General features: G+C 42.4%; 4 protein-coding genes and 34 non-coding genes across 40 annotated transcripts; 27 read left to right on the forward strand and 11 right to left on the reverse strand.

Annotated features, from left to right (window-relative positions):
• Positions 1–17,616: 17,616 nt before the first annotated feature.
• On the reverse strand, positions 17,617–23,390 carry LOC133452351 (uncharacterized). The gene is made up of 3 exons (XM_061731602.1): positions 23,253–23,390; positions 21,867–22,357; positions 17,617–19,965 (listed from the first exon to the last, which is right to left on the reverse strand). Exons 2-3 carry the CDS (start codon positions 22,341–22,343, stop codon positions 19,702–19,704), a joined length of 741 nt encoding a protein of 246 aa, XP_061587586.1. The 5' UTR covers positions 22,344–22,357; positions 23,253–23,390; the 3' UTR covers positions 17,617–19,701.
• A 73,276-nt stretch (positions 23,391–96,666) lies between these two features.
• LOC133452350 (uncharacterized) lies at positions 96,667–104,342 on the forward strand. Of its 3 annotated transcripts, none has more exons than XM_061731600.1 (3): positions 96,667–96,759; positions 101,602–102,201; positions 103,149–104,342. In XM_061731600.1, exons 2-3 carry the CDS (start codon positions 101,713–101,715, stop codon positions 103,425–103,427), a joined length of 768 nt encoding a protein of 255 aa, XP_061587584.1. In that variant the 5' UTR covers positions 96,667–96,759; positions 101,602–101,712; the 3' UTR covers positions 103,428–104,342. The 3 variants fall into 3 exon arrangements, with proteins under 3 accessions (XP_061587584.1, XP_061587585.1, XP_061587583.1); XM_061731601.1 differs by having other exon boundaries at positions 96,671–96,759; positions 101,700–102,201; XM_061731599.1 differs by having other exon boundaries at positions 96,679–96,759; positions 101,562–102,201.
• A 2,360-nt stretch (positions 104,343–106,702) lies between these two features.
• trnav-cac (transfer RNA valine (anticodon CAC)) lies at positions 106,703–106,775 on the forward strand. Its single transcript has one exon. It is a non-coding gene; the product is annotated as a tRNA-Val (tRNA).
• Positions 106,776–108,850: 2,075 nt separating this feature from the next.
• trnat-agu (transfer RNA threonine (anticodon AGU)) lies at positions 108,851–108,924 on the forward strand. The gene has a single exon. It is a non-coding gene; the product is annotated as a tRNA-Thr (tRNA).
• A 271-nt stretch (positions 108,925–109,195) lies between these two features.
• Positions 109,196–109,268, reverse strand: trnar-ucg (transfer RNA arginine (anticodon UCG)). Its single transcript has one exon. It is a non-coding gene; the product is annotated as a tRNA-Arg (tRNA).
• A 3,245-nt stretch (positions 109,269–112,513) lies between these two features.
• On the forward strand, positions 112,514–149,597 carry LOC133451751 (zinc finger protein 665-like). Its single transcript, XM_061730892.1, has 2 exons — positions 112,514–112,519; positions 148,291–149,597. Exons 1-2 carry the CDS (start codon positions 112,514–112,516, stop codon positions 149,488–149,490), a joined length of 1,206 nt encoding a protein of 401 aa, XP_061586876.1. The 3' UTR covers positions 149,491–149,597.
• trnar-ucg (transfer RNA arginine (anticodon UCG)) lies at positions 114,317–114,389 on the forward strand. Its single transcript has one exon. It is a non-coding gene; the product is annotated as a tRNA-Arg (tRNA).
• On the reverse strand, positions 116,312–116,393 carry trnas-gcu (transfer RNA serine (anticodon GCU)). Its single transcript has one exon. It is a non-coding gene; the product is annotated as a tRNA-Ser (tRNA).
• Positions 122,324–122,412, forward strand: trnay-gua (transfer RNA tyrosine (anticodon GUA)). The gene is given in 2 exon segments: positions 122,324–122,360; positions 122,377–122,412. It is a non-coding gene; the product is annotated as a tRNA-Tyr (tRNA).
• trnay-gua (transfer RNA tyrosine (anticodon GUA)) lies at positions 123,385–123,473 on the forward strand. Its single transcript is given in 2 exon segments — positions 123,385–123,421; positions 123,438–123,473. It is a non-coding gene; the product is annotated as a tRNA-Tyr (tRNA).
• Positions 123,614–123,686, forward strand: trnac-gca (transfer RNA cysteine (anticodon GCA)). The gene has a single exon. It is a non-coding gene; the product is annotated as a tRNA-Cys (tRNA).
• On the forward strand, positions 124,016–124,087 carry trnah-gug (transfer RNA histidin (anticodon GUG)). Its single transcript has one exon. It is a non-coding gene; the product is annotated as a tRNA-His (tRNA).
• A 3,518-nt stretch (positions 149,598–153,115) lies between the features above and the next one.
• On the forward strand, positions 153,116–153,189 carry trnat-agu (transfer RNA threonine (anticodon AGU)). Its single transcript has one exon. It is a non-coding gene; the product is annotated as a tRNA-Thr (tRNA).
• A 1,213-nt stretch (positions 153,190–154,402) lies between these two features.
• trnak-uuu (transfer RNA lysine (anticodon UUU)) lies at positions 154,403–154,475 on the reverse strand. The gene has a single exon. It is a non-coding gene; the product is annotated as a tRNA-Lys (tRNA).
• Positions 154,476–155,491: 1,016 nt separating this feature from the next.
• trnap-cgg (transfer RNA proline (anticodon CGG)) lies at positions 155,492–155,563 on the forward strand. Its single transcript has one exon. It is a non-coding gene; the product is annotated as a tRNA-Pro (tRNA).
• Positions 155,564–156,898: 1,335 nt separating this feature from the next.
• Positions 156,899–156,971, forward strand: trnak-uuu (transfer RNA lysine (anticodon UUU)). The gene has a single exon. It is a non-coding gene; the product is annotated as a tRNA-Lys (tRNA).
• Positions 156,972–157,754: 783 nt separating this feature from the next.
• On the forward strand, positions 157,755–157,843 carry trnay-gua (transfer RNA tyrosine (anticodon GUA)). The gene is given in 2 exon segments: positions 157,755–157,791; positions 157,808–157,843. It is a non-coding gene; the product is annotated as a tRNA-Tyr (tRNA).
• Positions 157,844–163,860: 6,017 nt separating this feature from the next.
• trnas-uga (transfer RNA serine (anticodon UGA)) lies at positions 163,861–163,942 on the reverse strand. Its single transcript has one exon. It is a non-coding gene; the product is annotated as a tRNA-Ser (tRNA).
• A 1,147-nt stretch (positions 163,943–165,089) lies between these two features.
• On the reverse strand, positions 165,090–165,161 carry trnap-cgg (transfer RNA proline (anticodon CGG)). The gene has a single exon. It is a non-coding gene; the product is annotated as a tRNA-Pro (tRNA).
• Positions 165,162–166,311: 1,150 nt separating this feature from the next.
• Positions 166,312–166,387, forward strand: trnar-ccu (transfer RNA arginine (anticodon CCU)). Its single transcript has one exon. It is a non-coding gene; the product is annotated as a tRNA-Arg (tRNA).
• A 457-nt stretch (positions 166,388–166,844) lies between these two features.
• trnat-cgu (transfer RNA threonine (anticodon CGU)) lies at positions 166,845–166,917 on the reverse strand. Its single transcript has one exon. It is a non-coding gene; the product is annotated as a tRNA-Thr (tRNA).
• Positions 166,918–167,884: 967 nt separating this feature from the next.
• trnat-agu (transfer RNA threonine (anticodon AGU)) lies at positions 167,885–167,958 on the forward strand. The gene has a single exon. It is a non-coding gene; the product is annotated as a tRNA-Thr (tRNA).
• A 251-nt stretch (positions 167,959–168,209) lies between these two features.
• Positions 168,210–168,282, reverse strand: trnar-ucg (transfer RNA arginine (anticodon UCG)). The gene has a single exon. It is a non-coding gene; the product is annotated as a tRNA-Arg (tRNA).
• A 248-nt stretch (positions 168,283–168,530) lies between these two features.
• trnas-uga (transfer RNA serine (anticodon UGA)) lies at positions 168,531–168,614 on the forward strand. The gene has a single exon. It is a non-coding gene; the product is annotated as a tRNA-Ser (tRNA).
• A 675-nt stretch (positions 168,615–169,289) lies between these two features.
• trnat-agu (transfer RNA threonine (anticodon AGU)) lies at positions 169,290–169,363 on the reverse strand. Its single transcript has one exon. It is a non-coding gene; the product is annotated as a tRNA-Thr (tRNA).
• Positions 169,364–170,552: 1,189 nt separating this feature from the next.
• trnad-guc (transfer RNA aspartic acid (anticodon GUC)) lies at positions 170,553–170,624 on the forward strand. Its single transcript has one exon. It is a non-coding gene; the product is annotated as a tRNA-Asp (tRNA).
• Positions 170,625–171,343: 719 nt separating this feature from the next.
• On the forward strand, positions 171,344–171,416 carry trnav-cac (transfer RNA valine (anticodon CAC)). Its single transcript has one exon. It is a non-coding gene; the product is annotated as a tRNA-Val (tRNA).
• A 622-nt stretch (positions 171,417–172,038) lies between these two features.
• On the forward strand, positions 172,039–172,110 carry trnaq-uug (transfer RNA glutamine (anticodon UUG)). The gene has a single exon. It is a non-coding gene; the product is annotated as a tRNA-Gln (tRNA).
• Positions 172,111–172,725: 615 nt separating this feature from the next.
• On the forward strand, positions 172,726–172,797 carry trnaw-cca (transfer RNA tryptophan (anticodon CCA)). The gene has a single exon. It is a non-coding gene; the product is annotated as a tRNA-Trp (tRNA).
• Positions 172,798–174,283: 1,486 nt separating this feature from the next.
• Positions 174,284–174,356, forward strand: trnar-ucg (transfer RNA arginine (anticodon UCG)). Its single transcript has one exon. It is a non-coding gene; the product is annotated as a tRNA-Arg (tRNA).
• A 271-nt stretch (positions 174,357–174,627) lies between these two features.
• On the reverse strand, positions 174,628–174,701 carry trnat-agu (transfer RNA threonine (anticodon AGU)). Its single transcript has one exon. It is a non-coding gene; the product is annotated as a tRNA-Thr (tRNA).
• Positions 174,702–175,997: 1,296 nt separating this feature from the next.
• On the forward strand, positions 175,998–176,071 carry trnat-agu (transfer RNA threonine (anticodon AGU)). The gene has a single exon. It is a non-coding gene; the product is annotated as a tRNA-Thr (tRNA).
• Positions 176,072–176,448: 377 nt separating this feature from the next.
• Positions 176,449–176,520, forward strand: trnap-cgg (transfer RNA proline (anticodon CGG)). The gene has a single exon. It is a non-coding gene; the product is annotated as a tRNA-Pro (tRNA).
• A 2,164-nt stretch (positions 176,521–178,684) lies between these two features.
• trnat-agu (transfer RNA threonine (anticodon AGU)) lies at positions 178,685–178,758 on the forward strand. Its single transcript has one exon. It is a non-coding gene; the product is annotated as a tRNA-Thr (tRNA).
• Positions 178,759–180,917: 2,159 nt separating this feature from the next.
• trnak-uuu (transfer RNA lysine (anticodon UUU)) lies at positions 180,918–180,990 on the forward strand. The gene has a single exon. It is a non-coding gene; the product is annotated as a tRNA-Lys (tRNA).
• A 505-nt stretch (positions 180,991–181,495) lies between these two features.
• trnar-ucg (transfer RNA arginine (anticodon UCG)) lies at positions 181,496–181,568 on the forward strand. The gene has a single exon. It is a non-coding gene; the product is annotated as a tRNA-Arg (tRNA).
• A 10,711-nt stretch (positions 181,569–192,279) lies between these two features.
• Positions 192,280–220,151, forward strand: LOC133452336 (zinc finger protein 502-like). The gene is made up of 2 exons (XM_061731584.1): positions 192,280–192,477; positions 218,661–220,151. The coding sequence occupies exons 1-2, from the start codon at positions 192,394–192,396 to the stop codon at positions 219,687–219,689; spliced, it is 1,113 nt and encodes a 370-aa protein (XP_061587568.1). The 5' UTR covers positions 192,280–192,393; the 3' UTR covers positions 219,690–220,151.
• Positions 220,152–220,212: 61 nt separating this feature from the next.
• On the reverse strand, positions 220,213–220,301 carry trnay-gua (transfer RNA tyrosine (anticodon GUA)). Its single transcript is given in 2 exon segments — positions 220,213–220,248; positions 220,265–220,301. It is a non-coding gene; the product is annotated as a tRNA-Tyr (tRNA).
• Positions 220,302–221,731: the final 1,430 nt, after the last annotated feature.

Genomic DNA, 221,731 nt, shown 5'->3' on the forward strand with positions numbered 1-221,731 from the left:
CAGATCCCCCTGTCTCACACGGGAAAGTCATAAAAGTCACTGCATCGATCAATCTGCGGTTTGCAACGTCCACCAGCAAACCGTTAGCACACAGAAAATCAGCACCGATGATAGGAACAGCAACACTGGCGATGACAAAGTCACTCTCAAACCGTCGTCCGTTGAAACAAACAGTCACTGACCGGGTCCCGAAAGTGGTGATGGAGGAGCCGTTGGCGGCGCTTAACGGCGGTCCGTTACCTCCGGTCGACCGGTCCGTGGCGGTCGGCGGGAGGAGGCTCAGCTGTGAGCCTGAATCTACCAGGAAACGTCTCCCTGATGCAGAGTCTGCAATAAACAGCAGCTCACCTTGACCGCCAATCGCTGCCACTGAGCGCCGGTTTCCCGGTGGCTCAAACTGACACGGAGGGACGCAGCGTCTCGCCTTGGCGCCGAACCGTTGGTGAAAGAAACAGAGATCCGTCCCGCGTCGTCTCTGGGTCTTAACGGCAGCCACCACCGCTGGGTCCGCGTCCTCCGACGTCGATTGCTGGGCGGTTGGTGCGACGTGGTTAACGGCCAAACTCCGGGTAGCGATCAGGACCCGATCCGCTTCCTCAGCCAAGCCGCGGTAGTCGCCCGTTGCGAGGCAGCTGGAGTTCGCTAGCGCTGCGCGGACGGGCGGCGGCAGTTGGCGCAGGAAAAGATGTGGAAAAAGAAATCCACCATCGTCCTGGCCAAGCAGCAGAAGCATCTGGTCCATCAGCTCCACCGCTGACCTGTCACCCAAGACCGGCAGGGAGAGGAGTCTGTCCGCTCTCTCCGAGGCGGAGAGGCTGAACCTCCGGAGCAGCAGCTGCTTCAGCGCGGCGTACTTGTCCCGTTGCGGAGGCGCACGGAGCAGCTGCAGGGCGCGCCGAGTGGACTGTTGGCCAAGGGCGACGACGACCAGATGATACCGGGAATCATCATCAGTGATTCCCCGTAGCCGGAAAAGCGCCTCGATGTGCTCGAACCAGGAACCGGAGTCCTCCTGCCAAAATTCAGGGAGCCTCAAAACCGCAGCGGAACCTGCGGGCTGCGGAGGCTGCTGAGATGAAGACGAGATATCTTCTGTTTCTTCAAACATGCTCAAACAAGGGGTCACCAATGTGGCAGGATGAGGCTCGACTCCAGAGGTTGGTAAAACACGTCTTTATTCCGTGACAGCGGAATCCCACTGAACTAAAAGAACTGTCAGTTGACAACTGTAAACTAACACACGTTGCTAAGCAACCAAATACATGCTTGTGACCACGCCCCCTTCCATACAGTCCTGATGGGTGCGAGGTCCGTTATTGTGTCCGCCACAATATAATATTAAAAAATACAATGCACACAGTATTTGTTGTTTATCTTTATTTAATGAACAACATCACTTGTATAGCAGGCTCGGCCTCAGGTGACAGGTTTCAGGACCATCTAAAAAAAGGGGAAGAGAAAAACATGGAGCAAAATTAATGCAGAAAATCTCATTACACTTAAAACAAGAGTATTTACCAAAAAAATAACTTATTTGACAATCTTCACCTGTTTCAAGTACATTTTCATTTGAAATAAGTAGAAAAATCTGCCAGTGGGACAAGATTTATCTTCTCATTACAAGCAAAAAAATCTTGTTCCACTGGCAGATTTTTTCACACACACACACACACACACACACACACACACACACACACACACACACACACACACACACACACACACACACACACACACACACACACACACACACACACACACACACACACACACACACACGCATCTCAAAACCATCAACTGCCTTATAAAAATACCAGTAGCAATGTTAGTGTATGACAACTTCTTCATAATGAACAGTACTGTCAGCTTCACAGCTAAAGTTGCTGAACTTACCCTCAGATCCGTGTTGTTTCTCCGGGGGAGGCAGCGGATCCGCCGGGTAAGTTTAGTTAACTCCTTTCTGGCTGGGGAGAGCGATTATAAACCAACCACAACTCAGGGAATGGATTATCCTTTGTTGGTTTTTTGTCAACAAAGTGGTGTGAACAAACAAAAATGTTGCGCGGTAGTTTTTTAGATGTAAAGCCTCCAGCCCGGTCCGTGGCTTCAGAAAAAAAGTAAACAAAGCAGCGCATGGACGTGTCTCTTTGTAGCTGGTTTGTGGTTGCAGCTCTCTCTATCCAACCATTCCTTCAGGTGCTTCCTAGAGTTCTTACATCCAACTGCCGAGACATGTCGTTCCCGAACCACTTTTTTTCTTAGAAATATCCATTTTGTCCCTCTTTTTCGGAGCAATGTTGCCACTGTTTTCAATGGAAAAACCCCAAAACGGAAGTGAACTGCTTAGAGGGGAGGAGTTTAGGAAGTAGAGCGGAAACGGCCGGTAAACTTGTCTATCCACCTTATTCCTACGGCCCATGAGGCTTTGCGCGAATTGTGGGAGCTCCTTCCGGTGCTGCCAGAACCGCGTTTGTTTACATGCTGAGTGAACGCGTTAACCCTCTTTCTCCGAGCGTTGGGGATATAAAACATGTGGAAACACCACCTGTCACAGCTCAAACGGGACAATATCATCTTACCTCTGCCTCCTGCTGTTGAGGGATGGGAGGACGACCTGAAGAAGTGAAGAAATGCTTAGAAGATGAGAAGTATCTCATTCTTCCCAATGGGCAAAGTGGATACTCCTCCAGGTGGGTAAATATTGTTACTTATCAGTACTCGAGATGAGAAATAAAAACGGTCCAAATCATCCCCCCTTTCCATCCCTTATGTCATTTCATTAATGAATGTGGTTTTACTGCTATTTCAACATTTAGAGTCATCACCAGAAAAATAACTTATTTGACAATTTTCACCTGTTTCAAGTCAATTTTCACCTGAAATAAGTAGGAAAATCTGCCAGTGGGACAAGATTTATCTTCTCATTACAAGCAAAAAAATCTTGTTCCACTTGCAGATTTTTCTACTTATTTTAAGTGAAAATCTACTTGAAACAGGTGAAAATTGTTCTTTTTTCCAGTGATGAGTCTTGTTTTAAGTGTAATGAGATTTTTTTTTTACTAAAATGAGACATTTCAACTAGAAATAAGACAAACATTGTTGTTAAGATTGTGAGTTTTTGCAGTGATCCATTTTACTTATCCTGTGAAGGACAGAGTCATATTGATAAGTTCAGAAAAGTGTTTTTTATTGTTGTGTTTTGATGTATTTGATGTAAGCCCAGTGGATATTTAAAGCTTACAGAAGGCTGCATTTAACTGCTGCTATGTCATTCCTGCAGTATTTCTGCAGGTGTTTTTGGTCAGTGCTATTGTTTGTAATATATTATATTATTTGTAATCAGCACAAATGATCTGTCCCCATGTGATAAAATCCACCATCCCCCCTGATTTTTTTTTTTACAACTCGAGTACTGCTTATAATCTATGAACTAATGTGACAGGTAGGCTACTTGTGAACCTTCATTAAGACAAACTGTAAGCCATCTTTTATATTTATTCTTTCAGGTCCAGCTGGCAGTGATGTGCCTGGGGCTGCAGAGCTGCAAGCTGGTTATCTGGACACCAACTGAGCACCTGGAGTTACAAATTTCATTTGACAAAGACTTCAGATACACACATGAAACACCTCCAGAACTTTTCACACATGCTTCACACAAACATTTGTAGATGAATTTGGTACAAAGAAGATTCAGCTCTGCCCCTCTGTATAAAGCTAGGGGGAAAACAGTACAACAGACTTCATTTTTGTTTTCAGTTTTATTAAAAACAGAACCTGAAAGATCCCCTCCTGACATATTAGGACATACAATATAGGGACATGAATCAAAACATTTTAACACAAAAATATTGTTTAACAAAAGCACATTACATTTGTGTCTTAAGTGAGAGAAATTCAGTTTACTGTCGGAGGACTTAAGAAACCAGAAAATATTCACACCTGACAAACTGAAATCACAATATTTAGACTTTTATCTCCTCAAAAAAACAACAATTGCAGCTGGACCTCAGTTGTTTTCAGAAAATGTTAAATGAATGAAATATGTAAGTGCAGCTCTACAAACTACATACAGCACTTAACCTGTTGAGAGTTATGTGTTAAAGATACTGTAAGTGTAACGGTACCTCAATTGTTTTCAGAAAATGTTAAATGAATGAAATATGTAAGTATGTTTAAGTGCAATATTAAATGTCTTCTCACTTTTCACTTGAAATAAACTCATCTCTTTAATTCACTAAACCAGCACAGATCTTGAGCATTCTGTCAATTTTGGGCACAAAGTTAATTTGGTCCTGTTTGAGAAAGAATCTTGTACATCTCCAGGTTCCTTATTCAACATGAATGCGGGCATGAGCAATGCAGCGTGTGTGAGTGACCTCCTCACTGGTCAGCTGGCATCCTTTGCGTGTGAATGCTGGAATGATTAGCTTCACCCTACGCTCCTCCAGCAAGTCTCTAACTGTGAAACCATGGTCACCCATCACCTCATCTCCAGCACGTAAATAATAGAATAGGTGTGGTCCTCCATCCCTGGGTCTGACCACTGTGTTTGGGCATCACAGGAAGCTTTGGTGTTGATCACAGCTCCTCCTCCTGATCCATCTGGTCAGGCTCATCTGAGGGAGCAATACAGTACACAATTATTAACCACTAACACCCCCAGCCCCCTCATCAAATATACCTGGGGGAAGACCCACAACCCCCAACCTGCAACCACATCACCTAAGCCCTCCAGAAGTTTAGGAAAATACCGGTACATTATCACAGCCAGTACTGGAGTTGATGGGGGATGAGGGGGATGGCATCCCCCCCTGAAATAAAAACGGTCCAAATCATCCCCCCTGTAAAACTGCCATCCCCCCTTTCCATCCCTTATGTCATTTCATCAATGAATGTGGTTTTACTGCTATTTCAACATTAACATTTAACATTCTGGTTAGAGTCATCAACACAAAAATGTGACAATTTTCACCTGTTTCAGGTAAATTTTCACTTGAAATAAGTAAGAAAATCTGCCAGTGGAACAAGATTTATCTTCTTATTACAAGAAAAAAAATCTTGTTGCACTGGCAGATTTTTCTACTTATTTTAAGTGAAAATCTACTTGAAACAGGTGAAAATTGTTGTTTTTCCAGTGATGAGTCTTGTTTTAAGTGTAATGAGATTTTTTTAACTAAAATAAGACATTTTAACTAGAAATAAGACAAATATTCTTGTTAAGATTGTGAGTTTTTGCAGTGATCCATGTTACTTATCCTGTGAAGGACAGAGTCATATTGATAAGTTCAGAAAAGTGTTTTTTATTGTTGTGTTTTGATGTATTTGATGTAAGCCCAGTGGATATTTAAAGCTTACAGAAGGCTGCATTTAACTGCTGCTATGTCATTCCTGCAGTATTTCTGGTGTTTTGGTCACTGCTATTATTTGTAATATATTATTTGTAATCAGCACAAATTGTCTGTCCCCATATGATAACCCCCCCTTATTTCTTTTTTACAACTCGAGTACTGATCACAGCTAAGATTTAAAATTAAATTAACAAAAAACTTTTTTCTTATCAACATGTCTGTAGTGAAACTATTGTATTTTTATTCTAATGCTGCCCTGCAGTCCGTGCCATAAACACACTTTGTATTTTAACTGCACAGAAAATAATAATAAATAATACTAAAGGTTGTCATTACAAATACTACAATGCTGTGTCCTCCATACACCTGAAATCACACCTGATATTCTCATGACATTAACCTGAAATCACACCTGATATTTCATGACATTAACCTGAAATCATACCTGATATTTCATGACATTAACCTGAAATCATACCTGATATTCTCATGACATTAACCTGAAATCATACCTGATATTCTCATGACATTAACCTGAAATCATACCTGATATTTCATGACATTAACCTGAAATCATACCTGATATTCTCATGACATTAACCTGAAATCATACCTGATATTCTCATGACATTAACCTGAAATCATACCTGATATTCTCATGACATTAACCTGAAATCACACCTGATATTCTCATGACATTAACCTGAAATCATACCTGATATTCTCATGACATTAACCTGAAATCATACCTGATATTCTCATGACATTAACCTGAAATCATACCTGATATTTCATGACATTAACCTGAAATCATACCTGATATTCTCATGACATTAACCTGAAATCACACCTGATATTCTCATGACATTAACCTGAAATCATACCTGATATTCTCATGACATTAACCTGAAATCATACCTGATATTTCATGACATTAACCTGAAATCATACCTGATATTTCATGACATTAACCTGAAATCATACCTGATATTCTCATGACATTAACCTGAAATCATACCTGATATTCTCATGACATTAACCTGAAATCATACCTGATATTTCATGACATTAACCTGAAATCATACCTGATATTTCATGACATTAACCTGAAATCATACCTGATATTTCATGACATTAACCTGAAATCATACCTGATATTTCATGATATTAACCTGAAATCATACCTGATATTCTCATGACATTAACCTGAAATCACACCTGATATTCTCATGATATTGCTTCCCGTCTCTCCTCCGGTGGTTTGTCGGATCTCAGCCACAAAGTATGATGCAGGTTTTCCTCCACAACACGACGTACCTGAGCTCCGCAAGGGCATTTTAGTAAATGCTACGGTTGATAAACATGTTAAACATTAAATGTCAGAAAACAAAACCGTAACTTCTCTGCTAGATTGAAAGCAAATTGCTTTAAAATAAACCGCTGTTCATGCTCAGCTGCCATGGTTAGTCAATGGCGTTACGCAACTTCCGGCGTCTAACCGGAAGTAGCTCCCACAGCGGTTTCTACAGTAGAGCCTCCAGGAATAAGGTGGATACTCTCCTGCTGGCTCCTTTTATACTCTCCTGCTGGCTCCTCCTCCTTTACCTTTTATACCTTGTTTTTAACATTTTTTTAACTTTTCAAACATTCCCAATAATTTTGTCTTAACCATTTTAACCCCTTTCTAAATGTAATATATGTATGTATTTATGTATTTATTTATGTATTTATTCATTCATATATATTTATTATTTTGACTCTTCCTCAAAGCCCCTCATAGTGTACCAGGTTATTCAGCTTAAAGGAGCTTGAGGCTGTTTTTTTTATTTGCAAAATGTAATGCAAGTCGGTCCCGATTTTCCCGCGCTGGGCTGCGGATGTGACGTCACATGACGCTGCATGCGCGTTCTCCCCGTTGTCCTGTGCCGGCTTCACTGTTGGCTGCAGTACCCCCAACGGCCGTCGTGGCGATAGAGTCTCATTTCTTAAAAGCAGCCCCAAGCTCCTTTAAAACAAGCTTTTTTGTGCTGCGTTTTAGAAAGAAAAAAAAAAGATGAAAAATAAATAAAATTTGTTAGAAAAAAAAGTTATATTAAAGATTGTGTTTATTACAAGCTCTGCGTGACGTGTTTGGGTCCTGGAAAGAACCTTGTTCAGGCTGGCTGGTAAAGTTTTAGAGAGTATGAAAGTAGCTCAGAGATTCTGCTCAGTTGTTCTCAAAGTGAGTGATGTGAGGAGCTGCTGATTATACAATATAATAGAATAATATAATATATAATATATATAATATCCTGCTCCGGAGGGGAGGAGGCCTCCGGTTAGTCCGGCTGACAGAAAAAACTATACAAGTAAAAGGAAAATTCATTAAAATACAAGAGAAACATGCACAAATGAATAAGATAAATATAAAACAAATAATAACAAATAAAACTGATAAAATAAAATAAATAATAAAATAACAAATTATATTATATATTAAGATGAAATGAATAGAGTAGAAAAACAAGACAGCAAAATAAATTAAATAATTGAAATGAAGGAAAAAGAGGTAGAGGAGAGGAAAATGAAATAAAATATCTGTGAATAATGTGATTTGTTTCTTATCCTTTATCTTATCTTTTATCTCTTATCTTTTTATCCTGTAGTTTTTAATTTAAATTTTCTTGATGTTGATGTTTTATCTTTGTGTATGTGAAGCGTCTTTGAGATTTTTTAAAAGCGCTCTATAAATAAAATTGATTATTATTATTATTTATTTACCTGTTGATAAGTCATTTTTAATCTGTGCATATAAAACCAGCTCACCTAAGGTTAGTGTTAGGAAAAGGAACCTGTCCCCATAGACAGGAGGTGTCCGGTCTGTCCGGGCAGCTCCCAATGACGCTGGTTCACTCATTCATCACCATTAGGATGTTTTTAATTAGGAAGATGAAAAAAGTGATTAATAATCAATAAAACAAATGTGTGCACAAAGAAACACTGGCTCAGATGTGAAGCACGTCTGCACTGTCCGAGGAGCGAGAGCAGAATGAATATGATATATATTAATATAATATATTAATGTAAGCTCCTCCTGCTCTCCGTCACCGGATCTTAGGTTACTGAAAAATGGTTTTAAATAAATGTGCAAATGAAATCACCAATGAATAAAAAAATGAATGTAACAAAAATGCTTTTCCAAAAAGAAGGAAAGAAATCCTCTATTTGATGTTTTGAAAAAAATCTAATCATTTTTATAAAAAAATGAAAGGAATTTTAAACTAATTTAAATGAAAAAGAATTAAAGAACATTTTATGAAATAAAATAAACAAAAACGTGTTTTTAAATCAAAAACAACTAAGGAAGGTGTTCCAAATGAAAACGTTTGGACCCCAGCATGGCGTAGGAACGCCCGTCGGTGTCCGGTTTGTCCGGGTGGAAGGTGGACTGTGGCTGAGCCCGTCAGTGTCCGGTCTGTCCAGGTGGAAGGTTAAAACAAGCTTTTTTGTGCTGTGTTTTAGAAAGAAAAAAAAAGATGAAAAATAAATAAAAAATGTTTAAAAAAAAAGTTATATTAAAGATTGTGTTTATTACAAGCTCTGCGCGACGTGTTTGGGTCCTGGAAAGAACCTTGTTCAGGCTGGCTGGTAAAGTTTTAGAGAGTATGAAAGTAGCTCAGAGATTGTTCTCAAAGTGAGGAGCTGCTGATTATAGAATATAATAGAATAATATAATATATAATATATATAATATCCTGCTCCGGAGGGGAGGAGGCCTCCGGTTAGTCCGGCTGACAGAAAAAACTATACAAGTAAAAGGAAAAATAATTAAAATACAAGAGAAACATGCACAAATGAATAAGATAAATATAAAACAAATACATTTAAATAAAACAGATAAAATAAATAATAAAATAACAAATTATATTATATATTAAGATGAAATGAATAGAGTAGAAAAACCAGACAATATAATAAATGAAATAATTGAAATGAAGGAAAATCAGGTAGAGGAGAGGAAAATGAAATAAAATGTCTGAATAATGTGTGATTTGTTTCCTGTGTAAAGCAATAGTTGGGGAGAGAGAGATGCTTTCTCACCGACTACCAGCAGCAGAATGAGCCTCTCCTGCTGGCTCCGCCTTTTATACTCTCCTGCTGGCTCCGCCTTTTATACTCTCCTGCTGGCTCCTTTTATACTCTCCTGCTGGCTCCGCCTCCTTTACCTTTTATACCTAGTTTTTAACATTTTTTTAACTTTTCAAACATTCCCAATAATTTTGTCTTAACCATTTTAACCCCTTTCGAAATGTAATATATGTATGTATTTATGTATTTATTTATTCATATATATTTATTATTTTGACTCTTCCTCAAAGCCCCTCATAGTGTACCAGGTTATTCAGCTTAAAACAAGCTTTTTTGTGCTGTTTTAGAAAGAAAAGAAAAGATGAAAAATAAATAAAAAATGTTGAAAAAAGAAGTTATATTAAAGATTGTGTTTATTACAAGCTCTGCGTGACGTGTTTGGGTCCTGGAAAGAACCTTGTTCAGGCTGGCTGGTAAAGTTTTAGAGAGTATGAAAGTAGCTCAGAGATTCTGCTCAGCTGTTCTCAAAGTGAGTGATGTGAGGAGCTGCTGATTATAGAATATAATAGAATAATATAATATAATATATAATCAATCAATCAATCAATCAATCTTTATTTATAAAGCCCTTTACAACACACAGGGTGACCAAAGTGCTTTCCATTAAAATCCAAATTAAAACAAAACAATTTAAAAACAACATAATAAAACCATTAAAATTTAATTAAGAATATTTCACATCAATACTATGTATTAAAAGCCAGTCTAAGACTACGTTCACACTGCAGTCCTTAATGCTCAATTCCGATTTTTTCCCATATCCGATTTTTTCGTGTGGCTGTTCACATTATCTTTTAAAATGTGTCCTATATCCGACTCGAGTGTGAACGCATCGCGGCCTGAACTGACCCACATGCGCAGAGGCGTGTGATGATGACAATGATGGATTTGCATCCAACAGGTGCCTATGAACTGCCAATTATCCATCAAGCTCCACAATTATCATGTTAACATTAAATCAGATAGATTTGTCAAGGACGTTTCTCTTGCATCTCTATCATTGTGCGGGCATGAATTCTCAGAGTTTTGCGGGAGCGGATGTAAACACTGCGGCGCGGGCGGGAGTGGAACACACACGTTGCGGGTGCGGGCGGTAATGGTCAGAAATGCAGCGGGAGCGGGATGAAGAACACAGTCCCGCTATAGCAGGGCTCTAGCTCCGCTCCCCGGAGTGTCAGCTCTGCTCCCCGGTGTTCAGCTGGTTTATCACCTAACACACGGTCCAGCTCGTTGTAAAATGGGCATGTTATGCGACCACGACCGCTTCCTGATTTGAATCCTTAGCTTCTGTATTTAGTAATGCTTAAATTCAGCGGGTTGTCTCGTCTGATCTGAGGTCGTATAAAGAGGTGAGCGCGGGGGAGGGGAGGAGGAGAGGCGGAGGCGGCCCGGAGGGACCCCCGCCGTCTCCCGTGTCTCTCCCCGTTTTATAATAGATCCATGGTCTCTCCCCGCGGCTCGGGGCTCTGCGTGTGACGTCAAAGTCGCATTAATTCCGACCTGGCTGTTCACACTGAGGTCGCATTGCAAAACATCAGACCTGTATCCGATTTAGAACCACATATGGAAGCGACCTGAATCTGATTTGAAAAGATCAGATTCCATGTGACTTGTGCTGTTCACACTGTCATAAACAAATCAGATCTGAGTCACATATGAGCAAAAAATCGAATTTGGGTGAACGTAGCCTTATACCCTCTGTTTTTAACCGTCTTTACCGGCTGTTTTACCAGCAACTTTACACACTCATCATTTACTGTCTCAACCCCTTCAATACTGATGGAAAGAGAATGTTTATTTTATTATTATAAGCTTAAATTATTATTTAGACCTTTTAATTTAGTTTTTAATCGAAGTAGAAAACTTTTTGCACACCAGATTTGCAGAAAGGTGCGTCGGAGGAGGAAAGCTGCAGACAATTTTAGAAAGAAAACTCCCGCACACCTTCTTCTCACCGTACACGTGTTTATTAGTTTCGGTCATAGACCTTTTTCAAGGCATCAATCTTTTTAAAATCTGGTTTTTAATAAAATGTATGTAATGTTTATTTAAATTTTTTTAATTATTTCAAAATAAGGAACTTTTAACCCTGTTTTTAAACAAGACTAAAAATAAGTCCTTAAAAAACACTAAAAAAAATAATGCCATTCTTATTTTAAGATTCAAATCTTTTTAACCCTGTTTTTAAGTTAAATAAATGTAAGACTTGAATTTTAGAGGAATGGGATTAAGGTTAGGGTTAGGAAAAGGAACGTGTCCCCGTAGACAGGAAGTGTCCGGTCTGTCCGGGCAGCTCCCAATGACGCTGGTTCACTCATTCATCACCTTTAGGAGTTTTTATATGATGAAAACATTATTAGGAAAATTTAAAAAGTGATTAATAATCAATCAAACAAATGTGTGCCAACTCAAATAAACGTGTGGCTCGATACAACGTTTCAACTCTTAAAGAGTTTTCTTCACTGGCTCAGATGTGAAACACGTCTGCACTGTCCCAATAGAATATATATTAATATAATAATATATTCATGTTAGATAAATCTTCAGATGAGGTTGGGGTCATCTCTGAATTGATGTTTAACAGGTTTAAATAGATAGACCCTCCAGGAATCCGCGATTCCGTGATCGCGGAATTTTTCGCGGATTTCACGGCTGTCCGTGGATTTACAGACCTTCCATGGATTTCAATGTCTGGTGCAGAAAAATCACTTTTACTGGGGTAAATATTGCATATGTCCGCGCTGAATATGCGAATTATGCGGGGCTCGCTTGATTTCACCGCATCATCGCCGACATTTTCGCATAAAGTTTGGAAAAAGGGGGGAGTGTTGTGAGTGACATGTCGGGACGCCTGGTCGCGAAGTGCGGGACCCGCCCGGGGACCTCCGCACCCCTCGCAGAAACCACCACCCCCCAAACAGCAGCTCTCACCCGCGGGGGTGAGAGGAAAAAGAGAGTCCCCCCGCTTGCGCGGTGGGCGCGGCTGCCGGTGGACTCAGGATCCGCGCTGACCGCGCACCACTGCGCCTGCGAGGGCCGGCGGAGGCGGACACACGTTCCCATCCACTTGGGGGATAGTGGCGGCGGACGCGTGGGGTGACGGAGCTCTGTCTCGTCCCCCTCGTCGCGCCGGTGCGCCCGGCAATCACCCGAGCACCGAGCCGCGGGTGGAGAGGAGAGAGGCGGCCGGCCCCCGGGCCGGTCGCGTCTCTCCTCTCCACCCGCGCTCTCCTTTTTTTTCTCTTACGACCTCAGATCAGACGACCCGCTGAATTTAAGAGGGAAGAGCTCAGCACCGAATCCGCAACTTCCTGCATATTTCGCATATTTTGCAACTTTCCGCATATTCCGCAACTTACAGCATATTCTGCAATTTCACCGCATAAAAGCACATAAAAAACCTGCACATTTAATGCATAATCAATGATTTTAGCCCGCAAAATCAAGGATTTTAGCCCGCGGAATAAAGGATTTTAGTCCGCGGAATCAAGGATTTTAGTCCGCGGAATCAAGGATTTTTGCCCGCGTTTTTCTGGAGGGTCTAAATAGAGACTAAAAGGCCTCCAGGTTTTTGTAAATGCCACAGCTCTTTAGACCCTAATTCTTTCGCTTTCCAAAGTGACTTTTCCTTGGGAAAAACCCCGGGAAAGATCTGCATGATTAAAAAAAAAATCATATATTTGTTTAAAGCAGCACAACGTAACTTTCATCTTTTGTTGAGTTTGGCGGCTCCTTTGGACCAAAGCGGTAGTGCTTTACCAGAAAGAACACTACATTTCCCATGAGCACCAGCGGTTACTGCTGGAAAACTTGATGAGAGAAGACGGGACGGACTTTCAAAACTACTGTTCTGTTTCCAGCGGTCGTTTGCAGGATGGATAATGAAGAGGTAATGTATCTATTTTTGGATAAACAATATAATATGACGATGTTGAAAATCACTAAGTTCAACTTGGTTTTATTAAGTTGTTTCAGCGAGATAATGCGCTACAAACTCATACGCTCTGCACCTTTTTCCTGTCACGTTTTTTACAGGGACTTGGTCATAAATTAGCAGTGACGTGCGGTGAGATTCATGGATGGGGAGGCACTGACTTCATCAGTCACATTTACAAGCATATGATGTCACAGTTTCACAGTGTAGGATAGGTTTTTTTTTACTGTTTAACTCACTCCCCTGTCGTTCCAGATCCTGCCACCCTAATCAGCCAGAGATCCACTCATTCCCTTCACCTGTGCTTCCCCACCTGCTCCACACCTGGTTTCCCTCATCAGCAGTTCCCCTCATATACCCGCCCTTTTACACCTTTCTGTTGCCAGATTGTCGTGTGATCAATAAAGTTCTTATTTTTGCCATCTGAGAAAATTAAATATATTTTATTTGGTGCCTAACTGTTTCCAAGTATATTAACGTGTGTGAATGAATAAATGAGACGTAAAACGTAAATTTCTTACCAAATTTCTTACTCACATAAAAACAATCCTAACCCTAATAATTGATCAGACTCATGTGTGTGACAGCAGAATTTGGGGTACAACTTTTTTATTTACATACAAATGTTTATCATTACGAATACGAATAGTTATAACATGGACACATCTTTTTGGAAGTTATCAGAATCAGAATCGGCTTTATTGGCCAGGTTCGAACATTGTCCAACAAGGAATTTGACTCCGGTAATTTCGCTCTTTGGTATTAAAAATAAATAATATCTTACTCCATATGCAACCCGATTACTAAATATCCGACTGAGAGCTACGCGCCGACTAGTGGTGTGAAGGCTGTATTGCTACTGTAGCCTGGCGTGAGCCTGTGAGTCCGAGCTCAGGGCAAAGGAAAAAAAAAGCACAAATCGTTTTACACACAGATCGTTTTACAGATTTGCCGCGGCAGAAGTGTGTCAAAATCCACGCGTACAAAGACAGCCAATCGAGAGCTCCCGGCTGATTTTTTGCGCACATATAAATCTGAATACAGACACACACATCTTTTTACGCACACACAGATTGAGATACGCACACACAAATAATATTGGAACAATAATACCCCCATATCACGGACTCTGATTCTGCCTGGTGTTGTGCTTTTGGGTTCTCTGTCCTGTCTGAGCCGTGACGTATGAACCTCCAGAGCAACGTATTCACCATCTGAATGGCAGCAGTTAACTGGTTATGTTTAAAACCTCCTATCGTCATTCACATACAAATGCTTTACACATACAAACTGTAGCGCACAAAAAGCACATTTAATTAAAACAAAGTTATTATGGTCTTACCTTAACTTATAAATGAAGTCCATGCGCCGCTCCTTCTGAACAAAAGCAGCGCTGACTTGATTGTAGAAGTCTTCCTTATCTTCCTTCAGTTTTAAAAGCCTCTCTGTCTCGATGGAGATCAGGGAAGAAAGTCGTCCTTGGTCAGTGCTGTTGCGACTGTATGTTTTGAGTCTTTTAAGTGCTGAGAATGACCTCTCCCCCGATGCTGTAGTAGCTGGAACAGTTAGCACGAGCTGGAGCAACTTTGTGGCCTCAGGAACAGTTGGAATGAGATCGTTCTGAGAAGCTGTCCAGGAGATTTACATTCATCCCTCACCGTTTGTGAACTATACAGTCCAACGAGATCCGCCTTCACTTTCACAAAGTCAAAGAATTTGGAATACTTTGACAGGCTCTGCAGTTTCGTGTCATCAAAATGTTCTGACATGACCCTGAATTTTGCGCAGTCCACCAAACCAAGGAAAGCTAGCTCGCCAAAATGATCAAACCTAGCCTTCATTTGACAGCAGATGTTATCCAGAATGTTGCAGAACACTTGTTTTTGTTTATTTCTAATCAACTGTCTGTCTCCGCTCCCTGTCAGGCCAAGTGCGCAACATTTGTTCTCCAATCGGACATAGAAACTGTGGAACTCCTGTGTCATGCGCTGGAGAGCTGCAACAGTGTCACGGATGCATGCAAGACAACATTCAATGTCCATCACTTTGTTTTGCAGCACTCTAAATAGTGCGTCAGTTTCATTGAAAATGTCCTCGTATGCCAGAAGGAGAAAGCATGTTGATGCTTTTGACAACCAGCGATTGTATCCTGCTGCCATCATCAGCGTGTCATTATCCCAGCTGTCGGGATTTTCTACTCTTACTCTTTCTATCTCTGTGGAAAACTCCCTGCTGCGGTCAGCGTTGGGACGTCAGCGACGTCAGCGGTGACGTGCCACGCACCTGCGCACATTCATGACTAGACTTTCAGTTTAAAATCTTTTATTCTTTGTGTGTACGTGTGCGTTGATGACGATGTAAGTACATCATTTTATGTCTGTATTTATGTTGTAATCTCATCCGCCGGTGTTATTTACATGTTGTTTAGTCCGGTAACCGTGTAACTTTGGTTTTACCGCGAGCTCCCATTCATTTCTATGGAGAAATGCCCGTTTCCTAAATGTTCTGCTAAATGCTTATTTCTTAGTTTAGAAAGTGATGAATGCTCGGGTTTGAGAGTGCTTTGGTAGTATTTTCGACCTGTGGTATTATTTGTAGCTTTCCGTTAATGTTTGAGGCATTTATTTAGCTTCTAAATGTTGCATTGGTCGCGTCTCTGGTGCCATGCGCTGTTCACGTGAACAGTCGTCTTTCTAGACACGCTGGAGGCAAACGCCGCTTTTACCATTTGTGGTCTTAGAACGCCACCTTGTGGTCACCAAGTGCATTGCACTTGATTTCTCTGTATTAAGCCCATGAGTGCCTCGTTTTCAATTATATTATTCTGACAGCCCTTGCCACTTGCAGTAATTCAGTTTCCTTCACATTAATGTTGCTTAGGTGCAATTATATTATTATGTATATTGTTAATGTAACATAATGTGTATATTTGATTTCCTAATTATAATGAAACTGTATATTCTGCATATTTTATTATATTGTAGAATTTGGCTGTATAGTTTCTAATTACCCTTTCTGTGTATGTTTATTCACAGAAACCACACACATTCTGTAATGCACACAAATACCTTCAATCACTTTGATGTCTGCAATCAATAAATGTGTAACTATCACCCGAAGTCGCAGCTGTTCTCTAACCGGAGCACATAGTCAGTGAGGGGGCGACTAGCCATTAACGTACACGTCCGTCACAATCTGGAACAACGCGCGCAGATCCCTGTGGTGCATACTTCAGGTCTGCAGCAGCCTTGAGTTGGAGCTCCATCTTGTAGCTGCTGCTCGGGGTAAACGACGCTTGACAACATCATCCAGCAAGTGAGTGCGCTTTGTGGATTTGTTGAAAAATGATGCTAGTCCTTCAGCTGTTTTGAAAAACACGCGACACTCGGACATGCACTTTGCTGAATGCAATAGCACTAAGTTCAGCTTGTGTGCGTAACAGTGAGTAAACATGGCTTAGCTTGCACACCATTAAGCTCTGATGCCATTACTGCAGCCCCATCATAGGTCTGAGCTACAAGCTTTTCAACACTTCATACTTCTCTAACACTCCCAGGACATACTGAGCAGTGGCAGGAGCGTCTGTCCTCACTCACGTCATCAAAGCCCAAAAACGCCTCCTTCACCTCACAGTCTGCCTCCGTTTTAGCCACATAGCGCAATATGCATGGTCTGAGAATCTGAGCATGGTTTGTGACATCTGTCGTTTCATCAACTTCTACAGCAACAAACTGATCTCCTTTTTAATGTCATTTCTAATGACGTCACCGACTGCTTCCATTAAATCGTTCTGTATTCTGTTTGACAAGCCAGAAAATACAGTTGATGTCTCCAAATGTCTAGCTAGCCTGTCATCTTCCTCAGCAAAAGCATGTAAAAGTTCAACATAGTTGCCACGATTTACAGAGCCTGTACGCTCATCATTTCCACCAAATGCTAACTGCTGTTTGGCTGTTTGTATATGCATATATATATATATATATATATATATATATATATATATATATATATATATATATATATATATATATATATATATATATATATATATATATATATATATATAGTAAACTGGTTCTTCTGTAGAATGGAACCTTTATGAGGATTACTGCAAATATTTAGATATTGTTTTTTTTGTTCCATTTTTTCCTGTACATTTGTTTTTGTGTGTGTTTAAAATAAAGACATTTGTGCAAAACAAGACAGACTTTTATTTACACACCTTTCAGAAAATAGAAACATTCTTGAACTTTGTTGTTTGCATAGTGACAGCAGTTATCCTATAAATTATTATAACAATAAGTAATCTGTATCACAGTAGCAGTAATGAACAACTGTATGACAGGATACATTACTGGGAATAAAGTAAACAAGTGTAAGTAGAGTAGTAGAAAAATAAACTGAAAATAATGAACTGTTAATAAAAAGTGAACTATGAAACAGTGTAAGAAGTTACTGTAAATAAATACAATAACTACAGTAGCAGTAGCATGTTGGTGCTGGAGAGTGTGATTCACTGCTGGAGTTTAGGAGAAGTTTCTACAAGTTCCTCCTCCTTTCCTCTGACCAACCCCAACCCTCCGCCTAAATCCCCCCGTCATTTATAGTCAAGGGGCAACTTTAGAAAAAGCCTCCGTTAAGACTTTTGCTCACATGTCTGGGTAAAGTTTGACAACCTATTTTTTTTGTTAGAACAAATCTCTAGAAGGAATTTTAGGGGTGTTGTCATCTTGAATGTTTTAGCTGGTGACCACTAGAGGCGCTAGAATATTCAAGTTCTCCATTCAGGCATATGGTCAGTTTTGGTCAACCTGTACCATTTATATGCATAATTGTCAAGATGAAAACATTGTATATCTAAGGAAATAGATAAAACAAGAGTAAAAAAGCCTTTATGAATCATATTGTAATATTTTAGCCAATATTGGATACTAAATATCACTTTTTTATACGTTTTTGACACAGGATTTCATAGAAAATGTGTTTCACTGCAAAAAAAAGAAAAAAGATGCTTATTATGTGTGTGTTAAAAACGCCTATAAAAAAGTCATATTTTTAACCAATATTGGACAAAATATAGCAATACAATTAAAAAAAAGTTTTTCAATTGATGTTTTATCCGTTTCCCTAAATATAAAATCTTGAACATTGAAGATTTTGCATATAAACTGTACATTTGGACCATTATTGTGACCATATGCATGAATTGAGTATTTGAATGTTACAGCGCCTCCAGTGGTCACCAGCAAAACAATCCAAGATGAAACAGCCCTATTATTCCTCCTAGGGGTTCCTTCTAACAAAGAAATGAGGTTGTCAAACTTTACCCAGAAGCGTGAGCAGAGTTATCAATCTTAGGGTTTGCCCCCTGACTATTACAAGATAACGCTCGGTCACACACTGGTACACAAACATGCTTTTCATATTTGCTTTATTTCATTGCAGTCTTAGTAAACATTTGCTCATCCATTATGCTCAGACTTTTGAAAGAAAATTAAAAAAAATCAAACATTTAGTCCGAAAGATGCTCTCCAAGTAAAACCTAAAACCCAAATATGAACTTGTATCATATGGTCGTAAACATCAGAACTATCTGATAACGGCAGGAAACAACCAAAACACAGAGATTAAGTCAAGTGCAGAAAACTAAATTCATGTTATTAATTACCGTATTTTCTGGACTATAAGCCGCACCTGTATATAAGCCGCATCCGCTCTATTTAAAAAAAAAAAAGCTATGCAAGCCGCAGATATTTCTGTTGTTAGATTAGATATTTACTACATGTACAGAAGGATTCTGAACTGTAAATGATGTACATGTTTGTACCTAAATAGATCCTTTAACAGTGTCTTTTAACACGGCAGCAACTTTGCTGATTAAAACGGGACAGAACCAAGAGAAAATAACCAGTATTTATTTATCTATTTATCCCTTTGAAATCTGCTTCTACTTCTATCTGCTGAAGAAGAAGTAGTGTATTCTTTTTTGTATTTATTCTGTCTTAGTTTTTATTCTAATTCCGGTTAGCACTCCCCCTAGCGCTGGAAGAAAAATCCACAGAAAAGCTGCACCTTTGTATAAGCTGCTGGTTGAAAACCTATGAAAAAAGTAGCGGCTTATAGTCCAGTAAATACGGTAACCCTTTAAAGCCTGACATGTGACAGAACACCTCAAAAAATATGTTTTCCCATAAAAAAAGGTCCCAGAAATGAATGTTTCAAACATGAGTTCCTCCAAAGTGCCTGATAAATACATTTTCTTACTTTCTTGGAGTTACATCTTTCCGTTCTCTACCACAGTGGCAAGGCTTGAGCTGTTCCAATTCTGCGACTGAGCTCCTCCATGTCTGCCTGTGTCACTGGAAAACTAGCCAGCTGCTGAAACCTGTCCTTGTTTTCAGAAATGAACTTGATCAGGTGACTGAAGCTCTGGTGAAAAGCTGCAGCGGCGGTGAGGAACGCCGTTATATCTCCTGCGTTCGGGAGCTTCGGCTGCACTTTCCCACCAATCTTGGTCTGAAGCCTCTTTGCAATATGGAAGGCTTCCTCAACAGCCTGAATAATCAAATAAAAAAGTACATCAGGACTAAAATATGATCTTGAGTAGAGAAATCAGCATGAAAGACTTTGACTGCACGGAGAGTACGTTCCCCAACAAATCAGATTTATAGCTCCTGGGTTTTGTTTGTTTTATTTAGGATCCCCATTAGCATTAGCATTAGCATTAGCTATTCTTCCTGGGGTCCGACATTCACACAACACACAAATAAACACTAAATACATACAGACATACATTACACATGACAAAACAAAACAATAATAGACACAACTCCCTTAATCACAATCTATACAGAGGATAATTAAATCACCATCATTCTCAGACATACATACATAGAAATGAAATCAAATAAAACACCTTTATAACCAATACCTGCCTGGAATGACCTTATCTAAAATTAAAATTATTTGACCACTTTTCACCTTATTACGATAGGGTTTACACTACCTATAATTATATTTCAGCCTTCACTTTGTTCCTTCTAAATGACAAATCATCATTCATAACATTTTAAAAGATATTGTTTTAACTGAAACTTAAACCAATCTTTGCTACCTACATGTGAAATATAAACTGGTAAAGAGTTCCAGCCAACCATGGCTCTGTAAAAACAGTTCTCTGAATCAAACCTGTTCTCACCCTTGGTAATATAAACCTGCTTTCTGATGTGATTCTAGTATTGTAACCATGGTGATAAAATGATGATGGAATCTGTCATACAGTTGTTTTGGAGAGCGAGTCACCAGTATATTCCTCAGAAAACTTAACATAACATACGTAGACCTTTGTCTTACAGATAACCAGCCTAGTTTTTTGTGCATGCTGGACACATTAGATCTATAAGGACATGATAAAGCACAACGTGCAGCTTTATTTTGTGCCACTTGTAATTTCTTTATATTTTTAACTAAAGTATTAGACCAAACTACAAAACAATAATCCAGTTGCGACAAAACCAAAGCATTCAAAACCTGTCTCCTAACATCTAGAGATAAACATTTAGAGATTCTTCTCACTAGTGACACGCCTCTTCCCATTTTGCAAACTACAGAATCAATTTGTTTAGACCATGACCAATTATGATCTAAAATTACACCCAAAACCTTTGTCTCATAAACCTGTTCAACAGAAATATTATTTACATTCAATTTCAATATTAGTTCAGGTTTAAATTGATATTTAGAACAAAGCAATATTGATTTTGTTTTGCCAACATTAAGAATTAATTTATTGTAACCTATCCATTCAGCTACTACCTTTAATTCCTCCTGCAATATGTCATTCAATTCACCTATTAAAGGAGCAGTTGCATGAGTGTGATCCAGTAGCCCCGGCATATATATATATATATATATATATATATATATATATATATATATATATATATATATATATATATATATATATATATATATATATATATATATATATATATATATATATATATATATATATATATATATATAGCTCCTGAGTTGAGAGTGATCCAGTAGCCCCGGCATATATATATATCTCTCTCTCTCTCTCTATATATATATATATATATATATATATATATATATATATATATATATATATCTCTCTCTCTATATATATATATATATATATATACATATATATATGTAAAGCTCCTGGGTTGAGAGTGATCCAGTACGGCCCGGCACGCCCACACTCACCTTTGATACTGGACTCAGATATATATAAATATATATATATATGTATGTAAAGCTCCTGGGTTATATGCATATATATCATATATAAATATATATATATATATATATATATATGTAAAGCTCCTAGGTTGAGAGGGATCCAGTACGGCCCGGCACGCCCACACTCACCTTTGATACTGGACTCAGATATATATATATCTATATATATATATATATACACTCACCGTCGATACTGGAGTGAGATATTTGGCCATGATGGATTCCAGAGGAACGGGAAAGCCCTCCAGGGTGATCGTGTCATCCTGGTGATCCTTGGTCCACGTCAGCGCCTTCTGGCTCAGGTCAGTTTCACTCTTGATCACTCTGATCACAGCACTAATCACATCACGTTTCATCTTCTTTTCTTTAGAACTCTCCCCCTTGGTCAGTCTGCTCAGACCGGTACTTACTCCCCAGAACACGGCGGCAATAGCGATGTTTTCTGCCAACCATTTAGTTATTGACCATAAGACTGGTTTTAAATTGTGAAGGATTTCTTTGAAACTCTGGAAAGTTTGTGAAAGCTCAGAAACGGCCTCTTTAGCTTCAGCCACTTCCCTCTCTAGTTCTGCCTTTTCTTCTTCTGTCAAGTCTCCTGCAGCCTCGTCGGCCCCGTCAACGTAATCTTCAATTTCCTCAATCATTTCTCCCATTTCTTCCATTTCTTAGGAGGGTTCTGTTGAGAATTAAATTAGAATGAGTACAGCAGTAGACTTTATAATTAAATTAGAATGAGTACAGCAGTAGACTGTTAGAATTACATTAGAATGAGTACAGCAGTAGACTGTTAGAATTAAATTAGAATGAGTACAGCAGTAGACTTTATAATTACATTAGAATGAGTACAGCAGTAGACTTTATAATTAAATTAGAATGAGTACAGCAGTAGACTGTTAGAATTAAATTAGAATGAGTACAGCAGTAGACTGTTAGAATTAAATTAGAATGAGTACAGCAGTAGACTGTTCTAATTAAATTAGAATGAGTACAGCAGTAGACTTTATAATTACATTAGAATGAGTACAGCAGTAGACTTTATAATTAAATTAGAATGAGTACAGCAGTAGACTGTTAGAATTAAATTAGAATGAGTACAGCAGTAGACTGTTAGAATTAAATTAGAATGAGTACAGCAGTAGACTTTATAATTACATTAGAATGAGTACAGCAGTAGACTTTATAATTAAATTAGAATGAGTACAGCAGTAGACTGTTAGAGTTAAATTAGAATGAGTACAGCAGTAGACTGTTATAATTAAATTAGAATGAGTACAGCAGTAGACTGTTCTAATTAAATTAGAATGAGTACAGCAGTAGACTGTTAGAATTAAATTAGAATGAGTACAGCAGTAAACTGTTATAATTACATTAGAATGAGTACAGCAGTAGACTTTATAATTACATTAGAATGAGTACAGCAGTAGACTTTATAATTACATTAGAATGAGTACAGCAGTAGACTTTATAATTACATTAGAATGAGTACAGCAGTAGACTGTTGAATGTGACGTATCTAGATTAAAAACACCATGACATCAGGCTGAGACAACAAGTGATATACAAATACTCACAATGTGAATAGATAAAGTTGAGAGGAAGGAGCAGCAAGAGTCTACGATCAAACTGAAGACACAGAGTTGAACCTCTTCTTTTAGAGTTAAAACAGGAGGAGCAACAAGTACGGAGGGCATGAGGAGGGAGGGTTTTAGACGAGACCATTTCTTCACTCATATCAAATAGCAAAAGTAAATTAAAGCTGCAAGCAGCGATGAACGGATGAATGGATGAACGGGCCCTCGCACTCACGGCCACCGCCCCCATAAGCATATCAGACATGACACCACCCACGACTCTCTATGTCAAACCATTTAAAGTTATGGCAGAGAAAAGTTTTCTAGGGGGCGCTGTTGAGCCGTTAGGCCACGCCCATTAATGTAAACCATTAAATATCACATTTATCACCAGGCCTGGCTTGGTGATAAATTTGGTGACTTTTGGGGCACGTTTAGGGGAAAAAAGGCCCTGATTTTGTCGGAACAAGAAAAAAAAAAACAGAAAAAAAAAAGAAAAACAAAAAAATTCCTACAGATACAATACGGCCTTTGCACTGTATTTTATTTATAGAGCGCTTTTAAAAGATCTCAAAGACGCTTCACAGACACAAAGATAAAACATAGAGATCAAGAAAATAAAAAATTAAAACCACAGGATAAAAGAATATGAGATAAAAGATAAGATAAAGGATAAGAAACAGATCACACATTAAAAGCTGTTGTGAAGAGTTTTGAGATTTGAAGGTGGGTAAGTGTGAGTGGGGAGAGAGTTATAATGTTAGTGAACCCATTTTTTAGAGAATTCTTCATTTTGCACTTTAAATCTGCACCAACTTGCAGATTTCTACTGTCAAAACTCCTCCCGTGTGAAGATGTGGTTGTGCAAGAATGCAGAACCCCGACTGGTCGGCGGCCAACGCTCCACCTCTGAGAGAGCAGCTGCTGGGAGTTGTTGAGAAAGACGCTTGTTTGCGTGTTTACGCTTACTTTGTGTTTTCTCTGGCGGGTCGTTCTGGATCAGCTGCACCTCCTGATAGATTCTTGTTAAGGCCTGTAAAGATAACATTGCAATAATCCAACCTACTGAAAATGGATGCATGAATAAGTTTTTCCATGTCTTGTTTATTCAGAATCCCCTTAATTCTAGCTGTACTGTTCTCTCTACGTGTTATGCTCTTGCGTGAACGTAGATTAAACAGCCAGCCAAACTCCTTATTCAGAAGCCAGGAAGTGAGCGTCTTGCTCCTTTAATTTCTTCTTACACATAAGTCAGCATTTCTGACTGTACTGAATTCGGTGTAAAACTATAAAAGAAAGATACAAAAATGTCTTAATAAACAGCATAACAGCCATAAAATATCAGTGTCTGTGTTTTAACTGCTTATTATTAACTCGACAGGTATTAGCTCAACAGCTAAAAAGTTAGCAGGTAAGTAAACACTACTGTAACACAAGCAAAACATATTCAACTGTTCCTTTCTACACAAAATGCTTTCGAAATATAACACATCTTATTACACCTGTAAATTATGTGTAACACTTACAACCATTGCTTTCTGAGGGATAACTGCATCATTGCGGCCGTGAGACAATGTAAACATACAAGTTTTCGCCGTTTTTTCTCACTGTACTACCTACTTCCGGTTTGGGAGATTTTCAAAATAAAGGCGCCGGAAATACATGTAAATGTAGAAAACAGTTAATAAACTTCTCAACATCTTTTTTAGCGACTTTCAAACATATTGAAACACATTCAGGGCAGAACACTCCCCGTCTGGCATTTACTTATGCCACTAATTACCGTATTTTCGCGACCATTCGGCGCACCGTGTGGAAAGGCGCACCCTCATTTTTGTGTGTCATTTTTAGATTTAAAACATACATATGGCGCACCGACCCAAAAGGCGCAGTCTACAGAGCAGAGCTGCACACACGCGTGCCGCAAAACACGCCGGCCGCAAAACACACACACCCGCTGCAGAACGCACACACATGCAGAACGCACACACAAGCACACAAGCGCTTATTTAAAAAATAGAGCGGGAGCAAAACCTCTGTTTCTGCATTAAAGAGCTCCGCTAATTCAGCTGCGCCAGTCCGAATTTCCTCGGTGTCAGTCACTTTCTGCACAACAGTAAATAAACTTTTCATACCCCGTTGTGCGGATCCTCCACCGCACAGAGCCCGTCTCTCCCCAGCGGGGTGGAGCAGCGCGCGTCACAGCGGCTTTAACTGGGAATGTGACCTGTTCGGACCAGCTGGGACCGAAGCCACCCACCTGTATGGGAGCAGGGGCTCCCGGGGAAAGACCAGCGGCATTTCGGCCGGATCTGCCCCGGGGATGGTGCGCCCTGGCCCGGCAAACCCGCGGCGGGAGCCTGGCGGCTCCTGAGCGCATCCTCTGCATCTTGGTTACCGGAGATCAAACCGACAGATTTGCCTGAAAATCTTGCAGGGTGAAGTTGATCCGACCTGGGACAGACCCCTGAAATCTCTGCTCGCAAAGCGGCCGGGAACCAGGTCATCGCACCCCGCTTGGAGAACCAGGAAGTCGGCTGCAGCAGCGCCCATCACCGCGCTGCTCCAGCCGCTGCTTTAACCGGGGAACGTGGACGGTTCCGACCAGCCGGGACCGGAGGAGCCCGCCTGCACTGTTGTAGGGGCTCCCGGGGAAAGAGCACCGGAATTTCAGCCGGATCTGCCCCGGGGAACCGGCGATCGGACCCGCAAACCCACGGCAGGTGCTTCCTCGGTTCCCGACATGCAAAACACACGCGCACTGCAGAACAAGTGTGCTTATTTAAATAGAGCGGAAGCAAAACTTAGTTTGATTGTATTTTATTTCACTTTACACATCAAGCAAATCCTTAAACGTTTTCATCATCTGTTTCGCATTAATCAGCTCAGTGGAGCCTCATTCACGTCGCAACTCACGGAGGCTTCACCCGCCCCCTTCTCTTTTTACCATTCACATGGTGGCCGGCCTCACATTACCGTAATTCAGGTAATAGACACGGCGCACCGTTTCTTAAGGCGCCCGGCACATTTGAAAAAAAAAAAAAAAAAAAAAGTTGCGCCTTATGGTCGCGAAAATACGGTACTTAATTGTCCTGATTTGACCCCTGGCTTTCCTTTGCCAGGAGTAAGACCACTTCAGTGACAGGCCTTAAGAATGTCTTTACTTTGTCATGTGATGTTGTCCTGACCTCAACTTTGCGCACTTTCCCATCAGCGCTTGGACTGGTAGATGCGATTAGACCCATTGGCCATTCGTTGCGGGGGGAATCACTCTGTTTAAGCAGCACAATGTCTCTGACCTCCAGGTTGCGACATGCTGTGTGCCACTTACGCCTTGGCTGAAGGGTGTGGAGGTATTCAGTTCTCCATCGACTCCAAAACTCATTAGCAAGTGCCTGCACTTGTCTCCATTGACACTTGAAAAGATCCTTTTCCCCGAAACTGCCGTGAGGAGGAGACACACCTGGTTTTTGGGTCAAGAGCATAGCAGGGGACAGCAGCATTGGAGAGGAGGGGTCGGAGGAGACCGGGACTAAGGGCCTTGCGTTGATTATAGCACACACCTCTGCCATTAAAGTGCAGAGCACGTCATGAGTCAGGTGATGTTTGGTTCGCAGCAACATGGAATCGAGTATCCTCCGGGTCACGCCAATCATGCGCTCCCATGCCCCTCCCATGTGGGATGCGTGCGGGGGGTTGAATTCCCATGTACAACCATTCTCATGCAAGTACTTCAAAGTGCTGGTTTGCTGTGGATCGTCCGGTCTCATGCCCAGCTCAGAACTGGCTCCGATAAAGTTTGTGCCCCGATCTGATCTCAGCTGCTTCACTGGTCCTCTTAAAGCGAAAAACCTTCGGAGGGCGTTGATGCAGCTGGCTGTATCCATCGACTCTATGACTTCTACATGCACCGCTCGGGTACTCATGCATGTGAAGAGTATGGCCCAGCGCTTACTCTGAGCTGCGCCGCCTCTGGTGCGTCGAGTGAAAACCTCCCAGGGGCCGAAAACATCTAATCCTACATAGGTGAATGGAGCTGATGAGCTCAGGCGCTCTGGGGGGAGGTCGGCCATCTTTTGGACCTCAAGCCGTCCTCTCAGCTTGCGGCAGGTTACACAACGATGAAGGACTGAACTTATCAGCCTCTTGCCAGCAACAATCCACAAGCCTGCAGCCCTGATCGCACCCTCAGTGAATTGTCGCCCTTGGTGTTCAACTTTCATGTGGTAATGATTCACCAATAGTGTTGTGACATGACTTTGTTTTGGGAGAATGATTGGATTTCTCACCTCTGGACTGATTGATGCATGTCTCAGACGTCCACCGATCCGTAAGAGGCCATCATTCATGGATGGGTCAAGGTTCAGGATTGTGCTTGTTCTTGAAATTTCTCTGTCTTCTTGCAGTGCAGTGTACTCTTCTGGATACGCTCCTCTTTGAACAGAAGTGAGTATGAACTGCTTGGCTGCTGTCAACTCTTCTGGAGTACGAAGTCTGCTGCATCGATGCCATCCTTTACATGAGGCTGGTGAGTCAGATCTGAATGAACGAGCTTGATGGATCAGGAAGGAAACTGCCCTCAGCAAAGACCCCCAAGTGGAGAAGCGTTGGAAACGTCCTGAGGTGAGTTTACATTCATTGATGCAGGTAGCAAGGGTGGTCAGTTGAGGTCTCACATCTGCGTCTGTTTCAGGATCCACAAGCTTATAGGTCTTCTGTGTCTCGGGCAGAAATGGTTTGTGGAGGAACTCTGGTCCTGTAAACCACATGCTGTTGGTGAGTTGAGACGCTGGAACAGATCTGGTGGCCAGGTCAGCTGGATTCTGACCTGTAAGCACATAATACCACTGTTGAGGGGAAGTTGTCTTGCGTATCCGGTGAACACGGTTGTGTACATACACAAAGAATCGCTTTGATTCATTGTATATATAACCAAGAACAACTTTACTGTCACAATAGAACCTCACTGCATCCGGTTTGTGGTCGAGGTCGTCGAGGATCAGTTCAGCCATCTCGACGGCCAGCACAGCTCCACACAGTTCGAGGCGAGGGATCGTGGGCTCGGGTTGAGGAGCCAGCTTGGCTTTTCCGAGCACAAAGCCAACTCGACACTGTCCATCTGTCATGACAACTCTGAGGTATGCTACTGCCCCTATTGCCCAGTTCGAAGCATCAGAGAAAAGACATAACTCTGTGTGTGTGGCGCTGGAGAGGGACCGTTGTACGTATGAGCGGGGAAGGTGGAGAGCACTCAGGTCTTTTAATGATACTTTCCATGTTTCCCATTTGTTTAACTTGTCTGCAGGAAGTTCAGTGTCCCACTCTTGAATGTCAGCAGAAAGTTCTCTGAGCAGAGCTCGCCCTTTAATTGTCACTGGCGCAACCAACCCCAATGGGTCGAAGAGGCTATTGACGGTGGATAGCACTCCACGGCGGGTGAATGGTTTGTCATTGACTGCCACTTTAAATGTGAAGGTGTCAGAGTCTATGTTCCAGCACAAACCAAGACTTCTTTGCACTGGAAGCTCTTCTTTGTCGTGGCCCAGGTCTCTCAGGCCTGCAGCCAGGTCTTCAGGTTTGAAGGCTTGCATCACTGTGACACTGTTAGAGGCGATTTTATGCAGCTTCAGATTTGATTCTGCCAGAGAAGCTTGAGTGCGCTTGAGCAGATCAATGGCTTCAGTCTCAGATGGGAGGGAGATGAGCCCATCATCCACATAAAAGTGTTGCTCAACAAAGTGGCGAGAGTCAGAGCCGTACTTTTGTTCGCCCTCTTGGGCAGCTCTCCGGAGGCCGTATATCGCGACTGCCGGCGAAGGGCTGTTCCCGAACACATGTACTCGCATCCTGAACTCCATCACTTCCTTCGTTAGATCATTGTCCTTGTGCCAGAGGAATCTCAAATAGTCTCTGTGGTCTTCTCTCACCAAGAATCCATAGAACATTTGTTGAATGTCAGCAGTCAGAGCAACGAGCTCTTTTCTGAACCTGACCAGCACTCCCAGGAGTGAGTTATTCAAGTCAGGGCCTGAGAGCAGAACGTTGTTGAGAGAGATGCCATTTTCTTGTGCGCTCGAATCAAATACAACTCGTATCTGACCCGGCTTCTGGGGATGGTACACTCCAAAAATGGGTAAGTACCAGCATTCTGCACTCTCAGGAAGAAGGGGAGCTTCTTCAGCATGTCCGTTTAGAAAAAGCTTCTCCATAAAGCCAACAAACTGTTCTTTCATTTCAGGATTTTTTCTCAGTGTACGCTGCAAGGAGTAGAGACGGGAGAGGGCTTGGGCACGGTTATTTGGAAGGCGTGGCCTGGGGGACCTGAAAGGTAGGGGAGCAGTCCAGCTGTTCTTTTCATCTCTGTGTAGCTCCTTTCCCATGACCTTGAGAAACGTTTCATCCTCGAAAGACAAGGCAGGTTTGTCATCATTCTCGGTTCTAGTGAACACGCTGCATCCAAGCTGGTCTTGAGCTGTCAGACCGTTGCCAGAGGAGCTGGAGAGATGAGAAGCGCTGCTGAATCTGTGCTCCCCGCCGTAGCTAATTTTTTCTTTGACGCTGATGTGTTTCTGACAGGGCGTCAGATAGGACGGACGTCCGTTCTGCAGGACGTTGGTCTTGAAGACGGCTACAGTGGGTTTGTGAGCACTATCAATACAAACTTCCCCCACTATAACCCACCCTAAATCCAAACGCTGGGCAAAGGGTGCATCATGGGGCCCACTGATTTGCTGTCTCACCTTGTGGACACGTATGAGGTCTCTCCCCAGTAAGAGCAGGATCTGCGCCTCAGGATCAGGCTCTGGGATGTAAGGCGCCACAGGTCTCAGGTGATCGTGGGAAAGAGCGACCTCTGGTGAGGGAATTTCTGATCGATTGCTCATGATCTCATTACATTCAATGAGTGGCGGTAAGTCTAAACACACTTCACCATTTATTGCTTGTACCTGGAAACCAACTGCCTTCCTTCCAGTCATTTCAATGGTGCCGGCGCATGTTCTCATCAGGTAGGGTGAAGCGTTGCCTTGGATACCAAACAGCTGGAAAAACTCAGCTCTGGCCAGCGAACGATTGCTTTGGTCGTCAAGGATGGCGTACATTTTGACTGAGCGTTCTTTTTGTCCTTGTGGGAAAACTTGAACCAAGCATATTTTTGCACAAGATCGCGCTGGGAAGCCTTCTCCGCAGACCTCAGTGCATCGTGACGTAACCTCTGAAGGCGTGTTGTTTTGCTGCTCTATGTCAGGCTCACCTGCAGATGACACTGTTGATGAGAGGTGTAAGTCTGGGTGCATGGCTGTGCAGTGTCGATCACTCACGCTGTAATGTGTCACAGCAGCAGCACCAGCAGCAGCGGCGGCGGCGGCTACCACCACCGGGCCAGCAGCAGCAGCAGCAGCAGTAGCAACAGCGGCGGCTACCACCACCGGGCCAGCAGCAGCAGCAGCAGCAGTAGCAACAGCGGCGGCTACCACCACCGGGCCAGCACCAGCAGCAGCAGCAGCAGCAGTAGCAACAGCGGCATATACCCTGGCATCCAGAAGCTGCACTGAGACTGGTACATCGTGGGCCTCACCAGGCTACTACTGGGCTCCACCAGGCCAGCGGTAGCCTAGCTAACACCGGGCTCTACTCGGCAGCACCAGGTCAGCACGTTCTATTATGGCTAAAAATGTGTCAATGGCTCAGTTACATGAGCTACTGGAGCAACAGAAAGACTTTTTTAAAGAATCCTTGAATCAACTTGAGAGCAGCTACAAGAGCTTTGTGAATACCATCATGGATAACACCAGTAAAAGGCTGGATGGCATTCTGAAAGAGGTGGAGGGAATTAAAACTAGCCTCCAATTCACACAGAAGGATGTAGACGATCTCAAAGAGTCATGCAACAAGCTGTCCTTGGACTGCAAAACATTTGGCAGGGACATTGGGAGCCTAGGGGAATCCTTCATCTCATCAGATTCTAAAGCTGAATATCTTGAGAGTCAATCTAGGCGAAATAACCTTATCATTGACGGAATTCCAGAGGATGATGGGGAAAAATGGGCTGACACTGAACAGAAAGTGAGGGATATGTTCAGTAAAAATCTCGATCTAGACCCTAGAAAGATGGAGATTGAAAGGGCCCATCGCACAGGGAAAAGGTTGAGTGTAAATGCTGAGGCTAACGGGGGGATCAGGGGTCTGTAAAGAAAAAGGACAGGCCACGATCCATTGTTGTTAAGCTCCTGAGGTTCAAGGATAGGGAAATGGTGCTAGGAAGAGCAAATAAACTCAAAGGCAAAAATATATTCATTAATGAAGATTACACAGAAGCTGTTAGACTAAAGAGAAAGGAGCTACTACCAAAGATGAAGGAGGCAAGAAATAATGGTCTTTATGCTGTTTTGCGACATGACAAGCTCATTATTCGCCCTGGTAGACAGCAGGGGAGTGATAATGGGTCTGTATAGAGGGGTCATGTTGTCATGGTTATGGTAACCAGTTGACTTACTGTGTATCATGGTTTGGACTCTGGATAATTTTAACAGAGTAAAGAACATTGTTAATGCTATTTTCTATTATATACTTTTCTCTTGTAATTTCAAATATACTCAATATGACCATGTTTTTGGCATACACTTGTTAATGTACTTGTTAATATATGGCCGTAATGTATATAATTTAAATACTTGGCAGAGTGTTAAAGGAGGCTGTATTATTTCACATAGTTGCTATGTCTAAATTTCCAACAAAAGGCCTATTAATGGCTCATCTAAATGTATGTAGTCTTAGAAACAAAGCTCATGAGGTCCAGCGCCTGGCTAGTCAGCATAATATCCATATTTTTACTGTATCAGAAACCCATCTTGAACCCTCATTTGATAATGCAGAGGTGTCAATACAGGGCTACAATATATTCAGAAGAGACAGAAATAGATATGGTGGTGGTGTGGCAATATATATTCAAAGTCATATCCCTGCTGAACCCATGGATGATCTAACCATAGATGGCAGTGTTGAGGCAGTATGGGTTCTGGTACATCTACCACACACTAAACCATTTCTTGTAGGATGCTGTTATAGACCCCCCAATGCTGACATTAATTATCTGTCAGATGTATGCAGTATGGTGGATAAAGCCTCAGATGGAAACAGAGAAGTATACTTTTTAGGAGACATGAATATTAATTGGCATTCTGATGAGTGTAATATGAAAGTTAAGCTGTTATCTATGGCTCAAGCATGCAATATGACACAAATGGTATCTCAACCAACTCGGATTTTCACTAATAAGCATGGCAGTACTTCTTCTACATGTTTGGACCTCATATTTACAAACTTTCCAGAACGTTGTTCTAAAGCAGTTTCAATAGCGGTAGGATTTAGCGATCACAATTTGGTTGCACTGTCTAGGACTACTAAAATCCCAAAAGGAGGTAATCAAATTATCAACAAGAGATCCTACAAACACTTCAATAAGGAAGTGTTTGTCGGTGAGGTTGAACAAGTGGACTGGTCTATAGTGTGCAATGAGAACAACCCTGAAATAGCACTTAATGTATTTATGAATCTGCTCATGGAAATAGTAGATAGACATGCACCATTTAGGAAATTTACTGTAAGGATGAAAGGTGCTCCATGGCTGGATAAAGAGATCTTTGATTTAATGACATTGAGGGATAATGCAAAGAAAACAGCAAACAAACTGGGTTTGAAATCAGACAGACAAATCTACTGTCAATTAAGGAACAAAGTAACAAGGTTAAATACAAAGAAAAAGAAAGAGTATTATAAACATAGGATTAATGAAACAAAAAATGATGGGAAAAAACTATGGTCAACACTGAATGAAATAATGGGCAGAAAATCAAATACATCAATTTCATTCATACAATCTGGGGGGAAGTTCATGACAAAACCATATGATATTGCAAACCATTTTAATTATTTTTTTAAAAATAAAGTTGATAAATTAAGAGAAGGTCAACAAAGTAACGGTGGTTCACTATCACATACACTCATAAAGAAAGACATTATGAAAGACAAAAACTGTCTCTTTAGCTTTAATCAGATCGATAGGGAAACGGTTCTGAAATTAATCATGTCACAAGCAGATTCCACTTGTTCTGGTACAGACAACTTAGACAGTAGAATATTGAAACTTGTGGTACATTCTGTAGCTACTCCTATATGTCATATATTCAATCAGTGTTTAAATAGAGGGGTACATCCAACAGTATGGAAGGATGCTAAAATCATCCCACTTCCAAAAGACAAGAATAAAACATTTAATGGTCCAAACAGCCGTCCTATCAGTATTTTACCGTTGCTAAGCAAAATAATAGAAAAAATTGTATTCAAACAGGTCATGGACTACTTTTCCAATAATGATTTACTCTCACCCTTCCAGCATGCTTACAGGGAAGGTCATTCGACAAGCACTGCACTTTTACAAATGAATGACGATTGGTTATCTTCTATGGATAATAGGAAATTAGTAGGTGCTGTTATGCTGGATTTTAGTGCGGCTTTTGATGTAATTGATCACACCTTGCTTGTAGATAAGTTACAGTGTTATGGTTTCACCTCCAATGCATTATCTTGGTTTATTCATTATCTCTCAGGGAGGAAACAGAGTGTCTTCTTTAATGGAAGCTATTCAAAATGGAACCCCATTAACTGTGGAGTTCCACAAGGTAGCTGCCTAGGGCCGTTGTTATACTCTATTTTCACAAACGATTTACCATTGGGTATAAATAATGTTAATACAATTATGTATGCCGATGACACAACATTATATAGCGCGGACACATCTGAGCAAGCTGTAACTGACACCTTAAATATGGCTTTAGCAGACATTTACAAATGGATTGAGAGCAACAAGCTGGTGTTAAATATTTCTAAGACAAAGGCCATTGTGCTTGGATCTAGACACATGTTAGGTAAGAGTCCTCAGTTAAAACTGTCAATTGGCACCACACAAATAGAACAGGTGAACACTATAAAACTTCTGGGAGTAACTATAGATAGCTCTCTATCTTGGTCCAAACATATAAATAATATTGTCGTCAAAATGGGAAGAGGAATTGGTATGACTAGGAAGTGTTCTGCTTTCATCACTCCCTCGATAATGAAATCTGTTATTCATTCTTTGGTTTTGTCTCATTTAGAATACTGCCCTGTTATCTGGTCATCAGCTACACAATCTGATTTGAAAAAGTTGCAGATTGCGCAGAATAAAGCGGCTCGTCTGGCATTGGGCTGTTCATACATGACAAGTATTAGTTATATGCATGAACATCTGGCATGGCTAATGGTTGAAAAGAAATTAGCAGTGAGTCTTATAATGCTACTGCGGAACATTATTTCCACTGGCAAGCCGTATAGCTTGGCTCACCAGTTAGAAATGACTTCTGAACATGGTTACAACACCAGGGGAGCAGCTTCTGGTAACATAAGAATACAAACAACACCTAAATCAAACTGTCTGAAACATACTGGTATATATAGGTCAATAACCCTCTGGAATGCACTGCCCAAAAATATATTTTCTACAATACATAGCAAAATTACTTTCAAAAAGAATATCAAGATATACCTAGCCAATTTGCCAAGTACATAACTGTGAGTTGTAAATCTGTTCTTTTGATTTATAATGTTAATTTGTTCTTTGTATCTGTGTTCTTTGTATTTTATTTTATTTTTTATTTTTATTTTCTGTTTTTATTTTAAATTGTATTTTTAGCTGTACATTTGTACTGTATTTGTTTTATTCAGGACCCCAGGAAGACTAGAGGCTCAGTCATGTGTCTCTAATGGGGATCCTTCAATAAACATAAACATAAACTCTCACACTCGTAGCATTTCAGCTCCACTGGACAGTCTTTGGCCATGTGAGTAGCAGAGCAGCACCTAAAACATCGTCTGTGATCTCTTAGCAGTCCTTTGCGTTCTGTCAGCGGCTTCATTTTAAAGGCTCTACACTTTTCCAGAGGATGAGCTTTATTATGAAGTGGGCAGTTTTTTGCTGGATCACCACTGTTTTTCTTCTCCATCTCTGCTCTATACGTTGAGTTTGGGCCTGCTGCTGCTGACAAGTCTGTCTTATGAACGGCTATAGTTGTTCTCACACCATCATATTTTGCTATGGGCCTCTCAGTACGGAGATGAGTGCGGCTGTTATTCATCAAGACAAAGCTGGGGTCATTCCTAGCTTTTGCTTCACCGTTGACAAAGTTAACAAAGAAGGATAATGGGGGATAACTTACAGCATAATGTTCTTTATATTTTGACCCAGTAGACAGCCATTTTTCTTGCAGGTTTATTGGCAGCTTTTCAACGATGGGGTTAATGCCCCGAGGTGTGTCAAGGTAACTGAGTCCAGGTAAGTACCCATCTTCTTTGGCTGAAAGCAGCTCCATGAGCAGGTCACCAAGTTCTCTTAGTTTGGCGTTCTCTTTTGAAGTGAGACGAGGAAAATTGTCCAACCGCTTGAATAGAGCGCTCTCTATCACCTCAGGGTTGGCGTAGCACTCTCTGAGCCTCGTCCAAGACATCTGTAGTGCGGCGTCGGGGTTAGTGACATGTACTGCTCGCATTCTTTTAATGTGTTCAGATGAGTCCTTTCCCAGCCATTTTACCAGTAGATCTAACTCTTCACCAGCTGTTAGGTCTAGGCCTTGAGTGGCGTTGAGGAAGGAGGACTGCCACGCTCTGAAGCTCTCAGGCTGGTCATCAAACTTTGTAAGACCTGTAGTTACTAACTCCCTGCGTGCCAGATATTTAGCAAAGTCTATCATGTTAGCAGCTGGAGCATTAGCAGAAGTGTGCGTTGGTGTTACGGGCAAACCATCCTGATGGTGGATGGGGCTTAACACTGGGGGGTCCTGCGTAGTCAGTGGCTGTGTCTTTTTGATGTGAGGAGGGGACAGTGTGGGTGGGGCAGGTGTGTTAGGGCTGAAGCTGGTCTGAGCTTGCTGGTCCAGATATGCCTCTGTTCTCTTTTTAATTACTTTCGGTGAAACGTCACTCCTTATAACACTGCCGATGTCCTCATATTCTGATCGTGCTGCAGCTTCCAAAATCTCAGCCTCTGCGTTAGCAGCAGCAGCTGCCTTTTCAAGTTCTAGTGCTTCTAGGTCTGCCTCTATTGTAGCTTTTTCCAAATCCAATTTGGCTCTTTGCTTCTTTAACTCCAACTCTTTTTGTCCATATGCAACTCTGGCGCGTGCAGCTTCAGCTGCGGCTCTGGCCTTAGCAGCAGCGCTAGCCACTGAATGCTTGGAGGAAGATGAGCGCTTTGAGGAAGACGAGCGCTTTGAGTCAGCTACTGACGCTGCCTCTTCATCTTTCTGCGTTGTCTGGGCTTCCATAACTGCAGCAGGCAAATCCCTCTGATAATATGGTTTTTTACTGTACTGTTCTCTCTACGTGTTATGCTCTTGCGTGAACGTAGATTAAACAGCCAGCCAAACTCCTTATTCAGAAGCCAGGAAGTGAGCGTCTTGCTCCTTTAATTTCTTCTTACACATAAGTCAGCATTTCTGACTGTACTGAATTCGGTGTAAAACTATAAAAGAAAGATACAAAAATGTCTTAATAAACAGCATAACAGCCATAAAATATCAGTGTCTGTGTTTTAACTGCTTATTATTAACTCGACAGGTATTAGCTCAACAGCTAAAAAGTTAGCAGGTAAGTAAACACTACTGTAACACAAGCAGAACATATTCAACTGTTCCTTTCTACACAAAATGCTTTCGAAATATAACACATCTTATTACACCTGTAAATTATGTGTAACACTTACAACCATTGCTTTCTGAGGGATAACTGCATCATTGCGGCCGTGAGACAATGTAAACATACAAGTTTTCGCCGTTTTTTCTCACTGTACTACCTACTTCCGGTTTGGGAGATTTTCAAAATAAAGGCGCCGGAAATACATGTAAATGTAGAAAACAGTTAATAAACTTCTCAACATCTTTTTTAGCGACTTTCAAACATATTGAAACACATTCAGGGCAGAACACTAGCAATGTTTTTTAGGTGGTAATAGGCAGATTTAGTGATAAACTTTAGATGCTGTTGAAGTTCAGGTCTGAGTCAATAATTACACCAAGATTTCTGGTTGATTTGTAGCTGTCAATCACATGGAGCCAAGGTGAGGCTGATCTTTTACTTTCATTTTTAGGGCCAAGAATGAACCTCTGTCTTTTCTTATTTAGTTCAGAGTGGTTTGGGCTCAGGTATATATATATATGTTTGGGCTCAGGTATATATATATATATGTTTGGGCTCAGGTATATATATATATGTTTGGGCTCAGGTATATATATATATGTTTGGGCTCAGGTATATATATATATGTTTGGGCTATCGATGGGCATTACTTTTCTCAGTAATAGGGGTTACCGTGGCAACGCTAGATGCCAAAAAGCAAAAAAAAAGGCGAAAATTCGGACGCTTATTGCTCGGCCGAACTTTATCGTAGAGACATCGTTCAAACTTTCAAACACTCGGACTGACTGGCACTAAAGGGCCGTACAAACTCATTATGCCAATTATTACAGCGTTTGCGATATTGTCCTTTCATTTTTTTCTTTATTTCCGTTTGACTTTGGACGCTTGTTGCTAGGCAACAGGTTATCATAGAGACATCGTACAAACGTTCCCCGACTCGGCACGCTGAGGACTTCAACATATTCAAATTTCATGAAGCTGTTATTTAAGGAAATTTTATGTCAAAATCCAGGCCAAATGGCCCCATTCATTCGGATGGGGTTTTTTACCACGGTGAAAAAAAACCTATCCATTAATGTAGCCTGAACCGGAACGTGCACCCATGCATGGCATACATCGTTAGATGCGTCTCCATCGTGCCAAACGCCAAAAAGCGCGCCCCATTAATAGCTATTGGGAGCACAGGAATGAATGCAATACAACCATAAACACCTCAAACTGACATAGAACCACCCCGAACACAAACACTACAGCCCCAAACCAAAGCAGCAAGAGGGGACGAATGGGCAGTAGGGCATGCCCAGATCAAAATTTCCTGAAATGTTCTAGTTGTCTTTACATTTTTCAGCGTAGACGGTGGGCCGAGGGTCGCTATCTATCTTTCCTTTTTAAAATGATGGATCCTCAGCGATAGAGTAGCTGATTTCAGAACATTAACTTCATATATTTTTTCTGAACACATTTCCGTTTGTTGGCAGTCTCAATTCCATCACATTTTTATGAAAACTAAACTTATGTTTGTTAAACTTATCAGGCAAACGCTTTGGTGTACTATACGGCAAACCAATCAACAATGAGTTCCAGCGTCACCTGACCTGCAGTCTGCCAGAGATATTGGTCCAAATACGAAGTAAATAATCTCAGATGAAGTGACTGGAACACGCGACGGATACGGCTGTCTGTAAGGTGATACGTTTCATATTCAAATCCATAGTTTCTTTTTACAGCAATACTTAATTTGCTATATCATTGTAGTCACTATTGGACACCTGCAAAAAGCACTGTTATCACATTTATATACTGTAGCCTACTATAAGTTGTGTGATGTCTGATGTAACTAGGGTCGCCACCTTTCAGAAATAGAAATAAGGGACGCTCCGATTTCAGCAGCGCAGGCGCCAAAAAAAGGGACATCCCCAAAACTTCTAAACTGCATAGAAATGTATTTATTTTATATGAAAAAACAAAATGCTTTGATTTAAAGTTTAAAGTGCTTTAATAGCATTGAACTTGCATGACTGTACAGACAGACAACAATATAGCAGCTGATATATCCTCCTATGATATGTACATCAATCAGCCCAGATGTAGAATATAACCTACAGGTGAAGGTCGGAACATTAGAATATGGTGTAAAAGTTCATTTATTTCAATAATTCAACTACAATATGGTATAAAAGTTAATTTATTTCAATAATTCAACTAGAATATGGTGTAAAAGTTAATTTATTTCAATAATTCAACTAGAATATGGTGTAAAAGTTAATTTATTTCAATAATTCAACTAGAATATGGTGTAAAAGTTAATTTATTTCAATAATTCAACTAGAATATGGTGTAAAAGTTAACTTATTTCAATAATTCTACTAGAATATGGTGTAAAAGTTCATTTATTTCAATAATTCAACAAGAATATGGTGTAAAAGTTCATTTATTTCAATAATTCAACAAGAATATGGTGTAAAAGTTCATTTATTTCAATAATTCAACTAGAATATGGTGTAAAAGTTAACTTATTTCAATAATTCAACTTAAAAGGTGAAACTAATATATTACATAGTCTCATTACATGCAAAGCAAGATGTGTTAAACCTTTATTTGTTATTATTTTGATGATTGAATTGTTTATTGATTTCATAATATAGAGATTTTTTTCATTTGGGGTTTTCATAAACTGATTCATAATCACCAAAATTATAACAAATAAAGGCTTGAAATATCTCACTTTGAATGCAGTGGAAATAATATATTTGTTTCACCTTTAGTTGAATTTACTAAGAATGAAGTTTTGCAATATATTCACATTTTCTGACCTTCATTTGTATATTATGACATCAATAAATAAGAGCATAATATGTGTCCGTATTGGTTCTATACGGAATGCAACTTTTAATTCCCAATTACGGAACAATTACGTATTTTAAGGGACGGGTGGCAAGCCTAGATGTAACGTTAGCATGCTAACATGTTGTGACATTACCTCAACACTCCCGACTATAAGACAGATAGATATATATATAAGTATATATATATATACTTATATATATATATATATATAAGTGTATATATATATATATATATATATATATATATATATATATATATATATATATATATATATATATATATATATATATATATATATATATATATATATATGTATATATATAAAGACAGATAGTTGTGTAGTGAGAACAGTACGCCGACGGAAAGTGGTGTAGTAAGTAAATCATAAGTTACGCTCTTTGTTTGTGGCTTTGTGGAATTAAACTTTGGACATGTTTATAAACTAGTATAAACAGTTTTAATTACAGTTGTATTACAGTATTACAGTACTGTATTACAGTTGTATTACAGTTGTATTACAGTATTACAGTACTGTATTCCAGTTGTAATTACAGTTGTAATTACAGTTGTAATTAAAGCTGCAAGCAGCGATGAACGGGCCCTCGCACTCACGGCCACCGACCCCATAAGCATATCAGAAATGACACCACCCACGACTTCCTATGTCAAACCATTCAAAAGTTATAGCAGAAAAAAAGAACAACCAATCAGAAGAAGGGGCGGGGCTAATTAAGGCCAACGAAGCTCAAGGACTCCATAACGAATCTGATGACACCACCCACGACTCTCTATGTCAAACCATTCAAAAGTTATAGCAGAAAATCGGGACAACCAATCAGAAGAAGGGGCGGGGCAAATTAAGGCCAACGAAGCTCAAGGACTCCATACAGAGTCCCATGACACCACCCACAACTTCCTATGTCAAACCATTCAAAAGTTATGGCAGAGAAAAGTATTCTAGGGGGCGCTGTTGAGCCGTTAGGCCACGCCCATTAATGCAAACCATGAAATATCAAATCTATCGCCAAGTCTGTCTTGCATGTAAAATTTGGTGACTTTTGGAGAACTATCAAATATGGACCAATCAGATTTCAAAATGGCCGACTTCCTGTTGGGTTTCGGCCATGGCTCCAAGAGACTTTTCTTTAAGTTGTGCCATGATACAGGTGTGTAGCGATTTTCGTGCATGTACATCAAACCGTATTTTGGGGCTTGAGGCACAAAGTTTTCCGGGGGGCGCTGTTGAGCCATTTTGCCACGCCCATTAATGCAAACCATGACATATTAAATTTATCGCCAGGCCTGGCTTGCATGCCAGATTTGGTGCTTTTTGGGGAACTATCAAATATGGACCAATCAGATGAAGGGGGGGTGCGCTTGTTGGCGTCTAGCGTCGCCACGGTAACACTTTTGAAAGAGAAAAGTAATGCGTGTAGTCGCAGGATGGAGACGCACATCTTGATGTATAACACATCTGGGTTCACGATACGGTTCGGGCCGTATTAATTCTCGAAGGAATGGCATATATTGCTCCAAAATTACGCGATTAATTCAGAATGTTCAAAATGGCCGACTTCCTGTTCGGTTTCGGCCACAGCGCCAAGAGACTTTTCTTTAAGTTGCGACATGATACAGGTGTGTACCGATTTTCGTTCATGTACGTCAAACCGTATTATGGGGCTTGAGGCGCAAAGTTTTTTCTGTCTGAACCAATCAGATGAAGGGTGGGCACGCTTTTTGGCGTCTAGCGTCGCCACGGTAACGCTTTTGAAAGAGAAAAGTAATGCGTGGTGTCGGAGGATGGCGACGCACATTTTGATGTATAACACACTTGGGGGCACGTTACGGTTCGGGCCGTATTAACTGCCGAAGGAAGGCATAAATTTCGCCAAAATGACACGATTAATTCAAAATCGCCGACTTCCTGTTCGGTTTCTCGACATGACGCCCAGAGACTTTTCTTTAAGTTACGTCATGATACAGGCGTGTACCGATTTTCGTGCATGTACGTCAAACCGTATCGTGGGGCTTGAGGCACAAAGTTTTCAAGGGGGCGCTGTTGAGCCATTTTGCCACGCCCATTAATGCAAACCATTAAATATCAAATTTTTCGCCAGGCCTGGCTTGGGTGCAAAGTTTGGTGACTTTTTGGGCACGTTTAGGGGGGCAAAAAGGCCCTCCTTTCGTCAGAAAAATAATAATAATAATTAAAGCTGCAAGCAGCAATGAACGGGCCCTCGCACTCACGGCCACCGCCCCCCATAGGCATATCAGAAATGACACCACCCACGACATCCTATGTCAAACCATTGAAAAGTTATAGCAGAAAAAAGGGACAACCAATCAGAATAAGGGGCGGGGCTAATTCAGGCCAATGAAGGTCAAGGGCTCCATAAAGAATCTGATGACACCACCCACGACTCTCTATGTCAAACCATTCCAAAGTTATAGCACAAAATCGGGACAACCAATCAGAAGAAGGGGCGGGGCTAATTAAGGCTAACGAAGCTTAAGGACTCATTACAGAGTCCCATGGCACCACCCACGACTTCCTATGTCAAACCATTGAAAAGTTATAGCAGAAAAAAGGGACAACCAATCAGAAGAAGGGGCGGGGCTAATTCAGGCCAATGAAGGTCAAGGGCTCCATAAAGAATCTGATGACACCACCCACGACTCTCTATGTCAAACCATTCCAAAGTTATAGCAGAAAATCGGGACAACCAATCAGAAGAAGGGGCGGGGCTAATTAAGGCTAACGAAGCTTAAGGACTCATTACAGAGTCCCATGGCACCACCCACGACTTCCTATGTCAAACCATTCAAAAGTTATAGCAGAAAAAAGGGACAACCAATCAGAAGAAGGGGCGGGGCTAATTCAGGCCAATGAAGGTCAAGGGCTCCATAAAGAATCTGATGACACCACCCACGACTCTCTATGTCAAACCATTCCAAAGTTATAGCAGAAAATCGGGACAACCAATCAGAAGAAGGGGCGGGGCTAATTAAGGCCAACGAAGCTTGAGGACTCATTACAGAGTCCCATGACACCACCCACGACTCTCTATGTCAAACCATTCAAAAGTTATGGCAGAGAAAAGTATTCTAGGGGGCGCTGTTGAGCCGTTAGGCCACGCCCATTAATGCAAGCCATGAAATATCAAATTTATCACCAGGCCTGGCTTGCATGCAAAATTTGGTGACTTTTGGAGAACTATCAAATATGGACCAATCAGATGAAGGGGGGGCGCGCCTTTTGGCGTCTAGCGTCGCCACGGTAACACTTTTGAAAGAGAAAAGTAATGCGCGTAGTCGCAGGATGGAGACGCACATTTTGATGTATAACACACTTGGGGAAACGTTACGGTTCGGGCTGAATTAACTGCCGAAGGAATGGCATAAATTTCGCCAAAATGACACGATTAATTCAAAATGGCCGACATCCTGTTCGGTTTCGGGCATGACCCCAAGAGACTTTTGTTTAAGTTGCGCCATGATACAGGTGTGTACCGATTTCCGTGCATGTACGTCTAACAGTATTGTGGGGCTTGAGGCACAAAGTTTTCAAGGGGGCGCTGTTGAGCCATTTTGCCACGCCCATTAATGCAAACCATTAAATACCAAATTTTTCGCCAGGCCTGGCTTGGGTGCAAGATTTGGTGCCTTTTGGGGAACTATCAAATATGGACCAATCACATGAAGGGGGGGTGCGCTTGTTGGCGTCTAGCGTCGCCACGGTAACACTTTGGAAAGAGAAAAGTAATGCGTGTAGTCGCAGGATGTAGACGCACATTTTGATGTATAACACATCTGGGTTCACGATACGGTTCGGGCTGAATTAATTCTCGAAGGAATGGCATATATTGCTCCAAAATTACGCGATTAATGCAGAATGTTCAAAATGGCCGACTTCCTGTTTGGTTTCGGCCATGGCGCCAAGAGACTTTTCTTTTAGTTGCGACATGATACAGGTGTGTATCGATTTTCGTTCATGTACGTCAAAGCGTATTATGGGGCTTGAGGCGCAAAGTTTTTTCTGTCTGAACCAAATAGATGAAGGGTGGGCACGCTTTTTGGCGTCTAGCGTCGCCACGGTAACGCTTTCGAAAGAGAAAAGTAATGCGTGGGGTCGGAGGATGGAGTCGCACATTTTGATGAATAACACACTTGGGGGAACGTTACGGTTCGGGCTGAATTAACTGCCGAAGGAAGGCATAAATTTCGCCAAAATGACACGATTAATTCAAAATGGCCGACTTCCTGTTCGGTTTCTCGACATGACGCCAAGAGACTTTTCTTTAAGTTGCGCCATGATACAGGTGTGTACCGATTTTCGTGCATGTACGTCAAACCGTATCGTGGGGCTTGAGGCACAAAGTTTTCAAGGGGGCGCTGTTGAGCCATTTTGCCACGCCCATTAATGCAAACTATTAAATATCAAATTTTTCGCCAGGCCTGACTTGCATGCAAAATTTGGTGACTTTTTGGGCACGTTTTGGGGGGCAAAAAGGCCTTCCTTTTGTCAGGAAAATAATAATAATAATAATTAAAGCTGCAAGCAGCGATGAACGGGCCCTCGCACTCACGGCCACCGCCCCCCATAAGCATATCAGAAAAGACACCACCCACGACTTCCTATGTCAAACCATTCAAAAGTTATAGCAGAAAAAAGGGACAACCAATCAGAAGAAGGGGCGGGGCTAATTCAGGCCAATGAAGGTCAAGGACTCCATACAGAATCTGATGACACCACCCACGACTCTCTATGTCAAACCATTCAAAAGTTATGGCAGAAAATCGGGACAACCAATCAGAAAAAGGGGCGGGGCTAATTAAGGCCAACGAAGCTTAAGAACTCATTACAGAGTCCCATGATACCACCCACGACTCCCTATGTCAAACCATTAAAAAGTTATAGCAGAAAAAAGGGACAACCAATCAGAAGAAGGGGCGGGGCTAATTAAGGCCAACGAAGCTTAAGAACTCATTACAGAGTCCCATGACACCACCCACAACTTCCTATGTCAAACCATTCAAAAGTTATGGCAGATAAAAGTATTCTAGGGGGCGCTGTTGAGCCGTTAGGCCACACCCATTAATGCAAACCATGAAATATCAAATTTATCGCCAAGTCTGGCTTGCATGCAAAATTTTGTGACTTTTGGAGAACTATCAAATATGGACCAATCACATGAAGGGGGGGGCGCGCCTTTTGGCGTCTAGCGTCGCCAGGGTAACACTTTTGAAAGAGAAAAGTAATGCGTGTAGTCACAGGATGTAGACGCACATTTTGATGTATAACACACCTGGTTGCACGTTACGGTTCGGGCTGAATTAACTGCCGAAGGAATGGCCTAAATTTAGCCAAAATGACACAATTTATTCAAAATGGCCGACATCCTGTTCGGTTTCGGCCATGGCTCCAAGAGACTTTTCTTTAAGTTGTGACATGATACAGGTGTGTAGCGATTTTCGTGCATGTACATCAAACCGTATTGTGGGGCTTGAGGCACAAAGTTTTCCGGGGGGCGCTGTTGAGCCATTTTGCCACGCCCATTAATGCAAACCATGAAATATCAAATTTATCGCCAAGTCTGGCTTGCATGCAAAATTTTGTGACTTTTGGAGAACTATCAAATATGGACCAATCACATGAAGGGGGGGGCGCGCCTTTTGGCGTCTAGCGTCGCCAGGGTAACACTTTTGAAAGAGAAAAGTAATGCGCGTAGTCACAGGATGTAGACGCACATTTTGATGTATAACACACCTGGTTGCACGTTACGGTTCGGGCTGAATTAACTGCCGAAGGAATGGCATAAATTTAGCCAAAATGACACAATTTATTCAAAATGGCCGACATCCTGTTCGGTTTCGGCCATGGCTCCAAGAGACTTTTCTTTAAGTTGTGACATGATACAGGTGTGTAGCGATTTTCGTGCATGTACATCAAACCGTATTGTGGGGCTTGAGGCACAAAGTTTTCCGGGGGGCGCTGTTGAGCCATTTTGCCACGCCCATTAATGCAAACCATGAAATATCAAATTTATCGCCAGGCCTGGCTTGCATGCCAAATTTGGTGCCTTTTGGGGAACTATCAAATATGGACCAATCAGATGAAGGGGGGGTGCGCTTGTTGGCTTCTAGCGTCGCCACGGTAACACTTTTCAAAGAGAAAAGTAATGCGTGTAGTCGCAGGATGGAGACGCACATTTTGATGTATAACACATCTGGGTTCACAATACGGTTCGGGCTGAATTAACTCTCGAAGGAATGGCATATATTGCTCCAAAATTACGCAATTAATTCAGAATGTTAAAAATGGCCGACTTCCTGTTCGGTTTCGGCCATGGCGCCAAGAGACTTTTCTTTTAGTTGCGACATGATACCGGTGTGTACCGATTTTCGTTCATGTACGTCAAACCGTATTATGGGGCTTGAGGCGCAAAGTTTTTTCTGTCTGAACCAACCAGATGAAGGGTGGGCGCGCTTTTTGGCGTCTAGCGTCGCCACGGTAACGCTTTTGAAAGAGAAAAGTAATGCGTGTGGTCGCAGGAGGGAGACGCACATTTTAATGTATAATACACCTGGGTGCACGTTACGGTTCGGGCTGAATTAACTGCCGAAGGAATGGCATAAATTGCACCAAAGTGACACGATTAATTCAAAATGGCCGACTTCCTGTTCGGTTTCGGGCATGACGGCAAGAGACTTTTCTTTAAGTTGTCCCATGATACAGGTGTGTACCGATTTTCGTGCATGTATGTCAAACCGTATCGTGGGGCTTGAGGCACAAAGTTTTCAAGGGGGCGCTGTTGAGCCATTTTGTCACGCCCATTAATACAAACCATTAAATATCAAATTTTTCGCCAGGCCTGACTTGGGTGCAAGATTTGGTGACTTTTTGGGCATGTTAAGGGGGGCAAAAAGGCCATCACTTTGTCAGAAGAAAAAAAAAAAAAATAATAATAATAATTAAAGCTGCAAGCAGCGATGAACGGGCCCTCGCACTCACGGCCACCGCCCCCATAAGCATATCAGAAATGACACCACCCACGACTTCCTATGTCAAAACATTCAAAAGTTATAGCAGAAAAAAGGGACAACCAATCAGAAGAAGGGGCGGGGCTAATTAAGGCCAACAAAGCTTAAGGACTCATTACAGAATCCCATGACACCACCCACAACTTCCTATGTCAAACCATTCAAAAGTTATGGCAGAGAAAAGTATTCTAGGGGGCGCTGTTGAGCCGTTAGGCCACGCCCATTAATGCAAACCATGAAATATCAAATTTATCGCCAAGCCTGGCTTGCATGCAAAATTTGGTGACTTTTGGAGAACTATCAAATATGGACCAATCAGATTTCAAAATGGCCGACTTCCTGTTCGGTTTCGGCCATGGCTCCAAGAGACTTTTCTTTAAGTTGTGCCATGATACAGGTGTGTAGCGATTTTCGTGCATGTACGTCAAACCGTATTGTGGGGCTTGAGGCACAAAGTTTTCCAGGGGGCGCTGTTGAGCCATTTTGCCACGCCCATTAATCCAAACCATGAAATATCAAATTTATCGCCAGGCCTGCCTTGCATGCAAAATATGGTGACTTTTGGGGAACTATCAAATATGGACCAATCAGATGAAGGGGGGCCGCGCCTTTCGGCGTCTAGCGTCGCCACGGTAACACTTTTGAAAGAGAAAAGTAATGCGTGTAGTCGCAGGATAGAGACGCACATTTTGATGTATAACACATCTGGGTTCACGATACGGTTCGGGCCGTATTAATTCTCGAAGGAATGGCATATATTGCTCCAAAATTACGCGATTAATTCAGAATGTTCAAAATGGCCGACTTCCTGTTCGGTTTCGGCCATGGCGCCAAGAGACTTTTCTTTTAGTTGCGACATGATACAGGTGTGTACCGATTTTCGTTCATGTACGTCAAACCGTATTGTTGGGCTTGAGGCGCAAAGTTTTTTCTATCTGAACCAATCAGATGAAGGGTGGGCGCACTTTTTGGCGTCTAGCGTCGCCACGGTAACGCTTTTGAAAGAGAAAAGTAATGCGTGGTGTCGGAGGATGGAGACGCACATTTTTATGTATAACACACCTGGGTGCACGTTACGGTTCGGGCCGTATTAACTGCCGAAGGAAGGCATCAATTTCGCCAAAATGACGCGATTAATTGAAAATGGCCGACTTCTTGTTCGGTTTCTCGACATGACGCCCAGAGACTTTTCTTTAAGTTGTGTACTGATACAGGTGTGTACAGATTTTCGTGCATGTACGACAAACCGCATTGTGGGGCTTGAGGCACAAAGTTTTCTAGGGGGCGCTGTTGAGCCGTTAGGCCACGCCCATTAATGCAAACCATTAAATATCAATTTTTTCGCCAGACCTGGCTTGCATGCAAAATTTGGTGACTTTTTGGGCACGTTTAGGGGGGCAAAAAGGCCTTCCTTTTGTCAGAACAATAAGAAGAAGAAGAAGAAGAAGAAGAAGAAGAAGAATTCCTGCAATTACAATAGGGCCTTCGCACTGCAAGTGCTCGGGCCCTAATTAAAGCTGCAAGCAGCGATGAACGGGCCCTCGCACTCACGGCCACCGCCCCCCTTAAGCATATCAGAAATGACACCACCCACAACTTCCTATGTCAAACCATTCAAAAGTTATAGCAGAAAAAAGGGACAACCAATCAGAAGAAGGGGCGGGGCTAATTCAGGCCAATGAAGGTCAAGGACTCCATACAGAATCTGATGACACCACCCACGACTTCCTATGTCAAACAATTAAAATGTTATAGCAGAAAATCGGGACAACCAATCAGAAGAAGGGGCGGGGCTAATTAAGGCCAACGAAGCTTAAGAACTCTTTACAGAGTCCCATGATACCACCCACGACTCCCTATGTCAAACCATTAAAAAGTTATAGAAGAAAAAAGGGACAACCAATCAGAAGAAGGGGCGGGGCTAATTCTGGCCAATGAAGGTCAAGGACTCCATAAAGAATCTGATGACACCACCCAGGACTCTCTATGTCAAACCATTCCAATGCTATAGCAGAAAATCGGGACAACCAATCAGAAGAAGGGGCGGGGCTAATTAAGGCCAACGAAGCTTAAGGACTCATTACAGAGTCCCATGACACCACCCACAACTTCCTATGTAAAACCATTCAAAAGTTATGGCAGATAAAAGTATTCTAGGGGGCGCTGTTGAGCCGTTAGGCCACGCCCATTAATGCAAACCATGAAATATAAAATTTATTGCCAAGTCTGGCTTGCATGCAAAATTTTGTGACTTTTGGAGAACTATCAAATATGGACCAATCACATGAAGGGGGGGCGCACCTTTTGGCGTCTAGCGTTGCCACGGTAACACTTTTGAAAGAGAAAAGTAATGCGTGTAGTCGCAGGATGTAGACGCACATTTTGATGTATAACACACCTGGGTGCACGTTACGGTTCGGGCTGAATTAACTGCCGAAGGAATGGCATAAATTTCGCCAAAATGACACAATTTATTCAAAATGGCCGACATCCTGTTCGGTTTCGGCCATGGCTCCAAGAGACTTTTCTTTAAGTTGTGCCATGATACAGGTGTGTAGCGATTTTCGTGCATGTACGTCAAACCGTATTGTGGGGCTTGAGGCACAAAGTTTTCCGGGGGGCGCTGTTGAGCCATTTTGCCACGCCCATTAATGCAAACCATGAAATATCAAATTTATCGCCAGGCCTGGCTTGCATGCCAAATTTGGTGCCTTTTGGGGAACTATCAAATATGGACCAATCAGATGAAGGGGGGGTGCGCTTGTTGGCTTCTAGCGTCGCCACGGTAACACTTTTGAAAGACAAGAATTTTGCGTGTAGTCGCAGGATGGAGACGCATATTTTGATGTATAACACATCTGGGTTCACAATACGGTTCGGGCTGAATTAACTCTCTAAGGAATGGCATATATTGCTCCAAAATTACGCAATTAATTCAGAATGTTCAAAATGGCCGACTTCCTGTTCGGTTTCGGCCATGGCGCCAAGAGACTTTTCTTTTAGTTGCGACATGATACAGGAGTGTACCAATTTTCGTTCATGTACATCAAACCGTATTATGGGGCTTGAGGCGCAAAGTTTTTTCTGTCTGAACCAATCAGATGAAGGGTGGGCGCGCTTTTTGGCGTCTAGCGTCGCCACGGTAACGCTTTTGAAAGAGAAAAGTAATGCGTGCGGTCGCAGGAGGGAGACGCACATTTTGATGTATAATGCACCTGGGTGCACGTTACGGTTCGGGCTGAATTAACTGCCGAAGGAATGGCATAAATTTCGCCAAAATGAAACGATTAATTCAAAATGGCCGACTTCCTGTTCGGTTTCGGGCATGACGGCAAGAGACTTTTCTTTAAGTTGTCCCATGATACAGGTGTGTACCGATTTTCGTGCATGTACGTCAAACCGTATCGTGGGGCTTGAGGCACAAAGTTTTCAAGGGGGCGCTGTTGAGCCATTTTGCCACGCCCATTAATGCAAACCATGAAATATCAAATTTTTCGCCAGGCCTGACTTGGGTGCAAAATTTGGTGACTTTTTGGGCATGTTAAGGGGGCCAAAAAGGCCATCACTTTGTCAGAAGAAAAATAATAATTAAAGCTGCAAGCAGCGATGAACGGGCCCTCGCACTCACGTCCACCGCCCCCCATAAGCATATCAGAAATGACACCATCCACGACTCTCTATGTCAAACCATTCAAAAGTTATAGCAGAAAAAAGGAACAACCAATCAGAAGAAGGGGCGGGGCTAATTCAGGCCAATGAAGGTCAAGGACTTAATACCGAGTCCCATGACACCACCCACGACTCTTTATGTCAAACCATTCAAAAGTTATGGCAGAGAAAAGTATTCTAGGGGGCGCTGTTGAGCCGTTAGGCCACGCCCATTAATGCAAACCATTAAATATCAAATTTATCACCAGGCCTGGCTTGCATGCAAATTTTGGTGACTTTTGGAGAACTATGAAATATGGACCAATCAGATGAAGGGGACGAGCGCTTTTTCGCGTCTAGCGTCGCCACGGTAACACTTTTGAAAGAGAAAAGTAATGTGCGTCGTCGCAGGACAGAGACGAAAATTTTGATGTAAAAAAATTTTTTTCTGCATACAGCTGGTCTCGAACTCCCGACCTCCAGCACCATAGACAGTAATGCTCTGGTTGAGCTAAGACTCAAATATTACTTTTACTTTGACTTACTGGGTTATTAGAGACCAACATAGCGATATAATGTCAGGAACTTTTTTTCCTAATTTTTTTAATATTTGTAAGATATAAATATTAGTATAACACTACTATTTTATTATTACTTTTTATGCATCCATTCTGCCGAGGTTCTAACCGGGCTGAGCACGGGACTATTTCTGACGTCACCACATTACAGGCAGCTGATCGGTCGGGGGGCGGGGCCGTCATCACCCTACTCGCCACCGATTGGTCGGGGGGCGGGGCCGTCATCACCCTACTCGCCACTGATTGGTCGGGGGGCGGGGCCGTCATCACCCTACTCGCCACTGATTGGTCGGGGGGCGGGGCCGGCAGACGTTTGAATCAGGAAGCGGGAGTCAGCGCGAGAGCGACTGGCGGCTCGCGGTGATTTTATTATTAAAAAAAGGACAACCAATCAGAAGAAGGGGCGGGGCTAATTAAGGCCAACGAAGCTTGAGGACTCATTACAGAGTCCCATGACACCACCCACAACTTCCTATGTCAAACCATTCAAAAGTTATGGCAGATAAAAGTATTCTAGGGGGCGCTGTTGAGCCGTTAGGCCACGCCCATTAATGCAAACCATGAAATATCAAATTTATCGCCAAGTCTGGCTTGCATGCAAAATTTTGTGACTTTTGGAGAACTATCAAATATGGACCAATCACATGAAGGGGGGGGCGCACCTTTTGGCGTCTAGCGTCGCCACGGTAACACTTTTGAAAGAGAAAAGTAATGCGTGTAGTCGCAGGATGTAGACGCGCATTTTGATGTATAACACACCTGGGTGCACGTTACGGTTCGGGCTGAATTAACTGCCGAAGGAATGGCATAAATTTTGCCAAAATGACACAATTTATTCAAAATGGCCGACATCCTGTTCGGTTTCGGCCATGGCTCCAAGAGACTTTTCTTTAAGTTGTGCCATGATACAGGTGTGTAGCGATTTTCGTGCATGTACGTCAAACCGTATTGTGGGGCTTGAGGCACAAAGTTTTCCGGGGGGCGCTGTTGAGCCATTTTGCCACGCCCATTAATGCAAACCATGAAATATCAAATTTATCGCCAGGCCTGGCTTGCATGCCAAATTTGGTGCCTTTTGGGGAACTATCAAATATGGACCAATCAGATGAAGGGGGGGTGCGCTTTTTGGCTTCTAGCGTCGCCACGGTAACACTTTTGAAAGAGAAAAGTAATGCGTGTAGTCGCAGGATGGAGACGCACATTTTGATGTATAACACACCTGGGTTCACGATACGGTTCGGGCTGAATTAACTCTCGAAGGAATGGCATAAATTGCGCCAAAGTGACACGATTAATTCAAAATGGCCGACTTCCTGTTCGGTTTCGGGCATGACTCCAAGAGACTTTTCTTTAAGTTGTGCAATGGTACAGGTGTGTACTGATTTTCGTGCATGTAGGTCAAACCGTATCGTGGGGCTTGAGGCACAAAGTTTTCCGGGGGGCGCTGTTGAGCCATTTTGCCCCGCTCATTAATGCAAACCATAAAATATCACATTTTTCGCCAGGCCTGGTTTGCGTGCAAAATTTGGTGACTTTTTGGGCACGTTTAGGGGGGCAAAAAGGCCCTCCTTTCGTCAGAAAAATAATAATAATAATAATTAAAGCTGCAAGCAGCGATGAACGGGCCCTCGCACTCACGGCCACCGCCCCCCATAAGCATATCAGAAATGACACCACCCACGACTTCCTATGTCAAACCATTCAAAAGTTATAGCAGAAAAAAGGGACAACCAATCAGAAGAAGGGGCGGGGCTAATTAAGGCAACGAAGCTTAAGAACTCATTACAGAGTCCCATGACACCACCCACGACTTCCTATGTCAAACCATTCAAAAGTTATAGCAGAAAAAAGGGACAACCAATCAGAAGAAGGGGCGGGGCTTATTCAGGCCAATGAAGGTCAAGGGCTCCATAAAGAATCTGATGACACCACCCACGACTCTCTAAGTCAAACCATTCCAAAGTTATAGCAGAAAATCGGGACAACCAATCAGAATAAGGGGCGGGGCTAATTAAGGCCAACGAAGCTTAAGGACTCATTACAGAGTCCCATGCCACCACCCACGACGTCCTATGTCCAACCATTCAAAAGTTATAGCATAAAAAAGGGACAACCAATCAGAAGAAGGGGCGGGGCTAATTCAGGCCAATGAAGGTCAAGGGCTCCATAAAGAATCTGATGACATCACCCACGACTCTCTATGTCAAACCATTCCAAAGTTATAGCAGAAAATCGGGACAACCAATCAGAAGAAGGGGCGGGGCTAATTAAGGCCAACGAAGCTTGAGGACTCATTACAGAGTCCCATGACACCACCCACGACTTCCTATGTCAAACTATTCAAAAGTTATGGCAGATAAATGTATTCTAGGGGGCGCTGTTGAGCCGTTAGGCCACGCCCATTAATGCAAACCATGAAATATCGAATTTATCGCCAAGTCTGGCTTGTATGCAAAATTTGGTGACTTTTGGAGAACTATCAAATATGGACCAATCACATGAAGGGAGGGCGCGCCTTTTGGCGTCTAGCGTCGCCACGGTAACACTTTTGAAAGAGAAAAGTAATGCGTGTAGTCGCAGGATGGAGACACATATTTTGATGTATAACACATCTGTGTTCACGTTACGGTTCGGGCTGAATTAATTCTCGAAGGAATGGCATAAATTTCGCCAAAATGACACAATTTATTCAAAATGGCCGACATCCTGTTCGGTTTCGGCCATGGCTCCAAGAGACTTTTCTTTAAGTTGTGCCATGATACAGGTGTGTAGCGATTTTCATGCATGTACGTCAAACCGTATTGTGGGGCTTGAGGCACAAAGTTTTCCGGGGGGCGCTGTTGAGCCATTTTGCCACGCCCATTAATGCAAACCATGAAATATCAAATTTATCGCCAGGCATGGCTTGCATGCCAAATTTGGTGCCTTTTGGGGAACTATCAAATATGGACCAATCAGATGAAGGGGGGGTGCGCTTGTTGGCGTCTAGCGTCGCCACGGTAACACTTTCGAAAGAGAAAAGTAATGCGTGTAGTCGCAGGATGGAGACGCACATTTTGATGTATAACACATTTGGGTTCACGATACGGTTCGGGCTGAATTAACTCTCGAAGGAATGGCATATATTGCTCCAAAATTACGCAATTAATTCAGAATGTTCAAAATGGCCGACTTCCTGTTCGGTTTCGGCCATGGCGCCAAGAGACTTTTCTTTTAGTTGCGACATGATACAGGTGTGTACCGATTTTCGTTCATGTACGTCAAACCGTATTATGGGGCTTGAGGCACAAAGTTTTTTCTGTCGAACCAATCAGATGAAGGGTGGGCGCGCTTTTTGGCGTCTAGCGCCGCCACGGTAACGCTTTTGAAAGAGAAAAGTAATGCGTGTTGTCGCAGGATGGAGACGCACATTTTGATGTATAACACACTTGGGGGCACGTTACGGTTCGGGCTGAATTAACTTTCGAAGGAATGGCATAAATTTCGCCAAAATGACACAACTAATTCAAAATGGCCGACATCCTGTTCGGTTTCGGGCATGACCCCAAGAGACTTTTGTTTAAGTTGTCCCATGATACAGGTGTGTACCGATTTTCGTGCATGTACGTCAAACCGTATCGTGGGGCTTGAGGCACAAAGTTTTCAAGGGGGCGCTGTTGAGCCATTTTGCCACGCCCATTAATGCAAACCATGAAATATCAAATTTATCGCCAGGCATGGCTTGCATGCCAAATTTGGTGCCTTTTGGGGAACTATCAAATATGGACCAATCAGATGAAGGGGGGGTGCGCTTGTTGGCGTCTAGCGTCGCCACGGTAACACTTTCGAAAGAGAAAAGTAATGCGTGTAGTCGCAGGATGGAGACGCACATTTTGATGTATAACACATTTGGGTTCACGATACGGTTCGGGCTGAATTAACTCTCGAAGGAATGGCATATATTGCTCCAAAATTACGCAATTAATTCAGAATGTTCAAAATGGCCGACTTCCTGTTCGGTTTCGGCCATGGCGCCAAGAGACTTTTCTTTTAGTTGCGACATGATACAGGTGTGTACCGATTTTCGTTCATGTACGTCAAACCGTATTATGGGGCTTGAGGCACAAAGTTTTTTCTGTCGAACCAATCAGATGAAGGGTGGGCGCGCTTTTTGGCGTCTAGCGCCGCCACGGTAACGCTTTTGAAAGAGAAAAGTAATGCGTGTTGTCGCAGGATGGAGACGCACATTTTGATGTATAACACACTTGGGGGCACGTTACGGTTCGGGCTGAATTAACTTTCGAAGGAATGGCATAAATTTCGCCAAAATGACACAACTAATTCAAAATGGCCGACATCCTGTTCGGTTTCGGGCATGACCCCAAGAGACTTTTGTTTAAGTTGTCCCATGATACAGGTGTGTACCGATTTTCGTGCATGTACGTCAAACCGTATCGTGGGGCTTGAGGCACAAAGTTTTCAAGGGGGCGCTGTTGAGCCATTTTGCCACGCCCATTAATGCAAACCTCTAAATATCAAATTTTTCGCCAGGCCTGACTAGGGTGCAAAATTTGGTGACTTTTTGGGCATGTTAAGGGGGGCAAAAAGGCCTTCACTTTGTCAGGAAAATAATAATAATAATAATTAAAGCTGCAAGCAGCAATGAACGGGCCCTCGCACTCACGGCCACCGCCCCCCATAGGCATATCAGAAATGACACCACCCACGACCTCCTATGTCAAACCATTGAAAAGTTATAGCAGAAAAAAGGGACAACCAATCAGAATAAGGGGCGGGGCTAATTCAGGCCAATGAAGGTCAAGGGCTCCATAAAGAATCTGATGACACCACCCACGACTCTCTATGTCAAACCATTCCAAAGTTATAGCAGAAAATCGGGACAACCAATCAGAAGAAGGGGCGGGGCTAATTAAGGCTAACGAAGCTTAAGGACTCATTACAGAGTCCCATGGCACCACCCACGACTTCCTATGTCAAACCATTGAAAAGTTATAGCAGAAAAAAGGGACAACCAATCAGAAGAAGGGGCGGGGCTAATTCAGGCCAATGAAGGTCAAGGGCTCCATAAAGAATCTGATGACACCACCCACGACTCTCTATGTCAAACCATTCCAAAGTTATAGTAGAAAATCGGGACAACCAATCAGAAGAAGGGGCGGGGCTAATTAAGGCTAACGAAGCTTAAGGACTCATTACAGAGTCCCATGGCACCACCCACGACTTCCTATGTCAAACCATTCAAAAGTTATAGCAGAAAAAAGGGACAACCAATCAGAAGAAGGGGCGGGGCTAATTCAGGCCAATGAAGGTCAAGGGCTCCATAAAGAATCTGATGACACCACCCACGACTCTCTATGTCAAACCATTCCAAAGTTATAGCAGAAAATCGGGACAACCAATCAGAAGAAGGGGCGGGGCTAATTAAGGCCAACGAAGCTTGAGGACTCATTACAGAGTCCCATGACACCACCCACGACTCTCTATGTCAAACCATTCAAAAGTTATGGCAGAGAAAAGTATTCTAGGGGGCGCTGTTGAGCCGTTAGGCCACGCCCATTAATGCAAGCCATGAAATATCAAATTTATCACCAGGCCTGGCTTGCATGCAAAATTTGGTGACTTTTGGAGAACTATCAAATATGGACCAATCAGATGAAGGGGGGGCGCGCCTTTTGGCGTCTAGCGTCGCCACGGTAACACTTTTGAAAGAGAAAAGTAATGCGCGTAGTCGCAGGATGGAGACGCACATTTTGATGTATAACACACTTGGGGAAACGTTACGGTTCGGGCTGAATTAACTGCCGAAGGAATGGCATAAATTTCGCCAAAATGACACGATTAATTCAAAATGGCCGACATCCTGTTCGGTTTCGGGCATGACCCCAAGAGACTTTTGTTTAAGTTGCGCCATGATACAGGTGTGTACCGATTTCCGTGCATGTACGTCTAACAGTATTGTGGGGCTTGAGGCACAAAGTTTTCAAGGGGGCGCTGTTGAGCCATTTTGCCACGCCCATTAATGCAAACCATTAAATACCAAATTTTTCGCCAGGCCTGGCTTGGGTGCAAGATTTGGTGCCTTTTGGGGAACTATCAAATATGGACCAATCACATGAAGGGGGGGTGCGCTTGTTGGCGTCTAGCGTCGCCACGGTAACACTTTGGAAAGAGAAAAGTAATGCGTGTAGTCGCAGGATGTAGACGCACATTTTGATGTATAACACATCTGGGTTCACGATACGGTTCGGGCTGAATTAATTCTCGAAGGAATGGCATATATTGCTCCAAAATTACGCGATTAATGCAGAATGTTCAAAATGGCCGACTTCCTGTTTGGTTTCGGCCATGGCGCCAAGAGACTTTTCTTTTAGTTGCGACATGATACAGGTGTGTACCGATTTTCGTTCATGTACGTCAAAGCGTATTATGGGGCTTGAGGCGCAAAGTTTTTTCTGTCTGAACCAAATAGATTGAGGGTGGGCACGCTTTTTGGCGTCTAGCGTCGCCACGGTAACGCTTTCGAAAGAGAAAAGTAATGCGTGGGGTCGGAGGATGGAGTCGCACATTTTGATGAATAACACACTTGGGGGAACGTTACGGTTCGGGCTGAATTAACTGCCGAAGGAAGGCATAAATTTCGCCAAAATGACACGATTAATTCAAAATGGCCGACTTCCTGTTCGGTTTCTCGACATGACGCCAAGAGACTTTTCTTTAAGTTGCGCCATGATACAGGTGTGTACCGATTTTCGTGCATGTACGTCAAACCGTATCGTGGGGCTTGAGGCACAAAGTTTTCAAGGGGGCGCTGTTGAGCCATTTTGCCACGCCCATTAATGCAAACTATTAAATATCAAATTTTTCGCCAGGCCTGACTTGCATGCAAAATTTGGTGACTTTTTGGGCACGTTTAGGGGGGCAAAAAGGCCTTCCTTTTGTCAGGAAAATAATAATAATAATAATAAAAATTCCTACAGATACAATAGGGCCTTCGCACTGAAGGTGCTCGGGCCCTAATTAAAGCTGCAAGCAGCGATGAACGGGCCCTCGCACTCACGTCCACCGCCCCCCATAAGCATATCAGAAATGACAGCACCCACGACTTCCTATGTCAAACCATTCAAAAGTCATAGCAGAAAAAAGGGACAACCAATCAGAAGAAGGGGCGGGGCTAGTTCAGGCCAATGAAGGTCAAGGACTCCATAAAGAATCTGATGACACCACCCACGACTCTCTATGTCAAACCATTCCAAAGTTATAGCAGAAAATCGGGACAACCAATCAGAAGAAGGGGCGGGGCTAATTAAGGCCAATGAAGCTTAAGGACTCATTACAGAGTCCCATGACACCACCCACAACTCTCTATGTCAAACCATTCAAAAGTTATGGGAGAGAAAAGTATTCTAGGGGGCGCTGTTGAACCGTTAGCCACGCCCATTAATGCAAACCATGAAATATCAAATTTATTGCCAGGCCTGGCTTGCATGCAAAATTTGGTGACTTTTGGAGAACTATCAAATATGGACCAATCACATGAAGGGGGGGCGCGCCTTTTGGCGTCTAGCGTCGCCACGGTAACGTTTTTGAAAGAGAAAAGTAATGCGTGTTGTCGCAGGATGGAGACGCACATTTTGATGTATAACACACCTGGGTGCACGTTACGGTTCGGGCTGAATTAACTGCCGAAGGAATGGCATAAATTTCACCAAAATGACACAATTTATTCAAAATGGCCGACATCCTGTTCGGTTTCGGCCATGGCTCCAAGAGACTTTTCTTTAAGTTGTGCCATGATACAGGTGTGTAACGATTTTCGTGCATGTACGTCAAACCGTATTGTGGGGCTTGAGGCACAAAGTTTTCCGGGGGGCGCTGTTGAGCCATTTTGCCACGCCCATTAATGCAAACCATGACATATCAAATTTATCGCCAGGCCTGGCTTGCATGCCAAATTTGGTGCCTTTTGGGGAACTATCAAATATGGACCAATCAGATAAAGGGGACGCGCGCTTTTTCGCGTCTAGCGTCGCCACGGTAACACTTTTGAAAGAGAAAAGTAATGTGCGTCGTCGCAGGACAGAGACGCACATTTTGATGTAAAAAAAACACAAATATTGCTGACAAAAAATTTCATCATAGGTACAGACAGGCTCGAACTCTCGACTTCTGGCACCAAAGACCGCAATGCTGTGGCTGAGCTATGTCTCAGCTATCCCTTTCACTTCGACTTACTGGATTAAGACAGACCAACATAGCGATAAAATGTCTGGAACTTTTTTTTCCTAATTTTTTAAATATTTGTAAGGTATAAATATTAGTAAAACACTACTATTTTTATTACTTTTTCTGTAACCATTCTACCGAGGTTCTAACCGGGCTGAGCACGGGTCTATTTCTGATGTCACCATATTACAGGGAGCTGATTGGTCGGGGAGCGGGGCCGTCATCACCCTACTCGCCACTGATTGGTCGGGGGGCGGGGCCGTCATCACCCTACTCGCCACTGATTGGTCGGGGGGCGGGGCCGTCATCACCCTACTCGCCACTGATTGGTCGGGCGGGGCCAGCAGACGTTTGAATCAGGAAGAGGGACTCTCTATGTCAAACCATTCCAAAGTTATAGCAGAAAATCGGGACAACCAATCAGAAGAAGGGGCGGGGCTAATTAAGGCCAACGAAGCTTAAGGACTCATTACAGAGTCCCATGACACCACCCACGACTTCCTATGTCAAACCATTAAAAAGTTATAACAGAATAAAGGGACAACCAATCAGAAGAAGGGGCGGGGCTAATTCAGGCCAATGAAGGTCAAGGAGTCCATAAATAATCTGATGACACCACCCGTGACTCTCTATGTCAAACCATTCCAAAGTTATAGCAGAAAATCGGGACAACCAATCAGAAGAAGGGGCGGGGCTAATTAAGGCCAACGAAGCTTAAGGACTCATTACAGAGTCCCATGACACCACCCACGACTTCCTATGTCAAACCATTCAAAAGTTATGGCAGAGAAAAGTATTCTAGGGGGCGCTGTTGAGCCGTTAGGCCACGCTCATTAATGCAAACCATGAAATATCAAATTTATCGCCAAGTCTGTCTTGCATGCAAAATTTGGTGACTTTTGGGGAACTATCAAATATGGACCAATCAGATGAAGGGGGGTGCGCTTGTTGGCGTCTAGCGTCGCCACGGTAACACTTTCGAAAGAGAAAAGTAATGCGTGTAGTCGCAGGATGGAGACACATATTTTGATGTATAACACATCTGTGTTCACGTTACGGTTCGGGCTGAATTAATTCTCGAAGGAATGGCATAAATTTCGCCAAAATGACACAATTTATTCAAAATGGCCGACATCCTGTTCGGTTTCGGCCATGGCTCCAAGAGACTTTTCTTTAAGTTGTGCCATGATACAGGTGTGTAGCGATTTTCGTGCATGTACGTCAAACCGTATTGTGGGGCTTGAGGCACAACATTTTCCGGGGGGGCGCTGTTGAGCCATTTTGCCACGCCCATTAATGCAAACCATGAAATATCAAATGTATCGCCAGGCCTGGCTTGCATGCCAAATTTGGTGCCTTTTGGGGAACTATCAAATATGGACCAATCAGATGAAGGGGGGGTCCGCTTGTTGGCGTCTAGCGTCGCCACGGTAACACTTTCGAAAGAGAAAAGTAATGCGTGTAGTCGCAGGATGGAGACGCACATTTTGATGTATAACACATCTGGGTTCACGATACGGTTCGGGCTGAATTAACTCTCGAAGGAATGGCATATATTGCTCCAAAATTACGCAATTAATTCAGAATGTTCAAAATGGCCGACTTCCTGTTCGGTTTCGGCCATGGCGCCAAGAGACTTTTCTTTTAGTTGCGACATGATACAGGTGTGTACCGATTTTCGTTCATGTACGTCAAACCGTATTATGGGGCTTGAAGCACAAATTTTTTTCTGTCGAACCAATCAGATGAAGGGTGGGCGCGCTTTTTGGCGTCTAGCGCCGCCACGGTAACGCTTTTGAAAGAGAAAAGTAATGCGTGTTGTCGCAGGATGGAGACGCACATTTTGATGTATAACACACTTGGGGGCACGTTACGGTTCGGGCTGAATTAACTTTCGAAGGAATGGCATAAATTTCGCCAAAATGACACGACTAATTCAAAATGGCCGACATCCTGTTCGGTTTCGGGCATGACCCCAAGAGACTTTTGTTTAAGTTGTCCCATGATACAGGTGTGTACCGATTTTCGTGCATGTACGTCAAACCGTATTGTGGGGCTTGAGGCACAAAGTTTTCAAGGGGGCGCTGTTGAGCCATTTTGCCACGCCCATTAATGCAAACCTTTAAATATCAAATTTTTCGCCAGGCCTGACTAGGGTGCAAAATTTGGTGACTTTTTGGGCATGTTAAGGGGGGCAAAAAGGCCTTCACTTTGTCAGGAAAATAATAATAATAATAATAATAATTAAAGCTGCAAGCAGCGATGAACGGGCCCTCGCACTCACGTCAACCGCCCCCCATAAGCATATCAGAAATGACACTTACGACTTCCTATGTCAAACCATTCAAAAGTTATAGCAGAAAAAAGGGACGACCAGTCAGAAGAAGGGGCGGGGCTAATTAAGGCCAAAGAAGCTCAAGGACTCATTACAGAGCCCCATGACACCACCCACAACTTCCTATGTCAAACCATTCAAAAGTTATAGCATGAAATAGGGACAACCAATCAGAAAAAGGGACTGGGCTAATTGTCACCAATTTTGGTCAAGGACTCAATGTTGAGTCCCATGACACCACCCACAACTCTTTATGTCAAACCTTTCAAAAGTTATGGCAGAGAAAAGTTTTCTAGGGGGCGCTGTTGAGCCATTAGGCCACGCCCATTAATGCAAACCATGAAATATCAAATTTATCGCTAGGCCTGGCTTGCATGCAAAATTTGGTGACTTTTGGGGAACTATCAAATATGGACCAATCAGATGAAGGGGAGGCGCGCTTTTTGGCATCTTGCGTTGTCACGGTTACACTTTTGAAAGAGAAAAGTAGTGCGCGTAGTCGCAGGATGGAGACGCAAATTTTGATGTATAACACATCTGGGTACACGTTAAGGTTCGGGCCGTATTAATTGCGGAAGGAATGGCATAAATTGCGCCAAAATTACACAATTAATTAAAAATGGCCGACTTCCTGTTTGGTTTTGGCCATGGCGCAAATAGACTTTTCTTTAAGTTGCGACATGATACAGGTGTGTACCGATTTTCGTGCATGTACGTCAAACTGTATTGTGGGGCTTGAGGCGCAAAGTTTTTTCTGTCTGAACCAATCAGATGAAGGGTGGGCGCGCTTTTTGCCGTCTAGCGTCGCCACGGTAACGCTTTTGAAAGAGAAAAGTAATGCGTGGTGTCGGAAAATGGAGACGCACATTTTGATGTATAACACACCTGGGTGCACGTTACGGTTCGGGCCGTATTAACTGCCGAAGGGATGGCATAAATTAGGCCAAAATGACACGATTAATTGAAAATGGCCGACATCCTGTTCGGTTTCGGGCATGACGCCAAGAGACTTTTCTTTAAGTTGCGACATGATACAGGTGTGTACCAATTTTCGTGCATGTACGTCAAACCGTATCGTGGGGCTTGAGGCACAAAGTTTTCAAGGGGGCGCTGTTGAGCCATTAGGCCACGCCCATTAATGCAAACCATTAAATATCACATTTTTCGCCATGCCTGGCTTGTGTGCAAGATTTGGTGACTTTTTGGGCCGTTTAGGGGGGCAAAAAGGACCTCCTTTCGTCGAAAGAAAGAAAGAAAGAAAGAAAGAAAGAAAGAAAGAAAGAAAGAAAGAAAGAAAGAAAGAAAGAAAGAAAGAAAGAAAGAAAGAAAGAAAGAAAGAAAGAAAGAAAGAAAGAAAGAAAGAAAGAAAGAAAGAAAGAAAGAAAGAAAGTATATATTTACAAATATTATGGAAGACAACACAGTAAGCAGGCTATTAATTAATGACATCAATAACCATTTACCCGATTTTTGTTATCTGTGACTGTGATTGTGGGAAAGTATGACGAGGGGGGGCATTTCACGGTAGGGGGGCTGAATCCGGCACAACACCGGCAAGTAAGTTTGGCCTCGGGCCAATTTTTTTCGGAGCAACTGAATGGTAGAACATCACATCAATCAGGCGAAACATGTTTTTTTTCTACTAAACAAAACTTTTTTTCCCTTTATCTATAGGCTACTAGTATTATTATACTATTATATCTTGTACAAAAAAGTAGTTTAAGAAAGTCATTAGTTTAAATAAAGTAACTTGAATTTGCTACAGACTGTTATTGGTGTGTTATTACTGCTTTAGCGCTACTCTGTGGCTCCGTTATAACCGCTTAAGTAACTTGGTGATAATAATATTATTTTCTGCCAAGCTACTAACAAATGCAGTCCTTCTTTAAAATACACAGAACGACATTAAACCCATGAAAAACCCATGATATGAACAGTAGCACAGTAGTCAGTGCACATGGAGCAGCAGCTCTGTCTGCTGAAGCGAGTGAGAGGATATGCAAATGAGGCGGATTTTCCTAGTATTTTTACACATATAATGGACGTTTTACCATTTAAAAGACCAACAGCAAAACTCAAGGTAAGTTATCAGTTGTATTGTAATATATTGTGTTGTTACTGTAACTTTATTCTGAAAGGTAACCGGATGGGGGGCGGAACAAGACCTCCGGTTAGAGTTATTGTATGAGGTTCGGATGCTAAGTAAAGTTCTAGCTGTGGCACGAAAACCTGGTCGTCCTGTCAAGTCATTTTATAAGACTAAACATTACATGGTGTCAGAGTAAATACCTGGAAAGAGAGACAATGGCACACTTCAAACCACCGCCGGGCTTGAGCCTACAGGGGAATCTCGCGGAGAATTGGAGGACGTGGCTGCAGCGCTACGAGCTTTTTGCAGTTGCGAGCGGTGTAACAGAAAAGTCAGAAGAAGTGCAATGCGCAACTTTCCTGCATGTTGCGGGGGAAGAAGCCATTAAAGTGAGTAACACATTTGTCTTCGACGATGATGAGGAGGACAAAATAGCTGAATTGAAGCAGAAGTTCCGAGACTACTGCGAGCCCAGGAAAAACCTGCCATATATAAGGCACATGTTTTTCACTCGTGTCCAAGGCCCATCAGAGACAATAGACACCTACGTCACGGACTTAAAGAATAAAGCGAAAGACTGTGAGTTTGGATACCTGTGTGACTCACTAATACGTGACAGGATTGTCTGTGGAATACGTGATGATCAAGTAAGAGCGAGATTGCTCAGAGAAGCAGATCTCACGCTCATTAAAGCCCTCGATGTGTGCCGTGCCAGTGAACTGACGTCCACCCAAATGAAAGTGTTGCATGAAGAAGTTGATGTGCAAAAAATAAGCACAATGAGAGTAAACAAAAAATATGGCAACATGAAAGAAAGCCCCATGAACACCAGAGAAAGAAAAATCAACTGTGACAGATGTGGCTATAAACATGAGCTACGAAAATGCCCAGCATATGGACAAACATGCAATAAATGTGAAAAGAAAAATCATTTTGCAAAGATGTGTCGTGCAGGCAGCCAGAAAAAGTCACACAAGATGCATGCAGTTGAATGCAGTCGGGAGAGTGCTGACAATGATGAAGACATGTTCATTGGGACTATTGGAATAAAAAATATTGGAGCTGTTGATGAAGCACAGAGTGAAAATGACAGATGGACTGAAGAACTGATAATAAATGAAAAGAAAGTAACATTTCGGATTGACACTGGAGCTGACTGTAATGTTATTTCAGATAAAACATTGCAGGCTATAAAAAATGACAATAAGCTTCGTGCATCTCACTGCAGGTTGGTGGCATACTCAGGTCACAAAATGAAGCCACTGGGCAGAGCATCACTCACCTGCAAGTACAAGGGTCAAAAACACCAGATTGACTTTGAAATAATAGAGAAAGATGCTCCAGCGATACTTGGAAGAGAGACAAGTACAAAATTAAAAATGGTGAAAAGACTTTACAGCATGGAGAAAACAGATGACATACTGAAAGACTATGAGCATCTCTTCACAGGACTTGGATGTCTGCCAGGTGAACACACCATAAAGCTAGACCCGGATATAAAACCTGTGATACATGCACCTAGGAGGATCCCAGTTGCTCTGAGGGACAGAGTGATTGAGCAGCTTCACAAAATGGAGCAATCAGATGTCATCACGAAGCAGTCTGGGCCAACTCAGTGGGTGAACAGCATGGTGACGGTTGTCACTCCACAAAAGATCAGGATTTGTATGGATCCTAAAGATCTTAACACGGCAATAAGAAGAGAGCATTATCCACTTCTCACTGTGGAGGAAGTGGTATCACGCATGCCTAGTGCAAAATATTTCTCTGTGCTGGATGCAAACCAAGGGTTTTATCAAATAAAGCTGGATGAAGAGAGCTCCAAACTGTGTACTTTCAACACACCGATTGGTCGGTACCGGTTTAAGCGCCTTCCCTTTGGCATCTCATCAGCCAGCGAGGTGTTCCAGAGAGCTGTGGCCCAGATGGTCGAGGGGTTGGACGGTGTAGTCAACATTATTGATGATTTGCTGGTTTGGGGTGACTCCATTGAGCAACATGACAAGAGGCTGCTGAGTGTACTGCAGAGGGCAGATGAAAACGGACTGAGATTCAACAAAGGCAAGTGTAAGTTCAGAATGACAGAGGTGAAATACATTGGACATACACTCAGTGCAGATGGACTACGGCCTGATGAGGAGAAGATTCGTGCAATTATGCAAATGCCTCCACCAGAAGACAAACAAGCTTTAATGCGCTTTATGGGAATGGTACAATATCTGTCCAAATTCATTCCAAATCTGTCCGAGATCTCTGCACCAATACGGAGACTGCTGCAGGGAGAAACAGAATGGCACTGGGAGGAGTCACAGCAGCAAAGCTTTGATCTGTTAAAAAAGCTGATCACAGAAGCTCCCACCCTGAAATATTATGATGTAAACAAAGCAGTGACGCTGTCTGTGGATGCCAGCTCGGAGGGCATCGGAGCTGTGATACTGCAAGATGAACGACCTGTGGCATACGGATCAAGAGCACTCACAGACTGTCAAAAAAGGTATGCACAGATAGAAAAGGAGCTGTTAGCCATTGTATATGGATGTGAAAAATTCCACCAGTATGTATATGGCAGAGAAATACAGGTTGAAAGTGATCACAAACCATTAGAAAGCATCTTCAAGAAGCCGCTGCATCAGGCTCCCATGAGGCTGCAAAGAATGCTGCTGCGTCTTCAGAAGTACAATGTGTCGGTCACTTACAAACCAGGAAAAGAGCTTCACATAGCAGACGCATTGAGCCGTGCTTACCTTCATGAACACAAAGAGGATCTCCTGGAAGAAGAACTGCAGGTAAACTGGATTACACCACAGTTGCCTATTTCAGACGAGAAACTCAAACTGTTCAGAGATGCAACATCACAGGATCCAGTTCTGCAGGAGCTGAAAAGCATGATTATGAAGGGATGGCCAAGAGATAAGTCTGCTGTGCCAGGCAGCATACAATCATTTTGGACTTTCAGAGAGGAGATCAGTTTTTCCTCTGGACTGCTTTTCAAGGCAGAAAAGCTCATCGTACCACTGCAGCTGAGACCACAGATGCTGGACAAGATACATGAGTCACATTTGGGTGTGGTCAAATGCAAAGAAAGGGCCAGGGATGTCCTATATTGGCCAGGTATGTCCACACAAATTGAACAGGTGGTAGCGCAGTGTGATGTATGCAATGAAAATATGAACAGTAATCAAAAAGAGCCTTTGATCTCACATCCCTTACCAACTCGACCTTGGGAGAAGGTCGGCACTGATCTGTTCCACAGTAACGGTTCAGAGTTTCTTCTATGTGTGGACTACTTCTCCAAGTACCCTGAGATTGTGAGGCTGAGCAACACGACCAGTAAGGGTGTAATAACTGCCATGAAGTCTATTTTCTCTAGACATGGGATCCCTGACATTGTTATCTCTGACAATGGACCTCAATATGCAAGCGAGGAATTCAGGAGCTTTGCAGAAAGATGGGAGTTCAGTCATTTTACATCGAGCCCTGGTCATGCACAATCCAATGGTCAGGCAGAAAGGGCAGTGCAAACAGTTAAAAGACTGCTCAAAAAGTCTCAGAAGGATGCTGGTGACCCATACATAGCACTTCTGGAATACAGAAATACGCCGCTGGAGAGCGTGGGACAGTCTCCTGCCCAGATGTTGATGGGGCGTCGGTTAAAGACAAGACTGCCAGCCTCCACCTCTCTTCTCACTCCTGACAGGGCGTTCAGTGTGCACAAAGGGCTGAAAGACAGGCAAGCGAACCAAAAGAGATACTTTGATCGTCATGCTAAAAGGCTGCCTGAGCTGCACGCTGGAGAAAATGTAAGGATGCAGGCTGGGGACAAATGGAAGCCAGCTGTGGTTCTGAAAGAGTATGATCAGCCACGTTCATATGTGGTGCGCACGCCCGAAGGCAGAAGCTTCAGGCGTAACAGAAAACATCTCAGACAGACGGCTGAGACAGTGTTTCCACCTGCTGCTGAGAGTAATGTGACTGATGATATGGACTGTGACAACACTCTGCTGGCTGACAGGGTCAGTTCACAGGCTCAGGCTTCAGAACCAACTCAGAGAGAGGATGCTTGCAGCTCATCTACACTCACACATCCTTACCAGACCAGATCAGGCAGAGTGGTCAAGACTCCACTGAGATTCAGGGAATGAAAATGTGGAAATGGACACTTTGAGTGTATGACTGATTTAATGTTTATTATGCCTTAGACCTCACCAGGGGTAAGATTTTGTTTTGTTGTTTATTCCTGAGGACTGGCTTTATTTTCTTTAAGAGGCATATTTATTTCAGTGATAAGTTACTCATTTATAAAAATGTGTCTGATTTTATGTTCTATACGGTCTTTATAGTTTAGTAAAGAGAAACAGTAAAAGAGAAAAGAAAAAAGAAAAAAGAAAAAATCTTGAGAACGGGGATGTAATATATTGTGTTGTTACTGTAACTTTATTCTGAAAGGTAACCGGATGGGGGGCGGAACAAGACCTCCGGTTAGAGTTATTGTATGAGGTTCGGATGCTAAGTAAAGTTCTAGCTGTGGCACGAAAACCTGGTCGTCCTGTCAAGTCATTTTATAAGACTAAACATTACAGTATTTTTCACAGTTTAAACCACAACAAATCACTTTAAAGCAAGCAAGTACGTCTTACCATTTGAACAGCTCCAGGAGTTTTGTCGGGAGTCTGTGCCTACGTTACTCCTGAATATTTGTGTGCACCTCTAATTAAGGCCCCCCTATGCTACAGGTGACAGGGAACTATACACAATTGTGTGCGTCCGGAATCATGAAGATTCTACTTTTATTTTATTTTATCTTTTCTAAATAAAGGCTTCGAATTCTCTATGAAATTGTCGTGTTTGTGATAGTAAATAATTAAAAAAATATATATATATATATTTATCAGATTTTCAATTGTCATCTGACGGGCCAGATATTATTGGAGACAGGCAAATTTTGGCCTGCAGGCCGCCAGTTGCCGACCACTGGTTTACAGCTTAAGAAAACTCAAATATCCTATCTCAAAAAATTTGAATATTCTGTGAATCTTAAACTGTAAACCATAATCAGCAATATTAAAATAATAAAAGGCTTGCTTATGTGTGTATACCTGAAGTGTGACTACCTGCAGAACGTATTTTAGCATGAAAGCTTTCATATTTAACGTACATCAAGCATCCTGTATCATAGCTACATGTCTGCCGTTTGTAACAAAGCAAACCGCGTGAAAATCGGTTGAAAATTAAGCAAGTTATAGTTATTTTACTTATGCAGACACCTCATAGCGATACCGATCCAAGATGGCGGCCACGCCCGACGTTCTCAGGCAGTCAATGCGGCGCCTCGACCAAGATGGCGGCCGCGCTGAACATCAGCCCCTCCCCCCGCGGGAGCTGCGCGCGCAATAACCAACAAACAAGATTTATCTTCTCATTACAAGCAATAAATCTTGTTCCACTGGCAGATTTTTCTACTTATTTTAAGTGAAAACAGGTGAACAGGTGAAACAGATGAAAATGGTGTGTTTTTTTTCAGTTATGAGTCTTGTTTTAAGTGTAATGAAGTTTTTTTTACTAAAATGAGACATTTTCACTAGAAATAAGACAAATATTTTTGTTAAGATTTTGAGTTTTTGTGTAGAGGGTTCAGAAATAGCCTCTATTTATAGTTTAGCATTAAACATGCACCCCCCATTTTTTTAGATTTATTTTGAACTAATGTAACAAAATTGCACTTATGTATGTGGTATCACATGCTATTAGACGTCCAAGTCTATAGATGGCGCCCACGCGCTCCTGTGAATCACGGAGAAACAGCGAGATAGTCACAGTCCCACGCATGCGCAGTCAATAATAAACCGCTGCTGACCGTGCAAGCAAAAGTTTAACAGTGTGCTGTTCCTCGTATTTTCACAGGTAAATAAGTATGATCTAGACATTCCGAAGGATGTTAAAACCTTATGTGAACTGTCAGTGACATGTTTGGTAACGTTTTGAGAGTATTTAAAGAGAGTTTTGACCGGTAGTTTTATTGTTTTGATGAAGTTTCATCATGGCTGCGGCCAGAGAAAGTTTCTCCATTGTGTTCCCACACAGAAAACACACGTGGTGCGCGTGCACGTGCGTGCGTGCGTCGTGTGCGTCGTGTGCCTGAAAAAAACGTTTGAAACATATTTTTCATTTGTTTACAATATGGTTGAGTCATAAACACCACTGAATGTAAACTGTATGAGGTTTAGGAAATATATTTTTGATGTATATGTTAGGTTATTGTTCTTACTACAGTTCTATGTGAGGGATGAGACTACAGATTATTTATTTTTGCACTTTATTTTTTGTTTAAAGGAGAATACTGTGAATTTTTGGTATTATTTGGTTTATTTGTATTTTGTACGTTATTGTGAACTCAAAGAAAGCTATTGTTGAATTATTTTGATACTGATGTTATAAATGAGTATTTTGATTATTGAAGCAGTCAATAATAAACCGCTGCTGACCGTGCAAGCAAAAGTTTAACAGTGTGCTGTTCCTCGTATTTTCACAGTGCTTCCTGCCCTGTGAACACCTTGTGCCGACTCAGATAACCCCTAGGTCTGAGGCCGGTAACAATTGGGGGCTCGTCCGGGATAACAGCGCCACCTAGGAGGGAAAGAGTGAACTGCCACGGCGAGAACCTGTGTCTAAAGCTTCAGGGAAGGCTGCATTGCTGTGCGTCATCCAGAGAGTAGAGGCCACGGGTGCTGAAGATGGCTCCCACCCCAACCCCACGACGGCTGCTGATATTCACCATACAGAAGAGACTCCTAGCTTTGAGTTCTAGTCAACTACAGACTGTCGCCAGTGCAGTTGATGACGACAGAGATGTGGAGGACCTGGCGGCACTCAGTGAACCAGAACTGTTTGATTTGATTGTCGACTACCTGAGAAGTGAAAAGTTGAAAGGAATGGAGGACGAAGGAATGTCTCAAATCCTTCCCCTCAACGACATGATCGATGACATGCTACGTGCCCCGGATGGAGGAGACGTTGTGGGAGGAGCTGACCGTGGAGACGCTGACGTGGGAGAAGAAGCCGCAGCTGCATCTCTCCAGATGGATGACACAGCGACTCATCAACAGACCAGCCCCTCTACAGCAACCATGGACCTGCTGTCCCCATCCAGAGAGAGAGACCCTCACACACCTCAACCGACCATGGGCAGAGACAACAACGCACCAACCAGGAACCTCGTCACCACATCGCCAGCCCGATCCGTCACCAACAGTGCAGGTGGTGTCCCTCCTGGCCGTGCCAGTACGTCCTCCAGTATTGGTGAGCAGGTGGTGAGACTTACCGATGTAGCCGCTCTGTTTCCACGAAGAGAATTTAAACTTTTTGGTGGTCAGATTTCTGACACAGGGTCTGACATGTCATACAGTAGCCTTTGTAAACAGATGGATGAAGGGTTACGAGAAGGGTTTAGTGAGTCAGAGGTTATCCGCACTGTGCTAAAGATAACTAAGCCTGGTACATTCAGGGATATGCTAACTAACAAAGAAGACCTTACCATGAGTGAGTTAAAACGCTTTCTCCGTTCTCATATCAGAGACAAAAACAGCACTGAGCTTTTTCAGGAGCTTAGTACTGCTAGACAGCAAGACAAAGAGGGCCCACAGCAATTTTTGTACAGAATTATGGGTCTAAAACAGAGAGTTGTTTTTGAGTCACAACAGCCAGGTGCAGATTTTTGTTATGACAGAAAGCTTGTTCAGGGTACATTCCTTCACACACTCTACCAAGGGTTAAATGAAAAAAATAACCATGTCCGGTGTGATCTCAAACCTTTCCTCGCCGACTTACAGGTTAGTGACGACCTTCTCCTCGAACAGATCACTAAGTCCACAAGTGAGGAGGCAGATCGGTTAAAACGCCTTGGTACTGTGACTAAACACCGACCAGTGACTGTAAGTACAGCTCAGACTGACGAGACTGACCAGACTAAAAAGACTGACCAGGCCAAACAGACCAACGTTGACTCTGAATTACAGGCTAACCGTGCTGCTATTCTAGAGCTGACCGCACAAGTGACCTCACTGACCAAACACTTTGCCCAGGTTGTCAAACCCGCAGAGACTGTGACTCCCATTAGCCACTGTCCAACCTCGACTCGACCCTTAACGCGACCCCAGATATCGTCTGAGACCAGGGGCAGATGTCAAGACTGTGTGCAGAAGAACATAAAGAGCTGCCCTCACTGCTTCGCCTGTGGTCAGGAAGGACATCGAAAAGTTGGCTGTCTACAAAGGAAGGCATCGGGAAACGGGAGGAGGTCACTGGAGTGAGGCTGCCAGTGACCGTCGCCAGTAACCAGCCTCCAGTACAGGTGAACTCAGTCGAAACTATACACCCAGTCAAACCAACTACACAGGTCCAGCCAACACCCAGAAAACGTGTAGCACAACTCATTGGCAAGCGATGTATGGTCTCATGTGCAATCAATGGGGTCCCCCTCCAAATGCTGCTTGACTCAGGGGCCCAGGTGACCATGGTGGGGAGGGCGTGGGTAGAAGAAGTGTTGCCCAGTGTGAAAATACAGCCACTCTCATCCCTATTCACAGATCAACCACTCCAAATATCTGCAGCAAATGGCACGGCTGTCCCCTTTGATGGATGGGCTAATGTTGACTTACAGATACGCAGTGAGAGTCATGGACATGCTGACATACAAGTGCCCATCTTAATCAGCCAGAACTGTGTTAACTGTCCCCTTCTAGGTAGTAATGTCATTGCAGAGCTGATCAAAGAAAACAAAGAACAGGTGGATATTACAGCCATACTGAAAGAAGCCATGAGTGTCAGTGAAAGCACAGTGGAAACCCTGATTTCTGTTCTCCAGGTACTGACCCCTGACGAAACACCTTCCCAGTACACGGTGCGAGTTGGAAAGAAAGGACTAACTGTTCCTGCTGGTCAGATCTGTGAGGTGAAGTGCAGAGTAAGAGCGTGGCCCCGGGGTGGAACGATGCTATTTGAGCCCAGTCAAGGAAACAACTGCCCCGAGGGTTTAGACCCCTTTCCCACTTTAATTGATGTCCCCAATGGCTCATCAAAAATCACCAAAATCCCTATCCAGAATTTCACTAAACACGACATCTATCTGTCACAGAGAACCATTTTAGGCACATTGGAGGAAATTATTGAGGCCAAACCCCTTAACCATTCCCCCAGCAACCCAAAACCCCAAATCCGTCCCACAGTTCAAACCTGCTCCGCTCTGACTCAAGATAAATGGCACCCACCTATTGAATTGTCACACCTCGAAGAGGAGGAACAAGCAATAGCCAGAGACATGTTATACGACGAGTCAGATGTCTTTGCCAAGGATGATGCTGACATAGGTTGCATCCCAAGCCTGCAACTCAAAATTCAGCTAAATGATGAAACCCCAGTCCAAAAACGCTACAATGCCATTCCAAAACCCCTGTACAGAGAAGTAAAAGACTATGTGCAGAACCTGCTTGACCATGGCTGGATAAGGAAGTCCACGTCACCGTACTCATCCCCCGTGGTCTGTGTCAGAAAAAAAGATAAGAGTTTACGTCTATGCGTTGATTTCAGGGAGTTAAACCGCAAAACTGTCCCAGACCGTCATCCGCTCCCACGCATTCAAGACCTGCTGGATAACCTGGGGGGCTACTCCTGGTTCTCAATACTCGACCAAGGCAGCGCATACCACCAGGGCTTTGTCGACGAGAGTTCCAGATACCTGACCGCTTTTAATACCCCTTGGGGATTATATGAGTGGCTTCGACTCCCCTTTGGCCTTACCAACGCCCCAGCGGCCTTTCAAAGATGTATGGAGGGTGTCTTTGAGGGCATGAGAGACGAGTACTGCACTCCATACTTGGACGACGTCTTGTGCTTTTCAAAATCATTCCATGACCACGTAGAGGACCTGAGGCGTGTGCTCCGCCGCCTGCGGGAGCATGGTATCAAGTTACGTCCAAAGAAATGTGAGCTGTTCAGACGACAAGTGAGGTACATTGGGCGTCTAGTAACAAGTGAAGGTGTCCAAATAGACCCTAAAGACCTGGAAGCAGTGTTGCAGCTGAAAGAGAGAGAGCCAAAGAATGTCGGAGAAGTAAGAGGTCTATTAGGCTTCTTAGGCTATTACAGATCCTTCATACAGGACTTCTCCAGAATTGCACGGCCGCTGTTCAAGCTTGCAGAGGGTCCCAGTGAGCCCAACCAGAGGCCCACTAAAGGTAACAACGCTGCACCCAAAAGAAAAGTCACAAAGTCTGGCCAGCTCCCCTCTCATACACCCGTCCAGTGGACCCCCGAACACAGTGCTGTGGTTTCTCGCCTGGTAGACATGTTGACCAATCCACCCATTTTAGCCTACCCAGATTTTAATTTGCCTTTTGTATTAAATACTGACGCATCCAATGAAGGTCTGGGGGCTGTGCTCTATCAACAGCAGGGAGGAAAGCTCCGTGTCATCGCTTATGGATCCAGAACACTCACGCCCGCAGAAAAGAATTACCATCTCCATTCTGGTAAGCTCGAGTTTCTGGCACTGAAGTGGGCCATTTGCGATAAATTCAGGGATTATCTCTACTATGCACCCACCTTCACCGTGTATACAGACAATAACCCCCTGACTTATGTGTTAAGCACAGCCAAACTCAACGCTGTTGGACATCGCTGGGTGGGTGAGTTGGCAGACTTCTATTTCACCATAAAGTACAGGCCAGGCAAGGCAAATGCTGACGCTGACACACTCTCAAGGTATCCCGTTAAGCTTCAGGGTCACACAGGGGAGTACACTGAAACTCTACCCCCAGATGTTGTTTCTACCATATGGCAGGGGAACAAAGCAGTGGCCGAGAATGATGTGCCATGGATGGCAGCACTGCAACTCTCCTCTGGTGGTGACGAAGATCCCCCTGCGACAATTCCAACCATCACCCCAGATGACATCAAAGCTGCTCAAAAGGAGGATGCGTCAATCAATGAGGTGATGACATTGAAGAGGAGAGGATGGAATCCTAACGATAACGACAAAAGACAAATGACACGAGAGACAAGGAGACTCGTACATGAATGGAATAGACTCAAACTCGACAAAGGAATTCTATACAGGCAAGCAGGAAAATGGAAACAGCTCGTTCTCCCCAGTAAGCTGAAGTCGACCGTGCTCAAACACCTGCATGACGACATGGGTCATGTCGGGGCTGCCAAAGTGATCCATCTGGCAAGACAAAGGTTCTATTGGCCATTCATGCAGCGTGAAATAGACGACTATGTCATCCGCCAGTGTTCCTGTATTAAGCAGAAACGACCCACCATCCCAGAAAAAGCACCCATGGGTTCAATAACAACCAGTGCCCCATTTGAGCTTATTTCTATTGATTACCTTCACTTAGAGCCAAGTAAAGGAGGTTTTGAGTATATTTTAGTTCTGGTAGATCACTTCACGCGCTTCGCACAAGCCTACCCGACTAAAAACAAGTCAGGCAAAACCGCAGCTGAGAAAATCTTCAATGATTTTATTCCACGTTTCTCGTATCCGGAAAAGCTACACCATGATCAGGGTCGGGAGTTCGAGAACCATCTATTCCAGCGACTCCAGCAGTTGTCGGGCATTTCCCATTCTCGAACCACCCCATACCACCCGCAGGGAAACCCGGTGGAACGCCTGAATAGAACACTGTTACAGATGCTCCGCACTCTCCAAGAGGAAAGAAAAGCTGAGTGGAAAGACCATTTGCCTCACATAGTCCACGCGTACAACTGTACGAGACATGAAGCAACGGGCTATTCGCCATTCTTTCTCCTCTATGGAAGAGCCCCACGTTTGCCTATTGACTTAGTATTCGATCTTAGACCTGAGGGAGACGTGTCCAGTCGACAGGAATTCGCACAGAAATGGGCTTCTCGGATGCAAGACGCATACAGAATCGCCTCAGACAATAGCCAAAAGTCCTCAGCAAAAGGAAAAAAATACTACGACCGTGGTGTTAAAGGGATGGCTCTTCAGCCAGGAGATCGAGTGCTTGTCAGGAACCTGTCCGAGAGAGGTGGACCTGGCAAACTCCGTGCTTACTGGGAGGAGAAAGTTCACAGAGTCATTGAAAGAGTGGGAGACGGACCCGTGTACAAAGTACAGGCAGAAAAGGGAGACAGAAATATCCGTGTACTGCACCGTAACCTCCTTCTACCTGTAAATGACTTGCCATTTGAACAAGATAACCAGCCCTGTCAGACACAAAAGAAACAGACAAAACAGAGAAACAGGCAGACTAACAACAGAGAAGCAGCAGAGCAGGAGACTGATGATTCTGATGAAGAGGAAGGGTATTCCTACAGCCTCCGACCGTTACCTGTGTATACAAGGAGGATAGTCAGACATCAAACACCTCAACCTGAACCACACCGTCATCTCAGAGCTATAGCACCAGAGTTCCAACCTATGAGACAGACAACAGAACCAGGTGAGGTGCATTAGCAAGAGGAAGCTGTGGTTAGACCACAAGCACCACCAGCAGACACACTGCCTGCAGAGGAGGTCCAGGAACGACAAGTGATAACTGAGGACGAGGGTGATAAAGGCCCAGTAGTTCCAGAAGAAACGCTTGAACCTGACGCAGAGCCACGAGTTGGAGAGGAACCGATGAGGAGATCTACCCGTACTGTAAAACCCAGAGAAAGATTTACATATGAACATTTCGGTCAACCATCATACCAGCCCTGGAGACCTGGAGCAAACGCCATGTTCACATGTGTGCCTTACCCCATGACCCCTTACCCTGTCCTGCCCGAAACCTGTTACTACCCTACCCCAGCGGTATGGACTTATTAGGACAGAGGACTGACAGTAGCTTTAGGATTTGACAGACACTCACTGACTGACCCTACTGACTCACCAGACACTACACAGACTAGACAGATGACTTTTCTCCAGACTACTACTACTACCTGATTGTTTCTTTGGTTCTAAGATGTCCGGAGACATCTCTTAAAGCAGGGGAGAGTGTAGAGGGTTCAGAAATAGCCTCTATTTATAGTTTAGCATTAAACATGCACCCCCCATTTTTTTAGATTTATTTTGAACTAATGTAACAAAATTGCACTTATGTATGTGGTATCACATGCTATTAGACGTCCAAGTCTATAGATGGCGCCCACGCGCTCCTGTGAATCACGGAGAAACAGCGAGATAGTCACAGTCCCACGCATGCGCAGTCAATAATAAACCGCTGCTGACCGTGCAAGCAAAAGTTTAACAGTGTGCTGTTCCTCGTATTTTCACAGGTAAATAAGTATGATCTAGACATTCCGAAGGATGTTAAAACCTTATGTGAACTGTCAGTGACATGTTTGGTAACGTTTTGAGAGTATTTAAAGAGAGTTTTGACCGGTAGTTTTATTGTTTTGATGAAGTTTCATCATGGCTGCGGCCAGAGAAAGTTTCTCCATTGTGTTCCCACACAGAAAACACACGTGCGTGCGTGCGTCGTGTGCGTCGTGTGCCTGAAAAAAACGTTTGAAACATATTTTTCATTTGTTTACAATATGGTTGAGTCATAAACACCACTGAATGTAAACTGTATGAGGTTTAGGAAATATATTTTTGATGTATATGTTAGGTTATTGTTCTTACTACAGTTCTATGTGAGGGATGAGACTACAGATTATTTATTTTTGCACTTTATTTTTTGTTTAAAGGAGAATACTGTGAATTTTTGGTATTATTTGGTTTATTTGTATTTTGTACGTTATTGTGAACTCAAAGAAAGCTATTGTTGAATTATTTTGATACTGATGTTATAAATGAGTATTTTGATTATTGAAGCAGTCAATAATAAACCGCTGCTGACCGTGCAAGCAAAAGTTTAACAGTGTGCTGTTCCTCGTATTTTCACAGTGCTTCCTGCCCTGTGAACACCTTGTGCCGACTCAGATAACCCCTAGGTCTGAGGCCGGTAACATTTGCAGTGATCCATTTAACTTATCCTGTGAAGGACAGAGTCATATTGATAAGTTCAGAAAAGTGTTTTTTATTGTTGTGTTTTGATGTATTTGATGTAAGCCCAGTGGATATTTAAAGCTTACAGAAGGCTGCATTTAACTGCTGCTATGTCATTCCTGCAGTATTTCTGCAGGTGTTTTGGTCACTGCTATTATTTGTAATATATTATATTATTTGTAATCAGCACAAATTATCTGTCCCCATATGATAAAATCCACCATCCCCCCTGATTTTTTTTTACAACTCGAGTACTGGCTGCGGTTCTGTTTAAAGCCGGGCAGACACTGTGCCATTGCCGGCTCGTTTTGAACCAATTTTCCTCTTGTTTCAATCATTAATATGTGTGCAGACAAGGTAAAAAAAAAAAAAAAAGAAACTCAAACTCTTTCAGTTCACTGTGTTTTCTAGTAGTTCTTCTAGTTTTCTATTGTTACTTTTAAGTTTACTGTTCCCTTTGTGGTTTTACTGGTTGTAAAGCATGTAGCTTTAATTATCACCCAATTCTGTGTTTCACCTTGTTAGTCAACTTCACTCCAACTCATTACCACCAATTTTACACTTATTTTTGGAATGAATGGTCAATAGACCTCATTTACATAAAATCATAGCTCATTTTTGAGATAGATAAAGATAAGCCGAAATTCTGAATTTTTTTGACTATAGTTAAACTCAGAGGCATATAAATTGATGGATTATCACAGACGGGTATATGTGAAAATGAAATGAAATCATTTAAAATGTTTGGACCACCACCCAGCACCAGCCAGTGGTTGGTGGGTCAAATTGAATATCACAGGAGAGGAGAAATTGAATAAAATATCCATAATTCAATGCAAGTAGTGATCAGAGGTGGGTAGTAACGAGTTACATTTACTCCGTTACATTTACTTGAGTAAGTTTTGGGAAATTTTGTACTTTTAGGAGTAGTTTTGGATAACTGTACTTTTTACTTTTACTTGAGTAGATTTGTGAAGAAGAAACTGTTCCTCTTACTCCGCTACATTAGGCTACGTTGAGCTGTTACTTTTTCTTTTATCCTTTTTATCCGTGTACAATCTCATGACATCACTGAGTGATTCTTTGGGAAAAAGGTTTGTTTTTGCATGTTTTGTCACATTTACACAGACTCAAACACACACAGAGTTTCTATGAGTTCATGTTTGTTCTAGTTCTGCCTGGTTAAAAAAGAAAAGTACAAAGGCTTGAAATTTTGTGCTACTGGTGCTTAATTTATTTTTTTATTCTGTTATTTTATTATTTATTAAAGTTCTTGAATTTACTTTACGCTTATTTTAATTTAAGCTATTTTTCATTTTTTTATTAATTTTAATTTATTTTATTGATTTTAATTTGCCTGAAGGTGATTATTTTGTACTTTTGTCTGTTTGAATGGGTGTGTTAAAAAAATAAATCAGACGTTACTCAACAGTTACTCAGTACTTGAGTAGTTTTTTCACCAAGTACTTTTTTACTTTTACTCAAGTAATTATTTGGATGACTACTTTTTACTTCTACTTGAGTCATATTATTCTGAAGTAACAGTACTTTTACTTGAGTACAATTTTTGGCTACTCTACCAGCTCTGGTAGTGATCATCAATTTTATTTGAAATGAGTGTAACAGAGGCAGTTATATGGATGAAAATCATATTTTTGATATAAAAGAAAAGTGAATATGGGTCAATTTGACCAAAAGACCACAGAAGGGTTATCTATTAACATTTCAACATAATCAACTCATCCAAGAGATATTCAGAAGAGCTTCTCTTCTGCAAATGGTACAGTAGATGAGCTGCCATACAAAGGAATTTCCCTTTGGGGATTAATAAAGTAATTCTTATTCTTATTCTTAAAATCCGTCTAGCTGACGTGACCCAGGCAGACCAAACAACAGGCTTCAGCTTGAGCGGCCGTTTTCCGCTTGGTCCTAGTGCTGACCTGTCTCCATTTAATATAGCGTAACATTGTTTTTGGACGGTAAAAACTGCAGGGGACCAAAACTGCCTTTTGAAAAAGTGCAGGATACATGTCCCCCCCCCCCCATATTACGTCCGTGTATGAACGTACAGTCAGTGTGAGCAGAGACCTGTCGCATCAGAGCATCAGGTCCGTCCCAGCCGGTGTTCTGCCAATTTCTGCTCCCTGCCGAAAAAATGCTACGTTTGGGTTCTGCGCATGCGCACAGTCGATTTTCAAAGTTTGCATCATTTCTTGCACGATGTAAAATGGATAATGGGATGTTGATTATTTGATCCTTCAAAATACACGACCCATGACATGAATGCATTACACTTTGTGAACATTATACGATAAAGAGAAAAAAAACAACAATTCTATGGCTTTATTTGATATTCATTCAGTCATTCGCCTTTATTTAACCAGGCAGGTCATTAAGAAAATTCTTATTTACAATGACGGCCTGGCAAGAGACAAGGAGGGTGAAAAGGAAGTGGTTTAGGGAGTAAAACACAGTAAAGTTGTGGCTCTACAAAGGTGGAAAACCTTTAGGTAGCATTTTTTGGCAAAGCTGCAGAAATGGGCAGAAATTGGCTCTCGGCTCTGCGCGTGGCCGCGCGCGGCCGCGCGCTCCTGATCGGGATCGCGGATGGAAGCTCAATAATAATATAATAATATAATAAAATAAAATAATTGCAACACGCATTAAAAAACCACAATACAACTTACGTGACGTGACGGCGTGACTCCACATGTTGCTGCAAGTTGCAACAACCCCCCTCCCCCGCCCCGCCCCGCCCCGCCCCCGGCAGCTTCCAGGAGCTGCGGCTGCGCGTTCCCGCGGTCTGCGCGCACGCGGCCCGCAGACAGCTTCATGCTTCTAATCCAACTCAAAACATTCATTATAAATCGCCTCTTGCACATACAATGCTCAAATCATATAATTTTCAACAATATTTTTACGAAGTTAGAAGTTAATTCGACATTGCATGACAAAGTAAAGATTTATTTCAAAATGAGTTCATATTTTGAATAAAGTCGGTGACAAACTGTCCCAAATATAGAATGGATATCAGAATGGAAGCCTGATTAAATGTATTGATTTTGGGTCAATTTGGACCAAGTATTTGAAAGTTAAAACAACTTTTATGTTCATGGCGAGACACCGAAATTTGACAACCTCTAACAGCGACGCCCTTTGAGAAAAACTTACAGTTTTCTCTGTCAGCCATCGTCAATGTCTTACCTATTTATCTGACCAACTTTGAGATCCATCCGCTCATCTCCCTTTGAGCACAGATGCATACTAGAAGACATGACAATTCCTGGTGCCAACAGGTGGCGCTACAACCGATCCTGAATATTCCACCACAGATGGGTTCAGGCTCAGCCTACAATCATGCACATACGTTTTCAACCACATCAAATCATGTATTGCTGAATTACAGCCAATTGGTGTTTCATGGCGAGCCTTAAAAATGACCCCAAACTTCGCCGGATCACTACGGTCAAGCCCTCTACTAAAAACGTAAAAGCTTCGCAATTTAGCGTCGGCCATGTGTCTAGATTGTACAAACCAAGTTGTGAGCCAATCTGATAAAATCTCTAGGAGGAGTTCGTTAAAGTACGAGGCCTAGAAATGATCAGAATTCATAAAAAATGACATTTTCTGTTCAAAATGCCGGACTTCCTGTGTAACTTAGAGCATGTGTCCAAGAGACTTTTTTGTAGGGCTTTGTCTGATATAATAGACACATAAAGGTCATTGCTGTAAGTCAAACCATATTGTGGGGCTCGTCAAAAACATAAAATAGGTGGCGCTATAGAGCCTAATCCTTTTTGACCCATGCCTGTCGCCCATAAAATACGTAATTTTACGCGACTCTGGAAGCGTGTGCAAAATTTGGTGAGTTTTTGGGCATTTTAAGGCCTCCAAAAAGGCAATTTATTTATGGCGAGAATAATAATAATAATAATAATAATAATAATAATAAACATCACAGATACAATAGGGTCCTCGCACTTTCAGTGCTCGGGCCCTAATAATAAACATCACAGATACAATAGGGTCCTCGCACTTTCAGTGCTCGGGCCCTAATAATAAAAATTCCTGCAAATACAATAGGGCCTTCGCTCTGAAGGTGCTCGGGCCCTAATAATAAAAATTCCTGCAAATACAATAGGGCCTTCGCTCTGAAGGTGCTCGGGCCCTAATAAAAATTCCTGCAAATACAATAGGGCCTTCGCACTGCAAGTGCTCGGGCCCTAATAAAAATTCCTGCAAATACAATAGGGCCTTCGCACTGAAGGTGCTCGGGCCCTAATAATAAAAATTCCTGCAAATACAATAGGGCCTTCGCTCTGAAGGTGCTCGGGCCCTAATAATAATAATAATAAAAATTCCTGCAAATACAATAGGGCCTTCGCACTGAAGGTGCTCGGGCCCTAATAATAAAAATTCCTACAGATACAATAGGGCCTTCGCACTGAAGGTGCTCGGGCCCTAATAAAAAAAATACAAATAATTCCTACAGATACAATAGGGCCTTCGCACTGAAGGTGCTCGGGCCCTAATTACAGTTGTATTACAGTACAGTATTACAGTATTGTATTACAGTTGTATTACAGTATTACAGTATTGTATTACAGTTGTAATTACAGTTGTATTACAGTATTACAGTATTGTATTACAGTTGTAATTACAGTTGTATTACAGTATTACAGTATTGTATTACAGTTGTAATTACAGTTGTATTACAGTATTACAGTATTGTATTACAGTTGTATTACAGTTGTAATTACAGTTGTAATTACAGTTGTATTACAGTATTACAGTATTGTATTACAGTTGTAATTACAGTTGTAATTACAGTACAGTATTACAGTATTACAGTATTGTATTACAGTTGTAATTACAGTTGTATTACAGTATTACAGTATTGTATTACAGTTGTAATTACAGTTGTATTACAGTATTACAGTATTGTATTACAGTTGTAATTACAGTTGTATTACAGTTGTAATTACAGTACAGTATTACAGTATTACAGTATTGTATTACAGTTGTAATTACAGTACAGTATTACAGTATTACAGTATTGTATTACAGTATTGTATTACAGTTTTAATTACAGTACAATATTACAGTATTGTATTACAGTTGTAATTACAGTTGTAATACATTATTACAGTATTGTATTACAGTATTGTATTACAGTTGTAATTACAGTTGTATTACAGTTGTAATTACAGTTGTATTACAGTATTGTATTACAGTTGTAATTACAGTTGTATTACAGTATTACAGTACTGTATTTCAGTTGTAATTACAGTTGTATTACAGTATTACAGTTGTAATTACAGTTGTATTACAGTATTGTATTACAGTCGGCTAAGTTAGTTTTATCTTCACTTGGCCTATAAGTGACGAGACAAGACAGAGATTGAAGTGCTAACATTAACATTTATACACAAGTTCACATCAACTGACGATCACTTAACATACTTTGTCAATAATTAATTAATTCATATTTAGTCAAACAAAAAATTAACAATAATGAAGATATGATGAAAGGCATCACTTTTGCTGTGTGTTTCCACCCTTGAACATTGAAGTATTTAATCAAACAGAAAATCAACAATATAAAAATAATAACTGAATCTTATTTTATTTCCATTATTTCCTTTTTTTTGTTTAGACAGTTACTTTTTTAGTTTGCCAAAGGGCAGAAAACACGCCTACACTACGGCTTAGTTTGTAATGTTCTCCCAGTCCAAACAGGCACATGTCTGAGCATGCTAGCTTGTTCTGCTGCATGTACATCTCCCTTTAACTCATCGTGTTTTTACAGGAGCAGTACCAGTTCCAGGATGCCAATAGAAATCCAGAAAATCAGACTTTTGGAGTCTTATTTTCAGAGAAGAGGAGATGTCAATTCCTTCTGTTTCACTGACACATTTCTTGAACATTTCACTTTGAGAGCTTGAATACGTTCCGTTTCTTCAGTAACCTCTTCCTCCACAACTGTTATACAAACATGATTGTACCCAGTCTGAAACTGATGTTCCCTGTGCAGTCATGTTCATCTGTTTTGTTCAGAAATACAGTGTCATTTCTGTAGCATCTGAAATGCAGAGGTGGAAAAAGTACTGAAAAATTGTAATTGAGTAAAAGTATCTTTACCCTGCTTAAATCCTACTCAAACTAAAAGTAAAAGTACTCATCTAAAAATTTACTCGAGTAAAAGTACAAAAGTACTTCATTTAAAATGTGATTTGAGTAAAAGTTACTTTCAGTTATTTAATGCAAAAAAAGGATGAGTCACGAATCAAATCCAGCACAAGTTGTTTTAATCAACTTCGAGGCGTTTTAAAGTTAAACATCCACACTTGGCCAAGGGTTTTTGTGGCTTTCTGCTCCAGAATTTCTATCTTCGTCGGGCCTTCCTCCTCCTTGATCTCCATATCAACATCCATCTTCAAACGCGTAGATCCAACAGGGCGCGCAGAAGGCAAGGCGCACTTTTTCTTCTTCTTCTTCTTTTGTGTTTCCGGCAGTTTCGACGCATCCAGGCGCACTTTCACGTTCACTTCCGGGACACGGGGGCTTCCACCCGCATTTAAGTTTTTCACCATAGATTTTGTACTCAGTAACGTGAGGGGGTTCAAATGTAGCGAAGTAAAATACTTGGGTCAAAATGTACTCGAGTAAAAGTACAAATTACATATTTCAAAAACTACTTAGAAAATTACAAATTACTCATAAAAAGTACTCAATTACAGTAACGTGAGTAAATGTAATTAGTTACTTTCCACCCCTGCTGAAATGATACGTGGCCTCTGAGGCAACAACATCTATGCCACGTATTTGTAGTAGCAGGTTTTCATCTCTGCGTTCCTCAGCTGAAGAAGCAGTTTACCAGCTGTCAATGTTTCACACTGTTGTAGGTTTTCTTTAACCCTCTTCCCGTTATGTTTTTGTGTGAAATATTTGTTACGTTTGCATATTAAGCACTGCCTTGGAAAGAGATGGGGTGCTCTCTTTAAAGGAGCTTGAGGCAGGATTTATGAAAAAACATTTCTAGTAATAATGTCAGATGAAGCGTTCCAAACCAAAAACAATGATTCCTCTAGCGTATCTCTCTGTTAACTTGAACAGGCTGTTGCTGCAAAATGTGCTGCAAGGCTGGGGCCGCTTTTCCAAACAAAATGGGTTGGGAATTAGATGTATTGAAAACTATATACTGTTCATATTCTGTGATTATACATATTTGATATGTATTTTTTATATATTTTTTATTCTGACTTTTCAGTCTTCTTACAACCTCCCCTGCATGTGTGTGCTAAGTTACTGCTGACAACAAGATAAGAGAAAATAAAGGATATCTTATCTTATCTTATGTGATGACTACTAGTACTTTAACTGCAACTAAAGGATCTAAATACTAGTACTTTAACTGCAACTAAAGGATCTAAATACTAGTACTTTAACTGCAACTAAAGGATCTAAATACTAGTACTTTAACTGCAACTAAAGGATCTAAATACTAGTACTTTAACTGCAACTAAAGGATCTAAATACTAGTACTTTAACTGCAACTAAAGGATCTAAATACTAGTACTTTAACTGCAACTAAAGGATCTAAATCAGGGATCAGAGCTGCATGCGGCTCTTTGGCGCCGCCCTGGTGGCTCCTGGAGCTTTTTATAAAATGTTTCCCCTTTTTTTTTTCTCTTCTTTCTCTCTTTTTCTCTTTTTTTCCTTTTTTTCTTTCTTTTCTTGTTTTTTTTTGCTTTTTTCTTCTTTTTTTCCTTTTTTTCCCTTTTTTCTTCCTTATTTCTCTTTCTTTGTCTTTATTTTCTCTTTTTTTCTCTTTTTTTCCTTTTTTCTCTCTTTTCTTGTTTTTTTTTCTTTTTTCTTCTTTCTTTCCTTTTTTTCCTCTTTTTCTTCCTTTTTCCTTTCCTTTTTAATCTCGACATTTCGACTTTTTTCTCGACATTTCGACTTTTTTCTCAACATTTTGACTTTTTTCTCTAAATTTTGACTATATTTCTCCACATTTTGACTTTTTTTTCGACATTTCTCCTTTCACCATTTGCCTTCATTCTAAGGTTTATACAAGACCTTTCATTTTTTGCGGCTCCAGACATATTCGTTTTTTGTGTTTTTGGTCCAATATGGCTCTAAAACATTTTGTGTTGCCGACCGCTGATCTAAATACTAGTCCACCACTGTATGATATGAATGATATTTATGATATGATATTTAAAGGAGACCTATTATGGCATTTAATGTATATTTTAAACAGGCCTTGAATGTCTTAAAAACAATCTAAAGCTTGTTTTTTCTACATAAATCATAAATCCAGCCTGTGGGCCATGTCACTAGTTTTACCGCTTCTAACCTCTTTTTCTGCGCCTCATTTTTAGGGAAGGGGGGGGTATGATAATGAGGCTCTGTGCTGATTGGCTCCCTGAATGACGTGTAGCAGGGGAGGAGCATAAACCTCGCTCCGCCAGAGCAGCCCAAGCCTGTAAATTATCACAACACTGAATTTTCACAAATGGAAACTTTATTGTTAAAAAAATAAAATATGAGTTGTATATAAATAACATTTATGCACTATTTAAGCCGGATCTACCCAGCGGATGCTGAACGCTGGCTCCGGGGCGCATCGCGCATCACCGCGGCTTTAAGGGGGAATCTGACCGGTTCCGACCGGCCGGGACCGCAGGAACCGGCCTGGACTGGTAGCAGGGACTCCCGGGGACCGACCAGCGGAATTTCAGCCGGATCTGCCCGGCGGATGCTGCGCGACGTGCGCCGCAACCCCACGGCCGGCGCACAGATCGGCTCCGGAGCGCATCCGCGGCGCATCGCCCGTTACCGGGGATCAAACCGACAGATTTGCCTGAAAATCTCGGAGGGTGAAGCTGGTCCAGCCTGGGACAGACCCCCAAGGACCCAGCTCCCAAACCACCCGGGAACCTGGATGATTTAACCCGGATCCGCTCCGCCACGGCGCCGCGTCCGACTGGCTGAAGGAAGCACCGCTCCAGCAGCGGAGAGAGCTGGTTGTGGGCGTGGTTTCAGCAGCGGAGGCCGAACCTATGGAAATGAGCGCCTATGGTGACGTCACCATAGGCGCAGATTCAGAATGGCTCAAAAAAAGATCACGTGACACTGGGGGACTCTGTCCGGCGGGGGTCAGAGAGCTTGCAGAATTTCATGGTATTTTGTCTCCCCTGTGCTGGCAGGGTGAGGGGAGACCACTTTATATATGTTAAAACAAGAAAAAACATGTTTTTCATAATAGGTCCCCTCTAAATGTAATGTGCTGTCCAAAGTCAAAACCACAATGTTGTACAAACCTTGAATCTGCTGTATTGCTCTTTCTTTCCTCTTGCGAGCTCTCTCTATAGCTGTGTTCGAATTCATCCACTCGTTCACTCACTCCCTACTCCCTACATAGTGTACACTACATAGTGTGCACTACATAGTGTACACTACATAGTGTACACTACATAGTGCACACTATGTAGGGGATGACCAGAGGAGATTTCGGACACTACAACGTACATTTTTTTAACGTGTTTGCGTCAGTAAATGCGCCGGATGTTCCTGTGACGTAGCGGACGCGACATGCAACATGTAAAGACTCCGAACCATGCTCCGAACAGCTCCGGGATCTGATACTTCTGTGTCAATAAATTGTTGAAAATGAATGGTGTAGAAGTGTGCTTTTGTGCTTTTGAATAGTAATAAATAATGTAAGCAATTAACTGATAAATCATCTAAAATACCTGCAGCATCCTGTATTTATATACCTTAAAACAAACTTAAACTCATAAGAGGAACATTTCAACCAGGAAAGACAAATATGAATTCAATAACAATTTTTAATTCATTATTTATTACTTTGAAAAAAGCTTCAATAAAAAGGTCTTAAGAACAGTGGGAATCATTCTGGAGGGAGCTGGAGATGACAGCAACTGTAAAACACAATACACATTTGTGAGGAAAATAGAAACAGAATATCACAGGTGTGTACTTATCACTTTAGGTTTGCACCAACTGGATATCACGTTTTTATTAATTAACGTTACTTACATTTATAAGTGAGTAAAGCGCTCCCGCGCTCCCCCGCCTCCTGTTCAGCTGCCATCTTTTCTTCTTCTTTTTTCTTCTTCTCCTTCTTCTCCTCAGACAAAACATGACCGCATTGCATTGTGGTATACAGGAGTAAAAACTAGGGTACATGGCTTGTACACTAACTTTTGCGGTGCATTGTGGGTATTTTATAGTGAACGAGGTAGTGGACGAAAAGTAGTGAAGAGAATTGGAACAGCACTAGAAAATGGCGTGCACACTATGTAGTGCACTATATAGGGGATAGGGGGCCATTTCCAACACGGCTTACGTTTCTTCTGTTGGCGTATTGTAACATTCTCTGTGAGAACCAACGTTAGCTGGCACACTTGGAAAGACATTTAGCTTTAAATCGTATTTTTCTATGGCTATTGCTGCGACTTGTCTTTCTTTGGTACTAAAACTGAGCCACTCCAGAGAACTTCTCACAAATGTTGCCCAACTTTCAGCTGAAAATGGTCTGATGTTTGGATTTGTGCTGCTGCTAAATGCATACAGCACTCCATATGTTCCAGTACAAAGAGAACGTTTTCATCCAGATATGCTATATATATATGCTGTATATGTGTATGTTTATGTAAATGAGATGACTTAAAAAATAAAATACATCAAATCAAAGTGGAGAAGCTTAAAAACTAGTCAGTTTCTATTTAAAAAAATAAATATATATACATATATATGTATTAAAATGACTCTTTAGTATTAGAACAATATGAGATTGCATAGAAAAATAAATCAGAACACTGGCCATTTTTTAGCACCTGCAAATGAATTTGTATAGAATCTCAGATTAGACAATCATGTTATATACTTATATTAATGATGATATATTTACATTTAATAACATTAAATAGTTGATTTTGGGTCCTAAGGCGTCTGCTATTGGTTGATATTCTCTAAACTACAATCTGATTGGTTCATCAGCTACATCAGGGGTCGGCAACCCAAAATGTTTTAGAGCCGTATTGGACCAAAAACACAAAAAACTAATATGTCTGGAGCCGCAAAAAATGAAAAGTCTTGTATCAGAATTAGAATGAAGAAACACATGCTGCATGTTTCTATATTAGTTAGAACTGGAGGGAGATTTTTTTTCATTATGCACTTCGAGAAAAAAGTCGAAATGTTGAGAAAAAAGTCGAAATTTCGAGAAAAAAAAGTCAAAATGTCGAGGAAAAAAGTCGAAATTTCGAGAAAAAAAAGTCAAAATGTCGAGAAAAAAGTCAAAATGTTGAGAAAAAAAGTTGAAATGTTGAGAAAAAAAGTTGAAATGTTGAGAAAAAAAGTCGAAATGTTGAGAAAAAAGTCGAAATTTCGAGAAAAAAGTCGAAATTTCGAGAAAAAAAAGTCAAAATGTCGAGAAAAAAGTCAAAATGTCTAGGAAATAGTAAGAATTTTGTGAAAAAAGTTGAAATGTTGAGGAAATAGTAAAAATTTCATGAAAAAAGTCGAAATGTCGAAATTAAAAAGGAAAGGAGAAGGGAAGAAAAAAAGAAGAAGAAAAAAATAAAAAAGGAAAAAAAGAAGAAAAAGAGAAAAAAAGGAAAAAAGGAGAAAAAAGAAGAAGAAAAAAAGGAAAAAAAAGGTCAAACATTTCTGAAAAAGCTCCAGGAGCCACCAGGGCGGCGCTAAAGAGCCGCATGCGGCTCTAGAGCCGCGGGTTGCCGAGCCCTGAGCTAGAGTGATCCCGCAATTTGCCTGAGCAGAGTGACAATTAAAATACAAGTTTGTGAAAATATATGATCAAATGTTCCCAGACTCTCTAGAATAGTTTAATATCACTCATAAAAAAGTGTGTATCTATGGATAGGGATGGATCAGGAGAAACGCGTTGGGCGTTGCACCGTCTACCGTCACAACAACTGGAGAAACAACACCGTCTACCGTCACAACCTGAACCTGTTTCTCATGAAACCTGATCATCTTAACAGTTATTAAGCTTTCCGTGGGAAATGGGTGTGTGGAAAACTGTTGAAACAAGGAAACAACACGGGATTAACAATCTGTTCTCAGTCCTCAGGCTGTTACACAATATTTACGTAATGAAGGATTAAGGTATCACTGAAAACATAATCAATACTTACTAATGACTGATTAAGGTTTCACTGAAGATATAATCAATACTTACGTAATGACTGAAGGATTAAGGTATCACTGAAAATATAATCAATACTTACGTAATGACTGAAGGATTAAGGTATCACTGAAAATATAATCAATACTTACGTAATGACTGAAGGATTAAGGTATCACTGAAAATATAATCAATACTTACGTAATGACTGAAGGATTAAGGTATCACTGAAAATATAATCAATACTTACGTAATGACTGAAGGATTAAGGTATCACTGAAAATATAATCAATACTTACGTAATGACTGAAGGATTAAGGTATCACTGAAAATATAATCAATACTTACGTAATGACTGATGGATTAAGGTCTCACTGAAAATATAATCAATACTTGTTAATATTAAGAAAGGCAAGTTTATTCCTATATCACAATTCAACAACAAGGTGCTTTACAGAGACATTAAAACATCACACACTAGAAATAAAAAGCACAATTTAAAGTTTAAACAAACAAAAAAAAGAAAAATGTATGTAAAATCAGTTTAAAAAAAAAAAATATATATATATTTTATGTTTTATCTATCTATCTATCTATCTATCTATCTATCTATCTATCTATCTATCTATCTATCTATCTATCTATCTATCTATCTATCTATATATATATATATATATATATATATATATATATATATATATATATATATATATATATATATATATATATATATATATACAGAGGCAGAAAAAAAGACTAACATCCCATCAATGCACTGCCATGTATCTTTAATAAATACATGAATAAGACAAATTAAAGCTGCAAGCAGCGATGAACGGGCCCTCGCACTCACGGCCACCACCCCCCATAAGCATATCAGAAATGACACCACCCACAACTTCCTATGTCAAACCATTCAAAAGTTATAGCAGAAAAAAGAGACAACCAATCAGAAGAAGGGGCGGGGCTAATTCAGGCCAATGAAGGTCAAGGACTCCATACAGAATCTGATGACACCACCCACGACTCTCTATGTCAAACCATTCCAATGTTATAGCAGAAAATCGGGACAACCAATCAGAAGAAGGGGCGGGGCGAATTAAGGCCAACGAAGCTTAAGGACTCATTACAGAGTCCCATGACACCACGCACAACTCTCTATGTCAAACCATTCAAAAGTTATGGCAGAGAAAATTATTCTAGGGGGCGCTGTTGAGCCGTTAGACCACGCCCATTAATGCAAACCATGAAATATCAAATTTATCGCCAAGTCTGGCTTGCATGCAAAATTTGGTGACTTTTGGAGAACTATCAAATATGGACCAATCACATGAAGGGGGGGTGTGCCTTTTGGCGTCTAGCGTCGCCACGGTAATACTTTTGGTTATATACACCTGGGTGCACGTTACGGTTCGGGCTGAATTAACTGCCGAAGGAATGGCATAAATTTTGCCAAAATGACACAATTTATTCAAAATGGCCGACATCCTGTTCAGTTTCGGCCATGGCTCCAAGGGACTTTTCTTTAAGTTGTGCCATGATACAGGTGTGTAGCGATTTTCGTGCATGTACGTCAAACCGTATTGTGGGGCTTGAGGCACAAAGTTTTCCGGGGGGCGCTGTTGAGCCATTTTGCCACGCCCATTAATGCAAACCATGAAATATCAAATTTATCGCCAGGCCTGGCTTGCATGCCAAATTTGGTGCCTTTCGGGTAACTATCAAATATGGACCAATCAGATGAAGGGGGGGTGCGCTTGTTGGCGTCTAGCGTCGCCACGGTAACACTTTTGAAAGAGAAAAGTAATGCGTGTAGTCGCAGGATGGAGACGCACATTTTGATGTATAACACATCTGGGTTCACGATACGGTTCGGGCTGAATTAACTCTCGAAGGAATGGCATATATTGCTCCAAAATTACACAATTAATTCAGAATGTTCAAAATGGCCGACTTCCTGTTCGGTTTCGGCCATGGCGCCAAGAGACTTTTCTTTTAGTTGCGACATGATACAGGAGTGTAATTTTCGTTCATGTACGTCAAAGCGTATTATGGGGCTTGAGGCGCAAAGTTTTTTCTGTCTGAACCAACCAGATGAAGGGTCGGCGCGGTTTTTGGCGTCTAGCGTCGCCACGGTAACGCTTTCGAAAGAGAAAAGTAATGCGTGTTGTCGCAGGAGAGAGACGCACATTTTGATGTATAACACACTTGGGTGCACGTTACGGTTCGGGCTGAATTAACTTTCGAAGGAATGGCATAAATTGCGCCAAAGTGACACGATTAATTCAAAATGGCCGACTTCCTGTTCGGTTTCGGGCATGAGGCCAAGAGACTTTTCTTTAAGTTGTCCCATGATACAGGTGTGTACCGATTTTCGTGCATGTACGTCAAACCGTATCGTGGGGCTTGAGGCACAAAGTTTTCAAGGGGGCGCTGTTGAGCCATTTTGCCACGCCCATGAATGTAAACCATTAAATATCAAATTTTTCGCCAGGCCTGACTTGCATGCAAAATTTGGTGACTTTTTGGGCACGTTTAGGGGGGCAAAAAGGCTCTCCTTTCGTCAGAAGAACGAAAAAAAAATAAAATAAAATTCCTACAGATACAATAGGGCCTTCGCACTGAAGGTGCTCGGGCCCTAATAAATGAAGTACAGTGTGCATCAAAAAACCTGTGTGTAAATTACACTAATCCTTCACAAATTCAAATGTATAAATGATGAAAATAAAATAAAATAAAGTGAATAAATGAAAAAAATACAATTAGTCTTATTCACATAATCTGAATTGAGTGCTCAGACTGTAGCAGATTTTTTTCACCCTTTCACAACATGCGTAAAATGGTAAAGTGCAATCTAGAACTTGACTTTTCTAGCATTCTTTGCAGCAAAATCATCAATTAAAGCTGCTAGCAGCGATGAACGGATGAACGGGCCCTCGCGTGTGCAATTTTCACCAATAAAGGTCAAGGACTCAAAACGAAGTCCGATGACACCACCATGACTCTTTATGTGAAACCATTAAAAAGTTATGGCAGAAAGTAGGAACTATCAAGTATGGACCAATCAGATTAAGGGGCGCGCTTTTTGGCGTCTATCGTTGCCACGGAAACGCTTTTGACTGAGGGTTGTGCATTGTTCTCCTCTCTCACTGTCTCCAGAGGGTTGTACATTGTTCTCCTCTCTCCCACCGTCTCCAGAGGGTTGTACATGGTTCTCCTCTCTCCCACTGTCTCCAGAGGGTTGTGCATTTTTCCTCTCTCCCACTGTCTCCAGAGGGTTGTGCATTGTTCTCCTCTCTCCCACTGTCTCCAGAGGGTTGTGCATTGTTCTCCTCTCTCCCACTGTCTCCAGAGGGTTGTACATTGTTCTCCTCTCTCCCACCGTCTCCAGAGGGTTGTACATGGTTCTCCTCTCTCCCACTGTCTCCAGAGGGTTGTGCATTTTTCCTCTCTCCCACTGTCTCCAGAGGGTTGTGCATTGTTCTCCTCTCTCCCACTGTCTCCAGAGGGTTGTGCATTTTTCCTCTCTCCCACTGTCTCCAGAGGATTGTGCATTGTTCTCCTCTCTCCCACTGTCTCCAGAGGGTTGTACATTGTTCTCCTCTCTCCCACTGTCTCCAGAGGGTTGTACATTGTTCTCCTCTCTCCCACTGTCTCCAGAGGGTTGTGCATTGTTCTCCTCTCTCCCACTGTCTCCAGAGGGTTGTGCATTGTTCTCCTCTCTCCCACTGTCTCCAGAGGGTCCAACTTCATGCCAACCACAGAGCCGGTGCGCCTGATCCTCTTCTCCAGCCTTTGAAGGGCTCCTTCCCCAGCACACCACAGCGTAGAGGACGCTGGCGACCACAGACTGAAACAAGATCCCCAGGAGCTTCTTGCAGATGTTGAAGGATCTTAGCCTCATCAGCAGGGGCGATTTTAGCATCAGAGCTTTGGGGGGGCTCAGCCTCCACAGAACCCCTAGGGGGGTCCGGGGTCATGCCCCCCTGGAAGAAATATTTGTAGATTTTAAGTAAAAATGGATCAATCTGGTGCACTTTGAGGTCAAAATGAAGAGACTAGATCTATGAAGACCTTTACACATCAATATCTTCTTTACTGCTCTGTGGTTTTACAGCGATGAAAAAATAATTGTGTCCCTATATGTATTCTAAATACAGGTTATGGTAGAATTTTACCAAAATCACTTCAGGGGAGACTCAAGTAAAGTAACATTTTGCTTTGTAGACAAAACAAAAGTAAAATTAAATCAAATCAAATGGAACTTCCTAACTTATTGGCTGGAATAATATTCCGACAAGATAATAATATACTGTAAGCTAAAGCAGGAGTTTGCAGTCAACTAGTTGAAATTAATATGGGGCAGTATTTGTGGGGGTCAAAATCTATTTAGGGTGTACCTACTACCACAAATAGATCAGTGTATTGGAAACACTGACTAGAAAGACACCAATAAATCTGAGAAAATGTACTTTAAGACTTAATTGTCTTGGAAACGAACATTTGAAAATCACATTGTATTATTTAGTTAGTCTACTTAAGGCCATTTCATCACACATTCATGCACATAGATGGAGGAGGGAGCGTCTGGCAGTAGCGGTTCTAGAAACGTTTCGGGTGGGCTGAGTCAGGGCCCCCTTGGTGGGCTGAACCCCCCTAAATAACAACATAGAGGGGGGAACTCACACACAGCGCATTGAGTGTAATCAGAAACTGCTAGTAATGACCAGACAGGTCCACTCTCATCCTGGTGAGGTAGAGGATATCCAACCAACCAGTGCGTTTTTGCGTTTTTTCGTACGTTTTTTCGTACGATTTTTCGTGCGTTTTTTCGTGCGGTTTTGCGTTTTTTTTCGTGCGTTTTTTCATTTGTTTTTGCGTTTTTTTGTGTTTTTTCGTGCGTTTTTCGTGCGTTTTTTTGTGCGTTTTTTCGTACGTTTTTTCGTGCGTTTTTTCGTGTGTTTTTCGTGCGTTTTTTCGTGCGTTTTTTCGTACGTTTTTTCGTGCGTTTTTTCGTACATTTTTTAGTGCGTTTTTTCGTACATTTTTTTGTGCGTTTTTTCGTACGTTTTTTCGTGCGTTTTTTTGTGCGTTTTTCGTGCGTTTTTTCGTGCGTTTTTTCGTACGTTTTTTCGTACGTTTTTTCGTGCGTTTTTTCGTACGTTTTTTCGTACGTTTTTTCGTGCGTTTTTTCGTACGTTTTTTCGTGTGTTTTTTCGTGCGTTTTTTCATATGTTTTTTCGTACGTTTTTTCGTACGATTTTTCGTTTTCGAGGATATCCAACCAACCAGGCAAGTCCACTCTCATCCTGGTGAGGTAGAGGATATCCAACCAACCAGTTCACTCTCATCCTGGTGAGGTAGAGGATATCCAACCAACCAGTGCGTTTTTGCGTTTTTTTCGTACGTTTTTTCGTACGATTTTTCGTGCGTTTTTTTGTGTGTTTTTTCGTGCGTTTTTTGTGCGTTTTTTTGTGCGTTTTTTCGTACGTTTTTTCGTGCGTTTTTTCGTGTGTTTTTCGTGCGTTTTTTCGTGCGTTTTTTCGTACGTTTTTTCGTGCGTTTTTTCGTACGTTTTTTCGTGCGTTTTTTCGTACGTTTTTCGTTTTCGCTGGTTGGATGTGCTGGTTGGATGTTGTTGGATGTGTTGGATGTGCTGGTTGGATGTGCTGGTTGGATGTGCTGGTTGGATGTTGTTGGAGGTGCTGGAAATTTTGAGAAAAAAAAGTCAAACATTTTATGAAAAAAGTTGAAATGTCGACAAAATTTTGTTTTATTTGACCATTTTCACCTGTTTCGAGTGAATTTTCACTTAAAATAAGTAGAAAAATCTGCCAGTGGAACAAGATTTATCTAATAAGCAAAACAATCTTGTTCCACTGGCAGATTTTTCTACTTATTTTCAAGTGAAAATCTACTTGAAACAGGTGAAAATCGTTGTTTTTTTCCAGTGATGAGTCTTGTTTTAAGTGTAATGAGATTTTTTTTTACTAAAAATTAGACATTTTAACTAGAAATAAGACAGATATTCTTGTACAGATTGTGGGTTTTTGTATCAGTGTATTATGTCAGATGTGTGTATTATTGCACCTTCCACCTAATACCATTGTTTTGTATTGCTCTAAGAAAGCTCTTCTGCCTGTTTGAGATAGAGATGAAAATGTCAAAATGCTGTATTAAAGGAAGGCTAAAACTTTTATTCCTTGTCCCCCCCTGGATTTATTCTCTAAAATCTTACTGTTTATTGTCCCCCCCAACTATGAAACGGGATTTTCACCCTGAGACGGAGCCGCCTGACGCTGATGTCCTGGGGGAGTTTACCCTCTCATCGGGGACTCGGCCTCACATAGAGCAGGAACAAGGCCTTTTAAAGGATTAGGGCCATTATTGTGCGTGATGCTTAGTTTTTGTTGAACAAGTTTGTTTTGTTTTGTTTTTGGGAGTGTGCACACACACACACACACACACACACACACACACACACACACACACACACACACTGCAGCAAACTTGTTACTGGCAGTTTGACACTTTTTTCATGCTGCACAATTGCGTAATGTTTGATTTAAGTGTCACATGTTGAAGCCAAATGTATTTCTGTTATTGCAACTGTTGGGTTGTCATAATTAAACAGGCACGCTCACCTGAAGGTGTGTGTGTGTGTGTGTGTGTGTGTGTGTGTGTGTGTGTGTGTGTGTGTGTGTGTGTGTGTGTGTGTGTGTGTGTGTGTGTGTGTGTGTGTGTGTGTGTGTTTTAACTCTAAAAGAAGAGGTTCAACTCTGTGTCTTCAGTTTGATCGTAGACTCTTGCTGCTCCTTCCTCTCCAACTTTATCTATCCACATTGTGAGTATTTGTATTTGTATATATATATATATATATATATATATATATATATATATATATATATATATATATATAGTATTTGTACATCACTTGTACTTTTGCCTCATTTCCTGTTTTACTTTAAAAGTTGTGAGCGGAAAGATACAGAAACTTCAATAATTTCTTATAACCAATAAAACAAAAAACCAAGATGCTAAAGACATGTTATTTAAAGAATACTCACCGTTACCATGGTAACATATTCCAGTTAGTTTCTGAAACTGGTTTAACTGAACACTGTTAGTCATTTCTACATTTGACATGAGAGTCTACAAGACACATTTATTATTTGCAGGTTTTTTAGTTGTGTTTTTTGTTTTCTTTTTAGGCTGTCATGATGTGTTTGTCTTTCATTGATTGTTTCTTTAATCTGCACAAACACAAACTTATAGAGAGGAACTTTAGACTGTAACTGTTCCTGTCTCAGTGCTCAGGCTTTAGGTGGTTAAGTGTCCAGACTTCTAGAAGTTTAGCTGGTTAAGTGTCCAGACTTCTAGAAGTTTAGCTGGTTAAGTGTCCAGACTTCTAGAAGTTTAGGTGGTTAAGTGTCCAGTTCTAGAAGTTTAGGTGGTTAAGTGTCCAGACTTCTAGAAGTTTAGGTGGTTAAGTGTCCAGTTCTAGAAGTTTAGGTGGTTAATTGTCCAGTTCTAGAAGTTTAGGTGGTTAAGTGTCCAGACTTCTAGAAGTTTAGGTGGTTAAGTGTCCACTTCTAGAAGTTTAGGTGGTTAAGTGTCCAGACTTCTAGAAGTTTAGGTGGTTAAGTGTCCAGACTTCTAGAAGTTTAGGTGGTTAAGTGTCCAGTTCTAGAAGTTTAGGTGGTTAAGTGTCCAGACTTCTAGAAGTTTAGGTGGTTAAGTGTCCAGTTCTAGAAGTTTAGGTGGTTAAGTGTCCAGACTTCTAGAAGTTTAGGTGCTTAAGTGTCCAGACTTCTAGAAGTTTAGGTGCTTAAGTGTCCAGACTTCTAGAAGTTTAGGTGGTTAAGTGTCCAGACTTCTAGAAGTTTAGGTGGTTAAGTGTCCAGACTTCTAGAAGTTTAGGTGGTTAAGTGTCCAGACTTCTAGAAGTTTAGGTGGTTAAGTGTCCAGACTTCTAGAAGTTTAGGTGCTTAAGTGTCCAGACTTCTAGAAGTTTAGGTGCTTAAGTGTCCAGACTTCTAGAAGTTTAGGTGCTTAAGTGTCCAGACTTCTAGAAGTTTAGGTGGTTAAGTGTCCAGACTTCTAGAAGTTTAGGTGGTTAAGTGTCCAGACTTCTAGAAGTTTAGGTGGTTAAGTGTCCAGACTTCTAGAAGTTTAGGTGCTTAAGTGTCCAGTTCTAGAAGTTTAGGTGGTTAAGTGTCCAGTTCTAGAAGTTTAGGTGGTTAAGTGTCCAGACTTCTAGAAGTTTAGGTGCTTAAGTGTCCAGACTTCTAGAAGTTTAGGTGGTTAAGTGTCCAGACTTCTAGAAGTTTAGGTGGTTAAGTGTCCAGACTTCTAGAAGTTTAGGTGCTTAAGTGTCCAGACTTCTAGAAGTTTAGGTGCTTAAGTGTCCAGTTCTAGAAGTTTAGGTGGTTAAGTGTCCACTTCTAGAAGTTTAGGTGGTTAAGTGTCCAGACTTCTAGAAGTTTAGGTGCTTAAGTGTCCAGACTTCTAGAAGTTTAGGTGGTTAAGTGTCCAGACTTCTAGAAGTTTAGGTGGTTAAGTGTCCAGACTTCTAGAAGTTTAGGTGGTTAAGTGTCCAGACTTCTAGAAGTTTAGGTGGTTAAGTGTCCAGTTCTAGAAGTTTAGGTGGTTAAGTGTCCAGTTCTAGAAGTTTAGGTGGTTAAGTGTTCAGACTTCTAGAAGTTTAGGTGGTTAAGTGTCCAGACTTCTAGAAGTTTAGGTGCTTAAGTGTCCAGACTTCTAGAAGTTTAGGTGGTTAAGTGTCCAGACTTCTAGAAGTTTAGGTGGTTAAGTGTCCACTTCTAGAAGTTTAGGTGGTTAAGTGTCCAGACTTCTAGAAGTTTAGGTGGTTAAGTGTCCAGACTTCTAGAAGTTTAGGTGCTTAAGTGTCCAGACTTCTAGAAATTTAGGTGCTTAAGTGTCCAGACTTCTAGAAGTTTAGGTGGTTAAGTGTCCAGTTCTAGAAGTTTAGGTGGTTAAGTGTTCAGACTTCTAGAAGTTTAGGTGGTTAAGTGTCCAGACTTCTAGAAGTTTAGGTGGTTAAGTGTCCAGACTTCTAGAAGTTTAGGTGGTTAAGTGTCCAGTTCTAGAAGTTTAGGTGGTTAAGTGTCCAGACTTCTAGAAGTTTAGGTGCTTAAGTGTCCAGACTTCTAGAAGTTTAGGTGCTTAAGTGTCCAGACTTCTAGAAGTTTAGGTGCTTAAGTGTCCAGACTTCTAGAAGTTTAGCTGGTTAGGTGTCCAGACTTCTAGAAGTTTAGGTGGTTAAGTGTCCAGACTTCTAGAAGTTTAGGTGGTTAAGTGTCCAGTTCTAGAAGTTTAGGTGGTTAAGTGTCCAGACTTCTAGAAGTTTAGGTGGTTAAGTGTCCAGACTTCTAGAAGTTTAGGTGTTTAAGTGTCCAGTTCTAGAAGTTTAGGTGGTTAAGTGTCCAGACTTCTAGAAGTTTAGGTGCTTAAGTGTCCAGACTTCTAGAAGTTTAGGTGCTTAAGTGTCCAGACTTCTAGAAGTTTAGGTGGTGAAGTGTCCAGACTTCTAGAAGTTTAGGTGGTTAAGTGTCCAGACTTCTAGAAGTTTAGGTGCTTAAGTGTCCAGTTCTAGAAGTTTAGGTGGTTAAGTGTCCAGACTTCTAGAAGTTTAGGTGGTTAAGTGTCCAGACTTCTAGAAGTTTAGGTGCTTAAGTGTCCAGACTTCTAGAAGTTTAGGTGGTTAAGTGTCCAGACTTCTAGAAGTTTAGGTGGTTAAGTGTCCAGACTTCTAGAAGTTTAGGTGGTTAAGTGTCCAGACTTCTAGAAGTTTAGGTGGTTAAGTGTCCAGACTTCTAGAAGTTTAGGTGGTGAAGTGTCCAGACTTCTAGAAGTTTAGGTGGTGAAGTGTCCAGACTTCTAGAAGTTTAGGTGGTTAAGTGTCCAGACTTCTAGAAGTTTAGGTGCTTAAGTGTCCAGACTTCTAGAAGTTTAGGTGGTTAAGTGTCCAGACTTCTAGAAGTTTAGGTGGTTAAGTGTCCAGACTTCTAGAAGTTTAGGTGGTTAAGTGTCCAGTTCTAGAAGTTTAGGTGGTTAAGTGTCCAGACTTCTAGAAGTTTAGGTGCTTAAGTGTCCAGACTTCTAGAAGTTTAGGTGGTTAAGTGTCCAGTTCTAGAAGTTTAGGTGGTTAAGTGTTCAGACTTCTAGAAGTTTAGGTGGTTAAGTGTCCAGACTTCTAGAAGTTTAGGTGCTGAAGTGTCCAGACTTCTAGAAGTTTAGGTGGTTAAGTGTCCAGACTTCTAGAAGTTTAGGTGCTTAAGTGTCCAGACTTCTAGAAGTTTAGGTGGTTAAGTGTCCAGTTCTAGAAGTTTAGGTGGTTAAGTGTTCAGACTTCTAGAAGTTTAGGTGGTTAAGTGTCCAGACTTCTAGAAGTTTAGGTGCTTAAGTGTCCAGACTTCTAGAAGTTTAGGTGGTTAAGTGTCCAGTTCTAGAAGTTTAGGTGGTTAAGTGTTCAGACTTCTAGAAGTTTAGGTGGTTAAGTGTCCAGTTCTAGAAGTTTAGGTGGTTAAGTGTCCACTTCTAGAAGTTTAGGTGGTTAAGTGTCCAGACTTCTAGAAGTTTAGGTGGTGAAGTGTCCAGACTTCTAGAAGTTTAGGTGGTGAAGTGTCCAGACTTCTAGAAGTTTAGGTGGTGAAGTGTCCAGACTTCTAGAAGTTTAGGTGGTTAAGTGTCCAGACTTCTAGAAGTTTAGGTGCTTAAGTGTCCAGACTTCTAGAAGTTTAGGTGCTTAAGTGTCCAGACTTCTAGAAGTTTAGGTGGTTAAGTGTCCAGACTTCTAGAAGTTTAGGTGGTTAAGTGTCCAGACTTCTAGAAGTTTAGGTGGTTAAGTGTCCAGTTCTAGAAGTTTAGGTGGTTAAGTGTCCAGACTTCTAGAAGTTTAGGTGCTTAAGTGTCCAGACTTCTAGAAGTTTAGCTGGTTAGGTGTCCAGACTTCTAGAAGTTTAGGTGGTTAAGTGTCCAGACTTCTAGAAGTTTAGGTGGTTAAGTGTCCAGACTTCTAGAAGTTTAGGTGGTTAAGTGTCCAGACTTCTAGAAGTTTAAGTGGTTAAGTGTCCAGACTTCTAGAAGTTTAGGTGGTGAAGTGTCCAGACTTCTAGAAGTTTAGGTGCTTAAGTGTCCAGACTTCTAGAAGTTTAGGTGCTTAAGTGTCCAGACTTCTAGAAGTTTAGGTGCTTAAGTGTCCAGACTTCTAGAAGTTTAGGTGGTTAAGTGTCCAGACTTCTAGAAGTTTAGGTGCTTAAGTGTCCAGTTCTAGAAGTTTAGGTGCTTAAGTGTCCAGACTTCTAGAAGTATAGGTGGTGAAGTGTCCAGTTCTAGAAATGTGAGCTGCTCCTTATGAAAGTTAGTAGCTGCCATCTCTCCAAAACATACATTTGGTGAACACACTAAAGCAGATTCATTTTTCAGACCTCTGATCGGTTCCAGCCTTTACCAGTGTTTGCATGTTATTATATTTAGAATGTGAATCAGTTTGTGGTGAACTGAAGGGCTAGGCTCGTGCCAACAACCTATTTATTGAATTTTAACTGGAACGCATTTAAATGATACGTACAGGCACTTTCTTGTGTATTGCTTGATAGTTTTTCTCTTGATGATTTTAACCAGGGCAGCGCCCTCGCATCCTCTATCACCCTCTATCATCCAGCCGCTGACACAGACAACCATCCAACCATCCAACCATCCAACCATCCATCTATCCAACCATCCAACCATCCAACCCCGTCTCCCTTGTGTCTGTTCCAGCTGCACCGACATCATGGGGATAGTTCTTGGAATCGTAGCGGATGTGGCCGTGGCAGCGATAGAAGCAGCTGCAGAGGCGGCTGCAGAGGCGGCTGCAGACGCTGCAATGGAAGGAGTTGTAGACGGAGCAGTGGATGCAGCAACAGAAGGGGCGGCTGAGGCTGCAGAGGCGGCAGAGGCCGGAACCACGGCTGCTGAAACCACAGCTTGGGTTTTGAGAAATGTTGCCAAATTCAGCAAAATGATTAAAGACTTTTGTGAAATTGATGCTGTTTTCAAAGCTGCAAAAGCTGTTTTAGAGTCTCTCCTTCAGGACCCTGAAGCTGCTGAAAGATGGAAGCGGCTGCATAAATCTCTTAGCTTATTGTTAGTCCTAACCAGTAAGATGAAGGAATTGATGAAGTGGATGGAGGAACATAAAGAAGACACTGTGAAACTGGACAACTATGACATCCCTCTGGAATCAGGACTACTTAGCAGCTTCATGAAACCACTGCTGAAGGTGAAACTTTCACGATTAATACTGGTCATATTGCAAGGGCAAATTGAGATCATGAAAAAAATCTATTAAACAATTTAATCAATCAATCAATCATTTTATTTATTTCAAACCAACAAAACCACAACTCTCGTGCTACAAAACAAGAACAGAAAGTTACAGGACACCATTGAACAGAACAAACAACAATACCAACAACAGACACTATAACAAAACAAACACTGTTTAAAAAGGAGATGGCAGAAGCAGCTTATTAATGTCCATCCCCCGCCAACACACATATAACAAAGACAACCATGACACAAAGTTACTCCCTTAAACCCTCTTCCCCTCAATCATTTCATTTCTTTACATCAGTTTATCTCCCCTTCCCTTTTATACATTTCAAAGACTGCTTTTCTGTACTTGCTTTTAAATTGACTGACACTTTGACTACGTTTAATTCCATCTTCTAAGCTGTTCCAACAGAAACACACATACTTTTAAGAGTTGAACTTACACTTTGTTGTTGCAATTTGAGTTTTCCTCTTAAGTCAAACCTTTTACAACCTTCCCTGTCATGAAATCATTTTTGAATTAAACTTGGAAGAAAATAGTTTTTAGCTTTGTACATAATTACTGCAGTTTTCAATTTTACCAAATCAAAAAATGTTAACGCAGAGGCCTTAAGAAAAAGTAAATTAGTGTGATCATTGAACCTGACATTGAAAACGGTACGTATGGCTCTTTTTTGTAATATATATAGAGGCAACAGGTTGGTTTTATACGCATTACCCCAGACTTCCACACAGTCACTCAAATATGGCAAAACAAAAGAATAATATAAAATAAGTAAAGACTGTTGGTTAAGTTTGAGAGTTAACCACGAGAATAAAATATATAACAGATTCAAAAATGAGAACAAACTGTGTGTCTTTGTGGTCTCAAATTCTCCTTGAACTCTTTTTCAGGCTATTGCAACCTTGCAGAGACTGTCAGAGCAAGTCTCTAAACAGAACTTGAACAAACGTGCGATGACAGACACACAGCTGACAATGATGCACAGAGGCATCATCCGTGTGGTGACAACACTCCAGTCGCTGGCTGAATACGCACAACAACATGGTGGAAAGGTGCCGGTATTGATGTCTCTTCCAATCAGCCAAAAAGAAGTTCAGAAATGGATGGGGGATCTGGGTTGTGAAGGAGATGGAGTTCTCTCCCTTCTAAAGCTTCACAACTATAAGTAAGCCTGTCCTCAGTAAAATAAGAATCTTAAAAATATGTAATCATCATCAGAAACCCCCCTTGGCTCTACAGAAACTTTGAAACATCGTGAGAATAAAGTTAGGGGTGTCAGGGTCTAGATCAGGGGTCGGCAACCCAAAATGTTGAAAGAGCCATATTGGACCAAAAACACAAAAAACAAATATGTCTGGAGCCACAAACATGAAAAGTCTTGTATGGGGAAGATTTTTTTTTCATTATGCACTTCAAAAAAAAAAGTCGAAATGTCGTGGAAAAAGTCAAAATTTCGAGAAAAAAGTCAAAATTTCGAGAAAAAAGTTGAAATGTCGAGATTAATGTTGAAGAGGGGCGGCAGTGGCTCAGGTGGTAGAGCGGGTCGTCCGATGATCGGAAGGTCGGTGGTTCGAATCCCGCTCTGTCCCAGTTTGCTGTCGTAGTGTCCTTGGGCAAGACACCTTACCCACCTTGCCTCGTGTGAATGTGTATGAATGTGTATGAATGTTGGTGGTGGTCGGAGGGGCCATTAGGCGCGATATGGCAGCCACGCTTCTGTCAGTCTGCCCCAGGGCAGCTGTGGCTACAGATGTAGTTTACCACCACTGGAGAGGATGTGTATGAATGAATAATGATTTCTGTAAAGCGCTCTGGGTGCCTTGAAGGGCGCTATATAAATCCAAGTCATTATTATTATTATTAAGTACAATCTCGAGAAAAAAGTCAAAATTTGAGAAAAAAGTCGAAATGGTGAGAAAAAAGTCAAAAAAATTTTTTTTTCGTTTTAATTTGAGAGTATCTTCCTTTCTTTCCTTTTGTAATGGTCTACAATGGCCTGTGACTTTTTGCCAACGTCTAAATGTTAATTGTTTCTCATTTCTCCAATTCTTGGGCATTGGGATTTTATTGTTAATGTTTTTATCATAAATCTATACTTAAATAAAAAGTCTTTACTGTACACGTCTGTCAGGTGTATACTTGAATGTTTTTTGTCTTTTAGTTATGTAAAGCACTTTGTGTTGCACAAGTTGTATGAAAATGCTTTACAAATCAAGTTTGATTTGAAAATTACAATTAAAACACTAACTCAGACTAGAAAAGGTCATTTTATTCACATCCTGATCAATTAGTTTGATAAAAAGTGGATGTGCGGTGGGATGTTTAATGCCTTACATGTGAACCGATCTCCTGACACATCTCTCCAACAAACAAAACACATTATTGTCACCAGTCACATAAAATAATAATAATAATTAAAGCTGCAAGCAGCGATGAACGGATGAACGGGCCCTCGCACTCACGGCCACCGCCCCCCATAAGCATATCAGACATGACACCACCCACGACTCTCTATGTCAAACCATTCCAAAGTTATGGCAGAGAAAAGTTTTCTAGGGGGCGCTGTTGAGCCGTTAGGCCACGCCCATTAATGCAAACCATTAAATGACTGTTGACTGAGAAAAGTAATGCATGTTGTCGCAGGATGGAGACACACATTTTGATGTATAACACACCAGGGGCCTGTACTACGAAGCAAGTTGAACATACCCAGGATATCTTTTCCTTATCCAGATTCACTAAGCGGGACAATTGCAATCACGCTAAGCGGTCACACGACGGTGGTTATCAACTCGGTATATCAACCCAGGTTTCTCCAATCTGGATATGAGCGCGTGCACATAAAAGGGGCGGTGTTTTCAGCGCATGACCAATCGCAAGCATGGAGAAGTCCGCTGTCAGAGCCGCTTATTTCAGTAGCGAAGAGCAAACAATAATTTTACGGAAATATGATGAGTATAGGCATATAATACAGGCAAAAAGCAACACAGTTGCAGCTGCAAAATGCAGGAAAGACAGCTGGCAAAAGATCGCTGACTGTATAAATGTGTAAATTCATAGGGATATAAACATATATTTGAATATTCTGGGAATCTTAATCTTAAACTGTAAACCATGATCAGCAATATTAAAATAATAAAAGGCTTGCAATATTTCAGTTGATTTGTAATGAATCCAGAATGTATGACATTTTTTTGTTTTTGTGTTTACATTACAGAAAATCACAATATTCTAATTTTCTGAGACAGTCCTGTATATATTGGTTCTATAACTATTGTTGACCGATAACTTGTGCTGATGCTGTACCAAAGAATTGGGTTTATTTATTTATTTTATTTAATTTTTTATTTTTTCAGGAGGGGGGTATTTTGTATTTTAAAGTGACTTCTCAGAATGTTCGAGGGACGAAATTGAAAATCCCTTTTTTGCTATCCCCTTACAAATGCATCTTCTTTTTCATTTCTTCTTGATTTATTTATTTAATTGGTATTAGTTTTGGATTGACTGTACATCGGATTTTGGGTGATGATTTGTTTTTTTTATTCATTGATTGATTTATTTTTTATTTTCTCCTCCACCTCTTTTTTCTTTTTTTCCTTTTTTTTTGGATCGTTCATACAGGTACTCATCAGGGAAAGCAAAGGGGTTTTGGTGGTCCCTGAATACGCGTTCTCTTCGGAGGGATCCTCTCACGATCCGCGCACCGAGCTCCACTGGATTTTCTTCGAAAGGGCATGCCATTTTCCAAGAGAGCTGATTGGTCAGTGGGCGGTGCTTTTATACCCGGCGATCTGTATCTCGAACATAACCTGCTCCGGAGCAGGTTAGCTGTTCAGCATAAGTTACCATGGCGATGTACCCCGGTAAGAAGTGAACCACCGTCGTAGTCCTGAAAACCCAGGGTTAAACCTGAAGTTACCTCGCTAACCCCAAATCCTGCTTCGTAGTACAGGCCCCTGGTAACCTCCTTTCATGTCACAACGCAATGAACTGTGGGTAATTCCCTTTCCCAGAGTGTGCTGGGATGCTGACTTGCGGGAAGGGGGCAGTAAGGGCTCAAAATGGCTGCCGGGAGCCCTTGCGCACTTGACCACTTGAGGAATGGGACAGCCTTAAGCCCTTACGCAAGGTGCGGGAGCGCGCACTTAAGTCTACGATTCTGCGAGGGTGGAGATTGGGATTGGGCCATATATGTCTATGCCCTAAACACCCAGGCGCTTGGTACCATGGACAGCACTCATGGACAGCACTCTGTCAGGTGCCACCACCACAATGTCAGACCACAATAACAGCAGAAGTTGGTTCCATGGTGTAATGGTTAACATCAGCATGAGTCTTTGAGAGCAGCCAGGAGAAAACCTGCAGTTCAATCTTACTGTCAAGAATTGTAGCAGAGTTTTTTACAGGATTTTATTTTTATGCCCACCGTTTTCAAAGCATGTCTGTTTCCGTAGTGTAGTGGTTATCACGTTCGCCTCACACGCGAAAGGTCCCCTGTTCGAAACTAGGCGGAAACATGTATGACTTTACAATAACATTATTTGGACTTGGAAAACCACTCCAGTCCTCTTCTTGGTGCACAGGACAGGAAGGCCGACCATCTCTTTCTCGCATTGGGTCTCATGCAGAAATTACTTTTGTTGCAGTTCCACAACTGACCAAAAGCCAGTCATTCTCCATTAAGGTACACTAGCTCCACCACCAGACCCCAGCAGCAGAGGTTCCGAGAGGGGGTCCCCGGAGGTGCGGGTACCCCGGACCAGCTGGACCAGAGCTTTGCGGCAAACCGAGCCGAGACTCGCGGGGCTTCACCTGCATTCCCGTCGCGCTGAGGCCGCGGAGAGCCGAGAATCGTGGACCGATATAAAAGTTTAGAAGGAGATGGACACTGACTTTCCAATTACATTTGTACACAGTTATTAAGTTCCTGCAATCAGGAAGTTCTTTGGGCGAAAAGCTGTCCTCGTTAGTATAGTGGACAGTATCTCTGCCTGTCACGCAGAAGACCGGGGTTCGATTCCACGACGGGGAGACTTCTTGTTTCGTACGATGATACCTACATGATTGAGTCAAGTAAACAATGGTCATTAAGAAAATAGACTAGCAGTTGCTGTCTGCCTGCCAAAGAACCTTCTAGATGCTGCAGCTGGATCAGAGGAAACTCTGATTGAGGTAGGATTATATACACACAGAAAATGTCATTGAAGAAGTAAAAAGCAGTTATTTAAGACAGCATCTAGAGCAGTGATTCTTAACCATAGGGCCGCGGCCCACACTTGGGCCGCGAGCGCCATCTAGTGGGCCGCAAAAAAAAATCCGTTTTGTACGTTTGGGCCGCGGGGGCCGCGGGACTGCATAGCAACTCCTGACCAAATGAGGAGAAGACACTCAGCTAGCTGTACGTGTAATAGTAAGAGAAATGGTGTGTATTTACAGAGTAAATCCTTAATTTTGCACAGAGTAGGTTTAGATCCGCCAGTATCAGGGATCGATTACTTGGGTCTGCGCCCAGAGCGAGCGAGCACGGTCTGATCATTTATCCTGACGCGTCCCCGTGGCCGGGGAGGTCGGTGCCGCTCGGGCTTGCGGGCTCCGTCGTTACTGCTGAAGGATTGTACATGTAGATGTGTGGGCTGACGTGTCTGCTGGACTGGGCTGTTCGGGCTTTCTCAAAAGCATCGGAAAGACTCAGGTGCTCCGCAGCCAGAGAGCTGCGGGCTCTGCCCGTCTCAGCTGATCAGGCTCGGATGAAACCTGACGCGCTGAGTCCTCTGACAACTGATTGATGTAATATTAATGTAATATCTTAAATAAAGTACAATCAAACTAAGTTTTGCTTTGTAAAACTAAATATCGTTCCAGGCTCACCAATGTTTATATTCATTTATTATAAAAATGTGTTGAGACAATTAACAAAGAAAAGGGGAAATTCAAACTGCTGGTAGAGAAATAAAATAAGATAGCATTTGAAAAATAAAATAAAATGTATTTTATTTTTAAGAGAAAAAAATGTGTGTAATTCAAGTTACATATGTTAATGGGCAAATATGTACTTTTTTTAATATACCAGTCAGATGCAGATGTATATACAACTATGAGGCTACTTGAATATATACATACATATACACACACACACACATATATATATATATATATATATATATATATATATATATATATATATATATTATGATGTTCTGGACCTTCGCTTGAGTAAATTTTCTCTAAATGGACCTAAAGTTGAATACCCCTGCTATAAAGTGTTAATATTTAATGGGCCCCGGGCCACTCTGTACTGAAAAAATTGGGCCCCAAAGTCAGAAAGGTTAAGAACCCCTGATCTAGAGCATCTCTGGGAGAATCGCTTTTTAAGCCCGCCGTCGCCTCGTCCCGGACACAGACTGACAGCACGGCCCTGAAAGCCACTCACCAACCCGTCTCACTGCCCCGCTGCTCAGCAACTAACCTTTGACTCACCTCGTTTTCAAAGCATGTCTTTTTCCGTAGTGTAGTGGTTATCACGTTCGCCTCACACGGGAAAGGTGATTTTCAACTTCAGAGTGTAGAGTCCACCTTCTGGACTGCAGGTGGAGTCCCTGTGGCTTAGTTGGTCAAAGCATCTGTCTAGTAAACAGGAAATCCTGGGTTCAATTCCCAGCAGAGCCTCTAAACTCAATTGTCTTGAGATGCTGAAAGATCACATATCTCTCACTGCTGGTTCTGGCAGTATTTCTCACATGATTGCTTAATCATAGCAGAGTACTTTGTCAAAAGTACTCCTGCTCTTAGTGAATGTTCTCTGTTTTGTCATTCTATTGGAGAACTTCTAATGTCTCCTTATTTTTGTAATAACAGGAGAGGGTAGCTAAACCAAAGTTTCCTCTAAAGACTGAATGTGAGTCCAGATTTAACCAGATTTAACTATCTGAAGGCTCTATAACCACAGAGGGACTCCAACCCTCGATCTTCTGATCCGAAGTCAGACGCCTTGTCCATTAGGCCATGTGGTCCACGAGTTGCTCCTCTTTCTCATAAAGGAAAACAGTTAATCCTGCCATTTTAGTTAATGTACTTGCCATTGTTAAATGTACTACGCGTTAGCATACCAAACAGAGGAGAAGGTGACGTCTTTAACTAACCTTGTGGATGACCAGACATTGGATAATTTTTTTTAAGAGTGATATTCTTAATTACAGTTTTTTCTGAAAGCTTAGGCGCTAATTTTGTTCTTGTAGCACAATTTCTAAAACTATTAACACACATAGCAAAACCACTCACTGAGTTAGCCAAACTAAAAGCACAAATACTGCTTTGCACTCAGTTTGTAATTTTGTAACACACACTTTTCAAAACTGTAGGCACAATTCACTGCTTACACTCAATTGCCAAATTTCCAAAACACTCCTAGCAAAATTATACACATGTATGGCTATTATTTACACTATTTTGCCAACTGTTTGGCACACTTTCACATGTGAAAACAATTTTAGAGAATTAGTTCACTTTGCAATCAGCCTAAGCACTATAAATAAGCCACAGGTAAGCTGTCTGTGTGGAGTACAATGGAAGGAGCAAGAAGAGTAAGAATCAGAGGAGGCCGAGGAAGAGGACGTGGAGGTGAAGAAGCAAGAGGTTTAGAGGAAGTTAGAGGAAGAGGACAAGGAGCAGCAAGAGGAGGACGAGGAGGGGGAAGAGGAAGGGCCAGAGCAGACCCGATATGTCATCATATGGGACAATGTTAGTTTCCATAGGGCTGCTTTGGTCCGCAACTGGTTTACCGATCACCCACTCTTCATGGCACTCAACCTCCCCCATACTCTCCATTCTTAGTGTAAATCCAATTGAAGAGTTCTTTTCTGCCCGGCGCTGGAAAGCCCACGACCGCCTTCCCCATCAACACGCAGCCCTTTTACAAGCAATGGAGGAGGCATGTGGAGATATTGAGCAGGCATCATGTCAGGCCTGGATACGGCATGCAAGGAGCTATTTTCCCCGGTGCCTTGGACTGGAGGACATCGCATGCCATGTGGATGAGATTTTGTAGCCGGACCCAGAGAGACGGCATGATGTAGGCTGATTGTCTTTTTTTTGTGAATGTATTATTTTGTGTTCTGTGCTGTGTCTTTGTTTTGACGAGTGTGAATAAACACCAATACTTGAAGTTTGGATCCCTGTGTGTTTACAGAACTATGACAAAAGTATGACCTCAAACTGACCTAGCCACCTTGTGCACAGAAAAAGAAAAAAGCCAGATGTGTTTTGTATTCATACCATCAGTGTGTAGTTGGCACATTATGTGCTTAGTAAATGATGGCATGTGTTTACTGTCTGATATGAAAACACCATTTTTACTAAGGTGTGAAGAGTTAATCAAGCTGTGTTTGCTTTTGCAAGAGAACTATAAAGTTTTGATAATTTGGTGAAAGGTTTTCTCATTTGTGTGTAGAGTTTAGCAAAAATAGCCAATGTTGCAAAAAATGTACTTAAGGATTCAGAAAAAACTGTAAAAGGCTCTTCTGGGATTTGAACCCACAGGGCCCACAACAGATGTCTCCAACTTACGTTAAGCAGACTGAACTCATCACATTTTACAGTTTTTTCTGAAAGCTTAGGCGCTAATTATGTTCTTGTAGCACAATTTCTAAAACTATTAACACACATAGCAAAACCACTCACTGAGTTAGCGAAATTAAAAGCACAAATACTGCTTTGCACTCAGTTTGTAATTTTGTAACACACACTTTGCAAAACTGTAAGCACAATTCACTGCTTACACTCAATTGCCAAATTTCCAAAACACTCCTAGCAAAATTATACACATGTATGGCTATTATTTACACTATTTTGCCAACTGTCTGGCATACTTTCACATGAGAAAACAATTTTAGAGAATTAGTTCACTTTGCAATCAGCGTAAGCACTATAAATAAGCCACAGGTAAGCTGTCTGTGTGGAGTACAATGGAAGGAGCAAGAAGAGTAAGAATCAGAGGAGGCCGAGGAAGAGGACGTGGAGGTGAAGGAGTTGGAGGAAGAGGACGTGGAGGTGAAGTAGTTGGAGGAAGAGGACGTGGAGGTGAAGAAGCGAGAGGTTTAGAGGAAGTTAGAGGAAGAGGACAAGGAGCAGCAAGAGGAGGACGAGGAGGGGGAAGAAGAAGGGCCAGAGCAGACCTGATATGTCATCATATGGGACAATGTTAGTTTCCATAGGGCTGCTTTGGTCCGCAACTGGTTTACCGATCACCCACTCTTCATGGCACTGAACCTCCCCCCATACTCTCCATTCTTACTGTAAATCCCATTGAAGAGTTCTTTTCTGCCCGGCGCTGGAAAGTCCACGACCGCCTTCCCCATCAACACGCAGCCCTTTTACAAGCAATGGAGGAGGCATGTGGAGAGATCGAGCAGGCATCATGTCAGGCCTGGATACGGCATGCAAGGAGGTATTTTCCCCGGTGACTTGGACTGGACGACATCGCATGCCATGTGGATGAGATTTTGTAGCTGGACCCAGAGAGACGGCATGATGTAGGCTGATTGTCTTTTTTTTGTGAATGTATTATTTTGTGTTCTGTGCTGTGTCTTTGTTTTGACGAGTGTGAATAAACACCAATACTTGAAGTTTGGATCCCTGTGTGTTTACAGAACTATGACAAAAGTATGACCTCAAACTGACCTAGCCTACCTTGTGCACAGAAAAAGAAAAAAGCCAGATGTGTTTTGTATTCATACCATCAGTGTGTAGTTGGCACATTATGTGCTTAGTAAATGATGGCATGTGTTTACTGTCTGATATGAAAACACCATTTTTACTAAGGTGTGTAGAGTTAATCAAACTGTGTTTGATTTTGCAAGAGAACTATCAAGTTTTGATAATTTGGTGAAAGGTTTTCTCATTTGTGTGTAGAGTTTAGCAAAAATAGCCAATGTTGCAAAAAATGTACTTAAGGATTCAGAAAAAACTGTAACAGCCCTCATGAATATTGAGGTGATTATTGGTCATCAGTGAACAGTCGTTGGCTGACCGTCACTGCCAGGGTTCTTGAGTAACTTTGATCCAGTCAGGAGTGGAGACAAAGAGAGAGATCTGTTCATTCAAATGTCAATGACAGTTGTCATTATCAAACCTCTCCAAGTCTATGGTCTCTTTCTAAGAGAATGTTGTAATGCAATGGATGACAACACATGTCTAACTGAATATACCTGCAAACATGCAGCTTATACAACAAGAAGTTGATGTATAAGCTAAGGGACAAATGGAGGTAAGTATCTTGTGATATTGAAGAAACCATTATCAAAGAGTTACTTTCCCTGACATGACTGCTCACCTTCTCATGTGGCTGGAAAACTGTGACGTCTCATTCAGCTGTTCCAGGTACTTTCCTGCAGCGTTGTTGGTATAGCAGTCAACATGGCTGAGGGCAAAATCAATATTCTAAAAAAAAAAGGCACAATGGGGCATAGCCTCTCAACAAGCTTCCTCCATTCAGCAGACCCCTCTTCTGGGGCCTGTACTACGAAGCGGGATTTGGGGTTAGCGAGGTAACTTCAGGTTTAACCCTGGGTTTTCAGGACTACGACGGTGGTTCACTTCTTATCGGGGCACATCGCCATGGTAACTTATGCTGAACCGCTAACCTGCTCCGGAGCAGGTTATGTTCCAGATACAGATCGCCGGGTGTAAAAGCACCGCCCACTGACCAATCAGCTCTCTTGGAAAATGACATGCCCTTTCGAAGAAAATCCAGTGGAGCTCGGTGCGCGGATCGTGAGAGGATCCCTCCGAAGAGAACGCGTATTCAGGGACCACCAAAACCCCTTTGCTTTCCCTGATGAGTACCTGTATGAACGATCCAAAAAAAAAGGAAAAAAAGAAAAAAGAGGTGGAGGAGAAAATAAAAAATAAATCAATCAATGAATAAAAAAAACAAATCATCACCCAAAATCCGATGTACAGTCAATCCAAAACTAATACCAATTAAATAAATAAATCAAGAAGAAATGAAAAAGAAGATGCATTTGTAAGGGGATAGCAAAAAAGGGATTTTCAATTTCGTCCCTCGAACATTCTGAGAAGTCACTTTAAAATACTAAATACCCCCCTCCTGAAAAAATTAAAAATTAAATAAAATAAATAAATAAACCCAATTCTTTGGTACAGCATCAGCACAAGTTATCGGTCAACAACAATACTTATAGAACCAATATATACAGGACTGTCTCAGAAAATTAGAATATTGTGATTTTCTGTAATGCAAACACAAAAACAAAAAAATGTCATACATTCTGGATTCATTACAAATCAACTGAAATATTGCAAGCCTTTTATTATTTTAATATTGCTGATCATGGTTTACAGTTTAAGATTAAGATTCCCAGAATATTCAAATATATGTTTATATCCCTATGAATTTACGCATTTATACAGTCAGCGATCTTTTGCCAGCTGTCTTTCCTGCATTTTGCAGCTGCAACTGTGTTGCTTTTTGCCTGTATTATATGCCTATACTCATCATATTTCCGTAAAATTATTGTTTGCTCTTCGCTACTGAAATAAGCGGCTCTGACAGCGGACTTCTCCATGCTTGCGATTGGTCATGCGCTGAAAACACCGCCCCTTTTATGTGCACGCGCTCATATCCAGATTGGAGAAACCTGGGTTGATATACCGAGTTGATAACCGCCGTCGTGTGACCGCTTAGCGTGATTGCAATTGTCCGGGTTAGTGAATCTGGATAAGGAAAAGATATCCTGGGTATGTTCAACTTGCTTCGTAGTACAGGCCCCTGTTTAGATGTTTTTGTATAAGATTAAGGAAGAAGAACAACAGCAGAGGGCGCTGTTGCTACATTTGGTAACGTGTACAATCCTGGCTACTTTTGCGCCCTGGGCGAACTGTCCAATGTATCCAATGTCTGGTCATCCACAAGGTTAGTTAAAGGCTTCACCTTCTCCTCTGTTTGGTACACTAACGCTTAGTACATTTAACAAAGGGAAGCACATTAACTAAAATGGCAGGATTAACTGTTTTTTTTTCTGAGAAAGAGGAGCAACTCGTGGACCACATGGCCTAATGGACAAGGCGTCTGACTTCGGATCAGAAGATTGAGGGTTCAAGTCCCTCTGTGGTTACAGCGCCTTCAGGTAGTTAAATCGGGTCTCCTAACTCACGCTTAGAGCCTGATTTACTAAGATCTTAAATAAAGAGTACTAAATTGCGTGTGCACTGAAAAAGTTTGTTGTTGTGTGTTTTGCGGGTGATCAACTAAGAATGCTCACGCAATTGATAACAGGTGCAAACCTCAGTATTTAAATGAGGTGTTGCGTGTCTTACGGTTTGCGCCATGGAGAGTCTGGATGGAAAGCATGATAGTCGCAAGCGCAAAATGAAATTTGACGAGTTGGAGTTAGAGATATTAGTGGAAGAGGCAAATGAACTACAGCAAAGAAATTTAAACCAAAAGAAACGCAATATGGAAGAAAATCTGCGATAGAATAAATGCCGTTGGTACAGAGTCGGCGGCAGAACCGATCTAATTGGGGGGCTGCATTTACATCATATTGCGTTCAAGAACGCAATATGATGTAAATGCTTAATATGAGTTTTCCATCAACGATCACAGCAAACCAGTTTCAATTACACAACATACTGCAAAATCTCTTTTTAATACACACACACACAAGTGTATTGTGCACCCAAACTGCAAAAAAACAAAAAACTGCAAATTTAATTTGACGAAATTAGACAGACCCAAACATTCCACATTTGCGTAATAATAAACGCCAAGGCGCCATGAAGTCAATTAAATGCATGTCTCACCTTTAGAAGAGTTGCACATCTTAATTTTCCTATTTCACCATAGATCACACTTTGGGAAGCCTTCTTTATATTTTAGCGTTATTTCCCATAGATAAGAGTGAGTTTGATGCTCCTTAACAAGTTTGGTCCGCGGATCAACATCAACCCAGCGAGCCCTTGCTCCCTGATTGGCTGATTTATGGTTCCGCGTCACACCAACGCAGAACCCACGGCGTAGGGTACGCGGCGACGCACACCGCACCGCGACCCTACGCCGTCGGCTACGCCGTCGATTTAACGCGGAACCATAATTCAGGCGAAGCTGCAGTCTCTGCGCTGATACTGACACACCGGGTCGGAGCGGATTTGGTCATGATGTTTAACCTGTGTTTTGTGATTAATAAGCACAGGTTTTAATTAAATGTAATTTACGAAGGATGATTTCATGTTCAATAAGATAAATAATCAATAAAATACAAAGTTTGGCACAAAGGCTTGGCCTGCTTGTGGGCGAGTGGAGGGGGGCACAATAAAAGAAGGTGGCAAGATATAAGGCGAAGAACTAAAGAAAAAGTGGCCTTTAATAAAACTTGTGCAACCATTTTTAAAATAGCATGCAGCAGAATAAAGACTCTCTCTCTGCGTATTCTTTGATTTTGGCGATGTCGCCTCCTTGCCACAATAACAGCAGCCATCGGTGCGTAATGCTGGGCAGATTAGCACCTTCCTTTCGAACGTATTAAATACAGACGCAATCACAATCCCTGCAATTACTTTCAGGCTTGGTAAATCTCATTGCGTGTGGTAAATGAACCCATTTGCATTTTCCCCTCCCAGTATTTAGCGCTTTCTGGCGGGTACGCCCCATATTGATTATTCATCAGCTAGGTGTTCTCTCTGAAAGGGGGTTTTGTCCCTTGCCAGTGTTTTTTTGACAGTTGTTTGGGGGTCATGTGATTGGTCTCTAGAAAGCACGTAGATCAGGGGTAGGCAATTCCGGTCCTCGAGGGCCGGTGTCCTGCATGTTTTAGATGTTTCCCTGCTTTAACACACCTGATTCTAATTAATCATTGTCATCAGCTTTTCATCCAGGGCTGCACAATTCTGTTAATGACACAGGTACTTTTATCACGGTGTGCTGAAGCAGGGTAACATCTAAGACATGCAGGACACCGGCCCTCGAGGACTGGAATTGCCTACCCCTGACGTAGATTGTATTGTATTGACTCTACTATATAAAGAAAAGATGCGAGCACGACGAGGATGGGATTCAAACCCATGCGTGCAGAGCACAATGGATTAGCAGTCCATCGCCTTAACCACTCGGCCACCTCGTCTGTTTTGTTAGGCTATTCTATTTCAACCAGTATTCACTCAACTAGCCCTCATTCAACTAGGCCTTACTCAAATAGACCTAATTTAACTATTCCACATTCAGCTAGTCATCATTATACTGTTGCTTATCAAATAGCACTCTTTCAACTAGTCCTTACTTAACTAGACCTCATTTAACTAGTCCTCATTCAGCTAGTCATCATTAAACTAGTGCTCATTCATCTTGTCCCCTCTCAAGTAGTCCTCATTCAACTAGTCCCTACTCAACTCGTCATCATTCAACTGGTCATTTCATTTAACTCGTCTTTAATCAACTAGTCCCCACTTAACTACTGGTTATTTAACTAGCCCTCATTCAGCTACTGCTTTCTCAATCAATCCTTTTCCAACTACTCCTCATTCTACTAGTCCTTACTGAATTAGTTCTCATTTAACTGGTCTTCATTCAACTAGTCCTTGCTCAACTAATATTCATTCAAGTAGTCCTCATTCAACTAGACCTCATTGACCTAGACTTCATTCAACTTGTCCTCATTCAACTAGTCCTTTGTCAACTAATCTTCATTCAACTAGTCCCTACTCAGCTAGTCTTCATTCAATTATCTCTTACTCAACTCTGCATGATTCAACTATCCCTTATTCAACTCATCCTCTTTCAACTAGTCCTTAGTAAACTAGTCCTCAATCAACTCAACCTTATTCAACTCGTCCTTGCTCAGTAAAACCTCATTCAATAAGTCCATACTCAACTAGCCCTATGACCAATGTCTGCTGTCTACACCTGTTTATATAGTGGTCTCTGTAGACCAAAAACTAACCAGGAATAGATCATATTTACATCAAACTGGTAGTTGTCCTGTTAACGGTTCATTAATAATAATATATCTGCACTTGTTTTACCTTTGACAACATATCTTTGTCTCACTTTTCTCTGTTCTTTCTCACTCTTCTTTCTCTAGCCACCTGGGGGGTATTCCAAGAAGGAGGTTGAAGGGATAAAAAATAAGTTTTGTGTCCTGAAATGTCCTTAATTCTCAAAACAGTCACATCAGCTATGCACCTTTTGTTTAATGTAACTGTGAGAGAGGCGCTTGTTCACACAGGAAGCTCAGTCCCGTGTGAACCAAGACTTAGCGTGAGAACTGGCAGGGTTGGAGGGGCCCTTTCAGCCCCCTCCGCGAGCTGTCGTATAAAGACGGAGCAAGCCGGAAGTCGGGTCAGAGTCAGCTGCGGGTCTAGTGCACGGACGCCGAGCGGGTTGATGGCTGCTCTGCCCCAGGACTGTCCGGCTCTCCAGTCCTTTGTGTGTCGAGGTAAGAGTTATCAAAGCCTAGCAATCAATCTTTATTTCAGACTACAAGGTCCATATTGACAAACATGATACAACAGAAGTACAAAACATAAAATAAATTAGAATACAGATTTTAAAAAACATACAGGGACTCTCTCCAGTGTTTCCAAAAACTGGAAGAGTATCGAATGCTGCTCCTTTCAGGCATTGTCAGTGTCATTATTATTTCATTATTAGACTTGTTCACTCTCGTCATAAAACTGTACATTAAGTTCCTGAGAACAGCACCCAGGGTTGGAACTCCACTGGTAACAAACAAGTGGCTAGCACTAGTCCACCTCGGGAGCCTCAACAGGATTCTGAGGGCATCATTATAGGCCACTCTCAGCTTTCTATATTTACCAGCACTGTAGCTGCACCACAAGTGGGCAGTATACAGTGGTGAACAGTATGCCTTAAAGAGAGCTATTTTTACATCATCAGTACACATGTAAAACTTTCGGGATAACATGTTTGCCTGTGCATACAGTTTACAGTATTGTCTCTGTATATCGTCGTCATCACTGAGGTCATCCCTGATGATATGACCCAGATATCTGACCCTGTCAACGACACTGAGCACCTTGTTGGCCAGATGAAATGAAGGGAACGTTGCCTTCCGGTCATCCTTGGTTTTCATGATCATGACTACACTCTTTTTTGGATTAAACATAATATCATACTGCAGACCATATTCAGAGCACACATTCAGCAGCTGCTGTAGGCCAGCAGAGCAGGGAGACATGATCACCAGATCATCCGCATACAGTAAGTGATTTACGAGTCTCTCCCCCACCATACAGCCAGTCTTACACTTGCTAAGGTTAGTAGAGAGCTCATCCATATATAAATTGAAGAGCACAGGTGACAAAATCCCCCCCTGTTTGACCCCATTAGTCACCAAAAAGGGCCCAGATAGAGTATCGCCCCATCTAACTTGCATAGTTTGATGGGAGTACCAGAAATGTAATATACGTATTAGATAACAGGGTACACCTCTCTCTTTTAACTTGGTAAATAGTTTTCCATGGTTAATTCTGTCAAAGGCCCGACTAGCATCCAGGAAGCATGTGAACATGGTGGAATTATGTTTACTGTACTTGCTGACAGCTTCTTTTAGAGCATATACACACATGTCAGTGCTGTGTTTACTTTTAAAACCAAATTGCTCATCAGTGGAGACAATATACTCTTGCATCCTCTCAAGGAGGACTCTCTCTAAAACCTTTGATAGCACACTAGCCAATGCTATTGGCCTATAGTTATCAATACTGGAGATCTTCCCTGTTTTCTCCTTGACTACAGGGACCAATAGAACTGACAGCATGTGGTCAGGAAGTATTCCATGCATCAGCATTCCAGTAAAACACATAGCCAGTAGTACAGAAGCTCTGTGGCTGGAATATTTTAAGTGTTCGGCAGTTATTTGATCAGGTCCACAGGACTTATTTAGAGCTAGTCTCTCAATAGCTTTTCTGATCTCTTCAGGTCTAATAACCACATTAGCATTAGAAACAGCACCTAGATTAAAATCATCACTTTTAATACAATTAAATAGGTCAGTGTAATGTTTCTTCCATAAGTCAGCAATATTCACACTCCCCGTGACCCCGCCAATATTAGAAGGCAGTGGTATTTTACTATTGTTTATAGTTTTTACTTCTTTCCAGAAATCAAATATTTCCTTTTCCTGCATTTTTCTGGCCATCGAATTAGCTCTCAATGTCTGCTCGTTCCTCTTTATAAAGCGAACTGCACTTTTAAACCGAGCCACAGCCTGCTTTTTTAAATCACATTCAGGACCATACCTTGGTTTCCCTGCTTTAACCCACTTTTTAAAAGTTTCCCTGGCCTGCAGGTGGAGTCCTTCCACATGGTTATTCCAGCCCGGCCTGTGTTTATGCTGTTTACCCCTTTTCTTAGAAAATAGTGTGCTAGCTTTGTTTAAACCATTTAAAATGAATTCATACATTTTACACAATTCATCATTATGATTAAAAAGATTACAATTAATGTTGTCACAGAGAATAGCATTATATGGGAGTTTAATATGGTTCAGGTTCCTATCAGTGCTGTCATGGTAGATTCTCAGATCCTCCTCAGAGAGCCTAGCCCACTGCAGTTTAGCATCTTGCTTATTGTCTTTAGAGATCAGCTCAGGTACTTTATCCACCTTGAGCACTATAGAGACAGGCATATGATCTGTTGCTGCCATCCCATACAAGATCTCCATTTGCTCCACACAGTCATGAGCATCAGCAGTGGTTATCACACTAGCCCCTGTGTAATTGTTTGTTGCTCTGCCATTTGCGGGAGATAACCTGACACAGTTATCCTAGCAAAGGGCAGTTGTGTGTGAGTCTTTTTGTGTGCACTGCTCGCTAATAAATATATTCATATCTTATAGCAAAAGCGAGTGTGTGTCTGATTCATTTTTGCACAGCCGACCGCTCCCGAGCCTAAAGTGAGTTTCTCCCAAAACAGAGGTTTACTGGCTAAACTGGGTATGTTAACCCAGGGTAAATGGTAAACCCGGGATTTCCGTTCCAAAATGGTCAGGTTAAGTAAGTCACCATGGTAACATAGGCTCTGAACCTAACCTGGTAGGGGGTAGGTTTTATGCCGGTTTTGTTCAGGTTTTGTTCAGATAACCCAGTTATGTTCGGGTATTTAAGCGCAAATTCAGGAGGGCTGCTGCTTGTTACAGATAGAAGCCCAAATTGTCCGTTCAATTCACCGTGAGAGGATGATAAGACCACGATATGACATTTTGGCTTTCCCCGATTAGTATTTGCGAGTTTTTCAACAGAATCCCTCATCTATTTGGGTAACCTTCTCCATCCATACACTGTAAACCCTAATAAGTTCACAGAACTCAAACTTTTTTTGTAACTGATTACCCAAAAATATTTTAGTGATATTTTTAAATGTTTTAAGTTTATATAAAATAAAAATTACACTTACAGTTGCCTAAATTATCTTAATATTATCTTTAAAAAAAGTAATATTCCACTATTTATAGTTTGGGTAAAATACACTCTGCCAGCCCACTATACATATAATCAGCTAATAATGTTAGAAAAAATGAAAGCGACACCACTGTTACAATTAAACCATTTTTAATGTTTAACCATTAAAAATTGTTTTAACTTTAACCGTTGTTAATGTTTTTAATGTTTACGCATCATGGGTCTGCCCTCTTCTCCTGCAAACAATGTGCATTGCTCTCCATTTTTTTGCATCTGGGAGTTTCTGTACAGTATTGGAGACACTGAACATATCGGGAAAGCTACTGCCTGTCAGTCGGTGCGTAAAGTGTGCCTTGCGCTAAAGCGCTTCAGGCACAACTTTATTCATTTTCCTGGCCACAAACCTACGAGGTTCATTAAGACGGATTTCCACCAACTGGCAGGTCAGCATCGCTTAGGTTTCTCAAATATGCACAGAAATCTTTGCTGGTGAGATTATATTTAATGAGCATTAGTTATATTGCAGGCTTTCCAAACGTTATTAGATGCATCGATGGGACGCATGTGCCAATTACAGCACCATCCCAAAATGAGGCTGACTTTGTTAACAGGAAAGGTTTCCACAGCATCAATTTCCAAGTAGGTATAATGGAACCGTAAGCTGCTTTTATTTTTGAGCACTCCCTTAATGATGTTTGAAAATGTATTTTTTCAATTGCCAGATGATGCGATGCTGCAAATCTAATATCAAACGTGGAGGCGAGATGGCTAGGCTCTGTACATGATGCAGGATGTAGGGAATCAAATTTGAGCACCACATTTCTACAGAGTGCGTTATATTACTAATATTATATTGATCAGTTTTGCGAATATTGTCTAACTTTGTGTTATATGTGCAATTGCAGGAGAATTTGATTGCTATCTCCTGGGGGTTAGAGGATATCCGTGCCTCCCCACGCTCATTACCCCGTACCCCGATCCGGATTCTGGAGCGCAAACGCGCTTCAACGTGGCTCACAGCAGAACCCGGGGAGAAATGATAGTCACAGAGTGTGTCTTTCATGGGACCTCTTTTATTCATTCTCTTCCCCTTCCTCTTCCTTCCCTCTTCCTTCCTCATATCTCATTCGAAACAAATGCCCTTACCTGACGACAGGGGCGGCACACCTCCGTAAACTCTTCTTCCAACCTCACAGTGTTCAGTGACATAACTGCAGAAACCACATATCTAAAGCTGGGTACACGTACCCTTTCAAGCTGTGATCGTATAGTGGTGAGTACTCTGCGGTGTGGCCGCAGCAACCCAGGTTCAAATCCGGGTCACAGCACCCCTGTGGCAGCAAGAGTGCTTCTCAATTTTTTGGAAATAGAAAGAAAAGGTGCCACGGACACAACAAAATCCAATAGGGTGTTTGGATCAGATTTTCACACCATTCACACCTCAATTGATTGCGGTGGAGAGGGGGGGTGCTACGGCCCGGACACTTAGCCAAGGACAATGGACTCTGCCAGTGGTAAGGACCCGGCAAGCGGCGCATAAGGGAGTCAATAATTCATTTAAAATGTTTCCTTTTCCCAGTTTCAGGCTTTGGTAGAAGAATACACAAGTCATGGAGCTGTCAACATGCATCCTCCTTCGATAGCTCAGTTGGGAGAGCGGAGGACTGTAGAACCAGTAAAACAGGTATCCTTAGGTCGCTGGTTCAACTCCGGCTCGAAGGACTGCCATTATTTTTCATCTTCCCAGAGCGGGACTCTATTTCATCACTGTACTCGGCTATGGCTTTGGCCACTGCCATCTACTTTGGTTGGGACATCTGAGTTGTTACACCACGTGTGTTTACACATGTTACAATCAAGAAGGGCTAGTGGCGCAATGGATAACACGTCTGAGTACAGATCAGAAGATTCTAAGTTCAACTCCTGGCTAGCTCAAAAAATCCTAATCTTTAATACTCTCCCAGTCACAACATTGGTAGTGTACAATGTTTCTTCTTCTGTGTCATTTATTTATTTACTTGCTTTTTTCATTTGTCTCTGTGTATGCCCGGAAATGTACACTTCAAAGGTGCCGCAGGATAAGCCGTCTTCCATAATGTTTCCAAAGCTGCCCCGGCTTATGCATTATGTTTGTCTTTCATGGGACCTCTTTTATTCATTCTCTTCCTTCCTCATATCTCATTCGAAGCACATGCCCTTACCTGACAACAGGGGCGGCACACCTCCGTAAACTCTTCTTCCAACCTCACACTGTGTTCACTGACATAACTGCAGAAAGCGAGCACATATCTAAAGCTGGGTACACATACCCTTTCAAGCTGTGATCGTATAGTGGTGAGTACTCCGCGTTGTGGCCGCAGCAACCCTGGTTCGAATCCGGGTCACAGCACCCCTGTGGCAGCAAGAGTGCTTCTCAAATTTTTGGAAAAAGAAAGAAAAGGTGCCACGGACACAACAAAATCCACTAGGGTGTTTGGATCAGTTTTTCAGACCATTCACACTTCAATTGATTGCGGTGGAGAGGGGGGGTGCTACGGCCCGGACACTTAGCCAAGGACAATGGACTATGCCAGTGGTAAGGACCCGGCAAGCGGCGCATAAGGGAGACAATAATTCATCTACAATGTTTCCTTTTCCCAGTTTCAGGCCTTGGTAGAAGAATACACAAGTCATGGAGCTGTCAACATGCATCCTCCTTCGATAGCTCAGTTGGGAGAGTGGAGGACTGTAGAACCAGTAAAACAGGTATCCTTAGGTCGCTGGTTCAACTCCGGCTCGAAGGACTGCCATTACTTTTCATCTTCCCAGAGCGGGACTCTATTTCATCACTGTACTCGGCTATGGCTTTGGCCACTGCCATCTACCTTGGTTGGGACATCTGAGTTGTTACACCACGTGTGTTTCCACATGTTACAATCAAAAAGGGCTAGTGGCGCAATGGATAACGCGTCTGAGTGCAGATCAGAAGATTCTAGGTTCAACTCCTGGCTAGCTCAAAAAATCCTAATCTTTAATACTCGCCCAGTCACAACCTTGGTAGTGTACACATTTCTTCTTCTGTGTCATTTATTTAAAGGTGCCGCAGGATAGGCCGTCTTCCATAATGTTTCCAAAGCTGCCCCGGCTAATGCATTATGTTTGTCTTTCATGGGACCTCTTTTATTCATTCTCTTCCTTCCTAATATCTCATTCGAAGCAAATGCCCTTACCTGACGACAGGGGCGGCACATCTCCGTAAACTCTTCTTCCAACCTCACACTGTGTTCACTGACATAACTGCAGAAACCGAGCAAATATCTAAAGCTGGGTACACATACCCTTTCAAGCTGTGATCGTATAGTGGTGAGTACTCTGCGTTGTGGCCGCAGCAACCCCGGTTCGAATCCGGGTCACAGCACCCCTGTGGCAGCAAGAGTGCTTCTCAAATTTTTGGAAAAAGAAAGAAAAGGTGCCATGGACACTGGCACCGTTTCGTTCCGTTTCGGCCATGGTGCCAAGAGACTTTTCTTTAAGTTGCAACATGATACAGGTGTGCACCGATGTTCGTGCATGGGGCACCACACAAGCGTCTTTATGTCAAACCATTCAAAAGTAATGGCAGAAAATAGGCACCAAATATGGACCAATCAGCTACTAGTATCACTTCCTGTTTAACATTGAAGTTTGACGCGGCGCCACGGCCACGCCATTTCATGAAAACTCACGAGTTTGATCACTTTTCATGGTTAACGTCTTTTGTGTCTCCTGAGCGAGTTTTATGTCGAACGGATGATCCTGCTAGGAGGAGTTCGTTAAAATACGACACGTGAAAATGGCATAAATTGCGCCAAAATTACACGATTCATTCAAAATGGCCGACTTCCTGTTCGGTTTTGGCCATGGCGCCAAGAGACTTTTCTTTAAGTTGCGAAATGATACAGGTGTGTCCCGATCTTCGTGCATGTACGTCAAACCGTATTGTGGGGCTTGAGGCACAAAGTTTTCTAGGGGGCGCTGTTGAGACATTCGGCCACGCCCATTAATGAAAACCATTAAATATCAAATTTTTCGGCAGGCTTGGCTTGCATGCAAAATGTGGTGACTTTTGGGGCACATTTAGGGTGGCGAAAAGGCCCTCATTTCATCGGAAAAATAAAAACAAGAAAAAAGCTGAGAAAAAAAAAATCCTACAGATACAATAGGGCCTTTGCACTGTAAGTGCTCGGGCCCTAATTTGAGATAAAAATTTTATCTCAAAATTTCAATTTTCTATCTCATAATTTCGACTTTTTATGTCATAATTATTACTTTCCGTGGGGATATTTTTATTTTTAAGGCTAAGTTTTCCTCTTATTTTTTTCTTTTACTGGCGGACATGGGCTTTTGATGTTTGTCTTATTTTTATTTTTCATTTTTTTGTGATGTCATGACCGCAAATAAACTGAACTGAACTGAACTGAACAGGTGTCTGCAGGATGCTGCTCTCTGATTGGTCCAGGTGTCTGCAGGATGCTGCTCTCTGATTGGTCCAGGTGTCTGCAGGATGCTGCTCTCTGATTGGTCCAGGTGTCTGCAGGATGCTGCTCTCTGATTGGTCCTGGTGTCTGCAGGACGCTGCTCTCTGATTGGTCCAGGTGTCTGCAGGATGCTGCTCTCTGATTGGTCCAGGTGTGGCCGTCAACAGGTACTTAAGCTCAGGTGTGTCTGTCCTTCTGCTTCTGTCTGGCTGCTTCCTCCACCAGGTAACGTCACCTCAGGTGAGGAACAGAAACGCTGTCTAGGTTCAGGTTCTGGTTTCATTTCATTCATGTATTTAAAAGTGACAACGCATGTTAATTAACATGAGCACTTGAGTCCATAGTGTAAATGTGCCAGATTTAGCCATACAGGCTAATTTACATCTGCAGGTTGACGGTATAAAAACATTGAAATAGAACACACTAAAACACTAGAGCACAGAGTACAAACAATTAGTAAAACCATGACATAACTCTGAATAATGACAAACGTAAATGAAGAACAAGAGCAAACACATTAGCTCACACAAACGGGTAGTAAAAACAATAACCTGATTATACCAGATTATGACGGCATGTTTGATTATCAAGTAACCACTGTTTGGTGTTTTTAGAGAAGGAATAAAGAGATGTGATGTTAGTTCTATGGGTGTATCAATCAATCAATCACTATTTGTCCCAAGGGGGCGATTATTTTCGCGACAGGAGAAGCACACAATGGTAAATGTACATAAAATATACCTAATAAATTACAATAAGTTACACATCATAGTACAGACCTAAGCTATAGTTAAGAGGGAAGGATTTTTCACCCACTACCTTTTCCTTCCGGCATTTAAAAGAACAATAGTGGAGGAAACAAAGTGTTTGTATCTGTTTGTGTTTGGAAAAGGGAGTGTAAGCAGTAACTGATGGTAGAAACTGAAACTGTTTATTAAGGGATGTGAGAATCAGACAACATGGAGTTTCTTGATCAGCTGTTTGTTATAAAGTTCTTGTAAAGTTTGTTGAGCCGACCCAATGATTTTACTGCTCAGACCAGTGTTTCCAACCTCGGTCCTCAAGGCCCACTGTCCTGCATGTTTGAGATGTTTCCTGCTTCAGCACACCGTGATACAAGTACCTGTGTCATCAACAGAGCTGTGCAGACCTTGATGACGAGCTAATTAGGAGCATTAATTAGAATCAGGTGTGGTGATGAAGGGAGACATCTAAAACATGCAGGACAGTGTTGCCTCGAGGACCAGGGTTGGAAACACTGGCTTAGACTGACAACCTTATTGAGCAAGTTTCTGTCTTTGACTTTCAAAGATTGAAACCAACAAATGAAAGAAAAAGTGATAACAGATTCGATAAAAGAACAATAAAACATAGTCATCAGGGAAGAATCCACCTGGAATTTACAGTTTTCGAAGACAAAAAAGGCGCTGCTGGCTCTTCTTTAGTGTTCCAGGTACGAGCTGCTCCATAGGAACATTTTTATTACTTTTGACACTCCTTTTGTTTATATCCTTGCTTTATATCTGTTAATTGATTTTTATATATATAAAACACACATATATACAGTATGTGTTTTTTTTATTTAAATATACATGTATATGTGTTTTTTTTTAATTACATATATATTTAAGTGTGTGTGTGTTTAATTAAAAAAAACACGTGCGTGTGTAAAAATGTATACGGAATATTCCTCAAGGATTTATACAATATTCAAGTGTTCAATCTAAAATAAATAAATATAAACTAACGTCGTGGTTGTTTCACCAAAGGCCCTTTTTCTCTGCAGTTTCAATCCCCTCTGGTTGTTAGCGTTAGCATTAGCTCTGCTCGAGGAGTTTAGATTTGGTTTAATGAACTCATTGAGTGGACGGGCCAGACCATGAAGGATTTTATATACAAGTAAAATGTCTGCAAACTTCATCATATTTCCCCAGTTTAAAACAACATATGTAGTTAAAATATTACAATGATATAAATGTAACTTTTTCTCCTGATTTGTAACGCGGTCCTACCTGTCTGGACCAGCTGGTGAGACAGTCGTTCATGTGAGAGAGAATCGTGGTGTTGATGTAGAACTTTGCAGCCTCAGTTGTTCAGATTATTCCTTCTGGTTCTGGTTTGGTCTCAGGTGTCGCCGTGGCAACCTGGTTCTGGTTTGGTCTCAGGTGTCGCCGTGGCAACCTGGTTCTGGTTTGGTCTCAGGTGTCGCCGTGGCAACCTGGTTCTGGTTTGGTCTCAGGTGTCGCCGTGGCAACTTGGTTCTGGTTTGGTCTCAGGTGTCGCCGTGGCAACCTGGTTCTGGTTTGGTCTCAGGTGTCGCCGTGGCAACCTGGTTTTGGACCTGAGTTTAGTTGAACAGGGAACCTGCTTCTGTGTGGAGCCACCTGAGACGAGCCCCGGTGCATTCTGGGTAAAAACACCTGAATAGGGCTGCCACCTTTCAGGAATAGAAATAAGGGACGCCCCGATTTCAGCAGCACAGGCGCAAAAAAGAGACATCCCCAAAACTTCTAAACTACATAGAAAATGTTTATTTTGTATGAAAAAACGCTTTGATTTCAATAATTTCATAATTTCGACTTTTTATCTCATAATTATGACTTATCGTGGTAATATTATTTTTAAGGCTAGGTTTTTATCTTGTTTTTTTTTTTCTTTTACTGGCAGAAATGGGCTTCCATACAAAATAGACTCCTGGTGGTCCAAACCAACCAGCAGCTTCAGAACTAAGTAAAGTAAATATGATTATTTCTGCTCTGAAGCTGAAGACATTTTAACCTGGAGGTTAAAGGAGACTCGCTCTAGCGGCCTCTGGCGGCCAGTGGAGGAACTGCAGTCCTGCAGGAGCATCAGTGAGCTGGTTCTGGTTCTGGTTGCAGCAGGTCCAGAGCTGGTATCACATCAACGGGGGTAAAAACCTCCAACACTAAACATTTCTGCATTAAAACTGTCCAGAAGTTGATCATGTGGTTGTTTTTATGTCACAATGTTGATCTAAAAAGTCTGTTTTTCAGCTTTGATGTAGATAAAGTTGAATATTGGTGAATACTTGAACTTAAAGTGTCTTTTCTATTATATTTGCACGTTTGAACAGCTTTTGAAAATGACTTATAAGATGAACCTTGAAGTAAGAACATAACTGGAACTGTGATGCAGGAGGAAGAGATCAGACTCGCCAAAATAAGAGCCGTCAGGTGTCGTCGGTATAAGTCTGGATGGTCGTCCAGATCCAATCGGATCAATAACAATCTCTTCTGACCAGAATCCCGTCGTTCAACGAGTCTAAAATATCATTTTAGGGTCGATGGATGAAACTGAACTGGTTTCAGCTTCAAGGGTTTGTTGACGTGAACCTGGTCAAGAACTGGTTTTACTGTAGGTTTCTACAGTTAGTTAGTTTAAATTTATTGTCCTTTCGGAAATTCTTTTTGCATCTGTGGCAGCCAGAATACAAGGTAAAAAACAGAATATACAAGACAATTCCACATAGTTCTTATTTTTTCCATCTGAGAAAATAAAATATATTATATTTGGTGCCTAACTGTTTCCCAAGTATATTAGTGCGTGTGTGAATGAATAAATGAGACGTAAAAGGTAAATTTCTTACCTAATTTCTTACTCACATAAAAACAATCCTAACCCTAATAATTTATCACTCATGTGTGACAGCAGAATTTGGGGTACAACTTTTTTATTTACATACAAATGTTTATCATTACGAATACGAATAGTTATAACATGGACACATCTTTTTGGAAGTTATCTTACTCCATAGTCGGACAGTTGAACGAAACGGACTCGCCTTGGTAAGATATTAAGCGTATTTTGGCTTTAAAAGAGAGCTTTAACGTTATGCCTGACTGTGCCTGACACAAGTATTCTAAATTAAATGCATGCAGAGCCACCATGGAGCCCTTTCTGCAAAAGAAGCAGACGTGTTCCTGCAACAGACGACTGCCCTCACTGATCAATAACTGATCAATAACTGATCAATACTGCAGCTGATCAGTGATATGAGGCTCTCCATGGTTGATGGTGACGGGTTTCAACAAACGATACACCAGTTCAACCCAGAGAACGTCCTGCCATCCAGAACCCATTTACCCACTTGATGAAGAAAAAATGAAGACGTTTTATTTTATTTTATCATTTATTTTTTATATAACACAATTGCCTGTCCTTAAAAAAATGAAAAATAATGGACAGAGGTTTATTTATTTATGGATTTATGTCTATACTGACTGATCACTGTGCCTGTCCTTGGTTTTTTTCAGATTTACTTTTTGTATGAACAGCAGCAAAGTTGAATAAAATATCTATTTTTCATTGAAGTAGCCATCTTTCTCGTGTTTATTATCATTTGCCACATAATTAAAGCAACTTCATGCTAAATTTAAGAAAAAAATTACTAATTATCCGATTAGTGGACTAATCGTTTCAATAATCGGTGATAATAGTTGACTATTAAAATAGTCGTTAGTTGCAGCCCTATTTAAAATGCGTAGTTTTTTTCTAAAATGTTTATTAAAATTGACATAAATTGTCAACCGGTCCATGAGCTTTTTGTTTATAGTTCTGCTGGTCCTTGGCACAAAAAAGGTTGGGAACCCCTGTGCTAGACTACTGTTCCACACTCCAGTCCAGTGGGTGGCGGTAATGCACCTTCAAGTTGGTTTGCCAACCGCCAATAAACACCATTGAAGAAGAAGGCATGTGTATGCGCATGCGCGAGACGCTTCAGTTCGTCTGAAGATCCAGAGAAGATTTAAGGACGAAACCGAGCCGTGAGTTTCTGTTTCCCTGATTAAAAGAGTCTGTAGAGAAACCGATGGATTAGTCATGTCGGTTCTGACGGTTTACCATCATTTACGTCTCTAGTTACTTTAATCCACGTGTTTGCAGGAGCTTCTTCCAGCCGAGGTTGAAACAGTTGAACAATGTGCAGCATGTTCATGTGGAACTGTGGAGACTCTGTGGAACACTTTGGAGCAGGAAATGAAACAAAGTACTGACACAAATCTGGTTAAAAAGACATACCAAACATGATTTAGAAACAGGTTTATGGAAGAGGAAATGGGTCAACGAGGAGTGAGATAAACAAATAAAATAGGGAAAAATGTATATTATACTTGCTTAAGATATGTTTAGATATTTATGTGGATATTTATGTAGTATATATTATATGTTGAGAGGGATAGTTATAATTATGTAATATGTTATATATTTATTATGTATGTAGCATATATTTATAGGGATATGTATGTAGTTTATATTTATATAATAATTGTATTTTCTATATATTGATATATTTATATTTTCTATATACTTATATGAATAATTATGTATTAATAGGCATGTTTACATAGTATTTATATAGGCTATATTTATATGGATATTGTGTAGATATAATAATAGCAATAATGTAAATTCATAAAGTTATAAAGGGGTAGGAACTAGGAAAAAGTGTAAACTTCTTCCTACTCCTTTTTAGAACCTTTGTGCATATAAAGATGTTACTGTTTATTTTAATTTTTTATGAACATGTTGTTCATTCATTCATTCATTCATTCATTCATTCATTCATTCATTCAGGTTTGCAGACAGACCGGAACCAGAACCAGGAGATGGACCGGGATCCGAGCCAGGACTCCTCATCCAGCAGGACTAAAGCTGCTGGTCTGCAGGTCAGTGTTCGGGTCCAGAACCCGCTGGTTCTCGGTCCGTCTGTTTCCTGCTGACGAACCGAACCAGAATCGTAGAGACGTCGCATGGAGAGCGTTTGCTCATTAACATCATGTCGCCCTGGGATCAAATAAGATCCAGTTATATATTTTAAATGGGAGAGCAATTCAATGTTAACTGTAAAAATGAAACTAAATCAGTTCCTACTTTGAATAAATGAAACAAATGTATTGGTCACCACCAAGCATGAACACTTAGGTCACAACCAAAGGGTCGGGGCTGAAGCCTCGGCTTGTGAATACATTTCAAAATGTTCTTTTGTCTGACATGTCTGAGACATTTTCCTTATATGAAATACAACAAATGAATAATAGCTAATAACAACAAAGAGCATACCAGGGCATATCAGGGCTTTCCACTAAGGCACAGACTAGCCAGCCATATTAAATAAGTAGCCAGCCGGGGGGGGGGGGGGGGGGGGTGTTGTTGGTGGACACGTCGTAGCCACGATCGTATACACGATCGTATACACTGCAGGGCTCCAGACTAACTGTTTTCACTAGGAGCACAGTAGCCCCTAACTGAAAAATTTTTAGGGGCACAATCAGAAATTTTAGGAGCGCACATCGTTTATCGACACGCTAACCACATTTTTACATTTCTACTACATTTCAGTGTATTAGTAATACGTATTTCATAATGGATTAATGAATTACCACAATGTGCTGTTTCAAATGCAGTGTTACATTTTATTGTGCACTTTTAAAGATGCTGCAACATAAAGTAAACTGACAGCACCATTGCTGTCATTATATATAAAAAAAACATACATTCACATGATAAAAAAGTGCTTGGTAACAAAGTGCTTAGTAACCTTTCAGCCATGAATGTAACTGTTAAACACAGTACTTAACAAATGTACAAATATTGGGGGTACTGGCCAATAACATTTCCCTACTTGTGTCTTTACTAAAACCCTGAACTTACACCAGTCGACCAAATTCACTGCCTTCACTCAAATAACTAAGGATCTTACCAAGAAATGTTCTTATTTCTAACCTAAAAATGCCATTACACCTGATAACACACATATCACTTAAAAGGTTAGGTGTTTTTCCTACGTGTTAAAATTTAACTTTCATTTGTGTCAAGCACATTTTAAGTTCTAGTTACGTTTTAAGTTAGAGTTTTGGCAGTGTTCAAAATAAAATTATGAGACCTGCTGTATTGGAGCACATTTTCTTTTAGTTAAAACTGTAGCGGGGACAGATGTTTAGAGGAACCTATGTATGTACCGGGTGAAGGCTGATTTATGGTTCCGCGTTACAACAACGCCGGCGGCTCTGCGTCGATTTAAGGCGGAACCATAATTCAGGCTTTAGGGGAACATATCGGAGAACAACCAGAAGAATATAGAGTGGATTAAAAATAAAAGTTAAGCACTGAGCTACATGTGTCTCCCGTCTGGGCCATTGCAGACTCATTGCCTGAGCAAGATGTTACTAAAACCAAACATACCCGCCATCTCTTTCTTCTAACGAAAAAAAAATTAGTTAATATTGCTGATTATAGCTTACAGTTTAAGATTCCCAGAATATTCAAATTTTTTGAGATAAGATATTTGAGTTTTCTTAAGCTGTAAGCCATGATCAGTAATATTAAAATAATAAAAGGCTTGCCATATTTCAGTTTATTTGTAATGAATCCAGAATTTATGACATTTTTGTTTTTGTAATTGCATTACAGAAAATCACAATATTCTAATTTTCTGAGACAGTCCTGTAGATCAGTGGTCCCCAACCCCCGGGCCGCGGCCCGGTACCGGGCCGTGGGTCATTTGGTACCGGGCCGCACAGGGAGGAGAAAAAAAAAAAAAAAAAAAAAAATTTTTTTTTTTATTAAAAAATAATTTCTGTAGAATCCCCGACTGATGGATGACTCTCAAACTGATGGTTCACAATGTTTTTATTCCTTGGATGTAAATACACTGCAAACACACCGTAAGAGCTATAAAGAAATAAAATAAAATAAAATAGTTAGTCTTTCTACATTCATATAAGTTTAACTTAAATACAGACCGACGCAGCTGCTCGCTCGGTTGGCAATAAAGCTACCACAATACATGAACGACCAAACTCAAGCTGGACATAAATACGGTATAAAATTTGCACAAATCCTCATCAGCAGGTGCTTTTTGTGTCAGTTAGGCGCCACTTTAGCATTCCCGACACTAGTTTAGTCTTTCAGACACACTTTCTACTGCCATTAAACTTTTACCCTTAAATTCCGAAGCGCCGGATGTTTACGAGGTCTCGGTGAGACGCCTTCAAAATAAAAGCACTTACTACTACTATAGCGAAAATACCACAGTTTTTAATGCCGGTCATTTTATTTAGTTTTTCTCAGCTACACCTTTAGATTGGGCCGTGAAAATATTGTCAGACATTAAACCGGTCCGCGGTTCAGAAAAGGTTGGGGACCACTACTGTAGATGATAGAATGAGCCTCAATTTATTTTTCTAGTTATGCCCATGTAATGTTTCATGTGGCCTATAGTTTCAAAACACAAACCTTTTGAACAATGAAACGAGTAAAATAAAGCAATGGCATTCAAATTAAAATGACCATGTTAATTAAAATACTGTACCCTCTCCCTCCCCCAATTACAGAAGTCTAGTGCTCCTGGCAGTATCTGTGTATTCCAGCATCAAGCTGTGCATCTGAACGTGTCTTCAGCACATCTGGGAATATCTGCAGTCCAAGGCGTTCTAGACTGACCGAGGCAAATGTAGACATTCTTGTTTTCTTGGCTAGGAACCTGAAAAATGAAAAACAGTGATAGCCCACCAGCCACCCTAGGAGTTTTTGCTGCTACAGTATTGTATTTAACATGGTGACTTTAATTTGAATGGCATTGCTTTATTTTACTTGTTCTCACTGTTCTAAAGGTTTGAAAATTTTAATATACCATGCCAATTATTTATTTTATTCATTGTTGCTATTGTTCCCAAAGTCTGCTTTAAAATAAAGGAATATTGACATTTGAGAGTGTTCCACCTTTTTACAAAAAGTATCGAAAAGTATCAAAGTATCGAAATACATGTTGGTATCGGTATCGAAACAGAAATTTGGTATCGTGACAACCCTAGTCTAGATCCCTTTTTTAATTCTCTCGTCAGCCACCATGTTTATGAACATCTGCACCTCAGAGTTGGATCACCAAACAGACGTTCGCGCTGTATAATAAAATCGCCGCGAGTCGCCTCGCGCTGACTCCTGCTTCCTGATTCAAACGTCTGACGGCCCCGCCCCCCGACCAATCAGTGGCGAGGAGGGTGATGACGTCATAGTGCCGTCTCAGCCCGGTTAGAACCTCGGCAGAATGGTTACAGAAAAAGTATTTGCTTGGAGCGACTCCACCCGCCTCAGCCCCTAGTGGAAAAGCGCAATACGGGGGCGGGTAGAAGGCGGGTAGAAGCGAGCTGAGGTGGTACTAGTGGAAAAGGGCCATTTGAGAGTTCCTCAAAGAGGAAAAACTGTTATCTTTGAAAAGGTCTGAGAATGAAGTGATGCCTTTCCTATACCAGTCTATAAAGGAACTATCATACTGAGGAGTAAAGAAATGTTTGGAGGCAATAGGACTGAGTATTGAAAATTCTGCGTACCCAAATGTTCTCCTAAATTGAGTCCGCACCCTCAGAGTGGAACGCATGACTGGGTTTTTGTATTTGTTGGGGTATCGGATGGTTGAGTGGGGCACCGAGTAGTGCAGAAAGTGACGAGTTTTGCTCATTAAGTTAATAAGCTCCACAGTTGTCCATTCTGGGCCATCAGATCGAAGGTTGTATTGGTGCCAGAAAGCGAGAGAGCGGATGTTTGCTGCCCAGTAGTCGTAGCGCATATTGGGGAGTCCCATACCTCCGTCTTTTTTTGATCGCTGAAGTACCGTTTTGTTTATTCTGGGTTTCTTGTTCTGCCATGTATATGGAGATAGTCGAGTCTAGTGAAGCAAAAAATGATTTAGGAACCAATACAGGCAAACATTGAAATAAGTATGTAAACTTGGGTAATATGTTCATTTTTTTTTTTTCCATAGTTCTTTTTATTGATTTTTACTTGCACATAAACAAAACATTAAACCTTCCCTCCCCACAACGAACTTCCCTTACCCCTTCTGTCACTCAATGATGTTAGGCTTATTCTACTTAGTGAGATTTTACAACATATGTTTGTATAACAAAGACTTCTCAAGACTGAGTAACCCATTAATACAAGGCGCTTAGTGAAACACAGTATAATTAAAGACTAAAACATATTGTAGAAGCAGCATGACAAGGCCCGAGACGCCAGCAACCCCATACGGGTATCTGACTAAGATTAATTACTGCACTTGTGTGGAGGGTTTATCAAAAAAGGTCTCCATACTCTAAAAAACTTCTTTTCAGAGCCCCGTAGTGTATACCTGATTTTCTCCAGTTTCAGATTTGACAGCACATCCCTTATCCAGTGGGAAACTGAGGGTGGGACAGCCTCCGTCCACCTCAAAAGTATCAGGCGGCGTGCCAGAAGGGTGGTAAAAGCGATTACTTTGTGTCCCCCTACAGGTAACTTCATTCCATCAGGAATAATCCCAAATATAGACATCAGAGGGTTTGGGTCGATCTTAACCGCTAACACCGTGGAGAGAGCTTCAAAAATAGCCTTCCAATACCCCTGTAACCTCGGACAAAGTCAAAACATGTGGATTAATGTTGCGTCCTCCAATTTACATCTGTCACATATGGGGTTAATTTGTGGATATATTTTAGACAGTTTTGCTTTTGAGAGGTGCAGCCTGTGTATCACTTTAAATTGAACTAGTGAGTGTCGTGCACACATCGAAGAAGAGTGAACTCTTTTCACAATTTTTGACCAGGTTCCGTCATCTATTGCTGTTTGGAGGTCTTCTTCCCATGCAGTCCTAATTCTAGCCAAGGAGGGGGAGTCTAATTCTGAGAATAACCCAAGAATCTGTGAGATTGCTCCCTTCTTTGTTGGATTAAATGATATGATGTCATCTGTGATTGATTTAGAGAGTTTATTGGGGAACTGTGGAAGAACACTCTTAAAGGTATTGTGACATGAAAAACAAATTTTTCTTGATTTTTTGTGTTTTGTTGGGTGTCTTGACATCAATTACACCCAAAAAACAACGAACTTTTAACATTCAGTGTATTGTGTGCTTTCTGGGATTTTCCGCATAACTGTGCAAAAACGGCGCACCTGGTTTGGTGGCGGGCCGTGACGTCAGGGCCCGCTAAATCACCGCCCCCTCCACCCAGCTCCCTGCCTCCTCTCCTCTCCAGCGCACCATAAAGGCTGATTTATGGTTGCGCGTTACACCGACGCAGAACCTACGGCGTAGGGTTACGCGGCGACGCGCACCGTACGCTGAACGGAGCTGTTTAGCTGTTTAGAGCCTCTTTTGTTCTAATCACCGGAGGAAAACTGCTAAGAGGACCCGCGGCCACTGACTGGACTTAAGATAAGGGGACCCTGCTGCTTGCATGCCTTTATTTTTATGATTGTTTGCTGTGGACTGTCTGCTTCGCCGTGCTGCTTTTCCATGCATGCTTCGCCTGTCGCTCCCGGTCCGGCTTAACTCTCCGACGCCGCTGTGAGTGTATTGCTCGCGGGGAGCTGCGGTCCCGGTCCTCTGGTCCCGGTTGGACTTCATCCCCGGGAGTAGTCGCCCTGTCTGGGCTGTGTGTCGGTGTTTGTGGTCGGTGTGCGCGCGTGTGTGCGGAGACGCCGGCAGAAGTGTGTAGCGGTTGGTTGGAGGAGGTTTGGAGGAGGAGCGGAGCAATGATTGACAGGAAAGGGGAAAAAGGAAGCGTTTTTCACGCTGCAAAAAAACAGTGTAATAAAAAGCCAGGAATGGAGTACTAGAGTGAAGTTTTTCTTGTTACACTCGTTTAGACACATTTGAGGGATGTTGGCCAAGACTTTTAATAGTGTTAAAAGCATGTTAAAAATTATGTCACAATACCTTTTAACATAATCCCTTATCTGGAAGTATCTAAATAGATGGGAACTGGGTATTAGGGCTGTTCGATTTTGCCCAAAAATAAAATCTCGATTTCTTTCTCTCAAAATCCGATTTTCGATTACGATTACGATTATTTTGTGAATTGACAAAAGGCAAAGAAATGATTTCAAATATGCTGTTTTTTTTTATTGAACATTTGCCCCATTGGGCTTTAAGTGCAAACTTTGCTCTTATTAAACCAAAAATGAATGAATAAAGTGCAAAACTCTGTAAAAAAAAAAAAACAAGTTGAAAAAAAGTTTTAAAAAATATAATAAAATATAAAGTTTTATCTCTGAAAAAAAAAAATCAGCAAATCAGGACTTGCAAACATACAGTAAGTTATATTTCCAATTAAATAAAACAAGACATTTTCTAATTAAACTAAGCTGGGTCTTTGCATGCTAAATAATAATGCAACCCATGAAGGAGGTAGAGGTGTGTAATGTCAGTCATTACATTTGCCATTCACATTTGCAAGTTTTTTGCAAGGAACACGAGCCGGTCTACCGGTGGCATGTTAGTATATCACCATGGTTACAACGCCCCCTCCTACACTAAAGAGCCTCTCCGATGGGGCACTTGTCGCAGGTATTGAGAGGTATTTCCATCAATCATGAATATGGTATCAATCATTAATATGTGTGCAGATAAGGTTAAAAAATAAAAATAAAATAAATAAATAAATAAAAAGTTAAAAATCGATTTTACGATTTTCACGTTTTAACATCGTTCTAATTACATAATCGCGATTACGATTTAAAATCGATTAATCGAACAGCCCTACTGGGTATATTAAACTTCTTGGACAGATCCGAAAAAGAGGCGAATATATTGTCGATAAAGAGATCATTAAAGCATTTCAGACCCCTTCGATGCCACAAATTAAAAGCTGTGTCAAGCTTTGAGGGTGGGAAGCAGTGATTCGAGGCTACTGGGCTGGAAAGGCTCATATCCTGCAGATTAAAACGTTTTCTAAATTGAGAGTAGATTTTGAGCGAGTGGCTGACTACAGGGTTAGTATTGGTTATGTTCATTGATAAAGGCTGTGCTGCACCCATTAGGGCTGGTAAGGAAACAGAGCCACAAGAATGTGTCTCCAATTTCACCCAGGTAGGAATTTCCTGATCTATATGGTAATATGTCCAGTGTGACATGCAATACAAATTGGCAGCCCAGTAGTAATATGTTCATTTTTATAGAGTTTATACAGCCAGTCAGGGTCAGTGCAAGGGGTGACCACTACTGTAAAGAAGTTCGAACCTGGGTTTGCAGAGGTATGAAGTTTTCTTTGAAACGGTTTCCAAATTTACAGGTGATCTCTATTCCTAGATAAGTGAACTGTTGTCTCTCAATTGTAAATGTAATGTTACTACAATCCGCATCTAGGGCTTTGTTTACCGGAAATAGCTTAGTCTTATGTCAGTTAATTTCTTTAGCCTGAAAGGGGCCCAAATTTGCCAAATAGAGCCAGCGCCGCAGATAAGGAATTTGTTTGGTCCGAGACATACAGCAAGAGGTCGTCAGCATATAGAGACTTTATGTTCTACGCCGCCCCTATGGATGCAAACAATGCTGGTATTATCTCTGAGTGCAATTGCAAGCGGCTCTATAGCCATATTGAAAAGAATTGGACTCAGTGGGCAGCCTTGAGTTGTTCCACGGCCTAGTATAAAAGGTTGGGTAGTGATTCCATTAGTCTGAACCGAATGAGTGGGGGCAGCATAGAGCAGCTTGACCCAGCCTACAAACATAGGGCCAAAGCCAAACTTATCCAAAACTAAAAACAAATATCTCAATTCGACACGATTGAACGCCTTCTCAGCGTCAATAGAAACGATACACACTGGGGTTTGGTCGTGAGAGGGCATATATAGCACTAGACTAGACGGGATGTACCCAAAAAGTGAATGTAAGGAGCATTTATGGGTACAAGTCGGGGACCGGCCTACTTTACATATTTCAAGGGTGCTGAATCCAAAACAAACGGTACCCAAGCGGAATTTTGAGTTTTTTTACCTTCTAATTTGCATATCAAAATGGCCGCCAAACTGCCTGTCTTGCTCAGTCGTTGGACCATTTTCCCCAAGTTTTTTTTGTAAGTAGGCATTCAAAGATGATGAATTGAGTGTCTAGATCTATAGTCTAGGGTCAGAGCAAGGATATAGTGGAGGCTCAGTGCCTTTTTTATGTATACATATATATACAAAATACCAACTTTTAAGGTGAAATTAAGCATTATTTGTGTAATTTTTTAAGGCCAACATAAATATTCAGTCAATATCACTCTTAAATGTTCCCAGTGTATATATGATACGTGATGTATTCCATATTACATAATAACTAAGAAAAACACCATTGCAAGTTGTCTGAGAATTCATTTTTTTATGCAAACAAAGCATAATGCTCTTAATTCAAACATCTAAAAACCCATGTGAATAGGGAAAAAAAACATGAAACTTCCCTTGAACAGTTCTACAGATAACATCTTGTTTCTGTATATTTTCTTTCATGTTTCTAGCTGAATTGCTTTGCTTTCATCTGTCTTCTGTAAGTTCCATAGGTCACTTGTTTTGGTAAATTGTTTTTATACCTTTTTAGTTTGCTTGTGTGCCATTTGTCTTTGGAATTTCATTTTGATTAGTATTTCTTTCTGCAGTCCTTTTCCAAGTTCTTTGGTTACCCATTGCCTTGGTATGCTTGAGGACTACAACTCCACATTTAAACAAGGACATTGGTCATCACTCTGACATGTACACATTGCAGTGCATAACAGCCCCGATTTTCGGCATTTGCACTGGCGTGTTGTGTATTATTTTTTACAGGCACACCTGATCATTTCCAGGCAACTTTTAGGTATTGGGTTCTGTGACATAAGAATGGGCTGTAGTCCTGAATCACCATCTTTCCATCCCATGTCCAAGGGTGAAGGAAGCTCAGGTGTGGCATAGCGAGCATTTCTCGAAACCATTGCCTGGTAGTGTACTCTCAGCAGATGGAAGTGGAGCGCATCGCTTGTAGGCGGCATTGCTTCTGGTTTACTTGTCCTGGAGAAAAGTATATGCCTTGCTGCATCAACAGTCTGTTTAATGCACGTCATATATTCTGCAGACAAAAGCCTCTGAAGATCTTTGAGTCTCCTCCGTGAGATCACCAATTCCGAGGTTGCTGAGCATTTGATGGTGCATTTTCCACATTTTCCATGATGTACTTTTGGTGTGACTTGCAATGTATGATGTGGTATCACAACCAGTTAGTGCATGAAATGCTACAAGGCTTGGTGCTGAATCCTTTGGAAGTTTGTTAAAAACAGCATCATTTGGTATTGTGGCTTCCTTGTGGTACCAGACAACAGCCAGAGTTTTTTACATGCTACGTGTGGGAAATGGGAAACGAGAATCACAAGTACATCAGTGTCTCTAGATGACACGACTACTGTGTCTGACTGGCAGTGCACTGCATGTAATACCAATCGGGTATCTGCCTCTTCGTGTGTGGCTCTCAGATGAGTCAGGTTGGTTGTTGCTTTTGATGACCTAACCTCCGTCTCTTCGTCTCTGAACCCACCAGCAACTACTATCTCTTTAACATCCGGTGCCTGAGCACCTGAGCTGAGCTGGCAAGATCAGCTTTGTTGTCAGGGAGGGACAGGAAATTGGTCCAGTTTTTTGGAAGAGGCACATCACGATCCTCAACAAGTCGTCTGATTGGTTGAGCTGCTTTTGTGCATCGTGTACTGGTAGCACCCTTGATGGCCTCTTCTCTGTATCTGTCAAACACAACGTCTATCCTTTTATAGTAACATCCTGCTTTCAACACTGCTCTGACAAATGTGTCGGTCAGATCCCCAAATGTTACTGCTTTGTCTGGCTTTCCAAGGGCAACCACAAGTGCCTGTCCATCTATGATGAGACAAGATGACATGTCGGGAAGTTCAATAGCCTCAGGACAGACTATGTCTTCAGTTAACTTATTTACTAATACAGACTTGTTTCCAGTGCGAAGTGTCCCATTCATATCAGCAAGGGATATGGGAACTGGCAGAAGCTCGTGTTTTAGGACAGGTGGTTAGTCAACTGGACGACCTGCTCTCATAGGCCGTAACAAGGCGTTTGAGAATGTTTCGGTCAGCCTTTATGACAGTTCTGTTGTCTTTGATTTTAGGATTTTTGGCCACTTCATACAGAGATGCAAATGTTTTAGCTTTGCTCTTATGTAGGGTTGCATGGATTGGGACCTCTGGTTTATCTTTGTCCTCAGGAACAATCATCCTTTTCTCAATGAATGAATTCACTTTTGCTTGTGCTAGGTCTTTGGCAGAAAGTAATGAGCTTTGGATAGCCTCTGTGGCAACGTTTCGTGGCGAGATTTTGCAATGAGCCTGAGGAGACAGAATCGAACACCTTGAACCCATTGAAGACTAAAACCAATGCCATTTCGTCTCTGTTGTCTCTCTTTTCACGGGATTTGGTAGCTTCATTGTGGACGTAGGTTTTCTCAGATGTGTTGCTGAACATCAAATGTGTCTCTTCTGCTACATGGGACCTCATGTTGTAGGAGAGTGTCCATCTGGAAAGGGCTGAAGGTGTTTTAGTAATGCCAATGATCCCCCCTCCTTTTTTCCCTGTTCCGTTGATCCACTCCATTGCTTGGTCTGGATCGACCTGGTTGAATCGTTGAACGGACCGCTTCACAACAAAGTTGCCTCTTTGGAACTCAGATAGTACAGGTTTTGGGAGTTGGTGCATCTCAGCAATATACACTGGCCCCCATCTTGCATAGTTCAGGTGGTCATATCGCATGAAGTACGGCAACATCCAGCTGAAGGAGTGAAGATGAAGCTCCCAGAGTCCATCACGCTGAGCTCGTGTAAACTGCAACAGTGTTGAGACCATATCCATGTAGTTCCACCAGAAGACAAAGTTGACATCTTCAGATTTACTTGCGATGAAATCTTTGAGGAGACTGTCAAACTGTTCCTGCATCAGATATGTTATCAACTGAGGAATCATTTCAGGATTTTCATCAGCAGCCATAGCAGAGATCTCATCATGGCATTCCTTGTTTGATTCTGCAGCAAACACAAGGAATGTTGGAAACAAAAGCTGCCATAGGGCCTGCAAGGTCAGTTTGTGAGCTCTCATACCCTTGTTGTATGCTTTCCGTGACATGACAAGCATGACAGCACCCTCCCCCAGTAATCCACTCTCCAACCACACTTCAGCTAGACCAGACCCAGCCATGTGATCTCCAATAGTCTTTAGGAAGTTCATTGCAATATGAAGTCCACCAAGCCGAGGGATTAACTTGCCCTGATATTCTTCAACACACCACTTCAGTTCCATGAGCTTGCAGTAAAGAGCTTGGTCCACTGTTATGACTGTATGCTCCTGGCCACAATGTGATGATATTGCCATGCACCTCTTCACAACTGTATTGAGCGTATCATACTCATGAGCTGGAGCAAGGACTATTGGCAAATATCCTACTGCTGTCTGCTCTGGTTCCTTTGACGAGACTGACTGATTGAAAACCGTCCAAGAAGGTTTGGGTTCAGAATCCTGACGTCGCTGGAAGAAAGCCATGTAGGCCAACATGAATGTTTCATAACTGGTATGGCCCTTTGAGGATATACCACCTCTGTTGACACATGTACTTTTGATAATTCCTCCCCCCAAATCTAGCCCTGTCACAGCAGTCACTCCCCAGCATCCATTGCCCTATGATAGCTTGTTAGCTAGCTAGCTAGCTAGAAAGTAGGGGGATTTATGCTGCCACAGGGCTATGTTTGGGTTGGAATTATAAGAAATAAACTTGTATCAACAGAGGTGGTCATCTTTACGGCACAACTGGAAGAAAAAAAAACTAGCTAGCTGTTTGTTTCCCCTCCAAAACTGTTAGCTAACCGTTAGCTAGTTTTCCCCCAGTTGCTAGCCATCTCAATATCATTGAAATACACAATTTTGACCCACTATGGTTGAAAAAGTATCATTTTGGATAAATAGGGTTAACAAGCTCAATCAATAACTAAGGAATATTGACATTTTTTGTCTAAATAAATCAAAAAACAGGAAACTTACCAAAGCGTGTGAAACTGTTACGATCCTCTTTGCTGTTAATTCACCTCAGGCAAAGGGTCCTCAGCGATGGGACTGACCATGCTATGTACTGATCTAAATATTCAACTTGGTACGTTTCATGGTGGTCTCTTTTTGAATATTTTTCCCTATTCACCTGGGGTTTTCCCGTCTTAGAATTTAGAGAACAAATGCTTAATTTGCAAAAAAAAAAAAAAAACATGAAATCCCAGACAATTTGCAATGGATTGTTTTCTTTGTTATCATATAATATGGTGTACATCATATGTCATATCAACAGGGAAAATTTCAGAGTAACTTTTATCTAATATTTATGTCAGCCTTAAAAAATGACACACATAATACTTAATTTCACCTTAAAAGTTGGTATTTTGCATATATATATATATATATATATATATATATATATATATATATATATATATACATACATACATAAAGGCACTGAGCCTCCACTATATCCTTGTTTGACCCTTGACTATCGATCTAGAAACTTAATTTCCTAATCTTGATTGCCGACTTACAAAAACAAATAGGAGGAAATGGTCCAATAACTGTGCAAGATGGGCAATTTGGCGGCCATTTTAATATGCAAATTAGAAGGTAAAAAACTCAAAATTTCACTCGGGTACCGTTTTTTTTGGACTCAGCACCCTTGAAATATGTAAGGTAGGCCGGTTCCCGACTTGTACCCATAAATGCTCCTTACTTCTTATAAAAGGCCTTTTTTCTGAAATCCGTCTAGACTACACATCCAGTAGGCGTCGGACATTGAAGAACGAATAGCGGTTTTTGATAAAACCTGTTTGATCAGTGGATATTATGTGAGGAAGGGCTTCGTCCAGTCTGAGGGCTAGGACCTTCGCCAAGATTTTAGCATTAGTGTTGAGCAGCGAGATAGGACAATAAGATGCAGGGTCGGCGGGGTTGTTCCCTTTCTCTGCAATGAACGTTATGAATGCTTCTGTCAGCGATGGTGGAAGTGAACCACGTTGGTGGTAGAGCAGCTAAAGTTTTTTAGGGGGTGCTGTTGAGCCATTAGGCCACGCCCATTAATGCAAACCATTAAATATAACATTTTTCGCCAGGCCTGGCTTACGTGCAAAATTTGGTGACTTTTGGGGCACGTTTAGGGGGGCAAGAAGGCCCTCATTTCTTTGTAAAAATAAAAACGAGGGGAAAAAAAACTAACAAGAAAAATTCCTACAGATACAATAGGGCTTTCGCACTGTCAGTGCTCGGGGCCTAATTACAAAAGAAACAGCTACAGAACATTGATATGGAGGTATTCAAGCTTGAGGTGTCATTCAGAAATAATAATGATCAGATTTTACGCAACATACTCAAGTTCAAACATGAATACAACACCATATTTTTCCATGCTTAACACATACTTTACTCGAATATTAGCCACTAGGCTCAACAAATGCATAGCTACTGTTATCCACCCAGATCAGACAGGTTTCATCCCCAACAGGTTTTTGTTTTTCATTGTATGGAGAGTCATGAATTTAATGTCATAAATTCCCCACATCATCAAAGCAAGCTTTGGTTTATCTCAATGCCGAAAAAGCTTTCAACCAAGTTGACTAAGGGTACCTTTTAAAAGTCTTGGAGAAATTTGTTCTGGGTGACTATTTTGTCTTTTGGGTTCATCTTATATACAACTTGCCAACACCACTGTTATGACTAATCAAGATAAATATCGCTCCTTCCTGCTTTTTAAAGGCACCAGGCTGTGATGCCCGTTATCAGGATTCCTCGTTGCGCTTTCCATCGTGCTGATGGTAATCAGTATAAGGGCACAGGACTTTACTTAAATCAATTAGGCTGGGAGGGATGGATCACAAGATTTACGTGGACGATATCATACTTTTCAGAACCTAAACATTCTACCCCACACCTTCTTCAGCTTGTCATATCCTTAAGTGTGGTTTCTGGGTACACCATCCATTGGCATCTTGCAAAGTTTTCCTTCATCAGTGGCAGCTCAGACACTCTTTGACTAAAAGAGAACTACTCTTTTAGTAGGGGGCTTTGATCCTGCTGTGATTAACAACTTACCACCTGAGGCAAGATCGGACAGTTTGTGAGCTTTGGCTTTGGCTTAGGCTCAGGCTGATCCTCAGGAGCACACACTGGGACTGCTGTGGAACTGCAAGACTGACCGTTAGTACATTTAACATTGCGTTACATGTAGTAACTCTTTTGTGTGATCCATTAGATTACGTGATCTCCTTCTTACAGCTTGGAATTCTTTGGAAAAGGTGCTTTGTTATCTCCCTCAAATGACAATCCCACGCTGCTATACCTCCAAAAAGATGGACCGTCCTACCACCGTCCGAGGCACCCATATCTTTGTTGATGCGTCTGAACAAGCATATAGTGTTGTTGCATATGTCAGATCTAAGGATGTCAAAGGTCACATCAAGCTTAGTTTCATTCTTGCTTGCTCACACGTTTCACCCAAGCAACAGCTATCGGATTCGGTACCCAGACTGGTTTTACATGCTCCACTAACTGGTGCCTAATCAGGACAGATTTCACTTTACCAGTCTGAACTATTACACTTTGGACTGACTCTACCACTGTGTTCCACTGGTTTCAATCAGGATATTGTTGCTTCAAAGTCTTTGTAGGAGCAAGAGTATCTGAAATCAAAAGCCTCAAAGTCAGTCAAGATTAGAGACGCATAAATTCAGAAAATAATCGTGCTGATGATGTTACAAGAGGCTTATTCCCGTCAGATATTTTCCTCCCAAACAGATGCCCCAGCATTTTTCTGCAAACTTCCAGATACTTGGCCTAAACCTTGAAACTGTTGTATCTGTTGATGACCAAATTGAATTGAAACAATCTTTCTGTTACAGTGTTAACATTGCTGTTATTGTGCCAAATCCTTACAGTTTCAAAACTTATCAATAATTACTGGATGCCACTGCCCAGTCTCTTTCAAGACAGACCACTGTAAATCCCTCTGCAGCTGAATTTCTGAGTGCTGAACAAGAAATCCTCTAAAAAGGCACAAAACGATAGCTTTTGGGAGGACATAGCCTGTCTCAAATCACACAAATCACTTCCAACACACAATCGCTTACTCTGTTTAGCCCAAACTTCTGTACTATATCCAATTGTACTGGATCCTACTCACAAGGTGACACAATTAATTTTTAAAGATTATGACAAGATTGTGTCAAGATTGTTTAGAAAGGATCTTTGCTTAAATAAGAACATCATTTTGGATCTTGAGGGGCGCAAGGCCGTACATAGACATCAGCAGAATTGTGTTTCATGTCAAAAATGGAGAGCTTGTGCCTGAGGGTTCAGCCAGTGGGTCAGCACAGCCCTTTCATTAGGTAAGAAAAAGACGACACGAGGAAAGAAGGGGAGAAAAAAGCATCTCCCACACTATGTCCTGTCAGAGGACACAGTGTGATATTACAAAAAACACCTTAGGAGAAAAATTAAATGCGCTCAGATAACTTTGTATCCAATAAAAAAGTCTACATTGACCCGTACTCTGTTCATTAACAACTACAAGATTACTCCACACTAGTGTTTTCAAATAACTGACTGAAAGAATTTCTTTAATTCCTCATACATTTGCATAACTCCCAATAAACTTTTTTTATTGCACAGTTTATATTCAGTCGCCAAATGTTCATTTGTGAGCTATTTGGATCTTTTAGGGACTTTAAACTTTCAATTTTATCAATGAATTTCATAATTTTAATGCACAATGAATTTAATTTATTTGTGTTTTTAAATAAGTTAATTGAGCTGAAAGAGTGAATGAAATCATATTTGACATAAGACCACAGGACTTCATGCTACTTGTCATTTATGTTCATTGAAAGTAGCAACAAATAAAATCAGGTTCCTGAAATGTTTCTTCTTCCGGCTCACGGCGAAGGCGGACACTTTTCTGCTCCCTCTCCCTCCCTATCTGCACTGCTGCTTTTTGTCTTGTCTTTTAGAGCCTCTCTTTTTCACATCCTCCGAAACTCTACAACAGGGGTCCTCAACCCTGGTCCTCGAGGGCCGGTGTCCCTGCAGGTTTTAGATGTTTCCCTGCTTCATTGCACCGTGATAAAAGTACCTGTGTCATCAACAGAATTGTGCAGCCCTGGATGAAAAGCTGATGACGATGATTAATTAGAATCAGGTGTGTTAAAGCCGGGAAACATCTAAAACATGCAGGACACCGGCCCTCGAGGACCAGGGTTGAGGACCCCTGCTCTACAATCATGGAATTGGTTAACTGGTCTCTCAGCACAATTGACCAAATTTTTGTGACGACAAGTCAGGGGACAAGGTAGCCCTCCTGCCCCGACGGGACTTTTTTCGCCGGATACGTGATGGACTCTTGGAAACATTGGAAGATCATGTGCCTGTCTATCCTGTTGGTCGAGGATGTTGAATATACCTTCATAATTGGATTAATGACATCTGTGGACCTGTATCAGAACTGTACCGAGCCATCTGATAACATCAAGGACAATGGCTGAGGAGTAGCTCTGGGGCCAAGTTCACAGACATACCGCTCTCTCTCACACACTTACTGATAACCACACCCCCCTCATCTTCAACACCTTCCCTGGCTCCCCTCTTATCAGCCCCCCTGACACGGCTTCTGAGTTCGAGCGCCACGAAGGCTGCGGCCCTCACTTGGATGAACTGTGCGTCATCCTTCCTCCAAGAAATATGCGTCTGTACAAATGGTGCCATCGGTGTGAACCGGAGTAAAGTTCTCTCGTCTGACTTGGCAATAAAGCCTTTTCTGATTCTGATGTTATTGTCTTGTGTTGCTTGTTTTAATGCTTGTTTATAACCCAAATTGTTCCTTTTTATGACATCCCTATCTTGATGAGGACTTGTTTTTGACATCACATTTGTCAGGTAATAAAACTCAGTTTTCACATCAAGTTCTGAAGTCAAAACTGTTTTAAAGACAAAATTTCTAATGAAAGTTTGAGATCAGTCATCTCAAGTGGCTTCGGTAGCAGTTGATGAATGTGTTCTAAGGGTTTTTGTTTCAGCAGCTGTCACCACTAACACTTTTGTTCTGACCTACCGAGATGTATTTATTTGAACGTTTTTGTCTGTAAAGAACTAGTTGTGACAGGACATGGTTAATATGACCCCTAGAAAATAAGAATTCATTGTTTCACTGTAAACACCATGATAGAAAGCTTAAATACAACTGAAAAAACAGTTCAACCGACAACAGGATCTAAGTCTCTTTGTTTCTTCACAGAAACGTAAAGGCAAAGAGAGGCCCAAAGGTTACCCCTGTGATCAGTGTGAGGAAGTCCTCGCCACTTCATCAACCTTGAAGAGACATAAGAAGATTCACACTGGAGAGAAGCCGTACGGATGTGATCAGTGTGGGGCAGCTTTTGGCAGAGCAGATCATTTAAGAACTCACCAACGTGTTCACACTGGAGAGAAGCCATACAGATGTGATCAGTGTGGGGAAGCTTTTATTAAATCAGGTGCTTTAAGATGTCACCAACGTATTCACACTGGAGAGAAACCACACAGATGTGATCAGTGTGGGGCAGCGTTTACTGCATTGGGTACTTTAAGAACTCACCAACGTGTTCACAGTGGAGAGAAGCCATACAGATGTGATCAGTGTGGGGAAGCTTTTACTCAATCAAGTAATTTAAGAAGTCACCAACATATTCACACGGGAGAGAAGCCATACGATTGTGATCAGTGTGGGGCAGCTTTTGCCAGAGCAGATTATTTAAGAACTCACCAACGTGTTCACAGTGGAGAGAAGCCGTACAGATGTGATCAGTGTGGGGAAGCTTTTACTCAATCAAGTCATTTAAGAAGTCACCAACATATTCACACGGGAGAGAAGCCATACGGTTGTGATCAGTGTGGGGCAGCTTTTGCCAGAGCAGATCATTTAAGAAGTCACCAACGTGTTCACACTGGAGAGAAGCCATACAGATGTGATCAGTGTGGGGAAGCTTTTACTGAATCTGGTACTTTAAGAAGACACCAACGTATTCACACTGGAGAGAAGCCGTACAGATGTGATCAGTGTGAGGCAGCTTTTACCACATCAGATGTTTTAACAAAGCACCTTCGTGTTCACAGTGGAGAGAAGCCGTACAGATGTGATCAGTGTGGGGCAGCTTTTACTGCATTGGGTACTTTAAGAAATCACCAACGTATTCACACTGGAGAGAAGCCGTACAGATGTGATCAGTGTGGGGCAGCTTTTACTGAATCGGGTACTTTAAGAACTCACCAACGTGTTCACACTGGAGAGAAGCCGTACAGATGTGATCAGTGTGAGGCAGCTTTTACTGAATCGAGTCATTTAAGAAGGCACCAACGTCTCCACAGTGGAGAGAAGCCGTACATATGTGATCAGTGTGGGGCAGCTTTTGCCAGGTCAGATAGTTTAAGAAGTCACAATTGTTTTTACATTGGATAAATGTGTGTATGATGAGCAGGGCCGTTCCTGACCCATTTGGCACCCTAGGCAAAATATTTGCTGGCGCCCCCACCCCGTTCCCGTCCTGTCCCGTCCCGTCCACTACCACCACACACACACACACACAACAAACACACAGAAACGGAATGGCAATTTGTTTAGGATGTATTAAATAATTAAATATATAATATGTAATAAATAAGTAATACAACAACTCAGTGTAGCAATAAAATAAACAAGTGCAAACACAAACAAAATTTCAAATAGTAAAATAGGTCAAGTAAAAGGTATTGCACACAAATAATAACAACTACTACCAATAATAACTGTATACAAAATAGCCTGTAAAAACCTCAAATTAGGCCACAACATCTTACAATAACAATTTTAACAATAACAGCAGCATTATGCAAATGATTCTAGGTGTGTTAAGTTCAATAGAGGGCCCTCATTGCTCATCTCATTTCTAGAGCCTTACTCACCTTGCCTTCATGGCAGCAAAAGCATCTATTGCAGCATCATAAGACGGCTGTTTTGAGACCTTTTGATTAATGATAGGTAGTCCACTGAGACGTTCTTGCCCCATGGTAGATCTAAGATAGGTCTTTATCAGTTTAAGCTTTGAAAAGCTCCTTTCTGAAGCTGCCACTGTGACAGCCTGAGTGGCAGAGACTCTGAGTGCTACCCACATATTTGGGTATATCTCGGTGAGCTTCTTATCACGTAAGAAGGTCAATAGTTCCATGTTTGTCATATTTGTTGAGGGAAGTTGTGGAAAACTTTCCAACTCCATAGCAAGTTCAGTCCCATCAACATCTTGCTGTCCATTGTGGGTAAGAGCACTGCTCAGGCTTTGGCAGTGGTCAAGCAGCTCTTCCTTTGCCATTTTTTGGAAGTTGAGTAGCACTCCAAACTTCTCATGCACCTTCCCCAGGCTCTGAAGCCTCTCATCCAGTGAGGACAGGGTTGTATCCACAACCACATTGAAAAAGGTTGTTTCCATTTTGCGAAGTGAATCACCGATGGGCTCATCTGGGGACTCATAACTGAAGAGCCTTTTTGTTTTTCTCAACCGCTTTCCTTTGAGAGTAGCATCCACATTCATCTCGTCATACATCTCCGTTGCAGTTGCTTCTGCATCCGAAAACCCAGTTTTTCTGTAGCTGGTGAGGGAATCTCTGGTTTTGTCCAGTAGGTTGACAGCCACATCTAGCTGCATGGAGGGAGACTGCAGAAGTTTGCTCACATGCTGGATCTTGCTGAGGATGTCATGCCAAACAACTGTGCAGATACAAAACCGGTAGGAGCCAACCTCCTCAGCCAAAGACTGGGATTAAATTTTCACCACAGGGTCTGTAGCTGTTTCCCTGACCTCTAGAAGAGCATCTCTCACCTTCCCAGCTTGATACCTCACTGCCTCCACACTCTTTAGTCTGCTTTCCCACCTTGTCTATGACCATGATTTCAGGGTGATTTTGACGTGTCTCAAGAGGATATCCCATCTGTGGGTAGAGGCTGAGAATATTGTGTATATTTTGAACAAATATCCAAAGTAGCCAACAGCACAGAGCGGGTGGAAGGAGCGTTTCAACGGCCACCATTCGACTGAAAGTAGTAACGGTGGCGGAAGAAATGAAAATTTAACATTTTCATGGAGGTCCGTCTTGGTGCTTTCATGAAACGGTGCCAGCGCAGCAGCAGCGTCCAGCGGATTATATGGAAAAGATGGCGAGCTTTCGCTCATTCTGCAGCCGACACATCACCGACAAACGCATCCAGCCCAGCCACATCACCAACATGGACGAGGTGCCGCTCACGTTCGACATCCCGGTGAATCACACGGTGGAGAGGACGGGGACCAGCACGGTGGGGATCCGCACAACGGGGTATGAAAATTCCTCAATTTACTGTTGTGCTTGGCTGCCACGCTGATGGACAGAAACTGCAGCATATGGTGATTTTTAAAAGAAAAACTTTGCCTAAAGAGACTTTTCCAGCCGGAGTCATTATAAAGGCAAATGAAAAGGGCTGGATGGATGAAGGGATGATGATGAGTGGCTGAGGCAGGTCTATGTTCGGCGACCCGGTGTTTTTTTTCACACATCATGCGTGGGCTAACGTGTCTGCTGGGACTGTTGTTCGGGCATTTGCAAAAGCCGGCATTTCTGAGGGGCCGCACGGCACATAAAGTGACTCTGACACCGAGGAAATTCGGACTGGCACAGCTGAATTAGCGGAGCTCTTTAATGCTGAAACAGAGGATGAGGACTTTGAAGGGTTTGATTAATGTAAAAACTGAAATAAAATACAATTAAACTAAGTTTTGCTCCCGCTCTATTTTTAAATAAGCACACATGTGTGCTTGTGTGTGTGTTCTGCAGCTTGCGTGTGTTTTGCGGTGCGTGTGTGTGTGTGTTTTGCGGCGCGCATGTGTGCAGCTCCGTGGCTGTAGACCGCGCCTGCGCTGTATGTGTGTTTTAAATCCAAAAATGACACGCAAAACTGAGGGTTGGGAGTTGAACCCAGGATCTCCTGTTTACAAGACAGGCGCTTTGACCACTAAGCCACAAGGCCATCAGTTGAACAATCAGGTACGTAAAGACATATAGTGGGACACTTTGCACTAGCAAGCATAGCAACCTGATAACCGCCATATATAATGGAATTTGGTTCCTCCGGATAAAGCGGGTATGGATAATGGATGGATGGATAGACTGTTATGTTCATTTCAATACATTTATTAAAATCCCTTTCCATCCCTTATGTCATTTCATCAATGAATGTGGTTTTACTGCTATTTCAACATTTAAGATAAGATAATCCTTTAGTCCTGCCATGCACTCATGCTAATCAGCCTATCCAGCCCGGTTTGACCCCCAGCCTGCAGAGAGTGGGCCAAGCCTTTTGTGCCCCGTACAGGCCCTTGCTGCTTATGTTGATGCTACGGCGCCTGTGTGACGGTCGGAGCAGCTTTTTATCTGCCATGGTGGCCCTAACCGAGATCGTGCTGTTTCTAGACAGCGCCTGTCCCACTGGGTGGTGGACGCCATCAAACAGGCCTACAGGGTCAGTGAGCGGCCCTGGCCAATGGGAGTGAGGTGCCACTCGACCAGAAGCAGCTTCCTGGGCTGCCCTGAAGGGGGCGGGGCCTCTGGAGGACATCTGCACCGCGGCTTCGCGGACTGACACATTCTCCAGTTTCTACCGGATCAACGTCGCCACTCCCCAACCGTTGGGCGTGGTTCTGCTCCCAGGTTCTTCTGCCCCTGGTCAGTGAGGCAGGTGACCGGGATTCTTCGTGACGTTGTTGGTATTTGTTTGGTATTTTGCCTGGTGGTCATTAAAGGGGACCTGTTATGAAAAACACGTTTTTTCTTGCTTTAACATATATAAAGTATACCGTCGTGAGTCACGACGGGAGCAGAATCCATAGGCCGGCCCCCTCTGCTGAAACCACGCCCACAACTAACTCCGCCGGCTGGAGCGTCCGCCGTTGTTTGGAAGCAGTGAATCGTGTGGCTGTTTCAACGAGGGACAGTAATAATGAGGTTTTGCATCGACATTTACCCTCATAAAAGGATCAGTACCAACAGCACGGACCCGGCAACTCAGGTGTTGTGTTGTGGGCCCTGTGGCTTAGTTGGTCAAAGCACCTGTCTAGTAAACAGGAGATCCTGGGTTCAAATCCCAGCAGAGCCTCAAAATTCAAATGTCTTGAGATGAGATGAGAGAGTAGCTAAACCAAAGTGTCCTCTAAAAAGTGAATCAGATCTAACTATCTGAAGGTTAGCATTAGCATACCAAACAGAGGAGAAGGGGAAATATTTAACCAACCATGTGGAAGACCAGACATTGGATACATTTTTCCACAAAGTCTGTGTTTTTTATCATTACAGGAGTGTATATATTTGTATATATTTAATTTATTTGATGAATTGTCTCTTTGTAGGCCATGGTCTCTGCAGGGTCTCATATGTAGAGATCTTTATGATTGTTCAGATGCTGCTGTGGTAAGTTTGTTCATTCAGTTGTTCAGTGGAACAGGTTTGTGTACTAAATATCTCACAGTGAGGTGGAATAAATAAATAAGGTGGGTTCATTCAACTGATACTTCAGTCATTCTAAAATGTGTGAATGAGTTTTAAAGAGACCTACCACCACCGACGTAGACACAACACCTGGGCCTTAAAGCTCAAATGAAGGTTCCCATGTTCACATAGGACTGTGGCCCAACACACCTATGGAAACATTTACCGGTAAAATCATTAGTATTATTGATACCTGTACTGGTCTGGAGTGAACCCAATCGCAGCACAAATGAAGCAGGTTGTTGTATTTAAACAGTGTTTATTTGGAGGTTATAGCAGGTCAGAGCAGCAGCAGGGACTGGATCCAGAGTTGGATCAGTTCCTAGAGGATGTTAGCTGGTGTCGTGCAACAAAGGGAGTGCTGGTTCAGTTATTACAGAGTTATTCATAATTGTCTTGCAATTGTTTTTAATAAGGAAAATGACATATCAAATTGAATCATCAAAATGAAAAAATCCAAACGGGGCACAGGCAACTTATCAGGAAATAATAATAAACAGCACAATCAGTCTTAATGTAGCTGTTATTCTCTGCGTGCCAGACTGTTGCCAGGGTTGGTGCTATAGAATAAGAGTGAAGGAAGTCGTCACTACACACCTACAAAATACCTCTTTACTGCTATTAACATTGTGATGTTATTGTTTGGACACATGCAGGTCACTCAGATTCAAGGTCTGATGCTCTAAATCTGAGATACCAAGGTTTTGTATGAAAGCTTTGTTTCCGTCTCTCTCCATTTGTTGTTTTTATTTGATAGGTTGAGATGAGTCTTGAAAATGATCAGGTTGTTTCTTTACAGTCAGGAACTGTGGTCATCAGATAATCACCTGAACAGGGACTTGAACCCTGGACCCTCAGATTAAAAGTCTGATGCTCTTCCAGCTGAGCTACTCAGGTGACAGTCGGAACGTTTTCTTTCCTCTTTTCTTCATGTTTTTACAGATATAAGGCAATTCAGAGGTAGACTGTACCTTGTAAGGCAGTGTAAGGCAGTTTATTAGGAGGTGTGATCATGAAGAACCACTCTTCTGTTATTCAGCAGGCGGGCCATTAGAAGGCCGTCTGAATGATGGAGCGTGACATTGACAGACGGATCGGTGCAGCGTCCGCAGTTATGCGGTCGATGTACTGGACCGTCGTGGTGAAGAGGGAGCTGAGTCGAAAAGGCGAAGCTCTCGATTTACCGGTCAATCTACGCCCCTACCCTCACCTATGGTCATGAACTTTGGGTAGTGACCGAAAGGACAAGATCGCGGATACAAGCGGCCGAGATGAGTTTCCTCCGCAGGGTGGCTGGACGCTCCCTTAGAGATAGGGTGAGGAGTTCGGTCACCCGGGAGGAGCTCGGAGGAAGTGTCTGGGATGAGGGAAGTCTGGGCATCCCTGCTGAGGCTGCTGCCCCCGCGACCCGGTAACGGATAAAGCGGGAGAAGATGAGAGAGTGAAGATGAGAGATTATCAGATGTCCTCGTTAGTATAGTGGACAGTATCTCTGCCTGTCACGCAGAAGACCATGGTTCGATTCCCCGACAGGGAGAAAGCCTGTTTTGGATATGCATGACTGATACATATGAACAATGGTCAATAAGATACAAATCCACACACCATAGGCAGTTGTGCTTTTCCTGCTAAAAAATCTGTCATTGAGGAAGTTCTTCTAATACAAAACCGTGCTGTAAATCTTCCAGTGGATGATATGCTCTGTTCACTGAGAGGTCCTGATCCAGAAGTTCAGCCAGACAAGGACCTTTTTCATGTGAGACAAACATGATAGCCACTAAACTACAGAAACTGTGCAACAGGTTATTGATCATCATTCAGTTTCTATTTCTATTCCCCCTTAATGTTATAAAACACCATCTAGACAGGTATGATGTGACCGTGATTTTTTGTTTGCCGGATATGTGTTTTGTGGCTCGTTGGTCTAGTAGTATGATTCTTGCTTCGGGTGCGAGAGGTCCCGGGTTCAATTCCCGGACGAGCCCCAGAGATTTATGCAATTTGTGGTTTTTCTCTTCCAAGTAGCAAAGTTTCAAGACTGTAGTACAATGCTTTACCTGAAGACCAACATTGGCATCATGTGTGAATGCTGAAAACCTACATCTTGCTTCTCTTTCATGCCAAGAGGTCAGCCGGTAAGGCGTAGTCCGTAAACCCTTTCCCTTTTCTTTAATTGGGCTCATTTTTTGTTTTATTGCCCCAACCAATGTGCCTTTTTTAAATAATAAAATATTGTTTGTATTATTGAACTCTGTCCCCTATCTCCCTCCCTGAGTGAACGAACCTTCGTGTCCTTTTGTAGAGGTGATAATTGACCTTTAGTACGGGTCCTTGGGCCCAAATCAAAGGTGGTGTTGTCGGTAAACAGAAAAAGATCTTCAGATCCCAAACTTAAACAATAGTGAACGTGCCGCCACATAAAGATATATGTAACCTGTCTTCTTGCACATATATGTGTGAGACTATATGTCTAATTTAATGTCTGTCAAGTCAACAATTAGGACTCATTTCCCAAAAGAGTTTGAAGCCATGTACACATACATAAAGTCTGATTGTCCAAAACATATTCTTCCCCAACAAAAAGCATTACACTCATGAAGAACTCATGTTTCTTGGATTGACTGGGAATCAAACCCAGGTCAACTGCTTGGCAAGCAGCCATGTTGACTGCTATACCAACAACGCTGCAGGAAAGTACCTGAAACAGCTGAATGAGACGTCACAGTTTTCCAGCCACATGAGAAGGTGAGCAGTCACAAAGGAAAGGAAATCCTGGATTGCTCCAATTCATCCAAGATGAGCTGGTTTTCAACTTCAGAGTCCACTGATGAACTTATATGTTTGAAGAGAAGAACTGACACTTTGAAGAACTGACTAACACGTTCTTTGGTAGGTCTTTTTTATTTAAATTCATCATGTAAATGACACAATTGATCAAACATTACACTTGTCAGTTTAGATTAGCATGAAACTCTGGTGACATCAACAAGAAAGTATTTAAGTATTTAAGGTAGACTTTACCTTGTAAGGCAGTGTAAGGCAGTTTATTAGGAGGTGTGATCATGAAGAACCACTCTTCTGTTATTCAGCAGGCGGGCCATTAGAAGGCCGTCTATCAAGTTTGGTAAGATATAAAGACGTTCACAGTCACGATAGCCAGGAACCAAATCTGCAAAGTTTAAAGCAGAATTGAGCGGCACGTCCTGTCATGTTTAGGAGGAACAACCACTGAAAGTTCCTCCAGGACTTTTCAAAACCTCTGAAAGGACTTATATTTGAAAAAACGTGAAGAAAAGAGGAAAGAAAACACTGCAAATATGACCTGAGTAGCTCAGCTGGAAGAGCATCAGACTTTTAATCTGAGGGTCCAGGGTTCAAGTCCCTGTTCAGGTGGATTGTCGCTGGTTCAACTCCGGCTCGAAGGACTGCCATTATTTTTCGTCTTCCCAGAGCGGGACTCTATTTCATCACTGTACTCGGCTATGGCTTTGGCCACTGCCATCTACTTTGGTTGGGACATCTGAGTTGTTACACCACGTGTGTTTCCACATGTTACAATCAAAAATCGCTAGTGGCTAGCTCACAAAATTCTAATCTTTAATACTCTCCCAGTCACAACCTTGGTAGTGTACACGTTTCTTCTTCTGTGTCATTTATTTACTTGCTTTTTTCATTTGTCTCTGTGTATGACAGGGGCGGCACACCTCCATAAACTCTTCTTCCAACCTCACACTGTGTTCACTGACATGACTGCAGAAACCGAGCACATATCTAAAGTTGGGTACACATACCTTTACAAGCTGTGATCGTATAGTGGTGAGTACTCTGCGTTGTGGCCGCAGCAACCCCGGTTCGAATCAGGGTCACAGCACCCCTGTGGTAGCAAGAGAGCTTCTCAAATTTTTGGAAAAAGAAAGAAAATGTGCCATGGACACAACAAAATCCACTAGGGTGTTTGGATCAGATTTTCACACCATTCACACTTCAATTGATTGCGGTGGAGAGGGGGGGTGCTACGGCCCGGACACTTAGCCAAGGACAATGGACTCTGCCAGTGGTAAGGACCCGGCAAGCGGCGCATAAGGGAGACAATAATTCATTTAAAATGTTTCCTTTTCCCAGTTTCAGGCCTTGGTAGAAGAATACACAAGTCATGGAGCTGTCAACATGCATCCTCCTTCGATAGCTCAGTTGGTAGAGCGGAGGACTGTAGAACCAGTAAAACAGGTATCCTTAGGTCGCTGGTTCAACTCCGGCTCGAAGGACTGCCATTATTTTTCATCTTCCCAGAGCGGGACTCTATTTCATCACTGTACTCGGCTATGGCTTTGGCCACTGCCATCTACTTTGGTTGGGACATCTGAGTTGTTACACCACGTGTGTTTCCACATGTTACAATCAAAAAGGGCTAGTGGGGCAATGGATAACGCGTCTGAGTACGGATCAGAAGATTCTAGGTTCAACCCCTGGCTAGCTCAAAAAATCCTATTCTTTAATACTCTCCCAGTCACAGCCTTGGTAGTGTACACGGTTCTTCTTCTGTGTCATTTATTTACTTGCTTTTTTCATTTGTCTCTGTGTATGCCCGGAAATGTACACTTCAAAGGTGCCGCAGGATAGGCCGTCTTCCATAATGTTTCCAAAGCTACCACCCAAGCATCTTTATGTCAAACCATTCAAAAGTTATGGCAGAAAATAGGGACCAAATATGGACCAATCAGCTACTAGTATCACTTCCTGTTTAACATTGAAGTTTGACGCGGTGCCACGGCCACGTCATTTCATGAAAACTCACGAGTTTGATCACTTTTCATGGTTAACGTCTTTTGTGTCTCCTGAGCGAGTTTTATGTCGAACGGATGATCCTGCTAGGAGGAGTTCGTTAAAGTACGACACGTGAAAATGGCATAAATTGCGCCAGAATTACACGATTAATTCAAAATGGCCGACTTCCTGTTCGGTTTTGGCCATGGCGCCAAGAGACTTTTCTTTAAGTTGTGAAATGATACAGGTGTGTACTGATTTTCGTGCATATACGTCAAACCGTATTGTGGGGCTTAAGGCACAACGTTTTCTAGGGGGCGCTGTTGAGACATTCGGCCACGCCCATTAATGAAAACCATTAAATATCACATTTTTCGCCAGGCTTGGCTTGCATGCAAAATTTGGTGACTTTTGGGGCACATTTAGGGTGGCGAAAAGGCCCTCATTTCGTCGGAAAAATAAAAACAAGAAAAAAGCTGAGAAAAAAAAAATCCTACAGATACAATAGGGCCTTTGCACTGTAAGTGCTCGGGCCCTAATTTGAGATAAAAAGTCGAAATTATGACTTTTTATCTCATAATTTCAATTTTCTATCTCATAATTTCGACTTTTTATGTCATAATTATTACTTTCCGTGGGGATATTTTTATTTTTAAGGCTAAGTTTTCCTCTTATTTTTTTCTTTTACTGGCGGACATGGGCTTTTGATGTTTGTCTTATTTTTATTTTTCATTTTTTTGTGATGTCATGACCAAAAATAAACTGAACTGAACTGAACTGAACAGGTGTCTGCAGGATGCTGCTCTCTGATTGGTCCAGGTGTCTGCAGGACGCTGCTCTCTGATTGGTCCAGGTGTCTGCAGGATGCTGCTCTCTGATCGGTCCAGGTGTCTGCAGGATGCTGCTCTCTGATTGGTCCAGGTGTCTGCAGGATGCTGCTCTCTGATTGGTCCAGGTGTCTGCAGGATGCTGCTCTCTGATTGGTCCAGGTGTGGCCATCAGCAGGTACTTAAGCTCAGGTGTGTCTGTCCTTCTGCTTCTGTCTGGCTGCTTCCTCCACCAGGTCACGTCACCTCAGGTGAGGAACAGAAACGCTGTCTAGGTTCAGGTTCTGGTTTCATTTCATTCATGTATTTAAAAGGGACAACGCACATTAATTAACATGAACATTTGAGTCCATCATGTAAATGTGCCAGATTTAGCCGTACAGGCTAATTTACATCTGCAGGTTGACGGTATATATAAAAACATTGAAATAGAACACACTAAAACACTAGAGCACAGAGTACAAACAATTAGTAAAACCATGACATAACTCTGAATAATGACAAACATAAATGAAGAACAAGAGCAAACACATTAGCTCACACAAACGGGTAGTAAAAACAATAACCTGATTATACCAGATTATGACGGCATGTTTGATTATCAAGTAACCACTGTTTGGTGTTTTTAGAGAAGGAATAAAGAGATGTGATGTTAGTTCTATGGGTGTATCAATCAATCTATCAATCACTTTATTTGTCCCAAGGGGGTGATTATTTTTGCGACAGGAGAAGCACACAATGGTAAATATTCATAAAATATACCTAATAAATTACAATAAGTTACACATCATAGTACAGACCTAAGCTATAGTTAAGAGGGAAGGCTTTTTCACCCACTCCCTTTTCCTTCCGCCATTTAAAAGAACAATAGCGGAGGAAACAAAGTGTTTGTATCTGTTTGTCTTTGGAAAAGGGAGTGTAAGCAGTAACTGATGGTAGAAACTGAAACTGTTTATTAAGGGATGTGAGAATCGGACAACATGGAGTTCTTGATCAGCTGTTTGTTATAAAGTTCTTGTAAAGTTTGTTGAGCCGACCCAATGATTTTACTGCTCAGACCAGTGTTTCCAACCTCGGTCCTCAAGGCCCACTGTCCTGCATGTTTGAGATGTTTCCTGCTTCAGCACACCGTGATACAAGTACCTGTGTCATCAACAGAGCTGTGCAGGCCTTGATGACGAGCTAATTAGGAGCATTAGAATCAGGTGTGATGATGAAGGGAGACATCTAGAACATGCAGGACAGTGTTGCCTCGAGGACCAGGGTTGGGAAACACTGGCTTAGACTGACAACCTTATTGAGCAAGTTTCTGTCTTTGACTTTCAAAGATTGAAACCAACAAATGAAAGAAAAAGTGATAACAGATTCGATAAAAGAACAATAAAACATAGTCATCAGGGAAGAATCCACCTGGAATTTAGAGTTTTCGAAGACAAAAAAGGCGCTGCTGGCTCTTCTTTAGTGTTCCAGGTACGAGCTGCTCCATAGGAACATTTTTATTACTTTGACCCTCCTTTTGTTTATATCTTTGCTTTACATCTTATCTGTTAATTGATTTTTATATATATAAAACACACATATATACAGTATGTGAGTGTTTTTTAATTTAAATATACATGTATATGTGTTTTTTTTAAATTACATATATATTTAAGTGTGTGTGTGTGTGTGTTTAATAAAAAAAAACACACGTGCGTGTGTAAAAATGTATACGGAATATTCCTCAAGGATTTATACAATATTCAAGTGTTCAATCTAAAATAAATAAATATAAACTAACGTCGTGGTCGTTTCACCAAATGCCCTTTTTCTCTGCAGTTTCAATCCCCTCTGGTTGTTAGCGTTAGCATTAGCTCTGCTCGAGGAGTTTAGATTTGGTTTAATCAACTCATTGAGTGGACGGGCCAGACCATGAAGGATTTTATATACAAGTAAAATGTCTGCAAACTTCATCATATTTCCCCAGTTTAAAACAACATATTTAGTTAAAATATTACAATGATATAAATGTAACTTTTTCTCCTGATTTGTAACGCGGTCCTACCTGTCTGGACCAGCTGGTGAGACAGTCGTTCATGTGCGAGAGAATCGTGGTGTTGATGTAGAACTTTGCAGCCTCAGTTGTTCAGATTATTCCTTCTGGTTCTGGTTTGGTCTCAGGTGTCGCCGTGGCAACCTGGTTCTGGTTTGGTCTCAGGTGTCGCCGTGGCAACCTGGTTCTGGTTTGGTCTCAGGTGTCGCCGTGGCAACCTGGTTTTGGACCTGAGTTTAGTTGAACAGGGAACCTGCTTCTCTGTCTGGAGCCACCTGAGACGAGCCCCGGTGCATGCTGGGTAAAAACACCTGAATAGGGCTGCCACCTTTCAGGAATAGAAATAAGGGACGCCCCGATTTCAGCAGCGCAGGCGCAAAAAAGAGACATCCCCAAAACTTCTAAACCGCATAGAAATGTGTTTGTTTTATATGAAAAAACAAAATGCTTTGATTTCAAGTTTAAAATCCCTTAATAGCATTGAACAAGCATGACTGTACAGACTAGCAACTATGCTAGCAGCTGAACTAGCCTATGCTAGCAACTGAAACAGCCTATGCTAACAACTGAAATGGCCTATGCTAGCAACTGAACTGGCCTATGCTAGCAAATGAAATGGCCTATAATAGCCTATGCTAGCAACTGAACTAGCCTATGCTAGCAACTGAACTGGCCTATGCTAGCAACTGAAATGGCCTATAATAGCCTATGCTAGCAACTGAACTAGCCTATGCTAGCAACTGAACTGGCCTATGCTAGCAACTGAACTGGCCTATGCTAGCAACTGAAATGGCCTATAATAGCCTATGCTAGCAACTGAACTAGCCTATGCTAGCAACTGAACTAGCCTATGCTAGCAACTGAACTGGCCTATGCTAGCAACTGAAATGGCCTATAATAGCCTAAGCTAGCAACTGAAATGGCCTATGCTAGCAACTGAACTGGCCTATGCTAGCAACTGAACTGAAAAGAGGCCCGGCTAGCTGTGGTTGTGGCCCGGCTAGCTGCAGTTTATAGTTTATAGTTATATTTGGATCCGCATTAGCTGCAGCAAAACTGCAGCTATTCTTCCTGGGGTCCGACACATAATATACAATACAAGACAAATATTAAAAACAAACCTAAAGAGGTAGTAGAAGAAAAAGAAAAGAAACATAAAAAAAAGTAAATTCTACTACAAAAAATATATTCTAGATTTCTGTCAAATAAGACCACTGCTCCTTTTGACACTCACATTAAGGTTACAGTCATTCCGAAACATTTAGATGTAATGCATTTACAATACAAAAATTGGAGGCCCGGCTAGCTGCGGTTGAGGCCCAGCTAGCTAACGATAGCGTTAGCGGGTCTGCTAGCGTCTGACGGGTCTGCGTGATGATGTCATCAACATGCTTCCTGTTCAGGCTCAGAACGGTTCCAGCATGGAGGCAGGAAGTTAAACTCCTGAACAAATATCCATTTAAATGCAATATGAAAAGAAAGGAAAATAAAAAAAAGGGGATTCTTGTAAGGAATACAAAAAACAAGGCACTCTAAGAATTAAAAGGTGAATAACAAAATAAATTAAAGCAGGCAAGCAGCGATGAATGGGCCCTCGCACTCACGGCCACCGCCCCCCATAAGCATATCAGAAATGACACCACTTACGACTTCCTATGTCAAACCATTCAAAAGTTATGGCAGAGAAAAGGGACAACCAATCAGAAGAAGGGGCGGGGCTAATTTTCACCAATTATGGTCAAGGACTCAATACCGAGTCCCATGACACCACCCACGACTCTTTATGTCAAACCTTTCAAAAGTTATGGCAGAGAAGTATTCTAGTGGGCGCTGTTGAGCCGTTAGGCCACGCCCATTAATGCAAACCATGAAATATCAAATTTATCGACAGGCCTGGCTTGCATGCAAAATTTGGTGACTATCAAATATGGACCAATCAGATGAAGGGGGGGCTTGCCTTTTGGCGTCTAGCGTCGCCACGGTAACACTTTTGAAAGAGAAAAGTAATGCGCGTAGTCGCAGGATGGAGACGCACATTTTGATGTATAACACACCTGGGTGCACATTACGGTTCGGGCCGTATTAATTGCCGAAGGAATGGCATATATTGCTCCAAAATTACGCGATTAATTCAGAATGTTCAAAATGGCCGACTTCCTGTTCGGTTTCGGCCATGGCGCCAAGACACTTTTCTTTTAGTTGCGACATGATACAGGTGTCTACCAATTTTTGTTCATGTACGTCAAACCGTATAGTGGGGCTTGAGGCACAAATTTTTTCTGTCTGAGCCAATCAGATGAAGGGTGGGCACGCTTTTTGGCGTCTAGCGTCGCCACAGTAACAATTTTGAAAGAGAAAAGTAATGCGTGGTGTCGCAGGATGGAGACGCACATTTTGATGTATAACACACCTGGGTGCACGTTACGGTTCGGGCCGTATTAATTGCAGAAGGAATGGCATAAATTGCGCCAAAATTACACAATTAATTAAAAAAAGCAGACTTCCTGTTCGGTTTCGGCCATAAAAAAAACTGAGGGTATTTCGTTTTTAAAGCTAATCCCTTACATCTGACAAAAAAACCCCACTGATTTGAAATTTTGAAAGACATTTTAGTCTACAGTTAACAACTGCAAGCCTTCTTGCATGTTCAAACATTAACCGTTGTTGGCAGGATTTGAACCTGCGCGGGGAATCCCCAATGGATTTCAAGTCCATCGCCTTAACCACTCGGCCACAACAACTTGTCACATGCTTGAACATTTGGCTGAAATAAATGTGTGTTTGTTTGAATCAGAAACATTAGTCTGAGGTTTGTTCCCGTACTTATCTCACAGCTAACCTGCCGGGACCAATTTTGTTGTGAAATATTGATCACAGATTATCAGATGTCCTCGTTAGAATAGTGGACAGAATCTCTGCCTGTCACGCAGAAGACCGGGGTTTGATTCCCCGACGGGGAGAAAGCTTGTTTTGGATATGCATGACTGATACATATGAACGATGGTCAATAAGATAAAAATCACTCTTCCACACACCATAGGCAGTTGTGCTTTTCCTGCTAAAAAAGCTGTCATTGATGAAGTTCTTCTAATACAAAACAGTGCTGTAAATCTTCCAGTGGATGATATGCTCTGTTCACTGATAGGTCCTGATCCAGAAGTTCAGCCAGACAAGGACCTTTTTCATGTGACACAAACACGATAGCCACTAAACTACAGAAACTGTGTAACAGGTTATTGATCATCATTCAGTTACTATTTCTGAAGATCTTTTTCTGTTTACCGTCAACACCACCTTTGATTAGGGCCCAAGGACCCGTACTAAAGGTCAATTATCACCTCTACAAAAGGACACGAAGGTTCGTTCACTCAGGGAGGGAGATAGGGGACAGAGTTCAATAATACAAACAATATTTTATTATTTAAAAAAGGCACATTGGTTGTGGCAATAAAACAAAAAAGGAGCCCAATTAAAGAAAGGGGAAAGGGTTTACGGAATACGCCTTACCGGCTGATCTCTTGGGATGAAAGAGAAGCAAGATGTAGGTTTTCAGCATTCACACATGATGCCAATGTTGGTCTTCAGGTAAAGCATTGTACTACAGCAGTGCTTCTCAATCCTGGTCCTCGTGTTCCCTGTCCTGCATGTTTTAGATGTTTCCCTGCACCAACACAGCTGATTCTAATTAAAGGTCCTCATTAGCTTGTCACCAAGGTCTGCACAGATCTGTTGATGACACAGGTACTTTTATCACGGTGTGCTGAAGCAGGGTAGCATCTAAAACATGCAGGACTGGGGCCCACGAGGACCAGGATTGAAAAACACTGTACTACAGTCTTGAAACTTTGCTACTTGGAGGAGAAAAATCACAAATTGCATAAATCTCTGGGGCTCGTCCGGGAATTGAACCCGGGACCTCTCGCACCCGAAGTGAGAATCATACTACTAGACCAACGAGCCATAAAACACATATCCGGCAAACAAAAAATCCCGGTCACATCATACCTGTCTAGATGTTTTTTTATAACATTAAGGGGGAATAGAAATAGAAACTGAATGATGATCAATAACCTGTTGCACAGTTTCTGTAGCCTCTAATCTCAAATATCTTGAGACGACTGCTACTTGGAGATAAAGACCAGACCTGCACGTTAACCGTGGAGGACTTCAGTGTGAGCAGCAGAGCAGTTTACTTCTGTGCAGCTCATTACCACAGTGTTTCACATGCTGCTCCTCAGCACTAGAACCTTTCACTCGCTGGTGTTCATCTCACACCTGCACGTCTTCCTTTCACAAGCTGGTGTTCATCTCACACCTGCACGTCTTCCTTTCACAAGCTGGTGTTCATCTCACACCTGCACGTCTTCCTTTCACTCGCTGGTGTTCATCTCACACCTGCACGTCTTCCTTTCACTCGCTGGTGTTCATCTCACACCTGCACGTCTTCCTTTCACTCGCTGGTGTTCATCTCACACCTGCACGTCTTCCTTTCACAAGCTGGTGTTCATCTCACACCTGCACGTCTTCCTTTCACTCGCTGGTGTTCATCTCACACCTGCACGTCTTCCTTTCACAAGCTGGTGTTCATCTCACACCTGCACGTCTTCCTTTCACAAGCTGGTGTTCATCTCACACCTGCACGTCTTCCTTTCACTCGCTGGTGTTCATCTCACACCTGCACGTCTTCCTTTCACAAGCTGGTGTTCATCTCACACCTGCACGTCTTCCTTTCACAAGCTGGTGTTCATCTCACACCTGCACGTCTTCCTTTCACAAGCTGGTGTTCATCTCAAACCTGCACGTCTTCCTTTCACAAGCTGGCAGCAGATCCTACCTCAGACTCACTGAAGACGACCTAAAACTCCGCCTACATGAGGCAGGAGGGTTCAGTCTGAAACTTGTGATGATACCATCAGTACATCCTCTGGTACCACTGAGAGCATCTTTGAACAGAACAGCTTTTACCAGTCAACAACACCAGCATGATCGTTCTCTTCCTGAGCATTTATTTGAACACTGTTCTTTTTTCAGGTTCTTTATTCACAAAAAAAGATGTTTATGTGTGGAGGAGCAGCATTTGGATCAGTAGCAGTTCATCAGGGTTTCCACAGCCCTAGTGGCCTAATGGATAAGGCACTGGCCTCCTAAGCCAGGGATTGTGGGTTCGAGTCCCACCTTGGTTGGCAATGTTTAAAATTGTTCAATGCAATACTGAGTTAAAATCTTCACATCCTAATTTCAAAACAGCAAGATTTTGATGATTTGAATGGTGTGTTGATCCAAGGAGACATCTAAAAAAATGCAGGACAGTGTGACCTGAGGTCCAGGGTTGGGAAACACTGCCTTACTGAATGAATCTCAGCAGCTGAAATACTTTACTTACTATGCCTGTTGTTTCTGTTGTCAAACAAATGTCACACCTTGGGACATTTTAATGCCTTTTATATTTTTCATTTTGTTTGATTAATTGTCTCTATCTAGGTCATGGTCTCTGCAGGGTCTCATACATATGCACTACAAATGTCTGTGTGCTCCATCACTGACAGCTCAAAGATAATGTTGCACTCTCATCAATCACCGTGTGAGAGGAGAAGGTGAAGACTTGATCCAAATCATCTACAAATTCTTGTTCTGTGAGTTTAAAGGCTCTGCTGGGAGTTGAACCCAGGATCTCCTGTTTACGAGACAGGCGCTTTGACCACTAAGCCACAGGGCCCTTTTCCCATAACATTTTGACTTTTTTCTAAAAATTGTACTTCAACATTAATCTCTAAATTTCGACTTTTTGATCGAAATTGTACTTCAACATTATTCTCGACATTTTGACTTTTTTCTCAACATTTCAACTTTTTTCTCAACATTTCAACTTTTTTCTCAAAATTGTACTTCAACATTAATCTCTACTTTTCGACTTTTTGCTCGACATTTGGACTTTTTTCTCGAAGTGCATTATGAAAAAAAATCTTCCTCCTCTAAAACCTTATTTTTCTTTTCTTTTAGATGATTGTTTTAATGCACTAACATCAGAAGCCCGGCTACACTTATGAAGTTTGTTTGAAGTGTAGAGTCCAGGTTGAAGGTGAGCAGAAAGGAATCACCTCCACTGCTGTTCTGGTCACTGAGATGGATTTTACTGGGACAGACTGGTGACATCATCAATGACATCACATGTCCTTGACAGTCCAGGGTTGGATGAAAGAGTTCGTATTTATAACAATGTATCTGATGCATGTAATTGATTTGCCGATGGCAATGATAACATGTGCACGTTACCAAAGTTAGCAACACCGCCCTCTGCTGTTTCTATTGAAACGGAAACATTTTGCTTAACATTCTGCAGTTTATTCCACGTGCAAAAGGCAACATAATCTCAGGTATCTGAGCCTTCGAGCCTTCTGAGCCCGAACATTCAAAGAAAATGGTGAGACAGAAAAGGAAGAGGGAACAGCTTTGCTCAATAAAAGCATAGAGAAGCACAGCGTCATAGACGATCACCACAGGAACCCAACTGATGTGTCAACAAAACAAACTTTCTTCCTGAACCTGCATCATGCATTGACTTTTTATTTCAGTACGGACCTGAGAAAAGCATAACTGTTCCTTTAATCTGCAGAAAATACCTACAATGGTCTCCACACAAAAAGTCAAACGTAATAAACGGTGCATCAAAACCAAAAAATGGAGGTTCTGTGGCTTAGTTGGTCAAAGCGCCTGTCTAGTAAACAGGAGATCCTGGGTTCAAATCCCAGCAGAGCCTCTAATCTCAAATGGCTTGAAAGATCACATATCTCTCACTGCTGGTTCTGGCAGTATTTCTCCCATGCTTGCTTAATTATAGCAGAGTACTTTGTCAAAAGTACTTTTGCTCTTAGTGAACATGGATGCTCTGTTTTGTCATTCTATTGGAGAACTTCTAATCTCTCCTTATTTTTGTAATAACCAGAGAGGGTAGCTAAACCAAAGTGTCCTCTAAAGAGTAAATGTGAGTTAGGAGGGCTGAAGGCTCGATAACCACAGAGGGACTCGAACCCTCAATCTTCTGATCCGAAGTCAGACGCCTTGTCCATTAGGCCATGTGGTCCACGAGTTGCTCCTCTTTCTCATAAAAAATCCTGCCATTTTAGTTACTGTGCTTGCCGTTGTTAAATGTACTAAGCGTTAGCATACCAAACAGAGGAGAAGATAAAGCCTTTAACCAACCTTGTGGAAAACCAGACATCATCCAAACAAAGTCTGTGTTTTTTAATATTAAAAAGCTCTCTTCTGGCTCTCAGCGAAGGCGGACGCCTCTCTGCTCCTCTCCCTTATCTATCTGCCCTGCTACTGCTTTTTGTCCTGTGGCCGAGTGGTTAAGGCGATGGACTTGAAATCCATTGGGGATTCCCCGCGCAGGTTCAAATCCTGCCAACAACGGTTAATGTTTGAACATGCAAGAAGACTTGCAGTTGTTAACCGTAGACTAAAATGTCTTTCAAAACTAATCAGTGGGGTTTTTTGTGTTATCCCAGCATGCATTAATAGGTAACATCAGCCTACATTAAGTTAGTTTTACATTTCTTTCCAAACAGTCGGCCCAGGTTTGGTTCCTGGCTATCGTGACTGTGAACGTCTTTATATCTTACCAAACTTAATAGATGGCCTTCTAATGGCCCGCCTGCTGAATAACAGAAGAGTGGTTCTTCATGATCACACCTCCTAATAAACTTCCTTACACTGCCTTACAAGGTTCAAGTCCCTGTTCAGGTGATTATCTGATGACCACAATTCCTGACTGTAAAGACACAACCTGATCATTTTCAAGACTCATCTCATTCTGCAGAGACCAAGGCCTACAAAGAGACAATTCATCAAATACATTAAATATATAAAAATATATGCACTCCTGTAATGATAAAAAACACAGACTTTGTGGAAAAATGTATCCAATGTCTGGTCTTCCACATGGTTGGTTAAATATTTCACCTTCTCATCTGTTTGGTATGCTAATGCTAACCTTCAGATAGTTAGATCTGGTCTCCTAACTCACATTCACTTTTTAGAGGACACTTTGGCTACTCTCTCATCTCATCTCAAGACATTTGAGTTTAGAGGCTCTGCTGGGATTTGAACCCAGGATCTCCTGTTTACTAGACAGGTGCTTTGACCAACTAAGCCACAGGGCCCTCAACACAAGACCTGAGTTGCCGGGTCCGTGCTGTTGGTACTGATCCTTTTATGAGGTTAAATGTCGATGCAAAACCTCATTATTACTGTCCCTCGTTGAAACAGCCACACGATTCACCGCTTCCAAACAATGGCGGACGCTCCAGCCGGAGTTAGTTGTGGGCGTGGTTTCAGCAGGGGCCGGCCTATGGATTCTGCTCCCGTCGTGACTCACGACGGTATACTTTATATATGTTAAAGCAAGAAAAAACCTGTTTTTCATAATATCTACTCAAAGGGGTTTTTTACTACATCCTGATATGTGTGGAAAATGGTGTATTTTTTTGGGGGGGGGGCGTGGGTTGTGCAACGTTAGTATGTGAGGGCCTGGTTGTTTTTGGTAAGAGAAAGTAGTAGTAAACAGGAGATCCTGGGTTCAAATCCCAGCAGAGCCTTTAAACTCAAATGTCTTGAGATGCCTGAAAGATCACATATCTCTCATTCCTGGTTGTGGCACTATTTTTCACACGCTTGCTTAATTATAGCCTTTCCCAACCTTGTGGCACGCTGTCCGGCATGTCTTAGATGCTACCCTGCTTTCAGCACACCCTGATACAAGTATCTGTGTCAAAAACAGAGCTGTCCAGACCTTTACACCACATAAAGAAATACACATTTGGTCAAGAAGAATTGGAGGAGTACCCCACCATGTTGGACAAGTGAAGAACAGCAAAACATTAAAGTCATAGAACAGAATATCCAGACATTACCTCCCTCTCAAGCAGTCCACATCTCTTAGAACAGGGGTGTCCAAAGTCGGTCCTCGACGGTGTCCTGCATGTTTTAGATGTGTCCCTTTTTTTATCAAACCGTGATACGAGACCCGCTGTTAAGCTCCCCCCCCGACCGGCCACCGGAGTGAAAGAGCCAGCCCGCAGAAAGCCACTCACCAACCCGGCTCACCGCCCCGCTGCTCAGCAACTCACCTTTGACTCACCGTCCAGACCCGGAGCCACCCAAAGATCCGGCTCACCGTGCGAACCCGGGGACCCGCTGTTAAGCTCCCCCCCAACCGGCCACCGGAGTGAAAGAGCCGAGAATCGCGGACCGATATAAAAGTTTAGAAGGAGATGGACACTGACTTTCCAATGACATTGGTACACAGTTATTAAGTTCCTGCAATCAGGAAGTTCTTTGGGCGAAAAGCTGTCCTCGTTAGTATAGTGGACAGTATCTCTGCCTGTCACGCAGAAGACCGGGGTTCGATTCCCCGACGGGGAGACTTCTTGTTTCGTACGATGATACCTACATGATTGAGTCAAGTAAACAATAGTCATTAAGAAAATAGACTAGCAGTTGCTGTCTGCCTGCCAAAGAAGCTTCTAGATGCTGCAGCTGGATCAGAGGAAACTCTGATTGAGGTAGGATTATATACACACAGAAAATGTCATTGAAGAAGTAAAAAGAGCAGTTATTTAGGACAGCATCTAGAGCATCTCTGGGAGAATCGCTTTTTAAGCCCGCCGTCGCCTCGTCCCGGACACAGACTGACAGCACGGCCCTGAAAGCCACTCACCAACCCGGCTCACCGCCCCGCTGCTCAGCAACTCACCTTTGACTCACCGTCCAGACCTGGAGCCACTCAAAGACCCGGCTCACCGTGCAAACCCGGGGACCCGCTGTTAAGCTCCCCCCGACCGGCCACCGGAGTGAAAGAGCCAGCCCGTGGAGCTGGAGGACCAGGTCCCTGGTACCCTAAACACCCAGACGCTCTCGGTACTATGGACAGGACTCATGGACAGCACTCTGTCAGGTGCCACCACCACAATGTCAGACCACAATAACAGCAGAAGTGGGTTCCATGGTGTAATGGTTAACATCAGCATGAGTCTTTGAGAGCAGCCAGGAGAAAACCTGCAGTATCCATCTTACTGTCAAGAAGTGTAGCAGAGTTTTTTACAGGATTTTATTTTTATGCCCGCCGTTTTCAAAGCAAGTCTGTTTCCGTAGTGTAGTGGTTATCACGTTCGCCTCACACGCGAAAGGTCCCCTGTTCGAAACTGGGCGGAAACATGTATGACTTTGCAATAACATTATTTGGATCTTGGAAAACCACTCCAGTCCTCTTCTTGGTGCTCAGGACAGGAAGGCCGACCATCTCTTTCTCGCATTGGGTCTCATGCAGAAATGAATTTCGTTGCAGTTCCACAACTGACCAAAAGCCAGTCATTCTCCATTTACCTACACTTTAAAATGTCCAACTTTACAGAAAAAAAAGAAACATATTAGAGAGATTTTTTACAGGATTTTTCTCGTCATACCCGCCGTTTTCAAAACATGTCAGTCACTAGCTCCACCACCAGACCCCAGCAGCATCACCACCACACCCCAGTAGCTTCCACCACCAGACCCCAACAAAAACTCAACAACCTCAACAACCCGGCTCACCTGGAGCCACCCAAAGACCCGGCTCACCGTCCGAACCCGGGGACCCGCTTTTAAGCCCCCCCCCCCGACCGGCCACTGGAGTGAAAGAGCCAGCCCTTGGGCTTGGAGGACCAGGGCCCTGGTACCCTAAACACCCACACGCTCCTAGCACCATGGACAGCACTCTGTCAGATGCTCAGGCGCATATTGCTTTTCACTCATGTTCTGGTTTCAGGACCACCAGAAAACCACAATAAAAGCTGAACAGGGTTCCATGGTGTAATGGTTAGCACTCTGGACTTTGACTCCAGTAATCTGAGTTCAAATCTCAGTGGAACCTGTCAGTCTCCCACACAACCAGGTACAAAGGTATCAAGGTTTTACCCACATGATGTTGTAGTATCAATCCACGAGGCTCCACCTCAAAAAACAACACAGGGAAATGGAAACATGGACACCATTAGACCTGCTTTAGGGGGCTGGAGTTACCCTAAAATGTCCATAAGAACCCTTAAATATGTGATGAATGTATCTAATATCATGAGTATGTTCTTGAATGATGTTTAAGCAGTTTATACAGTCGTTTTCAGCTAGTGATGCTAATGATGGTCACTGATCAATACGAAGGATCATTTCCAACAGTTGTTTCCCTTCACAGTTCCAAACAAATCTGATCAATTTTAAGAGATAATCAGAAAGAAATCAGTCTTAGAAGAGATCTGCTTCATTCATATCTGAGAGAATTGTGCTGGGTCACATGATGTCATTTAAGCTGGCCTTTTTTTTTTTTTTTTCATTTTGTTTCTCATAGTTGAAATATATCTGTGATGAAAATGACAGGCCTCTCCTATCTTGTTAAGTGGGAGAACTTGCACAACTGGTGGTCTGACTAAATACTTTTTGCCCTCTATGATTAGATTTGTGTTCATTAAACAACCTCAGAAACGTCAGAAAAGGCTCTGTGGTGCAATGGTAGCGCGTCTGACTCCAGATCAGAAGGTTATGTGTTCAACTCACATCAGGGTCATAATGAACTTTCAGTTTAGTTTTATCCTCACGAGTTCACCAACCAGACTAACTTTAGCTGCAACAGAAAACTTTGATATGTACCTGGAATTGTTCAACTCTGCATGATCACGATCAAGTTGTAGTCCTTCACACACACATTAATTCTGGTGCACTCACATTTCTGAGGTTTTGTCCAATGGCGACACTCACTGGGGATGCAGTGAAGTCCAATATGAGGAAAAGTGACTTCAACAACAAGTTCACCATCACACGTGAAGGACACGTCAGTCCCCACATCACCAGATAAGTTACACACGAGTCAAAATGCAACAATTTCACAATCAACCACATGGTCTGAACCAAAAACTAAAGGTTGGTACAAAATGATGTATACCACAAATCCCAGCGTCAGCCTTGGCTCTGGTAGAGGAACCTGCTGATGGCAGGATGCAGTACGGAGTGAGTCTTTAGGGACCACTCTGATCTGCTGCTCCAGGATGAAGACTGGATCATCAGATGATTTTATTCCATGCAAGGATTCACAATTAAATCCATGCACTCTTTGTACATGAGACGCCAGGTGCTGGAAGTCAACCTGGCCTTGCAGCAGAAGATGCTAAAACATCCAAATGAGGTTCTGGAGAGACATGTTCCTGATCACTAAAGATTCAAAACTGTTCTCACAGATCTCATCACCGCACTGGTGTTCAAATAAAATGAAGACTAGAGGAAAAGTGCATTGAACACTAAACTAGTTTCAGAAGTCACAAGAAAGTGGGATATGTGTCCTACAACGTTGCATTAGGATTCAGAGGGTTCTCCATTCAATCAGAAATGTTCGGCCTGATTCAAAAGTAACAGTGAGGATTTCTTTCAGATTACCTCCATCAATAACAAAGTTTATAAGGATATGAACACTGGATTATCATAAACGTTGTTATCTGGAAGGACTTGCCTAATATAACCTCTCTGAACAGCTTGGTACAGAGATCTTTGTGCAATAGGCCACTCAGACTTCAGCGGTAGCCTTTGAAAAGTTCTTTACGCCCTCCATGAAATAACAGGATCCTTCACTCCTTAGTTATTCTGTTTTTAGGTACAATCTTTTGGAAAAAAACAGTGTTCAATATTGTGGAGAAACTTTCTCTTTATCAGCGTTAGCATGTGTGGCCCCAGTAGTTTCTGGTAAGAGAAATCACCATGGAGACGAGGTAACTGAGAAGTTCCCTCGTTAGAGAGACAACTCTGTACAGTCACATCTGAAACAAACATCAAGATGTTGGTTATTTTTCTAGTAAGTCTAGTGTGACATATATGTCAAAGAGACTTTTAACATCACTGAAACATTGTTGTGATGTTAAAGATAATATGACAACTATGGGATTCAAACCCATACGTGCAGAACACAATGGATTAGCAGTCCTTCACCATAACCTCTCAGTCACCTCGTCTCCATGTTGGTGTTTTCTCCCCAACAATGGAATGAGAAAGAGGAGCAACTCATGGACCACATGGCCTAACGGACAAGGCGTCTGACTTCGGATCAGAGGATTGAGGGTTCAAGTCCCTCTGTGGTTATAGAGCCTTAAATAGTTACATCTGGTCTCCTAACTCACATTCATTCTTTAGAGGACACTTTGGTTTAGCTACTCTCTCTGGTTATTACAAAAATACAGAGAGATTAGAAGTTCTCCAATAGAATGACAAAACAAAGCATCCACGTTGACTAAGCGCAACAGAACTTCTGACAAAGTACTCTGCTATAATTAAGCAAGCGTGTGAGAAATACTGCCAGAACCAGCAGTGAGAGATATGTGATCTTTCAGCATCTCAAGACATTTGAGTTTAAAGGCTCTGCTGGGATTTGAACCCAGGATCTCCTGTTTACTAGACAGGTGCTTTCACCAACTAAGCCACAGGGCCTCCATGTTATAGCTCCGAAGCAGCTTCATGCCACCTCACTGTGCTATGTTTAGAGCACTAACCTCTCCAACTTCTGTGTACAGAGCAGAATGGATCAGCAGTCCATCAACTTAACCTCTCAGTTACGTTGTCTCCATGGTGATTCCTCCTACCAGAAACAACTGGGGCCTCACATATGAACATAACCTGCTGTGAGTCCAGTTGGACACACGTGCTGCCATGCCAGTGCTGGAATTTATTCTTTTTTTTCCTTTTCTTTCGCCCAACAGTTCCTTTATACAAGAAAGCTACGTCTAAAAGGACACCATCATGTGATCATCTTGTCATAAGTGCATGCAGCTTGCTCAGTGCCCGTATGGGACCCGGACTAAAGGTCAATTATCACCTCTCCAAAAGGAAACTAAGGTTCCTTCACTCAGGGAGGGAGATAGGAGAAGGAGTTCAATAATACACACAATATTCTATCATTTAAAATAGGCACATGGGTTGGTGAAATAACACAAAAAAGCAGAAAGGGTTTATGGATTACGGCTTACCAGCTGATCTCTTGGCATGAAAGAGGAGCAAGATGTGGGTTTTCAGCATTTATACATCATGCTGATGTTTGTATTCAGGTAAAGGAATACAGTGTATCACAGTCTTGAATCTTTGCTACTTGGAGGAGAAAAATCACCAATTGCATAATTCACTGGGGCTCGTCCAGGAATTGAACCCGGGACCTCGCACACCCGAAGCTAGAATCATACTAACCAACGAACCATAAAACACAGAACTGGCCAACACAATTCTTCCTTCTATTGGAGCCTCTATTTTCATATCCTGCAAAAATGAGATGGGACGACTTGGACCACCAATCCCTGCTTTAGGAGCCAGTTCCTTGTCCACTAGGCCACTAGGACTTCAGCAGTAGCCTTTGAAAGACTCTTTACTCCCTCCTTGAAATATATGTGATGCTTCACTCCTTAGATATTCTGTCTTTGGATACAATTTTTGGGAAAAATCCAGTGTTCAATATTGTGGAGAAACTTTCAAAAGTTATTATCACATAAACTTCTTTCCTCATCTTACATTGGCGTTTTAAGTTACCTTTCATAAACACCAAAGCCTGCTTATTGTAAAAGGTGGCTGTGCACGCAGATCCACTCAAGAGGAATTTAGTACATCCTGACCAAAGTGGAACATGGGTGTACATCTTTTGTTGTTTTTTTGGGGGGGGTTTACTGTGAGTATGTGAGTCCCCAGTTGTTTATGATAGGAGAAATCACCATGGAGACGAGTTAACGGAAGTCTTACGGAGGCCCTGTGGTTTGGTTGGTCAAAGCACCTGTCTAGTAAACAGGAGATCCTGGGTTCAAATCCCAGCACAGCCTCTAAACCTAGCTGGCTTGCGATGACAGAAAGATGTGAGGTATCATATTCATAGCTCTCCCAAATGTGTATTTCTTTACATGGTGTGTCTGACAGTCAGTTACCCCCCAAGTGTGAACTCAATTAGAACGTCTCTACTTAGTTTGGGAGACTGTAACTCAAGGTTTAGCACAAGCTTGGGGAAGTTTCCATATTTTCAAGCTGCTCTGACAAAATAATGTTTATTTTTCAGGTGTTTTTGTCAGATTTCTTTTGTTATTATTGTTTATTTTACTGATTGCTGTTTTTAACCTCCAGAACATCATCTTTGGTGATGTCATTAATGACAGCACCTGCTTCTGATGACATGGACTTTTTGTTGGCCAGTTATGTGTTTTATGGCTCGTTGGTCTAGTAGTATGATTCTCGCTTCGGGTGCGAGAGGTCCCGGGTTCAATTCCCGGACGAGCCCCAGAGAATTATGCAATTGGTGGTTTTCTCCTCCAAGTAGCAAAGATTCAAGACTGTCATAAACTGTATTGCTTTACCTGAAGACAAACATCGACATGATGTGTAAATACTGAAAACCCACATCATGCTCCTCTTTCATGCCAAGAGATCAGCTGGTAAGCCGTAGTCCATAAACCAGGGGTGCTCACACTATTTCAGCATGAGAGCTACTTATAAAATGATCAAGTCAAAATGATCTACCACCCAGGGACGCAGGGGTTAGTTGCGTGTATTCTGCGTGTCCAGCTACACGGAAAAACTCCTTAATCTCCGGACAGAGCTCCCAAAATCTTTGCAGGAATTTCCCTCGACTAAGCCATCTCACGTCAGTGTGTAGCAACAACTCAGAGTGGTCACAGTCAGCATTCTCCAGATGTGCACGGAATAGCCTTCTTTGAAGAGATCTGGCGCGAATAGAACAGGCGATCTTCGTTGCAACATCCATGATCTCTCTCATGTTGAGCATTTTAGCGCATAACGCTTGTTGGTGGATTATGCAATGGTAATTTAGGAAGTCCGGGAAAGCATTGTCCTGCCTGCACTTTGCAATAAATCCATTCAAGCGGCCAACCATTGCAGGTGCTCCATCCGTGGTGATAGACATCAATTTGTACACTGGGAGCGGAGTTTTCCCGATAAAGTTTTTAAACGACTGAAATATGTCCTCTCCTCGCGTCTGTTCTTTCATGGGCAGTATTGTTAATAGCTCTTCTTTTGCAGTCATATCACTAAACACCATACGAATGAAAATGCACATCTGGGCTGTGTCACTCACGTCTGTAGATTCGTCCAACTGCAGTGAGAAACACTCGCAATCTCTGATGTCCTTCCAAAGTTGCTGGGTTAAATCCTCAGCCATGGCTTCACAGCGCCGTGTAACTGTACTTCTTGAAAGCTGGAGAGCTTTGATCGAAGATAATATTTCCGCCTTATTTTTAAAGTCTCGGAATAATGAGTCAGCTGCTTCAACGAATGCCTCTTTTACCATCTCTCCGTCTTGGAAGGACTTCTTGTTCTTGACGATGATGTGACTCACCCGGAACGATGCTTCGGTGGCGGCTTTCGCTTTTGAAGTGGGTTGCGTGAAAAAAGACTGCTGTCTGGACAACTGGGATTTCAGTTCCTTCACTTTTCTCTTTCTCAGCTCGCTTTTCGGTGGGAAGTCGGTGTCGTATTTTCCATGAACAGTCCGGAAATGCCGCTCCACATTCCCCTTCTTTGGTATTGGAATGGTACACTGGCAGATGAGGCAAACAGACTTGGAAAATGTAATCGTGAAAAAAATGTCCTCCTCCCATTCCGTATGAAAGTGATACGTTTTTTTCTTCTTACTTGGTCGAGCTACCTCACTCATTTTTATACCCTTTCTTAGGTTTGAGAGAAAAAACCGAAGGCTGAAAACTGGCCGTAACTCGTGGAGCTCGTGGAGCTAATGAGTTAGCACTTAGCGCAGTTGTTTGCTCATGCGCAGCGACCTAAGCCTCAGATGTTCAGATGTCATCTGATTGGCTGCCCTGTATGTCAATCAATAGACGGGATCGATGATAGGTTGACGTCAATTTTTTTAATGTCACGCGATCTACCAATAATACCTTCGTGATCGACGTATTGAGCACCCCCGCCATAAACCCTTTCCCCTTTTTTGTGTTATTTCACCACCCCATGTGGCTATTTTAAACACTGGCAGCTCAAAGGTAATGTTGCTCTCATAACTCAACCACCATGTGAGAGGAGAAGGTGAAGACTTGATTCAAACATGTGGAAGAATCCTCTACAAATTCTTTGGTTTTAAACTTAACCTGAGTTACATCCTTACTGTTGTGAGTTTAAAGTTGGATTTGAACCCAGGATCTCCTGTTTACAAGACAGATGCTTTGACCAACTAAGCCACAGGGCCCTCAACACACGTCTTCAACTTGTTATAAAAACCCTGTTGACACAACAAGTTCATTCTACCTCTGGAGCAGCTTTATTTCACCTCACTGTGATATATTTAGTACACAAACCTGTTCCACTACTGTCCTGGCTGGCTCCTGGGGGTGGTTATGCAACATTAGTATGTGAGGCCCGGGTTGTTTTTGGTAAGAGAAATCACCATGGAGACGAGGTAAGTGGAAGGGGATGGAGGTTCTGTGGCTTACTTGGTCAAAGCACCTGTCTAGTAAACAGGAGATCCTGGGTTCCAATCCCAGCAGAGCCTCTGAAAGTCCGTGTTTCCCAGCGACAGCCCCAAATCATCACTGCTCTAGAGGAGATCTGCATGGAGGAATTGACCAAAATACCAGCAACAGCATAGAAAACCTTTTGAAGCCTTACAGAAAACATTTGACCTCTGTCATTAACAACAAAGTATCGAGATAAACTTTTGTTATTGATCAAATACTTATTTTCAACTATAATTTGCAAATAGATTATTTAAAAATCAGCCAATGTGATTTAACCTAATAAGAGAAAACAAATTGTAATTCAAGTTACACATGTTTACTTCAATGTTAAGTGACAAATATTTTCTCCGATCCAGTCAGGAGTGGGTACAAAGAGAGAGCTCTGTTCATTCAAATGTCAATGACAGTTGTCATTATCAAACCTCTCCAAGTCTATGGTCTCTTTCTAAGAGAATGTTGTAATGCAATGGATGACAACACATGTCTAACTGAATATACCTGCAAACATGCAGCTTATACAACAAGAAGTTGATGTATAAGCTAAGGGACAAATGGAGGTAAGTAGCTTGTGATATTGAAGAAACATCATCAAAGAGTTACTTTCCCTGACATGACTGCTCACCTTCTCATGTGGCTGGAAAACTGTGACGTCTCATTCAGCTGTTTCAGGTACTTTCCTGCAAGGTTGGTGGTGTAGTGGTCACCCTGGCTGCCTGTCAAGCAGTTGACCTGGGTTTGATTCCAGCCAATGCAGCAAACATGAGAGGGAGTTAAGAGTGAAGTTATCTTTTATGGGGGAAAGTTAGCAGTCTTTATGAAAATGAAGTCAAACAGTCAACACGTATGTCTACATGGACAACAATACTCTGATCATAATCACATAAAAGGTGTTTGTGTTTTGTTGAAGTGGAGATAGCAGCTGGGTTTCAGCTAAACATGCGGTGAAGTACCAGGAGAATGCTAGAGACAGACAGGTGGGAGGTGGACGGGTCCAGCATCTCCTGGTGCCGGAGGAGACGATGATGGTCTCAGTGAGGCCTCAGAGCTGGACCGTAAAGCTCAAAGTAAGGCTTCCCATGTTCACATAGGACTGTGGCCCAACACACCTATGGATACATTTACTGGTAAAATCATTAGTATTATTGATACCTGTACTGGTCTGGAGTGAACCCAATCGCAGCACAGATGAAGCAGGTTGTTGTATTTAAACAGTGTTTATTTGGAGGTTATAGCAGGTCAGAGCAGCAGCAGGGACTGGATCCAGAGTTGGATCAGTTCCTAGAGGATGTTAGCTGGTGTCGTGCAACAAAGGGAGTGCTGGTTCACTTATTACACAGTTATTCATAATTATAATTATAATAATAATGAAAATGACATATCAAACTGAATCATCAAAATGAAAAAATCCAAACGGGGCACAGGCAACTTATCAGGAAATAATAATAAACAGCACAATCAGTCATAATGTAGCTGTTATTCTCTGCGTGCCAGACTGTTGCCAGGGTTGGTGCTATAGAATAACAGTGAAGGAAGTCGTCACTACACACCTACAAAATACCTCTTTGCTGCTATTAACATTGTGATGTTATTGTTTGGAAACATGCAGGTCACTCAGATTCAAGGTCTGATGCTCTAAATCTAAGCTACCAAGGTCTTCTGTCTCTCCCCTCTGCACCACAATCAATTGAAGTGTGAATGGTGTGAAAATCTGATCCAAACACCCTAGGGGATTTTGTTGTGTCCGTGGCACCTTTTCTTTCTTTTTCCAAAAATTTGAGAAGCACTCTTGCTGCCAGGTTCAAATCCTGCCAACGACGGTTAATGTTTGAACATGCAAGAAGACTTGCAGTTGTTAACTGTAGACTAAAATGTCTTTCAAAACTAATCAGTGGGGTTTTTTGTGTTCTCCCCAGCATGCGTTAATAGGTAACATCAGCCTACATTAAGTTAGTTTTACATTTCTTTCCAAGCAGTCGGCCCAGGTTGGGTTCCTGGCTATCGTGACTGTGAACGTCTTTATATCTTACCAAACTTAATAGACGGCCTTCTAATGGCCCGCCTGCTGAATAACAGAAGAGTGGTTCTTCATGATCACACCTCCTAATAAACTGCCTTACAAGGTAAAGTCTACCTCTGAAATGCCTTATATCTGTAAAAACATGAAGAAAAGAGGAAAGAAAACATTCCGACTGTGACCTGAGTAGCTCAGCTGGAAGAGCATCAGACTTTTAATCTGAGGGTCCAGGGTTCAAGTCCCTGTTCAGGTGATTGTCTGATAACCACAGTTCCTGACTGTAAAGAAACAACCAGATCATTTTCAAGACTCATCTCAACCTATCAAATAAAAACAACAAATGGAGAGAGACAAAAACAACCCAGGATCTCCTGTTTACTAGACAGATGCTTTGACCAACTAAGCCACAGGGCCCTCAACACACGTCTTCAACTTGGTATAAAAACCCTGTTGACACAACAAGTTCATTCTACCTCTGGAGCAGCTTTATTTCACCTCACTGTGATATATTTAGTACACAAACCTGTTCCACTACTGCCCTGGCTTTATGTGAAGTAACAGAGCTATGAACCAGGTGAAACAATGCTATTTCTTTTCTTTTTTTCTGTTAAGAATTCCTGGAAATTAGCTTGGTATCTAGGTATACAGTTACCATAAATGGTTACCTGCCCCGAAAAAGGGTCAGGTCATGTGGCCCTGTATGCTGCTTTGGGGTGTTTTCTCCCCAACAATGGAATGAGAAAGAGTAGGAAATCTTGGACCACATGGCCTAACGGACAAGGCGTCTGACTTCGGATCAGAAGATTGAGGGTTCAAGTCCCTCTGTGGTTATAGAGCCTTCAGATGGTTAGATCTGGTCTCCTAACTCACATTCACTCTTTAGACCCGTGATTCCCAACCCCCGGTCCCCGGACCGGTACCGGTCCGTAGAGCCGTTACTACCGGGCCGTGGAATGGCTTGTGTTCCGATCATAATTAGGGCTGCAATGATTCGCCGACGTTGTCGACAAAAAAGCGATAATCAAAATTGTCACCAGACGTTTTTTTCCCAATGGAGTGAGGCATCTCACTTCACTTCACCTCATACAATCTCTGCCGAGAGCAGCGCTGCACGACAGGGTCTCAGCAGCTTTTCTTTTTTTTTGCGTGTCAGCGCAGTTGCGGGTAACAAAACTTGGCACTGGCGGTTCTAGGATTTTTCTGAAACAGGGGCCATTATGGGGCCAAATGTAACCTTCACGGGCCAACAGTATTAAGCCCCTTTCACATAGAGGGCGCAAAGCGGGACCGCCGCCAGCTTTCCCATTCATTGTGTATGTGCTGCCGCAGCGCAAGAGCAGCGCGCTCTGCTGGCGAGCTTGGCGGCGCGGGAGAGGCCACCTGCCACGGGCGTTTCACCTGCCTGCGTCTGAATTGAACATTTTTTAATTTCATCGCGCTGTGAGGGCATCTCGGTGCGACCAATAGGAGAGAAGGTGGTTGTCATCCTGCTGAGGACCCACTCCCCAACAGGCTGTCAAACTGCTCCCTGTTCAATCTGAAGTAGACCTGGTCATCATGGAGCTGTAGCTCCAACGAGCCTGGATTCCCCCAAATCTTCTCAAGTCTTCTCATGAGGATTTCATGGACCCTCTTTGCTGGTGCTGCTGCTCGTCTCCTCCTCAGAAGAACTAAAGCCAGCATCCCCCCTGAAATAAAAACGGTCCAAATCATCCCCCCCTGAAATAAAAACGGTCAGAATCATCCCCCCCCCTGAAATAAAAACGGTCCAAATCATCCCCCCCTGAAATAAAAACGGTCCAAATCATCCCCCCCCCTGAAATAAAAACGGTCCAAATCATCCCCCCCTGAAATAAAAACGGTCAGAATCATCCCCCCCCCTGAAATAAAAACGGTCCAAATCATCCCCCCCCCGAAATAAAAACGGTCCAAATCATCCCCCCTGAAATAAAAACGGTCCAAATCATCCCCCCTGAAATAAAAACGGTCCAAATCATCCCCCCCCCGAAATAAAAACGGTCCAAATCATCCCCCCTGAAATAAAAACGGTCCAAATCATCCCCCCCTGAAATAAAAACGGTCAGAATCATCCCCCCCCCTGAAATAAAAACGGTCCAAATCATCCCCCCTGAAATAAAAACGGTCCAAATCATCCCCCCCTGAAATAAAAACGGTCAGAATCATCCCCCCCCCGAAATAAAAACGGTCCAAATCATCCCCCCCTGAAATAAAAACGGTCCAAATCATCCCCCCCCCCGAAATAAAAACGGTCCAAATCACCCCCCCCCCGAAATAAAAACGGTCCAAATCATCCCCCCTGAAATAAAAACGGTCCAAATCATCCCCCCCTGAAATAAAAACGGTCCAAATCATCCCCCCCTGAAATAAAAACGGTCAGAATCATCCTCCCCTGAAATAAAAAAAGTCCAAATCATCCCCCCTGTAAAACTGCCATCCCTCCTTTCCATCCCTTATGTCATTTCATCAATGAATGTAGTTTTACTGCTATTTCAACATTTAGAGTCATCACCAGAAAAATAACACCAGAAAAATAACTTATTTGACAATTTTCACCTGTTTCAAGTCAATTTTCACTTGAAATAAGTAGGAAAATCTGCCAGTGGAACAAGATTTATCTTCTCATTACAAGCAAAAAAATCTCAGATTTTTCTACTTATTTCAAGTGAAAATCTTTGAAAAAAAATTGTTGTTTTTTATTTACTTTTTGTATGAACAGCAGCAAAGTTGAATAAAATATCTATTTTTCATTGAAGTAGCCATCTTTCTCGTGTTTATTATCATTTGCCACATAATTAAAGCAACCTCATACTAAATTTAAGAAAACAATTTTTGCATTTTTTTGTCATATAATTTCATCCAAAACTTGTATAAATCGAAATGTGTTTCTTTGAGTGGCAGCCCTGTCATGGCTTGGCGGACAATAAGTTCTGGTACCCGACCGGACTGACCAGCGCCATGCACAGGTGCTGTATGCAGGTTAGGTTCAGTCAGCTGCAGAGATGAGCGGACCTCAGCAAACCTCCATGAGCCGTTTCTTTACTAGTTGTTCGAGTAAAAGAAATGGTGATGAACAAGTAGAAAATCCTACCAAAAAGAAAAGCAAAAGCTTTAATTGCAAGTACGACATTATGTATATAAAATACGGATTTGTTGCAACGGGCGATTTGGAGGCGCCAAACGCACTTTGTATTTTATGTGGAGAAACGCTCGCCAACGAAGCAATGAAGCCATCCAAGCTCCAAAGACACTTAAATGCAAAACATCCTTCTCTCAAAGACAAACCAGTGGATTTTTTCGAAAGGAAAAAACGTGAGTTACATTTGCAGAAGCAAGTTTTAAAGGCCACAACATCAGCTAACGTCGCTGATGATAGCCTGCATTTTAAAATGCATAGTTTTTTTCTAAAATGTTTATTAAAATTGACATAAATTGTCGACCGGTCCCTGAGCTTTTTGTTTATACTTCTGCTGGTCCTTGGCTCAAAAAAGGTTGGGAACCCCTGCTTTAGACGACACTTTGGTTTAGCTACCCTCTCCGGTTATTGAAAAAATAAGTTGAGATTATGAGTTCTCCAAAAATTTGAACTCTCAAATTTCAAATTTTGTTGACTAACGTTTCTGATTCAATCAAACAAACACATTTATTTCAGTTTTAAAGAAAGTATTACTGATGCGTTTCCACTTTATGGACACGTTTGTTAAATGGGTGAGTTTAGTCAGAGAAAGTACTTGATGGTACAGCTGGTACAGCTGGACGCATGATTTTGGAACAAAGGAAATTAAGGAATGACTCCAAAGCTCAGCAGGCTTTGCAGTTTATTGTCCGTAGAGGTGTCAAAAGGGGGCAGGATGGAGGATTATATACACACAGAAAATGTCATTGAAGAAGTAAAAAGAGCAGTTATTTAGGACAGCATCTAGAGCACCTCTGGGAGAATCGCTTTTTATGCCCGCCGTCGCCTCGTCCCGGACACAGACTGACAGCACGGCCCTGAAAGCCACTCACCAACCCGGCTCACCGCCCCGCTGCTCAGCAACTCACCTTTGACTCACCGTCCAGACCCGGAGCCACCCAAAGACCCGGCTCACCGTGCGAACCCGGGGACCCGCTGTTAAGCTCCACCCCGACCGGCCACCGGAGTGAAAGAGCCAGCCCGTGGAGCTGGAGGACCAGGGCCCTGGTACCCTAAACACCCAGACGCTCTCGGTACCATGGACAGCACTCATGGACAGCACTCTGTCAGGTGCAACCACCACAATGTCAGACCACAATAACAGCAGAAGTGGGTTCCATGGTGTAATGGTTAACATCAGCATGAGTCTTTGAGAGCAGCCAGGAGAAAACCAGCAGTATCCATCTTACTGTCAAGAATTGTAGCAGAGTTTTTTACAGGATTCTATTTTTATGCCCGCCGTTTTCAAAGCATGTCTGTTTCCGTAGTGTAGTGGTTATCACGTTAGCCTCACACGCGAAAGGTCCCCCGTTCAAAACTGGGCGGAAACATGTATGACTTTGCAATAACATTATTTGGACTTGGAAAACCACTCCAGTCCTCTTCTTGGTGCACAGGACAGGAAGGCCGACCATCTCTTTCTCGCAATGGGTCTCATGCAGAAATTAATTTTGTTGCAGTTCCACAACTGACCAAAAGCCAGTCATTCTCCATTAACGTACACTAGCTCCACCACCAGACCCCAGCAGCAGAGGTTCCGAGAGGGGGTCCCCGGAGGTGCGGGGAACCCCGGACCAGCTGGACAAGAGCCTCGCGGCAAACCGAGCCTAGAGTCGCGGGGCTTCACCTGCATTCCCGTCGCGCTGAGACCGCGGAGAGCCGAGAATCGCAGACCGATATAAAAGTTTAAACGGAGGTGGACAATGACTTTCCAATGACATTGGTACACAGTTATTAAGTTCCTGCAATCAGGAAGTTCTTTGGGCAAAAAGCTGTCCTCGTTAGTATAGTGGACAGCATCTCTGCCTGTCACGCAGAAGACCGGGGTTCGATTCCCCGACGGGGAGACTTCTTGTTTCGTACGATGATACCTACATGATTGAGTCAAGTAAACAATGGTCATTAAGAAAATAGACTAGCATTTCCTGTCTGCCTGCCAAAGAAGCTTCTAGATGCTGCAGCTGGATCAGAGGAAACTCTGATTGAGGTAGGATTATATACACACAGAATATGTCATTGAAGAAGTAAAAAGAGCAGGGGCCTCATGTACTAAGAGTGCGTGGATTTCAACGTGAATCCGTGCGTGGAATTAACAAGACCGCAAAAATTCATATGTACAAAGCTGTGCGTTCGCCCAAATCCACGCAGGTTTCTCTGTACATCCCAATCAGCGTGGATTTGAGCGCACATGCGGGAGCACAACACTCCGCCTGGTCTCCTCCCTCAAATATATGTTTGAATATGATATGAAGATAATTATCCATTAAAAACCGCTCATCCTAACAAGAAAATGCTCTGAGCTGGAATAAATAATTCATTTTGGAGCATTTAGGGGTGTCGGACTCCAGTCCTCGAGGGCCGGTGTCCCTGCAGGTTTTAGATGTTTCCCTGCTTCATTGCACCATGATACAAGTGACTGTGTCATCACCAGAACTATCCAGACTTTGATGACAAGTTGGTGACGATGATTAATTAGAATCAGGTGTGTTAAAGCAGAGAAACATCTAAAACATGCAGGACACCGGCCCTTCTGGGATTCAGTTTGACACCTACATTATGGTGTTCTTTGCTTTGCGTTGCGTTCCGTGAAGAGTTGTGGTTTTATTATGATCGTACGGTTTTGTTAATGTTTATGGGCAGCGTTAGTGCATCATTACACTCTGCTTTTCTTGTTTGTAATTTAAGAACCGACACCAGAATTTTTGGTGGATGAAAAACGGCTCCTCGTTCTGCTTTATTGTCATGCATACCGTATTATAATAACGGATTAAGACCAATGTACACGTTTATTTAGTCTTACACATTGTGGATGTCCGCGATCACCACTCTCATAAGTATAACAATGTGAACAAAATACATTTATATTTAAAACATGAAGCATTACGATCGGATTCCTCTGCTGCAGAAATAAAGACAATTTGTGCCGACGGGATTATCGAGGTGCAAACGTGAGAAATAAAGAGCAAAGTTGCTGTAACTCGGAGTGTTGCATCCGCAGGAGGAGAGACAGGTGTGGTGCCAAAAAGTGATTGAAGGCCAAATACAGTTAATGAAAAGTTGTTTCTGCCTAAATATGACTTGATCTCATTCTTGAGCTTCATAATCTGAAATCTGACGGTTTAGCGCTCTCGCTCAGCGGGCTGCTGTGCGCGCTCCCGCGGCCACAAATCAGAAGAAATCAGATTCTGGCAGGCAATCACTTTTTGGCACAACACCGGTTTTTGCTTCAAAATTAATTTTAATGTATTTCTGTCCAGACACAGTTATGGGATGTTTAGGGTCTGGCTTTTATCTCCAGTAGTCCTCCCATACGGTCGTCATGGTGACAGAGATGTCCGACCTGCAGCTCCAGCTGAAGCATCATGTTGGTCTGAACCGGAGCAGCTGGTCCAGTTCAGGACAGAGATCCAGAAGATCCTCTTGGTACCTGAACCAGCTGATGGTCCAGTCTTAGTCCTGGACCAGCAGATCAGTTTGGTCCCTGAAGACTCGCTCCTGATCCTCCATCAGCAGGATCCTCTAACGGAGCCAAAGCTCCATCAGGATTTACAGGTTCCATCATTGAGCTCCTGCCTTTAGTTGTTTGTTCAGATCATGTGGTTGATTGTGAGATTGTTGCAGCTCCACTCTTGTGTAATTTATCTGGTGATGTGGGGACTGTCGTGTCCTTCACGTGGTCGTGAATTTATTGTTGACGTTAAATTTCCTCATATTCTGCACTTCACTGCATCACCAGTGAGTGTCGCCAACGGACAGAACCTCAGAAAAGTGCGTACAAAAGCCTTAATGTGTGAGTGACGGACCGCAGCTTTCTACGTTCACGTCATTCTTTGTACATCCGACCGTGAGCGTTGAAAGTGGCGTACGCACGTTTTTTGTGCGCCGCACTCTTAGTACATAAGGCCCCAGTTATTTAGGACAGCATCTAGAGCACCTCTGGGAGAATCTCTTTTTATGCCCGCCGTCGCCTCGTCCCGGACACAGACTGACAGCACGGCCCTGAAAGCCACTCACCAACCTGTCTCACCGCCCCGCTGCTCAGCAACTCACCTTTGACTCACCGTCAAATCAGTGCATACTTGTAGTACAGTATGCGAATTCGGAAACGGCCCTCGTCTAAGTGTCCGGGCTGTAGCACCCCCCCTCTCCACCACAATCAATTGAAGTGTGAACGGTGTGAAAATCTGATCCACTAACTCTAGTGGATTTTGTTGTGTCCGTGGCACCTTTTCTTTCTTTTTCCAAAAATGTGAGAAGCACTCTTGCTGCCACAGGGGTGCTGTGACCCGGATTCAAACTGGGGTTGCTGCGGCCACAACGCAGAGTACTCACCACTATACGATCACAGCTTGAAAGGGTACGTGTACCCAGCTTTAGATATGTGCTCGGTTTCTGCAGTTGTTAGACCCTGGCCTAGGGGTCGTTCCCCAGGATCACAGTCACCCCTGGGATAGGCAGCGCTGGGCGCACAGCAAGCTTTGCTTCCCCCTGGAATAATTCACATTTGAGCAACACTTTATGCAAGGGAACCCACAGAATGTTCATATCTATGCCACGGATAGGCACCTTGTCACCCGTGTCAGAATCCTGAGTTAAAGGCAGAATACCAGCCTGAATAAACGAGTCAAAAGCACCCGTGTTCCTCAGAATCGTTACTGGTACTTCTTCCCCATTTTGCAGCAAAGCCACAGAGCCTTTCATGATAAACGGTCGGTAAGAATCCAGAGCTGCCACTGCTGTGTCCTTATTAGGGCCGCAATTAGGTGTAGCACAAGTGGACACCGGACGTGGAGCGGCTGCGCCAGCCCCTTTTTGCTGCGAATGACCAGCCAATTGAGTCCTGGGGTTTCCATTTAACTTAAAACACTCAGATTTCCAATGGCCCCGTTTATGACAGTAATTGCAAACCTTGCACGCAACTTACTACCGCCATTAACATCACTTTTAGCTTGTTCAACATGAAGAGGTCTATCTGATCGGCCACAAGATTCATTATTAGCAGTGTTGCCACTGCCCACCTTAAACTCTCCCCGGTGCGTCAAAACATAGTCAGCCAGTGCTGCCGCGTCTGCTGCGTTGCGTGCCTTCTGCTCGTTTAGGTACGTTGCCACTCGAGGTGGAATAGAGTTTTTGAACTGTTCCAAAATCATCAGATCACACAACTCTTCAAAGGTTTCTACACCCGAGGAATTACGCCAGCGTGTAAAACTGGTAGTCAGATCACGTGCGAATTCTAAATGACTTTGCCTGTCATGTTTTTTCCAGAACCTAAAACGCTGGCGATACGCCTCGGGGACGAGCTCGAAAGACTTGAGCACTGCTGCTTTGACCCGAGAATAATCTTGGCTGTCAGCCACACTCATAGCCGAAAACACCTCTTGCGCCCTGCCAGTCAACACGCACTGCAACAACAAAGTGCGCGCAGAGTCAGGCCAATTACGAACGTCTGCCACACGTTCAAACATGGCAAAAAATGCCTCCGGATCACGCTCATTAAATTTGGGGACCAAACGTAAGTTACCGTTAATATCAAAACCCACTGCGGACTCTGCCGGTTCTTTAATGGACATTTGTGCAGCACCTGGAATTTTACCATCCCTTATCAGGTCCAGCCTGTTTTGCTCTACTTCCCATTTCATTTTTTCAATTGCATACTGCACGTCTAACCTACTTTTCTCCTGGTCAGCCTGCACTCGAGCTTGTAACAAAATTAACTCTTTTTGCTGTTCAAAAGTCAGACCTGTCTGCGGCATGATGAATGTAGGCACTGCCGATGCAACCTTTAATGGAGGAGGAGACACCTTCTCTGGCTCTGCCAAACCCTTCTCAAATAAATGGTGTCTCAAAATTGCTATTATGGATTCCTTAGTTTTCTTATCATTTGTATCAAGTTTAATCCTATAATGGTCTGCTATTTTAATTAATTGGTCTTTAGTGCATTGTATTAATAGGTCCTCAGATGGACAGGCAATAAATGCCTCTAAAGTTACCATCCTGGCTGCGTGCGCTTACAACTTCCTCAGCTGGTAATAATATAAAAAAAAAAATACAAGTGCCCCTCTAGCCTATATAATCCCCAAGTTAAACTCCACCCGTCTTCATGCACGGTTTGCGGTAGGTACTTATGCACTGAATACCGAGAGGCAGGTAGGGCAACCAGAAACTGGCGACCCGCGTACACCCCTCAGCTGTGCCCCCGAGACAGACTATGTACAGACCAAAAAGGCCTACACACAGCTGCTACAGCCGCTCCTAGCACCTAAACCACCCCTTGGCCTAGACCCAGCGAGCTATTTAACCCCGAAAACTAACCGCGCCTACTAGGGACACTCATATTAAACAAAAAAACAAAACCAGTTACGCAAACTGTACAATATATATCTATATATAGGCTATATTATGATAACACTTATATATATATATATACACACAGTATATGTATTTAATTAAGCAGCACCGCAACCAGAAAACCTCTCCACTAGCACAACTTAATCAAACTTAATGCAAAGTGACCAAACTTTTCAATAAATCAAATTCAAATGATCAAACAAATGACTGCATCTCCCAAAGTCCGAGTACATGCACCAGCGTGTACGCTGAAGTAAACATCGCTTAGTTTGTACTCACCGGACTGATGAATGGACAAAAGGAACCCCCGGAATGATTCCCAAATGACGTCACCGCACGTTCATTCACAAAACTACGGTGTTGATGAGCCATTAATTAAGGCAAACGAGCCATCAATCAACCGCAGCAGAGAACAATAAGTAGAACAAAAGGCAGAAGGGCGAGTCACTTGACTCTCCAAACTTACAGCCAAACTACTCCAAATTCAAAGGACCGAGCCCCCATTTGTTAGACCCTGGCCTAGGGGAGCCAAGGGTACAACAAAAAACAGGGGAGACGCAGTACTCAAAATACTATAAATTTATTAAATAAGCAAAGGTAAATAATCAAACGAACAAATGAGTGAGCAAACAAACAGATGAGGTGTGGAAGTCAGTAATCAGTAGTGTAGTCTGTGTATGCATGAGTGGAATGTATGTGGGTGCATGTTGGATGTATTAACAGAAATGATGAAAAAGGTGCATAGTGGAAGAGGGTAGAGGAGAACTGAATACAACAGAACTCCCGTAGGGACTGGGGAGACAGGCTTTTATACTGGGTGTCGGCCACCCGGGCCCAGGTGCCGACACTTGGCTGATTAATGCTGGCCATGATTGCTCTGCTCCCCAGTCCACTGAAAAACAAGGAAAAAAGGATTAGGACTGAAAAGCAAAGAGAATCTAAATAACCAATATATAAAATGCTACACCAGACCAATCAAATAACACTACCACCATATACTATGACACAATACAATATAATAATATAACCCCATATAATATCATACCAGGGAACCGTCACACAGTCATGTCAGTGAACACAGTGTGAGGTTGGAAGAAGAGTTTACGGAGGTGTGCCGCCCCTGTTGTCAGGTAAGGGCATTTGCTTCGAATGAGATATGAGGAAGGAAGAGAATGAATAAAAGAGGTCCCATGAAAGACAAACATAATGCATGAGCCGGGGCAGCTTTGCAAACATTATGGAAAACGGCCTATCCTGCGGCACCTTTGAAGTGTACATTTACGGGCATACACAGAGACAAATGAAAAAAGCAAGTAAATAAATGACACAGAAGAAGAAACGTGTACATCAACCCAGTACAAGATCATCGGATCAGTCAAATATTCTTTTTTCCCTTCCAAAAAGACTTCAATAATAACAATAACAGTATTATTAAGCAAAGAAGCAAGTTTTATTTTAGTTTTAAACTTCATTTTATCCGATGGGAAAATGACTTTGGCAGTTCTGCAGTGACCGACGACTCTGAGCAGAGCTATGTATTATTATTATATTATGCTATTATGTTCCATTTGTCCTCGGAAGTGGGGATTTCCCAGTTCCCAGTCGGAATTTTCAACTAGAACGCCCCTCGAAGTGGGATTTCCCACTGGGAAAGTGGGATAGTCTTCACCACCCCCGAGTTCACATTCCAAGATGGCTGCCCCGGTTGTAAACAGTAGAAGAGAGCTCTGTAAAAATTCGTAGCACTTCATTCTAGTTTTGGTCACACTAAATCAGTCGTATACAAGTATTGTTTTGCATATATATGCTGCTATAGTGTAATTTACATTTTTCGTGTGGTATATGCGAACTACAAACTTGTTTACCTACTTTGTAACTGGAACGCTGATAACTCGGCTGTGACGCCATTCCCAGTTCCGAGTTCCGACTTCCGAGGTAAATGGAACGCAGCAGCAGTCTCCTAAAGGGGCGGGGCAGTCACGTGACACAGATACAGGAAACACAACCGGAGTGGGGGAGAGTTTATAAAACGTCTCTGCTTTAATCCACATTTTCAGCAGCAACGCTCGAGTGGAGGCCACGTGTTTGCAGACGGACCAGAACCAGAACCAGGAAATGGACCAGAACCAGGACCAGGACCAGAACCAGAACCAGAACCAGGACTCCTCATCCAGCAGGACTAAAGCTGCTGGTCTGCAGGTCAGTGTTCGGGTCCAGAACCAGAACCAGAACCCGAACCCGAACCCGCTCGTTCTCGGTCCGTCTGTTTCCTGCTGACGAACCGAACCTAAAGGCTGATTTATGGTTCTGCGTTACACCGACGCAGAGCCTACGGCGTAACCTCTGCGTCGGTGTAACGCGGAACCATAAATCAACCTTAAATCGTAGAGACGTCGCATGGAGAGCGTTTGCTCATTAACATCATGTCTGGGATCAAATAAGATCCAGTTATATATTTAAAATGGGAGAGCAATTCAATCTTAAGTGTAAAAATGAAACTAAATAAATTCCTACTTGATGTTTAGAGGTTTGTTGCTGCTGCTGATGTTACTGATGCATTTTCACATCCTCACATTAAACACACACAAATGTCAACCTAGACATTAAAACATAGAATAGAATAGAAAGCCTTTATTGTCGTTATAATAATATAATGAAATTAAGCAGCAGCTCCATAAAAGTGCACACATGTAAAAGACTATTTAAAAACAAAATAAGAAACAGACAATATAAAGATATTTATATACACGATGAAAATGAATGGATGAAAGAATATTGCACATGAATGGATGAAAGAATATTGCACATGAATGGATGAAAGAATATTGCACATGAATGGATGAAAGAATATTGTACATGAATGGATGAAAGAATATTGCACATGAATGGAGGAAAGAATATTGCACATGAATGGATGAAAGAATATTGCACATGAATGGAGGAAAGAATATTGCACATTATGAGGAGCTTATGAGTTCAGAAAGTTCACAGCTTTGGGAAAGAATCTGTCCCTGAGTCTGTTTGTTCTGGCCTGAATGGACCTGAAACTCACCTTTTTTAAATGAGCTTTTAACTGAGTCCCCTTTTACTTGTTTAGCACTACTTATTTATTGTTCCTTTACGTCATTTTATTGTTCTCAATTTCCTCTTAAAGGTTTTATTATTTACTTATTTCTTAATGTTGCTTCTACTATCTTGGTGTCCATAAGTTATCTTTTATATTAACATTAATTTATGTTGTTTCTACCACATTTTACACTCCTTTTAGTTCTGTTCATATATTGTCTCTTAGTTTTCAGCTCCAGTTTTCTCCTCACTTACCCCTTTTACACCAAGCTGGCTCCAGGGCTGGTGCTAGTGCTGTTGCTAGAGCTAAATAACGCCTGTTAAGAAATTTGACTGGAGAGCCGGCAGCCCCGGGGCACAGCAGCTCCTCAGCCGGCTCAATCTGCGCCGTCTTCCCGGGGGAGAAGACTGAAGCTCTGTTGAGAATTCTGCTGGATGAAATAAATCATTTAGGAAGATAAATATTGGTTTAATAGATGAAATCTATCAGTTGTAGCTACGCCTGTTAAGAAATTACGGCGTACGACGCGCGTCGCTGCGTACATCAACGCAGAGCCTACCGCGTAGGTTACGTAACCTACGCGGTAGGCTCTGCGTTGGTAATGCGGAGCCAGAACCGCGGGCTGGGAGCGGGCTGGGAGGCGTTCCCTTGGGGGCCGGGAACCCGCCGATCGAGCGGTAGCCTTGCGTCCAAGCGTCCCAGGGCTGGAACACTCCCCCGCGGGCTCGGACGAGGCTGCCGCTCCATCGGCGGGCACGGAGCCGCCGACGTTACTGTTGATGGATTGTACCGTAGACCACTGCTGCTTCGGTTTTACATCCATTATTAAATAAATGGATGTAATAATAAAAGAGTCTGCTAGTCCACTCTTCCGTGTTTATTCTGCTTTGGTTGTTCAGTAACACCGTCCCCAGCCCCGCCCCCAGCCCCCGACGTAAAGCGGTTCTAGACCTGGCCCAGCAAAGACCTGGGGCTGGTGTAGCATCAACAGAATTGTGCAGACCTTGATGACAAGCTAATTAGGACCATTAATTAGAATCAGGTGTGCTGAAGCAGGGTAACATCTAACACATGCAGGAGTGTGGCTCTCCAGGACCAGGGTTGGCCACCCTGCTCTAGAGCAGTGTTTCCCAACCCTGGTCCTCGAGGCACCCCTATCCTGCATGTTTTAGATGTTTCCCTTCATCATCACACCTGATTCTAATTAATGGTCCTAATTAGCTTGTCATCAAGGTCTTGACACTTCTGTTGATGACACAGCCACTTGTATCACAGTGTGCTAAAGCAGGGAAACATCTAAAACATGCAGGATAGGGGTGCCTCGAGGACCAGGGTTGGCCACCCCTGCTCTAGAGTAAAAAGTGCATAATGTCTCGGAGCCACTGAGTGTGTGTGGGCGAGGCCGTCCCCTTCTATCTAAGCAGAATGGCCGGCCTGGCCAGCAGGAGAAAGATCATATGACGCTCAGTAGATCGTCATCGCTACAAGGACCGAACAAAGCATCATAGGGTGTGGAAAACTTCATTCCAAAAAACTTGTAATCGCGGAGGGCACAGCCACTACATGTGAAAAAGAGTTGTATTTATCACAGGTGGGGGTGATGTCCGGGTACATGCTGGCTATTTTGGACTTTGACATATGGGCTCTATGAACCACTTTAAATCAGAGATGCACGATCAGGATTTTGAGGGCCGATCTTGAAAACCAGTATCTGCCGATCCCGATTTTGCCGATCACCGATCACAGCGAGAAATCCATAAATTGACATGACACTGACATTGTATTATTAGGTATAAAAATTGTTTCTCAATCCTGGTCCTCAAGGCCCACTGTCCTGCATGTTTTAGATGCTACCCTGCTTCAGCACACCGTGATAAAAGTACCTGTGTCATCAACAGAGCTGTGCAGACCTTGGTGACAAGCTAATTAGGACCTTTAATTAGAATTAGGTGTGTTGGTGCAGGGAAACATCTAAAACATGCAGGACAGTGGTACTTAGAAATGATTTCATGGATTAAAGTTCTCCGTCTCTAGACGGATTTCCGTCAATTGGAAAATGAGGGGGAAAAAAGAACAAAACATTTGCGCGTGTGTTTTTTGTGGTACAGTTTAGACTATCCAATGAAATCATGTTGGGCATTAAACTGACGCTGTTGTAAACCAATAAAGCTAGCCAGAGCCTTGGTATCAGCCAATCAGAAACGGAGGAGGGCGGGTTCGTCCCTGCTCTTCAGGGAAGACGGACTTGTTAGAGACTGGAGGACCAGTAGTCACGTCATTTAATTCACACACGTGCGTGGTGTGAAACTATCAAACAATGAACACGGCGTCGAAGAGCAGCCGTAGCGTTAACATATTATCTATATTTACTATAGCTTGTTTGGTTTCTTCTGTTATTGGACACACGGTTTGTCATGACACTCCTGGAAAATGCCAGGTGCTTCATGTCCAGCTGTGTGTCTGGTGACAGAATAAATTAGACAAGCTAAAATGTTTTGTTTACTGCATGAGCTGTTGCAATTTCCTTCTTTTTTGTACTTTAAATGGATATTGAAAGACCCATTTCAGTTATTTATTTTTTAGTTATTTCACAATAATTATTGTGAAATTATTATTTCACTAGTGATTTTACAGTCATATAATTCAGGCAACAGCTCAAAACATTTTTAATAACACTAACCCACATTAATATCGGATCGATTCAAATGATGATAAAAAAACAGAAAACAGAAGGGCTAATACAGCATTTAACTTTTTAACTTGAAACCTGTGGGAAGCGACCGCACAGCAGAAAAGGGGCCGTGCGTCCCAGACACAGCTCTGTGTACAGCTGGAGTTCGCTACTGTTAGTTTACTGTTAGTTATTTGAAACATGTCTGAATATTTGTCAAATTCTGAGGTTGTGGACGACGACTTTGAATATGATGGACGTCCTTACCGTTTTGAGCCAGAGTTACGGCTGAAGAGCTCACTGAACGGAGGACAGAGTGCGCACAGAGATGACGTCATGAGTTCAGAGGTCTTGTTTACAAACTGATTTATTTGTTACACACACAGCCCCGGATGTAGACAACAGGTCCTGGAAGCAGATCTAGTGATTCATAAAATAAATGAAGAGTTTCGCGGCAATCATGTGTTATTTAGAAGCTGCATCGTCTGTGTCCCGCTGTGCCCCGTTCACTACCGTTATATGGAGAAGCGGCTCGCACAAAACTCCTAATATCTTCCGAAGGACTCCAAATGACACCAAACTTGCCTGGGTGAGTATACGACCTTAAAAAAATGCCAGAAATAAGGTCCAGGTTGTAAAAAAACGAATTTTCCCTTTAAGGCTCATTTATGCTTGCTGTTCAGAACGCGTACGCATCGATGACGTCACGCGTATCCTGCGTTCATTTGGCGCGTCGACAGGCACGTTCTCAAAAAGACACTGAACGTGTACATGACCTGCAGTTCTCGCTCTGGCCGCTAGTGGCGCTGTTCCCGGTCTGATCCCGGCTGTTCCCGGTCTGATCCCAGCTGTTCCCGGTCTGGTCCCAGCTGTTCCCGGTCTGATCCCAGCTGATCCCGTCTGATCCCGGTCTGATCCCGGTCTGTTCCCGGTCTGATCCCGGCTGTTCCCGGTCTGATCCCGGCTGTTCCCGGTCTGATCCCGGCTGTTCCCGGTCTGATCCCGGCTGTTCCCGGTCTGATCCCGGCTGTTCCCGGTCTGATCCCGGCTGTTCCCGGTCTGATCCCGGGCTGTTCCCGGTCTGATCCCGGCTGTTCCCGGTCTGATCCCAGCTGTTCCCGGTCTGATCCCGGTCTGATCCCGGTCTGTTCCCGGTCTGATCCCGGCTGTTCCCGGTCTGATAAAGAAAACAGTTTAAGGGCTTTCTTTTCTTTAACAAGACTCAAGGACTTACTCAAGAGCTTTAGCTCATTTCTCCACTTAGACTAGACGGGATGTGCCAAAAAGTGAATGTAAGGAGCATTTATGGGTACAAGTCGGGAACCGGCCTACTTTACATATTTCAAGGGTGCTGAATCCAAAAAAAGCGGTACCCGAGCAAAATTTTGAGTTTTTGACCTTCTAATTTGCATATCAAAATGGCCGCCAAACTGCCTGTCTTGCTCAGTCGTTGGACCATTTTCCCCAAGTTTTTTTTTGTAAGTAGGCATTCAAAGATGATGAATTAAGTGTCTAGATCTATAGTCTAGGGTCAGAGCAAGGATATAGTGGAGGCTCAGTGCCTTTTTATGTATATATATATATATATATATATATATATATATATATATATATATATATATATATATATATATATATATATGCAAAATACCAACTTTTAAGGTGAAATTAAGCATTATTTGTGTCATTTTTAAGGCCGGCATAAATATTCAGTCAATATCACTCTTAAATGTTCCCAGTGTGTATATGATATGTGATGTATTCCATATTACATAATAATTAAGAAAAACACCATTGCAAGTTGTCTGAAAATTCATTTTTTTATGCAAACAAAGCATAATGCTCTTAATTTAAACATCGAAAAATTTAAGTGAATAGGGAAAAAAAACATGAAACTTCCCTTGAACAGTTCTACAGATCAGATCTTGTTTTTGTATATTTTCATTCATGTTTCTAGCTGAATTGCTTTGCTTTCATCTGTCTTCTTCTGTAAGTTCCATAGGTCATTTGTTTTGGTAAATTGTTTTTATACCTTTCTAGTTTGCTTGTGTGCCATTTGTCTTTGGAATTTCATTTTGATTAGTATTTCTTTCTGCAGTCCTTTTCCAAGTTCTTTGGTTACCCATTGCCTTGGTATGCTTGAGGACTACAACTCCACATTTAAACAAGGACATTGGTAATCACTCTGACATGTACACATTGCAGTGCATAACAGCCCCGATTTTCGGCATTTGGCTATAGGTGGCTATAGGTGGTTGCAGGTTGCTATAGGTGGTTGCAGGTGGCTATAGGTGGCTGCAGGTGGCTATAGGTGGTTGCAGGTGGCTATAGGTGACTATAGGTGGCTGCAGGTGGCTATAGGTGACTATAGGTGGCTGCAGGTGGCTATAGGTGGCTGCAGGTGGCTATAGGTGGTTGCAGGTGGCTGTAGGTGGCTGCAGGTGGCTGTAGGTGGCTACAGGTGGCTGCAGGTGGCTATAGGTGGCTTTAGGTGGCTATAGGTGGCTGCAGGTGGCTATAGGTGGCTGCAGGTGGCTTTAGGTGGCTGCAGGTGGCTTTAGGTGGCTGCAGGTGGCTATAGGTGGCTGCAGGTGGCTTTAGGTGGCTATAGGTGGCTTTAGGTGGCTGCAGGTGGCTTTAGGTGGCTGCAGGTGGCTTTAGGTGGCTGCAGGTGGCTATAGGTGGCTGCAGGTGGCTATAGGTGGCTGCAGGTGGCTGCAGGTGGCTGCAGGTGGCTATAGGTGGCTGCAGGTGGCTTTAGGTGGCTGCAGGTGGCTATAGGTGGCTGCAGGTGGCTGCAGGTGGCTTTAGGTGGCTATAGGTGGCTATAGGTGGCTGCAGGTGGCTATAGGTGGCTGCAGGTGGCTGCGGGTGGCTTTAGGTGGCTATAGGTGGCTGCAGGTGGCTATAGGTGGCTGCAGGTGGCTTTAGGTGGCTGCAGGTGGCTATAGGTGGCTATAGGTGGCTATAGGTGGCTGCAGGTGGCTATAGGTGGCTGCAGGTGGCTATAGGTGGCTGCAGGTGGCTTTAGGTGGCTATAGGTGGCTGCAGGTGGCTGCAGGTGGCTGCAGGTGGCTATAGGTGGCTGCAGGTGGCTTTAGGTGGCTGCAGGTGGCTATAGGTGGCTGCAGGTGGCTGCAGGTGGCTTTAGGTGGCTATAGGTGGCTATAGGTGGCTGCAGGTGGCTATAGGTGGCTGCAGGTGGCTGCGGGTGGCTTTAGGTGGCTATAGGTGGCTGCAGGTGGCTATAGGTGGCTGCAGGTGGCTTTAGGTGGCTGCAGGTGGCTATAGGTGGCTATAGGTGGCTATAGGTGGCTGCAGGTGGCTATAGGTGGCTGCAGGTGGCTATAGGTGGCTGCAGGTGGCTTTAGGTGGCTGCAGGTGGCTGCAGGTGACTATAGGTGGCTGCAGGTGGCTATAGGTGGCTGCAGGTGGCTATAGGTGGCTGCAGGTGGCTGCAGGTGCCAATAGGTACCAAAGCGTGTGAAACTATTATGATCCTCTTTGCTGTTAATTCAGGCAAAGGGTCCTCAGCGATGGGACTGACCATGCTATGTACTGATCTAAATATTCAACTTGGTACGTTTCATGGTGGTCTCTTTTTGAATATTTTTCCCTATTTACCTGGGTTTTTTATTTTTATTTTAGAGAATTTAGAGAACAAATGCTTAATTTGCAAAAAAAAAAAAAAAACATGAAATCCCAGACAACTTGCTATGGATTTTTTTCTTTGTTATCATATAATATGGTTTACATCATATGTCATATCAACAGGGAAAATTTCAGAGTAACTTTTATTTAATATTTATGTCGGCCTTAAAAAATGACACAAATAATGCTTAATTTCACCTTAAAAGTTGGTATTTTGCATATATATATATATATATATATATATATATATATATATATATATATATACACATAAAAAAGGCACTGAGCCTCCACTATATCCTTGTTTGACCCTTGACTATCGATCTAGAAACTTAATTTCCTCATCTTGATTGCCTACTTACAAAAAAAAATAGGAGGAAATGGTCCAATAACTGTGCAAGATGGGCAATTTGGCGGCCATTTTAATATGCAAATTAGAAGGTCAAAAACTCAAAATTTCACTCGGGTACCGTTTTTTTTGGAATCAGCACCCTTGAAATATGTAAGGTAGGCCGGTTCCCGACTTGTACCCATAAATGCTCCTTACTTCTTATAAAAGGCCTTTTTTCTGAAATCCGTCTAGACTAACTGGTCAAACACGGTTTGGTCTTAAAAAAATCTACATTTGTGAATGAAGAACTTTCCCAATAACACCAAATTATTAAGGGCAAAGTCCAAATTCTTGTCTTCAACAAAGTAATATTATTAATATAATATATAATATAGCAAAATGTTTCTAATGACTTTGTTAGTACATTTAAAGTCACAAAAATCTAAACCTTTAATGCAGAGCTGTCTCAGTTCAGGAGACCTTAGTGACGAATGTCTTCTCTAACCATCGACCTCAGAGAAATTGGTATGGCTTTTATCACTCTATTATAATGCTTAACAGTACATTGAATTTTGTATTTTTTGCAAAAATCCTCAAACTGTAACACATTACCAGTATTATCCAGAAAGTTTTGTTTTTGTTTTGTTTTTTATTTTGGATCCCCATTAGCGGACGCAAAACGCCAACTAGTCTTCCTGGGGTCCATGAAAAGTGTGCAAAAAAAAGAAAAAAAAAAGTGTGCAATAGCCCAGACTCCTTTCGATTTCCAATCCTCTATTTAAACAGATTTTCTACTGAGCAAAATGTACCTGTTGTTCCATACAGGTGTGTTGTATGTTGTAAAATTATGACTATAAATCAATTTCCAATAGAGAAGGACTTGCTGATGGAAAGCAGAGAGTTTAAAAGGTGATTAGTTACAATCAAAGTCACAGTGTAGAAGAAAGTCTATTCCACCCATTTTTTGGAAAATCATATTAGGAACAATAAACCAGATGGAATGTCTATTTGTAAGGAAAGATTTCAACCATTCAGTTTCAAGACACCATTCATAATATTGAAATCGATCACATTCAACATCATCATAGTTTTTTACCATGTCAATCTTTCTGATATATTGACATCTATTTCTCCATATGAACTTAAAATTAACTGTATTTATTGTTTTGATCCAGGGGCGGAGCAGGGGTCCCAGCCTAGGGGGGGCGAAACATTCTTGATGGGCCCTTGTGGCCTAAACATCCCCGTTAAAACATAATCGCTAAACAAAAAAAAATGCTGAAAAAATCCCTCTGACGCACAACCACAGCAGCAGGTGCACACGGTCAGAACCATTCAAATTATGTTTCAGCACCATGGATTTTGCCAGTCATTATGTCAAACCTAATTATAAGCCTAAACTTTAAGATATAAGTATAGAGATAAAAAAAAAGTACACATTGAATGATCCAAAATGCAAAAACTTTAATTTTAAAACTTTTTCAAATACAAACTATTTACAGTAGCCGTGTGTGGCCTCATCATAACGCCATCAGCCGGTTCTTCATCGCCGCAAATCTTTCAATCACCTTGGTCTTATCTATGGGGATGTCCCTCTCGATGGAGAGCAAGGTGAGGTTCGACAGTCAAGCCTCATCCATGCATGCCCTGAGATGGTTTTTAATTAACTTCAGCCTGCTGAAACTCTGCTCGGCATTTGCGCTGGTGACTGGTAAAGTCTGGTAAATCCTGTACAAAATGCTGACGTTGGGGAAAGCCCTTTCCATGTCACTGCTGATCAGGAATGGCAGAACAGCATCTGTCGTCTTGAGCCTGATATCAATGTCGCTGCACACAGTACGGAACGAGTTGAATTCATCCAAGACGCGCTCAGCTGTGGACACGTCTCCAGCATAGAAGTTGGCTAGATCCTGGATTTTTATGGCTGCGTCTTCTGTGCTGAAGTTTTTTGGATTTAAAATGAAAAAAAGTTTAGCCATTTGGCGAAAATCTGTGAAGCGTTTCTCAAACTGCTGTACAATAATGTCTAGGACATGGAAATAAAATTCCACTTTGAAGCGCGTTTTTGGATCCTGGATCACCTCATATTCCGTCATGTCGTCATGGAAGCGTTTACGTCTGCGGCCTCTGACGTCTCTGAACTCTGTGGAAGAGTTTCACCTCATGGCCATGTCAGTCCCCGTTTTAAGTGTTTCTTCAAACGAAACATCTCTGCGCATTTCCTTGATCTGTCCCATGCAGCTGTCAATCAGCTGAACAGCGGTGTTAATGTCCAGAGATTCCTTTTGGAGGTAGTTGGACAATGTATGTCTTCCCCAGTATCGCGTTCCAAAAGCACAGCATAATATTGAATTCAAATGTGCTTATCTTGTGAAGGAGTCCATCTGCTTCAGAGGCTGTCTTTGGTCAAGTGTCGTTATGATCTTTAATCCGTTCTAATGCCGCAATTATAGCAGGTAAACTGCGCATTACCGCTTCGGTGGCCTGCTTCCTGGATGCCCATCTTGTATCAGATAATTTTTTTAATGTTAGTATTGTTTCCTCTAGTTGCATGTTGGCCTGTTCTTCCTCCAGTATCTTAAATCATGGGAGGCTGGAAGTGAGGAAACAGTAGAGGGATTCCAGTGTGCCGAAAAACAGTTTTGCGCTGCACGAGGAACATGCTGCATCCAAGAGGAGGAGATTTAAATTGTGCGCACAACAGTGCACATAAAATGCTTTTTGAGAGCACTGTTGTTTGCCCCTTGCCTGCAGCCCTGATAAGTGACCAGACATTGTTCTTGCTCCATCATATGCCTGCCTCCTGATGAGTTTTACATCCAGTCCTAATGCACTCAGTGAATTCACGAGTAGTGTGGTGGCAAAAATTGTTGTTCAAAAAGAATGTCAGGACACCTCAGCTGTCTTTCGAAGATTTTATGAAAAGAGGACAAACATTCAATTGAATGGAGCCACACAGTGCAACCGGTCACACAAACCGTCAGTCCTGAGTGAGCTGAAGAAGATTAGGGACAGGTTATTTTATAGTTGAGAGCTGGAAAAGACAAAACATCACCCATCACCCTGGCAACCGTGCCAGGGTCTGTGTCAAAGGAACATGACCTTGGCATAGGAATGAAAACAGGCAACAGACAGTGTTATACCAAAATTTTCCATTACATTCCACCCCTTTTAGCATTTTTATGCTAAACCATAATAAAATAGGAAATTTTGCAATAACCTATCCCGCGACCAATATGCTCTGTCGCGCACCAGCCAAACGCTAGCACACCCATTCTCCAACGCGGGAGTCACAGAAAACCCCGACAGAGGATCTTAGGTCACGGGTACAGAAGAGCCAAAACCTCTCCCTCCACTAGAAAAAGGGGGAGAGTCAAAAGACTCAATCTGTCTAGCTACCCTATCACAGATAAGGAAGGAAAAAACCCCCGTAGGGGAAAAAACCCATCATGGAATATAAACTAATCTACTTCAAACAATACCAAAACAAATCACATTCAGCACAATAGTCCATGAAGGGAAAAGGAGAAGAGAAAAAATCAAAAGGCACTGTGTGACTATGCAGTTCAAGGATAAAATGAGATAACGTGTAAAATAATAATAATAATAATAATAATAATAATCAAAAAATGACAAAATTCTCCAGATGTCCTGGCAAAACCCTCCATGTTTTAACCCACCGTACGACGGGGCTAATGCTTGATTCCCTCACAACCTGTCAACAGGACATAACAGCTCATAATCAGTTCAAAACAGCATAAATGAAAAAAAAAAAAAAAACATCAACCTGAGGAAGGATTAATGCAGAATATAATTCAAAGTAGCTCTGGATCCTCCATGGAAGGAGGAACCCACTCATCACTGTGGTCCATCTCCTGGGCAAACCGTCCAGGTGCGGTGGGAATGGCAGAAGCTACTAGTTTCTTCACCCATGGCACAATAAAACACAGAAAAACACACAAACCCAAAAGAATAGTCAGTTCAGGGGCAGAGAGGTTGAACAGTGCAGTTTCCCACCCTGAAATGGAAAACAAGGACCTCCTCTGCAAATGCAACAATACATTCAGGTGTCCGACAACATGTGTCACATCGATCTCGTTGGTCAGCTGCCTCGTCACAGTGGTCATGGTACAGAACCATATGTTGTCCTGTAGCTGCAACGCCGTGTTGGTCGTGTTGTTCGTGTAAACAGCAGCCCTTCTCACCAGCCAAAGAGGGGTAGGTGCCGCCTCAGAATCGTGGTCAGGGGAGGTGAGATTGTCGTGCAGTTGGTCTGTGACGTGTGATCGTGCAGGCTTTCCAACAGCAGCAGAAGCAACCTCACCCCTATGGAGACGACCAGCAGGACGCTGGTCGCCACCCTTAGGCCGCATCCGAACTGCCTAAGGGGATGGTACGGCCGTGGCCTCTCGATCAGGTACATGGCGTGCGCGTGGATCAGGAACCCGTCAGCAGTGGCTGGCGTGGATCCACGTGGTACGTCTCTCTGCAACCTCGACTGCTGTCTCCGTCACCAGAAGCACTTGGAACGGTCTGTTCCACCTCCGAGCTTTCCAGTGTTTACGTCTGAAGTCTTTGACCACGATGTAGTCTCCACTCCGAGGTCATGGAGTTTCGTCTCTGCCAGTTTGGGGAGGGCCGCCTTAACCTGCTTGTTAATATCAGACAAAACAGACGACAAGGTTGCACAATATCGTAACATTTCGTCTTCACAAAGGCCAGTCTCTTGCTGCTGCCTCTTAAACGGGCCCAATCCCTGTTTAAAGGTCTCTTGAAACAGGATTTCAAAGGGGCTCAGGCCATTTCTGCTTCTCTGGCGCGCCACATCAGCACCACATCAAGCTGGGTGGCAGGAGCAACGCCGCCTTACCTCTATGCCCATGTACTCACCGACCTGTTCCAGTGCCGCGCTCACAAACGGAGCGCCATTGTCTGAACTGATTTCCCGCCAGAATCCCCCGGGAATCCCCGGGAATTATCAGGTGCATCAAAGCCTTGGTCACTGCGGCGGAGTCCTGTCTTGTTGTGGGAAAAGCTTCAATCCATTTAGAAAACATGCAAATAATAACCAAAACAAACTTTTTGCCTTCACTGGGTGTAAGTTCAATGAAATCCATCTGCAAATGTTGAAACGTCCGTCTGGTGGGGGCGAGTTGTGAACCCCCTCTCGTGAACCAGTGTCATCGTATACACTCGTATTGCGAATTTCACTCACCATCCCCCACCCCTTGACACATGAAACCGTGTGTCAATTAAGCAAAGTGAGGGAAAAAATTCTTGGGGAGACATGGCCGGCCGTCGGGCCCCATTCACACCCTGTTAATTACCCTGCAGTCCGCATCCTACCAGGACCATATTTCAGTGTGCAAAGCCCTTTAGTTACAATTCACCAATCTCAACCGAGGTCACAGCGGAGGACGGAAGTAGCAGGGAGACAGATCGTACTTTGAGAGACAAAGGTTGTTTGGACGCAGTTTCCTTTGCAGCTGCGTCAGCTTGAACATTTCATTGAGTGACAAAATCAGATTGTTAGTGTGATCATCACATTTACACACAGCAATTTGTGTAGGCAGGAACATTGTATCCACGTGATGCGCTATGGGTCTACCTGTGGAAAAATAAAAAAAACGTATCGGGGACAAAAGCCCCATAAAGCAAAACCTGCAATGTTAACTCACGTAGCAGGAGGCCTGGAAGCAGAACCAACAACAAAAAAGATCAAAGTCAGCATTGTCAATTGCAACATCACTCAAATTCAGGTCTTGGGGAACAAATGCATGTTAGCGTTGCGAGTGGTTCTCCATCATCCGCTGTTGGCAAAAGGGTAAGGGTTAAGAACTTGCTGTAGCCCTTGAAGTCATGTAACCCCCCTTTCCGTCCACAGTCTGGGCGAAAAGTCGTGAACAGTCAGGCAGTCCAGGTAGTGGAGGCGTCTGTAACGTCAGTTTCAGGTCAGTGAAGGCGTCGTCAGCCTCGTCAGTTCAGGTACCAGGGTCTGATGCTTGTAGGCCTTCTCCATGGACAATTGCTGCCAATGGTGCCTCAATTTCCGCATAATGCGAGACCCACTGTCGACAATACCTGGTGGAGCCCAGAATTTACATAATTTGTTTCTTAATGACCAGTTCTGGCGTTTCTCCTTTTGAATGGCCTTAATTCTGCCAGGTGAGAGGGATCTGCCCTCCCCCGAAATGACATGACCCAGAAACGCAACCCTTGTGGCAACAAACTGCAGTTCGGACAGGCCGGCTTGATGCCCCTGTTCAGCCAAAATGGGTCAACAGGTCCAGAGAAGCTTTAACGCACTCGTCTCAGGACTCACGCGCAACCAAGATAACAACAACATACTGCAATAAGCACTTCCAAACTGCCCCTCAGAGCCAATGACAGTAGGCTCATGAACACTATATGGGTCAACGACATGGCATGCATATTCTGGTGTCCGGGTGCATTATTTCCCCTTAAAATAACTTTAATCAATTTATGACATATATCACTTCATTCTATAAAACCTATTTAGTTTGAATACCTTTCAGGTACATTCAGATAATATATGTTACTTTACATTTCGGCATCTCAAACCCCCAAAATGTCAAATGGTACAACCAACTAGGAAAACTAGGAAAATGTGATTTTATCATAAAACTCTCTATTGTAATTTAAAATTAGCTGTAAAAGTCAGGTGGCACAACTGATGTCAGGTGGTGCGACCACATAAAACATTCATTTAAACCAATAAATAATAGGTTAAAGTGAACAAATGGTTGACAACTATGATGTGAATAGATATTGTATTAAATGCATGCATTTGTATATTTGTATAATTATTATTCCGTCTTTAGTAAAATTGGACGCTAAAGATACTAAATACCTGGCCACTGGAATGCAATAATCTTAAAATATTGTAGATACAACAGAGGTGTTTTAAAAATACCTTCTGCGGAAGCCTTATTTGTCATTGACCCATATCCAAAAAAAAACAGGGCACTCATTTTACGGGACGAAACCCACTCCTGACGAAACCGTCAATCATCAGTATGTGACTTCACGACAGACAAAATAAAGGAAAATGATTGATATGTAACATGCTTTTCACAATCATACACAGCTCAACGGCAAGAATCCAATTTCCATACAACAAAAACCAGGGTCGTTGCCCTATAGATGTAGGTTTAAAAACACTAAAATACCTTTGTTTGAAGCTTTCACATACATGTACGTGTACACTACATTTCAAATGTTTGGAAAATGGCCAAAAATATCTTTATTTTAAGTATTTTAAAAATGGGCTACTCAAAGGCCTCATACGTCCTTGACCCACAATCCGGTTCAAATGCAGTATCACAAAAGTAACCTGCAACCATGCAAACGGTAAATCAACCCAATTCTGACAATTCCACATCATCAATTCCCCACACAGGGAAAAGAATGAGTAAAAAACTATTTTACTTGTATCAATTTAACAAAAAAAAATGTCAACAGAAAGGAAAACGAGACAACATCTCTCTCCCATTCACGCAGCCTCACGTGAACGCTCCCTGCGTGAACGCGCAGTCAGACAAGCGACACGGAGCTTACACACCCACACACACCCACGCGTTTACACATGCACACACAGAGCGCAGGCGCATCAGCAGGTAATGCTGAATTTCACATACATTTCACAACCTCAACATCTCTGTTTATGTTTTTCAGGCCCATGTCAACATAGTAAAGTATCAACATAGTATCTTCACGAAGCCACGCCATCAACATCCAAGTTTATCTGGCAATTTAAATCCCTAGCTAAAAAAGGGGGGGTCCCAGACCCCCGAAGGTCCCTGACCTTCAACTCAACCCCTCAGCGGGACTCAAACCCACTTTAATGCATTTACAGGAATCCCAATTCAATAAACAGTTCCAGTCATGAACACTAGACAAAAACATTGGACAGGAGAACCATTAGCCAAAACAGGCAAACAAAAATTCCCATTCCACTAGATCCATCGAGAGGAGTGTCTCTTACATCAGTTACCCCTCCTCCTTGCTGGTCACCGGGTCTCCCAGACTCCCGCTGGTCACCAGGTCTCTTGACCCCCGGTTGAGCCGACCCCACACGAGTGAACGTATAACATATTACCATCAAAACAAACGTGTAACAGTTTACCATCAAAACAAACGTGTAACATTTTACCATCAAAACAACAGCAAACAAAATTTTACCATCAAAACAACAGCAAACAAAATTTTACCATCAAAACAACAGCAAACAAAATTTTACCATCAAAACAACAGCAAACAAAATTGACTGTTAGGATGGACTGGAATGCCGAGCAAAAAATAAATAAAACTAAAACGTTCTACAGAAAAATGTGTGAATTCAGGTCTAATCCATTTCGCTTCTAGTCCATTTATATCACCTCATCTTATTTGTACCTCATTTTTAATTAACCAGGAATGAGGCGTTCCAGTCTGGCATGTGATGCAAGAGTTTTCCTGCTGTAGAATAAACAAAAAGTATAAACCAGCCCCTGCAATTGTTCTAACAGCTGAAAGTATTATAATGAAGCCTTTAACTCACTAACAGTTCGGCATGAGTAAAATTAACGATACTTATTTAATTTTACTATTGCATTCACGTAACTTGAAGTTCTTTATTCATTAATAACCACGTCTGAGAAGATACCAATCACGGGAAAGCAGCTACAACAGCATTGGGGTGTGTACCCACACGTCATGAATAACCTCCCCTGACACAATACTCAATTCCAACGTCTATTAATAAATTACGTTATAATCTTAAATCATAACCTAATCTTAAACAGACAAGTGCTGATTTCCCTTCCCTTCGGACATTAAACATAAAATCCAGACCTATTAAATGAAAAACAAGGTTCTTGTGTGTATGTGTATTAGTATTTAGGTGCTCACGTGTTCTGCAGACTTCACAGCCGGCCTCCGCGTGTCCACCGGACACCTCACCGGCTCTCTCCGCCACCCCTAGACAGTCCGGCCCCCCTTTTCGCGTGGGCCCTCACTGTGTTCTGCCCCCCCCGTTGCACTCTTTCAGCCTTTTGCAGCAATAGTCTCACAATTTTCCTGGCGAAACGCAGGCTTTCTGCCAGTCAAAAATGTCCTTGAGACAGCCAGTCTTCCCAGCACTTTTCCTCATCTCTCTGATGGGTGAAACGGGTGAAGATGGGGGAGGGGTGCTCCCACGGGTGGAGTTGGGGGCAGTGGGGGGCAAACGGACGCAGCTGGTTGAAGTCCCGGCGCTGGTGAGCTCTGCCTGAGGTCCCGGCGCTAGTTGGGGGGGCGGGTGGGGCGGGGGGCGCAGAGTCCAGACCGGGTCCAGCTTCACACACTGGGGCACAGTCTGTTTGGGTGTCTGCCTCACTCAGCCACATTCCAATCTATCTAAATTTGTTTTTCATTTTTCTTTTTAGCGAGTGATAACTGGTCTAACCTGCAAAGCCTCCAGCTGCTTAACGCTCAGGCTTCCTGTTTCTCGTGTTTTCTTTATTTTGGGAATTTAAGTTGTCTGACCCACAGCTCCGACAAAGGTTGTGGGTTCTATTCTTTTCCATAATTAACTATCATATATCTCACATTTAGTGCTGAAAAATCTGGTCCTTCGGAAAAATTACTCCCAGAAGGCTTATTGAAAACTGGCCTCCACAACTGATTATTTGATCCTCTCAGACGTGTTGCGAGTCTAAATTTTCAGAAGGAGAGAAAAAAAAAACAAAAAAAACAACACCATGGCTAACCAAGGTCTTCCGCTTATCAGGGTTTGTGACGTCACAACAGCCGGAAACACTCGCGCAGCTCTTTCACAGAGAAAGTTGGATTAAAAATATATTAGAAAAAGTCACGGTTCAGATTTGACTGGAGTCCTGCATCTTTTAAATCCTACAGAAGCAGGTAGTACTTCGGATTACCCGTTTGCTTCCAAATGCTGCATCTTTTAAATCCTACCAGGTATACTTCGGATTACCCACTTAACTCAAACTGGATTCTAGACGCAGAAGCCCACGACATAATCAACAGGAAAACATTCCAACTCCAATTATTTCTCAAAATGATTTGTTATCCTCCAGACAGTCAAGATTGTTAGCCAGACATTAACAGACAGCTCAGAGCACAAACACAAATCCTCCGACTTCTCCTAGGATTGGATGAAGCATCCCAGGCCGCCCCCAGACCCCGTCTGGCACACTCGGATTCCCCGAATCCAGAGCCCTCAAGTTCCCGACTTGAAGTAGTCTCCACTCTCAAACCACGGCTACAGGAGCACTCGTGATCCGTCACGTCTGGCGACCCACAGCTGATGTCGCACCGAAGAGCGGGTCTTTTCCTCTCGCAAACTAAATGGGGTCCCAGTAACAAACAGCCCAGGTACTCAGACCCTGGCTTAAACAGCCCAGGGGCTTTTCCTCTCGCAAACTGAATAGGGTCCCAATAACAAACAGCCCAGGTACTCAGACCCCAGCTGGACCAGCACAGGGGCCTTCCTCTCGCAAACTGAATGGGGTCCCAGTAATAAACAGCCCAGGTACTCAGACCCTGGCTTAAACAGCCCAGGGGCTTTTCCTCTCGCAAACTGAATGGGGTCCCAGTACAGCCCAGGTACTCAGACCCCGGCTGGACCAGCCCTCCCCGGTACCAAATACTTGGACTACTGGCAACATCAGCTGAATAGGCAGAGAGGAGACGTTAGCGCGCACCTTATTTCGGCCGTTTTCTTTCCAAAACTCACCCAAAAGAACAGCGAGGCGTTTCTGAAGCCACCGGGTTCGTTCGACCCCAGTCGGTGCGGGGACCTTCCCAACCCCCCTCCGGACGAGAGGCCCTCACTCGACCTTCACTTGATGGGGGAGTACGAGGTTGTTGCATGCTTAAAACACCTTCGATTCCGGAGGAGAGAAGGAAAAAATCCGGCACAGATGAGGTCCCTTTGTGGTCGCCAAATTGTGGTGGCAAAAATTGTTGTTCAAAAAGAATGTCAGGACACCTCAGCTGTCTTTCGAAGATTTTATGAAAAGAGGACAAACATTCAATTGAATGGAGCCACACAGTGCAACCGGTCACACAAACCGTCAGTCCTGAGTGAGCTGAAGAAGATTAGGGACAGGTTATTCATACAATTTTGCTGATTTAACCTCTGATATTATGTGGCTGATGGTCTCGCTGGCGAGCGCTGCAATTATCTCATTTTGTGACTGGTGGCTCAGATATGAAACCCGCCCGCCCGCTGGGCTTCTCATGTGCTCTTCCAGGAGAGCATCATACCGGGCCAGCAGCTTCAGTAGCTCCAGGAAATTTCCCTCATTAGAAGAAGGAGCACCTAGTCCTGCGTTCTCCCTGTGGCCCCGAAATGCCAAACCCTGGCGAGCTAAAAACAGGGTGCTGTCAATTAGTCTCATTAATATTTTCCGGTTTCTCTCAACCTGCTCCCTCTCAGCTTTGAGTAATTCACCAACAACTGTGCTGTCCTGACTGATGCGAAATTTAGTCATCAAATTTTTTTTTCTGCCTGTCTATGAGCACTCGATTTCTCATGTTGTTCAATTTTCCCTTTTTAAAATTGGACATTCCGAGTCTAGGGTCTGACCACTGCCTTCCCGGTCCGTCGCTTTTACCTCCAAACAGCCAGCAACAATAGCAAAAGAGGCGATTACATTTTGGTGAATAAATCAACCACTGCCTGTCCACTGTGCATGTCTGACCAATGGTGCGCTTATACCACACTGGATTGAAGCGTCTTTTATCCTCATCAAACGGGAATGTGTGGGCGTCCTTAAGCCCTGGCTGGCAGGGGCCATGCTCCATCAGAGCTCTGATCAGCTCAGGTGTGAGAGGCTTCTCCTTGAAAAGGAATGGATCAGTTGGGTACTGTTCTTCGGTGTGGAGTTTTAAATCATCGTCATCCACACTTATGGCACTTTTGCACTAGGACTTACTCGGCCCGACTCGGCTCTTCACGCCTTTACCCGCCTCTACCCGTTTGTTTTTCCACAGCCAGGTGAGAAGTGGGCAGGTTGGGGTGAAGCTGCTGTGACGTACTCGATTGCGCAACCCCTTTGTTCATGTCGGCGCTGATCAGAAATCGGCTGGAGCCGCGCGCGGCTGAGAGTAAAACAGCCCGTCTACATCCCTTTTTAATTCTCTCCTCAGCCCCCAGGTTTATGAACATCTGCACCTCAGAGTTGGATCACCAAACAGACGTTTTGCGCTTTATAATAAAATCGCCGCGAGCCGCGGGTCGCTCTCGCGCTGACTCCCGCTTCCTGATTCAAACGTCTCCGCCCCCGACCAATCAGAGGTGTGGAGGGTGATGACGCCCCCCCCCCGACCAATCAGTGGTGCGGAGGGTGGTGACGTCGGAAATAGTCCCGGCTCAGCCCTGAGATAGAACCTCGCTCGAATGGTTACAGAAATAGTATCGGCTTGGAGCGGCTCTACCCGTCTCAGCCCCTAGTGCAAACGTGCAAGACGGGGCTGTGCCGAGCCGGGCGGAGGCGAGACTAGTGCAAAAGCGCCATTACTTCGTCCCCACTGCCAGCCTCCACCTCTCTCTCATTCAGGCTGGAGGTGTGGATGGTTGTGGAGGTGGAGGGTTGAGCTGTCTCCTCAAGCTCATCCTCGCCGCTGTCAGCTACCTCTCCTCCCCTCTCATCAATTAAGCTAGCTGCGTGGGTGGTCGCTGCAGACTGGCTGAGTGTCGTTGAGTTGGATGGTTGAACTGGTGTGGATCGAAAGAAGTTTGTCAGGGGGACACACGAGGCCACCACATTCTTCCTCTGCTCCTGATCTTTTCTTTTTTGCGCTCCCGACTTGTGCTTACCCATTTTTGCAAACCTGCTTTACACGTCTGATGCGACAACGACTAGTAAACAGACAACATGCGCACGCACGTACCCGTGCATGACAGGCAGACACACAAGGGGAGAAGGGACTATTTCTTTAATTTTTATTTTTTAAACAACTGTATCCTTATGAATGAAAGTGTTCCTTATTTTATTCAGCACTTTTTCAGCACTTTTTTTTTTTTCTTTTTTCTTTTTTTTTTCCCCTTCGGAGTGGGCCCGGGGCGGCCGCCCCCCCACCTGCTTCGCTAGTGTTTTGATCATTCTTGTTGAGATGGGTAAGGACAATGCCGGATAAGTAATAATAAATAAGTAATAATAATAATAATTAAAGCTGCAAGCAGCGATGAACGGGCCCTCGCACTCACGTCCACCGCCCCCCATAAGCATATCAGAAATTACACCACCCACGACTCTCTATGTCAAACCATTCAAAAGTTATAGCAGAAAAAAGGAACAACCAATCAGAAGAAGGGGCAGGGCTAATTCAGGCCAATGAAGGTCAAGGACTCCATACAGAGTCTGATGACACCACCCACGACTCTATATTTCAAACCATTCAAAAGTTATGGCAGAAAATCGGGACAACCAATCAGAAGAAGGGGCGGGGCTAATTCAGGCCAATGAAGGTCAAGGACTCAATACCGAGTCCCATGACACCACCCACGACTCTTTATGTCAAACCATTCAAAAGTTATGGCAGAGAAAAGTATTCTAGGGGGCGCTGTTGAGCCGTTAGGCCACGCCCATTAATGCAAACCAGGAAATATCAAATTTATCGCCAGGCCTGGCTTGCATGCAAAATTTGGTGACTTTTGGAGAACTATCAAATATGGACCAATCAGATGAAGGGGAGGCGCGCTTTTTGGCATCTAGCGTCGTCACGGTAACACTTTTGAAAGAGAAAAGTAATGCGCATAGTCGCAAGATGGAGACGCACATTTTGATATATAACACACCTGGGTGCACGTTACGGTTCGGGCCGTATTAATTCTCGTAGGAATGGCATATATTGCTCCCAAATTACGCGATTAATTAAAAATGGCCGACATCCTGTTCGGTTTCGGCCATGACGCCAAGAGACTTTTCTTTAAGTTGTGCCATGATACAGGTGTGTACCGATTTCCGTGCATGTACGTCAAACTGTATTGTGGGGCTTGAAGTTGAAGTTTTCTAGGGGGCGCTGTTGAGCCATTTTGTCACGTCCATTAATGCAGACTATTAAATATCAAATTTTTCACCAGGCCTGGCTTGTGTGCAAAGTTTGGTGACTTTTGGGGCACGTTTAGGGGTGCAAAAAGGCCCTCCTTTCGTCAAAAGAATGAAAGACTTGCCTAACTTCCAGTATTATTTCTTAGTTAATAAGTTACAGTATATCTTAAAATGGTGCAAAAATCACTCACTAGATAGTCAATGGCTGGATTCAGAACAAGTGTTTTGCAATGATTTGGAAATCTGGAACAACCCAGACATTCTGAAAAACTTCACTCAATGGAGAGACCAAGGAATAAAGTATCTACAACATATAATCATAAGTGAACAGTTTGTACCTTTTTTAATACACTTATTGTTCAATATGGAATTAGCATTAACACATTTTTAGAATACCAACAACTTAAGTCCATAATAAATAAAAAATATAAACTCAACCAACTGGATCTGCAACTTCCCGCTAAAATAATAGTTACTTAATCTAAACACCCCAAAATTACTGTCGAAACTCTACAGGTTTATGTCCAAAATAGATAATTGAGTCTCTCTTCCATTTTCCAAATGGGTGACTGATCTCTCTCTTAACACTAACCAAATCTCTTGTTCAATAAATATGTTTAAATACTTTCACTATGACCAAGAATCCAAACTTGCAACTTATACAGTACAAAGTTCTTTACAGAATACATTATACAGGACAAAGGATGTTCCAGATGGGTTTTGCGACCTCTAATATCTGCTCACAGTGCACAGAGAACACCCCTGATAAAATATATGCATGCTTTATGGTTTTGTACACCGATACGGAAGTTCTGGATGGAGATTTGTGAGGATTTATCCACATGGCTCAATTAGAGAATTATAGTGTGCCCCACACTAGAGGGCTGCATTGGGATTGGGTCCCGCCGGGTCCCGCGGGACCCAACGCAAATCTCGCGGGATCGGGCGGTTTGAATTTTGCTGCGGGCGGAAAAAAAAATACACTTCGGGATCGGGATGTAGTCTAGCAACCAGATGGAAATCAATGACATGGAAAAGAACCTCAAACAAGGTCTTTACAAAACAAAGACAAAGCAAGGCCAGTCAGATACTTGGAGAAACTGCATTTAGTGTCTGTGGGCGCATGTTGGAAGAGAGACGCACGGGATTGGGACCGCAGCTGGTCAGCAGCGTTCTCTTCCTCCACAGCAATGTAATGGCCAAGCGATTCATTTGTTAAATTACAGTAATTTGTTTCATTCATTAACATTGCTTATTTTATGTTATTTATTAGTGTTACTTGAGCCACTCACAACCTACTCTCGTTGCTGTAACCACAATCACTTAATTGATGCGTGCGCAAAAGGCCAGTTTTGCGGGAGCGGATGTAAACACTGTGGGAGCGGGCGGGAGTGGAACACACACGTTGCGGGAGCGGGCGGTAATGGTCAGAAATGCAGCGGGAGCGGGATGAAGAAAACAGGGCTCTACCCCACACTATGCATACTAGGTCACTTGGGTGTAAAGTCAACTCCAATTTTCTCCAACTGGACAACAAGGACAACAACTCAGCTTCTTTCCAACCTCTTCCAACTTTATTTTTCCAACTTTTCAAATCAATTTGTTGGTCTTTGTTGGGGGTCTTCGAACAGTAGCGTAGTTAGGTTGTTAACCTTAAAAACAAGGAAACATATGATTAACAACATTGTCAAAATAAACAATAATTTTTTAAACAAAAAAGTCCTGTTTCAGTAGTTATATTTTTAAACATTTCTAAACAAATAATGTCTCTTAAACAAACAATTTGGTTTTAAACAAAAGTAGTAAAAGTATTTTTAAACAAACCCTTTAACAATTATTTTAGAGTATTTAAGTATTTAAACAAATGTCATTTTGAACAAACTACCTATTTTAAACAATTACATTTTAAATGGTCAAATTAAATTACAATAAACCATCTTTTAACTAAAGTGCCTTCAAAACACATTAAACAAAGTGTCCTTTAAACAATAATTTTAAATAAGTTTTAACACTAAAGTTTTTTAAACAAAAGCATTTCTTTAAATTACTTTTACTATGAAAGGTAGACACTTTTAAATTAAAGTCATACTAATCATTTACCAAAGTCAGTTTTAAATTATTAACCATATTTTAAATTAAAGCAATTCTATCCAAAATCATCATTAATTAAATTCAGTTGAAATTAAAGTTAAAGTATTAACTTCAACTATTTAACCAATATATAAATTAAAGTCAGCATTTTAATCACATTTTATAAACTATAAAGTAATAATGTCAAGCAGCATTAAAGCCAACATGCTGAAATGTAACTGACTAAGTTCACCTCTAATAATAATAATTCAAATTAAAGTATACTGCAAGCTTTTAAATATACCATATTAACTTTTATCTAGATAAGTCAAGTATAATTATAATGAATGTTATACTAACAATACATTCAGCCACAGAGGAAGATTTGAACAGACTAAACAAAGCAGCATTCACCGACCATTAGAGCCTTGGAGAAGAATTCCAGGAATAGACTTGCTTGCTTGTCGTTTGGTGTGTGTTTGCATGCTCATGGCAGCAGCTTTCTCAGGTGTTCCAGGTTGGCCAAACGAGCTCCCAGCAGCCACCTTGCTGCTGGTGCATTGTGGGAGTTGTAGTCTCCTGGGTGATTGTCCTGTTCAATATGGAGATCTTTGCTCTCCTGGGTTAGGACTCAACATTGGGTGACATCCACATGGAATCTAACCTGGTTCACTTGGTTCTCACTGCCTTATGTATCGCAAAGAAAACCTAATCTAATGAACTGGAAACAAAAATCCAATCTATGTATTAATCAATTTAGGAATCTTCTGTTAAATCATATCAGTAATGAGATAATATCTGCCTCCACTAAACATAATTCGGCAGAACTGCATTCTCTCTGGTCCCCGATTATAGGCTTCATTACCTAGTGGGGCGGGTGGGTGGTGATACATACATAAATATCTCTGCTGTTTCTCATCATCATTTGCTAAATCAGCAGGACTTGGAGCTCTCCAGTCTCCCGACGGCTCTGGTTGAACGGTTGAACGGCCCGACAAACCATCTCCGATCACGCTGTTTTCTTTACTGAGATCACAAGAAAAGCAGAGCAGTGATCTCCTCTCCATCCTGTGTTGCTGTCTTGTTTATTTATATTTACTCCACCAACTCCAAATATTAATCACTTTTCTAAGCGAACAGCGCAACGCAGCTCAAACAGCAGGTGTATTCGCCCCTTTAATCTGATTGGTTTACGAGTAAATCGTCCCCCACGTGGGTTGCGCTCTTGATTGGCTGTAACAAAGGAAGATATCTTGGTTGCAGATCCTTCCGTGTTAAAAAAAACGCATTTTTGAATCGAGTCACGTCAGGGGAGTCTCAAAACACGCAAATCCAGCACAGCTCACAGACAAAAAAAACGTTTGTAAATCAGGTTATATTTGTGTGTGCATCAAAAATACATTTGTGTATCTTGTCCTACGCGCGTGTGAATTTGTTACGTGCCACAGAGGTAGGATTCTCTGTGGCTCTGCATTTCTCTTCCACCTTCTCCTCCCCTCCCTACCACTCATTCTCTGCAGGTGAGGTCCACAACCAGCAGCCATTCACCACCCATCTCCCATTGGCCAGCCTCTGGTTCCCTGTCTCTGCCCTCCAACAATCATCTCCACCTGTACCCTCCTCCAATCAACTCCACCTGTGCCCTATAAAAGGGCTGTTTGCCAGTTCCTGCTGGCTCTCTATGATAGCAAGTTGATGGTTGCTTGCTAGAGCCCGGAAGCACACCCTGCTGTTATTGTTCTGCTAAATAGTCTGGTGTATATGCCCTGCCTTGGGACAGGTAAGACGGGGGCCCCTATACACAGGCATCACGTAGGTAGAATCTATGTTTAGTCACATTAGGTAAGGGATGGTTGCCACTACTGTATTTTTGTCCCACTGGTTAGTGTAGTTAGGCAGACAGGCTTTTATTTCCTTATTAGACGGTTAGATAGAACTGTGTTTATCCTTAGCTGCTTAATTTGTTATTTTGGCAACATCCACGTCCCCTGGCAGTGGCATACTTTTGTTTTGTTACTTGGTACATTTGTAAATATTGTAAATATTTTGCTGGAGTGTAAGTAAAATCAAGCACACCAGTTAAAACCCCTGTGTTGTCTCCGTTATTTGCACCTTTTAATGCTTGAGTTCCCTACTGGTTTAAATGTCGTGCTATGTGACCCTTGGTCTCAACACCTGTACATGGCCTGACCAGGGGTTTCGTAACATGAAAGTGGAGGGCAGAGACAAGGAATCAGAGGCTGGCCCATAGGAGATGGGTGGTGAATGGCTGCTGGTTATGGACCTCAGACCTGCAGAGAATGAGTGGTAGGGAGGGGAGGAGAAGGTGGAAGAGAAATGCAGAGCCACAGAAAATCCTACCTCTGTGGCACGTAACAGAATTGTTCTGTGCATTTGTGAATTTTGTCCTTTTGCATTTGGGGATTGGCGTCTGCATTTGTGAATTATGAGACTGTTCTAGCTCCATACTTGAAACTGAAAAGGCCTTTGATAATGCAGCCAAGATAATGTAAGTCATCTTCTCTGTTACAGAATCATAAAGGAAGACCCAAAAGATACTGCTGTGATCATTGCGAGCAAGTCTTCACCACTTCATCAAACCTGAAGATCCATAAGAAAACTCACACTGTTGATGAACTGTCCAGCTGTGATCACTGCGGGGTGGCTTTTACCCGACAATTTGATCTAATAAACCACCAACGTATTCACACTGGAGGAGACAAGCCTTACAGGTGTGATCAGTGTGGAGCGGCTTTTGCCCACCAAAGTTCTCTAACGACTCACCAACGCATTCACACTGGAGAGAAGCCTTACAGCTGTGATCAGTGTGGAGCGGCTTTTGCCCAACAAGGTTCTCTAAGGAAACATCAACGTATTCACACTGGAGACAAGCCTTACAAGTGTGATCAGTGTGGAACGGCTTTTGCCCGGAAAAGTCACCTAACGACTCACCAACGCATTCACACTGGAGACAAGCCTTACAGGTGTGATCAGTGTGGAACGACTTTTGCCCAACAAGTTTCTCTAACGAGACATCAACGTATTCACACTGGAGACAAGCCTTACGGATGTGATCAGTGTGGAGCGGCTTTTGCCCAACAAGTTTCTCTAACGAGACATCAACGTATTCACACTGGAGAAAAGCCTTACAGGTGTGATCAGTGTGGAGCGGCTTTTGCCCGACAAGGTGCGCTAACGAGTCACCAACGTATTCACACTGGAGACAAGCCTTACAGATGTGGTCAGTGTGGAGCGGCTTTTGCCCGGGAAAGTCACCTAACGACTCACCAACGTATTCACACTGGATTCAAGCCTTACAGATGTGGTCAGTGTGGAGCGGCTTTTGCCGAGCAAGGTGATCTAACGAGACATCAACGTATTCACACTGGAGAAAAGCCTTACAGATGTGATCAGTGTGGAGCGGCTTTTGCCCGACAAGGTTCTCTAACGAGTCACCAACGTATTCACACTGGAGAGAAGCCTTACAGCTGTGATCATTGTGGAGTACGTTTTGTCACATCAAGTAATCTAAGGAGTCACCAACGTATTCACACTGGATAAAAAGTGTACATTTGTGATCATTGCTGATTTAATTTAACATTGGTTAAATTCTAATGCAACAGAAGTTCAGTACCAGTGCAGTACACTTGTAATGTCAGTGCAATACCGGTTCAGTTCCAATGCAGTACTATTTCTATTTCTGTACCTGTCAGGGTTTGACATTTCATGTTGACATCTCCTGTTTTATTTTGAAGCCCATGTCCTTGTGTTTAAATTCTTGTCTGACCTTCCTGTTTCCATCTGCACCTGTGTCTCATTAACCTACACTACCAAGGTTGTGACTGGGAGAGTATTAAAGATTAGGATTTTTTGAGCTAGCCAGGAGTTGAACCTAGAATCTTCTGATCCGTACTCAGACGCGTTATCCATTGCCCCACTAGCCCTTTTTGGTTTGAACATGTGGAAACACACGTGGTGTAACAACTCAGATGTCCCAACCAAAGTAGATGGCAGTGGCCAAAGCCATAGCCGAGTACAGTGATGAAATAGAGTCCCGCTCTGGGAAGATGTAAAATAATGGCAGTCCTTCGAGCCGGAGTTGAACCAGCGACCTAAGGATACCTGTTTTACTGGTTCTACAGTCCACCGCTCTACCAACTGAGCTATCGAAGGAGGATGCATGTTGACAGCTCCATGACTTGTGTATTCTTCTACCAAGGCCTGAAACTGGGAAAAGGAAACATTTTAAATGAATTATTGTCTCCCTTATGCGCTGCTTGCCGGGTCCTTCCCACTGGCAGAGTCCATTGTCCTTGGCTAAGTGTCCGGGCCGTAGCACCCCGCCTCTCCACCGCAATCAATTGAAGTGTGAATGATGTGAAAATCTGATCCAAACACCCTAGTGGATTTTGTTGTGTCCGTGGCACCTTTTCTTTCTTTTTCCAAAAATTTGAGAAGCACTCTTGCTGCCACAGGGGTGCTGTGACCCAGATTCGAACCGGGGTTGCTGCGGGCACAACGCAGAGTACTCACCACTATACGATCACAGCTTGAAAGGGTACGTGTACCCAGCTTTAGATATGTTGTTTCTGCAGTTATGTCAGTGAACACAGTGTGAGGTTGGAAGAAGAGTTTACGGAGGTGTGCGGCCCCTGTCGTCAGGTAAGGGCATTTGCTTTCGAATGAGATATGAGGAAGGAAGAGAATGAATAAAAGAGCTCCCATGAAAGACAAACATAATGCATGAGCCGGGGCAGCTTTGGAAACATTATGGAAGACGGCCTATCCTGCGGCACCTTTGAAGTGTACATTTCCAGGCATACCCAGAGACAAATGAAAAAAGCAAGTAAATAAATGACACAGAAGAAGAAACGTGTACACTACCAAGGTTGTGACTGGGAGAGTATTAAAGATTAGGATTTTTTGAGCTAGCCAGGAGTTGAACCTAGAATCTTCTAATCCGTACTCAGACGCTTTATCCATTGCGCCACTAGCCCTTTTTGATTGCAACATGTGGAAACACACGTGGTGTGACAACTCAGATGTCCCAACCAAAGTAGATGTCAGTGGCCAAAGCCATAGCCGAGTTCAGTGATGAAATAGAGTCCCGCTCTGGGAAGATGAAAAATAATGGCAGTCCTTCGAGCCGGAGTTGAACCAGCGACCTAAGGATACCTGTTTTCCTGGTTCTACAGTCCTCCGTTTCTTCTGCGCTTTGAGGTGTTACTATGAGGTGTTTTTATCCCAGCATGGCATGATGCTGTCCTTGCTTGAAATAACCTAAGTTTCTCAGTAGCATTACCTGTAAGCTACACGTAGAGTCAATACAATACAAGCTAGGTGCTTTCCAAAGACCAATCACATGACCCCCAAACAACTGTCAAATAAACACTGGCAAAGAACCCCTTTTCAGAGAAAAGACCTGCTGAATACCAGGTGGCTAGAGAAAGAAGAGGAGTGAGATAGTAAATATGACTCATTCTTGGTTAGTTGTTGGTCTATAGAGACCACTATATAAACAGGTGTAGACAGCAGACATTGATGTCTAGTTGAACTGCATCATCCATGACTAGTTTAATGAGGACTAGTGGAATAATGGCTAG

Source organism: Cololabis saira, chromosome 10 (genome assembly GCF_033807715.1).
Source record: "Cololabis saira isolate AMF1-May2022 chromosome 10, fColSai1.1, whole genome shotgun sequence".
Classification (NCBI taxonomy): domain Eukaryota; kingdom Metazoa; phylum Chordata; class Actinopteri; order Beloniformes; family Belonidae; genus Cololabis; species Cololabis saira.

Excerpts from the sequence above, each read along its gene's own strand:
- LOC133452350 (XM_061731600.1), top strand. The coding sequence starts at position 101,713 with ATGGGGATAGTTCTTGGAATCGTAGCGGATGTGGCCGTGGCAGCGATA. Across the intron at positions 102,202-103,148 it reads TCATGAAACCACTGCTGAAG|GCTATTGCAACCTTGCAGAG; the intron begins GTGAAACTTTCA and ends ACTCTTTTTCAG.
- LOC133452351 (XM_061731602.1), bottom strand. The coding sequence starts at position 22,343 with ATGGAAGAAATGGGAGAAATGATTGAGGAAATTGAAGATTACGTTGAC. Across the intron at positions 19,966-21,866 it reads ATCTCACTCCAGTATCGACG|GCTGTTGAGGAAGCCTTCCA; the intron begins GTGAGTGTATAT and ends TTGATTATTCAG.
- LOC133452336 (XM_061731584.1), top strand. The coding sequence starts at position 192,394 with ATGGACCAGAACCAGGACCAGGACCAGAACCAGAACCAGAACCAGGAC. Across the intron at positions 192,478-218,660 it reads CTAAAGCTGCTGGTCTGCAG|AATCATAAAGGAAGACCCAA; the intron begins GTCAGTGTTCGG and ends TCTCTGTTACAG.